The sequence below is a fragment of the Musca autumnalis genome, unplaced genomic scaffold (assembly GCF_047663935.1).
Source record: "Musca autumnalis isolate F117 unplaced genomic scaffold, ASM4766393v1 scaffold_1, whole genome shotgun sequence".
NCBI classification, from domain to species: domain Eukaryota; kingdom Metazoa; phylum Arthropoda; class Insecta; order Diptera; family Muscidae; genus Musca; species Musca autumnalis.
This window is the reverse complement of record NW_027411644.1, coordinates 258,066,798-258,308,984: the sequence shown is the minus strand read 5'-3', so window position 1 is coordinate 258,308,984 and position 242,187 is coordinate 258,066,798. Positions and strand designations below refer to the sequence as shown.

Below are 242,187 nucleotides of genomic sequence, written 5' to 3'. Positions count from 1 at the left end.
TTATCCACGTTTTTTGGACATTTTGGTGGCATATAACAGCCAAACCATTGAGATTTTCAATCGAACACAAGGACAACAATTGTAGCCTAGACAGTAATTAAGAACTCTCTAATAAAGTGTTATCCATTTCGTGGTTTCAAAAGTATGGGGCTGGAATTCGACATTTGTCAAACAAAGTTGTTAAACCATTTTTTTATTTTCCGTTGAAAGTCTGACATTTACGAAAATGGATCGCTTAACTATCACGAATAAAAATTATCAAAACCTCTACAAAAGTGATTGATTGATTTTTCGTGATTTTTGAACAAAATTTTCTGCTTTTGAAGCACATTTCTCGCTCGGTGAGTATGTTAATAAACAAAAATGTCGTATTTTGGTTTCTGAGAATCCTCAGGTAATTGAAGAGAGGTCATTACATCCAGAAAAAGTCACTGTTTGGTGCGGTCTTTGGTCCGAAAGTGTGATTGGACCTTACGATAACCGACTTTTTTGCCTGCTATTGAAGAATACGACTTGGAAATGTGGTTTCAACAAGACGGTGCCACATGCCACACAACTCGAGCGTATATGGCTTTATTGCAGGAGACATTTTCTGGCTGCGTTATTTCTCGTCGTTGCGATATCAACTGGTCACCAAGATCATGTGATTTGATACCATTAGACTTTTTTAGGGGGGCTACGCGAAAGACCGTGTTTATGCAGATAAACTTTCTACTCTTGAGCACTTAAAAACCAACATTCGTCAAGTTATGGCTGAGATACCACCCAATATTTGTAAAAAAGTGGTCGAAAACGACCTCAAAAATTCCATGCTTGCAACAGTTCGCGTAAAGGTCATTTAAATGATGTAGTGTTTCACATAAAATGTCAACGTTCAAACTTTATAATAAAAAAGAAATATCATGAAAAAACTTATTTCTTACCTGTTTTATTAACGTTTACTTTTGAAACAACAAAATGGATAACCCTTTACATCACAAAAGCATTGAAATGCTCCTTCAGGCAGTTTTGGCCTTGAAAAGGGGCAAACTTTTCGAAAAATGTCGATAAATGGCACTGTGCTACAAAAGTTGACCAGAAAAATATTTAAGCGTTCTGATGCAAAATTCTATCGTGTTGGGATCCATGTACAACGGCCTTTAGTTCGTTTGGGTCACTTCGTTTTCTATGTCCGTTTAAATTTGAAAATGTAAGAAATCTAGATTTTCATTGCTTTTACCGTTATAAAAAAATTGTTAATAATAAATAAATAAATAAATAAATAAATAAATAAATAAAATAAATAAAAAATAAAACGAAGTGACCCAAACGAACGCTTTGCAGGTTAAAATGGTAACAAATGGTAACCTCAGGAAAGTAAAGGAACGCAGCTATAGTATAAATTTCCGCACGCCTAAAAATATGCTACACCATGATAATACAATGTCATTTCTTCCAATCAATTCACATTGAACTTGGCAGCACTTTTATGTTTACATCTAAATGATTGCTTTGTTTTTGCATCTGGCAATACCACTGTCTGCTGTCAATAGTTTTGTGATAACTTTTCGGGTCGGTTTGCGGAGGAATTGCTCGTCGTAGTGTTGTTTGGGCTATCAATTAGTGAAATATTACAAAAATCTTTTAAAAATTATTGTTGCCGATTAAGAAAAACCACCTAAATTAAAATATATGTTAAAATAAAGCTTGAATTCTTATCAGAAAATGTGATAAAAAAATAAGAAATGTCTTGCATTTAGCGTTACCAGACTGACTAACGGCAGCCGTGAAGAAGTGTAACAGGTGATTTCATTTAATCTGGTAACAACGGTAGTAAATAGAAACAGCTGTTCGCATTGTCATTCGGCAAGAGAATAAAAACAACTGCAACACACACACAGCGTAAATCTGAAAGGGAAAACAACCTCAATTTCTTGAATTTCTTTAAACTTTTTGTCATTTAACAAGAATATTCTATTATTCCATTTGCATAAATTGCTTCCTGCTGGACTTTTACATTGATTTCGTAAGTTGGTAAGTAATATTTCATTTACAGAAGATGTTTTTTTTTTTGTAAACAAAATGAGACCGGTTAGATTGTTTTTTCATTGATAAATTTTGGCTGGCATGTGCGTGAACTTTGAACCTCATTACCTCCAATTTCTATTTAGGAAAACACTGAGCGCTTTCTATTTCACATTATCATCAGCAAAATTGTTATGGCTTTACTGCGCCTGTCTTGTACTTGACCGAGACATGCATTTCTCCCCAATAGCTGCTGTTGTTTTTTTATTTTGTTTTTACCCACAAATGGGGAGAATGGATGGTGTGTTTTTTGTTTTTCTTTCGACATGTTGTTATGGCTTTGACACTTTTCAATGAATCCATGAGGCCCCCATTGCCTTGCCCCAACCATGTCCATTTTGGTTTGTTGTTGTTCCATTTTTTGGAATAAAATTGCTCTCTTTTTTGGCATTCTTTGAGTTTTTCGCATGTGCATTGCAACCTAGTCTGGTGTAGTCTGGTGGTTCCTTCTCGTTTCGATTCAGTTCTCTATTGACTCTAATGGTGTACATCCGTCGTCGCAATTCTGGTTAACTAAAATAAAAGTGTTAAACTCAGGTGATCTCGAAAATCGTTATTTTTTTGCTGGCGAAGTGAAGTGGTCGGTTTTCTTTGGATATATTTTCTTTTCCATGGTTTTTATATTCACGGTTTATGAATCTTTAATAAGACCCCACATTGTTATATTGGGCCAGTGCAAAATAAAACGTGGAAGCTATCCAAAAAAAGTTTGAAAATCATTTTGTTGTTTGTTGGCCAATTTGATTTCCATACACAACACAAGCCGTCATTGTGCATTGGTTTTTCTTTGTGTTGTTAACGACATGAAAATGTGCATCCGTTATGCATCAGTGATTTAATTTTTGTTAGAAAAACAGCAAAGGTTGAAATGAACAAGATATAAGTGAAGTGGCCAAAACAAATAGTATTTTCCATAAGTTATCACGTGTTCTATGACCCCCACGTCAACTGTCATAAACAATCTGTTTTCAAATTGGATATTAGATGCAACATTCTATATGGTGGTAAGGAAACTTTGCTAGCTTACCTTGTTTACTTTTATCGTTTTTCTTTTCTAATTCAAAATTCTGCGAAATGTAAATAAACATTTTTGCATAGGAAAATTGAATTCCGGAAAAACAAATGTGTGTTAGGTACTGAACGACTTATATTTATGGTTGCAGGCCATATGGTACATCCGATTTTGTTATGCTTCTATTAGCACAAAATGTGTAATGTATGAAATTAAATGGAAGTAAAAGTAGTGGACGCAGATAAACCATAAAAAATAGTTTGCAATTGTCCAACAAAATTTGAAGGAAGTTGTTCAATGCGTTGGAACAAATTTCCTATACCGACAGTTCACAGAAAATTATAAAAAAAAATGCCCAAGATGGTGCTTATCCTACCGATTCAAATGTATAACTTCTGTTGCGTAAATGTATACTCGATCAGGAATTTAAGACTTTCTCCTATAGACGGCAAATCTTGGATATGAAAACAAACTTTTTTTAAACCAGGGATTTAAGTCTTGGAACAAGTCAAGTTTAAGGCCTGGCCGCGATTTTTTTTGTTTAATATTAATTTTTTTCTAAGTAGCCGGTCTTCGGCCGGGGATTTAAGACTTTCTCCTATGGACAGGGGCAAATCTAGGGCATGGAAACAACATTATTTGTAGGTTAAATTTTTTCTCTTAATAGGGTAATTTTTGGAACTTCACATGCCCATATCTCGTGAAGTATGGACTTCCGAAACACAAAATGAATATGGTTGTAATCAGGACCCCAAGGGCTACCACCAGTATATATGACAGGTGATGGGTGCCACCGTGGTGCAATGGTATACACGCCCGCCTTGCACGGAGAAGGTCGTGGGTTCGATTCCCCGGCCTGGCAACATCAAACATTTTCAACGGTGGCAAAATACTCCTCAGTATTGTTGGCGACATTTCCTGAGTATTTCAGCATTGAAAAATTTCTGCACAAGTGGTGTCTTAAGACACGCCGTTCAGACTCGGCGATACGCAGTAGGTCCCATATCATTGAGCTAAATATGAATCGGGTGCACTCGTTGATATGAGAGAAGTCTCCCTTGTCCCGTATGGGATGTTGTGGAACAATGTTTGTTTGTGATCCGCGATCAGTCCATAAACTTTTCTTAAGCCTAAGTCTTAATAAGGGATTTAACATTGTGGATTATTTAGTGATATTGAGTATAAGGATATATTGTTAATACTATTTTTTGACCTTGGAGGCTTTAGTATTAAAGAATGGAATGAATAAACAAACAAATCTCTCTATAGTAAATGTATCATATTTTTCTGTGAGATGTTGCTGAAGTAATAAGTTAGTGCATTTATGGAAATTTCGGGGTCCATATCTCGGGAAGTATACATTTCCGCAAAAGTTATACATCGTTGTAATCGGTAGCATTATCTGTGCCAATTTTTCATATTTATACCCTATACCACAATGTGGAAAAGGGTATAATAAGTTTGTTTTCCCAAAAATTCATGTAACGCCGCGAAATATTCGTCGTAGACCCCTCATGTGGTATACCAAACTTCATATCTCGACGAGATAAAGCGATTTAGCTATGTGTGTCCGTCCGTCCGTCCGTCCGTCCGTCTGTCCGTCCATTAAAAATTGTAATCAAGCTACAGGCCGCAATTATGGACCGATTGTCACGAAATTTAGTATGAAGGTCGGGGTTGTACCAGAATAGAACTGATTAGTTTTTGGCGATGATCGTGAAATGTTAAAGGGATGAAATGGACCAAAAACAAAATTTTTGGTCGATTTTGTAGCCGCTCTGTAGGTCGCAATAATAGTTCGATCGGCGCGAAATTTTAAACAAAGGTTAAGTTTATGATGGAGAAGGCGTGTGCAAACATGAATATCAGATAATATTTAGCGGGTTAAATGGACCAAAACTTTTGTGTGAAAATTGGTAAAATTTGTAATGTACAGGTTATATCTTTATCCATGGAGGAAAGATATTGCAAATCTATAGTGGTATAGGGTATCACATGGTCGGCCTGTCCGACTATAGCCTGCTCTTACTTGTTTTTAAATCAGAAATTGAATGGATGCTGTTGCAGGCATAAATAGAATACTCTTCCACCTGGCGGAAAAATATGGAAAAATTACCACAGGTAGATCTTGTTGTCCTGATCACAAATATATAAACTTTTCCGGGGGATGTCCATACTTCCCGAGATATGGGCCTCTTAAGTTCCGAAAATTCCCTTGTTAAAGTAAGAAAAATTTTTAAATTAAAAAAAATGTTGTTTTTGTGCCCTAAATTGGCTCCTGTCCATAGGAGAAAGCCTTAAATCCCCGGCCGAAGGCCGGCTACTTAGAAATAAACTTACAATTTAAAAAAAAATTTCAAATTTTTTCCGTCAGGTGGAAGAGTATTCAATTTGTTCCGTGTTGCATCGTCCGGTTCTATATTGGTCTAAAACCACTTGTGTTTGTCTTAGCAGCTGACGTACTTCTACTGTGATGGATCGGGTTGACCTTCGAGTATAGCATTCACATGTATCATTGTACTGCCTGCGCAAATGCATCATTCTGAATGATATTCAAGCCTGCCTAATAGGCTCCTTGATCTATGCTTTTCCAAAAGATTGTTGTAGGCATGCTCACGGCGATAACACCCAAGTAGGTTCTGCATCGACAACATCTTGTTACACTTGTAAAATCTTTGTCTCCTCAGAAAGGTGTAATGAGGAGGCACCCTATTACAGGCGGCATTTGGTATATTCTTTCACTGTCTAGCGCTACCTTTGTAAGATGTCAACAAGGTTTCTTAGTCAGCATCCCAAGCGACATGAGGACCATGTTCCTACCCTTGATTTTTCACAAATAGCTGTGACTTGCGCAGTTGCGCGATTTAAACATGTTATTGATTGGTGCATGCAAAATCTTGGGGTACTTTCTGGTCGAAATCAGGACACAATTGACAAATATGTTTAGGGGAACATAATTTCAGAAGTTCAGATGGTCAACTGTGTAGCAGTGAAATTAGTGGCGGTTATTTTCATATTCCCCAGATGGAATATTATGGTGTCGTCCTTTTTTTAGAAATTTAACTTACGTTCCTGCTTAATATATTAAGCCGAGATTTTTTTTTAGATTTTTTATTATTAAAATTAAGACGGTCAATTATTTTGCCCTCAACGATGAATGTTAGTTACAATAAATAAAAAGTTCAGTCGGTTTTGCCGGCAAACATATACCCTATGTGAATTGAAATTTTCATCTATGGACAAATCGAATACCGGATACAAAACCAAAATCCTTTTCCCCAAAAATTTTGTATTGAGGACGGTTTCAGAATTTCGTGGTACTTTCTAGACATTACATCTTGCCGACAAAAATGTGGATTAGGATTAATGTTCAAAACTGTTGCGCAGGGTTGCATGAACTAATTGATCGGCATAGTCCATTTTGGAAGTGGATCTTATTTTGGGAATCATTTATTTTCGATATATATCGCGTCCACTAGTCATTTCATTGGGACGCCGTATAACTTGGAGCTTTCTGACCACTATGTCAGGAAGCATGGACTTGTCCACTAAAAACATAAGATCGCTTTAAACAGGACCACAACGAGTAGCATCGGTATAATTTTTTGAAGGAGTGGGTCGATATGACTTATCTTCGAATTTAAACTAATATTACGATCGCCAAATTTTGGACCCAATTGATTGATCCGTTCGAGAGTTATCGTGTGCTCATGTCAGACAGACGGATCGAATCGAAATTGTCGGAAACGCATTTAGTCCAAACATACTTAGGGTCTAAACCCATTATTTCGATGAGGCACATTTTATCCGTATGAAAGTTTATATACCCTCGTTAGCATAAATGCTGAGGTTATAAAAATCGCAAAAAGTTCAAAAATGCATTTCAAAGTGAGTGTGGGTCATTTGCGATGGGATACTTAGGTAATTGAAATTTAATTAATAACTTTTATGTACTTTCAAATTTCCTTAACGTTCCACTAACGACATCGATATGTCCTCTACTGACATATCTCGATTTGGCGTACAATGCAGTGGAATAGTTTTTCTAGGATCGTCGCTACTTGAGGGCTGCTGTCATTCTTGGCTGGTTTCAGTAGCGGGACCATCCTGCCCTAGGGGTAACTGACATTTTGATTTTTATCCTGACAACCACTTTTCAATTGTATTTAATCTTGATATCCATTTTCTTGTCATCAAAAACATTTTTTAAGTACAATAAACATCTATATTTGTTAGTCTAGTTTAAAATAAGTGCACTAGACGTACTTCCTAGGGGTAACTGACTTTTTGATTTTTATCCTGACAACCACTTTTCAATTTTGTTTAATCTTGATATCCACTTTCTTGTCATCAAAAACATTTTTTAAGTAAGTAATCGTCTATATTTTTAGTCTAGACGTACTTCCAACAACATTGTAAGCTTTCTTAACCTAATTATTTATGAAGACAGATAACGAATAGAGTGGCACGTTTGAAAGGGTTAGATAAAATGATAATTACGAACATTTTTTTATTTTAATACTTTTATTTATTTACTTTCTTTTCTTGAGGTAATCTAAACAGTTGCTGCATTGACCTACATTTCTTTGGTCATTAAAAAAAAATATAGGGCTTTATAGCCCTATATTAATACAACGTTATCTTGGAACATTCTGTTTATAACTTCTTGAACTAATTTTTTTATATCCAATAGTGCACACATTATTTTACAATGCTATGCTACTTGACACCGCCATTTGAGACTTTATCATATCAAGTTGCGCTGACCTACTGAATTTTAACTCATTGATATACAGCTGTGGTCAAAATAATAGGACTGCCCATACACAAAATGGAATGGTCCAATAAACATGGTTAAACTTTTCCATTTTAGCCAATTTTGTATTTGTTTACATTGTTGACATTCCAACTGTTAATTCATTAACATAAATGTTTCAATTTGTTTTAAATTATTTACTGTTTACACCAACATTATAAATCGTCTTAAAATTTTTTGATAAGAAAAAGATCAATAAACAAATGTTTAGTGGAATTAACGACAAAACTTGTAAATATTGTAGATGATAGCAGTAAATCCAAAATAATTGAAGTTTGTTTGAAAATAAAAGTCCTTTGGTGGTAGTAAAAGACAGGTTAATAACCTATGGCGCTTTTTCATAAATTGAGCAATTATTGGGTAATTCAATGGATTTTATGGACAAAACTTTTAGTGATTAGAGTTGTTTAAAACTCTGGCTGTTACCTCGAACATTATATAAGAAAGCGTGTAAAAAATGTATCAAATCTGCCAATCATCCAATTTCTCAAATATGAAAAATAACTTATTGTTCTGTAAGATGCCGAGGGCCTTAACACTTTCTTTGGTCGAGGAAGAAATGCCATATAGACACGCTTTTTTGGCCGATCCTTACATGAAGGGGTAATGGAAATTGGCTTAACTCGGCTCAAGGATCAAAATACACATTTTTATGGGATACCAATCATAACGCAGCAAAATTTAAAGGAAGGGGTTCTATGCGATGACGTGATTTCATGTCATCTTTTGCATTATTTCAAACGAAGTCGTGAAAGATCCAATCTTTTCATTAGCATTTGAACCCATGCAAAAGAAGTCGTGAAAGATCCGATATTTTCATCAGCATTTGAACCCATTCCATCGATCCAATAAAGATGATGTTTATGTTTTTATTCACACATCTGTTTATTTTCATCTATTTATACCCCGTTACACGACATATAAAATTCCCATATCAAAAGGAGTAAGACAAGGCTGCATTTTATCGCCACTATTATTTAACATCTACGTAGAAAGGATATTCAGAGAGTCGGCCAATAAAGAAAAAAACTGGTGTCAGAATTAACGGAGAACTAATTAACAACATACGCTATGCCGACGATACCACACTTCTATCAAACAGTATGTCTGGCTTACAAAATTTAATAGATAAGCTAACTCAATGTACTGAAGAATTGAACTCGTAAACAAATTTAAATATCTTGGAGTATTGCTTAATGAAGAATGGAGTACATCAACTGAAATAAAATGCCGCATAGAACAGGCCAGAAGTGCTTTCTTCAAATACAATAAAGTCCTAACAGGCCATGATATAGCCCTTCCTGCAAAACTGTGCTTTATTAAATGCTACGTTTGGTCCATGTTGCTGTACGCAACTGAAACATGGACAATAAAGTCTGTGGATGAGAAAAACTAGAGGCTTTTGAAATATGGTTATATCGAAGAACACTCAAGATTCCATGGACTGCTCGTACAACAAACGAAGATATTTTAAGAAGAATGAATGCTGATAGACAACTTCTGAAAATTATCAGAAAAAGAAAAACAGGGTACCTCGGCCACCTAAAGAGGAACAACAAATACAAAATTCCACAAGCGATTCTCAAAGGAACTATTGAGGGTAAACGATCCAGAGGTAGACGAGAAACTACATGGTTACGGAATAAAATGTAGACAACTCACCATTACAGAATGAATATTATAAAAAAATGCATGCACTAAATAGTAACATATTGTAATGAATGAACAAAAAAGTGTTTGATCGATAATATCCAAAAACGGATTTGCAAATAAAGCAGAAGATACCCCGTTTGCACTTGACCGGATTTAATAAACCCACGGGGTTTCAAAGGTCAATTCCATAGCGCAAACGTCAAATTGATCCTCATAAAGAAGGTTAACCCGGCAAAAAGCTCTAATGCAAACTCCGTTTTATCTAAATATGTTTAAAGCTACATAAGGTTTATTATTTACAATACGCTTGATGTGGTCGGAGACTTGAAAAAATCTAATCGTAATGTTGTCTTACATTTTCTATATATCAGACAAGTACAACTTCTAAACAATTGGTGTTGTACAAAGTTCGAAAGGTCGTTCAGATTCTGCAATGAAAAGGAAGTCCTCAAATAATTGAGCTAAAAAAAATCGTACTGTACTCTTTGATATTATAAAAGCTCCCTTATTTGATCTAAATCTGACATAGAATGAAATCAATCAAATCCCTTTTCTCGAAATTCTGAATCTGAAAAGAAAGAAGTAACGACTTTTGGAATGAAAATGTTATAAATTAATAACATAACTCCGTTTGATACATTTAATTCTTAGAGATCACTAAAGCAAGTCGGTTTGTAGATCCCTACAAGTAGCTGTATAATTTCTTCCCAAAACAAAAAAGTATGAATTTCCAAATTTTTCGTTATAAAATAACACAATATCAAATTAAAAGTAATTCACGAACTAGAAATTCTTAAAGGATTGAAATTGATATTGATTGAAAGTTAACGCATAGAAAAACCTTTTGTAAGGTGAAACAAGCGAGGAGCGGAGGATATAAATTCTGTTGCCGTACAGCGGCGGAGATTAAATTGCAATTTTGGATGTAAACTTTTTGCTGATAAATAATTGTAGTTATTTCATGAATTTGTTTGAATTAATAGTTTTGTTTGTCATGAACATCATATTTCAATAAAGCATTTTCCATTTTTTGTTCGGTTAGTGAAAATGACGTGTCAAAGGATTGGTGAAAATGACATGTCAGTTTGTCTTTGGCTTGGTTGTATTCAAACAAACTTCAAATATATTGGATTTACTACTATCATTTAAAATATTTTGTCGCAAATTTAACTAAAAATGTGTTTCTTGGCCATTTTGTTCCACACTCCTATTTTTTTAAACAAAAAATTTGAAGACGTTTAAAATGTTAGTGTAAACAGTTAATAATTTAAAACTAATGTCAATGAATTGTACAAAATGGAGATGTTATGTCCCAATTTAGACCCCCTGCAGACAATGAAATTAATTTCATGAAATTATGCGTTCTTAGATCGAGTTCCATATTAAAGTCACTTTATTATATTGCTTGTAGTGGGTAATTCGATCTAAAAACCCCTGTAAAATGTGAAAATTTTCAGTACCAGTTTCACAGTCTGGCATTAGTCTTACATTGGGCGAGTTTACTTGCGACAATTGTCATTTTGAAGGAGAGAGAGGTGAGGCATATGGTAACCCTTTGCCTCTCAGCACCCTCTCTCACCTACAAACTGACAATTGCCGCAAGTAAACTCGCCTAATGTAAATTGGGACTATCCATGTTTGTTGTACCATTCCATTTTGTGTATGGGCATTCCTATTATTTTGAACATAGCTGTATATCAATGAGTTAAAATTCAATAGGTCAGCGCAACTTGATATGATAATGTCTCCCATGGTGGTGTCAAGTAACATAGCATTGTAAAATCATGCGTGCACTAATGGATATAAAATAATTAGTTCAAGAAGTTATAAACAGAATGTTCCAAGATAACATTGTAATAATATAGGGCTATAAAGCCCTATATTAATTTTTTAATTCCATTTCGTTTATGGACATTACTATTATTCTGAACACAGCTGTATGTATGACTCAATTTTTATCGTTTAGTCTGAACGTCGAGTCATACAGAAAATTCAACGCTGTAATTTTGAAATAGCCCCCATATGACGTGAAGCGTCGCTTTAAGGAATGAAGGTATTAGTTCCATTTGCCCATATAAAAAAGACTTTTCCTTTTTTGTTTATTTGTGTAGGTCCATATAGCACAATACGTCCATTTAAAGTATTTGGAAAGTCTTACCATACTTACCTAATTGGTTTTAATTTGGAATTTTATGTTTCCAGATGTGAGAAAACTTTTCTACCGAAAATTGTCTATATATGCGCAACGCGCCGATTTAATGTATATTGAAAGTCTTTCTTACATTTGTTAACTTAATTGGGTGTACCTTGGTATTTTGAGTTTTGTGGGATTTTTGTGCATAGTAATTTGGCCAAGGCGCATTTTCACGAAAATTATGCAAATGTCACAATTATGGTCCGATCGATGATAAAAAAGATTTCTACAAAAAATTCAAATATCGAATCTGTCAACGTTTTTTCATAGATCGGACCATATATGTGGCATTTAGAGAATTTTCGTGAAAATTGACGCACCCAGTTGAGTTTGCACCTTTCCTGAACCTGAAAACGCAACTCGATTGAGATAATACAAATGGTTCATTGGATGGTCCCAAAGGGGAAGAACAATTGATTTTGTTGATGGTCGAATGTTCTTCTGGGGTCGTAATGGGTAAAAAAACTTTTGCGAAGAAAATGTTAAGTTTTTATTCTTATGCGTTTATTCTGCTAATGAAAGGAGAAAATTTGACCTTTACAATAATGCAAATTAGGTTAGCGTAAGTGGTCAAACGACGGAGATATCGCAGTAGTCCATAATTCGCAATTTTGATCGCATTGTCAAGAAATTTTGGTGGTCCTATAGAGGAAGAAGTCTATCGATTTTGTCGATGCTGGATAATATTCGATGATATGAACGGGAAAAAAAAACTTATCTGGAGAAAAAGTCTAAAACGTTGCATTTCCTCTTCTAGTTGGGGTATTCCAAAAGTAAAGCCTGTCAATGGAACAGCCCTGCTCAGAACGGTGAAATTTTCACCATCAATTCTCTTTCGGTTTATGTTGAAACTGAAATAAGAGAATATTTTTGTAGATTTTCTGTACAAATTATTTATTGCTTAATCAAGGGGATTGTTTTTAAGGTACTGAAGTGCAAAAATGGATGAAACGTCGAAAGAAACTTCCAAAAATCGTTCTTTCCTAATTTCTCTTAGATGGTGTTTTATTCCCTTTCGTGTGAAAAACACCGTTTTGAGCAGCCATGCAATGGAAGTAGAAAATATCAATACCAAATGTGCTGGTGATTATGGCCAAATATCAGATTAATTGCGATAGGCGCAATATTTTGAAACTTTTATTTTAATGACCTGCAGCATGCTAAGCAAGAAGACTAGTAAAGCTTTAAATCAGTACCAAGTTGATTGTGGACACAGTAGTCAAGCTATACATTATTAAGTTTTTTTGAACTTTGGAATATTTTACGATTATACGTTCCTCATTACAAGGTATAGTATAATTGCATTACGTTTGATAAAGTCAGAGAAAATATGAAATATAAATTATCACTGACTGTGTCGATGTTATTTTGATCCAGTTCTTCGAGTTTTCTATAGTCCATACCATTGAAGTAATCGATGTACATTTATAAAAATGCATTCAATTCGAGAATGCCGTAATTATGTTGGTTCATCTACATATATATATATATATATATACAGTGCTGCTCAAAACATTTGCAACTCAGATGCCTATATCACATTCAGTCTATTTTTAGGCACATTTTGAGTTTTGAAATATGTATGTTTGTTTTTGTTATTTGATTTTTTATTGACCATATTTTCAAGATTTAAAAAGGATTATTCAGTTATGAACACTTTTGTTTCAAAAATGTGTGAAATATCGGAGGAACACATGTTTTTGCCTGCTCAAAACATTTGCAACTCCGTGTTACGAATATCTATTAGTTTATTTTTGACGAGTTTTTCTGTATTGATTGGCATCAAATTGCTTTTTAATCAGAAGAAAGAGGCAAAAAGCTTTCATGAGGAGTACATTTTATCCCACATATGTTTACTTCTGATACACAAGCATGCCGAAAACAAGACATGTCTAACTTTTTAAGAAAAACTTAAATTATGATCAGAAATTTTTATCAACGCTTTGCTAAAAATGGTAATTTTTGAAAACTGTGGATCCAACGAGGTCCAAAAATAAACATATGAACAGCACAATATCTAAAACAGATCTGGATACCGCGTAAAAAAACAAAAACGCCATAAGATGGGAAGGACATGCGAGGACAACAACATCTACTGCAGGGGATGATCAAATAATTATACGAATTATTAAGCAGATCTCTCGGAGGTCATCAACAAATGTTAAAAAAGACTTGACACCAATAAATCTATACAAACACCTCCGATACATACCAAGGATACCGGTATACCAAAATAGGCAAATTTTGGGAAAACAGTAATTTCCAGGAACAATGGATTTCTTCATAGAAATTGTGCAAAAAATGTGTGGTTATGTTTTTGGAGTAGTGAAACCGAGTACTTCTCTTCGATTTAAATCAATATTTAAGTTATATGACTTGAAAAATTTGATTGATCGCCAGAACGAAGGACAATAAAATTTGTCCCATTATACGAACAAGTTGACTCAAAATGTAGAAGGTGTTTTATATTGCCCTGGAGGTATTTTTATGGACAGAAATGGTACAGGATGCATGAGGTCGAGATATTTAACAGATCCAAGAACTAACCGGACAGATAGCATGTCAAAATCGCACCATTTACACTCCAGAAGTTTCGTATAACAGGATGTTTTGACATAATACCACTTCCAAACGTATATATAACCACGTAAAACTAGCAATTTTATGCAAATATGCTTAAGTTCTTATCGGACCTGATCAACTCAAGTAATCTATATGCATATATGAGGTTTCGGGACTATAATCTGGACTCTAGACTATTAAATATCGAATAAAACCTTGGTATTTAACAATTATCCTTAGAGCACAGGATTCCAAAGGATATATTAATTTATTTAGTTAACTTGTTTACTTTACGATGTCTCCAGATAATAAATAAAATGTTTAATTCACAATATATTATCAAAACAAAAATAATTTCGTCAGATTTTGAATCAAATTTTCTCAGTTGCAAATGTTTTGAGCAGAACAAAAAGTGGGTTCGAGCATTGCTTTGTAATTTTTTTGTAAAATAAGTGCATTTTTTGCAAATTAATTTTTAAATCTTTAAAAAGGATCCTATAAACAATCAATCTACTTAAATATTTGCATTTCAAATCCACAAACTACCTCAGAACTACATAAAATATGAACTAGTCGTTCCAGTTGCAAATGTTTTGAGCAGCACTGTATATATATATATATATATATATATATTGTTATGTTCTTACGGAGGTGGTCGATTGAATGAAAGACGATGTTTAAACATAACAATCAATTCATTTATTGAATAAAACTTTAAGTTGTTTTATGAGTTGAAATAAAGTATTAATTATGAAGAACAATGAAATATGACGAAATATGTACAGATGAGATGTCTATTAATTGGTGGTTGCGAAGTAACTCGCTGACTGTGTACTGACAATGAGTAGAGAGAGATAATAACTTAAAACTACTGATGCATGCAACACTGCTATGATGCTGCCAGATTGTTGCATTTTATGTGGTAGTACTAGGGTTACCCTAATATCTCCCCTTTTAAGTTTGAACCGGGCTTCTGGATATTACTTCAACTGGCTGTCGTCTGTGGATGATTCTGGTTGATATGCTGTAGAATCTGTATACGGCAATTTAATGTTGAATTCTCGAAGTAATATGTCCAAAGGTGATAATTTGTTTGATGAAGCAGAAGTATCGCCTATTTTTGTTTGAAGTTGATCTGCATGTACCTTGATGCGACTTCCGTGTTTGGAATTATACTGACTTTCCTTTTTCTGATTTCTGTCCATGACTGATGAACATAGATTTTTATGAACGTTGAATACGTTGTGAGTTTTTCTTCTTGAAGATGCTTTTGCGGTCGCTCCTTCCTCTTCCCTTTTTTTTGAGTGCTTTTTTGACTTGGCTATTTGGGCTGGGATGAAAGTGAGCATTGAGTACTTGATAAACATTGTTCAATGACTTAGTTCCTGTGAACTTGATCTGATGACACCATTTTGCTATTGGAATATCCCATAGATTAAATTTCTCAATCCAATCTATGCCTAGGACATTTAATGATTCCAAATTTGAAATGTAACAATCCACAATTTTTGATTTTCCTGCAACTGACACTTCTATTGGAAAAAGTTTTGCAAAAAATGTGAGTTTATTGCCACCTGCATCTTCGGCGGTGTCTGTGGTTTCAAATGCATCCGGCTTTCCGATTCTTTTCCACGTTGATATAGAAATTATGGTAATGTCTGATGCCGTGTCCAACTGTAGTTTCACTTGCTTTGAATTAATACTCACTGTAGCATATTTTCTTGCCTGCTTGATTTTGACTGGATCTGTTGTAGATACTGTTTTTGTGCTGAATTTTGTTTTGTTGTTGTTAAAATTCTGATGACTCACATTGTTCTGTTCTGAGTTTTGATCATGATTGGTTTTGCTTTGTTGATGTTTGTCGTTGTTGTGTTTTGATTTGCTCTGCCTGTGCATGCTGTTGCAAAAACCATCTTTGTGACCAATCTGTTGACACTTGGTACACTTGTGCTTGGAGTAGGGGCAATGTTTTGCGTAATGCATATCTCCACAGTACCAACATGCTGTTTTTGGTATCTTTTGTTTTTGTTGAGGCTTACCAATTTTGTTGCACTGTTTTTGGCTTCCCTCAATTAGTGCTGTGTCACTTTTCAAATCCAAAATGCTTTGTGTTTCATCAACAAGCTTTTCTAAGTTGACTACTTCCTTACTTTCATTGAGATGCCTTAATAAACGGATTCTGATGTCACTGTCTTGTGATGATTTAAGACCAAGTATGAAAATTAAACACTTGAACTGGTCTGTAGTTAAGTCATCCAGTTTAAAAAGTTCACACTGAAGATTGACACGACTAGCGTATTCTTTAAAATCTTCATTTTCCATCTTTGTGATTTGGAGACACTTGTATCGTAGACTTACTTGTGTTTCTGTTCTGCCAAATAGTCTTGTAAGATGCTTGATTGTGTCTGCCAATGAAAGTTCTTGAGGTTGTTTTGGTAACACGAAATTCTTGAATCGTTCATGAATGTGATTGGACATTTTTCTCCACAAAAGTCCTACTTTGTCTGCATCGTCCAATGCACTTGCTTCCCTTTCGAAGATGTGTTTGAAACGATTGTACCACGATTCAAATAATAAACCACTGTCAGGCTCATAGTGAAAATCCGTCATGGAATTAGCTAAAGATTCCATGAGGTGGGCTTTTGCCACTGATGATTCACCTGGAATTGATGATGAAACTGTGTTTGCACCTTGTTGTCCAGCGATGATTTGTGTGAGTTTGTTGAGCAAATCCTGTTGATTCGCAAGTATTTGTAAAATATTCGCTTGTTCCGACATGTCTAGATTGTTCTAGTGTCTGTAGTTTTCAGCCGTTACAATTTTGTTAGAGACGCTGCCGTCGTATGTCTGTATGTGTGCGCTGCAAAAATGATGAAATTTCCCACGTTGCTATGGTGTGTGTGTTGAGCTGAAAGAAAATTGTTGTATATGTGAGACTGCAAACTGTTGTTAGTGTGAGTGTTGATCGCTGAAGATTTCTTGAGAATTCTTGTTTGAATGTTCCTGATGAACTTGCGCTTGTGCGTTTTGATGCTTTCCTTGAAATCTTCCTGCCGCAAATTTTATTGTGGGCGATGTCTTGATATGCAGCCTTGATGAAATTGTGAAATTCTTTTTGTTACAGTTGTTACTGTGTGAGCGGTTTTTGATTCACAATCCTCGTCGCCAAATTGTTAGCGAGAATGATACATATTGTTCCAAAATCCTCGTCGCCAAATTGTTAGCGAGAATGATACATATTTGTTCCAAAATCCTCGTCGCCAAATTGTTATTTTCTTACGGAGGTGGTCGATTGAATGAAAGACGATGTTTAAACATAACAATCAATTCATTTATTGAATAAAACTTTAAGTTGTTTTATGAGTTGAAATAAAGTATTAATTATGAAGAACAATGAAATATGACGAAATATGTACAGATGAGATGTCTATTAATTGGTGGTTGCGAAGTAACTCGCTGACTGTGTACTGACAATGAGTAGAGAGAGATAATAACTTAAAACTACTGATGCATGCAACACTGCTATGATGCTGCCAGATTGTTGCATTTTATGTGGTAGTACTAGGGTTACCCTAATATATATATATATATATATATATATATATATATATATATATATATATAAAGTAGAAAAACGTTTGTACGTTTGTTTGTTTGTGTGAACTTTATGGCCGCTGAACCGATATTCCTGAACATTTCAGAGTATATCACTACGTGGCCTGAAAGTAACATAGGCTATAAAAATTTCCGAAATTCCACGTTGATCCGGAGATATAACAACAGAATCGGATGTAGTACCTCCAAAAAATGTAGATTTTTTATGCAAATATCTATAGAATGGTAACAGATTGGTCTGTTCCAGTACTGCAAGAATCTACTAATTTTTAATATTTTTTTTCGATAACATAAAGGAGTAAATGTTGTCGTAGTAAAAAGTAGCAGCTTCTTGCAGGTTCTGGAACAGAGCTAATGTCTCCAATTTTTGGATGTGTTAAGGAATTTGGTCTAGAAATAAATTTGCCAAATTATATTGAAATCGGTTCAGATTTGGATATAGCTCCCATATACATATATTTTCGTCCGATTTCATGTATTTGATGCACCAAACACGCTATATTCGCAATTTTAATGAAAGTTGGGTTCAGCTGAAATGAGCTACTTTAACAAATTTGCTCTGTTCCAGAACTTGCAAGAAGCTACTACTTTTTACTACGATAACATTTTTTTCCTTTATGTTATCGGAAAAAATAGTAAAAATTAGTAGATTCTTGCAGGTCTGGAACAAATTAAATATTACATTTTCGCTCTAAAATAATTTTTAGTTTTGGAAATTTCAAATGAAAACTTATGTTTTTCTGAATGTTCTCCACTCAAAATTTACTTTATTAACAAGTTGTCTGAGAAATATTCAAAAAAATTTTTTGAGAGAAACTTCCAGTTAAATCTGAATTATGTCTTTATGTCATGTCATTTCATTATCAAATAATAAAGGGTCGCGGAATTTTGTAATAAATATAAAGGTCTTGAGGTTTTTAGCTCATTCTGTATTTAAAAAATTACTAGTTCAGTATCGTAGTGAGAGTATCTATATCGTATCACCCAACAGTCCGCGTCTTCTTGTGTATAACAATGGACACCTTCAAAGTAGATGTTCGACCGCCTCTAAGTTTGTCCTGCATGCGGGTTCCATTAGCCATCTCTGAGTAGAACTCACGAAGTTTGCCGTTATAGTAGCACATTGGTGGATTAACCCAGTTGGTAGATCGATTGACTTAGAGCTACCTTGTTGTTGTTGTTGTAACAGTGTTTTTTATTATGTTTGTATGTTCGTTCTTCTCTTCAATCTGGCTCTGGGTATATCTTCAGTTCCAGGAAAATGTCTGATTCGATGGCTGATAGCCACAGATCCTCTGGAGTTAGATGAGTAGGTTTGGCGGGGCAGTTAAAAAGGTGTTTTGTGTCGTGCGGGCCCATGCTGCATACTGTCTTCATGCTGTAATTTCATTCTGTCTTGCACGGCGATTTCCGCCCAATACGAATTTAGGCGACTGCAATATCTCGTGCATAGTTGAGCCAAAACTACTCTGGTTTGCCGTGGCAGCTGACGCTCCTCAGCTGCGATAGATGGGGGTTGTACTCCGAGGACTTTTGAGCTATCTTATACTTGTTCTTCTGTATCATTAACATCATTAGAAGTGCATGAAATTACATATCTATTGGACAAAATCTACGATATATCAAGAGTTTTCCGTGGAGTTTATCTCGAAAACCAATTAGAAAATCGTTTTACTGTCTTAATCAAATGGTATGTTCCAGTACTGCAAGAATCACCTATTTTTTACTATTTTTTCTCTTAACATAAAGGAAAAAATGTTATCGTAGTAAAAAATAGTAGCTTCTTGCAGGTTCTGGAACAGAGCAAAATATTTATATTTCCATTTTAGATACATTTGTTTCTAAATAGTAGGAGAAAATAATGGAGAAAAAAGTATTGTTGTGCGCCATAAAGTGATAATATCTGCTATAAGTAGTAGCATACCCACCTGCATTTTTTTCTATCACTAACAAAGTTGTAGCTAAAAGCAACCGTAAACGAAATTAATGCTCAAAGATTGGTTATATGATATTAAAATCTGTAGGCCTATTCTGTAACTTTTATCGATTGAAAGGTTGTTAAAATTTCTTCTGTTTTCGTAACAACTACAAAACAAACAAATGAAATTGTTGTAAAAGAAACAATGAGTGAAGTTGTTAAAAAGTAACTAATTAGGGGGGCTGCTGTAATTTTTATTGTATATTGTACCCTCAGCCTTTAGGCTAACGATAAGAATGTACCTAATTGAAATAATGGTCTTAGACTTCTCATCTGTTTTGAGAAACCCGCTTCAAACACTTTGGAGTCGATTCAGTCCAGTTCGTCCGTGTCTCTGGCTCGAGCGCATGGTAACTCTCGAACGGATTCGGTCCAAATTTTAGATCTCGCAAATTTTGTCCAAACTTTATGTCATATCGATCAAACCTTCAAAAAGTTTCGCTAAAATGGTGTTCACAAAAACTCTCGAAGGTTTAAATCGGTTCAGTCCTTCATGTACCTCCCACACAAAATTTCAAATATCCGATTTCACCGAAACAACCTAAAATTACTTCCAGACGTACTTATATTAAGAGGGTCTATATTGGACAACATCTTCGGATACCTCCCTCACAAAAGTTCAACATATGTGCAGTTTAAGGGCTGTTCGAGGATCCATTGAACATTTTGACCAGTGATACTATTTTTAGTCTTGTTTACAGCGAATGTGGTCGATATAGTTCATATTTAATTCTAAACATCGAAACACTAATATATTATACTCTGTTCCAAATTTCAAAATTGCATCGAAAATATTGTGAACTCTATTAAATTTACATACTTTATGTCAATTTTGCATATAAAATAAACTAAAAACCGTTAAAATAGCTTTATGTAACGCTACACAACATTTTTAACTTTCATGAATTTTGGTCAAGTTGGGCCCCCTCCGAAATGAAATCCTGCGTACGTCCTTGGGTGGCTTATAACTTCAGTATCCCCCTAAAAGAAATGTTTACCCGTGAAAATATTATACACAGGGGAAGTGGTATAGGTTATCACATAGTCTGCTCCTTTTCGACTATAACTTTGGCTCATTTTGTTATACCCTACACCACTATGTGGGGAGGGTATTATAAGTTGGTTTTGGCCAAAAAGTTTGTAACGCATCGAAATAATGGTCGTAGACCCATACTTATATATACCAAAATGAATGTCTCGACGAGCTGAGTCGATCTGGCTATGTGTGTCCGTCCGTCCGTCCGTCCGTCCGACTGTCCATCTAAACCTTGTAATCACGCAATTTTGATCGGATCGTCACGAAATTTTGGATGTTGATGGGGGTCCCAGAGGGGAAGAAGCCTATTGATTTTGGTGATGGTCGGATAATATTTAGGGGTCGGAATGGGCAAAAAACTTATGTGGATAAAAAGACAACGTTTTTTTCCAAAGCGAATATCTCAGCTTCTATACGGGGTATACCAAAAGCAAAACCTGACAATAAAAGTAGAAAATATCACCTTTCTAATGATGTAAAGTAGGTTCTCGTAGATGATCAAAAAACGAAGATATCACAATAGTCGGAAATAAAACCCATATTTTCATTTTTGTGATTTTAATTATAATGACGAATATCACAGCTTTGGTTGGGGACTTTCCAAAAGCAAAGCCTGGCTATGAAAGTAGAAGATCCCATCTTTACCATGATGTAAACTAGGTCGGCGTAGGTGACCAAATAACGGAGATATCGCAATAGTCGTTAATACATCCTATTTTTCCACTTTTTTGGAAATCACGCAACAGGTCGCAATTTTGATCGGATCGTCACGAAATTTTGAGGGTTAATAGGGGTCACACAGATGAAGAAGCCTGATGATGGTCGGAGAATATTTAGGGGTCGTAATGGGCAAAAAACTTATTTGGAGAAAGAGACAATGTTTTTTTCCTAAGGGAATATCTCATCTTCAATATGTTGTATACCGAAAGCAGAACCTGGCCATGAAAGTAGAAAATATCGCCTTTCTAATGATGTAAAGTAGGTTCTCGTAGGTGATCAAACAACGAATATATCGCAATAGCCGCTAATAGAACCCAACTTTTTATTTTTGCGATTTTAATAATAATGACGAATATCACAGCTTCGGTTGGGGATCTTCCAAAAACAAAGTCTGACTATGAAAGTAGAAAATCCCATCCTTACAGTGATGCAAAGTAGGTTGGCGTAGGTGGCCACATAACGGAGATATCACAATAGTCGGCAATACATCCCATTTTTTCATGTTTTGTAATCACGCTACAGGTCGCAATTTTGATCGGATCGTCACGAAATTTTGGGGGCTAATGGGGATCCTACAGAGAAAGAAGCTTATTGATTTGATGGTCGGACAATATTCAGATGTCGGAATGGGCAAAAAACGTATTTGGAGAAAAAGTCAACGTTTTATTTCAAAGCGAATATCTCCGCTTCTAAAAGGGGTATATCAAAATGAAAGTAGAAAATATCACCTTTGATAATGGTCGGATATTATTCAGGGGTCGGAATGTGAAAAAAATATTTGGAAAAAAGACCAACGTTTTATTTCAAAGTTAATATCTCTCTTCTGTAGGAGGTATATCGAAAGCAAAACCTGGCAAGGAAAGTAGAAAATATCACCTTTACAACGATGTGAAGTAGGTTTTCATAGGTGGTCAAACAACAGAGATATCGCAATAGTCGGTAATGCATTTTTTTCCATTTTTGGGCAATCACACTACGAAAGTTTGATCGGATCCTCACGAAATTTTGGGGGTTGATGGGGGTCTAACACAGAAAGAAGCCTATTGATGGTTGCCATACATCCAACTTTTCCATTTTTTATTTGGGTTGTACTGTCGATGCACTTAAATGCGTTTCAAAAAAATTGACCTGTGTTAATGAAGACATTCAGAGCAAAGGCGCTAAGCTATCCCAATTTTAATATTTTGAATTTTATTAGTCAAAAGCTTATGAACAGGGGTAGTGGTGTAGGGTATCACATAGTCGGCCCCGACCCGACTATAGCCTTGGCTCACTTGTTTTTTTTTTTGTTTTATTCCATTTTCCAACAGGTGATTTTACGATTACCAATATATAATACAATTTTTCCCTCAAACATCCCAAAAGGGAGACTTCTTTCATATCAATGAGTACATGACGCCTTTCTATGTATATGTATGTATTCGTAATCATGTTAACTAGATGGTATTATTGAGATGTTAATCCATAACGACAATATTTGTTGCTGTAAAACGGAGCGATGTTATCGGAAACTGAATATTACAAAAGCAAGTTCAGTTATCCCATATTTTTAGAGTTATACGATACTTTTCATTAAAGCGACTTACTGTAGAGCCGAGTCCACTGTATAAAGTAATTTCTCCAAATTGACTTTAATAGAATTCAAAAAAATGACTTGTTGATGAAGAGAACTTTTAAAATGCCCTCGCGTTTTTATTTTGTTTAACATTTCATTTCCTTGTTACGATGAATCCCTATTTCCCTATGCAAAGAATTTCTTTGTGTATTTCTACAAAAACAAAAACACATCACCAACACATACAACAATAATAATAGATGTATAGGATATAAGTTGAACTTGGAATTTCCACACTTATTTATACACCAGAGATAAAACTGGAAAGGCTTTTTGTTTAATTTATAATAGCTCACATTCGTAGTTTCATAGCTTTGTACATATTTCAAATGTTTTATGTGCCTCCTTTTACTCTACACCACTTTATTCTTCATCATCGTTCTTCTTGTAAGCCACACAATAAATGTTTTCTTGTTTTGGCATATGTATATTGTTTTTTTTTTTTTGTTTTGTTTTCCACCACATCAAGCCTGTGCCCTTTTTCCCAGTCACATACAGCACAGCCAAACGTCAAAGTCCTTGCCCTTTTCGTATCGTCGTATCAGACAAAAGAGATATTCACTTCCATCACTTGTTCTTCTGCATCCTTTTCTCCTCTTTTCCTTCATCTGGCCTTTGAATGTTGTGTTACATGATTGTCGTAATTGTACTGTAAATACACTTGAATAACATGAATTATTCATACTTTGTTTCATTTTTATTTTCTTTTGATATGTTTTTTTTTTCTGTGTTCTTGCCTTAGTTGGATGCTGGTTGTTTGCTGGTGGCTTTTCTACATTATTACTGCCACTCATGCAACCAACCAGCCAACCTTTTACGCCCTTCTGAATCTTTATCAAATTAGTTACAGGTTTTGCCTTTCATAAGTACCATTTACAATCTTCATCCATTCCTCATCTGCATTTCAACAAAACACAAAAAAGAAATGAACGATAAAGGTTATAAAAACGACACTACTTTTCTTCACATATGGATCGTTTGTATAAATACAGCTGTAAATTTTCCTTGAATACAGTTAGATACCCAATGTTTTTTCCAAAAGTCAGTTGGTGAAATAAATCATTTCCATTGAGGAAACTTACTGGGCGGAACAGTGGTGAAATTAGATTATTTACATGAATTGTCCTGTGACAATATGCATATAATGATTGAGTAATCGTTACCAGTAAAGGGGTTTTAAAAGCCGTATGCAGCCACCAACGTCGATCGGGACCGTCACTATATATTCCTACACTACACTATGTACAGTGGCGAAGACTTGGAGAGTATTGAAACTACACCATAGGTTAGGTTTAAGTATGCGCAGCCATAATTCGTCACTACTGCTCAACGCGAAGACGTTAGGTCAATTGTATTCATCATTCAATTGTGTGTCCTACGCTATGTGCCCAGAGCCATTTACACTACCTGAAAAAACGGACAAGAATCACAGGATGCGGTGAGGATTGACAAGTTAGAGCAGAAATATCATAGTCATCTAATAGTCTCTGCATGATGCATCTAAGCATAGACCAGCGACAGAGCATATGCTTATTCGTTTCCATCTCTTCTTTATCCTATATATTGGTTCCTTTTCACTTACAAGTTACTCGCAATTCCAGTCTCGTAGATACAATGATGCTCCTCACACCGGTTTTGACTAGCAACCAATGACTATCGCTAATTTTTCCGTCGTGGTCAGCTTTGTTAATGATTGCCAATCGAATTTCGTTACCGGGCATCATTGGTAGCGGTCTGACATAAGGGTTAATTGATATGAGAGAAATCTCCCTTGTACCTTCGAGGATGTTGTGGGAACATACATATGTTCCCACAACATCCTGAGGGGGTGCTCGCCTTCTGAGTATTGGGCTTTTTCCACCCAAGAACCATCGCCTTCTTGGGCTCAATCACCCTAGCATCCTTGCAGCATGTGGCCGTACCTACAATAGACTGTCCTTCAGCGTTAACCTGAAGATTAGATTTGAGTTTAGAAACAGACTGCTCCGCCTATTGTTCACCTTCACAGTTTTCGCTCGGCTTTGGGTTAAGTTCATTGGCCTTCTTCTTACGTTTTGTGTTTGAGTTTGCTTTAGTACAGAAAAAGACTGCATCACTTTGCTTGGAGCAACGGGATTTGTTTCCTCTACTCCCTTGCTCGTTGTTGTAACAGTGTTTATTATTATGTTTGTATGTTCTTTCTTCTGTTCAATCTGGCTCTGGGTCTGTCTCCAGTTCCAGGAAAATGGCTGCTTCGATTGGATGTAGCCACAGATCCACTGGAGTTAGATGAGTAGGTTTGGCGGGACAGCTGAAAAGGTGCATTGTGTCGTGCGGGCCCATGCCGCATACTAGGAAGATGTCTTGCACGGCGCGATCGATATCCGCCCAATAAGAATTTAGGCGACTGCAATATCCTGAGCGTAGTTGAGCCAAAACTACTCTGGTTTGTCGTGGCAGCTGACGCTCCTTAGCTGCGATAGATGGGGGATGTACTCCGAGAACTTTATTCACACTATATTTGCTTATGGCCTTAGCAACTGCATCCATGTGAATACTATTTAAACCTGCTTGCCCTTGCTCGTTGTCGCTGTCACCATTTTATCCATCTGAAGCTCGTGTTGAGGCGCATGACAATAAATTCTTTCGCATTTTCTCATCTACCTGAGTTTGCTTTTGATGAAGATGACCTCCTTCTCAAAGCGCATATTAGGATCTCTTATCACGAAAGACAGGAAAAAGGTAGAAGGAGGAGAGTAGACGTAACAGAGAGATGAGAAGAGAAGGCCATGTCCATTTAAGGTTCCTGTAGTAGGTTAACAGAGCTGGATGGTCTACAGGAAAAATAAGAGAGATGTATAATCTCATGCACACCAAATGTATAATCACCATGCCTATGACTCTTGGCTGAAAGTCTAGGGCATCGGCAGAGAAGGTGTTCAATTATTCAGGTCTCTTCCACATACTCACATAGACTGCAATACCCGATATTGTTCCCCTCCAACTTACTTGGGAATATATGTTACTGTTACCTCTTTCTACAGTATCGGTATGTGCGTCAATAGGTTTGGGTCCTTTGAGATCACTATACGAAATCTTGCAGCTGCATGAACTCCCTTTACGAGGGTCACTAGAAACCGTTCTGGCCTAGACAACACGTAGTGTCGCCAGGCGTCACTTGACATTTTTTTTGGAAAGTTTGGCAGTTTTTAGCCCAAGGGTACTCAGGACAGAGTTCTAGAAAGTTGTTTATTGAGATATAAGTAGACAGCGGAATTTCACGCAACCCCTATTTTTGGTCCGATTCATGTCAAATTTTGGAACTTGGCATATTTTTGATTTCTAATTAAATTGCAATCGAAACATATGACATATGCAAAATTATGCAACAAATACTTCAATAATAGGTACAAAAATATTTGTATGTACATTTTTTCTGTTTAAAATTCTTTTCAGACAAGTCAATAAAATAGAGAAATGTATAGCCACAGCCTCAACCTTCAAAATACCGAAAATCGAGAGGTATCGTTCTATGGGGGCTATATGAAGGCCTGAACCTAAACCGACAAATTTAAGGTGGAAAGTTGTTTACCCCAAATACCAAATTCAGCTATTTTGGCGGGGTATTGAGGCCACAACCTTTAAAATACCGGAAATCGGGAAGTACCGTACTATGCGGGCTATATGAAGACGTGGACCTATACCAATAAATTTAAGGTGGAAAGTTTTATACCCCCAAGGAAGACTTAATACCAAACTTCACCCATTTCGGAGGGATATTGAGGCAACAATATATGTAAATACCAGAAATCAGGAAGTACCGTTCTATGGGGCTATATAAAGACGTAGACCTATACCGACAAATTTCAGGTGGAAAGTTTTATACCTCCAAGGAAGACTTAATATAAAATTTCAGCTATTTCGGGGGGATATTGAGGACACAACCTTCAAAATACCGGACATCGGGAGGTACCGCACTATGCGGGCTATATGAAGACGTGGACCTATAACGATAAATTTCAGGTGGAAAATTTTATACCTCCAAGGAAGACTTAATACCAAATTTCAGCCATTTCGGAGAGATATTGAGGCCACAACTTTCAAAATACCGGAAATCGGGAGGTACCGTACTATGCGGTCTATATGAAGACGTGCACCTATACTGATAAATTTCAAGTGGAAAGTTTTATACACCCATGGAAGATTTAATACCAAATTTCAGCCATTTCGGAGGGATATTGAGGCCACAACCTTCAAAATACCCGAAATTCGGAGGTACCGTTCTATGGGGGCTATATGAAGACGTGGACCTCTATCGAGAAATTTCAGGTGGAAAGTGTTATACCCCCAAGGAAGACTTAATACTAAATTTTAGCCATTTCGGAGAGATATTTAGGTCACAACTTTCAAAATACCAGAAATCCGGAGGTACCCTTCTATGGGGGCTATATGAAGACGTGGACATATACTGACAAATTTCAGGTGGAAAGTTTTACACTCCCAACAAAGACTTTATAAAAAATGTCAGCCATTTAAGTGTGATGATGACGCCACAACCTCCAAAATATCGGAAATCGGAAGGTACAGTTCTATGGGGGCTATATGAAGACGCGGACCCATGCGGACAAATTTCAGGTGTAAAGTTTCATACCCCTAATGAACACTTAATACCAAATTTCAGTTATTTCCGTGGGATTTTTGGACCACAAATCCTTGTATACATTTTTGCATATGCTCATATGCTCATGCTACGACAATCCTAACCATATATGCATTTGCATAGGATTCCGCTGCGGTGTCAGAATATGGTTAATAATTTTCGTGTCGCATAGTGGAACCAAAGCAATGTCTACTTTAGTTCTGGGAAGGTAGAGAAGAAGTTTGGCAACTGCCGCTTTACAATAATGCAGGTTTATTTGCACCAGACCAGGCTGCCTACGTTCTTCACTGTGACTCCGGGATGCGGAACCAAAGCCACACCAACCCGAAGAACATTTCTCTCTTACAGCTTTTAATGCATTTCCATCCACAAAGAATTTATAAATTTGTGAATGAATATATCTGAGGACGGTCATGGCATAGCCCTCAACTACCATGATTAGGACTTGGCAGCTAAGAATATTACGAGTATTAACGAGTCTCCGTTCTATCGCAGTTGGTACCCTGACAATAAACCCGAAACATCGATGGACACGTGGTCGCTTAACACCCCGATGTTAGGGGATCTCGTTTTAGAGATCACTACCTGATATATCGCTTCTAAGTTAGCAATTTCTATTTTGTCTACGACTTATACTTGTGTGTCATGCGAGTTACAGCCAGTGTTGCCGAATTTGACGATTTTTTGGCCTAAAATTGAAAAATGACGATTTGACGATTTTATGGTCCAAAATGACGATTTTTCACGTAATCCCGAATTGCATGAAATAAAACATGATAACTATATTTTGACCAGAATTTCACGAAAGTCTTTAAGGAAAGCAATATTCCAAACTCGGTTTCATGAGCTATTTTAATGTTTTTAAACAATTTCGAGACGGATTGGCCTTATTTATATCTGGAATAGAGGTATTTTCATAGTTTTTGCCTCATCTTGGATTTACATCAGCTGAAAATTTTCATGTAGGATTTTTAATGAATGAAAATCTTCATTGAAAATTTTTGGAGATATAATACTTCCGACCCATGTCCTCTTTAATGAGAGTTTTTGTCGATTTTCGACTGCCCATCAACCAAATGTACGTGTACCGACAAACATGGACGGTCACACTGTCAAGCAAGCGATGTTTGAGCTAAACTGTCATTCAAAACTGGCAATGTGTACCCAGCTTTACCTTGTTGCATTACTGCAAACTAGAAAACCACAGGGAAAACTATCATCTTCTGAAAGCTGTTTTATAGCGGTAACTAAGGGGTTACATCTACTTGTCACTTTCAAAAAAAAAAAAAAAAAAAAAATGACAAAAGTGCCGCAAAAAAATTCAAGAAGGGAACAATTTCTTGAGATTTTTATGTAGCATAGATACTTTAAACGCGTTTTTCTCGAAATGGCATTTTTGAAGTCGGTGCCAACGATAGCTCGAAACCGAATTGACTGATCTTCACATGGTTTGGTGAGCTTAAGGTTTGCACTTAAGCGAGATAGTTTTTAACAAAAATTTTGCCAGATTTTTTGACGAAAAAACAAGTAAAAAAGTATCAGAGAGACCGACAGAGATATACCCTCAGCCTATGTGAATTGAAACTGTGAGCCAAATTTTGGACCAAATCCGTTGACCACTTCTTGTGAAATAGTGCGCTCCAGCCACTACACATGGTGTCATATGGGTTTTTTGTGCCTTTCAGGTTATTTTGTCAAGAAGTATGGGCTTGGCCCTGATGAAACTTGTACCGTCGTATGGAGGGCCGTGAATACAAGTGGCTACATCAAAAATCAAAACGATTCGAGACAGGTCCTAAACTGAACTTTTCCAAAATTTTGTGTGGGAGGTACCCGAAGGCGTGGACCGATGGAGTCCATATTGGAACCGAATCTAAGTTTGGTAGAAATTTCACTACGTGCAAAGTATGGACCACGTCGGATACTCCCTTCGAGAGTAATCGTGTGCACACGTTTTGCGACAATTTTTGAACATTTGTGGGGGAGGTACCTGAAGGAGTGGACCGATATGGCTTATCTTCGAACTTAAACTAAGTTTGCACAAAATATTGCGAAGGCCAAATGTTGGACCGAATCGGCAGATCCGTCGGAGAGTTATGCTGCGCTCCAACAACTACACACGGTGTCATATGGGTTTTTTGCACCATTCAGGCTATTTTGTCAAGAAGTATTGGCTTGCCCCTGATGAAACTTGTACCGTCGTATGGAGGGCCGTGTATACAAGTGGCTACATCAAAAATCAAAACGAATCGAAAGCAGTAGTGCGATTCTCTAACTCATTTTTTCAGTTACCGACAATTGTCGGTAAAATTAAAATGCTTATAATTTCGGTAATTACCGATATTTTTCGGTAAGTTAGCGACAAATAAAAAGCAGTCGTAAAGTTCCACCGATATCAAGAGTGTTGTCAACTTTTATTTGAACTTTTTATTCATAATTTTGCGTTTTAATTTTACCGATTTTTGTCGGTAACTCAAAAAATGAGTTAGAGAATCGCACTACAGGTCCTAAACTGAACTTTTCCAAAATTTTGTGTGGGAGTTACCCGAAGGCGTGGACCGATGGAATCCATATTGGAACCTCATCTAAGTTTGGTAGAAATTTCACTATGTGCAAAGTATGGACCAAGTCGGTTACTACCTTCGAGAGTTATCGTGCGCACAAGTTTTACGACAATTTTTGAACATTTGTGGGGGAGGTACCTGAAGGAGTGGACCTATATGCCACAACTTCGAACTTAAATCGAATCTGGACAAAATATTTCGATACCAAAAATTTGAACCGAATCGATTGATCCGTTCGAGAGTTATCGTGCGCACCAGCCAGACAGACCGACAGACAGACAGACGGACGGACATTGCTAGATCTACTCAAAATTGTCTGAAACGGATATCGTACATACATACTTGGGGTCTAAACCATTATTTCGATGAGGCACATTTTTGGTCGTATCAAAGTGTAAATACCCTCTTTAGCCTAAAGGCTGAGGGTATATATAATCAATCAATTTTGAAATTTTGACTATTACGGTTAATTTTTTTTTTATAAAAACGTTTGTTTAAAATTCTATTTCGCCTTAAGGCAAGATTAATAGGTTCTTAAAATGCTTACAAACATGTACGATAATCGACCCATCCGTTTTCGAGTCATCGTTGGCATGCAAAACGCTTTTACAAAAAAGGGTTTCACAGATAGCCATTTACCACAAGACTTTGCAATCTTTTTCAACAACAAAAATACCAAAAGTAGTACAAGATGTGCTCTTTCTTTCTTGATGAACGAACTTTTAAAAAAAATTTGGTAGTTTCTTTGAAAACAATTCAAGAAAATTAGTTTTTTTGGTCTGCCCAACTAGGGACAACCCTTTAAGTGAGATTGGGTTATATTTATTGCTGTGGGTTGTATATTTTATGTTGTCAGTCTCATTGACAAACCTATCGGCTAAAAAATCGCATTAAACGGTAACCAAACCTAGTTTTGGATCATGATGACGATTTTCCAAATTTTGTTGACGATTTCCGACCAAAAACTGTCGGCAACGCTGGTTACAGCTCATTTACTACGGGTTTTGGCATAATTCAACAAAAAAGTTTTTTTTGAGTTTACAAAGATCTAAAACACTTTAAATCATGCTTGATATTGCACAGAAATTTAGCACTGATATCTGGCAAGCTGTTAGCAAAATATGGTCCAAGTGGTTATTTTATTTTTTGTGTAATAATCTTTTTCAGTTGGGAAGTCAAATTTCAATCACCATGTGTGAGTTAGATATTCAGTACATCTTGTTGGTTCGCGACAGGATCCCTTCTCCTTTCTCAACCGGACTTGGGAACGGCTTTGGCGGAATTTGGTGTGACTTATATCAAAGCTATAGATACAAGCAATAAACTTAATTTTTTGATCACCCACATCTATTACTCTCAATATTACATTTTTTAGTTCTCACACTTAACCATCAATCATAGATCTTTATATGGAAAATCTGTTTTATATTGAATAATGTCGAAATTATTTTTCCACTGTATGTTTTTCAATTTATGACTGCTGAAACTTTTCATAGGAAAGAGACAGTATAACAACTCACAACAAGTTGTATATCATCACTTGTTGTTGTTTTGTCATTTATTCTGTTTGGTAGAGTGACATGTATATCATTATCGTCATCATCATCATTAACAACAAGATTATTTTGCAATATTTCCGTTTCCCTTGAAAACAAAAACTATAGGGAGAACATGAAACTATTCAATTAACAAATGTATTTGTTTGTATCCAAATGTGTATATGGCTTACAAAAGCATATGTACATACACACTCTCATTCACTTTCTCCATGTTCTGAACACAACCTTCCTGCATTATTTATTTACGATATAAATTTTTTGTTGCTGTTATCGAAATACTTTTTAATTATCTTAATTGATTTTCAGTTTATATCCTGACCAACTGACCATCATGTATACACGATGACCATTCGCTAGACCCGCCATACACCCACCCTTCTTCCATCATTCTTCTTAAGCGAACTTTTAATAATTTTTATTCTTTTGTTTTTTTCCTCATTTTCTTGCAGTGCTAGTTTAAAAGAAGGCTAACCAAGCAAAAACAGCGAAAGGACCGTAAAAGCTGAACAAACAACATCTGCTGGTGTGGTGGTTATAGTGGCCTTAATCCATAACAGAATTGAAACAGAGAGTATTTTAATGACAGCTATATAATATCCTGTTTGTCAAGCGAAAACTTGGAACATTTAACAAAATCAACACAAGTTTTATAATACAGGAAAAACAAAGTTGATTGTTAACAAGAATTTCTATAAAGTGCATTACAAGAAAAACAACAACAAAAACACCAACAAAATACATTAAACTACAACAGTGTAAAAGCGAAAAGAATTTTATATTAACATTTTCTTGCTGAAGGAAACGCGAATTTTCATTGGCAAAAAAAAAAAAAACGAGAAATAACAACATCAAAAAACCATTATAATCATCATCAGACCATATCCTCCGCTGGTATACAAACTCTACAAAAACCTCTACAGTACTTGTTAGTACATATTTAGTATATAAACATATTAATATTGTCAAACTGCTGCTGCTGCGCTGGTTGGTCCATTATTGACTCGAGCAGTTGAACTAAATCGACTTTTTTGTACGTACATCACCATCATCATATTTAAACGACAATATTAGCTGTTTGCTACTTGCTCCATCCCAAACCCGATTCAAAGCGAAACCAACAACATCGACGGTTGTCATTTGTAACAACATTATAACCACATCATTATCTGCAGCATTGCTCAGCACTAGCGTCGGGAAACAGCTGAAATAAATAACATTATGTCAAACTGGGAGGAATTCTACAATACACATCTGCCTCCAGCAGATTTTGAGGATAATCGTTCACTACTAAAGGAATTTTGTGAACGACACAATCGACTGCAAAACCGAATCGTCCTTGTAACAGTAAGTTCAGTTTTTTTGTTATTTATGTACATTTTTTACTTATTGTTATATTAGTTTTTTGGCATAGCTTCTATATTTATTGGGATGTAACGAGGATATTTACACTTTCATACGGGCAAAATGTGCCTCAGTGAAATAATGGTTTTTAAACCATTATTTCATCTGAAAGGTCACTTCTTTTTTTTTTTACTAAAATCGATCGTTCTCAACGCCACTCATTCCCACCCCTACCGAACCGAGGGGGCGACCTCCCTTTGAACGTAGGGATCGCGTACACACCAAAATCCGGATAATGGTGGATGCTAAGTGATCATTGAATACCAGCTACAGATAATATATTTCCAACAGCCGGTTAGTTTATATAACTACTAAGATTAAGAACTTATGGGTTCAAGAAAGAAATTAGTACAGACTTAATGATGTCAATGTTCATGCCAGTCTATATTACTATACAAAAAATTGAAATCACTGCACATTCTACTTACAGGTTCACATGACAAATAACTTGTGCGATGAAAATCAGTATACAATATTTGATAGTTTCTACTACATCTAATAGGAACATTTAATCTAATAGAAGAAATAAGGAAGTCTGAAGGTATATTGCCATTTAAAATTTTAAGTACAAAAATAGTGTTAATCATTATGCGTCTGCTTTTTAATGTGGGTAATTGTATTAATTTTAGCCTGCTAGTGTATGGAGGAAGAACAAAGTCACTATTCCAATGAAAACTTCTCAAGGCAAAGAGTAAGAACTGTTTTTGAACAGATTCTATTTTATCGGCATAAATTCCATAGTAAAGATCCCATATTACTGACCCATATTCTAATATGGGCCTAACAAGGGAAACAAATAATTGCTTAGTAACATATGGGTCTTAAAATTCCTTAGCCCATCGTTTTATAAAACCTAATACACCATTTGCTTTATTCACCATTGATATAATGTGATTATTAAAATCTAATTTTGGATCCATTAAAATGCCGAGATCAATAAACGATACTACGGACATCAAATCTGTCCCATTAATGTTATAATAACCTGAAATTGGATAATTCCTGGTAAAGCACATATGTTTACATTTTTTTAGGTTTAAATCCATGTTGTTAAAATCACACCACAGAGCGAAGCTTTTTAGATCGTTTTGAAGTAGATCAATACTTTCTTAAGACTTAAGCTACTTTCGGATTTTTTGTTGAAAAATATTGCACAGTGTTCTGACAAAATGGCCGCCTACAAAACACTGTTTTACTAAAGCAGTTTGCGGTGCCCACTGTAGCTCGAAAACTAACAAACTGATCAGCAAATGTCTTTGTGGGGTCACTAAAAAACTAATAATACACTATGCAACACTAAAAATGCAAACAACTTCTAGTATGCATTTTTTGAAAGTACATATTTAGACTACAAAAACCCTAGTAGGGTTTTGTTTTGTCAGATCCAGTTCGGATTTTATGGCCTCATCTAAACCGGGCTAAATCTACACTTTTTTGCATTTATCAGGTCTTTATCTCAGAAATGAATAGAAATTTGGCCTTGCTTGCTGTCTTTAGCAATATTGTAGCCCTAAACTAGTAGAACTTATCTTTTGAAAAAACCCCATAAGAAAAACTTCATCTAGGACATCAAAATCAATAAAATATAGAAAATTTTATATAATTGCTGAAATTCTGGTCAGTATCAGCTAAACTATAGGGAGTTGAACAAAAGTGACCCTTTGCAAAAATCTTCCAAATAAAGTTCTCAACAATTCTTTAGAACATTCGGAGACTCTAAAATGCTTACTTCATGTTGTTTCAGCGGTATTTTGCTGCACATCTTTTAGAACACGTATTTCAAACACAGTTCACACCAACAGTTTATTTATTTACAAATATTTTATAAATTAATTTATAAAATATAGATTTAAAGGCGCCGGGTACCAACAGTTTATTTTCGCATTTCGGATTTCACTACATTATTGACATTTTTATTAAATCGTCGTTGAAAAATGTTCTGAAAACAACGGGATAGAGGCATTTTACAACAATGACATGTTCTGAATTATTACATTCCAGGGAATACTTTTCCAAAAGGAAATATTCAGAAAAAATTAACGGTTTTGGAGATACGGTGAGAAATGTATAAAAATTGCGGCATTTTTGCATATATAGTATTTCCAAATTAAATGAAACCTTTTCCAAATTAAATGAAACCTTTTACAAATTGAATGAAACCTTTTCCAAATTGAATGAAACCTTTATTTTTATTGAAAGAAGTATTACAATCATATTAGTTTTTAAGGGGTTTCATTTAAATACTAATTAATAATTATTGACCAATATCAAAGTTTAAACTCAAATAATCCGAAAGAGGGGATTTAGGGTTAAAAAAAATGGTTGAATTTACCAGGGCTATATGTTATTTCTAATGAAGTGGTTCACGACTTCCTGCCTGTACAATCCTTAGTATCATAACCATTGCATAATTAAAACTGGCCGGTTTATTGAGCTGTTGGATACTTCGCTTAATTACGTCAAAATTTAATTTTTTTATTTTTATTTTTTTTTAAATGTCGTATTATCGGGTTCAATCTTGGGGGATATGGTGGTAAAAGTTTCAAATTGAAAATGCGGCTAAGATCTTCAAAATACTAGAAATCGGAAGGTATGGTTATTAGAGTTGTGTCGTTCATGAATGAACCGGCTCAAAGGAACGATTCCGTGAAAAGAACGAACGGATTCGTATCCAGCTCATTCTTTTATATCGTTCATTTAGATCCCCGATGGACGAGCCATTGCTGCTTACAAAATTAACAGCATTGGTTTTGCAGTCAAACTCTTAACAAACGCTTCGTTGGCGCAAGCAGCACAAATTTCCACACAAAACAATGATTCAGAGAGCTACTCGCTCAGTAACTCACCTCATTCAGTAGCACATATCGGTCAAATCTTTCTTTTGCATCATTCGTTCATCTGGTTCTTTCATATCAAAACCACCGCCACTACGTTCAGAAACAAAACCACCCCCATTAGCACACAAACAAGCAAGTAACACAACAGTTGTGTCATTCGTGAACAAACATTTTCGAAAGAACGATTCGGTGAAAAGAACGACGGAGTCATATGCAGCAGAGAACGAACGACTTCAAAATAAAATAATACAGTCAAATGTATTGTTGAACGAAAAAGAGCCAAAGAACGAAGTAAACGACCCGGATCTTTTTGGTGAACGGAATGAAAAGGATCGATCCGCTCAATGAACGAGATTGCCCAACACTAATGGTTATAACCCCAGAACATGGACCAACGTTGACAATTTTCGGTAAGGATATTTTGTGTTCACTGAGATCTCTAAATACCAGATTTCAGATCTATTTTATTTTATACACATTGAGAGCTCACTGTGCCAAATTATACCCCATATGATTGTACAGTACGGCTAATAGATAAAGTATACCTACGGTTATATGGTTCTTTATCAAAACATGGACTTAAAACCCCCATTTTCAATACCAAAATTTTATCTGATATATATAAAAACATTTGAGAAAAATGTTGACAGCCTATGTCAATTGGTACGGCAGATAAATAGTTTTTACCAAAATATGGAGTAGGTAGTATAAAGCTGTAAATTTTGAAACGATTTCACAACCGATAATCTGTAAATACCCTACAAATACCATCTCTAAAAAGAGCTGTTCCTATTATGTAATGGACATGTAATTGAGAATTACAGACGCAGCCAATCGTGAACTACTTCATTAGGCCCTGGTTCTTACTATCATGTTTTAAACCTTAATCCTCTTTTTCAGATTATTTTTCTTTAAACTTCATTGATGGCCAATAATTTTTATATTTTTTAATATAAGAAAGCAAAAAACCAATGAATTATGAATGGAAACCTGTTAAAAACTAATTTGATTTTAATATTTCTTTCTATAAAAATAAAGGTTTCTTTGATTTGGAGAAGGTTTCATTTGAATTGGAAAAGGTTTCATTTAAATTGGAAAAGATTTAATTTGGAAAAGTTTCATTTAATTTGGAAAAGGTTTCATTTAATTTGGAAAAGGTTTCATTTAATTTGGAAAAGGTTTCATTCAATTTGGAAAAGGTTTCATTTAATTTGGAAATGCTATATTTTGAAATCTGAGGCAATAAAGGTAGTTTTTCGAGTTCATTATTTCTCCAAATATTTTATTCTTGTCCTTATCCACAAATTTGCTTCAGAGTTCAGAAGAAGATTCTCATTGGTTTCAGAGATATAGCCCCGAATTTCTTACAAAACTCAATATTTAACCATGTTTAGATGGGGCCATAAAATCCGAGCTGGATCTGACACAACAAAACCCAACTAGGGTTTCTTGTCGTTTGGGTCTGTACTTTCAAAAAATCCTCAGTTCGAATTGTTTGCCCAAGATCACCTTAAAAATGTTGCACAGTGATATTGTCTTTAAGCGAAAAGGAATTTTTAAAAAACATGCTGAACTGTCAGACTCAAAACTTCAATTTTAACTAAAAAAGTGTTAATTCTCATGATGATCTATGATAATTGCTAAGGGTAAGCTTTTTATGTGTATAATAATCCCACAAAAACATATGAAGAAGCGGATCATCCGTTTTGGAGCTACAGTGGGCACCGCTTTCAAAAAGCCATTTCGAGAGAACCGCGTTTAAAATTTCGATATTACATACAAATCACACTGAATTTTTCCATTCTAACGCTCATATCTCAGCCAATTCTCAGCAACATATTCTGTTCTACATGTATTTTAAAATAAGCTAATACAAAATTTGTAAAATTTGCAAGTGGCCATAATTCCTTAACTTCAATAAAAATGGTCCATATCGATCTTCTTCTTAGGGTACCTCCCCCACAAAAGTTCAACATTTTTCTATTTTTAAAGTAAGCCAGTTTAATCACAGATTTGTTGTTTTAAAATTTTAAAAACAACAACTTTTTAAAGTGGTTGTAGTTAAAATTGATTTACTTTAGGGAAGGGCAGAGAATACTAGTTTCGTCCAACCCCACTTGGACTCATCAGTTCTCTTAGTTCTTTGCATTGAAGCAAAAAACTCTTCCCCAATTTTATGACGACTCCAGCTTAAGAATAAATGTGACCGACGAATTCGTTAAAATGCGAATTCAACAGAAACATTCAAAAACACTCGTAGCCGCATATGCAAACCAAATTAACTACTCCCACTGTTATGCGTCGTGGTAAAATTGGGGAAGAGTTTTTTGCCTCAATGCAAAGAACTAAGAGAACTGATGAGTCCAAGTGACGTTGGATGAAACTAGTATTCTCTGCCCTTCCCTAGAGTAAATCAATTCTAACTACACACACTTTAAAAAATTGTTTTTAGAATTTTAAAACAGCAAATCAGTGATTAATCGGGCTTACTTTAAAAAAATAAAAAGTAAACACATATCACAACAAAACTGCCAAAGTGAATCTAAAGTTCAACATTTTTCTTTAAATGCAGTTTAGAATCTGTTCCAATATCTATTGGATTATTATACCGATGCTGCTCCTTGTGGTCTTGTTTATAGCGATATTATGTTTTTGGTGGGGAAGTCCATGCTTCCTGACATAGTGGTCCAAAACGTCTATATTATACTGTGACCAGCTGAAATGACTGGGGGCGCATAATCTATCGAAAAGAAATGACTCCCAAAATAAAATTCACTTCCAACAGGGATCCATAACTTCAGGTACAGCTCCGCAACACTTTTGAGTTTTAATCCAAACATACATATATTTTTGTCGGTAAGTTCATACGTCCAAAAACTGAATACCTTCTAAATACATTGTAATTATTGGTAAAAGGATTTTTGGTAGCGTAGCCGGTATTCGATTCAATATTGTCAATATATAACATTACAATTCACTAAGGCTTATGGTATATCCCTGTCGGCAAAGTCGGCAGATATTTTTCGCTTGTTTAAGAAAGATTTTGTACCAAGTGTTCACGATGTACATATTTCATGACAACTTCTCGTTTTATTTAAAATTATGTTTCTTTATGTGCTAAGAGCTACAATAGAAATTGTAGGGTTACTAATTATAATGCTTGAAAGTACATGCACTTATCACTAGTCTCTTTACCACTTGTTTAGTGCATCTTTATGTGTACAATGACCTTTATTATCAATGCACAATCAGCTGCCTAAAAGTGTTATAACTTAAATGCTAGACAGACATAAGCACTTCATATTTTAGTTAGAGCTACATTAATATTTATTTTCGTATTATAATATCTATACTTTCTTATCGGATTGATTTTTTAAGATATTTATAGTCTTCTTGTTAAGGAGGACCACTAAAATATTATAAATTTGAATAGGAAATTTGAGTTTTTAATTAATTTAATTAATCGAGCTTTATGACCTAAGGAGATTACATTGAAAAATTAATATCTAGCGAAGTCCTACACGCACATCAACCGCTATGCGACGATCGTTTCGTTAGCTGGTTAGGCTAACATCCTCAGGCATATTAGATGTTGTTGTTGCTAGACAATTTTCGCCATTTTTAATGTCTAATACTCTTAAATATCTATCTAATACTCTTAAATAATTTATTCATAGAGCTGGAAACTGATCCATATGATTCTAAATTACCCAACTATTGGATCAAAAACATTCTGCATTTTTTATTAATTTCTCGTTGGAATTGAGCTGAATGATCGAAGATTGCTTTCTATTTTTGGCATTTAGGGTGTTTAGAAATATTTAAAGTCATGGTTAGGACCTCGTAATATAATACCGGCCACAGAGCCCTCGACTAGACTTGATTATCTAGGAATTGAAAGCCCTTGCCTGTACATCCTCTACTTCTGTCACTATTTCTCTCAGATTGTCGTATTATTTGAAGAAATTGTGATTGCTAATCAATCGATTTGCTACTACGAGTACCTATGGGCTAAACAATGTAATTTCGTTACACCTGAGAATCAATTACACCTGAGACTAAAGGTAAGGTCACATTAGGCAAATATTTGCCCTAGCGACCGGCAGTGTGCGCTTACTGAGAGCAAGTGAGCATAAATTTCAATGCATTATTTACTCTCACTTGTTCTCAGTAACCGCACACTACCGGTCCCTGGAGCAAATATTTGCCTAATGGGACCTTACCTTAATAGAATTAAAAAATGACAAAAAAGAAACAAGAATAATTTTGGAATAAAGAAGAAGAATATGATTTATTGATTAGATTAAGGTGTTAGAATAGTAATAACAATATTAATGATAAAATGGCATTAATATTTTATATACATATGTACAATGTTTGAACATACCCAAGAAGTTTTTGTTTTGTTTTTTTTTGTTGGTCAACAAAATACTTAAATATTTTATTGCGTTTAGCTTATCATGCCATGTGCCGGTATAATTTGAGGTTTTAATTGGTGTCTTTATTAAATACGAAGTATGAAGCTTAGGGTGACCCAAAAAAAGAGGAACATTTTTTTGTGAAAGGTTAACCATAATTTTTTTCATTTTATCTAAAAACCATATATATGAAATTTTATGGCAACCTGAGCGATCTTTATTTCCATAGTAATTTGTATGGGGACCAAAGGCGAATTTTTCACGAAATCGCTCAACAGGCTTTTCAACAAAAAAATGTTTTTCGTTTTTTGGGCCACTCTAATATAGCTATTCATATATAAACGTATGTCTGTCTTCATAATAATATTTCATTAAATAAAAACCAACAATTTTGTGCATATATCTGTACCATATATCCTCCTCTACATAGTACATAGATGTAGGCAGGAGCCTACCCAGGGGACTGCCCCAAAATTTGAATATTTTAGATATTTTTGTATATTTTACCATTAATAGTTCAAATGTTGTTCTCACATGTATCGGATCTAAAGAATAGCACGGGTAATATGAACGTCGTAGGCAGCGTAATTTAAGTTTTAGGAGAAGTGGGTTTGGTTTTTAAACCTAGACCTAGGTTAATATTTTTTCTTCTTATCTCAAAACAAATGTTTTGTTTTATTTATGATGGTACGGAGGTACATGAGGTCATTAGATATCTCAACATTGTAGTCCAACGAGTCTATTGCGTATTTGATGCAGAGCCTTTCTGCCATCGAGTCCCGCGACTTGAGAGCCTTAAGGAGTTATGACCACTTATTGAGCACGAAAAAATGAATTTTTCATGAATTTTTTGCAAGAAATTTACCAAAGTTTTTTTTTAGAAGATTTTATTTTCATCTGAAAGCTCACACCTTGAGCTACTTTCTGAAACATTGTTTTTACTAAAGCAGTTTGCGGTGCCCTCAGTAGCTCGAAAACGAATAAACAGATCAGGATATGTTTTTGTGGGTTCTAATAATCTTGTCCTTAAGCGAAACGGAATTAAACGTATCAATTTTTAAAAATATGATGAACTGTCAAATTGTTTTAAAGTCTCTCGTTTAAGGACACGCTTTTTTATGAAGATAGGATCATCCGTTTACAAGCTACAGTTGTTGTTGTTGTTGTAGCAGCATAAAAACCTACGTAGAATCATAGGTTTGATGCTGGGTTGGCCGCCGCTGGCCGAAACACTATGGTTTCGGGTCAATCCGGTACGAAAGAACCCGCTGCCGTGGGATTGACAAGCTACAGCTTACAAAAATGCCATTTCGAGAAAAACGCGTTGAAAACTTCGATGTTAAATACAGATCACAATAATTTTTTCATTTCTACCGATCATATTTCAGACAATTTTTGTCCGACCAAATTTTTTTGCAACATATTCTTTTCTAACTGTACTTTAAAATGAACCAATGTAAAATTTTTCGATTTTGTAAAATTTGCAAGTGGCGCCTGACTATCGACATATACATATATCACCGGTCCTGTAAGGCTGCCTTTAAGACCTTTCACTAATTCTACTATTTTGCTGATAGCAAAAATCTATGCCTGAAAGTCGCTGCAGCTATCATTAATCTTAATCTTGGACACATTTGTATATATTTTTTAGACCGCCCAGAAGAGAGTTACCTTCAGCCCAAATGCTCCTACTTGGAATAACTACGTCCCTACTTGGAATTAATGAGTCAAACCTGAAGGAGATGGGCATATATTCGCTTAGGCGAATACTGTCGTTTGATTCAAGCTGTCTATCCATTAATTTAAGTCCTTCGCATGTTCGAAATGTGAAGTCCAGTATGATCCTGAAGCTCGGAGCCTTAAAGCCGTCCAGAAGTCGAATTGGGTTACCCAGAGGTTGGTTGCAATATCACAGTTAATCAGAATTGACGCAGTCCTTTGATAGATTGGACAGTAACGCAAGTACACCGTAGAGGAATAGAGGACAATAAGGGAAGGGAAGAGGCTAAGTCGACTCCTTACTTTATTTCGACGAGGCACAGCCTAAACTCTGAAGGTGGAAAAATTATATATGCAGGTCTCCTTCGGGTTATTTATATACATATTTATACCCACAACCCTCAAGATGGTATGTATACTTTGATACGACCAAAATTGTGCCTCATCGAAATTGTGATTTTTGACCCCAAGTATGTTTGGACGAAACCCGTTTCAGACACGATAACTCTCGAAAGGATCACCGATTTGGTTCAAATTTTGGGTATCACAATATTTTTTTTCAAACTTAGTTTAAGTTCGAATATAGGTCATATAGGTCCAGTCCTTCCGGCACCTCCCCCTGGACTGAACTTTCCATACAGTAATATTACTTCCAGGCATATATCAGGGGCTGGATTCTTGTTCTATGCAAATTTAAAATGAGAAACATTTTCTTTATAATATTTTTCATTTGGAATTTATTTCCATTTTGAAATTTTTCATTTCACATTTTCATAGAATTGTGCCCCTAGGTTTGAATATGGGCTAAATCGGTAAACTCCTTCATGTGCCTCCCACACAAAATTTGGAAAAATATACGGGTATGTTCTGGGGCACACTTCACCTCTCACTTCACGCCTCAAGCATTTCGTCCACATCATTTACGGTTATTTTTCGAATATTTTGTGGACGGACTAGGGTGTACTCTTCTTTTGAAGTACCCTAATCATTCTTAGCCCAAGAAATTCGAAAAAAAATAGGAGTAAATGGGGTGAACAAAATCCTTGAGACGTGAAGTGTGTCGCAGAACATACCCGATAGTTTCACAGCTCGTCGCGGATCCTTTTGAACATTTTTGCAGAAAAATCTTCTCTAGGGCCCTCCGCAATTTTTTTTGGATAAGGGCCCAAAAGCTCAAAAAACGTCTGGCGGCATCAATTAAACTGGGTACCGACTACACCTTTTCTGATTCCTCCCACCCAAAATTTGGAAAGAATGCAGTTTAAGGACTCGTCTGGCACCGACTTAGCCAGGGGGATGCTCGCCCCTATATAGCAGTTTTTTTAGACAACTTTTGTATATTTTACTTGTAAATGGTCTCGAGATGCATTTTTTTACTAAGTCCCTGTCGTCTGGGATCGTTTTTAAATTGTTGGCGTCATGTTGTGTATTCGGACTTAGTTACTTCCAAAAGCTAAAAACCCTATAGACGCACAGAGGGGAAATGTGTGTTAAAAGTTGATCAAAAGCCCTAGAAAGCTCATTTACAGTCGGATTGATGTAAAATTTTGCACAAAGGATATCTTCTGTACAAGGATTAATCCTATAGAGAATAATGAAAATCGGTCCAGATTTGGATGCAGCTTCCATATATATTCGCATCTGATATGGGATAAAAATTCACCAAAATCACTTAAATTTGACACATGCAACCTGAACTAGCCTAAAAAAACATTGAGCCAATTTTCAAACAAATTGTTACAGATGTATATATAGTCCCATATACATATATTTCATTCCAAATTTTATTTTTTGAAACTTACTTAAATTAAATTTTTCTCAATTCACATGAGAAAAGCCGCGAATGTTTCTGAATAATGCAAACATATTTGATAGGTGTTGGTTTAGTCAGATAAATAAGAGCCCCGGTTATAAGGCGGAACAAAATTTAGTGTGAGTAAACCTTGCAATTCCATAAAAAAAAACATTTCCTATTTTAGTTAAGAAAAATTAGATTTTTTTGGAATGGCGCAAATATGCGCAATTTTTTATGATTGAATCTGATATTTGAGACTCAAGCGCATAAAACATTAGAAGAAACTATGGTCGGGAAACGACGGGGAAATAGACTTTTTCACTATTGAACTTGTAGTAATCTTAAAAATTATCATAAAAAATTTTCATAAAGAGGATATGTATCGCCATTATTAAAGAGCAAAGATGTAAAATCAATCTCAAAATTTTAAATGCTAATCTTGTTCGGAGACTGTACAAAAACAATAAATCTTGAAAAATGTAAATTTTCGCGAAAATAATGTCATTTTAATGTTCACCTAATTTCTTAGTTTTCGAAAATTTACTTTTTGTTTTCAGTATGGCTGAGTTCAATCGACTGCTGCATTGGATTGGTCAATCTTACAAAGTCGAGGATGGTTATAGCAAATGTAGAAAAGAGTCTGGTTGTCGTTTATCAACATTTTTTCATAAAAAACGATTTTCATATTTTGAGTTTTGAGCAACTTTAGGCCTATGTTTCCCCTCTGTGAGACGTCAGAAGTATTGTGTTTACTTCTTTTCTTTAGGTCCGAGGCTAAGGGTATATGTATATCTGTCGGCATAGCTAACTGATACTTTCTTAGTCAATGTTTAATTATAGTGCATTTTTTCATCAAAAAGCGTATAAGCTCGTAACAATCGTGGTACTTAAAACATGCATTTAAAACTTAAATTCACTATTAAAAAATTAACATAAGATCAAAAAGAGCTTGTTCCCGTCTCTTTGGCATTTCGGGAAAATATTCCATTTTATTTGAAGTTATTACCAAAACTAACATACAGCTAATTTATTCAAACCAACCAACCCAATTCCTATTAACATAATATGCTAATGATATTATGGTCCACTTTTATTAATGCAGTGCATTACAAATGAAAACAACTTTTGTTTAAAATTAATCAACGATACTTTATTTCGTTTAAAAAGCTAGTCAAAAATTTAACAAGAAATGCATTGTTATTTTAGTTCGTTTAATAAATAGTTAGTCGGTCCTTATAATACATTAATTTACTTTCCAATTCCAAATTCATGTTCAATTTTATCGGCAACCATTTTAGCAATAGCCAGACTGCTGGTAGCACCAGGTGATGGGGCATTGCGACAATGAAGTACTCTTGTAGCAAGAGAACCAGTTCCAACACCACGATCAAAAACAAAATCATCTACCAAATTGCCATCCATATCTAAAGCTTGAGCACGAACACCGGCAGGACCACGACTAACATCGTATTCAGTAATTTCAGGAATGAATTTTTGTAAGTCCTTAACTTGCAGATTAGTAAATACCGATTTGCTCATTTCACTGAGACCAAAGCCAATATATTTCGAGGCCATCTTCAGGAAACCAGGATAACGTAGGGCATCAAACAATTCCAAAAGATTCACATCACCCCATCCATAACCTTCACGCTTGAGAGCCAAGACGGCATTAGGACCCAACCAAACACTGCCATCCATGCGTGGTGTGAAATGTACACCCAAGAATGGGAAACGGGGATCAGGTACAGGATAAATGTTGCCTCTAACCATGTGACATTTTTCTTTGGCCAAAAGCAAATATTCACCACGGAAGGGAATAATACGTGGGGAACGAGGACAACCAGTCTTTTCGGCAATTAAATCAGATTGCAAACCACCACAAGTTAAGACATTGCGAGATCTTACAACTTGATGTGAACGATCGCCACGAATTGTAACAGGGTATTCTGAGGCACCGGCATCCTTTGATTCCTCAAATTTGGTCACTTTGAAATCTAAATAAATATCGCCACCGGCTTGTTTGAAGTCTTGGCCAAAATATTCTGTCACCAAACCCCAATCAACAATACCAGTCTGAGGACTCCACAAGGCTTTAAGGCCCTTACAGTAAGGCTCAACTTCTTGAATCTTTGAACCTTCAATCAACTGCAAATCAGGTACATTGTTTTTAATACCCCTTTCATGCAAATCCATAAGACGTGAAACTTCCAATTCATCGGTTGCTACAATCAATTTACCACATTTCTTATAGGGAATTCCTTTGGCATCCAAATATTTATAAGCCAAATGTAGACCCTCAACACAAAGTTTGGCCTTCAGGGTGCCTGGTTTGTAGTAAATGCCGGCATGAATAACACCCGAATTGTGACCACTTTGATGAAAAGCCAATTTAGATTCCTTCTCTAGTATGGCAATTTTCATGGACGGATGACGCATTAAGATTTCACGTGCTGATGCCGTGCCAACAATACCTCCACCAACTACCACCAGATCATAATCTCTATAAAGAATAAAAAGAGTTTTTATTAATTTTATTGCATTCGTTGATAGGTTTAATTGACGTTTTTCTTTCTTACTTCGTCTTTCCTCCTTGTGTGTGTTGCCATCTTTGACCCCCAGCTGTTGATGCAGCGCCTCCTATTGAACGTACATAATTTAACGAACGCAGACTTTGAATTTGTGTCCTCAACATATTTTTTTGGTTCTTTTTATTTAACAACTAACACACAACAAACACCAAAAACACCGACGGAAGACCTTGCTTAACCTTGACGTCGTCTCCGTACTATTTTTCCTCTGGAACGATATCAGCTGATAAACAAAAACGAAATGTGACTGAAAAATACAGAGAGCCAACAACACGCATCTTCACTAAAGTAGTGCATAGGGTTGCCGTCTACTACGGAATTTGTTTTATTTTTTCCCTTTTTTATTTTACAGCGGGTAAATATTTGCAATGAAGATAACTTTAAGGGCGCTTTTAGACTATTCCTTTATACATATGTTGATAAAGTGCATTCATTATCTTGATGTATTTGGCGTAAAATGTATGAAAGCTTATGTCAAACAAATTGAAAATTTTAATTCTAATATCAAATAAAGTTTTGAATAATACCCCCATTATTATAAGCCTTCTTTTGTTATAGTTTGGATTTACCGAACAGATTTATAGCATTCCGGTTAACTTAAAGTTAAAAGTGATGATTGAATTTCAAGAAGGAGCTTCTTATCATTAACTTTGAATGTAATACCCTAGACAGACGGCAGCGTTAATTTGCATTAACTGTCTTAATTCAAATTAATTCGTGCATTATCCACATTCTTAATGCACAAAATCAAAGGAAATTTAAACTGAATTTAGCAATTTCAATATGGCAATGCTGTTGAAAATCAATTGTCTTTTGTCAAATTTCCATTTTGAAGAAAATAAAAAAGGAAAGCAAATCAGCGATTTTCGCGTTTCTTCAAAATAAGTAGTGGTCTTTCGCGAGTAGAACAGCAGCTAATCGTTTTTAAAGCCTTCTAACAAATCTCTTTTTAAAATTTTTATTTTCACAAAAAATGTCTTTACCCACCATACCAATTCTATCGAAAATTATATCTTCTTCAAATGTTTTTTAAAGTTTTGCAATATTTTTATAATATTAAAAAGACTCAAAAATATCGCGAATAAATTAAATTTATTTTTGCTTCATCGTGGTGAAAAGGTCAATGGAAGAAAGTGTATTTGTTTCGCATATTTTGGCAAACTTTTGTAAAGCTTTATGAAATGGTCTGCTGGGTACAAACAAACAACACAAACAGCTGTTTCATAAATGCAGAAACTATCGTCTGTCAGGGTGAAAAATTAATTCAAATTAGGAAATTTTTAATGCAAATTAACTCTGCCGTCTGTCTAGGGTATAATAATTATATTTTTAATGTCTCCAAATTGGTTAATTTTGCGTTTTCAAATCCATCAGATAGTAAAAGAACACATATAATCATGGTAGAACAAATACAAGGTAAAGTTAATACTACAACAAATACAACTCGAACAACAACCACAAAGGAATTTGTTTTTGTTTGTAACGTTACTGCCAGTTGTATTTGTAAACAAAACAAGGAAATGTCTATAAATTATTGGAATTTAAAAAAACTAATAATTTTTCACATTTGGTTGAATATTTTGGAAAACATGAATGAAAATTCGTTACATTTTCAATTTTTATGTTTCCACATCATTCCACTAAATGCATAAATTCTCGCAGAAAGTAGAATTCTTGCAGAAAAGTTTGGGGTCGCTGGAAATTCATAGAAAAAGGAGAAGCTGTTTCAATGTTTTGTTTTAGAAATCAAAGAAGCACATGTTTATTAGGGCTTTATTTTTTTAAATTTTAACAAAATACCTCACACATTAACAAACGTTGTATCGCCTCTACAAGCGGTGATTTACTGCGCGACTTATCGTTCGAACTTGGAGGAGGTTACATATCATTGATATGAAGAAGTCTTTCTGGGAAATGGTTTTTTCCGAATGATATATTTTTTTTTTTTTCTCAAAAAATATATGTCCCTAATGTACATCGAAATAGAAATAAATGTATAAAATGTCATATGAAATTTGACACTAACGTTACAACCCAGTTCAGTCAGCTGTGTATTGCTGCTACCTTTTCTTATTCTACCATGACATATAATAATGGCCCATAGAGTCATTCTTAAAATGCTTAGAAGCGTTTAGAACTGTCGTAGGTCCATTTAGTTACGCGTTTAGGATGAAACAAGGCAAATTGAATTGCCTTGGGATGATGGTAGAAAATTTCGAATATTCAAAATTTCATGAAAAGACCTTGTTAAATTTTAAAAACTAACTAATTTTTAGTACAAGAAAAATTGAAATCGCACTAAAAATTAGTAGCTTCTTGCAGATTCAGGAACACACATTAAATTTTATAGAAAAGTAAAACACAGTTGATGGTCACTTCTTCCTTCTTTATATATTGGATAGGGCATTAACAGAACAATGTTACGAATCAGAATATTGAGGACATACCTTTATTTTTCCTAAAGTTTTTTTTTTCAATTTCTGTTTATAGCGTATAATATACAGAATTATTAACTTTTAACAATTGGAGGGAAAGAGTTTAGAAATACTTAATTTCTGTTCTACTTTAATATTATTTTGTTGTTCTTGTAATATGGTTTATATAATATTTTTGATCAATATTTCTGGGAAAATGCAAAAAAAAAGGGAAGTGAAATAATGTATGTTAGGTGTTAAAATTACGATGACACTATGTCATTGATATGAGTGTGTTGAGACAATTGACATCTATCTCTGAAATTTTTCGTCAGGGCGTTGATTCTACTCAGGGTATATATATATGATACCACTCAGGGTATGTAGTCTTCTTGTTGAATACACCCAGGGTAGGTTGAATATCATCTTAATTATCTTGTTTTGTGAAAATTGAAGTCTTTTTATATGACAATTTGCTGAAGTTACCCAAACAGGTGCGCAATAGAACATAATCGACTGAAAAACTGCTTTGAAAATTATAATCTTGCTGTAGTTGTTGAATAGCATTGGCCGTTGAGGCACAAAACATGATCGAAGTCGAAGTCTTTAATGTCTAATAAAACCTGTAGATTTTCCCTCATTGAAATTTCTGGAAACAAAATTTTAATTTTTAATAGAGGTTGTGCTGTGTTATGTTCCTTCCTGAATCCGAACGGCTGGGGAGGAAGTATATTATTAATGTTTATAAAACCCAGAATGTTTTCTTTTATAATAGTTTCCTGTATCTTGCCCAGAGATGATAATAGACTAATCGGTCTATAGGATGCTGGATTATTAGGAGACTTATAAGGTTTAAGCAACGGAATTGTTTTTGAACATTTCCAATCCATATGGTAATATGAATTTTTAAAGCAGGAATTCAAAACCTTCATACGATAAATTTACAATCTAATCTTGGTGACTTTCTGTCCTTCAATTTCCTTAATAAGGCATTAGTGTGATTAATATTTATCAGGAAGCTATCATCGTTATCCGCATTCAAGGATTGTATTTCAAGCATGGTTACATTAATCTCCGTAATAGTTGAAGGATAACTAAGATGATTTGACATGTTATGAATGTTCTGAAAATGCGCAGCTATTATTTCGCATTTATCCAGTGAATAGTAGAAATTATTGTTTTGGGATAAAGTTGGTATATTTTGTGTTTTCCTCTTCAAAATTTTCCATAGTTGTTTGGATGAAGTGTCTATTTCAGACAGTGTTTTATTCCAAGACTTATTTCTAAATGCCGTTAATTCACGATTTATTTGTTTGTTCAGACGATTCATATGGAGCCGATCGCTAAGGTGTCTGGACCTTTTAAAATTCCTTTTATAAACATTTCGGTGTTGTATTAATATATTTATAAAATTTGGTATAGTCCTTTTTGGAATTCTGCTTATATTTTTTGGAGTACTGCACTTCTTTAATTATAATAGTAAATGTACATGTACATAGTGGTTTGGATGAAGTGTCTATTTGAGACAGTGTTTTATTCCAAGACTTATTTCTAAATGCCGTTAATTCACGATTTATTTGTTTGTTCAGTCGATTCATATGGAGCCGATCGCTAACGTCTCTGAACCTTTTAAAATTCCTTTTATAAACATTTCGGTGTTGTATTAATATTTTTATAAAATTTGGTATAGTCCTTTTTGGAATACTGCTTATATTTTTAGGAGTACTGTACTTCTTTTATTATATTAGTAATTGTACAAACCATTGTATCAATCTGATCGGTATCGTCACATAGTATGGGTTCTCCAGAAGTTAAAAGATTATTGTTAATAAAATTTTTAAATCTGGACCAGTTAGTTTCGCTATAATTATAATGGACATTGTTCGAAATTCGAACATTTATATCTACTTAACTGATGACTGGGAGATGAACGGAGCTTAGATCATTTATAGCTTTTATCGAAACCACATTTTGGGAAATGTTTGTTAAAAATACAATATGTATGCCTGCAATTGAAATCTCCTCCTAATATAAATTGGTTTGAAGGATCGGTTAAATTACGAATATCTCACGAAAACCGATTTCTAGTATCAGCATTAGCATCCTATAGGAAAATAGCAGGAATATGCACAATAATATTCATCGCCTTTGTATATTTTCGATCCTATATTTTCAATAATAGCTGTATTTATTGGTAATATTAGTTGGTGACGAATGTTTTTTTCCTGATTATAATTGCGACTCCGCCTCCTCTGCGATACTCTTGATCTTTTCGGTAGACGTGGTAGACTCCTATTTTTTAAAGACGTATTGGTATTTAGCCATGTTTAACATGCAAATATCGATGTTGTGTTTTTCTAAAAAGAGAAATAACACTCCTTTTTTTATTTCGGTTGCCTCTGTCATTCCATATCATAATTTTTAAATATGTTGTGCTCATTTTAAAAACTTGAAAGCAAATGCACTGATGATCAAATTGTTCTGCTTTTGTCTTACATTTGCTTAAGCTTGAGATTAATTCGAAATTAAGACTCTTTATTTCCTCCAGACTGAAAAGATCGTTGTTCGTCTGGCTATTATTTGTGGTGTTAGGCCAACCACGAAAATTAATATTTTCTGATTGATTTAAGTTATTTGGAAATGTATGATTAAAGTTTTGTGTATTATTAAATTGAGTTGACGGTCTTGTGACCTTAGGGTTTTCATAACGTTTTCTTATTTCAACGAACTTTAGACGACTTGGGCAATTCAGTGACGAAGATTTGTGATCCCCATTGCAGTTTGCATATTTTTGCACATCACTAGCTTGATATCAACGCACTTTAAACCCATTTCAATAAGATTATTTTTAACGATGTTTGGATCCATATTATCAAGATTTAATAAAATTACCTTATAAGGTTCTTAATTTTTGGGTTCATACATGTGAAGTACTCCATTTTAAAGTTGTTTGTTAAAGCATCACACATGGCGGCGAAATCGTCCTTTTTATTTAGGAAGACTTTTAATCCAATGGATATTTTCCTTATGGAATAACATGTAATTTTGAGTAGTCTGCCCATTTCGTGCACTTGTTCTACTTTGCATTTTAGTATGGTAATCGGAGGCAATTTCTCTTTGGTATTGTTATCGATAATTGTGTCTTCATTGACTTCATCGATATCATCAGGGTCCACTACTTATAGTGGGAGATTGTAGTTTTGATTACTCTGAGAAGAACTGTTATTCTTCAGTTTTGTAGTCGTGTTTGTATGCCTCTTCGAGGCAACAACATCGTCGTCACACTGTCTCTTAATTAATCACTATTTAATTGTTTTTGTTTGCCTAATTCTCTCGAATATTAAGAAGAAGCATGAATAGCTGTATTTTAAATTTGTAAGGTTTTTAATCGATAGTAAAACACGTCTGCACAATTCAATTGTAATTCTCAAATGTGAAATGGTGTAGATGGTAGTTATAAACACGATACTATAGTACACCATATGGCTAACAAATCTTTTCTGGTAAATGAATTACAGTTTTGAGTTTTAACATTTTTGGTGAGTAAAATTGTTATGAGTTTAGTTTAGCTAACTGACCTTTGGTTTGTTTTTGCAAATAAAAGAGGTTTTTAATGCATTTTCCTGACGTTTCGTCGATGTTATGTCTTCTTCTGGGGAGTTTTGTCTATTTAAATAAATTGAAATTACTATTTACATAAGAATTTTAAAACACAAAAAATTGTAATTTCAGTTCATTTAAATAGACAAAACTCCCCAGAAGAAGTCGACATAACATCGACGAAACGTCGGGAAAAATGCAATAAAAACCTCTTTTATTTGCAAAAACAAACCAAAGGTCAGTGAGCTAAATTAAAATCATAGCAATAATAAAAACAAAACTTGACCAAAAACAAACAAGAATAAAATTGTTGTTTGATCAAGGCCCTTTATATTTTCCCATATTTTAATTCCATCAAAATGAAAATTGGTAACTCTGGTTTTATTGTTACTCCACTCATCAGCTGTTGTCTACTCTACCTATTGTATTTGTTTTACTACCCTAAATGGTGACGCATGGCAATTGTCTAAAAAAATTATAAACTTTTGTAAATCTATTTTAATTCGAACAAAGCACAATACACAAAATTGAACATAAATAACAACAAAATACTTAACTAAAAGATATTTTTACCTTTATTTTTTCCATTATGGCACTCATTCGTTTTGTACGTATGTTAAAAACTTTTTTTACCATGCCAACCAATTTCACCATGGCAATTTACTTTATACGAGTATGTATTTGAAACACAACACTCGATGGAAAACTTTGTGTTTGTATGTTTTGTAATGTTGAAAATAGGTGTGTCTTTTTACGTGATAATTTGTAATAATTATTACGAAATGTTACTAAATGCTGTCTTTTTACACAAAAGTTCAGTAAAAGAGAACGAAGTGAGAGAACAATTTTGACAGTTGTTTGCTGAGAAATTGCTAAAAGTTGCTGAAAGAATTTTTCCCAGCAACATTTAGCAAGCAACATTTAGCAGCTGTTTTTTAATCATCTGCAAATGGTCAGCTGCTCAATGTTTATCTTTTTTTCTGGAAAAATACTATAAATATTACGACTCAGATTTATTTATTGATTATTTTATAATTATATTTTATTTTTTAAATATTTTGCTTAAAATTTAAGAACTTTTTCATTGCTTTGGAGTTATGTATGTAATTTTTCGTTCATGCATTGGCGCCAATGTTTTTGTTTTGGTTATCAACTGTTATCTTGCTAAAGTTTACTAAATGCTGTCTTTTTACTTTTTTCTCTATTTTCGTATCAAAGAGTAAAAACTCTCTTACTCTCTGAAAAGAAGTTACTGAATAATTATTACTGAAAAAGTAAAAAGACACAACTAATGTTGAAAGAAGAAATAGTAACAAAATAACGAAATGTGTACCATAAAGTGTTTGCCAATTTTATTTTCTACTAAGGGTTGGCAAAGCGGTCGTATTTAAATGTGTGCAAAAAAATTTTCCATCAATTTTTTTTATCTTTTCGCTATAAACGTTATTGGTCTCATTCTAACATATTCATTTCCGTTGCTCAAGTTGTTGATGGAAATAAAATTAACAAAAGCTATGTTCGTTATTATTTTATATGTACGAATATATGAATGTTTTTTTATTATGTTTTTTAATGTTTGGTGTGAGTTTGTTGATAGCCTAAAATTAGTTGAAGATAAAAATATATAATCTACTAAATACAATTAACACATTCAATGCACAGTGGTTTGATGGAAGAAATCGGTTTGCAATGGAATTCTATACTTTCTTATGAATTGTCCCGAATTTCTGTCCTATATATTCTACATAAATAAATATCGCTTATAACGTCATATCGGTTGTAAGTCTTTTGCCAGAATATGAAAATTTTCATGGTTATAATTTGAGTTTATGGGTAAGTAGGGAGAAAGGGAGCTCCTTCACCTCCTCTCTCTACTAAAAGTTAAACAATTTTCATGTTATATTTTCAATGTCTGGCACAAGAGTAACGTCGGTTTTTGAATTTTCTATCGGTTATAACGTCGAACCATACGAAGAAGAAAAATTTCTCTAAATATTTTGTTCTATATATATTTTTTCAAACTCAAACAACAACGCTGCCTTAAGTCAAGTAAGCTTGAGATTTTGCCACCCAATGTCAAATCTGTTTTACAACCTATAAACTAAGGTTAAAAAATAGCTAAATGGAAATGCAGTTTTTTTATTAGAAGACCTTTTCGTCTTCTATGAGAAATTCATCCTGATCTTCTGTAAGAGGGCCTTTTGGCCTTTCCTAAGGGTTTCTTACAAACATACATAAAATGTTTGTAAGAAACCCTTTTTCTATAAGATTATCTATTGATTCTATTGATTTTATATCACGAGTTTGCTTTAAAATCTGTAGGTACGGCTTATACCAAATCATTGACATATACCAAACATTTTTGGCAACCAAACTTCCTCATAAAGGACTCAAAATATTAAATTATGTTAAAATAAGTTTGAAAGAAATTTTTTTTGTTATCTTGCACCATATCCGACAGGGTTTTGAAGCTTTTGGAACCAAATGTACCATTGTAAATGAGGCCGCTCCAACAATCTACTGAAAAAGAGACAAAACGATACGAGAGGAGCTCTTAAACTTCACTTTATCCGAATTTTGTGTGGGAGGTAATCGAAGGAGTGGACCGATACAATCCATATTCCAAATTGATACATGACTGGATGAAATAATACGATGTGCAAAGCCTGCACCAATCAGAAATTCCCTGCGAGGATTATCTTGCGGATTTGCCATTTTTGGTTGGTGCCGTCAGGGTTTCTTGGAGCTTTTAGGCCAATATCTCAGGAAGTATGGACTTCCGCAAGAAAAAAATTGTACCTTCATAAAGGGAGGCGCAAGGAAAACTTACTGAAAAAAATTGCAAAACCATCCGAGAGGAGCCCTTAAACTTCACTTTATCCGAATGGGAGGTACCGGAAGGAGTGGACAGATATAGTTCATATTCGAACCAGATCTATATCTGGAAGGAATAATACGATTTGCAAAGTTTTGACCAAATCGATTGCTCCCTTCGAGAGTTATCGTTCAGACCATTTTACTGAAAAATTTTGAAGTTTTAGAGGTACCAGAAGGAGTGGACCGATATGGCCCATCTTCGAACTTAAACTAAGTTTGGACAAAATATTACGATACCCAACATTTTATTCGAATCGGTTGAACTATTCGAGAGTTATCGTGCGCACAAGCCAGGCAGACAGACATTTTTCGTATCAAAGTGTATATACCCTTCTAGCCTAAAGGCTGAGGGTATAACAAGTAAAAAAGTATCAGTCGGCTTTGCGACCGCGATATACTCTCAGCCTATGAGAAATGTCGGACAAAAATAAAGCACCCCGTTAGTACATTATGGAAGTGGATATTATTTTGGGAGTCATATCTTTTCGATAGATATCGCGCCCACTAGTCATTTCAGTGGGTCATCGTATAACTTTTGGTCCAGGAAGCATGGACTTGTCTACGGAAAACATAATATCGCTGTAAACAGGACCACAACGAACAGCATCGGTATACATTTCCAAAGGATCTACGGACAGACCCTAAACTGCGCATAGACACAAATGTTGAATTTTTGTGGGGGATGTACCCTAAGGAGAGGACTGATATGGGCCATTTTAGAAGTTAAACAAAATTTGGACGAAATATAAGGAGATCCAAAGTTTGGACAAAATTGTTTGCCCCGTCCAAACGATATCGTGCATACCATCTTAGTGACATTTTTTAAATATTAAGTGGAAATATCGGAAGACCGGTAATGACCGTCTTCTTGGAGCAAATCCACATTTTGGACAAGCGAATGTAAGTTGCTTCAACAAAAATGAAAACGATTAGAGATCAGGTCTTAAAGTGAACTTATCCGAAATTTTTTGTGGGATGTATCCAAAGGAATGGGCAAATATAGTTCATATTCGAAACTGATCTATATCTGGTAGATATATTATGATGTGTAAAGTATGGACCAAATCGGTTACTCCATTCAAGAGTTATCGTGCGCACAATTTTTTCGAACACTTTTGAACTTTTGTGGGGGAGGTACCAGAAGGAGTGGACCGATATGGCTTATCTTCGAGAAAATTTACTAAGGCCAAATGTTGGACCGAATCGGCAGATCCGTTCGAGAGTTGTCTTGCGCTCCAACCACTACACACGGTGTCAGGGTTTTTTTTCAACTTTCAGGCTATTTTCTCAGGAAGTATGGACTTGCCCCTGATGAAACTCGTACCATCGTATGGGGGGCCAGTGTATACAAGTTGCTACAACAAAAATCAAAGCTATTCGAGAGCAGGTAAACTGAACTTTTCCGAAATTTGGTGTGAGAGGTACCCGAAGGAGTGGACCGATTGAGTCCATACTGGAACCTCATCTAAGTCTGATAGAAAATTCACGATGTGCCAAGTATAGATCAAATCGGTTACTCCCTTCAAGAGTATCGTCCGCACAAAGTGGAAGAAGTGGACCGATATAGCCCATCTTCGAACTTAAACTAAGTTTGGACAAAATATTACGAATGCCAAATTTTGGACCTAATCGTGTGATCCGTTCGAGAGTTATCGTGCGCTGCAGCCAGACAGACAGACGGACGGACATGGCTAAATCAACTCCAAATGGTCTGAAACACATTTCGTCCAAACATACTTGGGGTCTAAAACCATTATTTCGATGACGCACATTTTGCCCGTATGAAAGTGTATATAACCTCGTTAGCATAAATGTTGAGGTTATAATGAATGTCTCAACGAGCTGAGTCGATCTGTCCGTCCCTCCGTAAATCTGTCAATTTGCCCATCTAAACCTTGTATTCACGCTACAGGTAGTCAAACAACAGAAATATAACAATGCGATTTTAATTTTAATGACTAATATCACGGCTTCGATTAGTGACCTTCCAAAAGTAAAGCAGGACTATGAAAGTAGAAAAATCCAACCTTTACAATAATGAAAAGTAGGTTGGCGTAGGTGGTCACACAACTGAGATATAACAAAAGTCGGTAATGCACCCCAGTTCTCAATTTTTTTTTATCGGATCGTCACGAAGTTTTGGGAGCTAATGGGTTCCCACAGAGGAAGTAGCCTATTGATTTTGGTGATGGTCAGTCGTCGGAATGGGTAAAAATCACTTTTATTCTTTTTATACCCTCCACCATAGTATGGAGGGTATATTAAGTTTGTCATTCCGTTTGTAACTCATCGAACTAATCATTTGCGACCCTATAAAGTATATATATTCTTGATCAGGATAAAATTCTAAGACGATCTAGCCATGTCCGTCTGTCCGTCTGTTGTAATCACTCTAGCGGCCGCAATAATTGAGATAGAGTACTGAAGTTTTGCACCCGAGGGTATTTTTTCCATAGGCAGGTCAAGTTCGAAGATGGGCTATATCGGTCCACTCTTTGGTATAGCCCCCATATAACGGTACCTCCGGATTTGAGGTATTTTGACGTTCTTCGCCACATTTGCAGATCGACTTAGCTATAATTTGGTACTTAGGGTTCCTAGTGATCAACAAACTTATATCCCAAAGGATATGGGCATAGGTCCATGTTTTGGTATAGCCCCCATATAACGGTACCTCCCGATTTTCGGTATTTTGAGAATTTTAGCCACAATTTGTAACCGAACTATCTGAAATTTGACATTTGAGGTTCTCAGTGGTCATGAAGCATCTCCACCAAACATCGTCAACATAGGTCCATGTTTTGGTATAGCCCCCATATAACGGTACCTCCCGATTTTCGGTATTTTGAGCATTTTAGTTACATTTTTTAACCGAACTAGCTGTAGTTTGCAATTTTAGGTTCTCAGTGGTCATTAAACATCCTCACCAAACATCGTCAAAATAGGTCCATGTTTTTGTATAGCCCCCATATATCGGTACATCCCGATTTTCGGTATTTTGAGAATTTTAGTTACAATATTTAACCGAACTAGCTGTAATTTGCCATTTGAGGTTCTCAGTGGTCATGAAACATCTCCACCAAACATCGTCAACATGGGTCCATGTTTTGGTATAGTCCCCACATAACGGTACCTCCCGATTTTCGGTATTTTGAGAATTTTAGCCACAATTTTTAACCGAACTACCTGCAATTTGACATTTGAAGTTCTCAGTGGTCATGAAACATCTCCACGAAACATCGTCAACATAGGTCCATGTTTTTGTATAGCCCCCATATATCGGTACCTCCCGATTTTCGGTATTTTGAGAATTTTAGCTACAATTTTTAACCGAACTATCTGTAATGATCGGTACTTTGAGAATTTTAGCTACAATTTTGTCTATTCAAAAATAATCGTCAATATGGGTCCATGTTGTGGTATATCCCCCCATATAACTTTACCTCCCGATTTTTGGGAATTTTCGAAATTTCTTCACTAAAATTCGTCAACATGGGTCCATTTTTGAGGGTCTACATTGTTTTGATGAAACTACCCTCTATTTGACTCTTGAAGTTCCCTGCAGCTATAAAATTTTTCCGCCAAAAAATGTAAAGATAGGTTGACTCTATGATATAGCCCCGTAGGTGGTACCTTTCACCTAGCTGAACACATTTTTTAGATTAGATAACACAGTGCAATAAAATGGAGGGTAAAGTCTGTGGCACGAAAAATTCCTCTTGGGGAAGTATATTATGAACCCCGAAGGACAGATCCGCCGTGAGTCGAACTTCCGCGTTATTGCGTGATGAAATTTTTGTTAGAGACCCTGTGGGCCATCAAAAATTAGCGTTATATATTTGTTCACTGTTGCTTAAGTGCTCTACAAAAACAACAAACAAAGATATAATGCTAATTAATGATGGCGTACAGGGTCTCATGCAAAACCTTCATCACGCCATAACGCGGAAGTTCGACTCACGGCGCATCTGTCCTTCGGTGTTTTTAATATACTCACCATTGTCGAAAAGTTGTTACACCTAAAATTGTGAAAGGACCCTTATTATTCCATTTTAATTAAGACTTTTTTATGGTGGAGGGTATAAAAAGTTCGGCCCGGTCAAACTTAACGACTTTTTACTTGTTATACCCTACACCACTATGTGGGGAGGGTATTATAAGTTGGTTTTGGCCAAAAAGTTTGTAACGCATCGAAATAATGGTCGTAGACCCATACTTATATATATCAAAATGAATGTCTCGACGAGCTGAGTCGATCTGGCTATGTGTGTCCGTCCGTCAGTCCGTCCGTCCGTCCGTCTGTCCGTCTGTCCGTCTGTCCATCTAAACTTTGTAATCACGCTACAGGCCGCAATTTTGATTGGATCGTCACGAAATTTTGGATGTTGATGGGGGTCCCGGAGGGGAAGAAGCCTATTGATTTTGGTGATGGTCGGATAATATTTAGGGGTAGGAAAGGGCAAAAAACTTAGGTGGATAAAAAGACAACGTTTTTTTCCAAAGCCAATATCTCAGCTTCTATATGGGGTATACCAAAAGCAAAACCTGACAATGAAAGCAGAAAATATCACCTTTCTAATGATGTAAAGTAGGTGCTCGTAGGTGATCAAACAACGAAGATATCGCAATAGTAGAAAATAAAACCCCAATTTTCATTTTTGCGATTTTAATTATATTGACAAATATCACAGCATTGGTTGAAAATTTTCCAAAAGCAAAGCCTGACTATGAAAGTAGAAGATCCCGTCTTTACAGTAATGCAAACTAGGTCGGCGTAGGTGACCAACTAACGGAGATATCGCAATAGTCGGTAATACATCCCATTTATCTATATTTTTGGAAATCACGCTACAGGTCGCAACATTGATCGGATCGTCACGAAAATTTCAGGGTTAATGGGGGTCTCACAGATGAAGAAGCATTTTGATTTTGGTGATGGTCGGATAATATTTAGGGGTCGGAATGGGCAAACACTTATTTGGAGAAAAGTCAACATTTTATTTCAAAGCCAATATCTCTGTTTTTTTAAAAGGTATATCAAAAGCAAAACCTGGAAAGGAAAGTAGAAAATATCACCTTTACAACGGTGTAAAGCAGGTTGTCCTAGGTGGTCAAATAGCAAAGATATAGCAATAGCCGATAATGCATCCCATTTTCCGATTTTTTTGAAATCACGCTACAGGTCGCAATTTTGATCGGATGGTCACGAAATTTTGGGGGTTAATGGGTGTCCCAAAAAGAAAGAAGCCTATTGATTTTGATGATGGTCGGATAATATTCAGGGGTCGGAATGGGCAAACACTTATTTGGAGAAAGGTCAACGTTTTATTTCAAAGCCAATATCTCTGTTTCTTTAAGAGGTATATCAAAAGCAAAATCTTGCAAGGAAAGTAGAAAATATCACCTTTACAACGATGTAAATTAGGTTGTCATAGGTGGTCAAATAGCAGAGATATGGCAATAGTCGATAATGCATCCCATTTCCGATTTTTTTGTAATCACGCCACAGGTCGCAATTTTGATCGGATCGACACGAAAGTTTAGGGGTTAATGGGGGTCCCACAGAGGAAGAAGCCTATTGATTTTAATGATGGTCGGATAATATTCAAGGGTCGGAATGGGCAAAAACTTATTTGGAGAAAAGGTCTACGTTTTATTTCAAAGCCGATATCTCTGTTTCTTTAAGAGGTATATCAAAAGCAAAACCTGGCAAGGAAAGTAGAAAATATCACCTTTACAACGATGTAAAGTAGGTTGTCATAGCTGCTCAAACAACAGAGATATCGCAATAGTCGGTAATGCATCCCATTTTTCGATTTGTTTGTAATCACGCTACAGATCGCAATTTTAATCGGATCGTCACGAATTTTTTGGGAGTTGATGCGGGTCCCACATAGGAAGAAGCCTATTGATTTTGGTGATAGCCGGATAATATTTAGGGATCGGAATGGGGAAAACCTCATTTGGAGACAAATTCAAAGTTTTATTCTTTGTGAATATATTGGCTTCTAGTAGGGGTATTCCAACGACAATGTCTGTCAATGGAAGAAGAAAATATTACCTTTACATTGGTGTAAAGCAGGTTGGCGAAGGTGGTCAAACAAGGGAGATACCACAATAGTCGGTAATGCATCCAATTCTTCAATTTTTTTTGCAATCAAGCTACAGGTCTTAATTTTGATCGGATGGTCACGAAATTTTGGTTGCTTATGGGGGTCCCAGAGACAAAGAGGCATATTATTTTTGGTGGTAGTCGGTTTATATTCCCTAAAAGAAATGTTTACCAGTGAAAAGCTTATGCACAGGGGTAGCGGTGTAGGGTATCACATGGTCGGCCCCGTCCCGACTATAGCCTTTGCTCACTTGTAATAATAATGACGAATATCACAGCTTTGGTTCGGGACCTTCCAAAAGCAAAGTCTGACAATGAAAGTAAAAAATCCCATCACTACAATGATGTAAAGCAGGTTGGCGTAGGTATCCAAATAACGGAGATATCGCAATAGTCGGTAATACATCCTATTTTTCCACTTTTTTGGAAATCACGCTACAGGTCGCAATTTTAATTGGATCGTCACGAAATTTTTGGGTGTTATTGGGGGTCCCACAGGGGAAAAAACCTTTTGATTTTTGATAATGGTCGGATACTATTCAGGGGTCGGAATGTGAAAAAAAATATTTGGAGAAAATGCCATCGTTTTATTTCAAAGCTAATATCTCTCTTCTGTAGGAGGTATATCGAAAGCAAAACCTGGTAAGGAAAGTTGAAAATATCACCTTTACAACGATGTGAAGTAGGTTGTCATAGGTGGTCAAACAACAGAGATATCGCAATAATCGGTAATGCATCCCTTTTTCCATTTTTGTGCAATCACACTACGAAATTTTGGGGGTTGATGGGGGTCTAACAGAGAAAGAAGCATATTGATGGTTGGCATACATCCCACTATTCCATTTGTTATTTGGGTTGTACTGTCGATGCACTTAATGCGTTTCAAAAAAATTGACCTTTGTTAATGAAGACATTCATAGCAAAGGCGCTAAGCTATACCAATTTTAATATTATGAATTTTATTAGTCTAAAGCTTATAAACAGGGGCAGTGGTGTTGGGTATCACATAGTCGGCCCCGGCCCGACTATAGCCTTGGCTCACTTGTTTTTCTTATCTTGGCTTCTAGTAGCGGTATTTCAAAAGGAAAGCTCGTCGTTGAAAGAAGAAACGACCTCCTTTACATTGATGCAGAGTGAGTTGGCGTATGTGGTCAAAGGAAATGTCGGTAATGCATCCAGTTTTACATCAATTTTTCGTTTTTCGGATCGTCAAGAAACATTGGTGGCTAATGGGGGTCTCAGAAGGGAAGAAGCATATTGTGTTTGGTGAAAGTTGAATAATATTCCCTAAAAGAAATGTTTAGCAGTGAAATGCCGTGATGTAGGGTATCACATAGTCGCTTCCGTCTCGACTATAGCCTTTGCTCACTAGTTTCCAGTATATCTTCCCTTGTTAATTTCCACTAAGTGCTTGGCCATGTACTTACGAGTATATATCTATAAAATACTCTATATATCTATAAAATACTCAAATAATACACACATAATAGTGTCTTCTATCGAATTCTCACATTTGTCATCTCAAACCTTCCCTTCGCTTTAGTACGGCAAAAGAGTATTAATTTCAAAACCATTAAATATTTATTTTTGTTGAAGCCAACATTTCATATCCTATTTCAGTTTTGTTTTTTTCTACAAATTTGTAATTATAATTTTAGAAATTAAATATACCTCACTAATGTTATTCAAACAAATGTGTATACGGCATTTTCATTTTATCGAATAGAAACAAAATTAACAATTCAAATTGATGATGCAGAATTACATTTGACGTTATCTATTTCGGACATCTGGACATTTGTCTGTCAACAGGGGGGAGTGTTTATCGATTTTAGGAATTTTAAATGTTATTTCCAACATTTCTTTTGATTTACATTCACGACTAAATAAAATATTCACATGAAATCCTCCTCATAGTAGTTAATCTCTTTTGAAATCTCTCGACACATATCAAACTCGAGTTCACAACCAAAATAACCTTCTTATCGCATAATTGTTTCACTCCATCCACTTATTTCTGAAATGTAATCAAGTCTCTTATTAAAATAATTAATGGCATAATTTCATTGCCATCAACTATCACAAGACCACCACAACACCACACCAACCACATCATCGTCATCATCATCATCGCCAGTTGAATGAAACTGCGTGGTTTTCAAACACCGTCTGAACGAAAAATAAGATATTCATGAAAACGACGACCACAATGCCCTGGGGAACCATTTGCTCGTGACAACGATATGATGCGGTTAACATATTTATCCATTATCCTTTCGGTGTAATCTTTCAGATTTTGGTATTTGGGCGAAATAACAAAGTGTTGATGTAATTCTTAAATGGTTGAAACAGTTATCTAGGACGTAAGGCGGAGAATATTGTTTGGCTTGAAATGGATATGAAATACAAAGTTGCAAGGAAAAATAAAAAAAAAGAAGAATGGCCTGATTCTCTACGACGATTCGAATTGAAATTCGTTGGAACTACTACCAACTCCTGTTGGTCACCGCATAATTTAGAGCATTTGGAAAATTATATCAGGAAGCATTGGCTTGACCCCGAAAAGCATAATATCGCCATAAACAGCACCACAAGGAGTACCTTTGGTAAAAATTTCCAAATTATCCTCGAACAGACAAATAATCCTCGAACTGCACCTTGATAAAGAAAAATACTTCATAATTACAAATTTGTAAAAATGTTTGTATATCAAAATCAGCCTTTGTCTTCTAGCCATTAACATTCAAATACGCCTGATGAGCCTGGCTTAAACCACCAGGCGTAGCGTAATGGTTGAGTGTGTGGTATTTCGCTAGAATTCATTTTTCAATACAAAACTCCTTAGCTAACATGGCAGCTCGAATAATCCATTTAATTAATTAAAAACAAAATTGTTAAATTTTTTGATGGAGGTACCCTAGGAGTGGGCCGATATGATGGCCCATTTTCGAACTTTAACAAAATATTACGAGATCCAAAGTTTGGACCAAAACGATTGCTCCGTTTAAGAGATATCACGAATACCATTTTAACGAATAATTTAGAACTTTTGTGGTACCTGAAGGAGTGGACCGATAAGCATCATCTTTGAATGATATTTCATATTCGAATAAATATCCGATTCATGGTGGCCGTAGTAGTTTTGTACTGCTTCCAGGCCATTTTCTCAGGAGGTATGGACTTGCTTCTGAATATATAAAGTATCAGTCGGCTCAGCCTATGTGAAATGAAACTTTCATCTACGGACAGATCGAAGCAAAATCCTTTTCTCCAAAAATTTGGTATTAAGGAGGGTTTCAGAATTTGGTGGTCCTTTTTAGACACTACATCTTGCCGACAAAAATGTGGATTAGGAATAATGCTGAAAATTTTTGCGATGGAAGTACATGAAGAAATATATAGAAATAGTCCATTTTAGAAGTGGATCTTATTTTGGGAATTATTTCTTTTCGATATATGTATATCGCGACCACTAGTCATTTCAGTTGGAAAACGTAATATCGCTGTAAACAGAACTACAACGAGTAGCATCGGTATAAATTTTCAAGGGGTCTACGAACACTTCGGGCACATCAACAAACATGTTGAACTTTTTTGGGGGAGGTACTCTAAGAAGAGACCGACATGGGCCATTTTCGAATATGGACAAAATATTAAGATACCCAAATTTTGGACCAAATAGGTTGCCTCCCTTCAACACATATAGCGCGTACCATTTAACTGAAATTTTTTAATTTTTTGGGGGAGGTACCGGAAGTTGTGTACCGATATTGCCCATCTTCGAACTTAAACTAAGTTTGGACAAAATATGACGAATACCAAATTTCGGACCAAATCGGTTGATCAGTTCGAGAGTTATCGTGCTCTCCAGCCAATACATATGGTGCCATAGGTGTTTTTTACACATTTGGGGCTATTTTCTCAAGAAGGATGTACTCACCCCTGAGAAAACTTTATTGAGGCTGTAGAAAATCCGAGAGCTGGGCCCTATTTCACGAAACAACTTATCGCTTTTCACTTTGCACTTAGCTATTTTGAAAAGTGATAATTTTTTTTGTTCCACAAAATTACTTTTCAGTTTCTCTTTGTACGTAGCAAATTTGACTATCACTTTTCTCTTTCGCAAAGTGGTTGTGCACTCTTGCTTAATTTTTCCGCCATCTTGCTGAAACTCTCCGTTCTCTTGCAAAGTTTGGATGCTGTTTGTTCCACAGAACATTTTATCATCTTCGCATTATTTTCTACTTGGCAATGATAAATAAGGCATGTAAAAATGGGACGCGAGGACAAAAATGAAAAGAAACGTTATTAAAATTGAGTGAATGAGTAATGCAAAAAAAAAAAAAAATAAATAAATAAAGTGAAATAAAATAAAAAATGAAATAAAATAAAAATAAAAAAATAAAGTAAAAATTAGAGAAAAATAGAATAAAAATTAAATAAAAATAAAATAAAAATAAACGTAAAATAAAATAAAATAACTTAAAATAAAATAAAAAACAAAATAAAATAAAAATAAAGTACTTACTTAGCTGGCCCATTACAGAACATTTGTTCCATAGGCCGAACTAAGAAAAGATCTCCAACTCTCTCTATTTGTTGCTTCGCGCTCTGGAATACCGCGCCTTTTCATCTCTTCATCCACTTGTTTGCGCCATCTATTACTTGGCCAGCCAATACGCCTTTTTAGCGGGTTCATCTTCGCCCATTCTTATTATATGGCCTAGCCAACGCAATCGCTGCATCTCGATACGTTTAACTATATTGATGTCGTTGAATAGCAGATACAACTCGTGGTTCATACGACGTCGATATTCACCGTCAACGCAGATTGGTCCGTAGATCTTTCGGAGAATTTTTCTCTCAAACACACCAAGCACTGCCATGTCTGCTTGCGCAAGTACCCAGGCTTCGGAGCCATACATCAGCACGGGTAGTATCAGTGTTTTGTAGAGCGTTATTTTTGTTTGACGAGATGTGGCTTTGTTTTTAAACTGCTTACTTAAACTAAAGTAGCATCTGTTGGCCAATACAATTCTTCTTTTTATTTCACAACTAATGTCGTTTGTTGTGTTTACGGAGGTGCCACAGTTGGTCCGAGCTCAATGGACGTATTGCGCGTCGACACCATCAACTTGGTCTTCTCACCGTTTACCGCCAGACCCACTTTAGCAGATTCGCCTTCGACCTTCATAAAGGTATCAGTAACTTATTTTACTGATCGTCCCATGATGTCTATATCATCAGCACAAGCAAGTGACATGTGGCTATTGGTGTAGATTGTGCCATTTCTTTTAACGTTTGTCTCTCGGATGTTGAAGAGATCACACGAAAGGCTGTCTCCTTGTCTGAAACCTCTTTTGGTACACAACTCTTCGGAGAGGTTCTTTCCTACGAGTATTTTAACTGAGGATCTTGTGTCAGTTAAAGTCATTTTACAAAGCCGGATGAGCTTTGCGGGGATACCAAATTCAGAAATGGCTTGGAATACCTTTGAACGCCGCGGGCTGTCGAAGGCTGCTTTATAATCGGCAAAAAGGTGGTAGGTGTCGATCTGCATCTCTTGGGTCTTCTCCAGGATTTGCCGCAGGGTAAATATCTGGTCAATGGTGGACTTGCCAGGTCTAAAGCCGCATTGGTATGGTCCAATTATCTCGTTGATCATAGGCTTTAGTCGTTCGCACAATATCCCTGACACGATCTTGTAGGCAAGAGGGAGTAGACTTATGCCCCTATAGTTAGAGCATACAGTCTTATCTCTTTTCTCTTTCTCTTTTTTTTTCTTGTGGACGGGGCACAGTATACTCAGGTTCCAATCCTCGGGTACTCGTTCTTCCTGCCAGGTGATGCTAACTAGCTGATGAATACACCTTATCAGCGTGTCGCCTCCGGTTTTGAACAGCTCGGCTGGTAAGCCATCGGCTCCTGCTGCCTTGTTATTCTTCAGCCGATTTATTGCTGACTTTACCTCATCTTGGCTGGGCGGTATACATTCAATACCATCATCTGGTATTGGATCTGTGGTATCTTCGCCGTCTTCGCTACTATCGGATACCAACAGCTTGGAGAAATGGTCTTTCCATATCCTGAGCACACTATCTGTATCAGTTACCAAATTACCTTGCTGGTCTCTACAGGAGGATGTGCCTGTACCAAAGCCATCAGTTTGATGCTTGACTCTTTGGTAGAATTTTCGGGCTTTATTCTGGTTCCTGTACATCTCGATTTTTTCACACTCACGCTTTTCCATCTCCCTTTTTTCCTGCGGAAAAGACGTTCTCCTCTCTCATTTTCTCCCGATATCTCTCTCTCGTGCGCTACGCGTTGCTACAGATTGTAAAGTAGCCCTATATGCCGCATTTTTCTCTTCGGTAGAAGCACGACACTCCTGATCATACCATGGATTCCTTGGTGGAGGTCTCTGGTATCCAAGTATGGATTTTGCGGCTGTTTGCATGGAGTGGGCAATACTTTGCCATTGCGCTGATATGTTATCGGGATGATCAGTGCTTTGATTAAGTAATTGGGCTAGTTGATTGAAATATGATGTGGCTATCAGTTGTGATTTCAGCTTACCGATGTCTAACTTTCGTGTTGCGTCTGTTCGTACTTTGTTTGCTACGTTTAACCGGGTGCGTACCTTTGTGCAACAAGGTCGTGGTCCGAGTATATGTTTGCTCCTCGGAACGAACGCACATCCAACGCGCTCGATGAATGTCTTCCATCTATCACATCACAACGTGATCAATTTGATTTCTTGTTTACTGGTCTGGAGACAGCAAGGTGCCCTTATGAATATCGAGATGCTTAAATCTGGTACTGCTAACTACCATGTTTCTTGCAGCTGCAAAGTCTATCAGCCTCAGATGTTTCACTGTGTAGACTGACTTTCCCGACTGTTGGGCCAAATATATTCTCCTTTCCAATTTTGGCATTAAAATCGCGTAGAATAATTTAATGTCATGGGCAGGGCAACGGTCAAAGGTTTCTTCTAAGCGCTCGTAGAATATATCTTTGGTCTGTTCGTCCTTGTCTTCAGAGGGAGCATGAGATGAGCATGAAGAATTTTGCTTTTAATCGAATTGCAGCGAGTCTTTCATTCACTGGGGTGAAGCTGGGTACCAGATGTTTTAACCTCCGACCAACTACAAATCCGCAACCAATCTCATGTTTTGTGTCATGTCAGCTACAATACATTGCGTCACCTTTAGGTGTTGTTGTGACGCCTTTCCCGTTCCATCGTATTTCCTGTATGGCAGTAATGTCGGCCTTGTACTTTTCAAGTACATCTGCCAATGCGTAATCTGCACCTTCTTTATAAAGAGTGCGAACATTCCAGGTGGAAGTTCTGAGGGCCATGGTTCTGAGGGTGGAAGTTGGGAGAGGGATGTTCAGGTGGGGTCGATCCTTATAATTTCTTGGAATTACCGTATTTTCAATATTTCCGAACAAAATCTCCCTTCGAAACGCTTTAAAAACTTTACTTATTTTAACAATGTACATTGACAAACAGAACGTTTTGACCCGCAAATTTTAGGCAAACTTATCAAAATTTGGTCTGCAAAAACAAAATGCAAAGTTTTCTGTGGAACGAAAGAGCACAATTTTTTGCAAAATCTTAGCAAAATATACTTTGTAGTTACAACTTTTCACTTAGCAGAAGAGGACGTTTGTGGAACAGAAATAAAAAAGAGAGCAAAAAAAAAAAAAAAAAAACAGAAAAGTTTGCGAATTGTCAAAAATATTGCTAAGTGCAAAATGAAATGTTGATAAGTTGTTGCGTGGAATAGGGCCCAGGTCTTTAGGTGAACTTATCCGAAATTTTGTGTGGGAGGTACCCAAAGTAGTAAACAAATATAGTCCATATTCGAACCTGATCTATATCTGGTAGATATATTAGGATGTGTAAAGTATGGACCAAATTGGTCAATTCCTTCAAGAGTTATTGTGCGCACATTTTTTTTCGAATATTTTTCAACTTTTGTGGTGGAGGTACCTGAAGGAGTAGATCGATATGGCTTATCTTCGAACTTACACTAAGTTTGGAAAAAAAAATATTACGAAAGCCAAATTTTCGACCTAATCGGCAGATCCGTTCGAAAGTTATCTTGCGCTCCAACCACTACACACGGTGTCATAGGGTCCTCTTTTTTTTTGCAAGTTTCAGGCTATTTTCTCAGGAAGTATGGACTTGCCCTGATAAAACTTGTGCCGTTGTATGGGGGAGCAGTGAATACAAGTTGTTACAATAAAAATCAAAGCGATTCGAGAGCAGGTTCTAATCTGAACTTTTCCGAAATTTTGTGTGGGAGGTACCCGAGGGAGTGGACGATTTATCATTTTACGCTGTAAGCTTCCACAACTTATTTTTCATCTACGAAAATGCAATTTACTTCAATTATTATTTGAGATCTGTTCATATTGCAGTTTATTACTGTTACAGTTTTTTTTGTACAGTCATAAGCTGAGATTACAAGGCGTTCCATAAATAGATTGGTTTGGATCTTAAAAAATTTCCTCTCGGTAGATAAAACACAATTCAAATTCAAATAAGTCAACGAAATTCAGAGGGGGTTTGATATGTGCCCTAAATTATGTAAATCGATAACTTTTATAAGTTGATCCACAACTTTTCTTTTGCAGCATCGGCTTCATAATCATTTTACTATTAAAAACAATAGGCAGTCTTATCATGATCATATAACCTTTAACATTTTAAATCTAAAGCTCTTTTCATTTCTTTCATTAGTTTTCCAAAACGTTTCTAAAAAAACAAATTTATGGGATTTTTAATGTTTAGCCGCATAATTTTTCCAACAAAAAAGTTTCATGAACCTGTTACAATAAAGAAAGAGAAAATACCTACCCTTTCCCTAATGTGAATGAAACATTTTTATTTTTATGGTAAAAGAAAACAAAACTTTATAAACTAAGCTGTCTATCGGCATGGAATTACAAGTGTATGTTTCTATATTTGTGTGCACTTAAGTTGGTTGGCTAAACATTTTCTTGTCCAAAAGAAACTCTAAATTTACCACCACACGACCTGCTGCTGGTATCGGCCAAGAGAACAAAATGCAGACGCACAGATAATTTGATTCTCAACCGGTTTGTAAACCCCACTAATAATGATGATGATCATCATTATCATCATCGTGTGTAAAATGAAGTTGTTCTTCGTCATTATGATAATGATTTTGTTTCCATTGTTGTTGTTGCTGCTGTTTTTTACAACATGATACTATCTTCCGCACATTCCCAGCAGGGAAGCTACCTCAAGTGCTTTAGTGTGTGTTCTAATTATAGCAGAATGCTGTGCTCAGTCGCCGCCACCGGCCTGTGTATGACTATTTTGTTTTGTTTATGTTGGGATTTCTTTCCTAGCCTACCTCCCTCCCTACCTCCCCCTATTGTTGCATGTGCTCTCTAGAATGGAATACACGATCGCGTTGCTCAGTTTGTATATCACTGGAGTGGAGTACGGGCAGCATAAAAGCATGAGAACATTTTCTGCTTGAGTAACTTACCGTCTGGTGCTCTACAACAGTGAGGCAAAAAAATTGTGTACAAACCAACCACGGTAGACTATTCCGGGGTGGAAGACCGAAAAAAAAGAACAACACAGCCAGCCACTGCTAACCCATTATATAAACGCATTAATATTTCTTTCGTTTCGATTTACTTTATATACGAGATGATGGACATCTTTATAGAAGACCTGAAGGCTATCTTTATAAAAAAAAAAAAAAACAGAAAGGAGTCTTTATAGACGATATGAAAGGAGTATTTATTGGTGCGCAAAATGGATACTCCAAAGACGATCCTTAGGTCGCCTATAAAACTCTTTAAATCGTGTATCGATCCATTTCGCTTGTCTATCTCGATCTCGTCTATAACGACTCTCATCAGGTTGTCTATACAACTTTTCCATATCGTCTATAAAAAACCCCGGGTTTTCTATTGACGAAGACCTGCGGGTCTTCTATTGAAGAAGTCTTCATGTATTCCATTGAAAAATACCTCAGTTTTTGTCTAGAAGAAGACCTCAGTTCTTCTCTTAAAGAATTCAGGTCTCCTATTGAAAAGGATTTCAAGTCTTCTATTGAAGACGACCTCAGGTCTTGTATTGAAAAAGATTTTAGGTATTCTATTGAGGAAGACCTCAGGTCTTTTATTGAAGAACACCTGAGGTTTTCTAATGAAGAAGAATTTAAGTAGACCTCAGGTCTAGTATTGAAGAAGACCTCAAGTCTTATATTGAAGAATACCTCAGGTCTTCTATTGAAGAAGGCCTCAGGTCTTCTACTGAAGAAGATCTCAGGTCTTCTATATTACAAGTCCTCAAGGTCTCAAAGAAGATGTCCTCAAGGTTCTGCAAGGAGGAAGAAGATCTAGAGGTCTTATGTGGAAAAGAGCTGATGGTCTTCTAAAGTAGAGGATCCAAATTTTTATAGTAGGCTTCATGGTTTTCTATATAAAAATACTTTTTGGTCTTCTATGGAGGAAGACCTCAAGGCCTTCTATGGAAGATTAACCCAAAGTCTTCTATTGAAGAATACGCTGGGTCTTCTATGGAAAAATAACTGAAAACTTGATATTGAACAATTCATCCAGGCCTCTCTATAAAGACGTGCTTCAGCTTGTCTATAAAAACGACTATCGGCTCGTCTATAAAGACGTGCTTCAGCTCTTCTATAAAGACGTTTTTCAGCTCGTCTACAAAGACGTGCTTCAGCTCGTCTATAAAGACGTGCTTCCGCTCGTCTATAAAGACGTGCTTCCGCTCGTCTATAAAGACGTGCTTCAGCTCGTCTATAAAGACGTGCTTCAGCTTGTCTACAAAAACGACTATCGGCTCGTCTATAAAGACGACCTTCAGCTCGTCTATAAAGACGTGCTTCAGCTGGTCTATAAAGACGTGCTTCAGCTCGTCTATAAAGACGTGCTTCAGCTAGTCTATAAAGACGTGCTTCAGCTCGTCTATAAAGACGTGCTTCAGCTCGTCTATAAAGACGTGGTTCAGCTCGTCTATAAAGACGTTGTTCAGCTCGTCTATAAAGACGTGGTTCAGCTCGTCTATAAAGACGTGCTTTAGCTCGTCTATAAAGACGTGCTTCAGCTCGTCAATAAAGACGTGCTTCAGCTCGTCTATAAAGACGTGCTTCAGCTCGTCAATAAATACGTGCTTCAGCTCGTCAATAAAGACGTGCTTTAGCTCGTCTATAAAGACGTACTTCAGTTCGTCTATAAAGACATGCTTCAGCTCGTCTATAAAGACGTGCTTCAGCTCGTCTACAAAGACGTGCTTCAGCTCGTCTACAAAGACGTGCTTCAGCTCGTCTACAAAGACGTGCTTCAGCTCGTCTACAAAGACGTGCTTCAGATCGTCTATAAAGACGTGCTTCAGCTCGTCTACAAAGACGTGCTTCAGCTCGTCTATAAAGACGTGCTTCAGCTCGTCTACAAAGACGACCTTCAGCTCGTCTACAAAGACGACCTTCAGCTCGTCTACAAAGACGACCTTCAGCTCGTCTACAAAGACGACCTTCAGCTCGTCTATAATTTTTTGGTTTTAATGTTGGCGCCACTGATTTCCAAAATCTTAATGCGTTCATACTTTTGATCATAAGTGTTGTGCATGTGTGTATTTGTGTGTCTGACGACGCTGCCGCTGCTGCTGCGTTGAGTGAACATTCAGCTATTCTGAGCAACTTCTTGAGTGTTTGCTGAGTTCCATGTTGCTCAGTTTAAAATGAACATTCAAAGAGATCACAAGAAAGTAAAGAAGAAGCAATTGTGGTGGTCCATCGCCATGGATCTTTGCAATCTTCCAACATAGAACACACAATAAAGAGATAACCGGCAAAGGTGACAAAAGTTTTGAGTTTGGTGTGTGATGATGGCAAACATAAAATGTGTTATTCCGGCGCATAAACCAACAACATCAATTAGTTTAATTCCATTTAATAGTTGATGTTTAAAAATCTACAAACGATTATCAATTTGTTGATAAAAAGGCCACACTTACAATGGATTTAAATCAATTAAGGTATGTATAATTTTCAAATTCCCACAGTGAATGAAAAGATTCCATTAAATTATTTGTACGTCCAGGCGACGATGTTCCTTTTTATTCGAAATATTCTAAAAATAAGTTCCGTTCTCTATTGTGTGCGTTTTTAAAGATTTCCAACTAGCCTCAAAAAAAAAAAAACTCATGCGTTTTTCCCATTGAGAATTTCCACGGTACAGTTTTTTTCGCACCGCATGTGAAAATTGTTTTGCTTAAAATAAAAATTCAAAATGGTTCCCAATTATGTTTTTTTGTTGTTCTTCTCTAAGAACAAGGAAATATTTTAAATGTGAGAAATTTGAGTTGCATGTGAACATTAAAAATACGCAACAAGCTGGTAATATACACAAGTAAGCCATGATAAGCACCTCCTCAAACCTGTTAGTAACCAGAGATAAGGAAAGGCCATCGAGCGAGCTTGCATTTTCTAAAAACAAAACGAAATCAAGTTTTTTCTTTTATTAAAAATATTTAATGCAAATTGTTTTTGTTTATAGTCGGACACGATTATCGAAAAAATGCAATTCGATATGAAACGGTTGTGTTTTCTTCACACTCTTTTTGTTCGTCACATTTGATATTTGATATTTTTATTTTTAGTTTTTAATGTGTTAATATGTTTACATATTTAATACATTCATATATGGAACAACTCTTTGACCTACTTTGAGGTGTGGGGTCCAGTGTAGAAATGTATACACGGTTTAAAGTTAGTCATAGTAAAGATTTCTAATAGGAAAATCTTGGGAAGGAAGTTATTTAGACAAGCTGAAGTGAGCCTTTATAGACGAGCTGAAGGGAGTCTTTATAGACGAGCTGAAGGGAGTCTTTATAGACGAGTTCTAGCACTTCTTTATAGACGAGCTGAAGGCAGTCTTTATAGACGAGCTGAAGGGAGTCTTTATAGACGAGCTGAAGGGAGTCTTTTTAGACGAGCTGAGTCTTTATAGACGAGCTGAAGGCAGTCTTTATAGACGAGCTGAAGGGAGTCTTTATAGACGAGCTGAAGGCAGTCTTTATAGACGAGCTGAAGGGAGTCTTTATAGACGAGCTGAAGACAGTCTTTATAGACGAGCTGAAGGGAGTCTTTATAGACGAGCTGAAGGCAGTATTTATAGACGAGCTGAAGGTAGTCTTTATAGACGAGTTCTAGCACTTCTTTATAGACGAGCTGAAGGGACTTTATAGACGAGCTGACGGGAGTCTTTATAGACGAGCTGAAGGCAGTCTTTATAGACGAGTTGAAGGGAGTCTTTATAGACGAGCTGAAGGGAGTCTTTATAGACGAGCTGAAGGGAGTCTTTATAGACGAGCTGAAGGTAGTCTTTATAGACGAGCTGAAGGGAGTCTTTATAGACGAGCTGAAGAGAGTCTTTATAGACGAGCTGAAGGGAGTCTTTATCGACGAGCTGAAGGGAGTCTTTATAGACGAGCTGAAGGCAGTCTTTATAGACGAGCTGAGGGGAGTCTTTATAGACGAGCTGAAGGTAGTCATTATAGACGAGCTGAAGGGAGTCTTTATAGACGAGCTGAAGGGAGTCTTTATAGACGAGCTGAAGGGAGTCTTTATCGACGAGCTGAAGGGAGTCTTTATAGACAAGCTGAAGGCAGTCTTTATAGACGAGCTGAAGGGAGTCTTTATAGACGAGCTGAAGAAAGTCTTTATAGACGAGCTGAAGGGAGTCTTTATAGACGAGCTGAAGGAAGTCTTTATAGATGAGCTGAAGGGAGTCTTTATAGACGAGCTGAAGGCAGTCTTTATAGACGAGCTGAATGGAGTCTTTATAGACGAGCTGAAGGCAGTCTTTATAGACAAGCTGAATGGAGTCTTTATAGACGAGCTGAAGGCAGTCTTTATAGACGAGCTAAAGGGAGTCTTTATAGCTGAAGGGAGTCTTTATAGACGAGCTGAAGGGAGTATTTATAGACGAGCTGAAGGGAGTCTTTATAGACGAGCTGAAGGCAGTCTTTATAGACGAGCTGAATGGAGTCTTTATAGACGAGCTGAAGGCAGTCTTTGTAGACGAGCTGAATGGAGTCTTTATAGACGAGCTGAAAGCAGTCTTTATAGACGAGCTGAAGGGAGTCTTTATAGACGAGTTGAAGGAAGTCTTTATAGACGAGCTGAAGGGAGTCTTTATAGACGAGCTGAATGGAGTCTTTATAGACGAGCTGAAGGGAGTCTTTATAGACGAGCTGAATGGAGTCTTTATAGACGAGCTGAAGGGAGTCTTTATAGACGTGCTGAAGGGAGTCTTTATAGACGAGCTGAAGGGAGTCTTTATAGACGAGCTGAAGGGAGTCTTTATAGACGAGCTGAAGGAAGTCTTTATAGACGAGCTGAAGGGAGTCTTTGTAGACGAGCTGAAGGGAGTCTTTATAGACGAGCTGAAGGGAGTCTTGATAGACGAGCTGAAGTGATTCTTTATAGACGAGTTGAAGGAAAAAGTTATAGACGGGCTGTGGGGACTTTTTATAGAAGAGCTAAAGGGTGAATTTATAGACGAGCTGAAGGGTGTCCTTATAAACGAGCTAAGTGGAGTACTTATAGACGAGCTGAAGTTAGTCTTTATAGACGAGCTGATGGGAGTCTTTATAGACGAGCTGAAGGGATTCTTTATAGATGAACTGAAGGGACTGTATAGACAAGCTGTAGTAAGTCATTATAGACGAGTTGAAGGGAGATTTTATAGACGGGCTGGGGGACCTTTATAGATGAGCTAAAGGGAGAATTTATAGACGAACTGAAGGCAGTCTTTATAGACGAGCTGAAGGGAGTCTTTATAGACGAGCTGAAGCGAGTCTTTATATACGAGTTGAAGGGAGTCTTTATAGACGAGCTGAAGCGAGACTTTATATACGAGTTGAAGGGAGTCTTTATAGACGAGTTGAAGGGAGTCTTTATAGTCGAGCTGAAGGGAGTCTTTATTGACGAGCTGAAGGGAGTCTTTATTAACGGTCTGAAGGGAGTCTATAGACGAGCTGAAGGGAGTCTTTATAGACGAGCTTAAGGGAGTCTTTATAGACGAGCTTAAGGGAGTCTTTATAGACGAGCTGAAGGGAGTCTTTATAGACGAGCTGAAGGGAGTTTTTATAGACGAGCTGAAGGGAGTCTTGATAGACGTGCTGAGGGGAGTCTTGATAGACGAGCTGATGGGGGTCTTTATAGATGAAGTGAAGGGTCTGTATAGACAAGCTGAAGTGAGTCTTTATAGACGAGTTGATGAGAGACTTTATATACGGGCTGTGGGGACCAAAGGGCCGTCTTTACAGACGACAAAGGTCGTCTTCATAAACGACAAGGGGACGTATTTATAGACGACTAAAAGGGCGTTTTTATAGACCACCAGAAAGTGATCTTTATAGACGACCAAAAGGCTGTCTTTGTACAAGACCAGGAGGGAGTATTTATAGACAACCAGAAGGTCTTCTTTATAGATGACCAAAAGGCCGTCTTTACAGACGACAAAGGGCGTCTTTATAAACGACAAGAGGGACGTCTTTATAGACGACTAAAAGGGCGTATTTATAGACCACCAGCGAGTGATCTTTTATACGACCAAAAGGGCGCCCTTATAGAGGACCAAAAGTCTGTCTTTGTGGATGACCAGGAGGGAGCATTTATATACAACCAGAGGTCGTCTTTATAGCTGGTTATAGCTGGCCGTCTTTACAGACGACAAAAAGGGGCGCCTTTTTAATATACGAAAAGGGGGACATATTTATAGACGACCATACTCCTTATAGGCAATTAAAAGAAAGTCCTTGTAGACGACCAAAACGGATGAATAATGGAGTCTTTATAGACGACAAAAATGAGTCTTAATAGAGTACCAGAAGTGAGCATTTATGGATAACAACAAGGGGAGTCTTAAGGGACCTTTAACATTGGGTTATGGATGTATGATGAAAAGGGAGACTTTATGGACGACCAAAATGAGGTCTTATAGGTCGTCCTTACAGACAACGATAATTGAGTCTTAATTGAGAACCACAAGGAAGTATTTATGGTCGAACAAAAGGGAGTCTTTAAAGGTAACCAGTAGGATTCTTAATATATGACCAGAAGGTAGTCTTATATACGATTAGAAGCGAGCTTTTATTTACGACCAAAATAGGTCTTTGTACACGATCATCAGTGGGTTTTTTCTGGACTACCAAGGATAAGTCTAAAGTACAAAAGGGAGTCATTAAAGGTATCCAGTAGTGGAATTCTGTAACACACTTTTTGCGTTACCAAAAAACATAAAAACGCAAAATTATGAACGAAAAGTTCAAACAAAAGTTGTCAACACTCTTGCTATCGGTAGAACTTTGCGACTACTTTTTATTGGTCGCTAAATTATCGAATTATATCGTTAATTAGCGAAATTATAAGCATTTTAATTTTAGCGATTTTTGTCGGTAATTAAAACAAGTGAGCCAAGGATATAGTCGGATCGGGGCCGACTATGTGATGCCCTACACCACTTCCCCTGTGCATAAGCTTTTGACTGGTAAAATTCAAAATATTAAAATTGGGATAGCTTAGCGCCTTTGCTCTGAATGTCTTCATACAGGTATATTTTATTGAAACGCGTTTAAGTGCATCGTCAGAATAACTCAAATAAAAAATGGAAAAGTGGGATGTATGCCAACCATCAACCATCACATTCCGACCCCTGAATAATATCCGACCACTACCAAAATCAATAGGTTTATTCCTCTGTGGGACCCCCATTAACACCCATAATTTCGTGACGATCCAATCAAAATTACGACGTGTAGCGTGATTACAAAGAAATGGAAAAATGGGATGTATTAACGACTATTGCGATATCTCCGTTATTTGGCCACCTACGCCAACCTACTTTGCATCATTGTAAAGATGGGATTTTCTACTTTCATCGTCAGACTTTGTTTTTGGAAGGTCCCTAACCAAAGCTGTCATATTTGTCATTATTATTAAAATCGCAAAAATGAAAAGTTGTGTTCTATTAGTGGCTATTGCGATATCTTCGTTGTTTGACCACCTACAACAACCTACTTTACATCGTTGCAAAGGCGATATTTTCTACTTTCATTAGTAGGTTTTGCTTTTGGCATACCCCCTACAGAAGCTGAGATATTCGGTTTGGAAAAAACATTGTCTTTTTCTCCAAAAAAATTTTTTGCCCATTCCGACCCCTAAATATTATCGGACCATCACCAAAATAAATAGGCTTTTTCCCCTGCGGGACCCCCAACAACACCCAAAATATGGTGACGATCCGATCAAAACTACGACCTGTAGCGTGATTTTTTTAAAAGTGGAAAAATGGGATGTATTACCGACTATTGTGATATCTCCGTTATTTGGCCACCTACGTAAACCTACTTTGCATCATTGTAAAGACAGGATTTTCTACTTTCAGAGCCAAGTTTTGTTTTTGAAAAGTATGCAACAAAAGCTGTGTTATTCGTCATTAGAATTAATATCGAATAAATTAAAAGTTGGGTTCTATAAGCAACTATTGCGATATCTTCGTTGCTTGACCACCTACGATAACCTACCATACATCGCTGTAAAGGTGATATTTTCTGCTTTCATTAGCATGCTTTGCCTTTAACATACCCCTTATAGATACGGAGATATTCGCTTTGAAATAAAACGTTGACTTTTTCCGCAAATAAGTTTTTTGCCCATTCCGACCCCTGAATATTATCCGACCATCACCAAAATCAATAGGCTTCTTCCCCTCCGGGACCCTCGTCAACGTCCAAAATTTGGTGACGATCCGATCAAAATTACGACCTGTAGCGTGATTACAAGGTTTAGATGGACAGACGGACAGACGGACAGACGGACGGACGGACGGACTGACGGACGGACACATATAGCCAAATCGACTCAGCTCGTCGAGACATTCATTTTGGTATATATAAGTATGGGTCTACGACCATTATTTCGATGCGTTACAAACTTTTTGGCCAAAACCAACTTATAATACCCTCCCCACATAGTGGTGTAGGGTATAAAAATGTTTTAGATAATCCCACTACAGATTTCCTTATTTTTGACCACAATAGGCTAAGATGTCTAGAGAGTAGTATTTATACATTTACACACAAATTGAAGGTATATTTTTAGACGATCTCAATAGGTATTTGAATAGGCGACGAAGTTTCTGTTGTTTTGTAGGTGACCTGATGGTAGTCATTACCCAGGATCCAGTGGAAGTGATGTATTTATATTGTTAATGAAAATTATGAAGTATTTTTATTGGACCAGATATAGGGTCTATACGACCTGTAGTACGATTCTGTTACCACTCCAACGAGATATACCTTTTGATAAATAGAAATTGCGAAATGTTCACAATTTTTGTCAATTTTGTCATATGTCTGTCGGTTGGTTAGGGTTCAAAATAAAGATGTAAAGAGAGAGTTAAATTTGTCGATATTAACTAACATAAATCGTCACCTGAAATGCCCAAAGACGTAACCCTCAAAGGGTGACCTTGAGTGTTACGTCTTTGGGCATTTCAGGTGACGAAATACATTTTCAAATAAGAATACGTTGGGGTCTGGTAGCATTTTTATTAACGTAACAAATTTAAACTTTCGTAAACTTTTTTGTATACGCATCCACCCACCCTTATAATAAATACAATTTTGAAGGAAACGAATAATATGCAGCAGATCCAGTATCACTTCAAAAATATACCACAAACATTTTTAATAAACCATCAAAAGCGACGTTACTCAAGACGCCCAAATATGGGAGTGTTTTATCTCAATTCAAAATCTTCTTCGTCTCTAAATTTGTTTCTATTTTCGTTATTTGTTATGTGATTTTAATTTAAACCTCCAGGAAGATACTTTCACAGATGAAACAATAAATTAGTTTCCAAAAATAAGCAACATATTTTCAAATCAATCAAATTTACATATTAATTCTTCAACATTGACAACTTTCCTTTCGTTAGTTAGCTACCTACCTGCCTACACGCTTGCTTTATACTAAAAAATAATCTCTGTATGAGGTCACAAACAGATTCGTCACGAAGAAAAAAAGCAACAACAATTTAATACGAAACATAAAAAATGCCGGCATTTCTTTTTAGAATAAATCGACATAGATAGACAGGCACACGAAGGTAGGGGAGGAGGAGGGTGGATGAAGGAGGAGGAGCTCTGGTTGTTTTAAAAATAGACACGAATTTCCCTAGAGTGCAGAGTAGTGCCTCAATGGAATGGCAAGACACAAAAGTAGCATCAGCAACGTAACCATCCATATGCATGGTGCATGGCGAGATGATGGCACCAAACAGACAGAACAGCACATGCATATGTATGTATTTTTAAACACAAACATACATGACTCTTGATATACAGAAACGTAAAAGTAAAACAACTGAAATGTATTCCATGAAATGTAAATCTTAACCGGTTTGTTCTTTTACTTTATTGCGTGTCTTTGGCATTCTATTTTATATCACTTTATGGGATTTAAAAGCATCCCATGCCGCCGCATCATCACACTACACCTTTGGTTTTTTGTTTTTTTTTTGTTTATATTTTGTTGTTGTATATTTTGTTGTAGTCATTCAATATTTTATACTGTTCCAATCTATCTGAACATGGAGAAAGTGATTGTTGATTTTTTTTTCAAATTTCCGGTTAATAAAAAGCGTTGCAGAAGAGCTGGGGTTAATCTAAAGTTTGGGGGTCTTATCTTCAATTCATTCATTCATTTTGTGAATGTGCTCGTTCCACTTGAAGATCAATGACTCGTCAAAAAATGTTTTTTTTTTGTTCAAGCGATAAAAACTAATCGCTTTTTAATTCAACTAAAAAATGTTTACAAGAGATTATTTTGTCATGGGTAGGAAGGGATTTTTGATTTGGATGTGAACGAGTGAAGAGTGCGGCATTGAAGACATTTAAAAGTTGGCGTTATAGATGACCGACAATTTCCACAGACTACCATTATGAAATTTTTGGGGAAGGCCAGAAGATAGCATTTTAATACAACTATACGGAGCACAATGGTTTAGGAATCGATTTTCCTGGCCAAAAATCAAAATGTTGTTTTGTCAAAGATATGTAATTTTTATATGGTATTCGATAGTAAACATATTGAAACTAAGGAAACCAAGAAATTAGGTCAAAATATTGGAAGGTGTGGGAGTTACAGAATTTTGACCAGGAAAACCCGATTCTGAACCACTGTGCGGAGAAAGTATTCATAAAGAAACCGGAGGGAGACATAATAGACGGCAAAAAGGGAGTCCCAATAAAAAAATCTCGATATACGCGCATTATAAAATCCTCATAGACGACCAGAAGGCAGTCTGTGGAGAAGAAGTTCTGATAGAAGTTTTTGTAGAGGAATACAAGTTTTTATATATCAAATTGAGTCCATAGACAATTTGAACGGACTTTGGAGAAGACCAGCAGAAGAAGGGAGTCTTCACAGCGCTCAGTAGAGAGTATTTATAGTCCACGAAAAGAGAATCTTTATGGACCACCAGAAGGAATATTTATAGAAGATCAGAAGGAATCTTAATAGAAAACCAGAAGGCTGTCTTTATAGACGACCAGAAGGAAGCCTTTATAGATGACCAGGAGGGAGTTCTTATAGAAGACCAGAAAGAAGTTTTTATAGATGACCAGCGAGGAGTTTTTATATACGACCAGAAGGGACTTTTATAGACAACCAGAAGGTGCTCCTTATAGACGACCAGAAGGGAGTCTTTATAGATGAGCAGAAGAGAGACTTTATAACTTTAGTGACGACCAGCAGGTAGGTTTTATAGACGACCAGAAGGGAGTCTTTATAGACGACCGGAAGGGGGTTCTTATAGAAGACCAGAAAGGAGTCTTTATAGACGACCAGAAAGGAGTTTTTATAAACGACCAGAGAGGAGTTTTTATAGATGACCAGAAGGAGTCTTATAGACGACCAGGAGGGAGTTCTTATAGAAGACCAGAAGGGAGTCTTTATAGACGACCAGAAAGGAGTTTTTATAAACGACCAGAGAGGAGTTTTTATAGACGACCAGAAAGGACTCTTTATAGACAATCAGAAGGGGCTCTTTATAGACGACCAGAAGGGAGTCTTTTTAGATGACCAGAAGAGAGACTTTATAACTTTAGTGACGATCAGCAGGTAGTCTTTATAGGCGACCAGAAATGAGTCTTTATAGACGAGTAGAAGAGAGTTCTTATAGAAGACCAGAAGGGAGAGGAGTTTTTATAGACGACCAGAAAGGACTCTTTATAGACAACCAGAAGGTGCTCTTTATGGACGACCAGAAGGGATTCTTTATAGATGACCAGAAGAGGGACTTTATAGATGAACAGAAGGGAAACTTTAGAGACCACCAGCAGGTGGTCTTTATAGACGACCAGAAGGGAGTCTTTATAGATGACCAGAAGGAGTCTTTATAGACGACCAGATGGGAGTTCTTATAGAAGACCAGAAAGCAGTCTTTATAGACGACCAGAGAGAAGTTTTTATAGACGACCAGAAAGGACTCTTTAGAGACAACCAGAAGGGGCTCTTTATAGACTACCAGAAGGGAGTCTTTATAGATGACCAGAAGGCTGTCTTATAGACGACCAGAAGGGCGTTTTTCTAGGAAATACTCTTTATATACGACCTGAATGGGGCCTTTATAGATGATCTGAATAGAACCTTTACAAAAGACTAGAACGGAGTTTTTATAGAAGTCCAGAAGGGAGTCCTTACAAAAGACTAGAACCGAGTCTTTGTAGACGACCAGAAGGGAGTCCTTACAAAAGAGTAGAACGGAGTCTTTATAGACGACCAGAAGGGAATCCTTACAAAAGACTAGAACGGAGTCCTCATAGACGACTAGAAGGGAGTCCTTACAAAAGACTAGAACGGAGTTTTTATAGACAACCAGAAGGGAGTCCTTACAAAATACCAGAACGGAGTTTTTATAGAAGTCCAGAAGGGAGTCCTTACAAAAGACTAGAACGGAGTTTTTATAGAAGGCCAGAAGGGAGTCCTTACAAAAGACTAGAACGGAGTCTTTATAGACGACCAGAAGGGAGTTCTTATAGAAGACCAGAAAGAAGTCTTTATAGATGACCAGAAGAAGTCTTTATAGACGACTTGAAGGGAGTTCTTATAGAAGACCAGAAAGGAGTCTTTATAGGGAATCTTTATAGAAGACTTGAATAGATTATAGACCAACCGAAGGGAGTTCTTGTGGAAGAACCGAAGGGAGTTCTTATAGATGAACCGAAAAGAGGGAAGGGAGGAATAGAAGTGAGTCTTTATAGACGACCTTCGAAGGAGAGTCTTTATAGACGACCCGAAGGGAGTCTTTATGGACGAACATATGGGGGCTTTGATAAAGACTCTGTAAACCATCAGAAGGGATTCTTATGGGCGACCTGAATGAAGTCTTTATGGACGACAATAAGGGGGGTCTTCATAGACAAACGGATGTAGTTCTTTATATACGCTGGCAGAAAATTTTGAAATTTTGTATGGGCGGTTCCTGAAGGAGTTGACCAATATAGTCCATATGCGAACTTTGATCAATTTCACTCAATGATTTCGATAGTTAACCTGCCTATCAGCTATTTTAGGTGGTGGCCCATGAATTTTTGGGCCATAATGTCAGAGAGTATGTAAATAGGACCACAAAGAGTACCTTCAGTAAAAACGTCCAAACGGGTTTTTTTAAACTGCATTTGTGCAAAAAGTTCGCACCTTTGTGAGGGAGATACCCGAAGATGTTGCCCGAAATAGACCTTCTTGGATAATTTTATTTACGCTTGGAAGAAATTTGACGTTGTACAAAGGCTCGGACAAATCGTATTCTCTATTCGTATGTTATCAAGTTCATCAGTCAATTAGTTGGAGCCGATAGTGTTTTTATAAGAATTACCTCAAGAAGTAGGGATTTACCACCCAAAAATTTGAACTGTGGCAATAGGGGCCGCGTGGACAATGTGCATGAAAAAATGTTAAAATCGATCCAAAAAATACTTAAGCTGAGATTTGTTGTGTCCACCATTTTAGCGAAAAAATTGGAACTTTTGAGGGAAAGGTACCCGCAGAAGTAGTTCGATATGGCCCATCGTTGAATTTACGTTTTGGCAAAACATTACGAGGACCAAAATTTGGACCAAATCGGTTGATTCGCTCCTGTGTTATCGCTCGCACAGACGGTCAAACGGACGGACCGATATTAATAAACTCAAATTTTTCTGAAACTGATTTTGTTCAAACATACTAGGGGCCTGAAAAAATTATTTCAACACAGAAAAAATTTTAGCCGTTTGATAAAAAAATTCAAAGATTCAATTAAAAATGTATCGATTTTCCGGCGATAAAAAATTATCATATTGACGAAATTCGATAAAATATATTAGGGTTGCACACAGTGATGTCAGAGATGTTTCCCTGCACGCAGAAAAGCAATCACATTCTTAGATTAGAACAAAATAGGCATTTTAAAAATCTTAAAATATGTATTGTTGCTTCAACCATATGTTTGTGTAAGGCACCACAATTACATGAAATATATTGTCAAATTTTTAAAATACCCTATTTTGTCCTCAGAATATTATTTTTCCTGCAATATCAGTTCTCTACGTGTGGTCCCCAGGCGAAGTTCTTGTAAAATATTTTTTTAATGGTTTATATTTTCTACACATTTAGGTCAATTTTGTACCTAAGGAAATTTTCCGAGGATCATTTAAAAAATATTACAATTTACAATATGTGTATTAATTGTCATTTGAAAATGTATTTGTTTAAAAAAACAAAAACAACAACTGAAACAAACATTTGTCATTATTTGTATCATCTGTGACACTTGAGATATAATTTCTGTGTGTATGCCTCATTAAAATCATCATAATTTCATCATATACTATATTTTTTTTTCTATTACCGAAAAACCTATTTCTACGCCATGAAAGCGAAAACACCAACCCCATGAGTGGACATTTAAGAAAAACAGGTGTTTCAATCATTTTCCCTAGCTACGCATACAAATATTTACAAAAATTTGCAGACATGACAAATTTTATTTTTAAAATTTAAATTTCTCTAAAAAAAATTTGCATATGCCTAAGAATTTGGCAAATATTCATAGTTTGTTGTAGATTGACAGCAGACCTATTATAAATATCACTGTCAGATTTTACATGCCACTTTTACATATGACCAACTTTTTTTCTTCTTTCTTGTGATTTGCTTCAACGATTTGAAAAATTTGATTTACCATTTAATTTGATTTTTTCTACAATTTCCATGGTTGATTTGTTTTTTGATGATGATTGGCTAGCTGGCTAGTGTGAATTTATCAGCCAGCTGCTGTCTGCTGCTTTGGCACCCACTTGCTCTTCAAATTAATCTTATTCGTCATTTGTTCTTGTGCCTTTTTTAGTTGGCAGCCATTAGTTGAATGGTCAATGGCAAAATTTTCTTAATTTCAGACAATTCATTAAAGGTTTCTTTGGAATACTTTTGAGGTAGGATTAGCCCTTAGAGTGGTAGGTTGAATGCTAGTCTCCTTAATGTAATCTTTAGGTATTTTTCCTGCTTAACACAAAATGATGTGTAATTTGTTATTGAAATAAATTACCTCATTTGTTTGTTTCTTTGTAGTAAAATTTTCATTTGCCAAATAAATTTGTCGCTTTAATGTAACAAAAATGAAGGTAATTAATTTTCCACAACAAGAAAGTGTCATAAGTTCTCTACGAATTTGTTTTAATATTAAAAGATGTAAGCAGACACAATTGGCGGATCGGGGTCGACCATGTGATACCCTATACCACTGCCTTTACGGATAAAATTCGTGTCTTTTAAAAATCGTAACAAACCTCCTCTTTGGGTCTTCCAAAAATTAGCTTTATATGTTCTTTATGGATCCTAAAAATATTTCAAAATTATGGTATTCTTTTGGCGATCCTAAAAGTACCTTAAACCCCGAGCTAATAGTCTCTTTGGGATCTTCTCCTATATTAACAACAATGTTTATTCAGGGCAATCATGAATATTTCTCTCGGAATTTTCCGCACAATATTTTAAAACGTTGAAAAGTACTACTTAATTAGGGAATATTCTCGCCGACAAAAAATATTTTCTTTTGGGACATAAATGTGGAAATAAAAAATTGTGAAATTGCGGAAAGGGAAGAAATTTCGCACGGAATTTTTATTCATGACTAGCAGACCCCGGTCCGCGTTGCTGGCCCGTCGTAATGAGTTTTAATGACAACTTTTTGGGTCCAATGTCAAACCGAGGAGGATTTTAAAGGTATCTACAGATTTTGTCTGTAACATTTCTATTCTCATACGGACATTGTCGAATTTTTTCGCCCATTGATGCTGTTTAGGATTTATTTTCGTCCATATCCCCTCTCTTTTTACTAAAGCGATCTAATTATAAAAGATAAAAAATGGTTATGTCGGATTCTCCCGCTTATTGAGACTTATATGTTTTAGTTTTTCATGGCAGATGGACCGTTGAACCTCACCATTTAAGGACATTTGTAAATAAAACGTTTTTCTTGGTCAGAGGCACAACCACCATTGTCTAGAAAATTAATTTGCAAGCTGATGCACTCAAAAGTTTAGCACATATAGCGATTATGAAACAATAAGCTCCGAAAATTCGTCTATAAATAAAGGGCATTTTGGACCACGGGACATTCTTGAACATTTTCTGTAAACTGCATGTAATTAGGTTCTGTAATTTTCAAAAAATAATGTATTGAAAAGAGTGGGCGTGGTCATTAGTTTTCAATATATAACATATTGCTGAAACTGATATAATCATAGGTTTGGCTTATACGAGGGCTGAACGTTAACTATCTGGCCTAACATTGAAAACGCGAATATTTACCATCAAAAATGGTTTTATTGTTTTCTTAAGTAGTCTCCAGCATGATTTATACACGTTTTCGTGCGCTCAAACCTATTGGCGAAGCACTTTTTTCCACTGTATATGAGACACCTCCAAAACATGGTTTTTGAACGCTTTTATAGCATCTTCCGTCAACAAAAATAGTTGACCACACCTTCATTGGATTCCCAGTCAAGGCTGTACGGCGGCTGAGCCGTCAATTCCACGTTTTTTCGGTCAAACAGGCGCTGGTTTGAATCGACGTGCGAAAGCCCACATTGTCATGATGCAGAATGATTTGTCTTCTCTAGTTCGTTTTTCGAATTTCTCAGGAGACTTCAGGCAAACAAATTATAGTGTACCAATCAGAATTAGGTTAGGTTTAAGGATGCGCAGCCCTCTATTAGTATAGGTGACTGCTTCACTCGGAGACCGTTGGTCCATTGTGTTCATCCTGTGTAGGCTATTTAAAGATGATGGAGATGATGATTTAAAGATGATGGAGGTGTGTTGTTGAGATGATTTAAGATGAAGGAGATGATAGAGTGTTGATGCAGCTTGATGAGATGAGGATGATAGGATAGAGATGATGAGAGATTGACGCCAAGGAATTATCTGGAAAAGTGAAAAGAGTCTGATTATTAAGGATTGTTAAGGACCTTTGCCAAGCCATGCTAGATGTCTGGCAAAGTTGAATAGGACGATAGGAAGGTCAGAGACAGGAAGGTCAGAGTGTCTATCTCATATCTGCATAGTGTACGTTATCTCCTTGTTTGCAACATGGGACACCTACAAAGCAGATGTTCGACAGTCTCTATCTCCTCCGCATCTTCACATAGTCTGCAGTAGTCAATGCCACTGTCGTCCCATTTTGAAGTTAGGGACCTCACTCTGCAGTAACCTGTTATAAGTCCCACCGTGATTTTCATCTCTAACTTATCAAGTGAGAGGAGGGAAGCCGTTCTTCGACGAGAAACCGCAGGCCAGATAGCCTTGGATAGCCTACAACCAGGTTCCAATAGCCATCTTTGATGTGCTTTCTTATGAAGATCTCCTGAAGTTTGGCGATATAGTGGCACATCGGTGGCCGAACGGTATCATCAACTGATAAGTCGATAGACCTATAGCCACCTCAAGACAGTTCATTTGCTACCTCGTTTCCCATGATGTTGCTATGACCCGGAATCCAACACAGCTTTACGATATCGTGTATATACTGCAGAGCTCTCCTACAATCAAGAATAACTCTTGAATTTTTGGTCCGTGACTTGAGAACCTTGAGGGCCGCTTGACTATCGACATATATAGTCACCGGTCCTGTAAGACTGCCTTCAAGCCGTTTCACCAATTCAGCTGCTTTCTTGATAGCAAGAATCTCCACCTCCAAGCTTATATGAGTTTTTAATTAGCGCCAGTACCTTCTTCCATCTTGGACCCGTCTGTGTAAATTGCCAGACCTTCCAGAGGAGATATGCACTCAGCCCATGCGTCTCTGCTTGGGAAGATAACAGTTAAGGGGTCAAACTTGAATGAGGTAGGCATATAATCGCTTACGCAACCATTGTCACCTAACTCAAGTCGACTATCAACTAGTTTTAGGACATTCGAGTGTCCAAAGTGTGAACCACGCCAATACCCTGACTCCCGGAGTCTAAAAGCAGTTCTCACCGCCTGAAACTGGATTAGGATGTCCAGTGCCGTGAGTCCTTTCTTCGTTCGCTCCTCTACATTTATTTTCCATGACAAGCGAAGGTCCAGAATAGTGGCGAGGTATTTAGCTTCCGTAGAAAGTTCCAGGGCCACCAGGACTGGAGGCTCGAAATTGGGAATTTTGCGTTTCTTAGTGAATAGTACAAGCTCTGTTTTTTCCGGGTTTACTCCCAGACCGTTGTTCTGGACCCAGTTTGCAAGCTGTAATAAGGTTCTTTGCATGAGCTCAGAATGCGTTGGCAGGAATTTGCCACTTATCAGCACAACCACATCATCAACATAAGCAACCACCTTGATCTTCAGCCGGTCGAAGCACACAAGTATCCCATAGCAGGGGTGAGAGAACTCATCCCTGCGGAGTGCCTCTGTTAACAGATTTCCTCACGGAACTCTCTCCTATGCATGAGTTGATGATTCTACTCTTCAGCATTTCACCTATCCATTCCACAAGGATGGAGGAAATGCCTGTGTTGCTGAGAGCATTGTGGATTGATTCAAGCTTCATGTTATTGAAAGCCTCCTCTATATCGAGGAAGGCCGACATCGTGAAGCCTGAATTTTCCATATGCTTCTCAACATGCCCGACCACCTCATGCAAGGCAGTCTACACTGATTTGCCTTTAGAGTAGGCATGCTGTGATTTGCTGATGTTATTGGGGTTTAATTGTGTTCTAATTTCAAGATCCAGTAACCTTTCTAATGTTTTTAAGAGAAAGGAAGAAAGACTAATTGGTCTGTAGTCTTTTGGTAGAGTATGACTTGGCTTCCCCGCTTTGGGGATGTAGGCCACCTTAACCTCCTTCCACAGACCAGTTATGTACGATAACAATAAACAAGCCTTGAAAATTTCTACCAGGATTGATAGCACCGGCTCAGCCACATTCTGTAGCATTGTCGGTATTATACCATCCGGTCCCGCTGATTTATAAGGCTGGAAATTGTTGATCGCCCACCGAATTCTTGTTTGATTAGTTATTCGGTCAATGAGCTGGTTATATTCGACAGTTCGGACTCAACTGTGACTTGCTGTTGGCAAGGCTCCGTCGAAATCAACACAACCCCTGACGGCAGATCCAAAGTCTCAAGACCGGAATTAGTCCAGAAACCATCGCTCCGTTTGATACTACCTATGGATTTTGGGTCCTTAGATAGTATCTTACGTAACCTGGCAGCTTCACTAACCCCTTCTATCGACTCGCTGAAACTAACCCAAGAATTTCACTTAGCTTTCTTGATTTCACTCTTGTAGTTATTGAAATTGACCTTGTAGGCATCCCAATCCGTACTGAGTTTCGTCTTACTGGCTTTATTGTAGGATTGCCTTGCTGCCTTACGCAGCTTGGCTAATTGTTTGGTCCACCACACCGGTTGGGATTTCTTCCCCGGATAGGTGATTGGACAAGAGTCCTCATAGCTCGTCAGAAGGGTTTTGGTTAGGGAATCCACACTCAGAATTAACCGTCTTATATTTTTCAAGCCGTATAGTCGCCACACGGTCAGTTTTTCTGAAAAAAAAAAAACTGGTAACCTTTTACTTCGAAGTGCATCTTACATGAACAACTTTCTTTTGATTTGGCTCGCTTTCGAAGACCCAAACGTCCGATTCCCGCTGTTGTTTATGGCTCCTAAGCATATATCCTAGATTCTTCGTCTGTGACGATCTTATAAACGTCGTTTGAACCACCGCGATCGATTTAATGCAGATTTTTTTGAACCAATTCACAGGAGCCTTTTTTTTGAGCGATTGCCCAATTTTGCTGAATCTAACGAGAAAAGTCAATTTTTCCGGCCAGGTGTTTATGCAATATCAAATGTTAGTTGGTGGAATAGATGCCCAAGGCTGCCTCTATCTCACTGTATTTAACTTGGCGATCATTATCCGTTCATGCACGACATATTTTTTTCTGGCACAACGACCGATTTTGGGCGACCCTCACAACCTTCGTTTTTTGGCGAGTGCCGACCACGGTTGAATTCATTGAACCAGTTTCTCATAGTCCTATAGGATGGTCCTTTATCGACATACAAAGATTTAATTTGATCGATACACTCTTGCGGTGATTATCCACGTCGAAAGTTGCGAAAATTCTTGGACAAAAATGTTCACAAGTGATTTTGCAAAGTGATTTTTTCAGGTCGTAGGACAAACTGTCCTGAGTAAGTCTAGGCTAAAAACTGTCAAACTTTCCAACAAACAAATTCAAATGGCGCCTTGCAATACGCGGCGTTACCTAGGGCAGGTAGTAGTTTTGGAGATATAACATATTTATTTCGGGTCTTTTGGCCCCAAAGAAGTACCTGGATTGCAGATTAATGCGGAAAATTTAAACCGATACGTTCGTAATATTTGCAAATATAGCGTATCTTTTTTCAAATATAACATAGGGGAGGTACCGCGCCCACTCTGGAATTCAATAAAATATATAGCCAATTTCGGGGGCCATCCCTTTACATTCGGGTCTTTTGGCCCCAAAGAAGTACCTGGATTGCAGATTAATGCGGAAAATTTAAACCGATACGTTCGTAATATTTGCAAATATAGCGTATCTTTTTTCAAATATAACATAGGGGAGGTACCGCGCCCACTCTGGAATTCAATAAAATATATAGCCAATTTCGGGGGCCATCCCTTTACATTCCCTGACAACTTCAAGAAAATCGGTTCAGTAGTTTTGTAGATTTAACATATTTTAAAAAGTGGGCGTGGTCAAGTTGTTGTGTCCAAAATATATAGGTAAGATCGAGGACGCAACCACAATTGTCTAGCAAATTAATTTCCAAACCGATACATTCGTAATTATTGTAAATATAGCATTTTTAAAGAAATAGGGTATAGGGAAGTACGCCGTCCGCTCCGAAATTCAACTAAATTTGTAGCATATTTTTACCGGGGGCCAACACTGTCTGTACATTCTCTGACAATTTCAGGAAAATCGGTTCAGTAGTTTATGTAGAAAATATTGAAATTGAATATTGGAAAAAAGTGGGCGTGCTCAAATTTTCTTTGCATACAAACCTAAGTTGGGTTATGACGAACATTTCAAAAAAATTAATTATCCAAATCGGTCCAGCCGTTCTCAACTGATGACATTACCAAAGAACGACATTTGATTTTTATTTATGTAGATTGTCCTGATTATCTCTTATTATATATAACGATTTCCCTCTTTCAGTTTATTAATAACTCCTCTCTCTCCCTTTCTCTTTACAGTCAGGTGGCACAACCGTCCCATTGGAGCACAACACTGTACGTTTTGTCGATAATTTCAGTGCCGGTACACGTGGCTCCTCATCAGCGGAATATTTCCTAGATCATAATTATGCCGTTATATTTATGCATCGTCTCAAATCGCTGGAACCATTTACCCGCCACTTTACCGGACAGCAATTCTTTGATATGCTCGATATCACAGATAATGGGCAGAGCACTTCGATTACCGTCAATCCCGATTCGGTGGATGTTTTTGCACCGATTTTGGCCAAGTACAAACAGGCACGAGAATCGCAAATGATTTTATATGTCAGCTTTACCAGTGTCGTCGACTATATGTGGCTGCTGAGGGCAGCATGTGAGTGCTTGGCGGCATTTGAAGATCGTGCTGTGCTCTATTTGGCAGCAGCTGTATCGGACTTTTATATACCGCAGGATTTGATGGTAAGTAAAATATATATTTATTTACATTAGATTAGTTCTCAGGGGTTTATGTTTACTCTCTGCGCAACATAAGAGGATGCATATGTGATTTGGAAGATGTTAGAAAGTTGTATTTGGAAGAAGATGGAAATATGGGAAAATGAATTACCAATAAAAACAAATTCTATTCTTTTGATGTATGATCTGGAGCCAAATAAAAAAAAATAATAATACAAATTACATCAAAGGTCATTGAAAAATATTAAATAATTAAAAAATTAAATGAATAAGTGATAGGAAACGACTCTCATAACAAAAGGATACGTATGTATGTGATTTGGAAGATATTAGAAAATATTTTCGATGAATATCGAAAGATGGGAAAATTAATTACCATTAAAAACAAATTCCATTGTTTTATTAAATGACCGCAGGTCAAACCAAAAAAAAATAATAAAAATCATATCCAAGGTTAAATTAAAAACATTAAAAAAATTTAAAAAGAAATGAATAATCTTTGGGAATCTGCTCTCTGCAACCAAAAGGATGTATATTTGATTTGGAAGGCACAAATCAATATTTTCGATGACATCGGAATATGGGGGAAATCTATATATATAAAGTAGAAAAATGTTTGTACGTTTGTTTGTTTGTTTATTTGTTTGTTTGAAGTTTATGGATTCAAAAACCGCTAAACCGATCTTCCTCAAATTTTCAGAGTATATCACTACATGGCCTGAAAGTAACATAGGCTATAAAATGTTTTGAAATTCCGCGTTGATCCGGAGATATAGCATCAGAATCGGAGGTACCTCCAAAAATTTAGATGTTGTATGCAAATATCTATAGAATGGTATCTTTTACCATCTCCAAATTTTAGATGTGTGAATGAATTTGGTCTAGAAATACATTTGCCAAGTTATATTAAAATCGGCTCAGATTTTGATATAGCTTCCATATATATTTTCGGCCGATTTTAGGTATTTGGTGCACGAAACACGCTGTATATCTCCGATTTCAATGAAATTTGGAATGTGTGACGGAATTCGGTATAGAAATTAGTGTGCCAAATATATTTTCGTCCATTTTCATGTATTTGATGCAACAAACACGCTATGTATACCCGATTTTAATGAAATTTGGAAGAAAATTGGCCTACAAACAAATGTGTCAAACTATATTATACCTTAGTCGGGGTAGCGAAGCGCACTGGGTTCAGCTAGTAAATTATAAATAACAAATAAATTTAATTTATTTAATATCAATGCAATTAATTTTAATAAATTTAAATTTATGACCTCGAGAAACTTAAAAAATAAACACCAAAACAAAGGTCAATTAAAAAGCTTTAAGTAATTGAAAAATAAATATTTTTTGGAGACTATAAACAATTTAAAATGATTAAACTAAATTAAAAATAATAAAATAAAATTAAAAATAATTCAAATAAAATTAATAAAAATAATTCAATTATAAAGCTTAAATTAATTGAAAAATAATTTTTTTGGAGACTATAAATAATTAAAAAAAATTAAAATTAAAAATAATGAAATAAAATTAAAAATAATAAAATAAGATTACAAATAACAAGTAAAAAAGTATCAGTCAGCTTTGCTGACAGAGATATACCCTCAGCCTGTGTATATTTTTTCCCAAAAAACGTATGAGGGTTTTAAAAATTTTGGATGTATGAACCGACAAAAATGTTGATTAGGATTAAATATCAAAAATTTTGCGAAGGAGATACTTAAAGGAATGGATCGGCATTGACCATTATGGAAGTGGATCTCCAGCCACTACATATGGCTGTTCGCTCAAAAAGTATGGACTTGCCCCTGAAAAAAATTTTACCATCGTAATTGAGGCAGCGAATGCATGCTGCTTCAACAAAAATTGTCTGAAACACATTTCGTCCAAACATACTTGGGGTCTAAAACCATTATTTCGATGAGGCACATTTTCATCGTATCAAAGTGTATATACCCTCCTTAGCCTAAAGGCTGAGGGTATAAAAAATGAATATAATTTAGTAATTTTAATAATGTAAAAATAAACTCCAAAGCAAAGGTCAATTAAAAAGCTCTAAATAAATTAAAAATAAATATTTCTTTGGCGACTATAAACAATTTAAAATAATTAAAATAAAATTAAAAATAATATAATAAAATTAAAAATAATTCAAATAAAAATAATAAAATAAAATAAAAAATAATTAAAAAAAAAATTAAAAATAATAAAATAAAATTAAAAATATGATAAGTATTTAATTGTTAAAAAATGGTAATTGATATCTCTTGGGAAAAAATCCACATTTTAATTTAATTTTAATAAAGATTTCTTTGACAAATATTCTCCCCCTAACTTAGTCAAATCAATACTTTTTCAATATATCGGTGTGCATGCCATAATTCTCATATAACCTATCTTTGTCTTTTTAGCCAAACTATTTTAAACCTCTTTCTTCTTCTTTCTTCCATTGACAGTGACAATTTATTGAATCAATATTGATTTATGAAAGTGATTTCTAAAGAAAAACTTGTTTTTCTATTTCTCGTAGCTTTTTTTTTTCTAATTTAATATTGGCATCCACGTGCCAAAACCATACAAACACTGCCTGTCTGTCGACAGACGACAACATTGTTAAGTTGTTTGTTTTCACACAGACGATGTGGTATTTTTTGTCATTTCTAATCCGTACAACCTACCTCAATAGCAATGCACCACCTCTTTCTGCCATTGCGTCCAACAATGAGTCTGAGAATGTGAATTTAAAAATGTTTGATGCGTTTTATTGTTTTTTCTTTCCTGCTGACATTTTATGTTCTATTGTCTTTAGAACAATGCAAGTAATTTTCCTTTCATTTTTTTCAATTTGTTTTTTTCTTCTTCATTGTACTTAATATTTTCACTATTATTTATGGTTATGAGAGGAGGTGGTGCGGTGGAACCTTATAGGATTTCTTTTATATATTTTCGTTGGTGATATTTAAATTGTTGGTAAAAAAATATAGAGACTCCATTTTGATTGTCCGTAGAGACTTGCCTCTGGGCAGCCATAGAAACTCTCTTCTGGTCGTATTTACAAACTTTCGTTTTGCTGTCCGCAGAAACTCTCTTCTGGTCGCCCATGAACTGCTCTTTCTGTATGCTTGTAAATACTGCCTTCTAATCGTCCATAGAGAACATATTCTCTACTCCAGTCGTATATACAGACTCCCTTCCAGACATCTATTCAGATTTTCAGCTGGTCTTCTATAAATACACACAACTGGTCATTTTGAAGTCGACCTTGTGTACATCTCGGACATCTCTAATGACTTCCGTCTAGACATCACGGACATCTCTGAAGAATTCCTTCCTTCATATCTAAAGACTCCCTTCTGGTCGTCTATGAAGACTTCATTCTGGTCTTCTTTAAAGACTTCATTCTGGTCGTATATAAAGACTCCCTTCGGATCTTCTATAATGACTACGTTCAGACTCCCTCCGGGTCGCCTATAAAGACCGCCTTCGGGTCGTTGTATTTTGTAGATGGTCCATAGATCCTAATTTCTGGTAGTCTAATAGTCTTTAAAGACTCCCTTCTGTGCGTCTTTGAGGATGTCCTTCTGGTCGTCTATATACTTGCACCTTTCTGGTCGCCTAAACCACGAACTTCATGTGGTGTACACAGGCGTCCTTCTGCTCGTCAATAAAGACGCTCTCTTCAGGTCGTCTATATAAAGACGCCCTCTTGAGGCCGTTTATATAAATACGCCCTCTTCAGGTCGTCTATATAAAGACGCCCTCTTCAGCTTGTCTATATAAAGACGCCCTATTCAGGTCGTCTATATAAAGACGCCCTCCTGAGGTCGTTTATATAAAGACGCCCTATTCAGGTCGTCCATATAAAGACGCCCTCTTCAGATCGTCTATATATAGACGTCCTCTTCAGGTCGTCTATATAAAGTCACCCTCTTCAGGTCGTCTATATATGGACGCCCTCTTCAGGTCGTCTATATATAGACGCGCCCCATCAGGTCGTCTATAAAGACGTTCCCCGGGTCGTCCATTAAGACACCCTTGTGGTCGTCTATGTAAAGACGCCCTCTTCAGGTCGTCTATATAAAGACGCGCTTTAGGTCGTCTATAGAGACGCCCTTTAGGTCGTCTATAGAGACGCCCTTTAGGTCGTCTATAGAGACGCCCTTTAGGTCGTCTATAGAGACGCCCTTTAGGTCGTCTATAAAGACGCCCTTTAGGTCGTCTATAAAGACGCCCTTTAGGTCGTCTATAAAGACGCCCTTTAGGTCGTCTATAAAGACACCCTTAAGGTCGTCTATAAAGCAATGTCGTGCTTTGATATTGTTAAAGTTACGAAGTTTTTCGGCAATTCACACACACACGACCCGAACGCAACGAAAGAGCACACAAATGTTTTGATTTGTTTTTGTTTTGCAGCATGCGTGCATACAACGTTACTAACACACTGTCAAAAGTTGCAAATATTGAGAATTTTGTGTGCCCTCTTCTTGGTCGGCTGTGCTATAAAGACGCCCTTTAGGTCGTCTATAAAGACGACCATTAGGTCGTCTATAAGACGCCCTCTTCAGGTCGTCTATATAAAGACGCCCTCTTCAGGTCGTCTATGTAAAGACGCCCTCTTCAGGTCGTCTATATAAAGACGCCCTCTTCAGGTCGTCTATGTAAAGATGCCCTCTTCAAGTCGTCTGTATAAAGATGCCCTCTTCAGGTCGTCTATATATAAAGACGCCCTCTTCAGGTCGTCTATATAAAGACGCCCTCTTCAGGTCGTCTATATAAAGACGCCCTCTTCAGGTCGTCTGTATAAAGACGCCCTCTGCAGGTCGTCTATATAAAGACGCCTTCTTCAGGTCGTCTATATAAAGACGCCTTCTTCAGGTCGTCTATATAAAGACTTCTATAAATACACACAACTGGTCATTTTGAAGTCGACCTTGTGTAAATCTCGGACATCTCTAATGACTTCCTTCTTCCTTCATCTCTAAAGACTCCCTTCTGGTCATCTGTAAACACTCCTTCTGGTCGTATATAAATACTCCCATCGGATCTTCTATAAATACTACCTTCAGACTCCCTCCTGGTTGCGTATAAAGACCGCCTTCGGGTCGTTGTATAAAGATGTCGTTCTCGTCGTACGTACAGACGCCCTTCCCGTCGTTTGTAGATGGTCCTTAGAGCCTAATTTCTGGTCGTCTAATTGTCTATAAAGACTCCCTTCTGTGCGTCTATAAATGCGTCTTTCTGGTCACCTACACGAGGAGTTTCTTGTTGTCTATATAGACGCCGATCTTGTGGTCTTCAAAAACGATCTTCTGGTCGTCTATAAAGACTCCCTTTAGGTTGTCTAGACGGCGCACTTCTGGTTGTCTATTAAGTCATCCATGTGGTCGTTCTTAAGACACCCGACCATAACGACGGACTTCTTGTAGTCCATTAAGACAACCTCCTGGTTGTCCATTAAGAATATAATAAAGAACCACCTTCTGGTTGACCATAAAGGCGACCTTCTAATCGTCCATAAAGATTACCTTCTGATAATCCCTGAAGACGCCCTCCAGGTCATCTGCGAAGACTTCCTGCAGATCGTCTATAACGACGGCCTTCAGGTCGCCTATAAAGAAGCCCTTCAGATCGTCTATAAAGACACCCTTCAGGTCGTCCACAAAGACACCCTTCAGGTCGTCTATAAAGGCGCCCTTCTGGTCGTCTATAAATATGCCCTTCAGGTCGCCCTTAAACCAACCCTTCAGGTCGTCTATAAAGACGCAATTCAGGTCGTCTATAAAGACGTCATTCAGGTCGTCTGTAAAAACGCCCTTCAGGTCGTCTATAAAGACGCCCTTCAGGTCGTCTTTATAAGGACGCCCTCTTCAGGTCGTCTATAAAGATGCCCTTCAGGTCGTCTATAAAGACGCTCTTCAGGTCGTCTATAAAGACGCTCTTCAGGTCGTCTATATAAAGACGCCCTCTTCAGGTCGTCTATATAAAGACGCCCTCTTCAGGTCGTCTATGTAAAGACGCCCTCTTCAGGTCGTCTATATAAAGACGCCCTCTTCAGGTCGTCTGTATAAAGACGCCCTCTTCAGGTCGTCTGTATAAAGATGCCCTCTTCAGGTCGTCTATATAAATACGCCCTCTTCAGGTCGTCTATATAAAGATGCCCTCTTCATGTCGTCTATATAAAGACGCCCTCTCCAGGTCGTCTGTATAAAGACGCCCTCTGCAGGTTGTCTATATAAAGACGACCTATTCAGGTCGCCTATAAGGTCGTCTATAAAGACGCCTATCTGGTCGTCTATAAAGACGCCTATCAGGTCCTCTATAAAGACGCCTATCAGGTCGTCCATAAAGATGCCTATCAGGTCGTCTGTAAAGACGCTTATCAGGTCGTCTGTAAAGACGCCTATCAGGTCGCCTATAAAGATCCCCATGTGGTCGTCTATAAAGACGTCCTTGTTGTCGTCTATAAAGTCGTATTTCTGGTCGATCATAAAGACGTCCTTCTGGTGGTCCATAAAGACGTCCTGCTGGTCATCTGTAAAAACGACCTTCAGGTCGCCTATAAATACGCCCTTTTTTGTCCATAAAGACTGTCTTATGGTCTTCTATAAAGACTTCCTTGTGTTCGTCTATAAATACCTCCTTGTGGTCGTCTACAAGACGCCCTTCTGGTCTATAAATACGCCCTTCAGATCGTCTATAAAGACGCCCTTCAGGTCGCCTTTAAAGATGCCCTTCAGGTCGCCTAGAAAGAAGTACCTCAGGTCGTCTATAAAGATGCCGATAAAGATGCCTATCAGGTCTATTAAGACACCCTTCTGGGTGACGTCCTGGAAGACGTCCTTGTGGTCGTCTATAAAGTCGTCCTTCTGGTCGATCATAAAGACGTCCTTCTGGTTGTCCATAAAGACGTCCTTCAGGTCGTCCATAAAGACGCCCTTCAGGTCGTCTATAAAAACGCTATTTTGGCCGTATATAAAGACGCACTTCAGGTCTTGAACAAATATGCCCTTCAGGTCGTCTTCTGGTCGCCCTTCTGGTCGTCCATAAAGACGTCCTTCTGGTCGTCCATTGTGGTCGTATATAAGAACCCCTTGTGGTAGTCCATAAAGAAGTACTTTTGGTGGCCAGAGGGAAATCCTTTTGGGCCTGTATGAAGCCGCCCTTCAGCTGTTCTATAAAGACGCCCTTCAGGTTATCAATATAGACGCCCTTTTAGTTGTCCATAAAGACGCCCTTTGGTCGTCCATAAATACTCACTTTTGGTCGTCTATAAAGACGCCTCTATAGGCGTCTATAGACGTCAATAAGACCCACTTCTAGTTTTCTATACAGACGCGCTTTTTGTCCCATACAAAAACACCCATTTTGGGTCCTATAAAGACACCATTTTGATCGTCTATAGATTGCCTTCAGTTTGTTTACTAGGAAAATGTCTCAACGACATGTTTCGTTTGCTAAGCATTTGCTTCCAAAAACACCAACCTTTTTCAAGTAAATAATATAATGGGTTCTCGGTACTGTATTGTCATGTGTTTCTATTATCTCCAACCACATCCAGCAGCCATAGATGTTCATTTAAAAATTTAATAAATAACTAGAAAAAAACCCACTTAGAAATGGTACTTAGGCCGATTACTTGTCCATACAACCCACAAAATCCCAGCTCAGAAAGCCAAATAAATTGACTAACCTTTTTAGTCTCTAGGGTGGGACAAAGGAACAAAGCACAAAACACCACACAGAATAAGAAAATGAAAAGCAGCTTAGAATAAAAGTGCACCATGACAACAATGGCAAGCAGTTGCAGAAGCAAAATAAAATCTGATATTTTTAAAATAAATTTTGCAAATTTTTCTTTCCTCAGCATGGACACAATTCTCTGTAGAATTATAAAGTCATTGTCATTTTTATGAGGAACCTAAGAAAAAAATACATCCTTAAAGGAACAGTGGCTGGAAAAGGAAGCGTAAAAAGAACGAACAGGAAATAACTCCTAGAACTATGCAAACAAGACGAAAGCATTGAAAATTCTGTTCTACCACAAAACTGATTCACTGGCACAAATTATGCAAATGAAATTATTATTTGACGACCAACGACGACATCGTTAAGGATGCTGTAAAACATGAAGTGACAACGACAATGACAATCACTTTTTATTTGCAAGTAAAGAAAAAGAAAGAAAGGAAACATAAAACAGAAATCAAACACTAAACGATGAATGTGGTTAAAAGTGTAGGAGGCATGGTCATGTAGCGAATAATGGCAACACCAGAAGGCCACATTCAAGTGGCAAAGGCAAAACGAAGAACAAGAAAAAGAAGAAAAACTAAATTTCTTGAGTCTGTCGTCTTCTTTTGGCATAAAAAACCTTCAAGACGTCATCTGGCTGGTGGGTGGTTGTAAACTGCCTTTAATGATGTTGCATTTAGCAACTTCATGATCATCATTAGCATCCTCATCATCATGAGTCGCGTACACAAAGAGTCCATGAATGATTGTTGTGTAAAGGTCTGGCTAAGCTTGGAAATCCTTGAATTCTCTAGTTTTCAATGATGATGCTGAGTTGGCGTTTAGTTCCTTCTCCACAACTAATGTCAATGTCAAGGCATCACCAGCACCATCATCATCATACCTCCACAAAGCCTTGTTTTCCTTTCAACATTCCGCCTTGGGCAATTTGTTCTAAAGAGGCCAAATAGAGTCAGTCAGCTGCTAAAGTAAAAACAACCGTAAACCCGATGGTGTGTCAACTGCAAGTGTTGATGTTGTTTTTGTTGTTGTTGTTGCTGTTAGAAGAAATTGAGCGGATGATAATATTAAAGCTTAAGGAAACCAAACCAATGTTCTATCACCGCCTCCAACCATAAGCAGTCGTGTTGTTAAAAATATAGGAGGCAAACGAACACACAGCCAGGACATGATTACAAAGTGAGGCAGAAAATAGAGTTCAATGTCAGACTGCGTGTAGGATTTAATTTATGAGTTCATTTAAAAATTAAAGGCAGAGATAGAAACAACAAACGATGAAAAATGTATACAATTAGAAAATTATAGGGTGAAATTTAAGTCATGGGCATATCGGAATTTTTCAGCAACAGAGGGGAGCAGAAGGAAGTCCTCGTAGGCACCGAAATGAGGGGTATTATAGACGATCAAGATGGAGTCTTTGAAGATCAGAGACTAAGTTAGGGCAACTGTAGATCTGTACACCACTAGGGTGTTTTTATAGATAACCAGAAGGGTGACTTTACATACGACCAAAAGGGTATCTCTATAGACGAGCACACAAGCGTCTTTATTGGCGACCACAAGGGAGTTTAAGTTTTCTTTATGGGAGTCTTTTTGGACACACAAAAGAGACGACCAGATTGGGGGAGTTTATAGAAGGCTGAAATGAAGTATCTATAGATGACAGAAGGGGGTCTTTTTAGCTGATCAAACGAAAGTTTATATGGACTGTCTGATAGTAATCTTTATGTATGACCAGAAGGTTGTCTTTGTAGACGACCATAAGAAATTCGTATTTATTGACAACTGTACAAAGTCTTTGAGACAAAAAATGGTATCTGCTAAGACGACGAAAAGTGTATTTTTAGATGACCACAAGATCATCTATAAGACCGCCAGAAGAAGGTCATTATAGACTAACAGTAGGGAGTCTTTATGGATGATAAATATTTTATTTCGTCCAAAAGTTCGTATTTATGGACGACAAACATTTAGTCTTTGTGGGCGATGGGAATTTAACTTTATGTGGAGGTTGTCTTAGTGGACGGCCGGAGGTCATTTTAATGAACGACCAGTAAGTCGTCATTGTTGACGACCTGAAGGTCATATTAATATTTGACCAGAAGGCTGTCTTTACATAAGACTAGAAGACTTCTTTGTAGACGGCCAAGGGTGTCCTTATAGATTCGATGGGCGTCTTTTTAGATGACCTCAAAGGCGTCTTTATAGACGACCTCAAAGGCGTCTTTATAGACGACCACGGGGCGTCTTTATAGACGACCTCAGGGGATCTTTATAGACGACCTCAGGGGTGTCTTTATAGACGTCCTCAGGGTCGTCTTTATAGACGACCTCAAGGGCGTCTTTATAGATGACTTCAAGGGCGTCTTTATAGACGACCTCAAGGGTGTCTTTATAGACGTCCTCAGGGTCGTCTTTATAGACGACCTCAAGGGCGTCTTTATAGACGACCCCAGTGGCGTCTTTATAGACGACCTCAGGGGATCTTTATAGACGACCTCAGGGGCGTCTTTATTGACGACCTCAGGGGTGTCTTTATAGACGTCCTCAGGGTCGTCTTTATATACGATCTCAAGGGCGTCTTTATAGACGACCTCAAGGGCGTCTTTATAGATGACCTCAAGGGCGTCTTTATAGACGACCTCAAGGGCGTCTTTATAGACGACCTCAAGGGCGTCTTTATAGACGACCTCAAGGGCGTCTTTATAGACGACCTCAAGGGCGTCTTTATAGACGACCTCAAGGGCGTCTTTATAGACGACCTCAAGGGCGTCTTTATAGACGACCTCAAGGGCGTCTTTATAGACGACCTGAAGGGCGTCTTTATAGACGACCTGAAGGGCGTCTTTATAGACGACCTGAAGGGCGTCTTTATAGACGACCTCAAGGGCGTCTTTATAGACGACCTCAAGGGCGTCTTTATAGACGACCTCAAGGGCGTCTTTATAGACGACCTGAAGGGCGTCTTTATAGACGACCTGAAGGGCGTCTTTATAGACGACCTCAAGGGCGTCTTTATAGACGACCTCAAGGGCGTCTTTATAGACGACCTCAAGGGCGTCTTTATAGACGACCTCAAGGGCGTCTTTATAGACGACCTCAAGGGCGTCTTTATAGACGACCTCAAGGGCGTCTTTATAGACGACCTCAAGGGCGTCTTTATAGACGACCTCAAGGGCGTCTTTATAGACGACCTCAAGGGCGTCTTTATAGACGACCTCAAGGGCGTCTTTATAGACGACCTCAAGGGCGTCTTTATATATGACCTCAAGGGCGTCTTTATAGACGACATCAAGGGCGTCTTTATAGACGACATCAAGGGCGTCTTTATAGACGCCATCAAGGGCGTCTTTATAGACGACATCAAGGGCGTCTTTATAGAAGACCTCAAGGGCGTCTTTATAGACGACCTCAAGGGCGTCTTTATAGACGACTTCAAGGGCGTCTTTATAGACGACCTCAAGGGCGTCTTTATAGACGACCTCAAGGGCGTCTTTATAGACGACCTCAAGGGCGTCTTTATAGACGACCTCAAGGGCGTCTTTATAGACGACCTCAAGGGCGTCTTTATAGACGACCTCAAGGGCGTCTTTATAGACGACCTCAAGGGCGTCTTTATAGACGACCTCAAGGGCGTCTTTATAGACGACCTCAAGGGCGTCTTTATAGACGACCTCAAGGGCGTCTTTATATATGACCTCAAGGGCGTCTTTATAGACGACATCAAGGGCGTCTTTATAGACAACCACAAGGGCGTCTTTATAGACGACATCAAGGGCGTCTTTATATATGACCTCAAGGGCGTCTTTATAGACGACATCAAGGGCGTCTTTATATATGACCTCAAGGGCGTCTTTATAGACGACATCAAGGGCGTCTTTATATATGACCTCAAGGGCGTCTTTATATATGACCTCAAGGGCGTCTTTATATATGACCTCATGGGCGTCTTTGTAGACGACATCAAGGGCGTCTTTGTAGACGGCATCAAGGGCGTCTTTATAGACGACATCAAGGGCGTCTTTATAGACGACCTCAAGGGCGTCTTTATAGACGACCTCAAGGGCGTCTTTATAGACGACCTCAAGGGCGTCTTTATAGACGACCTCAAGGGCGTCTTTATAGACCACCTCAAGGGCGTCTTTATAGACCACCTCAAGGGCGTCTTTATAGACCACCTCAAGGGCGTCATTATAGACGACCTCTAGGGCGTCTTTATAGACGACCTCTAGGGCGTCTTTATAGACGACCTCTGGGGCGTCTTTATAGACGACCCCATGGGCGTCTTTATAGACGACTATAACGACGACTTTCAACGCGACCAGAAGAGATTTTTTGAAACAATTAGAAACATCGTCTTAATAGACTACCAGAAGAGCGTTTTTGGCGATGATTTTTACAGAAGACCAAAATAGTGTCTTTATGGACGTCTTTATATAAGACCAGTAGGGGCGTCTTCATAGACAGCCAAAAGGACGTCTTTTTAGACGTCCAAGATGGCGTCTTTATAGACGACCAAAAGGGCGTATTTCTAGACTAATAATGGGCGCCTTTTTAGACTACCAGAAGGGCGTCTTTATATACCTTCTAGTTGTGGTCTTTACAGATGACCAAAAGAGTGTCTTTATGGACGACCAGGAGAGCTTCTTTACGTATATAGGACCAGGAGGGATGTTTTATGGACGACCCAAATGGCGTCTTTATAGATGACCAGAAGCGTGTTTTATAGTCGACCAGAAGGGCGTCTTTATAGACACCTCTAGGGAGTCTTTATCGGCTTCCTGAAGCAAGTCTTTATAGACGACCAGAAGGGGGCCTATAGACGTCTAACAGGGAGTTTTTATAGACGCCTAAAAGGAGGGTTTATAGACTAGTTTTTATAGACGTCCAAAAAGGGGCCATTATAGGTAAGCAAATTGACTCTTTATAAACGACAAGACAACCATAAGAAAGGTCGATTTAGAAGGACGCTGCAGAAGGACGTCCAGACGACCACAACAAAGTTTTTGAGACAACTAGAAAGTTATCTTTATAGACGACCATAACGGAGTCTTTATTAATGTCCAAAGGGGAGTTTTTTTTGTAGGCGTCCAAAAAGGTAATCTTTATCGGCAACCAAAAAGCCATCAGATGGATGTCTCAAGACAATCATATTGAAGGCTAACAGAAAGCTTTATAAGACCAGTAAACTAGTCTATATAGACTATCAGAATGATGTCTATGTTAACGACCACAAGGTAGTCAGATAAAAGTGTTTATAGATTACCAGAAGAAAGTTTCATCCGGAAGTTTCTTTTTCACTATATCAGGGCACTGCGTAGACGATTTAAAAGGGGTTTTCAGGAAAAGGAAAATACGGCTTGATGTAATTAAAAAGAAATATTTAGCTGAAAGACCATACGAATTAAATATGTAGCAAACGTTTCAGTTATTATCCATATGTAGTTTGCAATTCGGTTATCTTGGCGTATACATAGCTTCGTGAATCATACGCACCCATACTCAAGTAGTCGATTAGGTTTCCTATAGATAAGTTAGGTCAGTGGCTTTATCGATACCTAAACATTCAAAAAGTGTGAAATTTTCCATAGAAAATTAAATTTTAGTGAAGGCGGAGAAAGACTGCCGGATTGGATTGCGTGCTAAGGATCGTGGAATCGACCGTTTGGGTCTTCGAAACTGAGCCAAACCCAACGAAAGTTGTTCATTTAAGAAACACTTCGAAGCAAATGATCCTCTGTTTATTCGGCAAAACTGACCGTGTGGCGACTATACGGCTTCAGAAATGTAGGACGGTTAATTCTGAATGGAACCCAAAATTTTTTTGCCAGAAATCTCCTGACAAATTCGAAAAACGAACAAGAGAAGACGAATCATTCTGCATAATGCGAGCCCCTACACATCGATTGAAACCAGCGGCTGTTTGAGCGGACAGGACGTAGAATTGATGGGTCATCCGCCGTACAGCCATGGCTGGGGATCCAATGATTTTACTTGATTCCAGCATATCAAGAAAAAAGGCGTGGCCAACGATTTTCGTAGGCAGAAGATGCGGTAAAAGCGTTCAAAAACCATGTTTTGGAGGAGTCTAAATCGGAGGGGAAAAAGTGATTCCACAATTGGTTTGAGCGCATGAAGAATCGTATAAATCATGCTGGGGACTAGTCAAGAAAACAATAAAACTATTTTTGATGGTAAATATTCACGTTTTCATTGTTAGGCCAGATAGTTATTGTTTAGCCCTCGTATGTAGCAAAAGTTTTAGCTATTCTCCATACGTAGTTTGCAATTCGGTTATCTTGGCGTATACATAGCGTCGTAAATCATACGTACCTATGCTCAAATAGTCGATTAAGTAAATTAGTTCTGTGGCTGACGATTTCTTTGCTACAATAAAAGATCTGGCTTCTTTGACAGAGATATATTTTGTTATCTGTTCTCAGGTTTAGAGAAATATTTTGTTTTCTAAAATAATTTGTAACCGATACCTAAACAATTTCAGATTTCAGAAAAACCTTTTTTAAGAAGAAGAAAAAAATTAATCAAGAGTCAAATAGTGTGGTATTTTTTCATAAAAAAAACGGTTTTCAGTGAAGGGGGAGAAAACCTGTCGTAAGTGACTGTGTAATTTTATTCCTATATACCCTCAGCAATTAGCCTAATGCGACTATATACTTGCAGATTCATTTTATGTTTGGACGAAATTCGTTTCTTACATTTTGGAAAATTTAAATTGTTCACGTAAAAGTTCAGTTTGATTGCGGGTTAAGGACCACTAAGGATCGTGGCCTCTATTATTGCGGTCTAATTTTTTTTTTGGCTAGTCCATATTTCCTTAGAAAACGCTACAAAAAAACCTGAGGCCATGAACTAAAAGGGCTAGTGGTCTTTATTAAAACGTTATAATTTTAAGCTCCTAACTTCTTCGTTCAATAATGGACCGAGTGTCAAAAACCCGCACAAGTTGTACTCTTGTGATGTTATAAGGATAATGTTTCTTTGGCTAGTCCATACTTCCTGATAAAAAGCTACAAAAAAACCTGCGGGCATGAACTAAAATGCTTGTGGTCTTTATAGCAACGTTATAATTTTAATATCCTAACTTCTTCGCTGAATAATGGACCGAATGTTCCAAAAACCTGCTCAAATGGTAATTGGGTCTGTCTGTTTATGATACCTATCTACCCCACAAACTAAATGCTAAAATTGTATAGCTTTCTGCAAAAAATCATGAATAATGTTTTTGGCCTCTACAAATGGGGGTAATGCCAATAATCAAAAACCGGCTTACCGAGCGTATACGTGATGTCAGTATGTATACGCTAAGCGGTACTAAACCTTCTTATACAATATATTTGCATTTCTTTTACATAGAAAGCTGAATTTTCAATTGATTTTTACCCTTTACGGAATCTTTAAAAGTTCTGTTTTAATTTTACTTACTTTTTTAATTGAAAACAATTTAATTTAAAAAAAGTATTGTAGTATTTCAAACTTGTTAAACTATTTCAAAGTTTTCCATTAGGAAGAATTAAAAAACAATTTCCTATCCCTGCATATTAATGGTATTATTTACAATGTCTTTCCTTATAAACATCATTAATAATCCACTTCCTTTCTCTGTCGTCGTTGAAGATCCTTCTCCACGCAGGGGTGACATAAAATTATGGTTTATGTTTGTTTTATGACGCCCCAAACAAAGGGAAACTTATTAATATAACATTGAATAAAATGCTGATTAAGCATTTTTATTAAATTCGTACACTGAAGGTTAGGTGACAGAATAAATAACCTACACACCCGCACACCCTAAAGGCATGACAAGTTATTTACCTTTAATACACAATCATTACATACATACATGGTTGCCGTGTGGTGGTGTTTGATGCACACATACAGTAAGCGATATGTATGACACTCTCTGAAGCACTCACTTAATGAAAATAAAACTTATATCCTTTCAAGAGTAATGCCAAGGGCAAAGTAAAAAATCTTCAACTTTCGACCTTTCGAACCGGAGGGAAAAATGAAAAACAATTTAAATAATATTCATAGTAGTCATCATCAACATCATCGCCATCTTCTTCTTCTTCTTACCTTTTGAAATTAAACACCTCGAAAATAAATTTCATTAAATAACATTGCAAAATTCATTGCAAACATTTTCTCCCATGGAAATACGAGACGAGAAAAAATACGAAACAAAAAATACAAAGTGAAATCAAATTAAATGAATTTTTGGTGGTAAATGTGGTTTAGAATTTGCACTTTACAACAATTGCTTTGCGTTCGCAGATTCTATTTATTCTGCCCCAACTTACATTTTCCAAAGAGAGATGCTCTTTGACTTTTGTGGAGGGAAAGGACAAAAGAAAGCAAGGAAGCCTAGCAAGGACAACAGAGACTACATGGCAATAAAGTTCATCCCTCCATCCATCATAAGTTGTATTTTATCCTTTTTAAATTGAATTGTGTCTGCCGTTTGTGTTTGGGGCCTTGGAAGAAGGCGTCGTCGTCAGGCACATAAAGGTTAAAGCCTTTTTTTTCTTTTTCGTATTTCATAATAATTCTCTTTTTAAATTGAAAATGCTGAATTGAATTGTGTTGCTGCTGGGTCGGCTTCAAATTTCATTACTAATGTCAAGAGATTAGAAAAGTTGTAAGATTTTATGTGATTCTGTGATTGTTTTTGGCCAAAGCAACAACAAACAAAGGACACTTTTTTGTTCTTTGGAAAGCGGCTGGCTATATGGGGATTACGCAAATAATTTACTGGGAACTGTGTGGCGTATGAGTTGCGATGGTATGTATACGCCTAATGGTACCAACTTATAAATAATACAAAGGGTGACCAGTGTGATATGATGCAATGGGGTTTAGTTCACAATTTACGAAATTGTATGAAATAAAATTTCAAAGGTAGATTATAGTTTTCCTTTACGAAAAAAGTTGTGATTTATATTTTTCCGTTAAAAAAAAATAACCAAATTTTTTTAAAGAACATTAACAAGATTGTCTTCCTTAGATGAATTAAACACTAAAAAGTCGAGTCAAGAGATTACAAAAGTTGTAAGATTTTATATGATTCTGTGATTGTTTTTGGGCAAAGCAACAATAAACAAACAAAGGACTCTTTTTTGTTCTTTGGAAGGGGATTACGTAATTAATTTACTGGGAACTGTGTGGCGTATGGGTTGCGATGGTATGTATACGCCGAATGGAACGAAGTTATAAATAATGTGAATGTTGACCTGTATGATATGATGCAATGGGGTTTAGTTCACAATTTACGAAATTGTATGAAATGAATTCTCAAAGATAAAGGATATTTTCCTTTACGAAAAAATTGTGAATTATAGCTTTCCGTTAAAGGAAAAAAATAATCAATTTTTTTAAGGACATTAACAAGATTTTCTTCCTTAGATGAATTAAATACTAAAAATTCGAGTCATAGTGACCGACCATAACTTTGTGAAATTCGCATTATCCAATATACACTGTGCAACAAAATTAAATTTTTTTCAAAATGATGGGAAACCCCGAGTAGTTTATGAAAGTAGAGCTAAAAATATGAGACACGTGTATCGGCGTTTTTAAAGTTTTACATCGGCAAGTAAACAAAGTAGGCGGGGCACGTTCCGCCCGTTTCTAGTTTTTTTCTGAATATTCGAGTTAAGATATCTTGGAATCCTTGCATTTTAGGTATATAGTGTCTTTGGCAACTTTACTGAGGAGGATGTGGGAAATATTTTTCTTAAAAATTTTAATCCTCATACGGTTCACCAAAGGGGTCTTTTTGGTCCTTTTTTCGACAATGTTTCAAAAACTCCATTAAAATGTGATCATATCACATCCAGATATTCTACAAAATTGTTTGTCATAAAATTTTACTATAGACCTCAGAATTCACCAAATCTGTAAGTCTTATATAATCGCCAACAATCTCTAAAAATGAACAAGTAGGAAAAACGTTAAGTTCGGTCGGACCGAACTTTTTATACCCTTACTTACTTAGCTGGCCCATTACAGAACGTTTGTTCTATAGGCTGAACTAAGAAGAGATCTCCATTCCTCTCTATTTGTTGCTTCGCACTCTGGAATACCGCGCCTTTTCATCTCATCATCCACTTGTTTGCGCCATCTATTCCTTGGCCTGCCAATTCTGCGTGCACCGCCAAGCGGTCCGTAATTATACGCCTTTTTAGCGGGTTCATCATCGCTCATTCTTATGATATGGCCTAGCCAACGCAATCGCTGCATCTCGATACGTTTAACAATATTGATGTCGTTGTATAGCAGATACAGCTCGTGGTTCATGCGAGGTCGATATTCACCGTCAACGCAGATTGGTCCGTAGATCTTTCGAAGAATTTTTCTCTCAAACACACCAAGCACTGCCATGTTTACGGAGGTGCCGAGGTAGACGAATTCTTTTACTACCTCAATATTATAGGAACCAACTTCCACAGTCGGTCCGAGCTCAATGGACGCATTGCGCGTCGACACCATCAACTTGGTCTTCTCACCGTTTACCGCCAGACCCACTTTAGCAGATTCTCCTTCGACCTTTACAAAGGAATCAGTTACTTCTTTTACTGATCGGCCCATGATGTCTATATCATCAGCATAAGCAAGTAACATGTGACTACGAGTATTGGTGTAGATTGTGCCACTTCTTTTGACGTTTGCCTCTCGTATAACCTTTTCTAGCAGGATGTTGAAGAGGTCACACGAAAGGCTGTCTCTTTTTCTGAAACCTCTTTTGTGTACCAAACTTTTCGGAGAGGTTCTTTCCTATTTTAACTGAGGACCTCGTGTCAGTTAAAGTCATTTTACAAAGTCGGATGAGCTTTGCGGGGATACCAAATTCAGACATGGCTTGGAATACCTTTGAACGCAGCGGGCTGTCGAAGGCTGCTTTATAATCGACAAAAAGGTGGTAGGTGTCGATCTGCATCTCTTGGGTCTTCTCCAGGATTTGCCGCAGGGTAAATATCTGGTCAATGGTGGACTTGCCAGGTCTAAAGCCGCATTGGTGTGGTCCAATTATCTCGTTGACCATAGGCTTCAGTCGTTCGCACAATATCCCTGACACGATCTTGTAGGCAATAGGGAGTAGACTTATGTCCCTATAGTTAGAGCATACAGTCTTATCTCCCTTCTTGTGGACGAGGCACAGGATACTCAGTTTCCAATCGTCGGGTACTCGTTCTTCCTGTCAGATGGTGCTAAATAGCTGATGAATACACCTTATCAGCGTGTCGCCCCCGGTTTTGAACAAATTTCAGCTATTTCGGTGCATTAATGTGGCCACAACCTTCAAAATACCAAAAATCGGAAGGTACCGTTCTATGGGGGCTATATGATGGCGTGGACCTATACCTACAAATTTCTGGGGGAAAGTTCTATACCCCCAACGAAGACTAAATACTAAATTTCAGCCATCTCGGTGTGATAACCCTTCAAAATACCGAAAATCGGGAGATATCGTCCTATGGGGGCTATATCAAAACGTGGACCTATATAAACATTTTATGGTAGAAATATTTCTTAGCCTCTGGAAACACAAAATACAAAGTTACAACCGATTCTGTTGTCAAATATATATTAAAATGACGCGTACTTTATATGGGGGCTATACCAAAACGTGGACCTATATAAACCAACATTGGTAGGAATTTTTTTTGGCCTCTGGAGACACAAAACACCAAACTACAACCAATTCGGTGGTAAAATGGGACAAATATCTTAACATTCCTTAAAACGACGACGCGTCATTTTGTATGGGGGCTATACGAAAGCGTGGACCTGCATAGCCCGCATTCAATACCAAAAGTCCTACGTACATATAATAGATTTTAACAAAATTTCATCCATCTACTTCAATCCGTTCGGACGCTAGAGTGATTTCCACAGACGGACGGACATGGCTATATCGATGTAGAATTGCACGCTGATCAAGAATATATATAGTCTGTGGGGTCTACAATGATTATTTCGAGTAGTTCAAACGTAGTGACAAACTTAATATACCCCCATCCTATGGTGGAGGGTATAAAAAAGTCCAATTTTGTTGTACTGTGTAATTTACTGGGAACTATGTGGCGTATGAGTTGCGATGGTATGTATACGCCCAATGGAACCAACTTATAAATAATGCAAAGGCTGACCAATTTTCGAAATTGCATGAAAGAAATTTTCAAAGACAGAGGATATTTTTCCTTTACGAAAAAAGTTGAGATTTATATTTTTCCGTTAAAAAAAACAACCAATTTTTCTAGCACATTAAGGAGATCTTCCTTAGATGAATTTGATAAATTAACAAACGTCTTTGAAAATGTTTTCTAAACACTTGAGCATGGTGACCGACCGTGATTTTGTGAAATTTGTACTATCCAATATTATTAAAACTAAAATGTAGCTGGGAAATGAAGCTCACATCAAAAGTTGTTTATGGAAAAATACTTCAATATTAAGAGTCTTTAAAAAAAATTAAATCAATTTAATTTAGCCAGAAACTTCTTCAACTGTCTATATGTCATTTATAAAGTATATTCCATTTTTTTTTTTGCTAATGTCATGTGTTTGTTTTACCCTAAGGGCTATTACAACAGCAACCCACTCCCAGCAATGCTCTTCTCCTGTCAAACAAAAATAGGTAGGATAACATAGAGTGTTTATTATGTCTGGTTCTTCCAAGTGCTTATGACCTTCGTCATATGTCTCATTATTGTGTAGATATTATGAGAAATGTCAATGGCAATTAGGCTTTTGTTGTCCCTTGAAATGGCAGTAAAATTTTTATTTTATTACCTAAATTAGGTGTCAATCTGAAGTTTGTTTCTAATTTTAGATCGCCTACGGCGTATACGTGTTGTCAATACTGATACGTCATTAGGCTGTTAATTTAAATTGCATTTTGACGTGGGTTATTTGAACTTAATTATGATACAAAAAATAACAAGCTAATTACTCGTAAATAAATTTACAATACTGATTATAAGTTTACTACAGTAGATTGCAAAGTAATAATTTAAAAGCTTATCTTTTGATCATTTAAGCGACATAATTGTTGACGTTTAATAAGGAAATTCAGTTCTATGAATTGTTTTTGTGTGTAAACGTTTTACATAGCAGTTTTGAGCTTTTACATTGCAATAAGAGAAATAAAAAGATGTCTGTAAATGTTTGTTTTATTATCGTAAAACATATCATTTCAAAAATTGTTTAATGCGAGTAGACGTATATGTGTTGTCAGCACTCATACGTCTTTAGTTAAAAAATTTATTTTTCATTCTAGAGTGGAATATCTTAACTTATTTTCTCATGCAAAAATGATTTAAGCAATATTGCAATCTTTCAATAAATAACAAAAAAAAAAAAAAAAAAAACAAAAAACAAAAAAAAAAAATTGGACCCCATAAGCACCTGACAATATTCTCTCCATGATGTTAAGGGTATCGACAGAAAATAGTGTTATGCAATTTTCTGTAGGTAAATATTTTGCAGAACAATTTTTACCAAAATATGAATAAATAATACAAACATGTGTTAATTAATTTAGGTTAACGGAGACGTGTAAATTTTGTCAAGGCTAATACATCTTTAGATTGTAAATTGATACGACAATTGAGAGTGGAAAATCATAACTTATTTCCCATACAAAATAGATTCTTACAATTGTTAAGACAACTTTTAAGGACAGACATTGGAAATGAAAGAAAAAGTTCAGCCCTGAGAAGAAATTGTTTGTATGTAGAAGTTATGCAGAGCAATATTAAACTTATATGTTGTAATAATAGGCAAAAATATACGTGAAATCATTCCAAAAAAGTATGTTAACATGGAGGTGTACGGATTTTTAGATTGATAAAAAATTGGTTTTGAAAGACACCCGGCCCCAAATTACGAGATTGTTTAAAGAACAAAAAAGTTTATTACTTGTTATTTGTTATTTTATGGGACTCCGGATCGTATAATTGGTGTCAATAGTTATACGCACAGATGCCTTGAAAATAAAGGCCGTGTTAGGACATACAGGTTTTTCTTTTTTTAAGAAAAATACTATTTTGTAATTTTTGCAATGGTATGTTGCACGGAATCTTTAAGTAATATTCGTGACAGATTTTAATACAAAAAATGTATATTTTTCGATTGATTTCAACACCAAAAGACTCAAAAATATCAAAAATATCCTTCGAAAATATTAATTTTTTAAAATTACGTCTTGTGGTCTAAAAGTCCTTTAAAAATATTATTTTTTTTTTAATTTATTTGTTGTGGTCTTAAAGTCCTTCAAAATATTAATATTTTAAAAATCCACATAAAAAAATATTCTTTTTTTAAATCCATGTTTCGTAGCCTAAAAGTTCCTTAAAAATTTTTCGTTTTTTAAATCCACGTTTTGTGGCCTTAAAAAATTCACGTTCCTCAAAAAATATTTTTTAAAAAAAATCTTGGGCATTACAGAGTGCAGTTAGATTTTGTTGATATTGTGATTTTAATTTATCTTTCCAGTAAAGTTTTTCTAAGGGTTTCTGAGGTTGCCTATTAACCATACAAATAGGAATCTTCATAGCGAGACAAAGTGGCATATGATCTGAGAATGGTTCGTACCCAACCTTGAAGTTATCGATATATTTAAGAAAATCAAATGAACAAAAACAGTAATCTATTACAGAACTACCCATAACCCCACAAAAAGTGTACTCCCCATTCTCATCCCCCACTGTCCTGCCATTAACGACAATTCCACCCACATCTTCAATCAGGTTTAACAGTTTTCTACCTTGCGAATTTATTGTTTTATCCTTAGATGTTCTAAGTTCTTGGATGAGGGGAAAATCCCCCACGATGTTTTTATCTAATATTTGCTCTTCCCCAATACGAGCATTGAAATCCCCAATAATACAGTAACTATTAGGATTAAGATTCTTCAAAAACGCTTCAAACTTTTCAGCATCATTTTTCCAGTTTGTACAATTTAGATAACAGGGAATAAAGTAAAACAGATTGTTATTAAAAGTTGCACACAACAATACATTGTCATAGATATTTGTAAATTTCAATTTATATTTGTTTTTTAATTCCCGTTTAAAACCAAATAGACAACCTCCACGTGCACGACCAGCTCTATGTATTTTTTCAGCATCAATCCACTGAACGCAATAGTTTTTAAAATAAGGTGTGAAATTGGCTTGTTTATTGTACACAACGTGTGTTTCAAATAAGAAAAACATGTCAAACTTATTGAGGTATGTTAAAAAATTTCCAAAATTTAAAGATTTTTCGAGATTAGCTACATTATAGGATATTAAATGGCAGAAATCATATTGCTATTGTGTATTATTATTATTGTAATTTCTGTCTTTAAAAGTAATTTCATAGGAACGGTCGCAATCAGAAAGGACATCAGTTAAAAATTTAGCATCATGCTCAGATTGGGCGTTTATTTTTCCATTTGACCAGGTGTACTTTTTGTCATTAATAAACACGCAGAATTCGCCAAGATGAATCTTCAGCTCTTTCTTATGCGTTATGGTTTTGACTATTTGCCGGAGGTGAAACCGAGTGTTTTGTTCTTCTTGAGTATAATCTTTCTGAACGAATATTTTTTGGCATGTAAATGTTCTTTTTGCAGCTAAAACGGTTTGCACTTGACCAGAAGTGTCTAACGTAAAAAGAATGGACTTCCCCGATGCCAATACTCTGGTATGGGATATCTCAATGTGGGAATTTATCACAATTTTGCAGATATCTAGGAATTTGCTTTTTGCCGTGTGAGGATCAGTGCAGTTCAAACCGTTTACTACTATATTTGTTGACCTAGTTTTGCGGTCTATAAATTCTTCTTCTTCTTTATTTGCCTATTCGATTTTCGAATGTTGGCGACCAAAATGCAAATATAAGTATAATATTACAATAGTTTGAATTATTAAATATTGTTTATAATATCGGCAAAAGTCTCTCTGTTTCTAGCTTCGCTTAGCAGGTTTATGACGTCACGTATGCCGGTCCATTCTTGGATGTTGTTGATCCACAGAAGTTGTTTCCTCCCTCTTGTCGGCCTTCCTTCAAAGTTTACACGGATAATACTTTGCAGCAGTTTGTATTTTTGATTTCTCATAACGTGTCCCAAGTATGATGTTTTTCGTCTCTTTATGTTATTCAACAGCTCTTTTTCTCTGTGTAATCTTCTGAGAACTTCATTAATTGATATGAAGTGTGTCCACGATATTTTTAGGATGCGTCGATATGTCCACATCTCAAAGGCTTCGAGTTTTTTCATATCTACGGATTTTAAGGTCCATGTTTCCACGCCATATAATAGGACAGACCATACATATGTTTTAATATATCTTATTTTAGTTTTTAAGTTTACATTATGGCTTGTAAAGACTTTTTTATATTTAAAAAATGTGTCTCTAGCCATTTCAATCCTGCAGGCTATTTCTTTAGAAATGTCCCATTCGTTGTTGATTATAACTCCCAGATATTTAAAGCTTTGGACTCTTTCCACATTTATTTCATTAATTTTTAATGGGGCCGCATTAGTATATGTATGGCGTTTACTGATGACCATGTATTTCGTTTTGTTGATATTAATTTTAAGACCGTATTTTTCGCTGCAAGTGGTCAGCCTGTTGACGAGTTCTTGAAGTCCTGACATATTATCAGCTATAAGAGTGGTGTCATCGGCATACCTTATGTTGTTAATGAACGTTCCATTTACATATATTCCTTTCCGGATATCATTTATTGATTCTTTGAATATTCGTTCAGCGTATATATTGAAAAGTAGAGGGGACAGGACACAACCTTGTCTAACACCTCTAGAAATATTAATATTTTCAGTCAGTTCACCATTGACGTTGACTTGCGCTGTTTGGTGCCAGTACAAACTTTTTATGCATTCAAGCTCCTTGCCTTCTACTCCAATGGACAATAAAATCTCTATCATTTTGTCATGTTGGACCGTGTCAAATGCTTTTTCATAATCAATAAAGCATATGAACACGTCCTTCTGCGAATTTCGGCATTTTTGAACTAACGCTTGTAAGGCGAATAAAGCTTCGCGGGTTCCCATCCCATCTTTAAAACCAAACTGGGTGGTCCCCATTGCATTTTCACATTTCCGGTAAATTCTGGAGTGAATAATCTTTAGAAATATTTTGAGTGCGTGGCTCATTAGACTAATTAATCGATAGTCATTACAAAATTTTGGACGAGTTTTCTTAGGAATGGTTATAAAAATGGATGTGAGCCAATCTTTGGGATATTTACTAGTTTCGTAAACATAATTAAAAAGTTTCGTCAGAAGGTTAGTGTTTTCACCATCAATTAACTTCAACAATTCGGAAGGAATCTCGTCTGGTCCACATGCTTTTTTATCTTTTAGCGCCTTTACTGCTGTTTCAACCTCCGATCTTGTGATAGATGTCCCAGATAATTGTTGATCTACCGGCCTTTCGTAGATGGACCGATTTTCGTCAGTAAAAAGGATTTTTATATACTTGCTCCATATGTTTTTCTTGTCTATAGTATCCAAAACAGGTTCATTATGTTCATTGTATAGTACTTTAGGTATTCCTCTGTTGTATATTCCAGCAGCTTCCTTAATTTTTTTATGAAGATTGAAGTCGTCATGTAATTGTTGCAATCTCTCTATTTCTCTGCATTGATCATTAAGATATTCATTTTTGGCATGGCGTATATTAATCTGTATTTCTCTATTTATTTCGTAGTACAGTTCGTAATTCGTATTCTTATATTTTCGCCGTTCTTCCATTAAGTCCAGTATTTGTTTTGTCATCCAATCTTTTCTTTGTGGCTTTTCTGTATAGGACAGATTATTGTCAGCAATAGTTTTAATGGCGCATTTTATGGATTCCCAAATATTTTCTACATTTTCATTGTTGACTGAGGTTAGTTCGTGGCTTAAAAGTTGTTTCACATTGGCTCGAACTGTTTGATCCTGTAGTTTCTGTATATCAATCTTTTTCTTTTGTTTGGTCCGCTTAGCATATGCAGAAATTTTAATTCGTAATTTAGACATTAATAGGTTATGATCCGATGGCACGTCCGCCCCCGGGTATGTCGACGTCTTTTTTATGCTTGAGCTAAAGCGCTTGTTTATAAGAATATAATCGATCTGATTTCTAATAACATTGTCATTTCTGTCAAGTGGCGATTTCCATGTATAAAGACGTCTTGCAGGCAAGCTAAACAAGGTGTTAGTTATTATCATTTTGTATTCTTGACAGAATTGCACAAGTCTGTCACCTCTTTCGTTTCTAGGCGGCTTGATAATTTTTTAATATCCTCCTTCAGTTTATAATTTTCCTCCTTTAGTTCCTCAATTTCTGCTCTGAGCACGGTTATGTCTTCTTTTTTTGTCACATCTTTTAGTTTGTCATCCAAAACCTCCGACAATTTGTTCCAGGAGAATACATCTGGTTGAGAGTTAACAGCCATCTTTTGAATCGAGAAGTGTTTTTTCGGGGTACCCTCTACTTGGTCTGGTGAGGTCGATAATGCCCAAGCGTTTCAATATAATACAACTGTGGAAGATATGGTAAATATGCTAACAAGTAATATAAAACTTGCTAATGCAAAACAACACAAACGTAAATATTTTGAACCTAAACAGAAGTGGTTCGATTGGAGATGTTACAGACTTCGAGCAACTATGCGCAGAAACCTTAAAGAATACCGAAAAAACCATTGCTTAACAAACAGAATCAGGTACTATTCTTCACGAACAATCTTTCAAAAAGCCTGTAGCCTCAAGAAGTTAGAGTATTATAATAACAACATAAAGAAATTAGACTCCGTGACATGTAGCAAAGAGTGGTGGAACTTGTCGAAGTCATTAAAGAATCAAAGCCACACAGCCAGTGCAGGTCTTGGCGCTAATGACTTTTTAGAACATTTTGGCACTTTATTATTAAACAGAACCAATACTAACACGATATGTTGGTCTATGCCCTACAGAATAGATGTATTTTTGGATTCACCATTCGAATATTGGGAGTTGACCAACGTTCTAAAAAGGTTAAAGCCTAAAAAATCACCCGGTGAAGATGGAATTTCTTACGAATTCTACAGATATGCACCTCATTGTTTTAACGTCTATTTAATAGATTTATTTAATAAAATATTCCTTCGCGAGACAATTCCAATATCATTCAAAAGATCAATTCTTATACCTTTATTTAAAAAAGGCGACCCAACAGTTGTCACTAATTATAGAGGATTATCCCTCATAAATACATTATGTAAAATTTTCTGCAATATACTGCTCAACAGGTTATCAGATTGGACCTCTCGGAACAATATCTTAAACGAATTTCAGGCTGGATTTCGCAAAGAATATTCCACGGTTGATAATATTTTCAACCTAACAAATATAATAAGCCTTAACAACGAGAAAAACAATCGTACATATGCCTTCTTCGTAGATTTCTCCTCCGCATTCGATTTAATTCCCAGAAACAGCATGTTTTACAAACTTTCTAACATGGGTTTGTCGTCTAAAATAGTCCGAATTTTACAGAACCTTTATGAAAATACTGAAAGTAGGATCTGGGACGGAAGTAACTTTTCATCTTTCTTTCCCGCTGAGTCTGGTGTTAGGCAAGGCTGCATTCTAAGTCCCTTATTATTTTCATTATACTTAAATGACCTACCTGATTTTCTCCCCGGAGGTATAGATGTTGCCAACACTAATATAAAAATACTTTTATATGCTGATGACATTGTCATATTATCTAACTCTTCAGATGTGTTACAAGAAATGATTGATGCCCTACGTAATTATTGCTCATTATGGAGCCTAAATGTTAATCTCTCTAAATCGAAAATTATGGTATTTCGCAAAAGTTCTAGGATATCCCGTAATCTTAAATGGTATTTTGGTGAGGATGAGATTGAAATTGTCAATAGTTACAAATATCTTGGCGTTGATTTAACCTACAACCTCTCTTTCAACAGACATATGAAACAGAAACTTTCTGCTTCAAAGATAGCAATCAACTCTACCTGGTCAAAATACCTTTCTAACTCTAAAATATCATATGCGAATAAATTGAAAATATTCGATGCTTGTTCGAAATCTATATTGTTTTACAGTGCCCAGGTTTGGGGTTATAAACGGTATGAAGAAGTAGAGAAGCTTTTTCGTTTTTTTATAAAGAGAGTTTTACTTCTTCCAGATAACACTCCGAATTACGTGCTACACATCGAAACAGGCTTGAATACCTTATATGTTTCAACATTAAAATTGCATTTTGATTATATCAATAAAGTTCTACATTTAAACTCTCATAGACTACCGCGGATATTAGCAGAGGAGATTATTCGACAAGGAATATTTTGGGCAAAGGATTGGTCTAATATATGCTCTTCTCTACATTATACCCCTCCGAATGAAAGTTTACCTATATGTTATTTCTCGAAAGAAATAATTGAATTACACAATATCAAAGACAAGCGAGATTTTCGCATAAGCGCTACAAACTCCCAACATCATGACTTATACTATCTATTAAACTACGATCTTAATCCGCTCTATATTACACAGCTATCTGCACGAGCGAGTAGTTTAGTTCTGAAAGCGAGGTGTGGGTTACTAAATCTAAATGCAAGATGCTTTAGTAACGACAGTAACGTCATATGCTCAGTGTGTAACTTGAACGTGCCTGAAGATACACTGCATTTTATTGGTATCTGTCCGGTATACAAAGAATATAGAACTGCGTATTTCGGTAGAAGTACTCTAACATTAACTGAAGTATGTAGGATATTGAATGGCCTAAATTATGAATCACTATATAAATATATGGAAACTTGTATAAAATATAGAAGTCTAATATTAAATGAATTTAATTAGAAACAAAATCGTATAAAATATTGTTACTTAAATGAATTAAAAAAAAAAAAAAACTCTGATTGTATTTTATACTAAATATATTAATCTGTAAATTAAAATGGCTTACAGCATTTTGCTAGCCTATTATAGAATGCAAATTTTTAGTGTAAAACTCTTTGTAACAAGTATAAATCTATTAATAAATAATAATAATAATAATAATAATAATAATAATAATAATAATAATAATAATAATAATAATAAAAAAAATCTTTAAGAAATCCACGTTTTATGGTCTGAAAGTCTATCGAAAATATTCTATAAAAATATTTAAGAAACCCTCGTTTTATGGTCTGAAAGTCCATCTTAAAAATCTTTAAGAAATCCACGGTTTATGGTCTAAAAGTCACTGAAAAAATATTCTTAAAAATTACGCGTTTTGTGGCCTAAAAGTCATTGAAGAATATTCTTTAAAAATTCACATTTTGTTGTCTTAAATTCCCCAAAAATATTCTTTTAAAAAAATCCGCGGTTTGGGGTCTAAAAAATATTCTATAAAAAATCCACTTTTTTTGGCTTAAAATCACCGAAAAAATATTTTTTAAAAATACACATTTTGTGGTCTTAAAGTCCCTAAAAAGAATATATTTAAAAAATAAAGATCCCTGAAGAAATATTCTTTAAAAAATCCACTCTTTGTGGCCCAAAAGTCCCTAAAAAATATTTACGTTTTGTGGAATAAAAGTTCCTGAAAAAATATTTTTTAAAAAATACACATTTTGTGGCCTAAAAATCTCTGAAGAAATATTCTTTAAAAATCCACGTTTTGTGGCCTAAAAGTCCCTGAAAAATATTCTTTAAAAATCCATGTTTTGTGGCCTAAAAGTCCCTTAAAAATTATTCTTTAAAAATCCACGTTTTGTTGCCTAAAAGTCCCTGAAAAATATTATTTAAATTTCCACGTTTTTTTTTTGGTTGCTGAAAAATATTATTAAAAGAATCCACATTTTGTGGCCTAAAAGTTTTGTGGTCTAAAAGTCCTCCAAAAATATTATTACAAAAAATTACGTCTTGTGGTCTAAAAATTCATTTAAAAATATAATATTGTTAAAAATCCACGTCAAAAAATATTCTGTTTTTAAAAACAAGTTTCGTGGCCGAAAAGTTTTTCAAAAAAATTTTGTTTTTTTAAATCCACGTTTTGTGGCCTAAAAGTCCCCGAAAAAACATTCTTTAAAAAAAATCACGTTCCTCAAAAAATATTCTTTAAGAAATCCTTAAGAAATCCACGTTTTATGGTCGGAAAGCCCATGAAAAATATTCTTTAAGAAATCTTTAAGAAATCCACCTTTTATGGTCGGAAAGCCCATGAAAATTATTCTTTAAGAAACCTTTAACAAATCCACGTTTTATGGTCTGAAAGCCCCTGAAAAATATGCCTTAAAAATCTTTAATAAATCTACGGTTTATGGCTTAAAAGTCCCTGAAAAAATATTCTTTAAAAATCCACGTTTTGTGGCCTAAAAGTCATTGAAGAATATTCTTACAACTTCACGTTTTGTGGTCTTAAATTCACCAAATAACGTTCTTTTGGCTTAAAATCACCGAAAAAATAATTTTTTAAAAATACACATTTTGTGGCCTGAAAGTTTCTGAAGCAATATTCTTTAAAAAATCCACAATTTGTGGCCTAAAAGCCCCTGAAAAAATATTATTTAAAAGTCCACGTTTTGAGACCTAAAAGTCTCTACGTTTTGTAGCTTAAAGGTCCATTAAAAGTATTATTTAAAAAAGATTCTTTAAAAAATCTATGTTTTATGGTTGACGCTTGTGTCTGAAAGTCCTACAAAATGACTCTTTAAAAATGTCACGTTTTGTGTTGTAAAAGACCCTCCAAAAATATTCTTTACAAAAAAAATCAAATTAAAGATTTTCAGAAAATATTCTTTAAAAATCCACGTTTTGTAATCTAAAAGTCCCTGAAAAATATTCTATAAAAAATTCAGATGTTGTGGATCATAGATTTTAAAGAATATTTATAGGGGTTTTCAGACTCAAAAACGTTTTTATGGCATATTGTGGTTTAGTTTTACGCCAAGATGACTGACAAAAATTAACATATGTTTTGTATATGGAAGGTGTATCTTTTTAGAGGCATTGCCTATGAGTACTATTAGCTATCGAGAAGGTTCGATCTAGTTATCTGCACCATGTTCATATAAAGGAATAGCATAACAAACAATGATCCAGTAGAATGACCCTACAATAACCCTTGCTTAATTGTCTACAACCAATTTACGTATTGTTTGCATTTTACTCTACTTAACAAATTATGACTGCAACTAATTGCAAAGCATATTAAAGCCAATCCTTGAATGCCAAGCACCACCATAAACTCAACACAAGTAGTAAAAAAGCCAAATAAAGGCAACAAAATAAACTCGAAACAAAAAACCACAACAAACTATAGCCATAAACTATTGTAAATAACAAGAAACCGCACAATTTATTTTCATTTGGAAATTATTCTTTTGTGTGGGAATGGGTTTTACTATTAAAAAAACAGAACAAAACACAGCACACAACTACGTAGCTCACTTTCATCATAACCGCCGAACAAGTGAACTCATTTAAGTTGGTTGGCCATATACTATGTGTATGTAGTTCGGTGAATTGCAAAAGCTATGAAAGTAGAAATAGAAAAAAAAACAACTAAGAACAATTAAAACATACATTGCAGCGGATGGACGTTCGGATGGATGGTTGGCAACTGAATAATGTTGTACAAAATTACAAGTGAACATTTTTCACAAATCCTGCAATTTCACAGCAATTCTTCATTCGTAGCAAATTGAAATTAAAACAATTGAATAATAAAAATAGCCACAACATTTTTACACAAAATTTGAAAATTCTTTGCTTGATTTGCTTGTGTGGTTAAGGTTTTAGTAAAATTTAAAAGCTACTGAGAATTTGCATGCAGACGACCACTTTCGCAACCAAGGAATCATTTCAACCATTTTGCTTTGGTAATACATAAATTTAAAAATTTACAAATCCTCGTATACTCTTCTATTCACATGAAATTTAATATCCTTTGGTAGATTTTGTAATTCAACAGCAATGACTGGCAAAAAAAGTGTTTGCAACCATTTAAGTGACATTAAATGTTGTTTCATTTGGTATTGTGGTGAATCTAATTAATTTTAACCAAATAACCACAATTTGTTTGTTGACCGATATGATGTGGTCGGTCGATTGTGGCATTTATATGAAGTGCATGTTGTGAGTTAATAAAACGACTAAATGGAAAAACAAAATGGAATTACAAATTAAATAAATTTTTAAGTTAAACTTTAATTGAAAATCAGTAAAGGATTTAATTTCTACGTGTCGTATGACTGATGGCAACAGTTATACGAATGGCTTTTCAAGAGGGTATTATGAGGGTTTAGGTAGGGGAAGGGAATCCATAGGTAGGTTTCTCAACGATACCAACAAGATTACAATTTGTAATCAGGTGATAGGGGTGCCACCGTGGTGCAATGGTATGCACACCCGTTTTGCACGCTGAAGGTCGTGGGTTCGATTCCCCGGCCAGTCAACATCAAACACTTTTCAACGGTGGCAAAATACCCCTCAGTGATGTTGGCGACATTTTCTGAGTATTTCAGCCTTGTACAACTTCTCTACAAGTGGTGTCTTAAGACACGCCGTTCGGACTCGGCGGTAAACAGTAGGTCCCATATCATTGAGCTAATAAGAATCGGGGTGCACTCATTGATATGAGATAAGTCTCCCCTGTCCCGCCTGGGATGTTTGTGGAACAATTATTATTATTATAATTAGGTGATAGCGGCGACAGAGGCACATTAGTAAGCCCGAGGAATTTTGGTTAGTAGGCGACATGTTTACTCTACGAAAGTTGGACGACAAGTGCCCAGGACAAGTGGACAATACAGAGGTTCTAAGTGATCGCAGAGGAAGTCATGTCATATACTAATACAATTCCAAATTATTCCACTGAGTGTAAGCTGCAACAAAGTGAGCAAACCGACAACAACCGATGTCCAGCGGCGATCCGCACACTACGTTTTCCGCAGAGGGAGTTGTAGAGGAGATGCCAGTGCGCCAATCAGCATCCGTGATTGATCGAGCAGGGGAAGTTGTTATCTTATACAATGAGTCTATAACATTTCGAAACTTTTTTTTTACAATTTTTGCATGAGAGGAATTTGGAAAAGCAAGAAACGGATTTTTTTTTTTTATAAATTATATTTTTAAGGGAATTCAAAACCAAGAATGGTGAATATTTTTAAAGAATATTTTTTGAGGAAATATCATAACAAACAACTTGTATTTTTCAAGGAATAGTTGTTGACGCATTTTCAGACCGAGAAACCTAGATTTTTTAAAGAATATTTTTTGAGGGACTAGCAGGCTAAGGAACGTTGATTTGTTAAAAAATATTTTTGAAGGACTATCAGACCAAAAAACGTGGATTTCTGGAAGATTAATTTTGGAGGAACTCTAAGAGCAAGAAATTTGATTTTTTTAAAGAAAGTGTTTGAGCGACTACTAGACCCAAAACGTGGATTTTTAAGGAATATTTTTGAGAGACTATCTGACCAAAAAAACGTGAATTTTTTGAAGAATATTTTTGAAGAACTTTAACAACAAGAAAATGGATTTTTAAAGAATATTTTTGAGAGACTAACAGACCGAAAGCGTGGATTTTTTTAAGAATATTTTCTGAGGTACTATCAGCCCAAAAAATTGATTTTTTTGGAGAATATTTTTTGAGGTACTACCACACCATGAAAGAAAGAAAGACTAGGAGACCAAGAAATGTGTATTTTTAAAAGAATAAGCAGACCAAGAAACTTAGATATTATAAAGAATATTTTTTGAGGAAATGTGGATCTTTTAAAGAATACTTTTTGAGCGGATTTTAGACCAAAAGGCGTGGATTTTTAAAGAATATTTTTTAAGGCTTTAGGGTTTGAGGCACTTGCTGTTTTAAAGATTTTTTTGTTGAAGAGCTGTTAGAGTGGATTTTGTAACGAATATTTTTAAGCGGCTATTAGACCAATATACGTGAATTTTTTTAAACATATTTTTAGGGGCCTCTTAGGTGATGAACCGTGATTTTATTGGGGTGTGTGGACTTTTTAAAGTATTTTGTTTGGGAGCTACTTGACCTAGAGACGTGATTTCTTTTTTTTTTTTTGAGACACGTGTTTTTTTTAATATTATTTAAAGCACTTGGATTTTTTAAGATAATTTTTGAGGGATGTGAATTATTTCAAAATATTATTTGAGACACTTTGATTTTTTAATAATATTTTTTGAGGCCTGTTAATGATTTTTAAACAATATTTTTGTGGCACGTGGATTTTAACAAACGTTTTTTTGTGCAACATTAATTTTGAAGAAAGTCTTTTTCGAGGCAAGTTTCTTGTTAAAGAATATTTTTGAGGCTCGTGGATATTAAGAAATGTTTTTAAGGCATTTTAATTTTAAAGAACATTTTGGGAGGCACGTTTTTAAACCGCGTAGATTTTTAAAGAATATTTTTCAGGTACGTGGATTTTTAAAGAATATTTTTGAGGCACCTAATTTTTTTAACAATGGATTTTTTTGAATAATATTTTTGAGGCACGTGGATTTTTTAAAGATTTTTTTGAGGCATGTGGGTTTTTTAAATATTAGATTTTAAAGATTTTTTTGAGGCACGTGTATTTTTAAAACATTTTTTGAGTCACGTGGATTTTTTAAAGATTTTTTTTTGAGGTACGTGTATTTTTTGAAATATTTTTTGAGGCATATAGATTTTGTGAATATTTTTTTTCAGGCACGTGGATTTTTTAAAAGTTTTTTTTGAGTCACGCGGATTTTTTAAACGTTATTTTGAGACACGTAGATTTTTTAAATTTTTTGAGGCAAGTGGATTTTTTAAAAGTTTTTTTGGGTCACGTGAATTTTTTCAACGTTATTTTGAGGCACGTGGATTTTTTAAATATTTTTTTAGGCATTTGGTTTTTTTTTGGAATATTTGCTTGAGGCACGTGGATTTTTTAAATATTTTTTTTAGGCATTTGATTTTTTTGGAATATTTGTTTGAGGCACGTGGATTTTTTAAATATTTTTTTTGAGGCACGTGGATTTTTTGGAATATTTGTTTGAGGCATGTGGATTTTTTAAATATTTTTTTTTGAGGCACGTGGATTTATTAAAGATTTTTTTGTGAGACATGTGGATTTTTTAAATATTAGATTTTAAAGATTTTTTTGAGGCACGTGTATTTTTAAAACATTTTTTGAGTCACGTGGATTTTTTAAAGATTTTTTTTGAGGTACGTGTATTTTTTTAAATATTTTTTGAGGCATATAGATTTTCTGAATATTTTTCTTCAGGCACGTGGATTTTTTAAAAGTTTTTTTTTTTTGAGTCACGCGGATTTTTTAAACGTTATTTTGAGGCACGTGGATTTTTTAAATTTTTTGAGGCAAGTGGATTTTTTAAAAGTTTTATGGGTCACGTGGATTTTTTCAACGTTATTTTGAGGCACGTGGATTTTTTAAATATTTTTTTTTAGGCATTTGGTTTTTTTTTTGGAATATTTGTTTGAGGCACGTGGATTTTTTAAATATTTTTTTTAGGCATTTGGTTTTTTTGGAAAATTTGTTTGAGGCACGTGGATTTTTTAAATATTTTTTTTGAGGCACGTGGATTTTTTGGAATATTTGTTTGAGGCATGTGGATTTTTTAAATATTTTTTTTTTGAGGCACGTGGATTTTTTAGTACTTTTTTTGGAGGCACGTGGATTTTTTTGTACTTTTTTGGAGGCACGTGGATTTTTTAGTACTTTTTTGGAGGCACGTAGATTTTTTAAATATTTTTTTTTTGAGGCACGTGGATTTTTTAAAATTTTTTTTTGAGGCACGTGGATTTTTTGAATATTTTTTTTTGAGGCACGTGGATTTTTTAAATATTTTTTTTTGAGGCACGTGGATTTTTTAAAGGTGAGGCACATGGATTTTTTAAAGATTTTTTTGAGGCACGTGGATTTTCTGAATATTTTTTTAGGCATGTGTAATTTTTAAATATATTTGTTTAGGCACGTGGATTTTTTAATTTTTTTTGATGCACGTGGATTTTTGATATGATTTTTTGAGTCACGTGGATTTTTTAAATATTTTTTAAGGCACGTGGGTTTTTTAAATATATTTTTAGGCACGTGGATTTTTTAAATATTTTTTTAAGGCACTTGGGTTTTTTAAATATATTTTTAGGCACGTGGATTTTTTAAATATTTTTTTAAGGCACTTGGGTTTTTTAAAATATATTTTTAGGCACGTGGATTTTTTAAATATTTTTTAAGGCACGTGTATTTTTTAAATATATTTTTTTGATGCACGTGGATTTTTTAATTTTTTCTGTTTGAGACACGTTAATTGTTTTAAATATTTTTTGATGCATATTTTTTTTTGAGACACGTTCATTTTTTATATATTGGATTTTTTAATGATTTTTTGAGCCACGTGGATTTTTAATGATTTTTTGAGGCACGTGGAATTTTTAAAGAATTTTTTGAGGCACGTTGAATTTTTAAAGAATTTTTTTGAGGCTCTTGGATTTTTTAAATATTTTTTTATGCACGTTGATTTTTTAAATATTTTTTTGAGGCACGTGGATTTTTTAAATAATTTTTTAAGGTACGTGGGATTTTTAATATTTTTTAAGGCACTTGGGTTGTTTGCATATTTTTTAGGCACGTAGATTATTTAAATATTTTTGAGGCACGTGGATTTTTAAATATTTTTTTTTGAGGCACGTGGATTTTTTACATATTTTTTTTGAGGCACGTGGATTTTTTAAATATTTTTTTTTGAGGCACGTGGATTTTTTAAGGAATATTTGTTTGAGACACGGGTATTTTTTAAAGTATATTTGTGAAAGGCACTGGTATTTTTTAAAGAATATTTGTATATGGCACGGGTTTTTTCAAAGAATATTTGTGTAAGGCACGGGTATTTTGTAGACAAATATTTTTTGAGGCACGTTGATTTTTTAAAGTATATTTGGATGAGGCACTTGGATTTAAAAAAAATATTTTTTCGAGCCACGTGGGTTTTTTATGCTTTTTAGGAATACTTTTTCGAGGTACATACGTGAATTTTTAGGGAATGTTAGGTGGATTCTTTAAGAATGTACGTGGAATTTCTGAGGCACTTATATGTTTAAAGAATATTTTTTGGTCACGTTGATTTTTAAAGAATATTTTTATTAACTGAAATGTGTTGTTGTTGGGCTTTTTGGTCAGGTATTTTTAATGAGAATAAAAAACTAAGTTTTATTTCATTTCCACTCGACGTTTCGTTGGTTTTATTCCAACTTTCTCAAGAGTGTTATTTTATTGGCGAAATTCTAGTAACAAAATAAAAAAATAAAAAGGGGATTCTTATTAGACTTTTTTCTGTTAGATATTACACTTGTTTTAACTTACATTAGATATTTCACATTATTTTAAACTTTTTTCCTTATATTAAAAAACGGGACTGCACACACATAAATTAATATAAATAATAGAAAAATAATTGCAAAAATAATTAAAGTTAAAACTAAGCTAATATCACAGAACTGTTACTACTTGATTGCAATGGAATACTGATGTTTTGTCTTGTCTTTATCTTCTTTTGTGTTTACTGATCTGTCAATTCGTTGCTGTATCCTTAAACTTTCTAGTGTGTATCTTCTGTTCTCTTTTCTTTCCTTATCCAGTATTTTGACATTTTTTAAGTCCGCTGTGTGTCCACTATCTTTAATGTGTTGAGAGAGTGCTGTTTTTTCTGAACCATTCCTAATGTCAGTTTGATGTTCGCTCATTCGTATACTTAGCTTTCGTTTTGTTGTGCCAACGTATACTTTTCCACATTCCTCTTTGTCATTGCCTTTACATGTAATTTCGTAAACAACATTGCTCTGCTGTAATCTGTCTCCTTTTGTTTTGCGCCTTTTAAATAGTGTTTGAAGTGTTTCGTTTGATTTGTATGCCAGTGATGTTGTTGTGTTATCAATGATGTCTTTCATACATTTAGTCTCTGTAAGTTTAGGAACATATGGTAAACTTAGGAAACATTTTTCCGTTTTCTCAATGTTTTTATTATCGTTTGTGTTTGTACTATTTATGATTTGGTTTATTAGTGCAGGTGGATAGCAGTTTTTGGTTAAAATGTCGGTAAAGTTGTGTATGTTGTTGTTTTTGAATTGCTCGTCGCTTAAGAAAAGGATTTTATTCAGTAAACTTTTTGCAGTATTCACTTTCATACTTTTTGGTTGTGTCGAATGGAAGTTTATTATTCGTCCAGATGCCATTTTTTTAGTGTACCAATCTGTTTTTCCATTCCATGTTCCATGTCTCTTATTATCAACATATCCAAGTAGGCTAGTCTATTGTTTTCTTCTTTCTCTATTGTAAATTTGATTTTTTGGTGATATGTGTTAAGAAGGTGTAATATGATTTGTTCGTCACTTTTGTTTATAATTGCAAATATGTCATCGACATATTTGGTCAGTAATTTTATATTGATTCCCTTTTCCTTCAATTCCATTAGTACTTCGTCCAGTAGAGTGTCCAATACGATATCAGCGATCGTAGGGGATAATGGGTTCCCCATTGGCATGCCATAGGTTTGGTGGTATAATTTGTTATTGCACTTAAAATAGTTGTTGTCATTGAGGATAAATTGTAGTATTTTGAGGAAATGTTGCTTTGGGATACTGGTTTTCTCTTTTATAATTTTCCACTTGTCCATTATGTTCTTAATTGCTAGGTGTGTAGGGATGTTTGTGAATAGCGACACCACGTCAAAAGATACTATTATGTCATCCTTATCCAAGGTAATGCTATTGAGTTTTTCCTTTAATTCAAACGAGTTTTTTATGTTATGTATGGGTGAAATTAAGAATTTTAGAGTTTGTCCAATGTATTGTGCTAAATTAAAGCAAGGTACGTTGAATGATGAAGATATTGGTCTTAGTGGGATGCCATCTTTATGTATTTTCGGTAATCCATATAGTTCAGGTGCACTAGATGATGTGCATGTTAGTTTTGTTTTTTCCCATTTTGTTATGTAGTCTTTCTTGTGCAGTTCCGTAACTAAATTATTGTTAATTTTTTGTAATTTTTCAGTAGGATCTTCTCGAATCACCTTATATGTTGCCTTGTCTTCAAGTAATTGATTGAGTTTTTATTAAGGCTCGTGGATTTTAAAGATATTTTTTTTTCAAGCACCTTAATTTTTATTGTATATTTTTTCAGAGGCTATCGTGGATGTTTTGCGGAATGTAGATTTTTATTTATTTATTTTTGAGGCACCTTGCTTTTTAAAGAATGTTTGCATAGGCATGTGGATTTTCAATGTTTCTGATGTGGGGTTTAATTCACATTTTTTGAGTCACATTTTTAACATTTTTTTGAGGCACGAAGTTTTTTGAAGTATCAGTTTTGATCCACGTGTATTTTTGAGGAATATGTTTTGTTGGACGTTGATTTTTTTGAGAACGCTGATATTTTTAGAACTATTTTTTGAGAATCCTGTATTTTTACAAATATTTTTTAAGAACCCTGTATTTTTTGACAACCTTGGAGTCAAGGTTCGTTTAGTGAGATTACCCTTTCTGGGCAAATTTTGGCCTTAGTTTTCCTCGATGTCCAAAGTTTTTGTAGCGAGGAATGCACAACACAGAATAAAACTAAGAAATATTATTGTCACAATTCAAATAAAGAAGTTGTAGAAGTATAATTTTGGTTGAACTGAAATAAATATTATTATATTTTAAGGCAAAAATTTATTTTGACAGCAAGAGAAGATATCAGCTGCGCTTACATGGTCAACTTGTTATTGCATCACGTTGGAGTTTTAAAAAATATTGTTAGAGAACTTTGAAATTTTTAAAAATAGTTTATGAAGATCCATGAACTTTCGGAAATATTTTTTTCAGAATATTTTTGGAGGCCTATTCTGTAACTTTTATCGATTGAAAATTGGTTAAAATTTCTTTTGTTTTTGTAACAACAATAAAACAAACAAATGAAATTGTTTTAAAATAAACAATGAGTAAAGTTGTAAAAGAGTTACAGAATAGGCCCCCTTGTATTTTTAAAAATAATTACTTGAGAGAGCGATATTCATTATGCAATATTTTTATATTTAATTCATATTTCCCCTAAAATTTCCATGGCCAAACATTTAATAATCATGCTTTCTCTTCCTTTTTAATTACAGCCTACTCACAAAATGCAATCGGGTGAAGGTGCTCCGACAATTTCATTGCAGCTGGTGCCAAAAATGTTGGCACCCTTGGCTAGTCTATGGGTGCCGCAGGCGTTTGTGGTCTCATTTAAATTGGAAACCGATGAAAATCTTTTGATTACCAAAGCTCGTGATAGTTTGAGTAAATACAAGCACAAGGTAAGTTTTGTCATATTTGTTATTTAAATAAATACACTTTCCAACAAAGCAGACAAGCGAAATGTTGTATAATTGTATGTAAAATTTGAAGTGCTGCAGATATTTCTCGCAGTATTGTTGAATTAATTGCCGCACTTATTTTCTTCAAATTTCACTTAGAAGTCTCCACTTTTCTTCTGAAGAATTTTTGTTTTATTCTTATACACTAGGGACATTTAGTCCTACTGATTTCTGCATTAAAGTGAAGAAGTTCTACAAACCGTTCATAAACTTAATACCATATCCTGTAAAATACATTTCGTTAATATCACAATGGATCAGAATTCCTACTGAAATATTTATTTTCTTCTGACCCTAAAGAATGAAGTGATTTCTCCCTTTTCTTTTATTTCTGAACCTGTGGTGTTTTAAACTCCTTTTCACTCTCACATAATTTTTATGTCACACGTTTTTTTTCCTAGTTTTTAGCAGTCCATAAAAATCCTCAATTTTAAATTCCTCGAAAAATATTCAAAATATTTTTTTGTTTCAAATTTAATTTTTCTAATATCAAACGTGTTTTACATACAAACAAAAGAAACGGCGACATTATCTCTGCTAGTTGACACAACTGTAAACATCCTGCCTGCCACCTATGTACATAGTTGAGTATTGTGTATGTGTCTAAGTAAGCTCTGTGTGTTGGTGTGTGCGGGTGTCGTGCGTTGTTTTCTAAACAAATATCCTGTTTTGTTTATCTTCAACACATGTAAACAATGGCAGCAGAAATTGTTAACTGCAAAAAAGGATATTTCACAACAGTTGTAACTGTATTTGTGTTTTACAATTCTATTTCATTGTGAACAATGCTGCCTGTCATTCCCAGACAACAACAACGACTGTGGCAGTGACAATGGACATGGTTAAGGCAGTAAGCCATGCTTGTTACCCAAAACTCTTTACCACCATACTACTACTCATGTGTGTCCATGTAAGAACATATCCTGTAAAATACATTTCCTCACATTCACACACACACCCACGCACACATCCTCTTTGTGTAACACTCTTCGTTGAAGAGGTTGTGGTGCTGCAGGTTGCCAAAGTATTTACACAATAATTTCAACACAAACGGCATGTCCACTTGAATAGTTTAGACAACATTTACATCATTTATTTTTTGCTGCAAATGCAAATGAACTTAAGTGCAAATTTGAACAAATATCAAGACCAGAAGGCTGTCTTTGTAGACTACCTTAAAGGCAACATTAAAGATAACAGGATATGCGATAAGGCTACAGATAATAGGACGGGAATCTTAATATACCATCGAAGGAAAGGTAGCCCTTTGAACGATCGATCAGAAGGAAGTCTTTATAGACGACCAGAGGGGAGTTCATACGGACGCCCAAAAGGAAGCGTTTATTGATAACCAGAAGACAGACTGCATTGACGACCAGACAGCGGTTTTTTGTTTGAGGCCAGAAGAGAGTTCTTAGAGACGACCAGGAGGGACCGTTATAGACTACGAGAAGGCGAGAAAGAGGGTAGACTTTATAGACCAACAGAAGTCTTTAGAAACTACCAGAATGAGGTCTGTATTAATGACCAGCAGGGAGTCTTCATAGAGGAATAGAAAGAGTTTTTATATACGACCGGAGGGGAGCCTTTATAGCTCTCCGGAAGTGAGTCTTTACAGATGACCAGAAAACGATCTTTATTGGTGGCCAGAAGACGGTCATTATAGACGACCAGAGGATAGTCTCTATAGACGATTAGAAGGTAGTAAAAGGAAGTATTTATAGACAGCCAGAAGGGATTCTTTATAAACGACCAGAAGGAGAAAGGTAGCCCTTTGGACGACCACAAGAGACTCTTAAACACTATCTGGAGGATGTCTTTATAGACGACCAGAGGGGAGTTCAGACGGACGCCCAAAAGGGAGCGTTTATTGATAACCAGAAGACAGACTTCATTGACGACCAGACAGCATTTTTTTTGTTTGAGACCAGAAGAAAAAGTTCTTAGAGACCCCCAGAAGGGACCGTTATAGACTACGAGACGACGAGAAAGAGAGTAGACTTCTTAGACCAATAAAAGTCTTTAGAAACTACCAGAAGGAGGTCTGTATAAATGACCAGCAGGGAGTCTTCATAGAGGAATAGAAAGAGTTTTTATATCCGACCGGAGGGGAGCCTTTATAGTTCTCCGGAAAGGAGTCTTTACAGATGACCAGAAAGCATTCTTTATTGCTGGCCAGAAGACGGTCTTTATAGACGACCAGAGGATAGTCTCTATAGACGATTAGAAGGGAGTAAAAGGAAGTATTTATAGACAACCAGAAGGGAGTCTTTGTTCACGACTAGAAGGGTATCTTTATAGACGACCCGATGTGAGTCTTTATAGACAACCGGAAGTCTTTATAGACAACCAGTAGGGAGTCTTTGTAGAGGCTTGAAGGAAGTTTTTGTATACGACCAGAGGGGGTGAGTCCTTATAGACAACCAGAAGTCTTTATATACTACCAGCAGTGATTCTTTATAGACGACCAGTAGGGAGTCTTTATAGACTACCAGAAGGAGTCTTTATAGACCACCAGAAGGGAGTCTTTATAGACAACCAGAAGCGAGTCTTTATTGGCGACCAGAATGGTGTCTACCAGATGTTAGTCTTTATAGACGACCAGATGGAGTCTTTATAGAGGCTTGAAGGAAGTCCTCGTATACTACCGGAGGGGGTGAGTCTTTATAGACAACCAGAAGTCTTTATTGATGACCAGATGGGAGTCTCTTTAGACGACTAGGACGGAGTCTTTATAGACGACCAGAAGGACGTCTTTATAGAGGCCCGAAGGAAGTCTTAGTATGCGACCAGAGGTGAATCGTTTTAGACGATCAGACCACCAGATGACCAGAAAGCGTTCTTTATTGGTGGCCAGAAGACGACCAGAGGATAGTCTCTATAGACGATTAGAAGGGAGTAAAAGGAAGTATTTATAGACAACCAGAAGGGAGTCTTTATAGACGACCAGAAGGGAGTCTTTGTTCACGACTAGAAGGGTATCTTTATAGACGACCAGATCTGAGTATTTATAGACAACCAGTAGGGAGTCTTTGTAGAGGCTTGAAGGAAGTCCTTGTATACGACCAGAGGGGGTTAGTCTTTATAGACAACCAAAAGTCTTTATATATTACCAGCAGTGAGTCTTTATAGACTACCAGCAGGGAGTCTCTTTATAGACGACCAGAAGGAGTCTTTATAGACCACCAGAAGGGAATCTTTGTAGACGACCAGAAGGGAATCTTTATAGACAACCAGAAGGGAGTCTTTGTATGCGACCAGAATGGTGTCTACCAGATGTAAGTCTTTATAGACGACCAGAAGGAGTCTTTATAGACCACCAGAAGGGAGTCTTTGTAGACGACCAGAAGGAAATCTTTATAGACAACCAGAAGGGAGTCTTTATGGGCGACCAGAAGGTTGTCTACCAGATGTTAGTCTTTATAGACGACTAGTTGGGTGTCTTTATAGAGGCTTGAAGGAAGTCCTTGTATACGACCAGAGGGGGTGAGTCTCTATATACAACCAGAAGTCTTTATAGACGACTAGAAGGGAGTCTCCTTAGACAACTAGAACGGAGTCTTTAAAGACGGCCAGAACGTAGTCTCTATAGACGACCGGAAGGACGTCTTTATAGAGGCCGAACGAAGTCTTTGTGGTGAATCGTTATAGACAATCAGATGACCGGAGGGCACCACCAGGGGAGAGTCAGTGACATATTTTGTTGTCGCAATTTTGTATCCTTTTGTTTTAATTCTTACGCAAAATATATTTGAGTATTTCTAATTCTTTTTTGTTATTGTTTGTTTAGTACATGTATATTTTTGCTATAATAATTATTTTCATTGTATTTGTTGTTTTCCTTTACAGTTGGTTATTGCAAACATTTTGCAAACACGTAAACACCGTGTGGTCTTTGTAACACCAACAAGCTCCTATGAAGTACACCTAAGTAGAGAACAAGCACTGCAGGGCCTTGAAATTGAGGAACCAATTGTTGCTGATGTAGTAAGTACAGAAATAACTTTTACCATTTTTTGTTATTGTTGTTGTTTATATTTCTCTTTTCTTATTCAATGGGTTCTAAAAAAAAACGTTGGCATTTTTTTCATTTTGCCGACAAACTTAAATAAATAACATTTTAGAAGGTTAAAGGGACACGGAATGTTGGGCACTTTTTTCTTTGTGAACTTTCTCCTCAATGATGTCAAAAATAAATAAAAGACAACATTTTTAACCTTTTGGCTTCATTAGGTCAGATACCCAACATAAACGAAATGAAAAAAGTTTGCTGCCTCTTCTTTTTGACACAAAATTAATATTTAAATTTGGGTTAACATTTTTTGTGGGAGACGGAATGAATGGAGGTTCAAAACAAGGAATAATATTCATGTCAAATATTTAAAAAATATGCTTTGAGGCACTTTAAGAGACAAATAGATTGAGGCAATTTTAGACCACAAAACGTAGATTTTTTACAGAATATTTTTTGAGGCAATTTTAGACCACAAAACGTGAATTTTTTAAAGAATATTTTTTGAGGCAATTTTAGACCACAAAACGTGGATTTTTTAAACAATATTTTTTGAGGCAATTTTAGGCCACAAAACGTTGATTTTTTAAAGAATATTTTCTGTGCAATTTTAGGCCACAAAACGTGGATTTTTAAAGAATATTTTTTGTGCAATTTTAGGCCACAAAACGTGGATTTTTTAAAGAATATTTTTTGGTGCAATTTTAGGCCACAAAACGTGGATTTTTTAAAGAGTATTTTGGTGCAATTTTAGGCCACAAAACGTGGATTTTTTAAAGAATATTTTTTGAGGCAATTTTAGACCACAAAACGTGGATTTTTAAAAGAATATTTTTTGTACAATTTTAGGCCACAAAACGTGGATTTTTTAAAGAGTATTTTGGTGCAATTTTAGACCACAAAACGTGGATTTTTTAAAGAATATTTTTTGTGCAATTTTAGGCCACAAACCGTGGATTTTTAAAAGAATATTTTTTGAGGCAATTTTAGACCACAAAACGTGGATTTTTTAAAGAATATTTTTTGAGGCAATTTTAGACCACAAAACGTGGAGTTTTTAAAGAATATTTTTTGAGGCAATTTTAGACCACAAAACGTGGATTTTTTAAAAATATTTTTTGAGGCAATTTTAGACCACAAAATGTGGATTTTTTAAAGAATATTTTTTGAGACAATTTTAGACCACAAAATGTGGATTTTTTAAAGAATATTTTTTGAGACAATTTTAGACCACAAAACGTGGATTTTTTAAAGAATATTTTTTGAGGCAATTTTAGACCACAAAACGTGGATTTTTTAAAGAATATTTTTTGAGGCAATTTTAGACCACAAAACGTGGAGTTTTTAAAGAATATTTTTTGAGGCAATTTTAGACCACAAAACGTGGATTTTTTAAAGAATATTTTTTGAGGCAATTTTAGACCACAAAACGTGGAGTTTTTAAAGAATATTTTTTGAGGCAATTTTAGACCACAAAACGTGGATTTTTTAAAAATATTTTTTGAGGCAATTTTAGACCACAAAATGTGGATTTTTTAAAGAATATTTTTTGAGACAATTTTAGACCACAAAATGTGGATTTTTTAAAGAATATTTTTTGAGACAATTTTAGACCACAAAACGTGGATTTTTTAAAGAATATTTTTTGAGGCAATTTTAGACCACAAAACGTGGATTTTTTAAAGAATATTTTTTGAGACAATTTTAGACCACAAAATGTGGATTTTTTAAAGAATATTTTTTGAGACAATTTTAGACCACAAAACGTGGATTTTTTAAAGAATATTTTTTGAGACCACAAAACGTGGATTTTTTAACGAATATTTTTTGAGACCACAAAACGTGGATTTTTTAAAGAATATTTTTTTAGACCACAAAACGTGGATTTTTTAAAGAATATTTTTTGAGACAATTTTAGACCACAAAATGTGGATTTTTTAAAGAATATTTTTTGAGACAATTTTAGACCACAAAACGTGGATTTTTTAAAGAATATTTTTTGAGGCAATTTTAGACCACAAAACGTGGATTTTTTAAAGAATATTTTTTGAGGCAATTTTAGACCACAAAACGTGGAGTTTTTAAAGAATATTTTTTGAGGCAATTTTAGACCACAAAACTTGGATTTTTTAAATAATATTTTTGAAGGGAATTTTAGACCACAAAACGTGGATTTTTTAAACAATATTTTTTGAGGGAATTTTAGACCACAAAACGTGGATTTTTTAAACAATATTTTTTTGAGGGAATTTTAGACCACAAAACGTGGATTTTTTAAACAATATTTTTTTGAGGCAATTTCAGAACACAAAACGTGGATTTTTTAAACAATATTTTTTGAGGCAATTTTAGACCACAAAACGTGGATTTTTTAAAGAATATTTTTTGAGGCAATTTTAGACCACAAAACGTGGATTTTTTAAACAATATTTTTTGAGGGAATTTTAGACCACAAAACGTGGATTTTTTAAACAATATTTTTTGAGGCAATTTTAGACCACAAAACGTGGATTTTTTAAACAATATTTTTTTGAGGGAATTTTAGACCACAAAACGTGGATTTTTTAAACAATATTTTTTTGAGGCAATTTCAGAACACAAAACGTGGATTTTTTAAACAATATTTTTTGAGGCAATTTTAGACCACAAAACGTGGATTTTTTAAAGAATATTTTTTGAGGCAATTTTAGACCACAAAACGTGGATTTTTTAAACAATATTTTTTTGAGGGAATTTTAGACCACAAAACGTGGATTTTTTAAACAATATTTTTTGAGGCAATTTTAGACCACAAAACGTGGATTTTTTAAAGAATATTTTTTGAGGCAATTTTAGACCACAAAACGTGGATTTTTTAAAGAATATTTTTTGAGCCAATTTAAGACCACAAAACGTGGATTTTTTAAAGAATATTTTTTGAGCCAATTTTAGACCACAAAACGTGGATTTTTTAAAGAATATTTTTTGAGACAATTTTAGATCACAAAACGTGGATTTTTTTAAAGAATATTTTTTTGAGACAATTTTAGACCACAAAACGTGGATTTTTTAAAGAATATTTTTTTGAGACAATTTTAGACCACAAAACGTGGATTTTTTAAAGAATATTTTTTGAGGCAATTTTAGACCACAAAACGTGGATTTTTTAAACAATATTTCTAGAGGCAATTTTAGACCACAAAACGTGGATTTTTTAAACAATATTTCTAGAGGCAATTTTAGACCACAAAACGTGGATTTTTTAAACAATATTTCTAGAGGCAATTTTAGACCACAAAACGTGGATTTTTTAAACAATATTTCTAGAGGCAATTTTAGACCACAAAAAGTGGATTTTTTAAAGAATATTTTTTGAGGCAATTTTAGACCACAAAACGTGGATTTTTTAAAGAATATTTTTTGAGGCAATTTTAGACCACAAAACGTGGATTTTTTAAACAATATTTTTTGAGGTTCTATTAGACCACAAAACGTGGATTTTTTAAACAATATTTTTTGAGGTTCTATTAGACCACAAAACGTGGATTTTTTAAACAATATTTTTTGAGGTTCTATTAGACCACAAAACGTGGATTTTTTAAACAATATTTTTTGAGGTTCTATTAGACCACAAAACGTGGATTTTTTAAACAATATTTTTTGAGGTTCTATTAGACCACAAAACGTGGATTTTTTAAACAATATTTTTTGAGGTTCTATTAGACCACAAAACGTGGATTTTTTATAGAATATTTTTTGAGGCAATTTTACACCACAAAACGTGGATTTTTTAAAGAATATTTTTTGAGGCAATTTTTGACCACAAAATGTGGATTTTTTAAACAATATTTTTAGAGGCAATTTTAGACCACAAAACGTGGATTTTTTAAAGAATATTTTTTGAGGCAATTTTAGACCACAAAACGTGGATTTTTTAAAGAATATTTTTTGAGGCAATTTTAGACCACAAAACGTGGATTTTTTAAAGAATATTTTTTGAGGCAATTTTAGACCACAAAACGTGGATTTTTTAAAGAATATTTTTTGAGGCAATTTTAGACCACAAAACGTGGATTTTTTAAAGAATATTTTTTGAGGCAATTTTAGACCACAAAACGTGGATTTTTTAAAGAATATTTTTTGAGGCAATTTTAGACCACAAAAAGTGGATTTTTTAAAGAATATTTTTTGAGGCAATTTTAGACCACAAAAAATGGATTTTTTAAAGAATATTTTTTGAGGCAATTTTAGACCACAAAACGTGGATTTTTTAAAGAATATTTTTTGAGGCAATTTTAGACCACAAAACGTGGATTTTTTAAAGAATATTTTTTGAGGCAATTTTAGACCACAAAACGTGGATTTTTTAAACAATATTTTTTGAGGTTCTATTAGACCACAAAACGTGGATTTTTTAATGAATATTTTTTGAGGCAATTTTAGACCACAAAACGTGGATTTTTTAAACAATATTTTTTGAGGCAATTTTAGACCACAAAACGTGGATTTTTTAAAGAATATTTTTTGAGGCAATTTTAGACCACAAAACGTGGATTTTTTAAACAATATTTCTAGAGGCAATTTTAGACCACAAAACGTGGATTTTTTAAAGAATATTTTTTGAGGCAATTTTAGACCACAAAAAGTGGATTTTTTAAAGAATATTTTTTGAGGCAATTTTAGACCACAAAACGTGGATTTTTTAATGAATATTTTTTGAGGCAATTTTAGACCACAAAACGTGGATTTTTTAAACAATATTTTTTGAGGTTCTATTAGACCACAAAACGTGGATTTTTTAAACAATATTTTTTGAGGTTCTATTAGACCACAAAACGTGGATTTTTTAAACAATATTTTTTGAGGTTCTATTAGACCACAAAACGTGGATTTTTTAATGAATATTTTTTGAGGCAATTTTAGACCACAAAACGTGGATTTTTTAAACAATATTTTTTGAGGTTCTATTAGACCACAAAACGTGGATTTTTTAAACAATATTTTTTGAGGTTCTATTAGACCACAAAACGTGGATCTTTTAAACAATATTTTTTGAGGTTCTATTAGACCACAAAACGTGGATTTTTTAAAGAATATTTTTTGATGCAATTTTAGACCACAAAACGTGGATTTTTTTAAAGAATATTTTTTGAGGCAATTTTAGACCACAAAACGTGGATTTTTTAAAGAATATTTTTTGAGACAATTTTAGACCACAAAACGTGGATTTTTTAAAGAATATTTTTTGAGGCAATTTTAGACCACAAAACGTGGATTTTTTAAAGAATATTTTTTGAGGCAATTTTAGACCACAAAACGTGGATTTTTTAAAGAATATTTTTTGAGGCAATTTTAGACCACAAAACGTGGATTTTTTTTTAAAGAATATTTTTTGAGGCAATTTTATACCACAAAACGTGGATTTTTTAAAGAATATTTTTTGATGTTCTATTAGACCACAAAACGTGGATTTTTTAAAGAATATTTTTTGAGGCAATTTTAGACCACAAAACGTGGACTTTTTAAAGAATATTTTTTGAGGCAATTTTAGACCACAAAACGTGGTCTTTTTAAAGAATATTTTTTGAGGCAATTTTAGACCACAAAACGTGGACTTTTTAAAGAATATTTTTTGAGGCAATTTTAGACCACAGTGGGCTTCTGTAAAAGAAGTTACAGATCTTTTGTAGAAAGAAACTCTTTTACAGGTCTTCTGTATTAAGAAGATCTTTTAGAGGTCTTCTGAAGATAGAAGACCTTTGATCGGTTTTCTATAAATGGAAGACTTTTCACAGGTTTTCTATAAATTGAAGGGCATTCACAGGCCATATATAAATAGAAGACGATTTTCAGGTCTTCTACAGTTAGAAGGCCTTGTTCAGGTATTCTGTAGATGGACAACCTTTCATAAGTCATCTATAAATAGAAGACCTTTGACAGATCACGTAAAGATAGAAACCTTTCACAAGTTGTAGATTTCAAAGGTTTTCAGTAGACCTTTCACAGGCTTTCTGAAGAAGGCTTTTCACAGGTCTTTAACAGATAGAAGACCATTCCCAGGGTTTCTATAGATAGACATTTTACAGATATTCCAATGATAGAAGACGTATTAACGGTCTTCTGCAGAAGAAGACCTTTTTTGGTCAGGGTTTCTACAGACAGGCACTTTACTATATATTGAAGACTTTTCACCGGCCTTCTGTGGATAGAAGACTCTTCAAGAGTCTTCTGTAGTAAAAGACCTTTCCCGGGTAATCTATAAATGGAAGCCCTTTCACAGGTCTTTTATTGATAGAAGACCTTTCTCAGGTCTTATGTAGATAGAATATCCTTCAAAGGATTTCTATAGATAGAAAGCTTTCACAGGTTGTAGATTGAAGACTTTCAAAGGTCTTCTGTAGTTGGGAAACTTTTTACCGGTCTTCTATAGGTATAAGACTTTCAATGGACTTTTCAACGGTCTTCTGTATATAGAAGACTTTTCACAGGCCTTCAACAGATAGAAAAACATTTACAGGGCTTATGTAGAAGAAGACCTTTCTCTGGTCTTCTATAGAGGAAGACGTTTCTCAGGTCTCCTATAGATGTGAAGGACAAGTGTTCCATTAATAGAAGACCTTTCACGGATCTTCTGTAGAAGGAGAGCTTGCACGAGTCTTCTAAAGATGGAGTACCTTTCACAGGATTTCTATTGATAGAAGACCCTTCAAAAATCTTCTGTATATAAAGGCGTTTCTTAATTTCACAGGTATTCTATACATAGAAGCCCTTTCACAGGTCTTCTATAGATGGAAGACCTTTTACAGATATTCTATAGATTGAAGGTCTTTCACAGGTCTTCTATAGATAGGATATCTTTCGCAGGTCTTCTATAGATGGAAGACCTTTCACAGGTTATCTGTATATTTGCGCTTTATGCACCCAAAGGATTAAGTACAGCGTGTCGTATAAGTAACGACGTAAGTCATACGCCTCCTGTTCCATTATTATTGAAAATAATATAATTAAATATAATTTTCACATTAAATCATTTCCTTTCGTTTTTTTTTTTTGAGACAAATTATTAAATTCTTTCTCTCTCTCTCCTCTTATTTTCAGGTACAAAAACACAGCGAATTTATTAATTCTGGTATGTCTCGACAATGACCAATGTCAATGCGACAGCGTCAACAACAACAACGGCATCACATGCAAGTTGATTGTCGCGTGACAACGCCGCATTTTTGTCGATTGCTGAATCCTGGGCCTGGTATTGGACGACGATATTGAAAATCATTAAATTAGAACAAAAAACTCATAGAAAACCCTCCCACAAAAAAATTCATAAATTTAACAAAATTTACAAATTACAAAAAACACTCTTAAAATAAAACACAACAACTTCGCAACACAACAACAAACAACACCCAACAAATTAACATATTCAGGTAAACAAATAATAATTTTTGTATAATAGACTATACTCCTCCCACCCCACCAAGCAACGTAACATCCTGGAGCGACTAAATGACACCACCACCACCCACATAACTAATGATGATATTTTTTTGGACAGACATCCCCTTCCCCTGCAGAAAAGAAGACCTCTCCTTATTCTCTACATATTTGGCAGACATTTGGTGTTCATGTTTGTGGTCAATATTGAATCGATGGACGACGAACCATATTGCTCGCGTGTTTGTGGGGTAGGGAGGGAGTAGGGCGTTGTTATGTCTAATGTATTATTATAAGCGTAAATGGTTATCTATATTTTAGTTTAATGTAGTTCGTTTTCTTTACTTTCCTTTTATTCTTCTTTTTCGTTACTATAAATAACTTAAATATTCTATAAATATTTTATGTTATAATTAATTTTAAGCGCCTACAAATAAGTAATTTGTTTTTTTTTTCGTTTATAAGGAACATAAAGGACACTCACGTGTCTGGCGGAGCATTTTAGCTATAATTAGAAATTTATTAAGTCCATATTTTGTTGTTGTGAATGTCTAGTGACATTTATTATTAATTATCTATTTGGGATTTTGGCGCCTACAAATAAGTAATTTGTTTTTTTTTTCGTTTATAAGGAACATAAAGGACACTCACGTGTCTGGCGGAGCATTTTAGCTATAATTAGAAATTTATTAAGTCCATATTTTGTTGTTGTGAATGTCTAGTGACATTTATTATTAATTATCTATTTGGGATTTTGGTGTATTACATTTAATTATTTTAGATTCTAATTTCTTTTGGTTTTTTTCCATGTTTATTTAATTGCTTTATTCGAGTCAGGCAATGCTACCGTTTTCCCTAAATACGAGTAATTTATCAATCATAATTTATCATTCTCTTTTTTCATTCATTGTCAACATTTCGTGTCATTTTCACTCATCATGAAATCCGCAGGGTGTTAGGGGTCAACTAAGAATCGTCCATTTATGTACATAATGCTTCGGCAATATTTAAATTATATTAGAGATTTTTGAGCAAATTGGGTACAAAAGCTCCACGTTGGGCGCCATTAGATTTTTTAAATAAATTATAGAAGACTTGCACATGGCCTTTTTTCTGTAGGAGATCTGTAGAGGGTCTTCCGTCCACAGAAGATCATAAAATTTTGTAAGTTCCATCGTGGAAAAAATTTTCTATTCATACCCCACTTTGGGCGCCATTGATATTAACATCTTGTCAATATTTTTTTTATTAAAATTTCGACACAAATAAGTTTAAAACTTTGCCAAACATGTCAAACAATTTACTTTAAAGCCCTTTTCTTTAACTTACTCTACCTTTAATCGCTACAATTGCCATCAATATGCCAACAGAAAAAAACATTAAACAAAAAACAATAAATTGCCACAAAATATCAAAACCAAGTTCGTGACCTGCTTTAAGTGTTAAACACGAACCGCCACAATTTAAATCCAACACAAATACAAAGCCAAGAAAAAAACACGAAATACTACAACAAACCATGGTATTGCAACGACGACTTTGTGCCATAAAAATAAATGTTCCTATGTAGGCATTTTACTTTGCCTCAAAACCCTAACCTACTAAAAGCAAGGACAAATCTATAAAAAAACAACGGCAACAACAACCAACCAACACCTCATATAAATGCCAGTGTAAATGTGAATATCCTTTTTGGTGGCGTTTTGTTGGTTGTTTGGAACATTTTAAAATGTTTAACTATGGTAATATATTTCTGACAAATGTGTCAGTAAATTTGTGCGAATGTGTGTGTTTGTATTAAATGATGGATGGTTCACATGAAAATACCATTGCCAGTTTGGCTATATTTTTTATAATGTGAGAGCTATTAATTTATCCTAGAGGGGTGTTCTATATATAGATGACCACCCATTAGAATGGGGGCCTCCAAAAGGGACCTGCTGGAAATAGAGAACCTCTTCTATAGATTGAAGACCTCCCAAAGGGGTCTTCTTTAGCAAAAATGCAGGGAATATGATATTCATGTGCAGAAGAAGGGGCCTCCTGTAGGTAGAGGATATCCTAAAGGGGTCTTCTATAGGTAGAATATTCCCCAAAAGGGTTCTTCTACATATAGAGACCTTTTAAAGGGTCTTCTATACCTACAAGACCTCCTAAAGGGGTCTTCTATAGGGGTGTTCTATACATAGAAGACCTCCTAAAGGGATCTTCCATACATATCAGACCTCCTAAAGGGGTCTTCCCTACATAGAAGATCTCCTAAAGTGGTCTTCTATACATAGAAGGCCTCCTAAAGGAGTCTTCTATACATAGAAGACCTCCTAAAGGGGTCTTCCATACACAGAAGACCTCCTAAAGGGGTATTCTATGCATAGCAGACCTCCTATAGGGGTGTTCTATACACAGAAGACCTCCTAAAGGGATCTTCCATACATATCAGACCTCCTAAAGGGGTCTTCCCTACATAGAAGACCTCCTAAAGTGGTCTTCTATACATAGAAGGCCTCCTAAAGTGGTCTTCTATACATAGAAGGCCTCCTAAAGAAGTCTTCTATACATAGAAGACCTCCTAAAAGGGTCTTCTATACATAGAAGACCTCCTAAAGGGGTCCTCCATACATAGAAGACCTCCTAAAGGGGTCCTCCATACATAGAAGACCTCCTAAAGGGATCTTCTATACATAGAAGACCTTCTAAAGAGGTCATCTATACATAGAAAACCTCCTAAAGGGGTCTACCATACATAGAAAACTTCCTAAAGGGGTCTACCATACATAGAAGACCTCCTAAAGGGGTCTTCTATATATAGAAGACCTCATAAAGGGGTCTTCTATACATAGAAGACGTCCAAAAGGGATCTTCTATACATAGAAGACCTCTTAAAGGGGTCTTTTATAAATGGAAGACGTCCTAAAGGGATCTTCTAAACATAGAAGACCTCTTAAAGGGGTATTCTATACATAGAAGTCGTCCTAAAGGGATCTTCCATACATAGAAGACCTCCTAAAGGGGTCTTCTATACATAGAAAACCTCCTAAAAGGGTCTTCCATACATAGAAGACCTCCTAAATGGGTCGTCTATACATAGAAGGCCACCTATAGGGGCCTTCCATACATAGAAGACATCCTAAAGAGGTCTTTTATACATAGAAGACCTCCTAAAGTGATCTTCTATACATAGAAGACCTCCTAAAGTGGTCTTCCATACATAGAAAACCTCCTAAAAGGGTCTTCTATACATAGAAGACCTCCTAAAGGGGTCCTCCATACATAGAAGACCTCCTAAAGGGGTCCTCCATACATAAAAGACCTCCTAAAGGGGTCTTCTATACATAGAAGACCTTCTAAAGAGTTCTTCTATACATAGAAAACCTCCTAAAGGGGTCTACCATACATAGAAAACCTCCTAAAGGGGTCTTCTATACATAGAAAAACCTCCTAAAGGGGTCTTCTATATATAGAAGACCTTCTAAAGGGGTCTTCTATACACCGTGGTGCAATGGTATGCACACACGCCTTGCACACATAAGGTCGTGGGTTCGATTCCCCGGCCAGACAACATCAAAACACTTTTCAACGGTGGCAAAATACCCCTCAGTAATGTTGGCGACATTTCCTGAGTACTTCAGCCATGTAAAACTTCTCTACAAAAGTGGTGTCTTAGACACGCCGTTCGGACTCGGCGATAAACCGTAGGTCCCATATCATTGAGCTAATATGAATCGGGGTGCACTCATTGATATGAGAGAAGTCTCCCTTGTCCCTTATGGGATGTTTGTGGAACAATTATATTATATAGGCCCTTCTAAGAGGTCTTCTATTTATAGAAGACCACTCTGGGAGGTCTTCTATCTGTAAAAGGCCCCTTTGGGTGGTCTTCTATATATAGGAAACTCCTTGGGAGGAATACCTCCCAACGGAGCCTTTTAGGGAGAGAAGACCTCCCAAAGATTTCTTCCATAGATAGAAGACCTCCGTTTGTTTAGAATGGACATTTTTTGATTATTTTTCCTTAATTTGTTTCCATTTTATTTAGAAAATTTTCGATATTTTTCTAACCGAAATTTTTACTTTTTATTTAATCCTTTATTTTCATATAATTTTGGATTTTTATCTTTCTCCGAATGCTTGATTTTTTTTGTTTGAAAAATCCTTTGTATTTATTAGACAATTGTTTAATTTAATAGAATTTTTTTCAAGATATGTTTTAAGTTTTATCGTTTTATCATTTAAAAATCATTCTCGTTGGATTTTTTCAACTTTTGTTTATTTATTTCATAATTTTTTACATATAATTTTCAATTTGTTGTTCATTCCTTGAACTTGTATCATTATTTTGATTTTTTTGTATGGTTAAAATTTTCAAATTCCGAATATTTAATCGTTAATTTTGATTTTTTCGATATTTTCAAATATGTCTGTTTAATGCAATAAGAATTTATTTCAAGTTATGTTTTAATTTTTATCATTTAATACTGATAAAGAAAATATTTTGAGTTATTATTTATTCGAAATTATTATTTTATTCTTTTTGTCTAAAAAAAAACTTCAAAATGTCTACCATTTTTATGTTTAAAAGTTTCAAATTCTGTTTATTTAATTCTCAACTTATTTGAACATAATTTTGCATTTTCGTTCTTTCCTTGAATTTGTTCCACTATTTTGAATTTTGTGTTTGTTTAAAATTTTCAAATTCCGTTAACTTAATCCTTAATTTATTTGCATATTATTTTGATTTTTATTTTCGTTAACGTCATTAATACTTTCCATTATTTTGAATTTTTCTATGGTTAAAATTTTTAAATTCTGTTTTTTTAATTTACTTAATCCTTAATTTATTTGCATATTATTTTGATTTTTTTCCGTTAACGTCATTAATTTTTTCCATTATTTTGAATTTTTCTATGGTTAAAATTTTTAAATTCTGTTTTTTTAATCCTTAATTTATTTGCCCATAATTTTGGATTTTTGTTTTTGTATTTTTTCAAATATTTTTGTATTATTTTTGAAAGTTATTTATTGTTTATTTTTTATTTAAATCCTTTTGTCCACTATATTTTTTTTCATTTTAAGATTATATCCATTTTAATGAATTTCCGAAAACAATTAAGCACTTCTTGTAAATCCAAACTTACCACATAGTCGAATCTCCTGTAGCACGAACAACAGTTATCATAATTTTGTGTTCATTTCGATAACGTATCTGATAAGAACTTCGAAAAATAATGACTGCGAAAAGTTTGTTGTACAATTGAAATAAAAGTGTATATTTTAGTACCGCATTTTTACACAATATTTAACAAAGGGAAGGCTAAGGCCTGCAGCCAGAAAAAAGTGACGAAAAATCAAAAACTTTTCAATTGCAGGCCTTGGTTTTTACAGTTTTCATTCAAAACTTTATTTGTTAAATAACCAATTATCCAATTAAATATTTGATTTTTTTTGTAACTTGTTATATATTTCGTGTGCATTATGGCACTCCATATTTTATAAATTTATAACATTTTATTGTTGTAATGAAAGAAGCGACTCGTTTTTTGTTGTAATCACAAATTTATTATTACAGCATTTTTTCCTTTTTATTGCGAATAATAGTCTCCTTGACTAGAATTTTTTTGCATTTCCGTGCAGTGCCACGAGTTTGTCATTTTGTTTAATTTTGACAATTTTTATTTTGTTTATAAATCATTAACAATTATTACACTTTGGAAAATTCTAGGTTATGCATATTCTCTTCTTGTTATAAAATGACGACTAGGAACTGACTTTAAATACGCTATGGCATAACTTTTGTGTTTGCCTCTATTATAGTTTACAATTCCGTTAAATATTACAAACAAACAAGGCAAATGTTTAGAGCAAATATATTTTGAGTGCAAAATAGAGTATTGTAATTACATATGTAATAATATCGGGTGTTTTTTAGTGGTATAGAACTTCGAATTGAAATAAAACACAAGAAAATCGTTTTAATGTCCATCATTTTGACTTTATTGGAAGGATAATTTTATGCCATTAATGTTTAAATATGATTTCGGGCATGTGGCCGCCAATTTTCAACCACTTTTTCGAGCATATGGGGCCGTATGACGGCAATAACGCCACGAATGTTGGCTTCCAATTCCCCTAACGTTTCTGGTTTGTTGGCGTAGACGAGCGACTTCACATATCCCCACAGAAAATAATCCAATGGTGTCAAATCACACGATCTTGGTGGCCAATTGGCAGGTCCATTCCGCGAAATTATATGCTCATCGAATGTTTCCTTCAACAAATCGATTGTGACGTGCGCTGTGTGGCATGTAGCGCCGTCTTGTTGGAACCACAACTCATCCACATTCATGCCATCCAATTCGGGAACAAAATAGTCGGTTATCATGGCTCTGTACCGGTCTCCATTAACGGTAACTGCCTCTCCAGCATTATTTCGGAAGAAGAATGGCCCAATGACTCCACCAGTCCAAACAGTCAGTTTTTGTGGATGTAATGGTGTCTCAAGGGTCTTATGTGGATTCTCTTCACTCCAAATGCGGCAATTTTGCTTGTTGACGTAGCCATTCAACCAAAAATGAGCCTCATCACTGAACAAAATTTTGCGATGAAAATCAGCATCGAGATCAATCTCATTTTCGGCTCATACACCAAAATCACGACGCATTGCATGGTCTCGCGGCTTTAATTCTTGCACAAGCTGGATCTTGTAAGGTCGCAAGCCAAGATCTTTGCGCAAAATCTTCCATAAAGTTGATGGATAAAACTCCAATTGCTGTGCACGGTGGCGAATCGATTCATTCGGGTCCTCTTCAACACTTTGCTCTACAGCGGCAATTGTTTCTTCGGTGCGCACTGTTCGACGTCTCGCGGATGCGTATTATCATATAGAGTAAACGTAGTGCGAAAACGATCCATGGTTAACCGAATTAATTGCTCCGATGGACGATTATGTCGACCATAAAATGGACGGAGCTTGCGGTAAACTTCGCGAACTGAACCATTATTTTCGAAATAAATTTGCACGATTTGCAAGCGTTGTTCTTTTGTCAACCTGTTCATGATGAAATGGCAAACCAAACTGAATATAAATGACATTAGAGTTGCCAGATTTGACCACAAAATGCCAGTTTTATCTCTATTCGAAAAGCAAACCTGTAAAAAAAAAACACCCGTTACATGTTGTTACATTTTTAACTTTTCTTACAATATATATGGTGACAGCACCAATTACATAGTTGAGAATATGATCATAAATATGATAAACATGTAAAAAACGTATTGATAACTCATATTATGTTGTCTGGCACATGATATATAGTTGTAGCAACAATTCTATATATTTATAAGATCATATTTGTCTTCAACATATTTTTGTTCTGACAATTTACCTTGTGATTTGTAAATTATAATAGAGGCATGAATCAACATATTTAATTTTTAAATTTTTTATTAATTGTCTGTTGCTCTAAGGCGATTCGAAATCATATTCGTTTTAATTACTACCAAACTCTTGTTATTGTGGAACATTTTTGTTTGATTGGAAATAAAAATTAATCAAATATTTTGCAAAACAACAGAAATTTTGTAGCAACTCGAACGACTTTCGTTTCGAAAAGTCTTAGAGGAACAGTCCATAAATGTTGTCGAAGTTCCCCGGAACTTCAATATTTTTGTAGATGTATCATTTTATATTAACTTTATGGCATTCATTAGAATCGAAAATAATTTACCCTAATTATTACCGATAAATATTTATACTTGCCAGCTATTATTTAAATCATGATTGCCATTAAATGTCAAAGGAAAATTGATGTCAAATACCTACCAATATCTTAAAGGAGTTTACAAAGTACTTGCCTGCTATTTTAAAACAAATCGGTTGATGCAATTGCACTTTGTTAAATTTCAACAAGCAAATCAATTTTTTATTTGACAAATTTGTCAAGCATATATATGTTTAATTATCGTTGTGTGACATGGTCATATCTGTCACCATCAGATTTTGTTATTATCATTTCCTTTCCTCTTTGAAAGGAAGGGACAGATTATTTGAAGTTATCTTTAATTTGACAACTTTTTGTTTTTTTCTTTGTCAAAATCAAATCAAATTTAATAGATTTGTTGGGCAGAAGATATATATTTTTAAAAATTGTTTTATTTCAAATATTTTCTGTTACATATTTAAATCTGTAGTGGGATTCTCTAGGGCATTTTTTGGTTACCGATAAAAATCGGTCAAAGTAAAACGCAAAATTATGAATGATAAGTTAAAATAAAAGTTGACATCGCTGTTGCTATCGGTAGAACTTTGCGACTACTTTTTATTGGTCGCTAACTTACCGAATAATATCGGTTATTACCGAAATTATACGCATTTTAATTTTAACGATTTTTGTAGAAAACCAAAAAATGCGTTAGAGAATCCCACTACTGGTCCCAAGTACTTTGGGAAATTTATTATATATCAACAATCAGTTATACCAATAGATTACATACCTGCAAAATTTTCCAATGAAATTATTGGTTCTAGTAGAGAACGAACTAGGTCAATTGAAAGATTCATTGAAAAGAGCATAGATCAATCGATATTGGTCTTTATAGTTCAGTAGGTCACTGAGCACCAATGCAAGGAAAGAAATGCAATTATTGGCTCTAGTAGAGAACGAACTAGTTCAATTGAAAGATTCATTGAAAAGAGCCTAGATCAGTCGATATTGTGCTTTATAGTTCAGTAGGTCACTGAGCACCAATGCAAGGAAAGAAATGAAATTATTGGTTCTAGTAGAGAACGAACTAGTTCAATTGAAAGATTCATTGAAAAGAGCCTAGATCAGTCGATATTGTGCTTTATAGTTCAGTAGTTCCTCACGTCGTGCACGTATCATAGTGGGAGGTCAGATTTTAAAAAATTGGCGCAATAAAAAATCGAAAATCGGGATACACTATTCGTCTTATAAAACCGAATGACTTACCATTAAAAACTTGATAATTATATATATTTTTTAAATGATTATAAAAATATTTCCTAGTGATATATTTGCAAGCCACACCGATCCATGGTCGTCTCAACTTAAATACACTCTAGTTTCAAAAAGAATTGTTTCCCCTTAGATAGTAGTAAATAACAGGATACTATAGACAACATGAATCATCGATATTTACCAACAATCGTAAAAACTTAATGGGAGTTGAGAGAGAGTTCTAAAAACAATTAGTAAATAATAAAATATTGGTAAATATTAAAGAACCGCAGACGAAATGAATTAACAAAATTTTCGTCGCAATTGAAAATAGCAATTTACCAGCTTGTGTTTTTAGATTTTTTATTTAAATATATAGTTCTTTTTTCTGTAATTACAACCCACACCGAACCTAAGGTCGTCTCAATTGTAAAAAAAGAGATATATTTTCGAAAGGAATTATTTCCCCTTAGATAATAGCTAAGTAAGAAGATACTATAGACAACATGAATCATCGATATTTACCAACAATCTCAATGAATTGAATAAAAAAATGTAGTCCCTGTTAAGCTTAATAGGAGTTGAGAGAGTTTCATAAAACCACAATCTTAAAAGTGAGACATTTACAATAAAATAAATATTAAAATGCTATAGACAAAATGAATCATCAAAAGATTTATCACAGTTCAAAAAAGAAATAACTGTAGAATAAAACGGTTTTGTATTAGAAAACTGTTGTAACTAATTCTTGTGTTGATGATGTCTGCTGCGTGGAGGAAATGAAAAACGCTTGTAGCTCTGTTGGTGTCTTTATTACGAGTGAGTATTCATTGGCTTACATTCTACACAAGTACCCTTAACACACAACTCTTTGTTTGTATAGGATCATTGCACATTTTTTTCCAAAAACAACCTCATATTTTTCCGCTATTCTGCCAACCGCCATAAAATTGCATTGCAGGTCCGGCACAAACAACACATCATTCAATTCGATGTCGCCTTCATTGATGTGTACTTTCCCCCTTCCTCTTGCTTCAATTGTCGGAGCATCTGCAAGGGAAATTACTTCACTATGCAGCCTGTAGGTCGTAAACAAATTACGATCGCAGCATAAATGTGAAGAAGAACCGCTATCCAGACACCAGATGTTCTTACTTTCATTGTTGTTGTTGTTGTCACTCGAAGATAACACTGTGTTAGGATGCTCGTTGGGGTATTGCAGCTTACCATTTTTTCGCTGCTTGTTTGCATTGCGCCGCATAATGGCCTCTGCCGCCACAATTGTAACAATTGAAGTTTCTTTTGCTTGTGCGCGAATGTCGTTGTCTGCTACCTACATAGTTGTTATTGTCATCATCTCTATTTTGCGTATTGGAATTTTTACTCGTACTTTTGTTGTTGTCCATGTGATACCCCATAAACGCATGATTGGAATTTTCGCCATTCATATTTGCTAATGATCTGCGTCTTTCACATTCTTCTGATAATTTGACCTTCAATGCACACAGCGTAGGCAAATTATCTCTCGATTCCAGTGCAACAACTAGGTTTTCGAACGATTCTGGAATACTGGCGAGGTTCAAAATCACTAACAGGTCTTCAGCAAGCGTAATACCTGCGTCAGACAGCTTGTCTACGACTGACGTAAACTCACACAAGTACTGCTGGATTCCTTCGCCTTCGTTCATCTTCATATCGAGTAGCTGCTTAAACAATGAAACCTTTCTTATTGGGCCTTTTGGTCGATGCACTTCTCTCAAACTGTCCCACGCATCTCTAGACGACTTGCAGCACTTTATGTACGAGAGCTGGACAGGAGTAACACTTAGTATAATAGTTGCCATCGCCTTATCATCACCATCTACAAGCACAAAACACCATATAGCCGTACTACAAGTAACCCATGCATAACCATCACATCTCTCATACACCATCGCCCAATCGACATCAACACACATAGCCATATCCATCATTTACAATCAAATAGCCCAAACCACACATCACTACAACATCTTTCACCTCTACAACACACACAATTCAAAAGTTTGGACCTCAAGGTCTCCGAGTGGAGTAGCTGCCAACATGGCAGTTACGCATCCTGAACCTAACCTAACCTGCCATCGCCTTCTCATCACACTTTTTCCAGGACACATCTTTCTTGTCAATCTGCTCCTCGGAGATCACCTCCCACAGATCCTGATGGACAAGTACGGATTTCATTTGCCGACACCATGACTCGTAGTTGTTTTCATCTAGTTTTTCAATATTGTATATTGAATTCATTTTGGGTTTCTTCTCTTATCGACACACGGTGGAACTAAACTGACACACAGTTAATGTTGCACTCAATCTTTTCTTTGTATTTTTCAATTTCAATCACACAGATTGATTCACTAGCAACACTTTCCTTTCATTTTTCCAATGCGTTTTCCTTTGGCTGATCCTGGTCACAATTTATATTTCCTATATCTCTATTCAATTTTGATTTCCTTAGCGTTGTCCTTTTGAGTATACTGGGCCCATAACCTGTTGTAACTAATTCTTGTGTTGATGATGTCTGCTGCGTGAAGGAAGTGAAAAACGCGTGTAGCTCTGTTGGTGTCTTTATTACGAGTGACTATTCATTGGCTTACATTCTACACAAGTACCCTTAACACTATTTTCTATTTAAAAACAAGACTTGTGTGTGCTCACACAATGCGAACTGATCGCTAGTACTTGTGAGAAGGTGCTAAGTGCGACTTCCCCATATTTTATTCAACAAACAACTGGATTTTACAATCTTTATTAGATGTTTATTAGTTGGAAATGTATGGGGATCATGTTGCATGAGCGGTGTTATCGCTGGTGCCAAACATCGCCAACATAGTGGCACACAAAATGTGTGGTGACGTGTGCATCCAAGTCTCAACAAAATGTGAGAATAATGTTACATACAGAAGGTATGGTAACATGCACCACATATTGACACTACATTAGAAACAGTTGTCATCCGTAATTATAAATTATTGAATCGGTATAGAAATATAATTACGGCCGCATGAGCGGACAACATATTCCCATTACGTATTCACTTTTGGTTAAAGCTCGTAGGAGAACATAACTTTACCATTCTCAATGCCTAAATGTAGGCATACGCTTGGGTGTGCCATTTTTTGGCGCCCCTTAGGTATGCTATGATTCTTTTTGGTATTATTTTAATAACCTTGATATTGGTAAAGCTAATAGTAATGTCCCGCTGAGGTCCAACTATACGTTTTATGGTATATATACGCCCTTAATGTATGCTAAAATCCTTAGGTTTTATTATTAAAGGTGTTTAACTTTATCGAAATAAGCTCGTTAAAGATAAATTGTTGTCCATCATTACAAAACACCTAAAAGTATGCCCAATGAAATTACTTATACATTAAAAAAACCTATAAAATGTGCGCTATACATTTTGGCGCCTAAAATACATGCTTTGTTTTTATTTGCTACCTTCCCTAACGATGATTGATTTGATGTTCGTCTTTATCTCACAGCAGTAATAGTTATTTTTTATTATTACTAACGGACATTATTTTTTGCCATTTTCTTTTGTTCCTTTTTCCTGAAACTTTTTGTGCCGTGTATTCACTCTCTCTTCTGCCTTTTTAGACATTCCTTTCCATGTTCATTGTTTTTTTTTTTTTTTTTTTTTTTTTGTAAGCTTCCTTCTGTTCTCGTCAATTTTATGTATTTACTTTTTTTTGGTTAAACGAATTAAGCCAAGTTATGCTGCTATGACACGTGCCAAACTTTATGGCATTACATCCTCCAATTAATTTTGTTTTTGTTCGCCTGCCTTAAGTTTATTGTATTAAATAGCGAGAGGAAGGAAGTCGGGGAAGGAGTGAATTAGGAAGTTAAAGGAAATTCCAAAGAATTTAAGTGTCAAAGTAAATGACTAACAAGTCTTTAAGTGTAATTTACGGGATATTCGTGTGATAAAAAATTTGCAATATTATGGGGGAAAAATCAAAAAACAGTGATAAGTTTTTGCCACCAATATTAGGGTTTTGCGCAGTGACATTATTATAATATTTTTTTTAGTGGTCCTCGGATTGAGTTTTACCAGAGGGTTCATTGACAATCAAGATAATATAATAGGAATGTTATATAATATAAGAACTTAAAAAATATAATTTTAATGGCGACGAGAGAGCGGACAGAGATCATGTTGATATTCGTATACTGTAAAGTAAAATAATTCTGCACCAAAATGAAGGCTTGTCATTATCGTTAGGCCGTAGCAAAGCACATAATTGAAATTTCGAAACAGTGTTTCGTAGATATAAAAATAAGAAGAGATAGAGAAAGTGGAAGAGTCGTTAAAGATCGTGAGAATAAACAAAAGATAGTCGTATATTAAAAATTTTTGAGATGTTAAAGAATTTCCTAAAGCGGTGGAGCAAAATCTTTCGATTTTGTAGTAGTAATGTAAAATACTTCTGTGCTTAAGTCAAGGCTTTGTGGGATGATATTAATTCCATATTCATAAGCAAAAAAGATAAAAGAACACATTTTCAGCAGCCCTTTAGATTGGCAGCTTTTGCTAGTAATTTAATATCCTGTAATTCGTTAGTAAGCCTCATCAACAGCAGTTGCGAATGAAGTACCCATTGGAAGAGGAGTCGTTTAATTGTCCCAGTTAACTTCATATAAAATTCTAAAAATGCTATCAATAAAGATCGTGAGAATCGAAAAAAGATACATATTTGTATATTAAAAAAATTAGATATTAAAGAATTTCCTAAATCGGTGGAGCAAAATCTTTCGATTTTGTAGTAGTAAAGTAAAATACTTCTGCGCAAAATCAAAGTCGGGATGATATTCATTACATATTCATAAGCAAAAAAGATAATAGAACACATTTTCAGCAGTCCTATAGGTTGGCAGGGTTTGTTAGTCATTTAATATCCTGTAGTCCGTTAGTAGGCCTCATCAACAGCAGTTGCGAATGAAGTAACCTTTGGTACTATATTCCTTACAAATTTAGATTTTCAACAATATTTCTATTATTCCGTGTCAAAGTCGGTTAAGTTGATTAAACATATAACAATTAAGCAAAGTGCCATTTAATACGGCACTTTTTTAAATAATATTTTCCCTTAATACTTACTATATTTGTATGTTATAAAATCCTTTTCCTATGGTCTTTAACTTTCATTGACACTATAACTCAAGATATCCTTTATCTATATTCTATTTTAAACTTGAGTTTTAAAATGAAAGTTGAAGTCCAACTAGTTCCTATTAGTTCTAGATTTTCACCAAGTCTTTTTTCATTTCGTGTAAAGCTTAGTCTTTGTCTTAGTGTGGATCCCAGTTGACCTTAGATACTCGTGTAATATCACGAGCTAAAAACATTTATTGTTTGGTGATGATGTCTGCAGCTTGCGAAATGAAACAAATGATGTGTTGCTGTTAAGTGCTTTATTACGAATTTCCAAACGCAACAACAAAGTTCTCATATGACTCCGGCAAACTGGCGAGGATCATAATCACCAATTGTTCATCATCAAGCACGATACCTGCGTCAGACAGCTTGCCTACGACGGACGTAAACTCACACAGGTACTGTTGTACTCCATCGCCTTCTTCCATTCGCATACTGAGCAACTGCTTAAACAGCTAGATCTTTATCACTGGTCCTTTCGGTCGATGCATTTCTCTGAGACTGTCCCATGCTTCTTTGGCCGACTTACAGCTCTTTATATACGAAAGCTGGACAGGAGTAACGCTCAGTCAGATGGTTGCCATCGCTTTTTCATCACGCTTTCTCCAGGATACGTTTTTCTCTTCCGCCTCTTCAGAGATCACACTCCAAAGGTCTTGATGAATCAAAACGGATTTGATCTGCAGGTTCCATGACTCGTAATTATCTTCAGCTAATTTATTAATAGAATGCATTAAAGACATTTTGTTGTCGACTAACGAAGCAACCAAACTGACACACAGCTCTTCCAAAACGTTTCACAAACTTCAATGTTCTCGTCAATCACGCAGATCGGTATTCACTAGCAACACTTTCCTTTCGTTTTTCCAATTCGTATATCCTTTGATTTTTCCAGGTCACAACTTATCATTCAAATATGTCTTTTCCAATACGTGAATTCTTAGAGTTGTCCTTTAGAGTATCCTGGGCCCATAACCTGTTGAAACATTGCGAAATGAAACAAACGATGTGTTGCTGTTGATTGCTTTATTACGAGTTTCCAACGCAACAACCAAGTTATCACACGACTCCGGCAAACTGGCGAGGATCATAATCACCAATAGTTCATCATCAAGCACGATACCTGCGTCAGACAGCTTGTCTACGACGGACGTAAATTCGCACAAAACATAAATAGTTACAACACATTTCATTTCTAAACAATTTTGTGAGCTATTTTCACAAAATTTAAGATTCTTTGCCAAATTTCAATTACATTTTCAACCCAAGATTATTTGCTGATTTTTAGTTTTATTCTTCACAGATTGAAACTGAAAACGAAATTTTAGTTCCCTTTAGTTCTAGATTTTCACCAAGTATTTTCTCATTTCGTGTAAAAGTTAGTCTTTGTCTTAGTGTGGATCCCAGTTAGATCTTAGATACTCGAGTAATATTTCGAGTTAAAACCTTTTACCTTTCTAAATAATTTTGTGGCATATTTTTACAAAGCGTATAATCTCAAAATCTTTCCTTTAGTTTTGTTTTATTTTCATATAGAATAATTAAAGGTCGGTTGCCGATTTTTATTTTTCTGAGAATGAAACTTGAAATAAAATTTTAGTTCCCTTTAGTACTAGAATTTAACCAAGCATTTTCTCATTTCGTGTAAAAGTTAGTCTTTGTCTTAGTGTGGATCCCAGTTAGATCTCAGATACCCGAGGTAATATCTCGAGTTAAAACCTTTTCCCTTTCTAAATAATTTTGTGGCATGTTTTTACAAAACATATAATCTCAAGATCTTTCCTTTAATTTTGTTTTATTTTCATATAGAAAATTAAAGGTCATTTGTCGATTTTTAAATTTCTGAAAATGAAGCTTGAAATAAAATTTTAGATCCCTTTGGTTCTAGATTTTCACCAAGTATTTTCTCATTTCGTGTAAAAGTTAGCCTTTGTCTTAGTGTGGATCCCAGATCTTTGATACTCGAGTAATATCTCGAGTTAAAACCTTTTCCCTTTCTAAATAATTTTGTGGCATATTTTTACAAAACATATAATCTCAAAATCTTTCCTTTAGTTTTGTTTTATTTTCATATAGAAAAATTAAAGGTCATTTGCCGATTTTTAAATTTCTGAAAATGAAACCTAAAATAAAATTTTAGTTCCCATTAGTTCTAGATTTTCACCAAGTCTTTTCTCATTTCGTGTAAAAGTTAGTCTTTGTCTTAGTGTGGATCCCAGATAATATCTCGTACTTGAGTAATATTTCGAGTTAAAACCCTTTCCCTTTCTCAATAATTAAGTTTGAAATAAAAACACTTATATAAATGGTCATGAAATAAAAACGTATGTTTTATTTGAGAGAGTTGCAATTTAATTCTATTAAATTTTTATTAATACTTATCTTCAGTCATACTACGTCCTTTTAATCAAATTATGGGAGTCAGAAATATAACACCGCTTCTCTTGCCATAGTTTTAGATTTTCACCAAGCGCAATTATTTTTTCTTTTCGCATAGTCTTTGTCTTAGTTTGGATTCTACATTAACAGTACATTCAATATGGTAACCTTGTTTAAACAATTTGCTTATGGGGGAAATTCCTCCCCCTACAACACAAAAGTTTTTATAACTTAAATGTATTTACATTAAACTAAAATAGTTTTTTGCCAACTTAAACCACCTAACACAACATATTCTGAAAATTTTCAGATTTTGAAATATGTTTGATAATTTCAGTTCCTCTACGGATGATTCCTAATTGGTAGTATAAGTCAATATTACTGCTATACTTTTTATCTTTTTACTGCTATTTTGTATACCACCTACATTACATATGCCAAATATTTCAGATTTTCCAGTAAGAACGATACTTCAATTCCTCACATGGTTTACGATCGGACTTTTGTTTCCTTTTTATCTTTACTTTCATACTTTCAATTTTTCTATTCCTCATTGTCCCAAGATTTTAGTATTATTTTTATAAATGTGACCGAAAATTTTTTCTTCACTTTATGCTTGAAATAAAAACACTTACATATATAAATTGTCATGAAATAAAAACGTATGTTTTATTTGAGAGAGCCGCAGAGTGCGACTTCTCATTACTTTATTCACAAACAGACTGAATCGAACAATCTTTCTTAAAATCTAACTTAAAGCTAAAAGGTGTTTATAATCATGGATTAGGCTTACCCAGCATAATACATGCTGGCTAGTTTGGTGCTGTGAGAACAGTGTGGGCAATGGTTCCCATCAAAGTATAGGGATCATGTTGCATAAGTGGCGTGTTTGCTCGTCAACATAGCGGCAAACAAACTGTGTGGTGTCGTGGGCCCCCAAGTCTCAACGAAGTGTGAGAATAATGTTACATACATATTCACACTACATGCTGCATCCAGATCATCATTGGAGCAGCTTAAGTATAAATTTGATCCTATTGTTTCTCGTAATCCCAAAATTTTAAGATTGCTTTTGTGCCGAATCCAAATCATCATCTGAGTCGCTTAAGCATTTAATACCTTCGATTCTTCATTATCCCTTTATTGTAATAGTTTTTTTTAATTCTCTTCTTACCAATAACACTTATATCGGGTGTTTTTTTTAGTGGTATAGAACTTCGAATCGAAATAAAACACAAGAAAATCGTTTTAATGTCCATCATTTTGGCTTTATTGGAAGGATAATTTTATGCCATTAATGTTTAAATATGATTTCGGGCATGTGGCCGCCGCGGCTGTCTCGAATAAAGCCAATTCTAGAGGTCCAATTTTCAACCACTTTTTCGAGCATATGGGGCCGTATGTCGGCAATAACGCCACGAATGTTGGCTTCCAATTCCCCTAACGTTTCTGGTTTATTGGCGTAGACGAGCGACTTCACATATCCCCAAAGAAAATAATCCAATGGTGTCAAATCCAATGGTGGCCAATTGACAGGTCCATTCCGCGAAATTAGGCGCTCATCGAATGTTTCCTTCAATAAATCGATTGTGACGTGCGCTGTTTGGCACGTAGCGCCGTCTTGTTGGAACCACAACTCATCCACATTCATGCCATCCAATTCGGGAACAAAATAGTCGGTTATCAATGCTCTATACCGGTTTCCATTAACGGTAACTGCCTCTCCAGTATTATTTCGGAAGAAGTATGGCCCAATGACTCCACCAGCCCAAAGAGCACACCAAACAGTCAGTTTTTGTGGATGTAATGGTGTCTCAAGGGTCTTATGTGGATTATCTTCACTCCAAATGCGGCAATTTTGCTTGTTGACGTAGCCATTCAACCAAAAATGAGCCTCATCACTGAACAAAATTTTGCAATGAAAATCAGCATCGAGATCAATCTCATTTTCGGCCCATACACCAAAATCACGACGCATTGCATGGTCTCGCGGCTTTAATTCTTGCACAAGCTGGATCTTGTAAGGTCGCAAGCCAAGATCTTTGCACAAAATCTTCCATAAAGTTGATGGACAAAGCTCCAATTGATGTGCACGGGTCATTCGGGTTCTCTTCAACACTTTGCTCTACAGCGGCAATTGTTTCTTCGGTGCGCACTGTTCGACGTCTCTGCGGATGCGTATTATCATATAGAGTAAACGTAGTGCGAAAACGATCCATTGTTAACCGAATTAATTGCTCCGATGGACGATTATGTCGACCATAAAATGGACGGAGCTTGCGAAAAACTTCGCGAACTGAACCATTATTAAATAAATAAATTTGCACGATTTGCAAGCGTTGTTCTTTTGTCAACCTGTTCATGATGAAATGGCAAACCAAACTGAACATAAATGACATTAGAGTTGCCAGATTTGACCACAAAATGCCAGTTTTATCTCTATTCGAAAAACAAACCTGTAAAAAAACTCCCGTTATATTTTTATTTCTTGGTAATATAAATTTCTTTGCCATACCATCTAAATAACATATGCTGGAAATGTTTAGTTTTTAAAATAAGTGCGATATTTCAATTCCTAACACGGATTGCGATAAGCGTTCATTCCTTTCTTATAAAAGTCTTGAAATGATTTTATAAATTTAATTATTGAAAATATATTTTAATAAAATATTGATCATGTAATTAATTTACAATTTATCCTTCTATCCTCATCCTTCTACTTCCAATCTGTGCTACAAAAAATTTGATTATTTTAAAAAATTTGAAATTAAATTTTTGTATACCAACTAAATTACATATGCTGAAAAAAATTTCGATTTTAAAATAAGTGCGATATTTCAATTCCTAGCACGGATTACCATACGCTTTCATTCTTCTGTTAAAAATCTTGTAATTTTATCCTTCAGTTTCGTACTTCGACTTTGATATTATTTTGAGTTAAATTTGTTTATACTTTTCTGATACAACCATATTTCAATTGTTAGATGTTCCTTTTTAGCTTCTTCCTATGTTGGTAGGGAACATTTTTTTTGGTCCTGGTTCTAATAACTAAAGGTCGACTGAGATTTTTCATAACTAAAATTTTCCATATTTACTTTTAAATAATATTTTAGTATTATTAGCGTCCTTGTGGGTACAATAGGAATGTGTGGTCTCTGTATAAGTCACACAAATAACATTTACAATTTGACCTTCCTCCTTTTATGGGGACTTTGGAAGTACATCTCAATGGCTGTTATACATTTATGTCTTCCAATCCCCTTTTTAGTACCACCTATATTACATATTTATGCAATTTCAAATTTTAAAGTAAGTGCGATAATTCAATTCCTAACAATGGATTTCGAGTTGTTAGTTTTCACACCCTCAAAGCAGTTTTAACCTAATTTTTCTTTTTAGGTCTATAGTTTTAATAGATTGCTTCCTTCAGTTTTTGGAATGTAATTTTTCCAATTTGGACTTCCTTCTTTTTGTTGTAATATGATCATTTTAGTTTCATACCTTTCACATATGCATCCTGTGTTGATTTAAACGTAAGTAACAATGATGCTATTGTTAAATTTTTAATAGCAAACCCTGTTAGGATTTTATCCTAGCAAGAAATTTCCTCTTTTTGAAAATTATTTAACTATAAAATTTAGTTCCATACCTTTCACATATGCACCCAATGTTGTTTTAAAAGTAAGTAACAATGATGCTATTATTACAATTTTAATAGCAAATCCTGTTAGGATTTTATCCTAGCAAGAAATTCCCTTTATTTGAAAATTATTTAACTATAAAATTTAGTTCCATACCTTTCACATATGCATCCAATGTTGTTTTAAAAGTAACAATGATGGTATTCTTAGACCGCCAGCCCTTTTGGAACTGGCTCGTTTCAAAAATTCATATTATTTTTTTTAAATTATCCCTTGCCCCATTTGTATCATTTCTCTCACATATGCATCCTATGTTGATTTGAAGGTTCGAACATTATGTTTTTCGTTAGTATAAAAGTAACTTCCCTGTGATATCCAGCAATGCATTCGTAATCTTTGTATCTTCTACGCACACTTACCCTAATGTAGAACATTACGAATTTAATGTATCAAAATTGATATTGTGTTTGTATCAGTATCGATCAGTTTTGATTTATATAATTGGGGTTAGATTTTTTTTTCAATTTCATGCAGTTCAGTAATTTTTCTTGTCTTCGGTCTTACTTTCTTTCCTGTTCATTTGTTCTTTTTATCATTTCCCCCACATATTCATCACATGTTGTTTTTTTTCTTCTTATCTAATTTAACCAAAATTTATCCCTTTCCCCTTTTCTTTAGTTTTACTACTATGTAATTTTATGTCTAAATAGTTTTTAAATTGTTTTCTTTTGTCGGTTGGTATCATGTCTTTTACATATGCATCCTATGTTGATTTATAAGTCCCAAAAACTTCTTCTATAAATTTGAAATTATCTAATATTGTATATCATTTATTTTATTTTTTCTAGACCTATGAAAAACTCTCCGTTTTTTATTTCATTCAGTTTTAAAACTGAATTTCATATGACTCTTAATTTATGTCTTAATGAACTTTGAATTTCTTTCTTTATCCTTTTTGTATCAAGCAAAATTCACCATTTTTCCTTTCCAATGAAAAATTCACCTCTTTCATTTCCTTTAGTTTTATAACTGAGTCTCCTCATTTTTTAATTTGATAAAGTTTCTTTTATTTTTTTTTATCATTTCCCTTACATATGCATCCTATGTTGATTTAATAGTCCAATAATTTTGTTCGATACATTTTCCGTTATGTTTAATATTACATAGCATTTTTAATTTTTCCAGTCCTATGAAAAACTCACCGGTTTTACACATACTTCCTATGTTATATTTTGATTTTTCTCCAATCCCAAACAAAATTCACCATTTTCTTTTTCTTTAGTTTTGGATTTTTATCTAGTCCAATGAAAAATTCACCTCTTTATTTCTTTTAGTTTTATAACTGAGTCTCCTCATTTTTCAATTTGATAAAGTTTCTTTTATACTTTTTGTATCATTTGCCTCACATATGCATCCTATGTTGATTTAATAGTCCAATAATTTAGTTCGATACATTTTCCTTTATGTAATATTAAATAGCATTTTTAATTTTTCAAGCCCTATGAAAAACTCACCGGTTTTACACATACATCCTGTGCTATTTTTTGATTTTTCTCCAATTCCAACCAAAATTCACCATTTTCTTTTTCTTTAATTTTAGATTTTTATCTAGTCCAATGAAAAATTCACCTCTTTTATTTCCTTTAGTTTTATAACTGAGTCTCCTCTTTTTTCAATTTGATAAATTTTCTTTTATTTGTTTGTATCATTTCCCTTACATATGCATTCTATGTTGATTTAATAGTCCAATAATTTGATTTGATACATTTTCCGTTATGTAATATTAAATAGCATTTTTTAATTTTTCAAGCCTTATGAAAAACTCACCGGTTTTACACATACATCCTATGGTATTTTTTGATTTTTCTCCAATCCCAACCAAAACTCACCATTTTCTTTTTCTTTAGTTTTAGATTTTTATCTAGTCCAATGAAAAATTCACCTCTATTATTTCTTTTAGTTTTATAACTGAGTCTCCTCATTTTTCAATTTGATAAATTTTCTTTTGTGTATCATTTCCCTTACATATGCATTCTATGTTGATTTAATAGTCCAATAATTTGATTCGATACATTTTCCGTTATGTAATATTAAATAGCATTTTTTAATTTTTCAAGCCCTATGAAAAACTCACCGGTTTTACACATACACCTATGCTATTTTTTGCTCCAAGCCCAACCTAAATTCACCATTTTCTTTAGTTTTAGATTTTAATCTAGTCCAATGAAAAATTCAACTCTTTTATTTCCTTTAGTTTTATAACTGAGTCTCCTCATTTTTCAATTTGATAAATTTTCTTTTATTTTTTTTTTTTTTTTTTTGTATCATTTCCCTTACATATGCATTCTATGTTGATTTAATAGTCCAATAATTTGATTCGATACATTTTCCGTTATGTAATATTAAATAGCATTTTTAATTTTTCAAGCCCTATGAAAAACTCACCGGTTTTACACATACACCTATGCTATTTTTTGCTCCAATCCCAACCTAAATTCACCATTTTCTTTAGTTTTAGATTTTAATCTAGTCCAATGAAAAATTCACCTCTATTATTTCTTTTAGTTTTATAACTGAGTCTCCTCATTTTTCAATTTGATAAATTTTCTTTTGTGTATCATTTCCCTTACATATGCATTCTATGTTGATTTAATAGTCCAATAATTTGATTCGATACATTTTCCGTTATGTAATATTAAATAGCATTTTTTAATTTTTCAAGCCCTATGAAAAACTCACCGGTTTTACACATACACCTATGCTATTTTTTGCTCCAAGCCCAACCTAAATTCACCATTTTCTTTAGTTTTAGATTTTAATCTAGTCCAATGAAAAATTCAACTCTTTTATTTCCTTTAGTTTTATAACTGAGTCTCCTCATTTTTCAATTTGATAAATTTTCTTTTATTTTTTTTTTTTTTTGTATCATTTCCCTTACATATGCATTCTATGTTGATTTAATAGTCCAATAATTTGATTCGATACATTTTCTGTTATGTTATATTAAATAGCATTTTTAATTTTTCAAGCCCTTTGAAAAGCTCACCGGTTTTACACATACATCCTATGCTATTTTTTTATTTTTCTCCAATCCCAACCAAAATTCACCATTTTCTTTTTCTTTAGTTTTAGATTTTTATCTAGTCCAATGAAAAAATTCACCTCTTTTATTTTGTGCATCCTGTTATTATTTGATTTTGTCCGAAAACCAAAATTCACAGTTTTCCTTGAAAGTTTTTCTTTTATCGTTTTGTATAAGGTCTGCCACATCCTATGTTTTTTATATTGCTCCAATCTTAACCGTTCACCACTCTCTTTTCCTTCGTTCTAGTCCAATCAAAAATTCAAAACTTTTATTGTCATTATTTCTTCATCTGAATTTCAAAAATTCTTTTAATATGTGTCTAAATAATTTTTTCTTTTATCCGTCTTTGTCATCTCCCTCACATATGCATCCTATGTTGTTTTTGACTCTTTTCTAACCCCAAACAAAATTCAACATTTATTTCACTTTGATTTACAAGCTTAGTTCACATGACTTAATGTATGTCTAAATAATATTTGTCTTCTTTTCTTCCGTTTCACCTCCCTCACATATGCATCCTATGTTGTTTTTGACTTTTATCTAAGCCCAACCAAAATTCGCAATTTTTTCAATTAGTTTTACAAACAAAATTCTAAATAATCTTTAAATTATTTTCTTTTATCCTTTTGTATCATATCCCTCACATATGCATCCTATGTTGATTTAAAAGTTCGTTTTCGTTATGTCTTTCCATACATTTGCTCTCATGGAGATCCTTTTAATTTTGATGTTCTGTAATTTGTCTGTTTTTTTAGATAACTTAATTCTGTACAGGAATTTAAATGTTATCTTTGCAAAGATGTTGGGGGTTATTCTGAACGTAAATTCCCTGTGAGAATTACCTCTCTGCCGTTGCAACTTAAAAGAGAACGGGAGAAAACTCACTGGGAATTTACGTTCAGAATAACCCACTTTGCATTTAAATGATGATATCCTTCTGTTTTCTTGTCAATGGAAATCACTTTTCCATTAATTCAACTTTGTTCTTAATTATGGAAATTATTTAGTGACCATAATTTTCCGACTTTTGTTTTGTAGAACCATATCATTTACACATGACACCAATATTCGGTTTAAAAATCATTTATTATTGGAATGAAAGATATCCCCACACTTCGAATTTTGGAATCATTGGAAGCTATTATTCCATATGTGCCAAAATTTTTGTTTAGCAAATTAATAAAATAAATACAAGCATCTTTCAGGACATACATTGGAGAATGTTCATAAATTTTTTTTTAATAAAAAATTAAAGGATCTCCACTTGGAATGAATAAAAAAACACTAAGGCGCAACCAACAGCTCCTGGTAGAAATTAAACTCACTTTTTTATATATTCAAATATTTAATTAGACAATAACTTTTTATTTACTTTTCACTTTGACAATTTAAAATAAAGTTTTAATTAATTAATAAACCGGATCGATTCAGCTCGCAACCAAGACTAACTGTTTCTCCTCATTCTTGTGGGCTTATTGCTTGTCCAATCGAGTTGCAACAACATGCGCCAATATGCAGATGCTGATCCAGCAAAATCGTTGCAGCAAAATTTCAGTTATTCTCTTTTTAAAAATATTTTTTTATTATGTCATAATTGGAACTAGTGTTTTTATACAATATTTGTTAAAGTATTTAAAAACAGAGTAATCTTATTAAATGAATCTTTTTCAAGGTTTCTGAAATTTATCTTACTCTTTGTTCCAATTTTGTATCATCTCAATTACATATGTTGCTCAAAAGTAAATGTAAAAGTCGGTGTTACGTAGTTTGTATTTTTAAAAATTAATTGCCTACGATTTTTTCTAGATGTAGGAGTATACTTCATGAACAGAGCAGGTGATCATTAGAAGCAAATATCACTCTCTAGATATTAATTTAATTCCATTTTGGTTTGAATTCCACAATAAATTGACTATGTGACGACCCATTTTTGTTTCGAGAATGTTGAGGAGACAAGGGTCGTCATAAGAATTATTTTGTTTTCTTTCCCTAGCCAGAAAAACATTGGCGATAATAAATTGGGTGGAAGATAACAATTAATATAGAGCCAGTTACACACAGCCCATGACCTATGACATAACGCAGACTTTCTCTCTCATTTTATGAAAACATTGGAAGGTTAAGAAAAGTGAAAACGTCAAAAATTGGAGGCTGACCTAAATCCCTCTCCTAAAACGTGTCATATTGGGTATGTTGACATTTGAGAATGTTGCCGCAACATTGAAAGATAATTCATCAACATTTGAAAAGATTCCATAGAACTTATACTGCACTATTGAGAAACTTTATACTTCAAAAGTAAAAGGGTCTCTCAAATGTAGTTTTTCTAAAGTTTGTCTATGTTCTGACACTCCCTTTGCAACATGTCTCAGTATTTCCTCAACATTTAAGAATGTTGCCGCAACATTGAAAGATAATACATCAACATTTCAAAAGATTCCGTAGAACATATACTGCACAGTTGATAAGCCTTATATTTAAAAAATTAAAACGGTCTCTCAAATGTAGTTTTTCGAAAGTTTTTCTATGTTCTGACACTCCATGTTCTGCAACATGTCTCAGTATTTCTTCAACATTTGAAAATATTGCCGCAAGATTTGAAAATGTTGCCGCAACATTTCAAGATATTCCACAGAGCTTATGATTTGATTTACTTGTATTCTAAATTGAACTTGATTTTAAAATTGAACTTTTTTGTGTTTGGAAAAAGTTCTTCCTTTTTGTTCTTTTTTTCAATTCGTTCCATCTCAATCACATATTCAATTTTAATATGGAAAAAGCATAATCTCCCAAAGTTCATCATTTATAAAGCTTATTCTTGGAAGCATATTTATATCAAGATTGCCGTACAACCAATTTCCTTAATTTTATAATTTCAACAAGTTACATATATTCAAATTACTCAGTATCCTGAAATAGTCCTTGCATGGGAATCTTGGCAATTTTGTTTTAAAAAAAATTGTCAAAGAGGAGTAGTATTTTGTTTTACTACTCCTTTATTTTGTTAACATTACATTTTAGTTTTAAAGTTTCAACAAGTTACATATATTCAAATTCCTCAGTATCCTGAAATAGTCCTTGGCAAGTTTTTGCGAAAGAATTTTCTAAAAAGAAAATGTATTTCGCATCACTATAAAATTTTTATTTTTTGTATTATAGCATTGACAAAATTTATTCCATTGCTATTTCATATGCTTCGTAAGTAAGACTTACCAATAAAACTAATTTTCCATTTTTAGTTACTAAATTTTAAATGGAGAAGTATTGTTTGTCTATTTGCTTTCAAATTCCTAGTGTGATCTTTAAGTTCATTTTCCTTTGTTATGAAATTTTTTCTTGAGAAAGAAATATTCGAATTTTTTGAGGAAGTTAAATTCATCAATAAAACCTCAAATCAAAAAAAAAAAACTATATTTAAATTTATGTAGTGTTGAAATCTTAGTGAGAAATTAAAGGCTTGGTCTTTAGCCAAGAGAAAATTCTACTATTTTCTCTTTGAAGTTCCATTTCTATTTCATATGCTTCATAAGTAAGACTCAACAATGATAGTAATTTGCCCTTTTCATTAATGGTTATACCGTTAGAAATTGTCTCCAAGTGTAAAGATTTGTTCTGTCTAATATTAAAAACATTGATTTCACAATTGTGTTTGTTTAATACCCTTAAAATTTCTTTTCACAACAAATTCCTCCGAAGCTTTACTTTAAACATATATCCTCTAATAATTGCATAATAATTATGTTTTGTTGAAAAAATCCATTTTGAATATTTTTTAACCTCATTTTAGAGAGATTTTGTTTTCCATATTTTCAATTTTAGTATTCTTTTCGTTATTTTAGTTTCCATATTTTCCATTATGGGGAGATTTATGATATTTTGTTTTACATATTTTCTATTTTAGTATTCTTTGTGTTATTTTTAGTTTCCATATTTTCCATTTTGGAGAGATTTTTGCTATTTTATTTTTCATTTCATATGAATTTTCAATATTCATATTACGGGAAATAAAATTCATTGCAAAAATTATTATTAGAAAAAGAATTAGCTGAATTGTTTCAGCGTTTGAAACTAATTTTTTTAACTTTCAAGATTGTTGCGTCGAAATCCAAAAATTATGCTTATGTTTTAAAAAAATTTGTTTTAATATTCAGAAATATTTTATCATTTGAAAATGTTGTTTTCTCATTCAAAATCGACCCATTTTTTAATTTGCCAAAGTTTTGGGTCTAACCACTTTTTAAATGTTGTCCTTTCAAAAATTTTGCTTTTATGTTTGGTGTAGAAAACAGTTTCCACTCGTAGATGTTGCTTCAGCATTGAAATATGTTGCTTCAACATTTTAAAATGTTTCTTCTACATTAGAAAATGTTGCTTCAACATTACAAAATATGGCATAAGATGAGCTGAGCCGCTCAGCTCCGATCGTGATGAAATTTTTTATAGGTAGATCTCACCTTCCTGATCACGACAATATATAATTTCTTTTTGCGAAATCCATACTTACCGAAATATGGTGCTTTGAAGTTCAAAAATTCCCTTGGTAAAAGCCCAGCAACTAAGAAAAAAATTCAAATTAAAAAAAAAATATATTGTTCCCGTGCCCCAGATTTGCCTTCGTCTGCCACAAAAACATCCTAATACGCCTGAAAATCGGCTTAACCACCCGTGCAACGTAGCGTAATGGTTGGATGCGTGCGACTTCGGTAGACTCCCAAGTTTTCAATGTATATCTAAGGTCTAACAGTTCAACTCAAAAGAGAATTAATTAAAAAAAATTTTAGCTGAGCGGCTCAACTCAACTTGCTCCCAAAATATTTTCTTGACTTCGTTCAACATTGAAAAATGTTTCTCAACATTTCAAAGTGTTGTTTCAACATTGCGAAATGTTGCTTCAACATTACAACATGTTTATACAACAATTCAAGTGAAGGGTTTGATTTTTTATTTTTTTTTTACATTAACCCCTGAATAGCGATAGAAATATTTTCCCTTCAGCTTCAACATTGAAAAATGTTGCTTCAACATTGCAAAATGTTGATTCAACATTACAAAATGTTTAAACAGCATTTCAAGTGATGGGTTTGATTTTTAATTTTTTTTTTACATTTCCCCCTAAATAAAGTTAGAAATATTTTCCATTCTATTGGCCCCAAATTCTCTTTTATTTCTGCTGTTGCATCAAAATTCAGAAGTGTTTTATCATTTGAAAATATTGTTTTCACATCCAAAATCTCCACTACAAGCGGTGCCAACTTGGTGGTTTTCCCGCTACTTATGGTGATTTTTTACGTACAAAAACCACTGTTTAAGCAGGAATGTCAACTGTTTTAGGGTAAAAATCGCTACCGACCTATGGTGCGTATGTGGCTGTAGCGATTTTTATCTAGGAACAGTTGGTATCCCTGTCCACTACATTAGCTTTTAATTTGGCAAAGTTTGGCGTCTACCCTCTTTTTAAATACTTTCAAAAATTTTGTTTCAATATTTAGTGTATAAAACTATCGCAAATGTTGATTCAACAGATTCAACATATGTTGCTTCAACATATTCAACATATGTTGCTTCAACATTAAAATATGTGCTTCAACATTTGTAAATGTTTTTTATACTTTAGAAATTGTTGCTTCAACATCACAAAATGTTTACTCAACGTTGCTTGAACATTAAACAATGTTGCCCAACATTTCAAAATTTTGCTCAACACATCAAAATGTTGCTCAACATTTCAAAAGTTGCTCAACCTTTCCAAATTGTGCTTCAACATGTCAAAATGTTGATCAACATTTCAAAACTAGCTTTAAATTTGGCAAAGTTTGGCGTTTACCCTTTTTTTCTTTGAAATACTTCCAAAAATGTTGTTTCAATATTTAGTGCATAAAACTGTCGCAAATGTTGATTCAACATTGAAATATATTGCTTCAACATATGTAAATGTTTTTTATACTTTAGAAAATGTTGCTTCAACATCACAAAATGTTTACTCAACGTTGCTTAAACATTAAACAATATTGCCCAACATTTCAAAATGTTGCTCAACACTTCTAAACTGGTGCTCAACCTTTTCAAACTGTTGCTCAACACTTCAAAATGTTGCTCAACCTTTCCAAATTGTTGCTTAACATTTCAGAATGTTGCCCAAACTTTCCAAATGGTTGCTCAACATTTCAAAATGTTGCTCAACATTTCAAAATATTTTTACAACATTGGGAAATGTTGCTTAAATAATTGAAAAATGTTTTTACAGCATTTCAAGTGTTGGGTTTGGATTTTTATTAATTTTTTACACTATTTCACATTTGACCTCCAATTAAAGCTCAAAATATATTTTTTCCATTCTATTGGCCCCACATTCTCTTTCATTTTGCATCACTTATTACCATATAACACCCTGTTATCATATGTTCTCTCAATACATTTTGGTTTTTTTTCTAACCAACCTGAAAATATGCCTAAGTTAACTAGAAAAAGTTCCAAAATCCCTGACATATGCTAACATCTAAGATATTTCCCCCTCGGTACTTAAAATAAACAACAGCAAAGAAAAACTAAAAAAAAAACTAAAAACCAATTTCATATCCAAATGTAGGACTGATTGAACTGATGTTATTATAATAACGAATCTAACAAAATGAATAAATACAAAATAAATCAATGAAAATCATTTAAAAAATTAAAATTATTAAAAAACCAAAAAATAAAATTAGAAAAAAATAAACAAAAAACCAAACTATATTAGATTTAATTTAAACACATTTTTTTAAATATTATTTTAAGAATAAAGAATGAAATTTTCTGTGGAGAAAAAAAAAATAAAGTGAATGTTTAATAAAAATAATAATAATTTTAAGTTAATTGTGTTAAAAAAAAAACAAACAAAACTTTGTAAAAGCTTTCAAAACAATTGTTTAAATTTAAGCCTAAGAAAAACATGTATAAACACATTAAAAATAAATAAAGAAAATAAATCAAACAAAAAACACACAATTTTATATAACTGTTATTTAAAACAAAAAAAAAAAACAACAACAACAACAAATCAAAATACAAAATAAATTTTGAAGGTCAGTATAAACTAACAAAACAAAATGACAACAACAACCGTAACGACATCTAACGAGTTTATTAAATTCCAACTCTAGTTTAAGGAGTAATGATGAAGCCTTTGTGGAAACTTAAAGAAAATCATATAAACCAACAAATTAGTTGTTATAAACAATTTCTTTAGAACAACAACAACAACAAACTAACAAAATAAGAACTTAGAAGAATGACTAAAACTAGGCTCCTAAAATTAACAACATATTTTGAACCAATTAGAAAAAATATAACAAATATAAACAATTCCCATTAAAACTAAATTGGACCAAAAACAAAAAACCAATTGAAAAAAACATATATATCAAAACATATACATAACAACATTTATTAAAAAACTATATATCATTAGCAAAACAAAAAACGGAAAGGCAATAAAATCCATTTTCTGTTGTCTTTGCAAATAATCAAGATTTTTTCCCTAGAAACCTCCCCCCTATATGAAAGTACTCCCATATATCGATCATATAAAAATTTTGTTTTTGTATATGATCCCCAACTAAATTAATTAAAAGAACATCATTGTGTAATAAATATGAATATGAAACATAAATAAATAAAATGTCGTAAATAAAAAAAAAACTTTTTTGTGTAAAAATTATATATAAAATATAATAATAAATAAAAATAGCTTTAAACGTCTAATAAAAAAAAAACTAATTTTGCGTTTTATTACTAAAATAAGTGCTTGTGGCTTTAAAACAGAAGTTGTTTTTTGTTATGTATACGAGGGAACTAGAAAACTTTCTGGTCTAGGCAACACACCCTGTCGCCAGGCGTCATTTCACATTTTTATACCCTACACCACTATGTGGGGAGGGTATTATAAGTTGGTTCTGGCCAAAAAGTTTGTAACGCATCGAAATAATGGTCGTAGACCCATACTTATATATACCAAAATGAATGTTTCGACGAGCTGAATCGATCTGGCTGAGTGTGTCCGTCCGTCTGTCCATCTAAACCTTGTAATCACGCTACACGTCGCAATTTTGATCGGATCGTCACGAAATTTTGGATGTTGATGGGGGTCTCGGAAGGGAAGAAGCCTTTTGATTTTGGTGATGGTCGGATAATATTTAGGTGTCGGAATGGGCAAAAAACTTATGTGGATAAAAAGACAACGTTTTTTTCCAAAGCGAATATCTCAGCTTCTATAAGGGGTATACCAAAAGCAAAACCTGACAATAAAAGTAGAAAATATCACCTTTCTAATGATGTAAAGTAGGTTCTCGTAGGTGATCAAACAACGAAGATATCACAATAGTCGCAAATAAAACCCAAATTTTCATTTTTGCGATTTTAATTATAATGACGATTATCACAGCTTTGGTTGGGGACTTTCCAAAAGCAAAGCCTGGCTATGAAAGTAGAAGATCCCATCTTTACAATGATGTAAACTAGGTCGGCGTGGTGACCAAATAACGGAGATTTCGCAATAGTCGTTAATGCATCCCTTTTTCCATTTTTGTGCAATCACACTACGAAATTTTGATCGGATCCTCACGAAATTTTGGGGGTTGATGGGGGTCTAACAGAGAAAGAAGCCTATTGATGGTTGGCATACATCCCACTTTTCCATTGTTTATTTGGTTTGTACTGTCGATGCACTTAAATGCGTTTCAAAAAAATTGACCTGTGTTAATGAAGACATTCAGAGCAAAGGCGCTAAGCTATCCCAATTTTAATATTTTGAATTTTATTAGTCAAAAGCTTATGAACAGGGGTAGTGGTGTAGGGTATCACATAGTCGGCCCCGACCCGACTATAGCCTTGGCTCACTTGTTTTATTTGAGGTGTACTGACGATGCACTTAAATGCGTTTCAACTTAATTGACCTGTATTAATGAAGACATTCAGAGCAAAGGCGCTAAGCTATCCCAATTTTAATATTTTGAATTTTACCAGTCAAAAGCTTATGCGCAGGGGTAGTGGTGTAGGGTATCACATACTCGGCCCCGACCCGGCCTTGGCTCACTTGTTTTTGTCATGTTTTTATTTGTAAAAGTATTTGATAAATATCCAATTGTTATTCCATATTTTACATTATGAATTTAATCCTTCCTATTTTGGCTTATTCTTGTTCGTGGCATATGATATGCCAAAGGTTTGATATAGATGTGGTACCAAGGTGTTTGGTTAAGATACAATTCCACTGGGTTATTGAAGATGTCATCCAAAATGATTTGGATCTTTTGGGGGTCACGTCATTTGAAAAGCATGGGCGAACAAAGAACAATTCTAAGGCACTTACGTACGATATGTCACTTATCATCTTGAGTTGCCACAAAGTTGGTAAGAACCTAAATATGTATGTATCCACATTAAGTAATATGCACATTGTTCTATCGGGGAACAACAATTGCAGAATGGGGTTGCTCCAGATTGGGTCCTCTTCCGATTCGATTTTCAAAATTGTTTGTAGAAATCGTTTTTAGCCACATTAATGAACTGGTAAAGTTTTTTCATCAATCGAACGACCATAATTCTGGCATTTAGAGAATTTTCGTGAAAATTCTAGGTTGGCACAGGTTAACGTTAACCGTATCTGTCTGTGTTCAAGGCATAGCCGACAGAGGTGTACCCTCAGCCTGTGTTAATTGAATCACCTATTTCCCAAAAAAGCTTATGTATTTAGGGGGTCTTCAGAAATTTAGGCGTATGAACTTGCCGACAAAGATATGGGTTAGGATAAAATCTCAAAAATCTGCAAAAAACTCGTAAATGAATAAAATTGTTAGAGTTGGCAATGCCATCTGCCTTAAAAAATCCGGTGCATTGAATTCCTAATTGCAAATTTGCAATAAATTCAGCATATATAGAAGGAAAAATTTAGGGTAGAGACATAGTCAGATTGCCGCACAAAATACACCTGATGAGCGCTTCTCACCAAAGTGCGAAACATGTAGTGTAGTGGTTTGTGATGACAATTTCTCTGACATTCTTTTTCATTTACAAAAACCTTCTGATGAATTAGCTCGTCTCGAAAGAGAAAAATAACAAAATTAAAAAAATCTCAAAAGTTTTGCGGGAGAAGTACCTAAAGGAATGGACCGACATAGTCCATTTTGGAGGTGTGTCTTATTTTAGGAGTTATTCCTCTCTGCGGTTCGAATCCCAGTCCAAGCAACATCAAATTTTCAACGGTGGCAAAATTCCCCCTCAGTAATGCTGGCGACATTTCCTGAGTATTTAAGCCATGAAAAACTTCTCTACAAGTGGTGTCGTAAGACACGCCGTTCGGACTCGGCAATAAAAAGTAGGTCCCATATCATTGAGCCAATATGAATCGGCGTGCACTCATTGATATGAGAGAAGTCTCCCTTGTCCCATCTGGGATGTTTGTGGAACAATTATTATTATTATTATTCCTCTCTATAGGATCATTATATCAGGAAAAATAGAGTACATTAGGTGTACCTTCGGCAAAAATTTCTAAAGCATTCTCGCACAGACCCTTAACCGTATTTTAACAAAAATGTTCATCATCTGTGTGGGTGGTACTCTAAGGAATGGCCCACTTTTGAACATAAATTAAGTTTGGACAAAATATTTCAAGATCCAAAGATTGGACCAAATTGGTAGCTCCGTTTATGAGATATTGCACTTACCATTTTGGCGGATATTTTCGAACTTTTGTGAGGGAGGTACCAGAAGGAGTTGACCATCTTCGAATTTCATCTAATATTAGAAGAAATATTAGTTGTGTTCCATTCCTAAACCCCAAAAAGTCGTAAAATGGTAGTAATTTTTAAGAAAGAGAACAAAAATGGCTTTCTCTTTTACCACAAGCTACCATACAAATTTCTTCGGGTAAAAAATTGTGGACATAATTTTTCGACATTTGTTTGACGACTATTTGAGAAAAATTTTAATTTTCGAGAAAAAATTTGAACTTTTGACTTTTGAACTTTGAACTTTTTTTTTCGATATGGCCCATATTCGAACTTAATAAACTAAGTTTTGACAAAATATTACGAAAGCGAAATTTTGGAGCAAAACGGTTAATCCGTTCGTGAGTTATCGTGCGCTCCAGAAACGGATTTCGTCCAAACATACTTGGGGTCTAAAACCATTATTTCGATTAAGCACATTTTGCCCGTATGATATGAGGATATAATGACAGCTTGGCACGACTCACACGTAATCTGTCAAAAAAGGCTATTGAAAAAGTACCTCTACTTGCATTATATTAAATTGTAATGTTTCTCTTCATAAGAATAGCATTGTATTAATTTATTTGCAACTAGCAGACCCCGATCCGCGTTGCTGGCCCGTCGTAATGAGTTTTAATGACAACTTTTTATGGACTTAATGCTTGAAAATTAAAAATTGGTATTTTCTACCTCACTTCTTCGGTCCATTGTCAAACCGAAGAGGATTTTTAATGTATCTACAGATTTTGTCTATAACCTTTCTATTCACATACGGTCTTGGTCGAGTTTTTTCGCCCATTGATGCTGTTTAGGATTTATGATCGTCCATATCCCCTGTCCTTATCCTAAAGCGATCTGATTATAAAATTTAAAAAAATGGTTATGTCGAATTCTCCCGCTTATTGAGACTTACTTGTTTTAGTTTTTCATATCTGATGCACCGTTGAACCTCACCATTTAAGGAAATTTGTAAATACAGTTGAACCTCGATTATCCGTGAATCGATTATCCGGAAACCTCCATTATCCGTGATAGAACAGAAATGTTGGAATTTTTTTGCATTTCTTCTATTTTTCGTTATAAACGTCAGTACCAGGGAGTAAAAACACACTTTCCAATTAATTTGACTAAGCAAACAAAATGTAAACAAAAGAAAACTTGAAATTCTCCCGAATTACACAATTTGTGTATTTATGGTATCATAAAAACCCGGGACAAAGTCAATTCAGATGAATCTGATGATGATGATATTATGTATCCTTCTAAAGTTTTGGTGGATTACCGTAATAAATTTAATAAAAATTGCAGATTTTCATATTATTGTACAATATTATGCCATTTTTACCTAAAAATATGTTCAAAAACTGCATAAAAGCATTGCCTCCATTATCCGGGAAAATCGATTATCCGTAATGCCTCCGGTTCCGACCATCACGGATAATCGAGGTCCGAATGTATATCGTTTTTCTTGGACCGAGGCGAAAATGTATTTGCAAGCCGTCTATAAATAAAGGTCATTTTGGACCACGGGACATTCCTGAATATTTTCTGAAAATTCCAAGAAATTAGGTTCAGCAGTTTTCTAGAAATCATGCATTTAAAAGAGTGGGCGTGGTCATCAATTTTCAATATATAACATATTTAAAAAGCGGGCGTGGTCCGGTAATTTGGCTACAAATATGTACCTAGGGTACACACAACTCCCATAAGCCAAACTTATATAGCGTTTAAAAGAAAGGCGTAGGGAAGGTACCCACCTCCTCCGAAATTCATAAAATATACATAAATAACAACGGCAAATCTTCAGCTTTTACTGCAAATTTCATGGAAATTGGTTCAGTAGTATTGGAGATATAACATATTAAAAAAACAGGTGCGGTCGGGTCTTTAGGTCCCAAAGAAGTACCTGGATTGTAGATTAATTCGTAAATTTTTCGTAATATTTGCAAATATTGCGTTTTTTTAAGTTTTGGGTCCCAAGTTTTTGGGTCCCAAATAAGTAGGTAAGGTCGGAGGCACAACCGACACAATTATGAAAGTAGAGCAAAAACTATGAGACACGTGTATCAGCTTTTTTAAAGTTTACATCGGGGTTAAAATGTTTAACAAAAATATTGCCCATATCCTCCTCTGTAAAGTTCCCAAAGACACTACACACTTAAAATGCAAGGATTCCATAATATCTTAACTCGAATATTTCGAAAAAAAAAAACTAGAAATGAGCGGATATTGTCCCGCCTACTTTGGTTACTTTCCGATGTAAACTTTAAAAACGCCGATTCATGCCTCATATTTTTTGCTCTACTTTCATAATCTACTCAGTTTTTCTTGTCATTTTTTTGTCGCACAGTGTTATGTAGCCTATTTTCACGGGGGCCGTCGCTGTACATTCCCTGACAATTTCAAAAAATCAGTTCAGTAGTTTTTGCACAAAAGATTAAAATTAAAAAGTGGGCGTAAAAGTGGGCGTGGGCGTTTCTTTGCATAAAAACCTACGTTGGGTTTTGGCGAAGATTTCAAAAAAAGGATTATCCAAATCGGTCCATCCGTTTTCAACTGATACCATTACCAACGAACGACATTTGATTTTTATTTATATATTCCATATTTACATTAGGCAATTTTCCTTGCGGCAATTGTCAGTTGGTCGGTGACAAAGGGTGTTGAAAGGCAAAGGGTTACCACATGCCTCACCTTTCTGTCCTTCAAACTGACAATTGCCCCAAGGAAAATTGCCTAGTATAAATATGGACATAAATTATATTACGAGTAATAATTTTTATATACATAGGTAATACTTGTTCTTTTCTTTTAATTTTCAACATCAATAAATTTAAATTTCAATGGAATATTTGGAACATTAATTAGCTTAAATTTAAATGCATTCTCTGTGGGATAGTTGAATTCAATTTTGAAATTACGCACCAAACGTGCTATGCCCACTTCCATTTCCATTTCGACAATGCGACGACCAACACAACTACGCGGTCCAAATCCAAAGGGTAAATAAATGAATGGACTGCTGGACTTTAAAGCATGGGGACATTCACTTGAACCTTCTGTCTCCTTGTTGGGTCGCAACCAACGCTCTGGTAGATATTCCTTTGCCTTGCTATAGTGAGCATCATCTTGTAACAGACCTGTTGATATCATGCTCACCATAGTTCCTTTTGGGACGCGATATCCACTCAGGACTGTGTCATTAGCCAAAATGCGGGCATTACCCACAGTCAAGGGATAAATTCGTAAAGCTTCCCTAATACAGGCCCTGGTATAGGGAATATTATTGAGAGAATTCACATTGAATTGAGAATCCTTGTTAGGTAGAATGTGGCGAATTTCTTCTCGTAGTTTTTCTTGTTTCTCGGGATTTTTAGCCAAACACAAGAGCAGGGCTGTAAATGTGGTGGAGGTCTATACAAGGAATTTTCAATTATTTTTTACTTAAAATGTAAACGATTTTTTTCTTAATTCTTACCGTATCCACACCAGCCAATATCATATCAATGGCCATAACAGTAGCAATTTTCTTGTCAATCTTTATCAACTTCTCCAGTACACTTTTTTCACTGTCCGGTTTTTCTGGCATACCACTTTGTTGTTCTTCTTCTAAATGTTGTATGGCTTCATTAACAAATTTATTACCAATTTCCAGCAGACCATCTAAAGTCTGCATAAATTTCTTGAATGTTGGTGTTCGCACATATTTCCATATGGGAAAGCCGAATTCCATTTTAAGACCCAATTCAAAGAAATCGTTGAGCAATCGTATCAATTCCTTCAAGTCGGGATTATCACGATTTGTTGTAATCAAACCCAATTGTTTGTCTAAAGCCACAACAGAAACAGATTCCAATGTCCAACGATTCATTTCCTCTTGAAAAGTGGCGGGTACTTCAAGGGTTGCTGGATCACGTATTTTACGAATTCTGAGAGTTTTGGGAATTAATTTTCATTGCAGAGGGGAAAATATATTAAGTAGCTACTTTACCTTGCCATAAATTCATCATTAACTTGGGCCATTTTATTCAAATATAGACGAACATTTTTGGGTTGCATTAAGACCGGGTTTACAATCGATCGAAAATTGCCCCATTTTTCTCCGTGGCTAATTGAAGAAAATAAAATAAATTATGAAATGGTGGTATCCTAATATTTATCATCAATTAGTAAAAAAGACGGTTCTGCCGACCGAGATATACCCTCAGCCTGTGTTAACTGAAACACTTCTTTCCAAAAAAAAAAAAAATTATGTATTTAAGGGGGTTTTCAGAATTTTGGGAGAATACGGCTTTGGATTAAAACTCAAAAGTTTTGCGGGGAAGGTACCTAAAAGTAAATTTTGGAAGTTGGTCTTATTTTGGGAAACATTCCTTTCGATAGATATCGTGCCCACTAGCCATTTTAGTTGGTCACCATATGATTTATACCTTTCGACCATCAGGAAACCTGGACTTGCCCACGAAAAACATATTGCCGCTGTAAACAGGGATACTAGGAGTACCTTCGGTAAGTAAACATTTCCAAAGGATCGTCGATCAGTCCGTTAACCACACTTAAACATAAATATTGAACATTTGGCTGGGTGGTACCCCATGATATGACGAAGGCCAAATTTTTGACCAAATCGGTTGATCAGCCCCTGAAAAAAGTTTTACCGTCGTAATTGAAGTAGCGAATACATGTTGCTTAAACAAAAATCAAAGTGATTCGAGATCAGGTCTTAAAGTGAACTTATCCGAAATTTTATATGGAAGGTAACCGAAGAAGTGGATAAATATAGTCCATATTCGAACCTGATCTATATCTGGTACATATATTAGGATGTGTTAGGAACATGTTTGACCATTTGTGGGGGAGGAACCTGAAGGAGTGGACCGATATGGCTTATCTTCGACCTTAAACTAAGTTTGGACAAAAGGTCAAAAAGTTATCTTGCGCTCCAAACATTACACACGGTGTCATAGGGTTTTTTTTGCATCTTTCACGCTATTTTCTCAGGATCGATTGAGTCCATATTGGAACCTCTTCTAAATCTGCTAGAAATTTCACGATGTGCAAAGTATGGACCAAATCGGCTATTCACTTCATTTTCGAACTATTGTGAGGGAGAGTGGACCGATATTACCAGTCTTCTAACTTATCCTAAGTTGGACCAAATGTCACGAATGTCAAATTTTGGACCTAATCGGTTGATCCATTCCAGAGTTATCGGGCGCTCCAGGCAAGCGGACGGAGATGGCTAAATCAACTTCAAATTGTCTGAAACGGATTTCGAACAAAATAACTTGAGGTCTTAAACTCTACGGAGACCTTCTATTCTATAGAAGATTCCTACGGAGATCTTCTGTTCTATAGAAGACTCCTACGGAGGTCTTCTATTCTATAGAAGACTCTTACGGAGGTATTCTATCCTATAGAAGACTCCTACGGAGGTATTCTATTTTATAGAAGACTCCTGCGGAGGTCTTCTATTCTATAGAAGTCTCCTACGGAGGTCTTCTATTCTATAGAAGACGCCTACGGAGGTCTTCTATAGGAGACTGCTACGGAGGTCTTCCATTCTATAGAAGACTCCTACGGAGGTCTTCCATTCTATAGAAGACTCCTACGGAGGTCTTCTATTCTATAGAAGACTCCTACGGAGGTCTTCTATTCTATTGAAGACTCTTACGGAAGTCTTCTATTCCATAGAAGACTCCTACGGAGGTCTTCTATTCTATAGAAGACTCCCACGGAAGTCTTCTATTCTATGGAAGATTCCTACGTAGGTCTTCTATTCTATGGAAGACTCCTACGGAGGTCTTCTATTCTATAAAAGACTCCCACGGAGGTCTTCTATTCTATGGAAGATTCCTACGTAGGTCTTCCATTCTATGGAAGACTCCCACGGAGGTCTTCTATTCTATGGAAGACTCCTACGTAGGTCTTCTATTCTATGGAAGACTCCTACGGAGGTCTTCACATCGTGAAATTTCTACCATGCATATATGAGGTTCCAATATAGACTCTATCGGTCCACTCCTTCGTGTACCTCCTACACAAAATTTCGAAAAAGTTCAGTTTAGGACCTGCTTTCGAATCACTTTGATTCTTTTTCCAAACACTTGTATTCGCTGCCCCCATTACGACGATACAAGTTTTTTTCAGGGGCAGGTCCTTTATGAGAAGATAGCCTTAAAGCTGTAAAAAGCCCTACGGCGCCAAGAGTAGTGCCTGGAGCGCACGATAACTCTCGAAAGGCAGGCGATTTGGTCCAAACTTTGGATCACCTAATATTATGTCCAAATTTAGTTTAAGTTCGAAAATACTCCACATCTGTCTTCTCCTTAGGATACCTCTCCCTCAAAAGTTCACCATTCTGTAGAAATATCCTTGGCTTCTCCTTGTGGCCCCGCTTACAACGTTACTACGTTTTTCGGTGTAAAGCCCGTGCTTCCTGACATAGTGCTCCAAAAGCTCTAAATTATACGGTGACTAACAAAATGACTGATGGTCGTGATATTTATCGAAAATAAATGACTCCCAAAATCCCTCCCACTTCCAAAATGGACTATGCCGATCCATTCCTTCAGGTATGTCACGGACTGCACAATGGGCCCACATGGATCGCAGCAACGGACAACACAACACAAACAATGGACGAAACCACCCTCATGGATGGCTGGCACGACATCCACACAAGGAAACGACGCCGCACCAACACCAACTCCTCCAACTCTCCTCCAGCACCAATACGCCCAACTGTAGAGATGACTATGTGGAGGAATTACCTCCACTAAGTCTAGTCCTTCTCCTAACAAACACTTCACGTGCAAACCTACTTAAACAACAAAAGGTCCGCAAAGTCTTCAAGTGCCCTACTGAAATCCCACCCCGCCCCTACATACGTGATACCCATATTGACTAAATCTCTATTGTCATCATAGTACCTGCATTCCGTCAGTATATGCCGCCAGTCTTCAGTCATCCCACACCCACATAAAAATGCATTTAGAGAGCCATGCCTCGTCATTAAGAATCCCAGACTCATGCTAAAGCCATATTCTGGGCGGTCCAGTACGAACGTTGCGTCACGAATAAATTCGTACGGCACCCTCCCTTTGTCACTGTCCGTCCACCTAGTCCGCCACATAACAGCAGCACGCTCCCGAAGGATTGCACTGCGCCGCCGAACATCCCCATCCACCAGATCAGATAGGGCCGAGCCAATCATCCTCAGCCAGTTGCAAGTCACGCTTCAGCTTGTACAGAACAGTCCTACATCTCGCATCCATGTCAAAGGGCAGCGCGCCAAGTAGCATCTGCATGCTAACTTGACCACTCGTTGAAACGACAAGAATTTCAATTTCAATTTGGCTCCGACGACACTAGCCCTTCGTCCACTGAAATAACTCGACCAGCGAACAAACTCCCGACACCTGATCTCAGATAGCTTATCGAGCACGCAATACCACGAAAGGAAGTCAAATGCACCTTAAAGTCTACAAATATGCCTATGACATATTTGGCATTTGACCCGCTCAGACTGTTCTGTACATGCATCCACGCATCCACCGTACCTCTACCCTCGACAAAGCCGAACGGATGCGGTGAAGGACTCACGCCGCGGCACTCCCCAATCCTTGCCACCATAATCCTCTCCAGCACTTTTCCAAGCACTGGGAGAAGGCTTATGCCCCGATACGAGCGAGACGACTTGAGGAGCACCACGACGCGAGCTTCCTTCCACGCACGCGGAAGGTACCCCTGGTTAATGCAACCATCAAGAACGGACTCAATATATTCAGGCATGACCTTCCAGATGGCTTTATACATCCTTCCGGTCATACCGTGGATACCTGGCGATTTTCTACTTCTAATCCGGCAGAAACTGTTCGGAACTTCATTACGCTCCAAGTCCTGAGGCTCACCAAACTCCCACATAAGCGGGGGAGGTGAATGAGTCTCCGACCTTGGGAAGAAAGACCCCAGCAAAATCCTTACTTTTCCCGCCCACCCCGAAGCTGTCGACGTGGAGCCAAGACGCAACGGCTGTAGGTCAAGCTGACGCTTAGACCCACCATGTCGGCACACACGGTATACCTTTCCCCAGGGATCATCCCTGTTGTTCTGTATAAATCTCCTATAATCGTCTTCTTTACTCCTAGATAGCTCGTCCTCGTACGTCCTAAGAGCAGCAAGGAACTCAGCTTTACGCTGAGCCTGACCTTCCACATTGGTTCGTCTTGCCCTTTGGAAGCGCTTCCTCAGGTGCGCAACTCTCCTCCGCATCAGACCCAGCTCACGGGTCCACCATTTGACCTTACTTGGCTTCACCTGACGGCGTCTGCCAAGGAGTACGTCATTGACGCTACTCATCCACTCGTTCAACTTGCTGACCAGGTCATCTAACGCCAGTGTCCTGAAGTCCGTTCATGGCATAGCTGCCTCCCTGATACAGTTCGCATAATGGTCCCAGTTCACATCTCGTTCCACGCAACCGCAGAAACGCTCTGTTACCCTAGTCTGTCCCCGAGGTGTGACCATAATCCTTATGAGACTATGGTCACTAATGCCCCAGTCTTCACTAATCTGCCAACTAAACTGTTAAGCTGTCATTGCTGCCCCATTTGCAACCGTCACGTCAATGCCGCTTACACCAGAAGGCCCATCGAAGGTATACAGATCCGAGGGCTAATTTAAAACCACCAGGCCACTCGCTAACACCCATTCGCTTAGCAACTCTCCTCTTTCGCGGTTCCGATGCTCAGATGTGTGGCTGGTCATCTTAGAGAACCAGAAAGAAGAGGTTGCATTTGCGTCTAAACCTAGGATTAGCGGACAACTACCCTCAAGGAGTAGTACCGCATCCATATATCCAAGAAAAAGTTCTAGTGATAAGCTAAATCTACAATAGATGCTAGCCAACAACACCTTTCCCCCCACCCATCGAAGGTATACAGATCCGAGGGATAATTTAAAACCATTCGCTTAGCAACTCTCCTCTTTCGCGGTTCCGATGCCCAGATGTGTGGCTGCTCATCTTAGAGAACCACAAAGAAGAGGCTGCATTTGCGTCTAAACCTAGGATTAGCGGACAACTACCTGCAAGGAGTAGTACCGCATCCATATACCCAAGAAAAGGTTCTCGTTATAAGCTAAATCTACAATAGATGCTAGCCAAAAACACCTGTCCCCGCTCATTCCACGGACAGACAACCCCCCATCGGCTACTTAAAAGAACAGTACAGTCAATGTCACGGTCCCCCACAAGTATTGCAGAGTCACAATTCTCGTCCGTAAAGACCCGCATACCCCCCGGTAACCCCCTCACACATCCATTTCTACAATAAGGCTCCTGCAAGAGCGTAACCGCAACACCCATTCTTGGTAATGCGTGCCCCAACTCGTGCGTCACACTGGCCGATCCATATTAATGTCTAGGGTTAGCCCTAGCCACTAAATTCAAAAAGGGTCATTAAATCTTAAAACTCCCTAAAAACTCCCTAAAGATTTTGGTTTGACCAGGAAAAATGATTCTGATCCACTATGCACCGTAATAAGAGCCGCGAGAACAACGTACTGCAAATACGTATTTCATGATGAAATATTACGATGCCCAAAGTTTAGACCAAATAGGTGGTTACTCCCTTCGAAAGTTGTCGCACCATATTGGCGAACATTTTTAAAACTTTTGCGGACCGAATTAGCCCATTTACAGTTATAATGCGTACCAGCCATACAAGACGGACGGGCAGTACTAAATCGACTTCAAATTGTCTGAAACGAATTTCGTCAAAACATACTTGGGGTCTAAATCATTATTGCGATTAGGCATATTTTGATCAGATCAAACCAAGTGCATATAATAATTTTAACACACACATTCTGCAATCATTCCCACCACATTGCAGACTATACAACAACCTATTGATGGAGATCTCCACAAAACTTCAAACACATGACTCACAATCAAATGATTACAAATACAATTCAGAAACATTTATCGGATTGCATGTTATTGATAAACCACACAACATTTCTCAGTTGATAAGACGAAATAAACAGGTGTTCTGCACTTCTACTACATGCCGAATATCTTACAAGTTATCTCTTTTTGTTTGTTTGTTTGTTTTTCTACTTACACTGCCACTAGACCTTCAACACCTTCGAAAAAATCCTTTCGATGTACTGAACGATGGTATGATTGGGCTTCGCCTCCCGGTCTTATGGGCCAAATACCTTCATTACGAAATACCTTTTCAAAATCATGTGGATTATATGTTATTACCGATGCGGGCCGTCCCATATATGCTTGAGCTCGTATAATGGGGCCGAAATCATCTTTAAGGGCCAACAGCAATTTTGAGGGTTCCATTTTTCCATATTTACCCCATGGTAGCATATTTTTCAATGTGGACCAGTTGTTCATTGAAGGTATTTCTTCGTATGGCTTAGCCTCCTGCCATTCTGGAGAGATTGTTTTCCGGTCATCATTGGTTGACCCAGTGACATTTGTTGAACTAAAACGCAACTGCAAATTATATATTTTTGAGTGTTTGACAATTTATGAATAAATATCTTTTGTTGTGTTTGTACATACTAGCCGTTGGGTACCTTGTTGTTGTTGTTGTATTGCTTTAATAGCTTGTGAATATTGTTTATATTTTATCATATTGAACAACAATAACAATTGCAACAAAAAATGAAAACAAAATAAAAGCTATAGCCTAGTAAACGTCTGAGGGCGAACTAATTGTTTATGCTGTCATGAATCGCTTTTATGATGAATTAATGAGCGATAGCAATTCTCGTGATATTCTCTCTCTCTGTCTATTTTTTTTTTTTTTTTTTTGTAAAAATAATGAGAATTATTTTGATAAGGGAAAGATAAATAAATAAACATATACAATTATTAGCGTGTGGGCGGGTTTGATCGAATGTAAGAGTATGGGTTTCCCGAATAAAAAATATGTATCATTCTAATCAGGACTACATTTAAAAAAGTCCCGACACACGTCTTTAAACCAGCATTCGGCACACAACAACAACAATTTGAGCAAACACTGTTGTCAGTGCATGGTTTTTCAATTAGTGAGTGGAGAGAGAAGCTCTCTTTGCTTGCTCGCGAGTAAAGAGGTGCCGAATTCTGCTTTAAACTGTAATAAAGACACAATTTTTGATCTTTTGTGAGAGTTAGTGCACCGATATACAGTCGAAATCGCTTATAGCGTCGTCGTTTATAACGTCATATCGGTTATAACGACGATATCCGAAAGTCCCAAATCTCTGGGGCTCTTTATAGCCCTATCGCTTATAACGACATATCGGTTATACCGACAAATTCTGTCGGTCAAGGTACCGACGTTATAAGCGATTTCGACTGTATTCCATTACACCCGCGTCCATGTTTCTTGGTCTAATAATTCTTCAAAATTATTCTTTAAGAAATCCACGTTTCGCGATCTGATAGTCCCCCAAAAAATATTCTTTATGAAATGCAAGTTACGTGATCTGTTAGTCCCCCAAAAAGAATTATTTAATAAATCCACGTTACGTGATCTGAATGTGCATATTCTGTATAAAATTCACGTTTCGTGCTCTAACGTTCCTTAAACAAAAATATTTTTTATAAAATTCTCGTTTCGTGCTCTTACATTCCTCAAAAAATATTTCTTATACAATTCATGTTTCGTGCTCTCATGTGCATCAAAAAATATTCTTTACAGAATTTACGTTTCGCGAACGTGCCTCAAAAATATTCTTTATAAAATCCACGTTGCATGCTCTGAACGTGCCTCAAAAAATATACTTTATAAAATCCACGTTTCTTGCTGTGATCGTGCCTTAGAAATATTCTTTATAAAATCTAAATTTCGTGTTTGTCAGAATTATTCTTTAAGAAATCCACGTTTTGTGGTCTGTATGTGTTTCAGAAATATTCTTTAAACAATTCACGTTTTGTGATATGAACGTGCCTCAGAAATATTCTTTATAAAATCTAAATTTCGTGATCTGGACGTGCCTCAGATATATTCTTTATAAAATCCAAATTTCGTGATCTGGACGTGCTTCAGAAATATTCTTTATAAAATCCAAATTTCGTGATCTGGACGTGCCTCAGAAATATTTTTTATAAAATCCAAATTTCGAGATCTGGGCGTGCCTCAGAAATATTCTTTATAAAATTAACGTTTCGTAATCTGAACGTGCGCCAGAAATATTCTTAAAAATATCAAAGTTTCGTGATTTGAACGTGCGACAGAAATATTCTTAAAAATATGTACCTTTCGTGATCTGAACGTGCTTCAGAAATATTCTTTATAAAATCGACGTTTCGTGGTCTGAACGTACCTCAGAGATATTCTTTATAAAATCCACGTTTCGTGATCTGAAGGTACCTCAGAAATATTTTTTATCCACGTTTCTTGCTGTGAACGTGCCTTAGAGTTATTCTTTATAAAATCTAAATTTCGTGATCTGGACGTGCCTCAGAAATATTCTTTATAAAATTTAGGTCTAGTGATCTGAACGTGCGTCAGAAATATTCTTTAAAATATTTACGTTTCGTGATCTGAACGTGCCTCAGAAATATTCTTTATAAAATCGACGTTTCGTGATCTGAACGTGCCTCAGAAATATTCTTTATAAAACCCACGCTTCGTGGTCTGAACGTACCTCAGAGATATTCTTCATAAAACCCACGCTTCGTGGTCTAAACGTACCTCAGAAATATGTTCTTTATAAAATCCACGTTTCGTGATCTGAACGTGCCTCAGAAATATGTTCTTTTTAAAATCCATGTTTCGTGATCTGAACATGCCTCAGAAATATGTTATTTATAAAATAAAAGTTTCGTGATCCACCTTTCGTGATCCGAACGTGCCCCAAAAATATTCTTTATAAAATCGACGTTTCGTGCTGTGAACGTGCCTCAAAAATATTCTTTATAACATCGACGTTTCGTGCCTCAGAAATATACTTTATAAAATCGACGTTTCGTGCTGTGAACGTGCCTTAAAAAATATTCTTTATAACATCGACGTTTATAAAATCCAACTTTCGTGATCTGGACTTGCTTCAGAAATATTCTTTATAAAATTTACGTTTCGTGATCTGAACGGGCCTCAGAAATATTCTTTATAAAATTTACGTTTCGTGATCTGAACGGGCCTCAGAAATATTCTTTATAAAACCCACGCTTCGTGGTGTCAACGTACCTCAAAGATATTCTTTATAAAACCCACGCTTCGTGGTCTGAACGTCTTTAAAAATTCACATCGCGTGATCTGAACGTGCCTCAGAAATATGTTCTTTATAAAATCCATATTTCGTGATCTGAACGTGCCTCGGAAATAAGTTTTTTAAAAATTCACATTGCGTGATCTGCACGTGCCTCTGAAATATGTTCTTTATAACATCCACGTTTTGTCATATGAACGTGCCTCAGAAATATTAGCTTTGTTCCCGTGCTTTTTATTAGTAAAACTCGTAAAAGAGAGAAAGAGAGCAAAATCGTTGTCACACAAAAGTTTTTTCAAAAAGTTCGGGAACGCAAAAATGGAAAAAACGTCAAAAAAGCTGGAAAGCCGGCATTCATGTTACTATTTTTTACACGCTCAAATTTGTCGAGTAAAAAGTTTTTAAAGAGAGCGTCATTCAGCGCCATTTTGGTTTAAAGAGAAGTGAACATTTTACAACTTTTTTGTGTACGGGAACGGGTTTTCGTGTAAAAGTCGTAAAAATTGTAAAAACTTTTTAGTTCTGGAACACAGCTATTCTTTATAACATCCACGTTTCGTGATATGAATGTTCCTCAGAAATATATTTTGTTTTATATTCCACGTTTAAATCTGAACGTGCCTCATAAACATTCGTTTTTAAATCCACGTTTCGTGATCTGAACTGGACTCAGAAATATTCTGTTTTAAATCCACGTGTCGTGCTGTCAACGTGCCTCAAAAAATATTCTTTATTAAATCCACGTGTCGTACTGTCAACGTGCCTCAAAAAATATTCTTTATTAAATCCACGTGTCGTACTGTCAACGTGCCTCAAAAAATATTGTTTATTAATTCCACGTGTCGTACTGTCAACGTGCCTCAAAAAATATTCTTTATTAAATCCACGTGTCGTACTGTCAACGTGCCTCAAAAAATATTGTTTATTAAATCCACGTGTCGTACTGTCAACGTGCCTCAAAAAATATTCTTTATTAAATCCACGTGTCGTACTGTCAACGTGCCTCAAAAAATATTCTTTATTAAATCCACGAGTCGTGCTGTCAACGTGCCTCAAAAAATATTCTTTATTAAATCCACGTGTCGTACTGTCATATAAAATCCACGTGTTGTGCTGTCAACGTGCCTCAAAAAATATTTTTTAAAAAATCCACGTGTCGTGCTGTCAACGTGCCTCAAAAAATATTCTTTATAAAATCCACGTTTCTTGCTATGAACGTGCCGCAAAAATATTCTTTATTAAATCCACATATCTTCTTTATTAAATCCACGTGTCGTGCAGTGCACGTGCCTCAAAAAATATTCATTATTAAATCCATGTGTCGTGCTGTGAACGTGCCTTAAAAAATATTCTTTATTAAATCCACGGGTCGTGCTGTCAACGTACCTCAAAAATATTCTTTATAAAATCCACGTTTCGTGCTGTGAACGCGCCTCAAAAATATTCTTTATAAAATCCACGTGTCGTGTTGTGAACGTGCCTCAAAAAATGTTCTTTATAGAATCCACGTTTCTTGTTATTGCTGTAAGCGTGACTAAAAAATATTCTTTATAAAATCCACGTTTCGTTCTGTGAACGTGCCTCAAAATACTCTTTAACAAATCAACGTTTCTTACTGTGAACGTGCCTCCAAAAATATTCTTTATAAAATCCACGTTTCGTTCTGCGAACGTGCCTCAAAATACTCTTTAACAAATCAACGTTTCTTACTGTGAACGTGCCTCCAAAAATATTCTTTATAAAATCCACGTTTCGTAATATGAACCTGCCTCACAAATATCCCTTAAAAATCCACATTTTTTGTTCAGACACCCCCTCAAAAATTCCCTTAAGAAATCCACGTTTCTCTTTTTGTGATATTTTATTAATTAATTTTCAACATCTGTAAATTTAAATTTCAAGGGAATATTTGGAACCCTAATGAACAGAGTTTTGAAGGCATTCTCAGTGGGATGATTAAATTCGATATGGAAATTTCGCACCAAGCGAGCAATACCCAGTTCCATTTCCATTTCAACAATACGACGGCCAATACAACTGCGTACACCAAATCCAAAAGGGAAACTTAAAAAGGCACTGCGAGGTTTTAGGGCATTTTCCTTATCGCCTTCGTCCTTTTGTGATCTTAGCCAGCGTTCCGGGAGATATTCTTTAGCTCTAGGATAATAATTATCATCTTTGATCAGAGACAAATAAACAATCATAATTTGGGTTTCTTTTGGCACCCGATAACCGCTAATAATCATATCACCTGTGGATACACGAACATTACCCAATGCCAATGCATAAAATCTCAAGGATTCTTTTATACAGGCCCTTAAGTATGGCATATTCTTAAAAGCCACTTCGTCGAATTCGGAATCTTTGTGGGGCAATACCCGCATGACTTCTTCACGTAACTTTTGCTGTTTATCCGGATGTTTTGCTAGCGACAATAGTAATGCTGTAAAGGCAGAGGTGGTCTATTTTGAAAAGAAAACAAGTACGATTATCAAAATATCCTGGATCTCCATATGAAAAAGCACACATTACCGTATCAATGCCAGCCATAAGCATATCCATGGCCATAACTGTGGCTATCTTTTTATCGATTTTAATTAATTTCTCCAACACACTTGGCTCATTTCTATAGCTGACATCCAATCCATTGCGTTCGGCTGCTTCTATGCGTAGAATTGCCTCCTCTACATATTTACGGACAGTATCAGTGATACCATCTAATACTCTCATAAGCTGCATAAACTTCTTGGTCTTATAATATTTCCAAATGGGTGGCATAAATTCAATATCCACGGACAAGGTAAAGAATTCAATTAGCAAGCCGAATAACTTTTCCACCTCAGGATTGTTACGATTTGCACCTAAAAGTCCCAGCCTTTGATCTAATGCCACAATAGATATCGATTCAAGTGACCATAGATTTAGTTCATGTTCAAAATTACCAGGAACTTCATTAGATATTGGGTCACGTATCTCTATGATTCTAAAAATTAAAAAAAGACTGAATTAAAATATATTAATTAAAGTGTACTGATTTTTCTACCTTTTTACAAACTCCTTATTGACCTGAGATATTTTGTCCAAATATAAACGAACATTCTTGGGTTGTAATAATACTGGATTGACCTTTGATCGAAATGTTCCCCAGTGCTCACCTTGGCTGAAATTAAAATATCAAGAAAAAAACTCAACCAATATTCTTTAATTAGTGTTCTCACGTGCTTCAAAAACATTTATTATAAAATTCACGTTTCGTGCTCTCACGTGCTTCAAAAAAAATCCACATTTGCCTCAAAAATATTCTTTATAAAATCCACGTTTTGAGCCGTGAACGTGCCTCAAAAATATTCTTTATAAAATCCACGTTTTGAGCCGTGAACGTGCCTCAAAAATATTCTTTATAAAATCCACGTTTTGAGCCGTGAACGTGCCTCAAAAATATTCTTTATAAAATCCACGTTTTGAGCCGTGAACGTGCCTCAAAAATATTCTTTATAAAATCCACGTTTTGAGCCGTGAACGTGCCTCAAAAATATTCTTTATAAAATCCACGTTTTGAGCCGTGAACGTGCCTCAAAAACATTCTTTATAAAATCCACGTTTTGAGCCGTGAACGTGCCTCAAAAATATTCTTTATAAAATCCACGTTTTGAGCCGTGAACGTGCCTCAAAAATATTCTTTATAAAATCCACGTTTTGAGCCGTGAACGTGCCTCAAAAATATTCTTTATAAAATCCACGTTTTGAGCCGTGAACGTGCCTCAAAAATATTCTTTATAAAATCCACGTTTTGAGCCGTGAACGTGCCTCAAAAATATTCTTTATAAAATCCACGTTTCTTGCTGTGAACGTGCCTCAAAAAATATTTTGTATAAAATCCACGTTTATTGCTGTGAACGTGCCTCACAAAATATTCTTTATAAAATCCACGTTTTGTGCCGTGAACGTGCCTCAAAAATATTCTTTATAAAATCCACGTTTCTGGCTGTGAACGTGCCTCAAAAATATTCTTTATAAAATCCACGTTTCTGGCTGTGAACGTGCCTCAAAAATATTCTTTATAAAATCCACGTTTCTGGCTGTGAACGTGCTTTAAAAATATTCTTTATAAAATCCAAGTTTCTTGCTGTGAACGTGCCTTAAAAATATTCTTTATAAAATCCACGTTTCTTGCCGTGATCGTGCCTCAAAAAATATTCTTTATAAAATTCACGTTTCGTGCTATAACGTGCCTCAAAAAATTGTCTTTATAAAATCCACATTCCGTGCTGTAAATGTGCCGCAAAAATATTCTTTATAAAATCCTCGTTTCGTGTCTCAAAAAATATTCTTTTTGAAATCCACGTTTCGTGCTGTAAACGTGCCTCAAAAATATTCTTTATAAAATCCACGTTTCATGCTGTAAACATTTCTCAAAATATATTCTTTATAAAATCCACGTTTCTTGCTGTGAACGGCCTCAAAAAATATTCTTTATAAAATCCACGTTTCTTGCTGTGAAAGTGCCTTAAAAATATTCTTTAAAAGATAAAACCAAAAATATCAAAAATAATTGAACTTACGATGGAATTAGTCCCTCAACACCCTGAAAGAAATCGGCTCGATGTACACGACGATGATAGCTTAAACCTTCGGAACCAGGACGATTGGGCCAAATACCTTCATTTCTTATCAATGTTTCAAAATCTCGTGGATTATGAGTGATTACCATATCAGGCCGACCAAATACACCTTTCATTTTACATATTGGACCCAATTCCGCATGCAATGTCATTATCATATCGGCAATGTCAACATTAACAAATTTACCACCCGGTAAAAAATTTCTCAGCATTTTAAGTGCTGGCATTGTGGGTATTTCTTCATAGGGCTTGGCTGACTTCCATTCTTCTGCGAAAGATAGTTTCGATTCATTTTCAGCTAATTGTGTAGTTGAATTTGTGGCCAAGCAACGTATCTTAAAAAAATATTTGTATTTATTTTAATTCGTTCACTCTCAAAATATTTTGAATTAACTTACTTGAGTTAATTGTTTTACCACAAATTGATATTTGCTTTTATTTCCAATTAAATAATTTTTATATTTGATCATCGTTCGCTGTGTTGATGTTTGTTTTATATTGCACAAAGTTTTGACGTAGACTGATCTAATATTCAATATTAAAATATTGAAGCATTATGTATATATTTAATGGTCAGCTTTTCTCACTCTCTCGTCTCTCTTTCTGTGTGCCAAACGCTTGAATAGAATAATAATTAAAGCTTTTTGAAATATTCTTTTGCTATTCTTTTCTTATATATGTATGTTTGTATGATTTGTTATGAACATGAAAATAAAAACAAATAGCTCAAAAAGAATAAAATTACGGAAAGAATCGCTGGCGGGTGTGTGGTCACCATTCTGCCAAAAACCTGCCACAATAGTTTAAAAAAATGCAAATGAGTTCGGTGAATGATTGTTTTGGTTAGGGAAACTATAACTTTGAAATTTACATTATACTACTTTTCAGGTATGGCATTTCCATAACGTCCTTACAACTCATTCCAAGGTAATAGTGGACTTCGAACCATTTCTTTATTTTTTATTAATTTACCTTCATTACTTACTTAGCTGGCCCATTACAGAACATTTATTCCATAGACCGAACTAAGAAAAGATCTCCATTCCTCTCTGTTTTTCGCTTCGCTTTTTGGAATACCGCGCCTTTTCATTTCTTCATCCACTTGTATGCTCCATCGAAGCTTAGGCCTGCCGATTCTGCGTGCACCGCCATGTGGCATGTATTTATACGCCTTTTTACCGGGTTCATCTTCGCCCATTCTTATGATATGGCCTAGCCAACACAATCGCTGCATCTCGATACGTTTAACAATATTGATGTCGTTGTATAGCAGATACAGCTCTGGGTTCATGCGACGTCCATATTCTCCGTTAACGCAGATTGGTCCATAGATCTGTCGAAGAATTTTTCTCTCAAACACACCAAGCACTGCCATGTCTGCTTGCGCAAGTACACATGCTTCGGAGCCATACATTAGCACGGGTAGTATCAGCGTTTTGTGTAGTGTTATTTTTGTTTGACGAGTTGTGGCTTTGTTTTTGCAGTGCTTGCTTAAGCCAAAGTAGCATCTATTGGCCAATACAATTCTTCTTATTTCACAACTGATGTTGTTTGACGAAGTCTTTAACTACCTCAAAATTATAGTAAACAACTTCCACAGTCGGTCCGAGCTCAATGGACGTTTTGCGCGTCGACACCATCAATTTGGTCTTTTCACCGTTTACCGCCAGACCCACTTTCGCAGATTCTGCTTCGACCTTCCTAAAGGTATCAGTTACTTCCTTTACTGATCGACCCATGATGTCTATGTCATCAGCATAAGCATGGCTATTGGTGTAAAGTGTGCCATTTCTTTTGACATTTGCATCTCGTATTACCTTTTCCAGCAAAATGTTGAATAGGTCACACGAAAGGCTGTCTCCTTGTCTGAAACCTCTTTTGGTACAAAATTCTTCGGAGAGGTTCTTTCCAATTTTAACTGAGGACCTAGTATCAGTTAAAGTCATCTTAAAAAGCCGGATGAGCTTTGCGGGGATACCAGACATTGCATGAAATACCTTTGATCGGAGGGGACTGTCGAATGCTGCCTTATAATCGACAAAAAGGTGATATGTGTCGATCTGCATCTCTTGGGTCTTCTGTTGGATTTGCCGCAGGGTAAATATCTGGTCAATGGTGGACTTGCCAGGTCCAAAGTCACACTGGTATGGTCCAATTATCTCGTTGACCATTGCCTTTAGTCGTTCGCACAATATCCCTGAAACTATCTTGTAGACAATAGGGAGAAGACTTTTGCCCCTATAGTTGGAGCATACAGTCTTATCTCCTTTCTTGTGGACGGGACACATGATGCTCAGGTTGCAATCGTCGGGTACGCGTTCTTCCTGCCAGATGGTGCTAACTAGCTGATGCATACACCTTATCAGCGCTTCGCCTCCGGTTTTAAACAGCTCGGCTGGTAAGCCATCGGCTCCTGCTGCTTTATTATTCTTCAGCCGGTTGATTGCTGTTTTTACCTCATCTTGGCCCGGCGGTATATATTCTACATATACCGTCTTCTGGGATTGGATCTGTGGTATCATCGTCTTCGCTACTATTGGATACCAGCAGATTGGAGAAATGTTCATTCCATATCCTGAGCACCCTATCTGTATCTGTTACCAGATTACGTTGCTGGTCTCTACAGGAGGATGTGCCTGTACCAAAGCCATCTGTTTGATGTTTCACTCTTTGGTAGAATTTTCGGACTTCATTCTGGCTCCTGTACATCTCGATTTTTTCACACTCCCGCTTTTCCATTTCTCTCTTTTTCTTGCGAAAAAAACGTTTCTCTTCTCTCCTTTTCTCCCGATATCTCTCTCGTGCGCTACGCGTTGCTACTGATTGTAAGGAAGCTCTATATGCCGCATTTTTCTCTTTGGTAGCAGCACGACACTCCTGGCCATACCATGAATTCCTTTGTGGAGGTCTCTGGAATCCAAGTATGGATTTTGCGGCTGTTTGCATGGAGTGGGCAATATTTTGCCATTGTGTTGTTATGTTATCGGGACAAGGAGTGCTCGCGTTAAGCAATTGGGCTAGTTGAGTGAAATATGCTGTGGCTATCTGTTGTGTTTGCAGCCTATCGATGTCCAACTTCCCCTGCTTTATTTGCAACGTTTAGACGGGTACGTACCTTTGCTGCAACAAGGTAGTGGTCCGAATCAATGTTTGCGCCTCGGAACGATTGTGCATCCAACAAGCTCGATGAATGTCTTCCATCTATCACAACATGATCAATTTGATTACTTGTTCTTTGATCTGGGGACAGCCAGGTGCCCTTATGAATATCGAGATGATTAAATCTGGTACTGCTAACTACCATGTTTTTTTGCAGCTGCAAAGTCTATCAGCCTCATACCATTGTCAGATGTTTCACTGTGGAGACTGAATTTCCCGACTGTTGGGCCAAAGATATTCTCCTTTCCAATTTTGGCATTAAAATCGCCTAGAATGATTTTAATGTCATGGGCAGGGCAACGGTCGTAAGTTTCTTCTAAGCGCTCGTAAAATATATCTTTGGTCTGTTCGTCCTTTTCTTCAGTGGGAGCATGAGCGCAAATAAAGCTGATGTTGAAGAATTTAGCTTTTATTCGAATTGCAGCAAGTCTTTCATTCACTGGGGTGAAGCTGGATACCAGATGTTTTAGTCTCCGACTAACTACGAATCCGCAACCAAACTCATGCTTTACGTCATTGCAGCTATAATACAGTGCGTCACCTTTAGGTGTTGTTGTGACGCATTTCCCAATCCATCGTATTTCCTGTATGGCAGTAATATCGGCCTTGTACTTTTCAAGTACGTCTGCCAATGCGAAGACTGCACCTTCTCTATAAAGAGTGCGAACATTCCAGGTGCAGATTCGCAGATCATGGTCCTTAAAACGGTTGCGGGGTTCGTCAACTTTAGAGGGGGGATTTTAGAAGGGTTTCTCCATTCCATTTAGATTTTTGTTGATTTTATCGACCTTTGTATTTTATAATAAAAAGACAAGTTTATTTGAGCTTGAGGTCCTTTTGTTGTTGCTGTTATTTATTTTTCCAATATTTCGCAATACATTAAATTTTTTCTTCAGGGAAATCTACATTTATATTTTGAAAATCATATATTCATAAATATACCTACTACTTTTCCACATCAATAAACTTAAATGTCAACGGGATATTTGGAACATTTACCAATAAACTTTTAAATGCATTTTCTGTTGGATAATTATATTCAATATAAAAGTTGCGGACCAAACGGGCAATAGCCAATTCCATTTCCATTTCGACAATGCGACGACCAACACAACTGCGAGAACCAAAACCAAATGGTAAATAAATAAATGGATTTTTTGATTTTAAAGATGGGGGACATTTGTTCTCCACTTCTCCTCCCACATCCGGTAAACGTAGCCAGCGTTCTGGTAGAAATTCACTAGCCTTGGGAAAATATTCGTCATTATTGAGCAAAGTTAGGTAGACCATTACCACTTGTGTCCCTTTGGGTACTTGATAACCACTTATGATCATATCATTGCCTGCAGTCCGCATATTCGCCATCATTATGGGATAGACACGTAGTGATTCTTTTATAAAAGCTCTCAAGTAGGGTAAATTGGTAAAGCTCTCTTCATTAAAATCTGAAGTTTTGTGGGGTAAAGCCTCCACCAATTCTTGACGTAATTTGTCCTGTTTTTCTGGATTTTTTGCCAAACATAAAAGAGTTGCAAACATGGCACTAGTGGTCTGTAATTGGGGGAATAACTGAGGTATTTAAAGAAATTATTAATTATATTTCCATCATACCGTATCTATGCCTCCTAGCAGCATATCCATGGCCACAACTGTGGCCAGTTTCTTGTCGATTTTAATAAGTTTTTCCAAAACACTTTTGTCGGAATTGTCACTAGCAGTCCCCTCATTTGTTGGGCCTTTCTCCAATCGGTCAATAGATTCTTTAACATATTTGTGAGTAATTTCCGTTATGCCATCTAAAATGTCCATATATTTCAGAAATGACTTAGTTTTGTAGTATTTCCAGATAGGTGGCATTATTTCAACTTTCATGGTATAGGTAAAGAATTCGCGCATTAAGTGGAACAACCTCAAGGCTTCGGGATTATTGCGATTTGTGCTAATTAAACCCAGCTGCTTATCAAGGGCAACTACAGAAACTGATTCTAAAGTCCAGCGATTTAATTCTTCAAGGAATGATGCTGGAACTTCTAGCGTTGATGGATTACGAATTTCTAAGATTCTGAAAAATTTAAGAATTTAATACGAAATGTACAAAAAATATTAAACTTATAAAAAATAAAACATACATAAAATATAGAATATAAAATATAAAACATAAAATAAAAAATGTAAAATATGGAATATAAAATATATAATCAAACATATAAAATATAAAATATAAAACATCAAATATAAAATGTAAAATATAAAATTTAGATTATAAAAAATTAAATATAAAATATAAAATATTAAATATTAAATATTAAATATTAAATATTAAATATTAAATATTAAATATTAAATATTAAATATTAAATATTAAATATTAAATATTAAATATTAAATATTAAATATTAAATATTAAATATTAAATATTAAATATTAAATATTAAATATTAAATATTAAATATTAAATATTAAATATTAAATATTAAATATTAAATATTAAATATTAAATATTAAATATTAAATATTAAATATTAAATATTAAATATTAAATATTAAATATTAAATATTAAATATTAAATATTAAATATTAAATATTAAATATTAAATATTAAATATTAAATATTAAATATTAAATATTAAATATTAAATATTAAATATTAAATATTAAATATTAAATATTAAATATTAAATATTAAATATTAAATATTAAATATTAAATATTAAATATTAAATATTAAATATTAAATATTAAATATTAAATATTAAATATTAAATATTAAATATTAAATATTAAATATTAAATATTAAATATTAAATATTAAATATTAAATATTAAATATTAAATATTAAATATTAAATATTAAATATTAAATATTAAATATTAAATATTAAATATTAAATATTAAATATTAAATATTAAATATTAAATATTAAATATTAAATATTAAATATTAAATATTAAATATTAAATATTAAATATTAAATATTAAATATTAAATATTAAATATTAAATATTAAATATTAAATATTAAATATTAAATATTAAATATTAAATATTAAATATTAAATATTAAATATTAAATATTAAATATTAAATATTAAATATTAAATATTAAATATTAAATATTAAATATTAAATATTAAATATTAAATATTAAATATTAAATATTAAATATTAAATATTAAATATTAAATATTAAATATTAAATATTAAATATTAAATATTAAATATTAAATATTAAATATTAAATATTAAATATTAAATATTAAATATTAAATATTAAATATTAAATATTAAATATTAAATATTAAATATTAAATATTAAATATTAAATATTAAATATTAAATATTAAATATTAAATATTAAATATTAAATATTAAATATTAAATATTAAATATTAAATATTAAATATTAAATATTAAATATTAAATATTAAATATTAAATATTAAATATTAAATATTAAATATTAAATATTAAATATTAAATATTAAATATTAAATATTAAATATTAAATATTAAATATTAAATATTAAATATTAAATATTAAATATTAAATATTAAATATTAAATATTAAATATTAAATATTAAATATTAAATATTAAATATTAAATATTAAATATTAAATATTAAATATTAAATATTAAATATTAAATATTAAATATTAAATATTAAATATTAAATATTAAATATTAAATATTAAATATTAAATATTAAATATTAAATATTAAATATTAAATATTAAATATTAAATATTAAATATTAAATATTAAATATTAAATATTAAATATTAAATATTAAATATTAAATATTAAATATTAAATATTAAATATTAAATATTAAATATTAAATATTAAATATTAAATATTAAATATTAAATATTAAATATTAAATATTAAATATTAAATATTAAATATTAAATATTAAATATTAAATATTAAATATTAAATATTAAATATTAAATATTAAATATTAAATATTAAATATTAAATATTAAATATTAAATATTAAATATTAAATATTAAATATTAAATATTAAATATTAAATATTAAATATTAAATATTAAATATTAAATATTAAATATTAAATATTAAATATTAAATATTAAATATTAAATATTAAATATTAAATATTAAATATTAAATATTAAATATTAAATATTAAATATTAAATATTAAATATTAAATATTAAATATTAAATATTAAATATTAAATATTAAATATTAAATATTAAATATTAAATATTAAATATTAAATATTAAATATTAAATATTAAATATTAAATATTAAATATTAAATATTAAATATTAAATATTAAATATTAAATATTAAATATTAAATATTAAATATTAAATATTAAATATTAAATATTAAATATTAAATATTAAATATTAAATATTAAATATTAAATATTAAATATTAAATATTAAATATTAAATATTAAATATTAAATATTAAATATTAAATATTAAATATTAAATATTAAATATTAAATATTAAATATTAAATATTAAATATTAAATATTAAATATTAAATATTAAATATTAAATATTAAATATTAAATATTAAATATTAAATATTAAATATTAAATATTAAATATTAAATATTAAATATTAAATATTAAATATTAAATATTAAATATTAAATATTAAATATTAAATATTAAATATTAAATATTAAATATTAAATATTAAATATTAAATATTAAATATTAAATATTAAATATTAAATATTAAATATTAAATATTAAATATTAAATATTAAATATTAAATATTAAATATTAAATATTAAATATTAAATATTAAATATTAAATATTAAATATTAAATATTAAATATTAAATATTAAATATTAAATATTAAATATTAAATATTAAATATTAAATATTAAATATTAAATATTAAATATTAAATATTAAATATTAAATATTAAATATTAAATATTAAATATTAAATATTAAATATTAAATATTAAATATTAAATATTAAATATTAAATATTAAATATTAAATATTAAATATTAAATATTAAATATTAAATATTAAATATTAAATATTAAATATTAAATATTAAATATTAAATATTAAATATTAAATATTAAATATTAAATATTAAATATTAAATATTAAATATTAAATATTAAATATTAAATATTAAATATTAAATATTAAATATTAAATATTAAATATTAAATATTAAATATTAAATATTAAATATTAAATATTAATTATTTATTTATTTATTTTTTTATTTATAATTTTTTTTAATATTTTTAATTACCTCTGTAGTAACTCCTTATTAACCTGTGACAACTTCGGCAAATAATGGCGTACATTTTTCGGATTCATCAATATGGGATTGACCGATGATCGATATGTGCCCCACTTTTCACCACGTCTATAAGATTTAAAAATATGCCGATAATATGTCATCATAATATAATTCTCTCTAATTAAACTTACGTCCCCAAAAGGCCTTCGACACCTTGAAATACATCTGCACGATGTACGCTTCGATGATAGGCCATTGCATCAGGACCTGACCGTTGTGGCCATTTACCTTCGTTACGCATAATAATTTCAAAATCTTGAGGATTGTGTGTAGTTATTGAATCGGGTCTACCGAAACCACCTTTCATTCTAAGCAATGGACCATAATCCTCCTTCCAGGTCAATATCATTTGGGTTGCATCTAAATTAGCATATTTACCACCTGGTGCGAAATTTCTAAACATTGACCATAAACTCATAGTAGGAACGGCTTGAAAGGGTTTGGCTTGATTCCATTCTACTTGGGAATATTTTAGTTCATTTTTATGTGGACAATCATTTGACGTTGTCGTTGTTTCTTGATGTATCTGCAAATGAATGTAATTTAATATATTTCTCCATCAATTAATTAAAATATTCAATCTGTGGCCGAATAAGTGCGTTTATTGTAAACCTATTTATCAGATTTGAAACATTTTTAATTTTCAACATCGTCGGTTATTTTGAGTTAGACTTTCTTCGTTGTATGTCTTTACAAGCGAAACTTTGAAATGCTACTGTTTTGATGCTCGAATATTTTTTTCCAAAAAAGTTATGATTTTGTTAATTGATTTTAATAGCCAATTGTAAGCTTTTCATAGCTTCTTGTGGGCTGCGTCACATAACACAATGATAAAAAAATGTTCTCAGACAGCTGATGGAAGTTATCTGTCCCTCCCTTAAAAAATATTTCTCATTTTTATTTTTTAATATATTTTTAATAGATACGATAGCTTAAGACTAATGTTTTATTTTAAAGCCGGGTTTTTTTTTATTAAAAATCAGATTTATTTCTAAGAAATTGTATCAATAATTTTTAATGCATATTACTATTATTTTATACAAAAAAAAAAAAACAAATAAATAATAAAAATTACAAAATTAGACAAACTTAATCCTGAACATCAGAAAATTTAAATTTCAACGGAATAGTGGGAACATTAATCAGAAGACTTTTAAAAGCATTTTCCGTGGGATAATTAAACTCCACATGGAAATTTCGTATCAAACGAGCAATACCCAATTCCAGTTCCATTTCAACAATACGACGGCCAATACAGCTACGTGAACCAAATCCAAAGGGTAAATAAATAAATGGACTGCTCGCCTTCAAAGCATGCGGACATTCCGCAGTGCCATCTGTTTCTTTTGAAGGTCTTAGCCAACGTTCTGGTAAATACTCCTGGGCTCGGGGATAATGTGTATCATCTTTTAACAAAGAAGTTGAAATCATTGTTACACGTGTTCCCTTGGGTACGCGATAACCACTTAAAACAACGTCATTAATGGGTACACGAGCATTGCCCACTGTTAAGGGATATACACGCAAGGATTCCTTTATGCAGGCTCTTAGGTAAGGCATGTTTTTAAACACCGTTTCATTAAATTCTGAATCCTTGTGGGGTAAGAGTTTTCTTACTTCCTCGCGTAATCTTGCCTGTTTCTCGGGATTTTTGGCCAAACATAAGAGTAAACCGGTAAAGGTGGTGGAGGTCTAAAAGAAGAAAAGTATATGAGCACACTAAAAATGTAAGTGAGTAGCCCAACTTACCGTATCCACACCAGCCATTAACATATCCATTGCCATTACCATGGCAATTTTCCTATCAATTTTTATTAACTTTTCCAAAACACTTTTCTCCGCATCTGGCTTTTCGGGTACACCTTGCTTACGTTCTTCCTCTAGACGTGCAATGGCCTCTTCTACAAAACTCTTTGTAACGTCCATGACACCATCCAAACTTGCCAACAATTTCTTGAAGGTAGTCGTCTTATAATATTTCCATATAGAAGGTTTCATTTCAATTTCCATCGAACATTGAATGAAATCGGTGAGCGATTGAAATAAACGTGTAGCTGTGGGATCATTACGATTTTTAGTAATAAGACCCAATTGTTTGTCCAAAGCAACCACCGAAACAGACTCCAACGTCCAGCGATTTATGTCTTCTTCAAAATTTCCAGGCACTTCCATAGTCTCAGGGTCACGTATGTTTCGTATTCTGAAATGTAATCAAATTAGTGGAAAAATCAAAAGAATTTCGTGGCACTATTTACCTCTCCATGAATTCCTTGTTCACCTCCGACATTTTGTGGAAATATAAGCGCACATTTTTTGGTTGCATCATGACGGGATTAACTGTTGATCGGAATGTACCCCATTTTTCACCTTGCCTAGAGTTAAAAAAAGTTGAATAAAACTTGGGTACCACCAAGGGGCATGATCCGCCCTTATAGGCGAACTTAGCGTCACCTTTGACTTCAAAATCGTCTTTATTGACGACTTCATAGTCGTCTTTATTGACGACTACAAAGTGGTCTTTATAAACGAATTCACACTCGTCTTTATAGGCGACCTCAAAGTCGACTTTATAGACGACCTCAAAGTCGTCTTTATAGGCGACCTTAAAGTCGTCTTTATAGGCGACCTTAAAGTCTTCCTTGTAGGCGACCTTAATGTCGTCTTTATAGGCGACCTTAACGTCGTCTTTATGGGCGACCTTAATGTCGTCTTTATAGGCGACCTTAACGTCGTCTTTATAGGCGACCTTAAAGTCGTCTTTGTAGACGACCCCAAAGTCGTCTTTATAGACGTCATCAAAACGGTCTTTCTAGACGACCTCAAAGCGGTCTTTATAGACAACCTCAAAGGCGTATTTAAAGACGACCATCTCGTCTTTATAGACCATCTCAAAGTCGTCTTTATAGACCATCTCAAAGTCGTCTTTGTAGACGACCTCAGAGTCGTCTTTATGGACGACCGCAAACTCGTCTTTATGGACGACCGCAAACTCGTCTTTATGGACGACCGCAAACTCGTCTTTATGGACGACTTAAAAGTCGTCTTTACTGACGAACTCAAAATCGTCCTTATAGACGACTTCCACGTCGTCTTAATAGACGACATAAAAGTCGTCTTTATAGACGACATAAAAGTCGTCTTCATAGACTATCTCAAATTTGTCTTTAAGGACGACCTTCAATGTCGTTATTATGGATGACTTTAAAGTCGTCTTATAGACGTCCTAAAAAAACGTCTTTATATACCACCTCAAAGTCGTCTTTATAGACGACCTCAAAGTCGTCTTTATAGACGAACTCGTCTTGATAGACGACCTCAAAGTCGTCTTTATAGACGACCTCAAAGTCGTCTTTATAGACGACCTTAAAGTCGTCTTTATAGACGACATAAAAGTCGTCTTTATGGACGACCTCAAAGTCGTCTTTACAGAAGACCTCAAAGTCGTCTTTATAGACTACCTCAAATCCGTCTTTATAGACGACCTCAAAGCCGTCTTTATAGACGACCTCAAAGTCGTCTTTATAGACGACCTCAAAGTCGTCTTTATATACGACCTTAAAGTCGTCTTTATAGACGACCTTAAAGTCGTCTTTATAGACGACCTTAAAGTCGCCTTTATAGACGACATAAAAGTCGTCTTTATAGACGACCTCAAAGGCGTCTTTATAGACGACCTCAAAGTCGTCTTTATAGACGCCCTTAAAGTCGTCTTTATAGACGACATAAAAGTCTTCTTTATAAACAACCTCGAAGTCGTCTTTATAGACGACCTCAAAGTCGTCTTTATAGACGACCTCAAAGTCGTTGTTATAGACGATCTCAAAGTCGTTGTTATAGACGACCTCAAAGTCGTTGTTATAGACGACCTCAAAGTCGTCTTTACAGACAACCTCAAAGTCATATTTATAGACAACCTCAAAGTCGTCTTTATAGACGACCTCAAAGTCGTCTTTATAGACGACCTCAAAGTCGTCTTTATAGACGACCTCAAAGTCGTCTTTATAGACGACCTCAAACTCACCTTTATAGACGACCTCAAAGTCGTCTTTATAGACGACCTCAAAGTCATCTTTATAGACGACCTCAAATTCGTCTTTATAGACGAGCTTATAGTCGTCTTTATAGGCGACCTCAAAGTCGTCTTTATAGACGACCTCAAAGTCCTATTTATAGATGACCTCAAAGAGATCTTTATAGACGACCTCTGAGTCGTCTTTATAGACGACCCTTTAGTCGTCATTATTGCCGACTTCAAAGTCGTCTTTATGGACGACCTCAAAATTGTCGTTATAGGCGACCTGAAAGGCGTATTTATAGAGGACCTCAAAGTCATACTTATAGACCACCTCAAAGTTTTCTTTATAGACGACTTCAAAGTCGTCTTTATAGACGACTTCAAAGTCGTCTTTATAGACGACCTAAAAGTCGTCTTTATAGACGACCTCAAAGTCGTCTTTATAGACGACCTCAAAGTCGTCTTTATAGACGACCTCAAAGTCGTCCTTATAGACGACCTCAAAGTCGTCTTTATAGACGACCCCAAAGTCGTCTTTATAGACGACATCAAAGTCGTCTTTATAAACGACCTCAAAGTCGTCTAAATAGGCGAGTTTAAATCGTATTTTATGTTACTGTTCTTTTTCACACTTACGTTCCAATGAGGCCCTCAACACCCTGAAAGAAATCACCACGATGAACAGTACGATGATAAATTAATGCCTCCGAACCGGGACGATTAGGCCAAATGCCTTCGTTGCGTAAAGTCTTTTCAAAATCGTGTGGATTATGGGTAACCACCATAGTAGGTTTGCCAAATAAACTTGGTATGCGTGAAATTGGTCCCATATCTTGACGGAACGCCAACATCAACTGCGATGAATCCAGTTGGGCATATTTACCACCAGGCAAAAAGTTGCTTACAAATTTCCAACTGCTCATGGTGGGTATTTCTTCAAATGGTTTTGCTTGATTCCACTCTTCCGTAGCGGCAGCAATATCATCAATATTATTTCCGGCTGTGGTCGGCGCAGTTACTGCTGTCGATGTCGCTTGGCTACGCCACTGAAAGTGGAAAAAATGTTCACTGTGATTTTATTTATTTGGTGTTCTCGCATTTTTGATTACCAATTGCAGCTGTAATTTGTCATTCGATGTTTTAATTAATCTTTGATAAACTTTTTGATATTTTATGGAGGGCAACATTTTAGATAAATTTTGTTCTTTTTGCCAAAGAAATTGCCCTAACTTAATGGCACTTGTCTATTTTACACAAACCACTAATTGACTAAGCGAGAACTTGTCATGCATGTTGATAAAAAGCTTCCATTTTCTATTGTCTTTTCTAGCGATCAGACGAAGAAAGAGCATTTTGGCTCATTGTGTTGACATAGCTGAGCTAGATACTTAAGCGTTATCTCTTTTTGCAAAAAAAAGCTTTATTTATTTGTTTTATTTTGTTTGTCTTTGCTTTATATTTTTGTTATGAATATTGGATGAAAATAAAAATGGGGAAGAAAAAAGATTTAATGAGCGTTATAAACAAAAACAACAGTGTGCTACAGATTTGGTTCATCAATCAGTAGAGGAATTCTGCAAGCTTTATATCTTTGGCCCCACGGTCTAAAAGTCAGTTGTTATGATGAAACATCCTATAACGTGCACATTTACAAAACCACTACACCGACATAGCCATAGGCGGGCTGTGGGCCCCCAAACTAAAAGCATGAATTTGATAACATGACTGAAATGCAATGCTATATCAATAAAATTAGTCACAATTTTTGTTCTAACGTAAATTTTCATTGTATTGATGAAAAAGTTTGATTGAATTGAATTTCATTGAAATAAACTTAATAAATATGTTCATTGATGGAATGATACAATATGCTATTTTCAACGGAACACTTCCACTACTGTTAACAAATATTTTCATTATTGTCATGAACTTTTTTAATTAATCTAATGAAGAGGATTCATTAACATTATGAAAAAGTTTTCTAATTGCTATGAAAAGCGAACAGAAAACATAAATTACTCTGTACAACACAAACAATTATTACAAGATAATTCGGCCAGATTTTGAAAGAGGACCTAAAGAAAGAAGACGCGTGTATCGGCGTTCTGAAGGTTTACGTGGGGAAGTAACCTAAATAGGCGTGGCAAGTTCCGCCCATTTCTACAGGTTTTGAAATATTCGACACCGGATTCCTTGGAATCCTTACATTTTAGGTATAAAGTGTCTTTGGCAATATTACTGACAACAATGCGGGGTATCTTTTTGTGAAAATCATTAACCCTCATGTGAGTCACTAAAGGGGTCTTTTTGGTGTCTTTTTTCAAAAACGTTTAAAAACTCTTTTAAAATGTGATCAAAATATTTTACAAAATTATTTGTCATAAAATTTTACTGTAGGTCCCCGAATACACCAAAACTCTAAATCGTACCTAAACGCTAGGAATCTGCCAAAAGTAAAATCACGTTTTAGGGTTAATTTTTTACTTTATCTGAGTTTATTATGTTTGGTCCCACAAAACTTCATTCTAGATAGAAGACGTCAAAGACAAAAATATTCTCCATCAAACTTCAATATTAGTCGCCGAATAAATGAAATATGTATTTGCAATATATATCAAGAAAATATATAGATCAAATTTGCCAACAAAATACCCAAATATTTTTTGAATAATTTTTTTCTCTTTTTTCGAGTTGATGCATGAAAGTAACACGAAATTTAGTTTTAGACGAAATGTGTTAAATGATGAAATATTCTACACAAAATTTTGTTAAGAAAATGACGTTAAACAAGTAAAAAAGTATCAGCCTGTGTGGATAGAAATACTTTTTTCCAAAAAAAAAAAAAACGTATGTATTTAGGGGGGTTTTCAAAATGTTGTATACACCGACAAAAGTATGGATAGGATTAATGCTCAAAAAATATGCGGGGATATCGACAGATAGGGCTTTTTTATCACAGTAGCCTGCGAAAAACATAATATAGTTATATTCGGTAATATATTCGGTTCGAGCCTTCCAGGCGCTACATATGGTGCCATAGGGGTTTTTTACAACTTTCGGGCTCTTTTCTCTAGAAGTATGGACTTGCCCCTGAAAAAAAACTTTTACTGCCGTTATTGAGACAGCGAATGCAAGTTGCTTCAACAAAAATCAAAGTGATTCGAGAACAGGTCTTAAAGTGAATTTATCCAAAATTTTGTGTGGGAGGTACCCGAAGGAGTGGACCGATTGAGTATCGACATTGTCAGTGAACTAAAAAGTATTTATACCACAATTCATCTGACAACGCCAACTCCTTTTATATTTGGCCACCGTTTATTAGAACTCGCGACATAGTGCAGCATTTTTTTGAGGTTATGCGCCATTATCTCGGGAACTATGGACTTGCCCTCGAAAAAGATTACACTGACGTAACGGTGGCCGCACGAACATCCTGTTACAAAAAATTTCATAAAGATTCGTAAGGTGTCACTAAACTGCACTTATTTGAAATTTTGTGTGGGAGGTACCTGAAGGAGTGGACCGATATAATCCATATTCGAACCTGATGTATGCCTAGAGGTAGTATTACCATATGCAAATTTCAAATCAAATTTCATTATGAGTCTTTGAACAAAAGACATTTGTGGATATAATATTTAACATGTCCAGAAGCTTTCGCTTTTTATACCTTCAGCCTTTTAAAAATTCCCTTTTGCACGTGCCTTCGCTGTTTTTTGTTTGTTTTGTGTAGTAGAAGATTCAATCATATGATTGCTTAAGTCTGGAGTATTCTCCCATGGGCTTAACTTCATCATTACTTTCTAAATTTAAATAAAATTCCAACAACATACTAACAGGTAACTGTGTTGATGTAACTTCAACTTATAGAAATCGATGATTTCTTAGTTGAATCGTGCTGTCGGCTTGCAAATATTTTGTTCTGGTGTTTTTTGGGAAAGCCGAAAAGTGAGCATCATTCCCATGAACATGAGAATACTCGATGCTTAAAGAGTTCAGGTTTTCGCTAAAAAATCATCATTTCAAAAACTGAAAAGCCAATTGATAATTCCCTTCGCCGGGATGAAATCATGATCATCAGCGATCAGTAAATTTTGCAAGCTGTCAGTGCAGTGCGTTTTGTAAACATTACTCTCCAGAATACTCCAGACTTAAGCAATCATATGATTGAATCTTCAATTGCACAAAACAAACAATTTCGTAAATATTTAAACATCGACAAATATGTAGGTACGGAATCCTGCAAAACGATTTATGCATAATTTTGCTCATAATAAATAAGAAAATTTTAAATATTTTTTCTTTATATGAGAATAAAAACCCTCTATAACTTTTGCGCGCATTGAGCAATTTTATCAACGCGAACAGATTAAAAACCAGAATTTTTCTCTTGGTTTTACCATATGTATGTGGTCAATATGTGATCTTTTTATGATTGTGGAAGATTTAAAACATTTCTTTAATAAAGATAAAACAAGTAAAAAAGTATCAGTCGGCTTTGCCAACAGAGATATACCCTCAGCCTGTGTATATTGAAAGAATTTTTTCCTAAAATACGTATGTATTTAGGGGGTTTTAAAAATGGCTTATCTTCAAACTTAAACTATGTTTGGACAAAATATTACTAAGACCATATTTTGGACCGAATCAGCAGATCCGTTCGAGAGTTATCTTGCGCTCCAACCACCTTACACGGTGTCATAGGGGTTTTTTGCAACTTTCATGCTATTTTCTTAGGAAGTATGGACTTGCCCCTGATGAAACTTGTACCGTCGTATGGAGGGCAGTGAATACAACTTGCTAAAACAAAAGTAAAAGCGATTCGAGAGATGGACCTAAACTGAATTTTTCCGAAATTTTGTGTGGGAGTTACCCGAAGGAGTGGACCTATTGAGACCATATTGGAACCTCATATTACTCTGGTAGAAAGTTTACACTATACAAAGTATGGACCAAATCGGTCACTCCCTTCAAGAGTTATCGTGCGCACAAACTTTCCGAACATTTTCGAACTTTTGTGGGGGAGGTACCGGAAGGAGTGGACCGATGTAGCTCATCTTCGAACTTAAACTAAGTTTGGGCAAAATATTACAAAAGCCAAAATTTGAACCGAATCGGTTCATCCGTTCGAGAGTTATCGTGCGCTCCAGCCAGCAGGACAGACAGACAGACGGACGGACATGGCTAGATCGACTCCAAATTGCCGGAAACACATTTCGTCCAAACATACTTGGGGTCTAAAACCATTATTTCGATGAGGCACATTTTCATCGTATCCTTAGCCTAAAGGCTGAGGGTATATAAAATAGTATCGGAATTTCAAAAATGTTTCATTTTCCATAGTAATTTGCAAATCAGAATTTTCAATAAATCGTTTTACAGCATGAACCACTACCAGATACCAGAAATTTGAGAAGTTTTAGACCCCGTTTAAGACCTGCTCTCAAGTCCATTTAATTTGTTTGCATTAACTTGTATTGTAAGCCGATGTTATGACGGTACAAGTTTTTCAGGGGCAAGTCTATACTTCCTGAGAAAATGTCCAGAAATCTGTACGGCCACCATGCGTAGTTGTTGGTGCGTACCACAACTTTCAAACCGGATACAGCGCTTATCCAAACTTCGCATATAGTCATAATTCTGCGAATCTTAGATAAAGTTTGAAGATGAACATGGGTCCACTGCTTCATGTACCATTCCCCTAAAGTTATAGAAATTTCACCGCAATGACGTTAATGCTCTCAGCTTTTAGGCTAACAAGGGTATATACACTGTCTGGTTGGAGCGAACGATAACTGTTGACCGGAGTAACTGTTTGGGTCCAAGTTTTGTACATCCAAATATTTTCACCAAACTTAGTTTAAGTTCAAAGATTGGCCCTATCGGATCACTCCTTCGAGTACCTCCAGCACAAAAGATAAAAAATACTCGAAATGGTGCGCAAGATAACTCAATGGAAAAGACCGATTTCGTCCAAAATTTGCACAACGCAATATTTCTTAAAAAAAATATCAGAATGGAATATGGACTATCGGTCAACGCCTTCAGATACCTCCCACACAAAATGTCAACTCGTTTATATAGACGACCTTTAGCTTGTCCATAAAGACGACCTTTAGCTCGTCTATAAAGACGACCTTTAGTTTGTCTATAAAGACGACCTTTAGCTCGTCTATAAAGACGACCTTTAGCTCGTCTATAAAGACGACCTTTAGCTCGTCTATAAAGACGACCTTTAGCTCGTCTATAAAGACGACCTTTAGCTCGTCTATAAAGACGACCTTTAGCTCGTCTATAAAGACGACCTTTAGCTCGTCTATAAAGACGACCTTTAGCACGTCTATAAAGACGACCTTTAGCTCGTCTATAAAGACGATATTCAGCTCGTCTATAAAGACTACCTTTATCTCGTCTATAAAGACGACCTTTAGCACGTCTATAAAGACGATCTTTGGCTCGTCTATAAAGACGGTCTTTAGCTCGTCTATAAATACGACCCTTAGCTCGTCTATAAATACGACCCTTAGCTCGTCTATAAAGACGACCTTTAGCTCGTCTATAAAGACGACCTTTAGCTCGTCTTTGAAGACGACCTTTGGCTTGGCTGTAAAGACGATCTTTGGCTCGTCTATAAAGACGATCTTTAGCTCCTCTATAAAGACGACCTTTAGCTCGTCTATAAAGATGACCTGATGCTCGTCTATAAAGACGACCTTTAGCTTGTCTATAAAGACGACCTTTAGCTCGTCTATAAAGACGACCTTTAGCACGTCTATAAAGACGACCTTTAGCTCGTCTATAAAGACGATATTCAGCTCGTCTATAAAGACTACCTTTATCTCGTCTATAAAGACGACCTTTAGCACGTCTATAAAGACGATCTTTAGCTCGTCTATAAATACGACCCTTAGCTCGTCTATAAATACGACCCTTAGCTCGTCTATAAAGACGACCTTTAGCTCGTCTATAAAGACGACCTTTAGCTCGTCTATAAAGACGACCTTTAGCTCGTCTATAAAGACGACCTTTAGCTCGTCTATAAAGACGACCTTTAGCTCGTCTATAAAGACGACCTTTAGCTCGTCTATAAAGACGACCTTTAGCTCGTCTATAAAGACGACCTTTAGCTCGTCTATAAAGACGACCTTTAGCTCGTCTATGAAGACGACCTTTAGCTCGTCTATAAAGACGGCCTTTAGCTCGTCTATAAAGACGACCTTTAGCTCGTCTATAAAGACGACCTTTAGCTCGTCTATAAAGACGACCTTTAGCTCGTCTATGAAGACGACCTTTTGCTCGTCTATGAAGACGACCTTTAGCTCGTCTATAAAGACGATCTTTAGCTCGTCTATAAAGACGACCTTTAGCTCGTTTATAAAGACGACCTTCAACTTGTCTATAAAGACGACCTTTAGCTCGTCTATAAAGACGACCTTTAGCTCGTCTATAAAGACGATCTTTAGCTCGTCTATAAAGACGACCTTAAGCTCGTCTATAAAGACGAAATTTAGCTTGGCTATAAAGACGGTTTTTAGCTCGTCTATAAAGACGACTTTTAGCTCGTCTATAAAGACGATCTTTAGCTCGTCTATAAAGACGATCTTTAGCTCGTCTATAAAGACGACCTTTAGCACGTCTATAAAGACGATCTTTAGCTCGTCTATAAATACGACCCTTAGCTCGTCTATAAATACGACCCTTAGCTCGTCTATAAAGACGACCTTTAGCTCGTCTATAAAGACGACCTTTAGCTCGTCTATAAAGACGACCTTTAGCTCGTCTATAAAGACGACCTTTAGCTCGTCTATAAAGACGACCTTTAGCTCGTCTATAAAGACGACCTTTAGCTCGTCTATAAAGACGACCTTTAGCTCGTTTATAAAGACGACCTTCAACTTGTCTATAAAGACGACCTTTAGCTCGTCTATAAAGACGACCTTTAGCTCGTCTATAAAGACGATCTTTAGCTCGTCTATAAAGACGACCTTAAGCTCGTCTATAAAGACGAAATTTAGCTTGGCTATAAAGACGGTTTTTAGCTCGTCTATAAAGACGACTTTTAGCTCGTCTATAAAGACGATCTTTAGCTCGTCTATAAAGACGATCTTTAGCTCGTCTATAAAGACGACCTTAAGCTCGTCTATAAAGACGAAATTTAGCTTGGCTATAAAGACGGTTTTTAGCTCGTCTATAAAGACGACTTTTAGTTTGTCTATAAAGACGACCTTTAGCTCGTCTATAAAGACGACCTTTAGCTCGTCTATAAAGACGACCTTTAGCTCGTCTATAAAGACGACCTTTAGCTCGTCTATAAAGACGACCTTTAGCTCGTCTATAAAGACGACCTTTAGCTCGTCTATAAAGACGACCTTTAGCTCGTCTATAAAGACGACCTTTAGCACGTCTATAAAGACGACCTTTAGCTCGTCTATAAAGACGATATTCAGCTCGTCTATAAAGACTACCTTTATCTCGTCTATAAAGACGACCTTTAGCACGTCTATAAAGACGATCTTTGGCTCGTCTATAAAGACGGTCTTTAGCTCGTCTATAAATACGACCCTTAGCTCGTCTATAAATACGACCCTTAGCTCGTCTATAAAGACGACCTTTAGCTCGTCTATAAAGACGACCTTTAGCTCGTCTATAAAGACGACCTTTAGCTCGTCTATAAAGACGACCTTTAGCTCGTCTATAAAGACGACCTTTAGCTCGTCTATAAAGACGACCTTTAGCTCGTCTTTGAAGACGACCTTTGGCTTGGCTGTAAAGACGATCTTTGGCTCGTCTATAAAGACGATCTTTAGCTCCTCTATAAAGACGACCTTTAGCTCGTCTATAAAGATGACCTGATGCTCGTCTATAAAGACGACCTTTAGCTTGTCTATAAAGACGACCTTTAGCTCGTCTATAAAGACGACCTTTAGCACGTCTATAAAGACGACCTTTAGCTCGTCTATAAAGACGATATTCAGCTCGTCTATAAAGACTACCTTTATCTCGTCTATAAAGACGACCTTTAGCACGTCTATAAAGACGATCTTTAGCTCGTCTATAAATACGACCCTTAGCTCGTCTATAAATACGACCCTTAGCTCGTCTATAAAGACGACCTTTAGCTCGTCTATAAAGACGACCTTTAGCTCGTCTATAAAGACGACCTTTAGCTCGTCTATAAAGACGACCTTTAGCTCGTCTATAAAGACGACCTTTAGCTCGTCTATAAAGACGACCTTTAGCTCGTCTATAAAGACGACCTTTAGCTCGTCTATAAAGACGACCTTTAGCTCGTCTATAAAGACGACCTTTAGCTCGTCTATGAAGACGACCTTTAGCTCGTCTATAAAGACGGCCTTTAGCTCGTCTATAAAGACGACCTTTAGCTCGTCTATAAAGACGACCTTTAGCTCGTCTATAAAGACGACCTTTAGCTCGTCTATGAAGACGACCTTTTGCTCGTCTATGAAGACGACCTTTAGCTCGTCTATAAAGACGATCTTTAGCTCGTCTATAAAGACGACCTTTAGCTCGTTTATAAAGACGACCTTCAACTTGTCTATAAAGACGACCTTTAGCTCGTCTATAAAGACGACCTTTAGCTCGTCTATAAAGACGATCTTTAGCTCGTCTATAAAGACGACCTTAAGCTCGTCTATAAAGACGAAATTTAGCTTGGCTATAAAGACGGTTTTTAGCTCGTCTATAAAGACGACTTTTAGCTCGTCTATAAAGACGATCTTTAGCTCGTCTATAAAGACGATCTTTAGCTCGTCTATAAAGACGACCTTTAGCACGTCTATAAAGACGATCTTTAGCTCGTCTATAAATACGACCCTTAGCTCGTCTATAAATACGACCCTTAGCTCGTCTATAAAGACGACCTTTAGCTCGTCTATAAAGACGACCTTTAGCTCGTCTATAAAGACGACCTTTAGCTCGTCTATAAAGACGACCTTTAGCTCGTCTATAAAGACGACCTTTAGCTCGTCTATAAAGACGACCTTTAGCTCGTCTATAAAGACGACCTTTAGCTCGTCTATAAAGACGACCTTTAGCTCGTCTATGAAGACGACCTTTAGCTCGTCTATAAAGACGGCCTTTAGCTCGTCTATAAAGACGACCTTTAGCTCGTCTATAAAGACGACCTTTAGCTCGTCTATAAAGACGACCTTTAGCTCGTCTATGAAGACGACCTTTAGCTCGTCTATAAAGACGACCTTTAGCTCGTCTATGAAGACGACCTTTAGCTCGTCTATGAAGACGACCTTTTGCTCGTCTATGAAGACGACCTTTAGCTCGTCTATAAAGACGATCTTTAGCTCGTCTATAAAGACGACCTTTAGCTCGTTTATAAAGACGACCTTCAACTTGTCTATAAAGACGACCTTTAGCTCGTCTATAAAGACGACCTTTAGCTCGTCTATAAAGACGATCTTTAGCTCGTCTATAAAGACGACCTTAAGCTCGTCTATAAAGACGAAATTTAGCTTGGCTATAAAGACGGTTTTTAGCTCGTCTATAAAGACGACTTTTAGCTCGTCTATAAAGACGATCTTTAGCTCGTCTATAAAGACGATCTTTAGCTCGCGTATAAAGACATTTAGCTCGTCTATAAAGACGATCTTTATGTCGTCTATAAAGACGACCTTTAGCTCGTCTATAAAGACGACCCTTAGCTCGTCTATAAAGACGACCCTTAGCTCGTCTATAAAGACGACCCTTAGCTCGTCTATAAAGACGACCTTAAGCTCGCCTATAAAGACGATATTTAGCTTGGCTATAAAGACGATATTCAGCTCGTCTATAAAGACGACCTTTAGCTCGTCTATGAAGGCAATCTTCAGATTTTCTTTTAAATTTTCCCTCTACAATAAAATTAATTTATTTTATATATTGAAGAGAATACTGCATAATAAAAAATGTTAATTATATCACATTATATCGATAATACAAAGAACAATTAATTCAATTCTTAATCCTTATCATCGGTAAATTTAAATTTCAAAGGAATATTAGGGACATTAATCAAAAGACTTTTGAAAGCGTTTTCGGTGGGATGATTAAATTCCACTTTAAAATTGCGTATCAAACGGGCAACACCCAGCTCCAGTTCCATTTCAACAATACGGCGACCAATACAACTACGTGAACCAAAACCAAAAGGTAAATAAACAAAAGGACTGCTGGCCTTCAAGGCATGGGGACACTCGGAGCCACTTTCCGTTTCCTTTGAAGGCCTTAGCCAACGTTCTGGTAAAAATTCTTTAGCCCTAGGATAATGGTTGTCATCTTTTAGCAGTGATGTTGAAACCATTGAAACTTGTGTTCCCTTGGGTATGCGATAACCACTCAAAACTACATCTTTGGCTGGTGCACGGGCATTGCCTATTGTTAGGGGATAAACACGTAGGGATTCTTTAATGCAAGCCCTAAGATAAGGCATATTTTTAAAAACCGATTCATTGAATTCAGAATCCTTGTGGGGTAAAAGTTTTTTAACTTCTTCACGTAGAAGTTCTTGTTTTTCGGGATTTTTCGCCAAACACAATAGGATGCCAGTAAATGTGGATGAGGTCTGGAAAAAGGGAATATGTTTTTAATTCGTTTGTAATATTGTTGTTGTAATATTTACCGTATCTACCCCCGCCATTAACATATCCATGGCCATAACCATGGCAATTTTCTTGTCGATTTTAACAAGTTTTTCCAAAACACTTTTCTCACTGTCAGGCTTTTCCGGCATGCCATTTTTACGTTCTTCCTCTAGCCTTGCAATGGCCTCTTCCACAAATCCTTTCGTTATATCGGTAATTTCATCTAAACATTTCATAAGTTTCATAAATGTTGAGGTTTTGTAATATTTCCAAATGGATGGTTTGAATTCAATCTCCAGGGAATATGTAAAGAAATCCGTCAAAGCTTGAAACATCCTCTTGGCCACTGGGTTTTCACGATTTGTACTTAACAAACCCAATTGTTTATCCAGAGCCACCACAGACACCGACTCAAGGGTCCAGCGATTTATTTCTTCTTCAAATGTCTCTGGAACTTCTAATGTTTGGGGATCACGAATTTGTCGTATCCTAAAAGAGAGAGGGAGAGATTTCTTTTATATTGCGTTATGAGGAAGGAAAATTTTGTAACTCCTACCTTTCCATAAATTCCTTATTAACCTGAGACATTTTTTGGAAATACAAACGAACATTCTTTGGCTGCATTAGCACCGGATTTACGGTTGATCGGAATGTACCCCATTTTTCACCATTTCTGTAACATTAAGAAGGGCCTTACATTAGAATTTAAAGTTTGTTGTTTCATATATCCACTGTGCAAAGTTAATAGTTTAAACCCTATTATTAACCACTATCATGGGTAAATAAACAATATGACTTGCCATTTTTATTTATTATTTTTCACACAAACACACTCACTTTGCATACAGCCCTGCTGGCAAATTGCACTCAAATTAATGTAATTTCCTATTAACAACCACTTCAATTCAGAAAAACAATCAAAACACTTACGTTCCGATTAGACCCTCTACGCCCTGAAACAAATCAGCCCGATGTTCACTGCGATGATAATATGACACTTCCGAACCAGGACGTTCTGGCCAAATGCCTTCATTGCGAAAAGCCTTTTCGAAATCCTGAGGATTGTGAGTGATCACCATATAGGGTCTGCCGGGAAAAAATTTAACCCGACCAATGGGTCCCATGTCTTCCTTGAAGGCCAACATCATTTGTGAAGAGTCCAATTTGGAATATTTCCCACCTGGTAGAAATTTCATAAGCAACTGAAAAGCACCCATGGTGGGCAAATCTTCAAACGGCTTGGCCTGCTCCCATTCAACTTGGCTCTTGGCTATATCGGTCTCCACATTGCTATCAATGTTTGTTGCCGCAGTGGCAACCGTTGATCGTAACCGCCACTGGAAAAAAGTTATCCTTTTAATTTGTTTTCAAAATAATATTTAAATTATATAGATATCGCACTTGTTGTTGTTTGACAAATCTTCCATAATTTACATTATTAATTGTGACTTGATAAATTTTCGTTCTTAACATTTTGCTTTATAACAATTCGCAAATAATTTTAAAAATGTTTTTATTTACAATTTGCTTGTTTCACAGCAGTTCAGTGACTGATCTGTTCAAAACTATTTCCTATTAGCGAAATGCATTCACAGCTAAAGCTTTTACCAGAAGTCTAATGCTTATCATGTACGAGGCACGGCTAGAAAATCGAAACAGTTGAGCATATATTTTATTCCACGAATAATATTTGTATAGTCCAGTCAAAGTAGACAATGACAATAGGGTTTGCCATTAGAAAAATCGATGTCTACAAATTATGATTGTAACTATTTCAATCTATTGTAGACACATCAAATTTTACTATTCCGGCTTTCTTTTTACAACTTCTAACGTAGTTAGTCGGAGACTAAAACATCTGGTATCCAGCTTCACCCCAGTGAATGAAAGTCTTGCTGCAATTCGAATAAAAGCTAAATTCTTCAACATCAGCTTTAGTTGCGCTCATGCTCCCACTGCAGAAAAGGACGAACAGACCAAAGATATATTTTACGAGCGCTTAGAAGAAACATATGACCGTTGCCCTGCCCATGACATTAAAATTATTCTAGGCGATTTTAATGCCAAAATTGGAAAGGAGAATATCTTTGGCCCAACAGTCGGGAAATTCAGTCTCCACAGTGAAACATCTGACAATGGTATGAGGCTGATAGACTTTGCAGCTGCAAAAAACATGGTAGTTAGCAGCACCAGATTTAATAATCTCGATATTCATAAGGGCACCTGGCTGTCTCCAGATCAAAGAACAAGTAATCAAAATGATCATGTTGTGATAGATGGAAGACATTCATCGAGCGTGTTGGATGTACGATCGTTCCGAGGCGCAAACATTGATTCGGACCACTACCTTGTTGCAGCAAAGGTACGTACCTGTCTAAACGTTGAAAATAAAGCACGAACAGACACAACGCGGAAGTTGGACACAACAGATAGCCACAGCATATTCCACTCAACTAGCCCAATTGCTTAACGCGAGCACTCCTTGTCCCGATAACATATCAGCGCAATGGCAAAACATTGCCCACTCCATGCGAACAGCCGCAAAATCCATACTTGGATTCCAGAGACCTCCACAAAGGAATTCATGGTATGACCAGGAGTGTCGTGCTGCTACCGAAGAGAAAAATGCGGCATATAGAGCTACTTTCAATCAGTAGCAACGCGTAGCGCACGAGAGAGATATCGTGAGAAAAGGAGAGAGGAGAAACGTCTTTTCCGCAAGAAAAAGAGAGAAATGGAAAAGCGGGAGTGTGAAAAAATCGAGATGTACAGGAGCCAGAATGAAGTCCGAAAATTCTACCAAAGAGTGAAACATCAAACCGATGTCTTTGGTACAGGCACATCCTCCTGTAGAGACCAGCAAGGTAATCTGGTAACAGATACAGATAGCGTGCTCACGATATGGAAGGAACATTTCTGCAATCTGCTGGTATCCAATAGTAGCGAAGATGATGATACCACAGATCCAATCCCAGAAGATGGTATAGAATGTATACCACCCGGCCACGATGAGGTAAAACAGCAATCAACCGGCTGAAGAATAATAAAGCAGCAGGAGCCGATGGCTTACCAGCAGAGCTGTTTAAAACCGGAGGCGACGCGCTGATAAGGTGTATATGGCAGGAAGAACGTGTACCCGACGATAGGAACCTGGGCATCCTATGTCCCGTCCACAAGAAAGGAGATAAGACTGTATGCTCCAACTATAGGGGCATAAGTCTTCTCCCTATTGCCTATAAGATAGTGTCAGGGATATTGTGCGAACGACTAAAGCCAATGCTCAACGAAATAATTGGACCATACCAATGTGGCTTTAGACCTGGCAAGTCCACCATTGACCAGATATTTTCCCTGCGGCAAATCCTAGAGAAGACCCAAGAGATGCAGATCGACACATTTCACCTTTTTGTCGATTATAAAGCAGCATTCCACAGTCCCCTCCGTTCAAAGGTATTCCATGCAATGTCTGAATTTGGTATCCCCGCAAAGCTCATCTGGCTTTGTAAGATGACTTTAACTGATACTAGTTCCTCAGTTAAAATTGGAAAGAACCTCTCCGAAGAATTTTGTACCAAAAGAGGTTTCAGACAAGGAGACAGCCTTTCGTGTGACCTATTCAACATTTTGCTGGAAAAGGTAATACGAGATGCAAATGTCAAAAGAAATGGCACAATTTACACCAATAGCCACATGTTACTTGCTTATGCTGATGATATAGACATCATGGGACGATCAGTAAAGGAAGTAACTGATACCTTTAGGAAGGTCGAAGCAGAATCTGCGAAAGTGGTTCTGGCGGTAAACGGCGAAAAGACCAAATTGATGGTGTCGACGCGCAAAGCGTCCATAGAGCTCGGACCAACTGTGGAAGTTGGTACCTACAATTTTGAGGTAGTAAAAGACGTCGGCACTGCCATAACCACAACAAACAACATCAGTTGTGAAATAAGAAGAAGAATTATATTGGCCAACAGATGCTACTATGGTCTAAGTAAGCAATTTAAAAACAAAGCCACATCTCGTCAAACAAAAATAACACTATACAAAACGCTGATACTACCCGTGCTAATGTATGGCTCCGAAGCATGGGTACTTGCGCAAGCAGATAAGGCAGTGCTTGGTGTGTTTGAGAGGAAAATTCTTCGAAAGATCTACGGGCCGATTTGCGTTGACGGTGAATATCGACGTCGTATGAACCACGACCTATATGAGCTATACAAAGACATGAATATAGTTAAACGTATCGAGATGCAACGATTGCGTTGGCTAGGCCATATCATGAGAATGAGCGATGATGAACCCGCTAAAAAGGCGTATGAATACATGCCACATGGCGGTACACGCAGAATCGGCAGGCCTAAGCTTCGATGGAGCATACAAGTGGATGAAGAAATGAAAAGGCGCGGTATTCCAAAAAGTCAAGCGAAAAACAGAGAGGAATGGAGATCTTTTTTTAGTTCGGTCTATGGAACAAATGCTCTGTAATGGGCCAGCTAGATAAGTAAGTAACGGTACTTGCTAAAACAGAGTCACATAAGTGAGCATTTTCATTTGAAGAAATTGAGACATTGAAATTTCCATTAACGTAGTGACAAGTGATATCACAAAAAATAATGTGTAAAATTACTATAGTAAGATTTGGAAGATAAAGTTAATGCTATTGTTATTGGTTTTAATTGATAACATTATAAAGTTGTTTCTTTGTTTTTTAGTAAAATTGATCTCTTTTGAAATGTATTTTTGTGAGGATTTTTTATTTAATATTGTGAAAAGCATTGCATTTTGTTTCGATCTTATTTTATAACAAGTAAAAAAGTATCAGTCGGCTTTGCCGACAGAGATATACCCTCAGCCTGTGTGATGGTTAAAATACTTTTTTTCTCGAAGAAACGTATGTATTTAGGGGGGTTTCAAAATGTTGGGGGTATGAACTTCCCGACAAAAATATGGACAAGGATAAAAGCTCAAAGCTTCGAGAATTGCCATGCGCTCCCGCCACTACATATGGTGCCATAGGGATTTTTTACACTTTTCGGCCTGTTTTCTCAAGAAGTATGGACTTGCCCCTGATAAAGATTTTACCGCCGTAATGGAGACAGCGAATGCAAGTTGCTTGCAAAAAAATCAAAGTGATTCGAGAGCAGGTATTAAAGTGAATTTATCCGAAATCTTGTATGGGAGATACCCGAAGGAGTGGACAAATACAGTCCATATTCGCACATGATCTATTTCAAGTAGATATATTACGATGTGTAAAGTATGGACCAAATCGGTCACTCCCTTCAAGAGTTATAGTGCACACATTTTTTCCGAACATTTTCGAACTTTTGTGGGGGAGGAACCTGAAGGAGTGGGCCGATATGGCTTATCTTTGAACTTAAACTATATTTTAACGAAATATTACGAAGGCCATGTTATGGACCGAAGAGTTATCTTGAGCTTCAACAACTACACACGGCGTCACAGGGGTTTTTTGTACCTTTCAGGCTATTTTCTCAGGCAGTATGGACCTGTCCATGATAAAACTTGTACCGTCGTATGGGGGGAAGTGAATACAAGTTGCTATAACAAAAAACGAAGCGATTCAAGAACAGGTCCTAAACTGAACTTCTTCCGAAATTTTATGTGGGAGGTACCCGAAGGAGTGAATCTATTGAGTCCATATTGGAACCTCATCTAAGTCTAGTAGAAATTTCACGATGTGCAAAGTATGGACCAAATCGGTTGCTGCCTTCAAGAGTAATCGGGCGCACAATTTTTCCCAAAATTTTCAAACTTTTGTGGGGGGAGGTACCGGAAGGGTGGACCGATATAACCCATCTTCGAACTTAAACTAAGTTTGGGCGAAATATTGCGCAAGCCAAATTTTGGACCGAATCGGTTGATCCGTTCGAGTGTTATCTTGCGCTCCAACCACTACACACGGTGTCATAGGGTTTTTTGTAACTTTCAGGCTATTTTCTCAGGAAGTATGGACTTGCCCCTAATGAAACTTACAGCGTCGTATAGAGGACAGCGAATACAACTTGCGTAAACAAAAATCAAATCGATTCGAGACCAGGTCCTAAACTGAACTTTTCCGAAATTTTGTGTGGGAGGTACCCGAAGGAGTGGACCGATTGAGTCCATATTGGTACCTCATCTAAGTCTGGTAGAAATTACACGATGTGTAAAGTAAGGACCAAAATCGGTTATTCCCTACAAGAGTTATCGCGCGCACAAGTTTTGCGACAATTTTTGAACATTTGTGGGGGAGGTAACTGAAGGTGTGGACCTATATGGCCCATCTTCGAACTTAAATCGAATCTGGAAAAAAATATTTCGATACCCAAAATTTGAACCGAATCGATTGATCCGTTCGAGAGTTATCGTGCGCACCAGCCAGACAGACGGACAGACAGACGGACAGACAGACAGACGGACGGACATTGCTAGATCTACTCAAAATTGTCTGAAACGGATATCGTACAAACATACTTGGGGTCTAAAACCATTATTTCGATGAGGCACATTTTTGGTCGTATCAAAGTGTAAATACCCTCTTTAGCCTAAAGGCTGAGGGTATAAAAAAAGTACAATTTATAATACAACAACAAATGTGTAGCAATCACAAATAAATCATTGATGTGTTTAAAATGTGACCAGTTTTTTTATTTATTGTCACATATTAATCATCTGGAAGATTGAAAAATGCTTAATCAAAAAAGGGTCATGCAGGTGTTTGAAAAGTGATTATAATTATGTATCTTCTGATCATATTTTGAACTGTTAGGTGATTAAAATCTGATTGTTTTGTTTTATTTTTGTTTGGTTGTAAATAATTCTCATATACACTTTCTACAAAACTTTGATTTAAATGTAACGTCCCCCCATACCATTGCTATCGCAAACGATCCGTTTTCGAATGTTTTTCGATAGTTTTGCGGACATTTTGTTCGAAAACGACAATTGAGAACGAATTAAAAACGATTCATTCGTCGCTCAGTTTGTGGCACGAAAACCTTCGAATTCGAATGTCGTTAATAATATTATTAGCGAATGAAAGATGATAGTTTTTACGATAGTGCCGAAAAAGCATTTTTGACGTAGTTTCGATTTTATGACATGTTTAACTTTATCTGACGTCTCTTGATTTTTCTGTTATGTACCTTTTCTTCTTTGTAATGTTTGCGATTCAATGCATGTAACAGTTTATAAACATTGTTGTCTTGTATTTGTAACCAAGCTATATGTTGTGTTTATCATCACTTCTTGTTAATATTATGGGGTCGATTATGGATAGCCACCCAACTCCAGTTGCGTTGCCCACAGCAAATTTATCAATAGAATTTTCTATTTCCGCATTAAAATTTATACTTTATTACAAATAAATTAATAGCTGAAGGTTTAAAACACTGATATTGATTGAATTTGACAAACATTTCCGTCTTTTTGCTTGTTTTAATCGCAAGATTTTCTCTTCTGGCAACGCAACTAAAGTTGAGTTGCTGTCCATAATCGACCCCTATAAGTAGCATTTATATCGAAAATATTTGAAAAAAGCAAATGGGAATTTTTCACGAACTACATAAAATTATTTTTTAAAACTTAAAAAATTTCCGAAGTAAAAAATGTTTCTCGAAACAATCTTTCTTCTAAGAAAAAACATTCGCAAAATGTTCGTTTTTAAACTTTTGACGAACAAAAGAAAGACGTGCTTGTGTAGACCCGAAAACATTTGCCATGCCTTCGACAGTGATATCATTTTCGAAAGTTGTGCCGGACATTCGAATAATATCCGCACTTGGTATGGGGGGATAACAGAAAAATCAAGAGACGTCAGATAAAGTTAAACATGTCATAAAATCGAAACTCCGCCAAAAATGCTTTTTCGGCACTATCGTAAAAACTATCATCTTTCATTCGCTAATAATATTGTTAACGATATTCGAATTCGAAGGTTTTCCTGCCACAAACTGAGCGACGAATGAATCGTTTTCAATTCGTTCTCGTGTGTCGTTTTCGAACAAAAAATCCGCAAAACTATCGAAAAACATTCGAAAACGAATCATTTGCGATAGCAATGGTATGGGGGGGGGTTGTATAATATTAAAGGTACAGAAAAACACAACACAACAGGGGCCTAATTATGTGATTCGATATCGAGTTGTTTCGACCTGAGTACTCAAAGTTGGGATGACAACATTCGTTATCGAGTAAAATTATCGAGTAATTGAGCATACATTTGCGAGTAATTTCTCGAGGCCAAATTACCTATCGTAAACAAATAAAACGAAAAATTTCTTATTGTCTTTTTGTTTCAAATGTAAAAATTATTGTTTGTTGTTGTTTTATAGAAGAAAAACGATGTTAGTAAATAATTGGCAGCATTTTTTACACAATGTAACAAGAGAAATTGGGAAAAGTCCTTTGCAGTCGTGTTTAGAAATTGTGATAAATTTAGAATTAAAATGCATGTAATCATTAACCAAAAATTAGTGTTTGCAGTCTTTAAAAAAATAAGTTGAAAAATAAGCATTTCTGCTAAACAGAAAAAAATATTTAATATTAAAAGCCACTGTTTTGTAAGTGAAGTACATTTTAAACATTTCATCCCCCGTTGTTTACCAAAGGAAATATTCTCTCAGAGAGGCTAATGCAAAACACCAACAAACTCTCTCTCTCATTTATTTTGAGAGAGGATTATTAAGGTAGATGTATTAGCAATCTGTTACAACAATGTCAAAAAGATTTTGCAAGAATTAATAATTTTCTTTTTTTCTTAGCACAACTTCATTCCGAAATTATTATTTAATGTATTGTTCAACAAATTCCACAAATATTTACATTTTACATTCATAATTTTGTTTCTTTAGTTCTTACTTTCAAACAAACACGTTTTTTTATTAATTTTCTCGTTTAGAGTTAAGCTTAATGATCTGAAATTATTTGCAAGTGAAAAAGGAAAGCCATGGACTCGAACCCACATAGTCACCAAATTACGTTACCTGGTTTCATTGGTGGTAAAGCAAATCTTCGGACGTATCGACTATGTAATGGCTTCTCTGTCCTAGAACTTATCGTTTTTTTTACATCTACCTTCATAATATTCCCTAAAGAACACCTAGGTTTTCATAGTTCGATTACCGGTTACTCTCGAAACATTCGATCAACGATTTCGATCGAATCTCGTCATGCCGCTTTTTTATCGTGTCGAAATCTTTTTCACGAGCAAATACTCGATCGAATCGAATCACGTAATTAGGCCCCAGGTTTTGCCAAGTGAAATGAAGAAGCAGTATATTAACCACCGCGCAACATAAAGGATAATTAAAAGACAAAACAAAGCAGAAGAGACAACAAAACAAAAGAAAGAAACAAAAAAGAGTAAAAAGAAAATTCTTTTAAATTATTTCGTATAATAAAATGACTCATAAGTGACTCCATAAAGACTCATAAATGATTATAAACATGACTCTAAAAAGACTCTAAATTAATCAACAAAACACCAATAAATGATTGAAATACGACTCGAATAAGACTTTATATACCATCAGAAAATGGGCAAAAATGACTCGAAACTAATGCAGAGGAAGACTCATTTGTGATTTGTTTAGAAGAGTCGCCTCAGGTTACGTTTTCCTCCCGACAAAGGAGTCATTTATGATCAGAAAATGAGCTCATATTCCAGATTTTTAATCGTGCAGTCGGATCAAAACAGAATCGAATTTGATTAAAACATTTCAAAAAATGCTGGCTGGGCAAATATCTGTCCGCTCGAACGTAAATCTGTTTCTAGTTATATATTTAATATGATTAAAAATACGAAATTATAATTTAAAATAACTTAATATTTCTAACACATATTACACTTATACATATGTACCTTATGTTAACATTGCTTGGAAGGATAGATGGAATATATTATTGGTAAACCTCAGACCTAATCACTAACATCAGAAAATTTAAATTTCAATGGAATATTGGGAACATTAATTATAAGACTTTTGAAAGCATTTTCGGTGGGATAATTAAATTCTACATTAAAATTACGTATCAAACGAGCAATGCCCAGCTCCAGCTCCATTTCAACAATACGACGGCCAATGCAGCTACGTGAACCAAATCCAAAAGGTAAATAGACAAAAGGACTGCTGGCCTTCAAGGCATGTGGACACTCGGAGCCACTCTCCGTTTCCTTTGAAGGCCTTAGCCAACGTTCCGGTAAGTATTCATTAGCTCTGGGATAATGATTATCATCTTTTAGCAATGATGTGGATATCATTGAGATTTGAGTTCCTTTAGGTACACGATATCCACTCAATACAACAGCGTTAGCAACTTCACGGCCATTACCAATTGTCAAAGGATAAACACGTAGGGATTCTTTAATGCAAGCTCTTAGATAGGGCATATTTTTGAATACAGCTTCATTGAACTCCGAGTCTTTGTGGGGTAGCAGACGCCTAACTTCTTCGCGTAGCTTTTCTTGTTTTTCGGGATTTTTGGCCAAACACAGCAAGAGGCCAGTAAATGTTGTTGAGGTCTGTAAATAAATTATAATTTTAGATACTTTCTTGTGGAACCACTACCACACTTACCGTATCCACTCCCGCCATTAACATATCCATGGCCATAACCATGGCAATTTTCTTATCAATTTTAATGAGTTTCTCTAAGACACTTTTCTCATTGTCCGATTTTTCGGCTACTCCATTTCGACGTTCTTCTTCCAAACGGACAATGGCCTCTTCAACATAACCCTTTGTTATGTCTGTAATCTCATCTAAACTTTGCATCAACTTTTCAAATGTTTTCGTCTTATAATATTTCCATATGGATGGCTTGAATTCAATTTCCAATGAATAGGTAAAGAAATCCGTTAATGCCTGAAACATACGTTTCGCCGTGGGATTATCACGATTTTTGCTAATCAAACCCAATTGTTTGTCCAATGCTACCACAGAGACTGATTCCAAAGTCCAGCGATTAATTTCTTCATCGAAAGTATTGGGGACTTCCAGTGTTTGGGGATCACGTATCTGACGAATTCTATTGATGAAATGGATTTAGGGTGTCTGTTTGTATATTATGATTTATTCGACTCACCTATCCATAAATTCCTTATTGACTTGAGACATTTTCTGAAAGTACAAACGCACATTCTTTGGCTGCATTAAAACGGGATTCACGGTTGATCGAAATGTTCCCCACTTTTCGCCATTCCTGCAAAAATACAAACACCCCGTTATGGTGAAGACGATAACTCTCGGTTGAAAATATAAATGTTAGTACCAATATTCGCCTTATTTCCTGTAAACTCTGTGCCGAAAATGACATAGACAATTTTACACAACTGCTACTATACTATCCTATCATTAAAATATTATAAATACGTCAATCTTATCTAAACCTGTAATTATTCATTTCCAAAATGACTTGCCATATCTGTTTACCTTCATGCCATATAAGTACGTTTGTTATTTATACAAACATCGAAACTGATAAACACTTACGTTCCAATTAGACCCTCTACACCCTGAAAGATATCCGCACGATGTACACTACGATGATAGAATAATGCTTCCGAACCAGGACGTACAGGCCAAATGCCCTCATTGCGTAAAGTCATTTCAAAATCTTGAGGATTATGGGTAAATACTGTATAGGGTTTACCGGGAAATACCTTGATGCGGCTAATTGGACCCATATCTTCTTTAAAAGCCAACATCAATTGGGCCGAATCCAACTTCGCATATTTTCCACCGGGAAGAAAATTCTTTAGAAATTGGAAAGTGCTCACTGTGGGCATTTCTTCGAAAGGCTTAGCTTGTTCCCATTCCGCTTGCATGTTGTTGGCTACAGCTTCGTCTACATTTTTAGCATTATTTGTTGTTGCTGTTGAAATCGCCGCAATTGTTGAACGACATCGCCACTAGAATTATTTGTTTATTAATTCAAAATAATTGATTTTTATAAATTTCTCACCTGTTGTCGTTGTTGTAGACGAGGAGATGAATTTAACAGAATAACATTTTGAATATTAAAACTGTTTGTGGTGACTTGGCAAATTTTTGTTCTCAACATTATGTTTTTATATTTGGCGATACGAAATTTTTTTTATTATCAATTCACTTCATGGGCGACAATTTTGCAACTGATCGTTAGTATACTATTTTCAAAACTGTCATGGTAGATCATAGCCAAAAGCTTTTAATGGTTCACACGAACGAGGTACGCATGACAAGTTGAAAGAAATAAACATTTTAATGAATATTTAATATATGGTCTGTTCCTTTACTTTTGAAAATGGTAAAACCGGCAAAAGTAGTAACAATTTGTAATCTGCTCCCATATAAATTGTATGATGTCTGAAGTAAGGGTACGCTTTTCGAGTAAAAAGTGTTAAAGCTTAAAGATTCTTGCACGTAAGGAACAGAGCTATAGATTTCTTTCTGTCTACCCTCATGTTCAAAGCATAAAATTTGTTTTTTTTTTTTTTTAATTTATATAAATCCATGGTATAAGTTAAGATGTAGGTTTAACTGAAAACAATCTATAGAGCCCTGCTTTTTCCTGAATTCCTATTACTTCAAAATTAGTAAACACAAAAGCAACAAGTGGGTTTGTTTATAATACCTTATTTTGAGCATTTTATAAAAAACGCGAAAAATGAATGAAGTGTCAATGTTTCTCCACATAATCGTATTGTGGATATTATGAAATGATTGTTTCAATTCAAAACTGAAGATTTTCTTTTATACAAATATTCTAAAAACAATATTAAAAATCATTGAATTCGATTGTTTTTAAAATTGTTTGGCATATTTTTCAAACAATACACACACATACACAGAATGTGTACTTTATTTTGACATTTTAGGAATACTCGAATGAAAAAAAAAAAATTAAATTGACAGAAAGCTTTAGCTAACCTTTCTTATTAAACCATGTATAAATCTAGACTTAGAAAGAGATATGTTACGAGGGCTGCACGAAAACTATCTGGTCTAGGCAACACCGCGTGTTGGCAGGCGACATTTGAAAGTTTCTAGATTATACGTACTCAGGACAGTTTTTCATACGACGTTGTGTTGTGTTGTTTACAGTGACTGGAAAAAATCACGTTGCAAAAAAATGGAATTAACTTGTGAACATTTTCGTCCGATAATTTTTCAAAACTATCAAAGTGGATAATGACGGCAAGATGTGCATCGATTAAATTAAATCTGTGTATGGTATAACGAATTCAATCGAGGCCGACACTGGCTAAAAAACGAAAGTCAAACAATTAAAAAATTATCAGTCGGATTTGCCGATAGAGATATACCCTCAGCCTATGTGAATTGAAACTTTCATCAACGGACAGATCGAATGTACAGACAAAAATGTAGATTAGGATTAAAGTTCAAAAGTACTTGAAGGAATGGACCGACATATTCAATTATGAAAGTAGATCTTATTTTGGAAGTCATACCTTTTCGACAGATATCGTCATTTCAGTGGGTCATCGTATAACATTCGGACTAGTATGCCAGGAAGCATGAACTTGTCCACGGAAAACATAATATCTCGGTAAACATGACCACAACTAGTAGTATCGGTATACTTTTGCAAAGCATCTTCGAACAGACACTAAACTGCACTTAAACAAAAATATTGGGCTTTAGCCGGGGAGTTACCAGAGAGGACCAATATGAGTAGTGGGAATATAAATATTTGTATGATTTTTTTTTGCCTTATGGCTTCAAGTATTTTCGTAATTCTAGGATTATTTCATATATATAAAGTTTCATATGCATTAGAATTAGTGTAAAGTTGATTAAAAAATAAATAATATGGGCCTTTTCAGAAGTTAAACTAAATTTTGACAAAATATTAGGAGATCCAAAGTTTGGAACAAATTTGTTGCCCTGTTCAAATGATATCGTGCATACCATTTTAGTGACATTTTCTAAATATTGGGGGAAGTACCAAAAGTTGTGGACCGGTATTTGCCAAATTTCGGACCAAATCGGTTGACCAGTTCGGGCTACTTTCTCAGGAAGTATATACTTGCCCCTGAAAAACTTGTACCATCGTAAAGGGAGTCAGTGAATGCAATTTGCTTCAACAGAAATCAAAGTGATTCGAGAGCAGGTCTTAAAGTCAACTTATCCGAAATTTTGTGTGGGAGGCACTTGAATTAGTGGACAAATATAGTCTATATTCGAACCTGATCTATACCTGGTACATATATTAGGATGTGTAAAATGTGGGCCAAATCGGTCACTCCCTTCAAGAGTTATCGTGCGCGCAATTTTTCCAAACATTTTTGAACTTTTGTGTGGGAGGTACCTGAAGGAGTGGACCGATATGGCTTATCTTCGAACTTAGATTAAGTTTGGACAAAATATTACGAAGGCCAAATGTGGGACCGAATCGGCAGATCTGTTCGAGAATTTTCTTGCGTTCCAACAACTACACACAGTGTCATTGGGGTATTTTGCAACATTCAGGCTATTTTGTCAGGAAGTATGGGTTTGCCCCTACTGAAACTTGTACCGTTGTATGGGGGCCAGTGAATACAAGTTGTTACAACAAAAATCAAAGCGATTCGAGAGGTGGTCCTAAACTGAACTTTTCCGAAATTTTGTGTGGGAGGTACCCGAAGGAGTGGACCGATTGAGTCCTTTTTGGAATTTCATCTAAGTTTCACGATGTGCAAAGTATGGATCAAATCGGTTTCTTCCTTCAAGAGTTATAGTGCGCGCAATTTTTCCAAACATTTTTGAACTTTTGTGTGGGAGGTACCTGAAGGAGTGGACCGATATGGCTTATCTTCGAACTTAGATTAAGTTTGGACAAAATATTACGAAGGCCAAATGTGGGACCGAATCGGCAGATCTGTTCGAGAATTTTCTTGCGTTCCAACAACTACACACAGTGTCATAGGGGTGGGTATTTTGCAACATTCAGGCTATTTTGTCAGGAAGTATGGGTTTGCCCCTACTGAAACTTGTACCGTTGTATGGGGGCCAGTGAATACAAGTTGTTACAACAAAAATCAAAGCGATTCGAGAGGTGGTCCTAAACTGAACTTTTCCGAAATTTTGTGTGGCAGTTACCCGAAGGAGTGGACCGATTGGAACCTCATCTAAGTCTGGTAGAAATTTGAGGATGTGCAAAGTATGGACTAAATCGGTTATTCCTTTCAAGAGTTATCGTGCGCACAAATTTTCCGAACATTTTCGAAGTTTTGTGAGGGAGGTACCCGAAAGAGCGGACCAATATGACCCATCTTCGAACTTAAACTAAGTTTGGACAAAATATTACGATACCCAAAATTTGGTTCGAATCGGTGGATCCGTTGGAGAGTTATCGTGCGCACCAGCCAGACAGACAGACGGACGGACATTGCTAAATCGACTCCAAATTGTCTGAAACGGATTTCGAGCAAACATACTTGGGTTCTGAAACCATTATTTCGATAAGCCAAATTTTGCCCGTATGAAAGTGTCGTGCGTGAACGGATAATGCAAGATCGTCATGTTAAATACCGTAAGATAGAGGTATCTTTTGGGCATTTCTTCCACCAAATAACATGGATTTTTCTCGTTAGATCCAGCAAAAATGGACAATCACTCAAAAAACGGCTCTTGTGGATTGGGCCAAAGAAATTGTGAATAAAAACGATAGCAGTGCTTAAAACGACGGTTGTAAGATCGCCACAGACGACGAATCTTGGATCTATGCTTAGGAGCCCAAAACAAAACTGGAATCGATCGTTTAGGTCTTCGAAAGCGAGCCAAATCCAACGAATGTTGTTCATGGAAGAAGCACTACGAAGCAAATGGTCGCCTGTTTCTTCGGCAAAACTGACCGTATGGTGACTATACGACAGGAATATAGGACGGTTACTTCTGAGTGGTACACTACAATTCCTTAGAAATTTGAAAAACGAACAAGAGAAGACGAATCATTCTGTATCATTACAATGCGAGCTCTCACACTTCGATTCAAACCAGCGCCTGTTTGACCGGACAAAACGTGGAATTCAAGGGTCATCCGCCGTACATCCCTGACTGAGTATCCAATGACTTCATTTAATTGCAGCATATCAAGAAAAAAAGGCGTGGTAAACGATTTTCGTAGCCAGAAAACGCTGTAAAAGCGTTCAAAAATTATGTTTTGAAGGTGTCTAAATCCGGGTGGAAAAAGGGATTCAACAATTGGTTTGAGCGCACGATCATGCTGGAGACTACTTAAGAAAACAATAAAACTGTTTTTGATGATAAATGTTCGCGTTTTCGTTCTTAGGCCACATAGTCATCGTTCAGCCCTCGTATATAGGGCCCAAAATACCCCAAATTGACCAAATATACATCCGATGCAATTTTGAAAATTGTTTGTAGAATTTGTTTTTTTAGTCACATCAATGAACTATTAAAGTTGTTTCATCGATTAGACAATCATTGCTGCCTTTAGAGAATTTTCGTGAAAATTCACCTTTCACCCTAATGTACATCAATTATGTCATATTTACCTGTTTTAATACATTATCCCATTTTAAATAATTTTTACACGACCCTCGCACGTATCTAAGAACTAGGCAATTATTGTCAATATCTCTCACAGATAGAAAGCAGTGCTACGCTGCTAACATACAAGTTTTTAAGCCCCCCTTAATTGGTCTAGTGATAATGAACTTGCTTTGATTGAAGATACGCTGATAAGAACAATACAATAAGCTTTTAAATTTTACACTCTTTCTCTTAAATGTTTTTTATTATCACGAATATCTGAATGAAAACAAAAAAGCGCTAAAAATATCGCAAAATATTAATTGTTGATTAATATACACGGTGCTCTTGAAACAATTTTAAATGGAAGGTGCTTACACCTCGGAAGTTTTTGCGGATTCTGAAACTACAATGTTCATAGATGAGAACAATCAAAAAACAAAAAAAATCGCCGGAGCGCTTTTTAAATAAATCGCGATTTAAGTTGACATTTTTAGGGGTTGTTTAGGTTTTCGCGATTTTGCTTAGAAACCGCATTTCCTATCAAAAAGGGACTAAAACAAATATTGTAGCTATGAAAATTCTCTACAAAATCGACCTTTATGGTATTTTCGTAGTTTTTAGCATTTTTGAGATATAGAAGTTCAACTTGGGACAATGCACTGACTGTGTCGCCCCCTTATAAAACAATGTCATGTAGGGTGCGCCATAACTAACTTTTGATGAAAACCGCTTACACAGGGAAAGTTTTTGTGAATTCTGAATCAGCAGTGTTCATAGATGAGAAAAATTCAAAAACAAGAAAAAATCGCAGTCGGAATTTTTAAATAAATCGCGGTCAAAATTCACATTTTTAGGTATATTTTAGGTTTTTACGATTTTGCTTGAAAACCACAAGTCCAATCGAAATGGAGCTAAAGAAAATGTTGTAGCTGTCAAAATTCTCTAGAGGATTGACTTTATCATTTGTTCCCAGCTTGTACCATTTTTGAGATAAGGAAGCTCAGTTTACATTTTTAGTTTTTTCTTGTTAGGGTTTCGCGAATTTGCTTGAATACGGTAAGTCGTATCGACATGTGACCTGAGAAAATCTTAAAGCTGTGAAAATTCTCTACAAGACTGGCTTAAGTAACTTATCCTTAGTTGTAACATTTTTTTAGATATATAAGTTTAAGTTGGGAATTTGCAGTCATGACATTGTTTTATAAGCGGGCGATACAGAGTTAAATTGAATTTGAATTGTCCCAATTTGAACTTCTATATCTCAAAAACGGTGAAACCGACGAGAATATCATAAAGGTCAATCTTGTAGAGAATTTTCATATCTACAACATTTGTTCTAGTCCAATTTTGATAGGAAATGCGGTTTCTAAGCAAAATCGCGAGAACCTAAACAACCCCTAAAAATGTCAACTTAAATCGCGATTTATTTAAAAAGCGCTCCGGCGATTTTTTTTGTTTTTTGTTTGTTCTCATCTATGAACATTGTAGTTTCAGAATCCGCAAAAATTTCCGAGGTGTAAGCACCTTCCATTTAAAATTGTTTCAAGAGCACCGTGTATACAGTGGGTAAGAACATGAATTACACTGTGCGACATATATAAAGATATATATCTGAAACGGATTCGAATCTGAAGGAAAATTTTAGATATTCACGCGCTTATCTAAAATTTTCCTTCAGATTCAAATCAGTTTCAGATATATATCTTAATATATGATTGTTGTGGCCTCAAAAAAAAAAAAAAAAAATAAATAAATAAATAAATAAATAAATAAATAACTAAATAAATAAATAAATAAATAAATAAATAAATAAATAAATAAATAAATAAATAAATAAATAAATAAATAAATAAATAAATAAATAAATAAATAAATAAATAAATAAATAAATAAATAAATAAATAAATAAATAACTAAATAACTAAATAAATAAATAAATAAATAAATAAATAAATAAATAAACAAATAAATAAAAGCCCACCCCTTAAATTCAATGAAACCTATTCATGAATACAATGAAATACTTTTATTGAAATAATGAATGCAATGAAAATTGTTCATGCAGTGAAACTTTTTCATTCATTTAATGGATCTTTAACCCATTAAAACCCAAGACATACATGCAAAAAATAAGAAAATGCGAATAAAATGAAGAACAGCAGTACATTTTTCTTCTTCATTTGTCTGTTAATCATAATGTAGCTTTTCCTGCAAAATTTTGTCTGTACTCAAGCGACTACAATGGGTTAATGCAAAGAAACTCATTCCGCAATACAATGACACTTTTTCTTTAATGCAATGAAATACTTTCATTAATACAACGAAACTTATTCTTTAATGCTATGCAACTTCTTCATGAATGCAATGAACTACTATAATTAGTGTTACTCCTTCATCCATGGATTCAATACGGGATTTTTAATTCATTAGGTATTAACAATATTATTGATACTGTTGGGCGTGGTCATCTGTAAGTAAAATTGAAAGAATAAACAAATTGTTAATAAATTAACTGGTTTTCTAAACACCACTGTATACATCCCAGGGTTTCGGAGTCGGAGTCTACGAGTCGGAGTCGAGCAATTTTGCTGGAGTCGGAGTCTGAGTCGAAAAAAAATAACTCGACTCCGACTCCGGACAAAATTTTTCCACGTTATAGAAGTATAACATTAAATTTGGAACAAGAACATTTTTTTTAAAAATCATTTTTTATTTTAAAAGAAATGTATAAGAAAACATATATGCAAACGGTATATTATACTAAGTTAAGGGACGATTCACAGGATATTTACTATCCTCTGAAGTGTAGCCTATTCATCCCTATTTTGTTGATCCAATTGATTCTTTACATTTTTGCAAACAAAAGTAAAGCTCTATGACAATCGAATTAAGATTGGACCTTTAACCTCTATCTTCAGAAGTCTTATTGCTCTTCTCACAAAGGTCTATTGGTATTCTCATCCAGTTTTTTTATGAGAAGTCATCCTTGTCTTCTGTTAAAGACAGTGTGGTCTCTATGGGAAATCTTACCACCAGGAACAGATATACTTCATGTGTATCCGAGTTTTCTACACAATCACATAGGAAATTCAATGAAATATATAATCTTAGTTTTCATTAGAAAGGATCAGGTAAAAGTGATAAAGAAGTGAAAACATTGCAATATCGATTTCTTGTCCCAGTGGACCGACCCTACATAAAATTTTCCTAGCAACATTTTTGTAGAATATTTTCATGCACGAAATCTCTTCGTGTGCTAATTTTTCAGTTCCAGAAAACATCCATCTGCCTACGTGATGGGTAGAATACACACTATATCTCAAATATTTCCACAGCAATGTTCAAAATGTGAGCGCTGAATTTTAGTTTAAGGGGTGATCCCTACTTATAAATTTCAGAAAAAAGTGGAATGTATGAATATCATAGAATAGGTAGTCGATCGGAACAATATTGCCTTAGTGTGAGCGTTGGATGGGAACAATTTATTTTATTTTGTATGCAGCAAATAAACTGTGTTTTTCTCGAAATCGGCCACAAAAATATATGACAACTGGTTTATTAGTTTTCGACCTAAAGTTGGCACCTCACAATTCTTTAATAAAAACAGGGTTTCGTAAACCGACAAAAACGTTCTAACTTTGCTATTTTTCAATGTAAGATTCGGCAGAAACAATATTGATATGTTCGAATGTATTCGAACGAATGTCCTTTCTAATGAATATGTAAGGAAAAACTAACACATTAGCCTATATAGGCCAAAATATAGGAAAATGTTAACAATTTGTGCAAATTTTATTCATTTTTAGTGGTATAGGAATTTACTCTCGGAGTCGACCCGGAGTCGGAGCCGGAGTCGTGAAAAAAACTAGTGTGGAGTCGGAGTCGAGCCAAAAATACCTCGACTCCGAAACCCTGGTACATCCCCATGTATACTTCCACGATGTTGGGATACAACATTTTGTTTCTTAAGGGAGTAGTGTAGTACCAAAGGCCCTTCATTATTTCAGCCACATTGTTTTACCGAATCAGATTTATTTCGGTATTAGGAACCAGTAGTCTCTCTCCAAAAATTGTTAGCAATGTTTTGTCATTTGACATATCTTCCATATATGTAATTGCACCTACCGATTTCACGTACTGAATAGCAGTAATTCGGTAATTCTTTAACAAAAATTGGTAACATAGGTCCATATTGGTCAAAAACTCGAAAAGGTAGAAAATTTGACATTTTTGGCACGTTTATTTTTTCATTTTTTGACCTATAACAGCCAAAACATTGAGTTTTTCGATCCAATACTAATACAAAAACTGTAGCCACGACAATGGCTAAGAACTCTCTCTAATACACCGCAAAACCATTGGAACGCTCCCACAGGCAGTTTCGGTCTTGTGAAAGTGCAATTTTTATACCCTCAGCCTTTAGGCTAAAGAGGGTATTTACACTTTGATACGACAAAAATGTGCCTCATCGAAATAATGGTTTTAGACCCCAAGTATGTTTGCACGATATCCGTTTCAGACAATTTTGAGTAGATCTAGCAATGTCCGTCCGTCTGTCTGTCTGGCTGGTGCGCACGATAACTCTCGAACGGATCAATCGATTCCGTTCAAATTTTAGGTATCGAAATATTTTGTCCAGATTCGATTTAAGTTCGAAGATGGGCCATATAGGTCCACTCCTTCAGATACCTCCCCCACGAGTGTTCAAAAATTGTGGCAAAACTTGTGCGCACGATAACTCTTGTAGGGAATAACCGATTTGGTCCATACTTTGCACATCGTGTAACTTCTACCAAACTTAGATGAGGTTCCAATATGGACTCAGTCGGTCCACTCCTTCGGGTACCTCCCACACAAAATTTCGAAAAAGTTCAGTTTAGGAACTGGTCTCGAATCGCTTTGATTTTTGTTTACGCAAGTTGTATTCGCTGTCCTCTATACGACGCTGTAAGTTTCATTTGGGGCAAGTCCATACTTCCGGAGAAAATAGCCTGAAAGTTACAAAAAACTCTATGACACCGTGTGTAGCGGTTGGAGCGCAAGATAACTCTCGAAGGGATCTGCCGATTCGGTCCAAAAT

At 35.3% G+C, this 242,187-nt stretch overlaps 9 protein-coding genes, 1 long non-coding RNA gene and 1 other non-coding gene across 13 annotated transcripts; 3 read left to right on the top strand and 8 right to left on the bottom strand.

Annotated features, from left to right (window-relative positions):
* The first annotated feature begins 1,502 nt into the window (after nucleotides 1–1,502).
* On the top strand, nucleotides 1,503–146,075 carry Ppcs (phosphopantothenoylcysteine synthetase). 2 transcript variants are annotated; one of them, XM_073960945.1, is made up of 6 exons: nucleotides 1,503–2,013; nucleotides 32,477–33,371; nucleotides 92,644–93,087; nucleotides 133,007–133,192; nucleotides 137,102–137,239; nucleotides 144,342–146,075. In XM_073960945.1, exons 2-6 carry the CDS (start codon nucleotides 33,246–33,248, stop codon nucleotides 144,387–144,389), a joined length of 942 nt encoding a protein of 313 aa, XP_073817046.1. In that variant the 5' UTR covers nucleotides 1,503–2,013; nucleotides 32,477–33,245; the 3' UTR covers nucleotides 144,390–146,075. The 2 variants fall into 2 exon arrangements, with proteins under 2 accessions (XP_073817046.1, XP_073817047.1); XM_073960946.1 differs by lacking the exon at nucleotides 1,503–2,013 and adding an exon at nucleotides 2,527–3,068.
* L2HGDH (L-2-hydroxyglutarate dehydrogenase) lies at nucleotides 45,321–47,248 on the bottom strand. The gene is made up of 2 exons (XM_073960943.1): nucleotides 46,774–47,248; nucleotides 45,321–46,697 (listed from the first exon to the last, which is right to left on the bottom strand). Exons 1-2 carry the CDS (start codon nucleotides 46,887–46,889, stop codon nucleotides 45,446–45,448), a joined length of 1,368 nt encoding a protein of 455 aa, XP_073817044.1. The 5' UTR covers nucleotides 46,890–47,248; the 3' UTR covers nucleotides 45,321–45,445.
* Nucleotides 146,076–147,468: 1,393 nt separating the features above from the next.
* On the top strand, nucleotides 147,469–147,586 carry LOC141391626 (small nucleolar RNA SNORA11). Its single transcript, XR_012409706.1, has one exon. It is a non-coding gene; the product is annotated as a small nucleolar RNA SNORA11 (small nucleolar RNA).
* Nucleotides 147,587–147,909: 323 nt separating this feature from the next.
* On the top strand, nucleotides 147,910–171,344 carry LOC141389430 (uncharacterized). Its single transcript, XR_012409040.1, has 2 exons — nucleotides 147,910–153,326; nucleotides 153,530–171,344. It is a non-coding gene; the product is annotated as an uncharacterized lncRNA (long non-coding RNA).
* On the bottom strand, nucleotides 157,486–163,311 carry LOC141389429 (uncharacterized). The gene is made up of 2 exons (XM_073960891.1): nucleotides 158,623–163,311; nucleotides 157,486–158,330 (listed from the first exon to the last, which is right to left on the bottom strand). The coding sequence occupies exon 1, from the start codon at nucleotides 163,309–163,311 to the stop codon at nucleotides 162,505–162,507; it is 807 nt and encodes a 268-aa protein (XP_073816992.1). The 3' UTR covers nucleotides 157,486–158,330; nucleotides 158,623–162,504.
* A 9,921-nt stretch (nucleotides 171,345–181,265) lies between the features above and the next one.
* On the bottom strand, nucleotides 181,266–189,422 carry LOC141391219 (cytochrome P450 CYP12A2-like). The gene is made up of 5 exons (XM_073964132.1): nucleotides 189,270–189,422; nucleotides 188,812–189,200; nucleotides 182,676–182,792; nucleotides 182,163–182,613; nucleotides 181,266–182,098 (listed from the first exon to the last, which is right to left on the bottom strand). The coding sequence occupies exons 1-5, from the start codon at nucleotides 189,339–189,341 to the stop codon at nucleotides 181,496–181,498; spliced, it is 1,632 nt and encodes a 543-aa protein (XP_073820233.1). The 5' UTR covers nucleotides 189,342–189,422; the 3' UTR covers nucleotides 181,266–181,495.
* Nucleotides 189,423–193,750: 4,328 nt separating this feature from the next.
* LOC141389446 (cytochrome P450 CYP12A2-like) lies at nucleotides 193,751–197,073 on the bottom strand. The gene is made up of 5 exons (XM_073960937.1): nucleotides 196,929–197,073; nucleotides 196,471–196,865; nucleotides 194,952–195,068; nucleotides 194,441–194,891; nucleotides 193,751–194,370 (listed from the first exon to the last, which is right to left on the bottom strand). Exons 1-5 carry the CDS (start codon nucleotides 196,998–197,000, stop codon nucleotides 193,777–193,779), a joined length of 1,629 nt encoding a protein of 542 aa, XP_073817038.1. The 5' UTR covers nucleotides 197,001–197,073; the 3' UTR covers nucleotides 193,751–193,776.
* Nucleotides 197,074–200,524: 3,451 nt separating this feature from the next.
* On the bottom strand, nucleotides 200,525–205,926 carry LOC141389450 (cytochrome P450 CYP12A2-like). Its single transcript, XM_073960941.1, has 4 exons — nucleotides 205,146–205,926; nucleotides 204,964–205,080; nucleotides 201,301–201,751; nucleotides 200,525–201,240 (listed from the first exon to the last, which is right to left on the bottom strand). Exons 1-4 carry the CDS (start codon nucleotides 205,430–205,432, stop codon nucleotides 200,635–200,637), a joined length of 1,461 nt encoding a protein of 486 aa, XP_073817042.1. The 5' UTR covers nucleotides 205,433–205,926; the 3' UTR covers nucleotides 200,525–200,634.
* A 50-nt stretch (nucleotides 205,927–205,976) lies between these two features.
* Nucleotides 205,977–210,402, bottom strand: LOC141389444 (cytochrome P450 CYP12A2-like). Its single transcript, XM_073960934.1, has 5 exons — nucleotides 210,139–210,402; nucleotides 209,666–210,075; nucleotides 207,270–207,386; nucleotides 206,764–207,214; nucleotides 205,977–206,706 (listed from the first exon to the last, which is right to left on the bottom strand). Exons 1-5 carry the CDS (start codon nucleotides 210,214–210,216, stop codon nucleotides 206,104–206,106), a joined length of 1,659 nt encoding a protein of 552 aa, XP_073817035.1. The 5' UTR covers nucleotides 210,217–210,402; the 3' UTR covers nucleotides 205,977–206,103.
* Nucleotides 210,403–219,874: 9,472 nt separating this feature from the next.
* On the bottom strand, nucleotides 219,875–222,247 carry LOC141389445 (cytochrome P450 CYP12A2-like). Of its 2 annotated transcripts, none has more exons than XM_073960935.1 (5): nucleotides 222,025–222,247; nucleotides 221,554–221,960; nucleotides 221,180–221,296; nucleotides 220,662–221,112; nucleotides 219,875–220,604 (listed from the first exon to the last, which is right to left on the bottom strand). In XM_073960935.1, exons 1-5 carry the CDS (start codon nucleotides 222,094–222,096, stop codon nucleotides 220,002–220,004), a joined length of 1,650 nt encoding a protein of 549 aa, XP_073817036.1. In that variant the 5' UTR covers nucleotides 222,097–222,247; the 3' UTR covers nucleotides 219,875–220,001. The 2 variants fall into 2 exon arrangements, with proteins under 2 accessions (XP_073817036.1, XP_073817037.1); XM_073960936.1 differs by having other exon boundaries at nucleotides 222,058–222,185.
* An 8,143-nt stretch (nucleotides 222,248–230,390) lies between these two features.
* LOC141389442 (cytochrome P450 CYP12A2-like) lies at nucleotides 230,391–232,793 on the bottom strand. The gene is made up of 5 exons (XM_073960932.1): nucleotides 232,591–232,793; nucleotides 232,119–232,537; nucleotides 231,712–231,828; nucleotides 231,204–231,654; nucleotides 230,391–231,148 (listed from the first exon to the last, which is right to left on the bottom strand). Exons 1-5 carry the CDS (start codon nucleotides 232,687–232,689, stop codon nucleotides 230,546–230,548), a joined length of 1,689 nt encoding a protein of 562 aa, XP_073817033.1. The 5' UTR covers nucleotides 232,690–232,793; the 3' UTR covers nucleotides 230,391–230,545.
* Nucleotides 232,794–242,187: the final 9,394 nt, after the last annotated feature.

Excerpts from the sequence above, each read along its gene's own strand:
- Ppcs (XM_073960945.1), top strand. The coding sequence starts at position 33,246 with ATGTCAAACTGGGAGGAATTCTACAATACACATCTGCCTCCAGCAGAT. Across the intron at positions 33,372-92,643 it reads ACCGAATCGTCCTTGTAACA|TCAGGTGGCACAACCGTCCC; the intron begins GTAAGTTCAGTT and ends TTCTCTTTACAG. Across the intron at positions 137,240-144,341 it reads AACCAATTGTTGCTGATGTA|GTACAAAAACACAGCGAATT; the intron begins GTAAGTACAGAA and ends TCTTATTTTCAG.
- L2HGDH (XM_073960943.1), bottom strand. The coding sequence starts at position 46,889 with ATGTTGAGGACACAAATTCAAAGTCTGCGTTCGTTAAATTATGTACGT. Across the intron at positions 46,698-46,773 it reads ACACAAGGAGGAAAGACGAA|AGATTATGATCTGGTGGTAG; the intron begins GTAAGAAAGAAA and ends TATTCTTTATAG.
- LOC141389429 (XM_073960891.1), bottom strand. The coding sequence starts at position 163,311 with ATGACCCGTGCACATCAATTGGAGCTTTGTCCATCAACTTTATGGAAG.
- LOC141391219 (XM_073964132.1), bottom strand. The coding sequence starts at position 189,341 with ATGATAAAATATAAACAATATTCACAAGCTATTAAAGCAATACAACAA. Across the intron at positions 189,201-189,269 it reads AACAAGGTACCCAACGGCTA|TTGCGTTTTAGTTCAACAAA; the intron begins GTATGTACAAAC and ends TATAATTTGCAG. Across the intron at positions 182,793-188,811 it reads GTTGAAGGTCTAGTGGCAGT|CCACGGAGAAAAATGGGGCA; the intron begins GTAAGTAGAAAA and ends TTCTTCAATTAG.
- LOC141389446 (XM_073960937.1), bottom strand. The coding sequence starts at position 197,000 with ATGATCAAATATAAAAATTATTTAATTGGAAATAAAAGCAAATATCAA. Across the intron at positions 195,069-196,470 it reads GTTGAGGGACTAATTCCATC|CCAAGGTGAGCACTGGGGAA; the intron begins GTAAGTTCAATT and ends TTTTAATTTCAG. Across the intron at positions 194,892-194,951 it reads AATAAGGAGTTTGTAAAAAG|AATCATAGAGATACGTGACC; the intron begins GTAGAAAAATCA and ends TTTAATTTTTAG.
- LOC141389450 (XM_073960941.1), bottom strand. The coding sequence starts at position 205,432 with ATGAGTTTATGGTCAATGTTTAGAAATTTCGCACCAGGTGGTAAATAT. Across the intron at positions 205,081-205,145 it reads GTCGAAGGCCTTTTGGGGAC|ACGTGGTGAAAAGTGGGGCA; the intron begins GTAAGTTTAATT and ends TAAATCTTATAG. Across the intron at positions 201,752-204,963 it reads AATAAGGAGTTACTACAGAG|AATCTTAGAAATTCGTAATC; the intron begins GTAATTAAAAAT and ends TAAATTTTTCAG.
- LOC141389444 (XM_073960934.1), bottom strand. The coding sequence starts at position 210,216 with ATGTTGCCCTCCATAAAATATCAAAAAGTTTATCAAAGATTAATTAAA. Across the intron at positions 210,076-210,138 it reads ACAAATTACAGCTGCAATTG|TGGCGTAGCCAAGCGACATC; the intron begins GTAATCAAAAAT and ends TTCCACTTTCAG. Across the intron at positions 207,387-209,665 it reads GTTGAGGGCCTCATTGGAAC|GCAAGGTGAAAAATGGGGTA; the intron begins GTAAGTGTGAAA and ends TTTTAACTCTAG.
- LOC141389445 (XM_073960935.1), bottom strand. The coding sequence starts at position 222,096 with ATGTTAAGAACGAAAATTTATCAAGTCACAATTAATAATGTAAATTAT. Across the intron at positions 221,297-221,553 it reads GTAGAGGGTCTAATCGGAAC|AAATGGTGAAAAATGGGGTA; the intron begins GTAAGTGTTTTG and ends TTAATGTTACAG. Across the intron at positions 220,605-220,661 it reads TAATGGCGGGGGTAGATACG|ACCTCATCCACATTTACTGG; the intron begins GTAAATATTACA and ends CCCTTTTTCCAG.
- LOC141389442 (XM_073960932.1), bottom strand. The coding sequence starts at position 232,689 with ATGTTGAGAACAAAAATTTGCCAAGTCACCACAAACAGTTTTAATATT. Across the intron at positions 232,538-232,590 it reads GTCTACAACAACGACAACAG|TGGCGATGTCGTTCAACAAT; the intron begins GTGAGAAATTTA and ends AAATAATTCTAG. Across the intron at positions 231,829-232,118 it reads GTAGAGGGTCTAATTGGAAC|GAATGGCGAAAAGTGGGGAA; the intron begins GTAAGTGTTTAT and ends GTATTTTTGCAG.